The 248727-nt window shown below is 40.3% G+C and overlaps 2 protein-coding genes and 1 long non-coding RNA gene across 7 annotated transcripts; 2 read left to right on the top strand and 1 right to left on the bottom strand.

The window, feature by feature from the left end:
- Positions 1-18889: 18889 nt before the first annotated feature.
- Positions 18890-26728, top strand: LOC309436444. Its single transcript, XR_014183340.1, has 3 exons — positions 18890-18987; positions 20031-20234; positions 26470-26728. It is a non-coding gene; the product is annotated as an uncharacterized lncRNA (long non-coding RNA).
- Positions 26729-33356: 6628 nt separating this feature from the next.
- On the top strand, positions 33357-154064 carry PIP4K2A (phosphatidylinositol-5-phosphate 4-kinase type 2 alpha). Of its 3 annotated transcripts, XM_082044362.1 has the most exons (11): positions 59289-59342; positions 60279-60363; positions 98526-98623; positions 99745-99841; positions 120194-120346; positions 133067-133213; positions 135696-135734; positions 145390-145503; positions 148762-149005; positions 149971-150074; positions 151777-154064. In XM_082044362.1, exons 1-11 carry the CDS (start codon positions 59323-59325, stop codon positions 151855-151857), a joined length of 1182 nt encoding a protein of 393 aa, XP_081900488.1. In that variant the 5' UTR covers positions 59289-59322; the 3' UTR covers positions 151858-154064. The 3 variants fall into 3 exon arrangements, with proteins under 3 accessions (XP_081900489.1, XP_081900488.1, XP_081900490.1); XM_082044363.1 differs by lacking the exons at positions 59289-59342; positions 60279-60363 and adding an exon at positions 33357-33702; XM_082044364.1 differs by lacking the exons at positions 59289-59342; positions 60279-60363 and adding an exon at positions 86779-86782 and having other exon boundaries at positions 98525-98623.
- Positions 154065-180539: 26475 nt separating this feature from the next.
- On the bottom strand, positions 180540-247577 carry SPAG6 (sperm associated antigen 6). Of its 3 annotated transcripts, XM_082044956.1 has the most exons (13): positions 247459-247577; positions 247275-247370; positions 235907-236073; positions 232114-232297; positions 225417-225622; positions 224375-224548; positions 221824-221976; positions 219301-219492; positions 217989-218105; positions 214519-214664; positions 212268-212306; positions 181127-181187; positions 180540-180589 (listed from the first exon to the last, which is right to left on the bottom strand). In XM_082044956.1, exons 1-12 carry the CDS (start codon positions 247481-247483, stop codon positions 181175-181177), a joined length of 1512 nt encoding a protein of 503 aa, XP_081901082.1. In that variant the 5' UTR covers positions 247484-247577; the 3' UTR covers positions 180540-180589; positions 181127-181174. The 3 variants fall into 3 exon arrangements, with proteins under 3 accessions (XP_081901082.1, XP_081901081.1, XP_081901083.1); XM_082044955.1 differs by lacking the exons at positions 180540-180589; positions 181127-181187 and having other exon boundaries at positions 209506-212306; XM_082044957.1 differs by lacking the exons at positions 180540-180589; positions 181127-181187; positions 217989-218105 and having other exon boundaries at positions 209506-212306.
- Between the last annotated feature and the right edge of the window lie 1150 nt (positions 247578-248727).

Raw genomic sequence — 248727 nt, 5'->3', positions numbered from 1 at the left:
TTATACATTCATAGAAATTACATTTAGAGTGTTTTTAATAATATTCAATTCTTTCTCAGAATAATGTGGAAACTGTATCACAATGATTAGATGTATTTCTGTTATTATTCTAGCAGGTTTATCAGAACAGCATATTTCAGATTTCTGTAAATTATAACAAGATATGACATGAAGGCTAGATAAGAAAGGATAAACATCTTCATGAGGAAAAATTGGAATAATTGTACATTGTACTCGATAAGACAGGGATTTTGTTGGAAAGAAAGATGAGAAAAGAAATTATAACAATTTCAAGGCCATAGACAATTTAGCTGAAGATTCTACTTATTTTTTCACTTGGCAACTATTATATTAGCAATAGCATATGGAGATCAAATGAAAATAGAAAACAGGAAGCTCTTTCACATCGCAGGCGACTGTAATGCGTATTGCAAACAAAACCTAGCCATTTTTATTTGTCCCTTTCATTGTGCTAATGAGTCTCTCTTGCTTATAAAGGGTTTCACTTGGCTATTGAGCTTTCTGCCAGTTTAGAAATTGGCTAGGACTATATAGTTGTATTGTATGTTTTAGCACCTGTTGTTATGGTCATTACTCAGGGATAGTGACAATTGCCCTTTGGTCTTTTGTACATGTTGTTCTTTCCAGCTTCTCTATGGCTTATTGTTTTTTGTGCTCTGAACCTGTCATCTTCCCAGCCTGAATAATTTTCTCGCTGTAGGACAGTTAGTGTCTCATCAGTCAAATACTTCACTATGGAAGTGATTTATTCAAAGCCGTGGGGTTTTTCCAAACTATCAAGATCACTTTCCTGAATGACACAAATGATACCATTACTAAATATAATACAGAGGGATTTATTGCACTGCCTGCTTTATAATAAACTGCAAGTTCTGTGCATTGTACGGTATCAGATATCATTGCTTTTATGTCCCCTTTATTTCAGTACCTGTGAGAATGCTGTGCTAGGCCAGGGGACAGAGGGAGCACTGAGTGATGGGCTAACATGGAGCTGGGGAATGGGCTGCATCCAGAGACTCCATCCCCTAGCAGGACCCCTGTGAGCAGGAGGCCCCATTAGGACGGCGTGGACATGCGACAGCTTCATTCCTGCTCCCTGATCTCATGCACCAAATCAAAGGGTCTGTGTAAATGCTGAATAAACGTGTGTGTTGGATCCCCAGCTGCAAGAGAATGCCAAGTGGGAGCCAGCTGCATGAACCCTGCAAGCACTGTGAAATACTTGGCAGGTCTGAAGTCTAAATTCAGTGACACAGTGGATGTGATTGCCACAGACTAGCATATTGTACAATCATGCACATCTTTCAGATGAAAAAGATAGAAGGCTATAACCACATTGTGCTCACTATGCCAGAAACAACATACAGCAAAAAAATAAGTTGAAAACCATCGTATGTTTTCAATTTCTCTGCTAAGTAAGGAGAGAATATAGTAATAACATTCTAAAAGAAGATACTGATTATTATAAAAAGTGATGTAAAACCAGGAAAGAATCCTTTACTATAAGTACAATCATGGGTTAAACTTTATGTCAGAATGCTTCTATGAAGCTGGTCATAGCTGTCAAGTAATTAGTAGTATATATTGTGCTGAATAATGATTATGTGGATGTATTTGGGGGTATTCTGGTGAGATCAGTATACAAATGTTTTGACTGATATAGACAGTATTATTTAAGATTTTGCCAGTGGTTATATTCACATGGAGTTATGCAGTTATTTATGGTCTTGCACCTTGTAGTTTTCTGATGGGAAAGGCTTTCTATAATTTTGATGAACACTACATTCATTTTTTTGAAACACCAAGTTTGTATTATATTCCTCCTCCTCCTCTGTCTTATTTTGAACTTTCCAGTAAAGAACTTCAAACAAAAAATGACCAAAGATATAGAAAGTGATCAGTGCTCACTTCCTTTGAAATGAGAATCAAATCCACATCTCAGTGGGTTTAAATTCTGTTGACCGCTTAGTTTGAGGTCCAGCCACAAACATTTCTGAAGCAGAAAGTCTAGTACAAAGCTAATTTGTTAGTTATATTACTAATCTTCCCTTACTGGGGCTATTGTTTGTCGGACCACTTCGAAAACGAGGATATTTTCTCTGTGTTGATGTCTCAGTCCTGAATTTATTTCTTCTCTCTTTATTTGAGAATAGATAAACCAAATATCAGGTTTTAGACAGCTGATTGTCGGTCCAAAATGGACAGAAGCCATGCAAAAGAAGATGTCATTATTCATAGTTTTTATTCTGAAGACATGAAAAATAGAGAGTTGTTGTCTAGTGAGTGCTTCCACTTTCTCTGACAAAGTTGTAGACAGATAGTTACAGACAAATATCTGTACTTGATATAAGACAAGCATCTGTACTGGAGAGGATTGTAGGTTGTCGTGCCAATGATGACAGGGACTGGACTCACTGACACTGGGAGCCCTTTCCACTCCAGTGTGCCAAGTACCGATTCACCTCACATTTGAAACTGAATACCGGATGATGGCTTTGTTGTTGTTCCTCTGGATTTCTTACATTTTTCTTTTAATTGTTTCAGTGTATTTTGTAGGATTGTTATTGTTATTGGATTATTTTACAAGGTACGTACAAACTGGGGACGAGGAGCTCCAATTTAGTTGCCTGCACATAAAGGTACTCCGTATCTTTTCAGATAACCTAGAGGAGCTCAGACATCCTCAGGTAGCTGCCAAATGCAGTGTGGGATTGATTATCTTCTTATAGTGCCCAGTTCATGGCCAGGGGGGTACATGGGAAGCCAGGACATCTCAAGCGGCATCACCAGGTGCCTGTGACAAGTACGTGAATCAAACCTTTGCAATGGACTCTACTTTGCAGATTTCTGTATCTACACAGAGCACAACATCCTACAGTAATCTCCAAAAATGCAGTCAATAAAAACCCTGAAGAATACTGGACTGAAAAACAACCTAAAGATTAATTAAGATACTTTGAAGCATTTTTATCGTTGCTGTTGTTCTCATATCACATTAACAACCAAATTTTCAAGACTTGTTTGGCTAAACATGTAGATTTCTGCCTGGTGGGACTTTTTAAAAAACACCTAAGCAGGATAAATATGTTGCAAGAGGGCACACCTAACTCTCACTGCTATTTCTGAAAATAAGACATTTGCTCTTCTTAGGCATTCAGAAAGGAGCATGTCCTGTAGTATCTATGGGAACCTGTATACTTTGAAAAACCTCTGTAATTATTTAATTGAAGGCAAGTAACTTCTGAACTGTGGTCAGAAATTTAAGACACACCAGATCAGAAGTACTGGGGAATACATAGAATATATAATCATTTTAAAGAAAGAGACTGGCAAACACTGTGATCCTTCTAGTTATGCATCATCTGGCAGCTTCTTCAAAAAATCACAATAATTGAACTCTGTGTGGGAGAGTATGGGAGGATGGAAGGTGTATCTGCACCAGTTCAGAAGTGCTGGTCACGGCGCATGATTCGCCATGCAGATCCGCCAGCACAGGCATTTCCCTCTGGCAGAATCTGACAAATGGGCAAGCAAATCCGCGGTGCTGTTCGGGGAGATAAGAAATGCTGTGACGAGACACAAAAAGGCAGTAATGTCAGAGTTGTGGTCAGGGAATATCATAACCACTGCATTTTGTATAATATATACTCAATTGAGGGGGGTAATATGTATAACAGATGGCTTGAAAACAGCAGTTTTTAATTAATCACGATGCAAGATTATGAGGATCTAGATGACAGATTTAGTGTCTAGATACAGAAAAGCTAGATATGAGAAGTATTACAGTGGCAGGAGTAGCAACCCATGCACATAGGCTTAGAATTTAGTTGGAAAGGACTTCTGGAGATATCAAATCCAGCTCCTTGCTCAAAGCAAGACCAACTTTCAAGTTGCAGTCCAGCTGAATTCTGAGTATCTTCAAGGACAGATTCCTACCCTTTCTGGCCAGCCTGTCCCTGTCTTTAAATACCCTCTCAGAGGAATATACTTCTGTGTCTACTCAGAATTTCCTTTATTGCAACCTGATTGTTGTCTCTTGCCCTTTCCCTGTGCATCTCTGAGAACAGTCTGGCTTCATCCTTTCTGTAAGACCAGGTAGTTCAAAGCAGCAGCTAGCTTCCCACTTACCATCTCTTCTCCAGGCTAAGCAAACCCAGATACCTCAGCTTCTCCTTCTAAGTTATGTTTCTAGTCCCTTAAGCGTCTTGGTGACGGTCTGTGGGCCTTGGTTCAGAATGCCCGTGTCTTTCTTGTGCTGAGGTGGCCAAAACTGGACGTGTCAAACAGAGGAGATGCTCCTGTCCGCCAGCTGGCAATGCTGTGGCTAGTGCAGCCCAGCATGGCATTGGCATTGCTGCTGCACTGATACTCAGAGCCAGAGAGAAGGAAGTCTGCAGAGAAGTGGTCTTTGTAACTCTAGTTTCTAAGCACTATTAAAAACTCACAGATCCCATTAGGGGCCTTTTATATCTATCATGATGTTGGATAACTCATTTAAACAGACAATGGAGAGTTGACCTAGCATGGTTGAGTAGCCTAAATTGCATAAAGGAAAGTGTGACTGTAGTGCTCAACGATAACATGTGGTTGACCATCAATTATTTTTTTTGCTAGCAAAAACCAAAAATAATGAATTCACTGAGGCATACAATGCAAGGACATTGTGAAGAGAAAAATTATACAACCGCAACAAAAAAGTGCATGAATTCCATATATGGTGCCTAAATAAAAAGCTGTATGTATTTTAAATCCAGCTTATCTGAAGTCTAGTATATGAAAACTCAGTAGGTCTATCCATGACAAGAAAGAAACAAATACTTTGTTTTTATAAACTTCTCCATATAGTTGTATAACAGAAATCTATCAGTGAATATTATGACAGAAGTTTATTCTTTGTAACTTACTGGATATGAGTGTAACATATGTGAGTAGTGCAGTATAAGTAATGTTGATTATTTTTACTGGGTGAAGGCAAGAATCCTGTATATTAGGCCTGTTTTTCATTTACAGTGCTATAATGAAATTGTTTAATGTCTCTCGAAAGATGCTGAGGACCCTCAGTTTCCCCTATAGGACTTTGTCTTTAGTTTCAGTATATATTTTAAAGGACTACGTGAGCTCTTAAGATTCTTAACATATTGTAATAAATGTGCCTTAAAATATTATTCTTTTTCAATACAAAACAGATGGTACAGATCCATGATGCATACAGAGAACTTAATCTAAAGCAGCCTTGATCTCTCTCTGTAGTCCTGCCACAATTTGTTTTCTTTTGTACATTAATTCTGTTGCAGACTGAAATCACAAGGCACAAGACGGAGTTATGTGGAAACCTTCATTTCCACTTTTTAAATTCTGACCAATAACATTTGCTTAAATCTTTCGTGTTCCCTTTTGACAAGGACGTTGGAGGATTTGTCTTGGGCTTTGCATCAGACTAATTTGAGGCTTTATCATGATTTCCTCTTTAGTATTTATAATCTGCAACGGCAGAAGCTGCTGTGCTGTTAGAGGCCTGCGTTCTGATACCATCTATCGAGTGCACTAGTACAAACTCTGAAAGTATCTGGCTCTGATTTTTTTTTCAGTTGTTTTAGTACTGATTAATGCTAGCATGAAATCAGAATCAGACCAGCAGAATTATGGTGGATTTGAGTTCACTTATGTATTTATTTATATTCCAGTGAATCTACTTTTAATGCTAGGTGATACATAGAGACAAAAAAAAAATACACTAAATTTAATCGGATATTGAGCACATTAATAAAATAAAACTGCATTTGCAGGATTTAAATAAACCATCAGTATAAGCCATATGATGAAATTTAAGTCTTAACCAAGCAGAGCTATAAAAACCAACAACCCTTCTCAGCCCTCTTCGAAGTCTCCATGGTGGCACGTCTCTCACCTTTCCCTACTTGCAGCCTCACTGTCAGCAATGCCACGGAGTTAAAGCAACAGAGAGATGAATGTAAGTGTTCAGGTGTAAAAAATGTGATAAAACTGCATGTATTTTTTAAAAAGGGCTAAAATATCTGCCCTCTGGTTAGCATGACTAAGCATCAGAGGCCACTGTCTAATGGCAAAGAGCACTCTGCTATGTCCACATTAACAAGTAATTTGGTGCAATAAAAGGCTCCATTAATGAAGTAACCAGTACCAAGGCCTGTAGAGCTACATTATGTGCAGTTCAGTGGTTTTACTTTGCAGCAGTTTTAATTTGGTCCCCTGAACCACCACAATCATCATCATCACACATGGTCTGAATCTACCTGAGGCTGCATTTAAGTTCACAAGTAGCGGGCTGTGAGAAAAGCAGGTTTGCAGAGTGAAGTAGCTGGTGCTGAGGACTACATTATATGTTTTCAGAGGGTTTACTTCAAGTCAGATCTCATCTGGTCTTACGTACTGAATGTCCATTAGTAGCTGCAGCACATTAGGAGGAACGCTTGGAGTACATTTTCCAGTTTAGTTTCACCTACAAGGAATCTGGTTTAGGCTCTCTGAGACCCCTCTGCAGAATGAACCAAAGAGTGGGATACGCAGGAGATGTGCTCCAAATGCAAGTTTGTGATCTGTACTGGCAAGCAGCAATGTAGACATACCCTGAAGCAGCAAACACTGTCACAGGCTTGTGTGTCCCCATTAGGGACTGAAGTGCCATTGGTGGCCATATGGAGCACAGCCATCAGGTTAGATTTCTCTGAAAGGAAACCCAGTTAATATAAATCCTGTGCTGCAGACCGCACCAACATTCAGTAAATGAGGACTGTCGGGATTTGCATTGACTCAAAACACAACACTAATATAGATGAAGTTGTAGCCTTGATTTTGTGGCAGAACATTCAGTTCTTTTTGGCATCTAAAATGGAGCTGAAGCAGACCAAGCCTCTGTGCTGGGACTCAACAGGCGGAGATAAGAATCAGAAGAATTTCTGGAGATGAGTTTGAAAATTACTCTGTGTGCAGACATGACAATCAGTGCCCTTACACAGCCCTAGGCCTTTAATGAGATCACACACCAAGCAAACTTGCCCTCTGAGGAATACCACTGATGGGGGAACATGCCTGGTCCCCTGACCCAATGGTCCTCCTTCCAGCCTGGAAGATTCAGGGGCAGTGTCCCCTGGAAGGGGGACAGTGCTTCATTTCAGAGTTTTGGGATTGGTTTGGGGGTTTGTTTGGCTGTTTGTTTTTTTGCTGGTGGTGGTTGGTTTTGTTTTCTGCTTTTTTTGGTTTGGTTTGTTTGGTTTTTTTTTACTACACAATTGCCATTCCATAAAGAGTCATTTTCAAAGATCTTCAGCAGGACATGGCAGGTCACAGGTGTTTAATGGCCTACAGCTGTAGTCTGAACATGGGTTTGAGTTTAAGGCAGGCTATTATAACTGTAATTGAGAAGAAAAAAAGACCTTCATTTCAAATTCTGTTTCTTACTTTTAGAAAGTCTTACTTTAAATAAACTCACTTTGGCTATTTTTCAAATATTCATCTGTTGTTCTTTACACATTATAGGTTTATTCCAACAAAATGTAAATGGCCCCAAAAATAATTACAAGTGAATAAGAGTACTCACTTCACAAGCAAAATAGATATTTTTTTCTATATCTAGACCGAGTATTAACATTGAATGCATTATACCTGCTAGCTAAGGAAAGCCACCGCTAACTGTACACAAAGCAGCGTGCAGCACATAGGTAGGGCAGATGTTTGTCTCTTGGCTGTACCAAGAGATGCGAGTGCATGTGCTGCACACGCTGCCCTAATGGTGCAGGAAGCAAGGGAGGAGGGATAATCTGCACTTAAAACAATGTGACAGAGACAAAAGAGAACAACATTTGGGATCACCAGCACAGGATGAATTTCAGAAGCTTTTATCTTTGATGAAATGGTGCTTTGTTTCTCTTTGAAATGTGTCTCATTTCTGCTAGTTGTTTGTGTGGAGAAAGAACAATCTTGAGCACTTAATGCATTGAATGGAGAGATCTGGAATTTATCTGTCCCTGTGTGACCTCCAGCTAATCGCTTCCTCTCCCTGTCTCAGTTTCCTTATCTGTAAAGTGGAGTTAATAATCCTTTCTATCTCCCAATGTGTAGTGAAGTTAGACAATTCAATTAATAGTTGTAAAACTAATTTAGCTTCTGGAGCAGAAAGTGATAAAAAACTGTAAGGAATTATTCATAATTGTGGTTAGCCATCACTGTCTAAATCTGAAGAACAAATGTTCTGCTTCATATTTTTCCTAACTTCTGTTAACTTACTTGCATCACCATTTCTCTTCCTTTTTACCCATCATATTTGTATTAATGTGATATCCTTTCATATGGAATATTATATTAGCTAACTGCTAACAAAATTAAAGGTATGGGCTATATTCTCTGCTGGTAGAACACCACTGATTGCAAGTCTGAAGTTGAGACCCACTGAGCTATTGGGCAAATTTGGCTTAGCCTTTGGTGTGTGTTGTTTTGTTGTTTTTTTTTTTTAACTAAATAATTATTATCAGACCATGGACTGCAAATAGTGTTTCATACTGGTAGCAATTCAATATATTTTGATTTTCCATTGTAATAAAAAAATATTCTAAAGACTGTCAGAGTGATTAATTTAAACAAGTCAAACATAGTTTAAAGCTTTCAGTTTACTGTCTAGCTGTACAGGCTTCTGTAGAAGTAGACAAAAATCGATTGTGTCCTTAAATTACTGCTTCTCCACATGCAATTTTGTGTATGGAAGGAGGGCTAAAAGCAAGCACAGTGTTCTATTAGCTGCATGGCTTTGGTATACAGGTTGCAATAAACAATAATATGGGGTATACTCATGGAAACAGACTTTGCTTGCAGTTATAAGGCTTTACAAATAGATTCACTGAGCTATTGCAGTGATGTGAGGGATGAGAACAAGTTAGAAAAAACTTTTCAGAAAACTGGGAGAATAGATTCTCAAAATTTGTTATGAAAACCATCTTGGAAACTTCCACACCCCCACACCCCCCAAATATATCGGTTAATAGCTATTCTATTTTATTCATAGTGAATATATTATGCTGCTTCATCACATCAGCATAAACACCAGCATACCCCGTCTGGGTTTACATTTCTCATAAATGGTCTAGAAGGCAATTGGCTTAGACCATCAACACGTGAGGTGTCTCCTGATGGAGACTGAGGTAACAATGCTGAGGACTGCTGGATCTGCTGAACCTCCTTGGTTTTGAGGCAGATTCCATATTAGCCCCAGCCTCAGCAGATGATGTTTTGTAAGAACATGGAGTTAGTTGTAGCCTCCCATCCATGAAACATGAAATGAAGTGGCCAGGATGCAAAACTGCGATGACCAGTTCTAAGTCTAAAGTGTGCATCCTACATCACATGCTGAAGGATGGGGTTTGGTGCAAGAGTCTGAAGTCTCCACTGAAAGGGACTTGCATCGTTCCTGAGCTTCAAGTGACTAGAGCAGAAAGAAGGATGATGTGTCAAGAGAAGGAAGTAATCTGCATTCCTAGTACAGTGATACAATGTTGGTTTTGTCTATAGCAAACAGGCATACAATATTTCAAATACCTAGTTTGGTGAGAACATAGAGATACCTAATTCATTGTGATACAAGTGTTGTGCCTGTAAGTCAGCAGAAGATTGTGAGGCAGGGCAAAGGGCAGCAGTTATCATGGTCAGCTGATACTTTTCATTGTAGATTTTTTCCCCCAGTTACTTGTAGCTTTGCACATCTCCAGCAATTTGGGCTGAAATTGTCCATTTTGCATGGAAAAAAATACGCAGTCAGTCAGTATTTCCTTCTTGTGAGTCTCGTAAATTCTTATAAAACCACAGATTGCTTATACCAGCAGAGAAATTTGCATTTTGACACTAAAAAATGTGAAGATTCTACTTTCCCTAACATGCTCAAGTGTCTTACAGCTTCCAGGATTGCCAAGACTTCACAAGAACTATGTCCACAAAATAAGTGAGCATCTTCTTTCTAGCCTGAGGATGCAAGGACAAAGCTGAACTTTCTTTATGGTGATCTACACTTTGGAAGAGATGAGGCTGAGCTTGAAGTTGATCCTGTCCTATTTGAAATCCATTGATACCCATTACATAAAAAGATACGTGGAATTCTAGGCTGAGAAGTACTGAGACCTGAGAGTATTTTACTGGGAAACTTGTAGGTTGACTGCAAGCTTGCCCTGTGCTTACACGGTTTCCTGGGCGTCTATCCCATCAGTGGACAAAAATAATGAGCCAGAGAAGCACAGTGGAATAGGAAAGCATGGGCAAAATAAACCTTAACTGGCAGTCTAAACTAATGACATGGGGATTTACTGGGGTAAGAGTCTTAGAAGACTAGAGCAGTGACTTGTAGAGGAGTATGAGATGGTGAAGGGCAATGAGAAATGGAGAGCTGGGGTAAGAACAGACTGAAGGGACAGCAGAAAAGAGTTCAGGCCTGGGAGCAATAGGAAGAAGAAGCCATTTCAATTAAATGACACCTCCTTTTCAAAGGATGGAAAAGAATAGAAGATTTTAAAGTCTTCTTTAGTCACTGCCAACAAAAGTCAACAACTTCCATACAAAGGTGTGTCCCCCATCCTGTTCCCCTCTGTTATCAGTCCATGCAGAGACAAAACCAAACCAACCAACCAACCAAAAATCACACACAAAACCAAAACCAAACAACAAACACACACAAACAAACAAGCAAACCAACCAACCAACCCCACCACACTGCAAATTACTGCACTAACTTAAATGGCAGGTGTCTTTGGAGCAGATCTGAACTTAATCACCTTCTTCTGGTGATCCTCGTCCTCCCCTGTATATTTGGTGCTCAGTTTGTATATACTTGGTGCTCAGATTAAAATTTCTTTATTACATATTATATTTTTCATTAAAAACTTCGTTTTTCTGGTTGCAGGATATATAGTATTCAAGTAATGAGCAGCCTTTCAGTCACTTGTTCTTTTGTTCTCTTCTACTGGAGCAGTTCCACCTTGTATAAGTGAAATATTCATTTGGTCAGAGACTGGCTCTGTATCTTGGTTGCTACAGTGCTGGAAAGGCTACAAAAGGAGAGAACAAGAGACCCTTTCCTCAATAGCCACTAGACCAGATGACAGGGCAACCACAAGAGAGGTGTGACTCCAACACAGGTTTTGGTCAGCAGTGGGCAGAGTGCAGATTTGGACTTCAGTTTGCCACATCACACCACAGACCTGTGACTATTAGGCTTTGGCTTCTTGGGAGAAGGCCAGGTGATTTGGGACAGACATTTAATTCTCGTCCAAAGTGGTACAAATATTCCTGCAAAATATTTTTCCTTATTTTGACTAATAAACATTTCATGGCAAAACAGTATATTCAGAAAACCCCCACTCAGTCCTATAAATAACATTCCAAGTCATGAAGACTTCTAAGCCTCTTCTCTACTCAAGGACTTCTTTCTCTCTGGGTATATCTGTTGGTTGAGGCAGGTACTACACCTTTGGGACAAACTCAGGTACAAGAATGACAGTGGATACAGAAAAGCAGCTGTATATTCCAGTATAATAATGCAAATTGGGTTGAGGGTGATCCTCTAAAAATTCTGTCCTGTTATAGACTGTTCTATAAAATGACAATGTAAACCAAAATGCTCACTAAAGTTTAAGTTTACCAAAACACTGTGAGGTTTAAGGTATTTTTTGCCTCCTTGAAAAAAACACACTAGTTGACTATTTGCCAGTCTAGATAGGTGGATGATCACCCACTGAAGTATAAAAAAGAAGTGCATATTTTCAAAGACATAAAATGAAAGCATTTGAAACAGAAGTAATTAAAAATACAGCCAGTTCGCTTCCTGTAAGGAAATTAATTTCTCTTGCTTGTAGCATTGATCTGTCCTTACTGTTCCCTGTAATAGGAACCAAATGCCAGATGCCTGACAGCGTTACTGTTTCTAGATTGCCTCATCAGAAACATATCTTTCTCCGTGTGTTTTTCTTCAGCAGGCTGATCTTTCTACATAGGCCAAGCTGACAATTTCCAGTGGCTCTGTTACAGCTTCTGTATAGATGGGGGCTTAACTTTGGATGGCAAGTGGTCTCTATCAGAAAAAGTCATCCTAATCTCCTTTTATATTTATCTCAGAGGGAACAGACACTTTCAGGGCATGGTCCACCTGTCCTGCTCTAGGATGTGATGACTGGATCTCCAGCACTGAGAAAGGAGTCCAGATGACTAGTTCAGATGAACATGGCAACTCTTCTGAGTTGACAAAAATCTCTTCAGAGATGAAAATCTCCATGTTCGTTGCTGTTCTACAGATTTTAGAAACTATGTGCTTGTAAGCGCAAAAGTGAAACTTTTAGAGAATTGCAATCTCCCACATCAGAAAGAAAGAAAGAAGAGCTTGAGGTAAGTGCTGAAGAGATATGAGCTATCTTTGAATTATTAAAAGCGACTGCATTTCTTTATAAGGTTATAATAGCAAGTGATAGTTGCCAGCACTTCCGAAGGAAAAAAGAAAATGGGTGTATCTGAATAAACATATTCAAGAGCACAGATGAAATGATTTGTAATGACAACATTAGCCATGCTATAACAAGAGAAAGAATGAGTGACAGCAATTCACTGCAGTGACATGTTTTAATTTTGCAGATCAGGAAATCCTTAAAATCATAGTTACAGAGTAAGTACTATATGAACTCATAACATTAATAGAAAATATCATTGAAATTATATATTTAAGCATATTAAATACAAATCATGGTATGCTTCCCTGAGCCTTTGTTTTCTATATTGATTGAAAACAGCCTTGAGGAGGACTTGGGGGTGTCAGTTGATGGGGCTCAACACGACCCCACAATGTGTGCTTGCAGTCCAGAAAGCCAACCGTATCCTGGGCTGCATCAAAAGAAGCAGAACCAGCAAGTCGAGGGAGGTGATTCTGCCCCTCTCCTCTTGTGAGACCCCACCTGCAATGCTGTGTCCAGCTCTGTGGCCTCCTGTATAAGAAGGACATGGACCTGTTGGAGTGACTCCAGAGGAGGCCATGAAGATGATCAGAGGCCTGGGGCACCTCTCCTGTGAAGACAGGAGAGTTGGGGTTCTTCAGCCTGGAGAAGAGAAGGCTCCAGGGAGACCTTATTGCAGCCTTCCGGTACCTAAACGGCCTACCAGAAAGCTGGAGAAGGACTTTTCATAAGGGCATGTAGTGATAGGACAAGGGGTAATGGCTTTAAACTGAAAGAGGGTAGATTTAGATTAGATATAAGGAAGAAATTCTTCACCATGAGGGTGGTGAAGCCCTGGAACAGGCTGCCGAGAGAAGCTGTGGATGCCCCATCCCTGAGAGTGTTCAAGGCCAGGCTGGATGGGGCTTTGAGCAACCTGGTCTAGTGGAACGTGGGGGGAAACGGGACTAGGATGATGTCTAACGTCTCTTCCAACCCAAACCATTCTATGATTTTATAATTCTGTGTCTGACAAAAGGTAATAATGCAGAATAATTGAAGCATAATAATGCATAATTTTCTGAATATAATGGGAAATTCTGAAATTGCATCAAAGGTTCCTGAACTGAGAGCTTAAGTAATTAGTTTGACAATGCAAATAAAATGATCAAATTTTATTTTTTGATATTTTTCTTTGGTACTGTTCCATAACAGTTATCTTTTCCATTTCAACCATTCTTTTGAAAATGGCAATTCACTGAATTCATCCAGTCTCAAGAAAGCATAGTTTAATCTGGGAGCAGAGAAACCATTGAGTTTTATTTTAAGTTATTAAAAAATGCCTGTAGTGTGAAGAGCAAGATAGCCACATTCTATAAGAAGCGAATGGTAAGCCCAGGTGCACAAATTCTACAATGCTTTGATATGAATTTTCCTTTATTTTATTTATCCTTTATTTTGCTTTTGTGATGTCAATTGTCAAGATTTAAACAAACCACAAAATTATTTAGAATCTTCAACATTTCATAGCAATTTGGATCATAAATATAAGTTGAAGATGTGTTTGAGATGTTTGGGTTTAATCTCAGCTATCATCCATTGATTATTCAGGTTCATTAGTTAGTCAAATTACAGAAATGTCACTGAAGTCACCTTATAAATGTCAAGCTGAATGTCAGCTGACAGCTGAAATGGTGATGTTACTGAAATACTTTATATGAGGGTACTTTTTGTCACAATAAAAGTTGTTTCTGTCCACTGAGATGGCTGTGACTCAACGGTACCTCATTTTACATGTACAGAAGCACAGGAAAGACGGCTTCTGCTTTCAAAGACTGCAGAGGAAACAGCTTTATGAATCTCAGTATGAAGATCGTATGTACAACTTCTTCAACATTTGAAGTTCCATACTTAAAAATAATTACTTCATGTGTAACTTAATATTATGTTTGTGATTTTTGATGAAATTAGATCAATATGTTTATGTTCCAAACGTGGAGTTTCTTTCTATGTATCGGTATAACCCCTAATTTGGGGATGAGGGGGTTAATTCCACCCTAATTATGTAATTGTCTACCCACACTGAAACGAGCAGAGAAGCAGCACTGCACTTGACTATAAAGTGCTTGAGTTTTTGATTCTGCTGGCACATTGGAAGGCTTTTGGACCATTGTGCAAATTATAGTATAATGCAATACTCAGGAAGAAATAATTATACCCAGCCAGGAATCACACACAAAAACTTGGGCCTTTTAATTTGGTCACGTATAATGCATGAAGTGCAGTTCTTCCAAAGCTAATGGAACCAAAGGGAGCATTATGATTATGAGTCTCTTAATATAATTTTCCGCTTAAAAACTGGGGTCAGATTTGAACAGAGCAAAAGGATGTAGTATGATTTAAATGCTAAACAGTGGCATGCAGGATAATGTGAGGCGTAAAACAGAGCATATGAGTAACTCCTCAGTGCCATCGCGTGTCTGAGTATCTGCCTCGTAAGCTGCTGTTTCAATAGCAATATATATATTGTGGCTATGGCAGGTAATACTGAATCATTCACTCCTTTTTGCAAAACCTTCACAATGGGTAAACCGTAACATTATTGTGTGTGTGGTGGGGGATGGGGTCTTTGTGGTACTCTTTACCATTTCTTTAAAATAAGACACGAAAAAGGTAGTTTATTTTGTTGTGGCCAAGGAGGATTCTGACTTGTTATGTACCAGTATGGTTCTCAGGTTTTTTAGTATCTTTTCTTTTGACATTTTTGTAGCCAGCACTGTTGGTGTTGGCATCCACAGATGTCAATGAAGTGAGCCTCCTCTACAGAGAAGGGGAGTGCACCAAGGAGGTTTTTTTTTTAAACTGTCTTTGACAGTTGTGTGTCATCCAGAGACACACAAAATGGATTGTCTGATTCCAACCTGAAAGCGTAAGACTTGGCAGTTTTTAAAAGAGTGATGGAAGACCGAGTAATAGATTATAAACTGTTTAAGATTGTTATATTGAACAGTCATTCATCATACCTGAAATGCCTTGGCTAGAATTCAAAGACCTAAAAAAATTCATAATTTTAATCACGTAAATAACCTCATAAACTAGATGACTTCCTAGAAAGTGACTAAAGGGGTTGAGGATAAAAATGCATTAGTAAACCTAATTGCTGTGGAGCAGGTCTACAAGGCTTTTGACAGTTACGTGAAGAAAGAAGCTTGAGCTTAAGCCTTGAAAAGTCAACAGTTAAGGTTTTTTGGTGTGTGAAAAATGAATCCTTTACTGAGTAAAGAGGGCCGGTGTAGGGCAGTGGCTGTGGCCAGACCACCCCAGGTGCCGGGGATGAGGACTCTCCTAGCAGGCAGAACACAGCACCTCTTGGCAGGAGGCAAACACGGAGAGAACGAGCACGTGATACCAGATAAGCCCATATTGCCACAGGGGCACAGTTGGCAAAGACTTGTGCCCTGTTTGCCAGAAGATACTGATTCATGTTCCTGACTGCCATTATCTTGTACGGCCAATTTATTCTAAACTCTCCATGTCTGGTTTCTCCATCTGCTGGAAATAAGTTAATTAACAAGTCAACTGTAATTTGTCCTGTGCTTTAAGAAGCTAATATGATATATAAATGTCTAATAATACTAGCAACTTCCTTCGGGATACTTTATAAAACTTTCCGAAAATAAAAACAGGTTCTGATTAGCAAAAGACAAATGTATCCTGGCAGCCAAAACTTCAGGTTTCTCTCCGCCAAACAAGTCCCGGGAGGCAAAATGTCCATTTTGCAAAGGGCAAAAATACTGGAAATTTCTCCCTATCAGGAAGCTAAGAATGCCCAAACCCATCATTTCTAGCCTGAGAGGTGGGAGGTGTGTGGTTTCATTTCACTTTAGATATGAAGGCTTCCTGTGTCTTGCTCCGTCTTTTCCCTCTTCCCACTGAGCGGTTTCCCACGGTCTGGTTGTCTGCTGTGCACTGAGGTCTGGCCGTACCTGACCCCATACCGGTTCCAGTGCTCCCATCCATTGGGCTACAGCCTTTCCTTTAAACCATTCATTTTCATTTCCAAGGCAGATATGTTTTTAGCAAGGCCAGCCTAAGTAGATACCAAGTCACCCAAAGGGTGTCATGCTTCTTCGGGCAAAATTCTCACCAGTTAGAGTTGTCCTGAGCAAAAGAACCAGTTCTCAGACGTCATTATTCACATTTTCTTCTCTCTAGGTACCAGCTTGAACTAGTTTTATGATAGAATAGCTATTTTTCAGGTAGTTGTTTCTATCTGAATGTTTTTCAAGTGCACTTCTGCTTTGGTGATAAATATATCATTGACACTTTTCCTTCTCCTCAGTTCCCTCCTTTGTGTACAGTTGGCATGATGACTCTTTACTGAAGTAGTTAAAATATTGTTCCAGTGCTTCACTACTACACACGGACGCAGAGCCAGTCTTTCTGAAAGGACTTTGTGTGTGACCAGAACTCTTCACTGATGTCCAACCCAGTCAGCTGACCAGGTGAAGTCAATGAGGGTACAATTTCTGCTGCCGAACTTTTAGTGCCAGAGATGGGAAAGGGAAAGGGAAAAGGAAAGGGAAAGGGAAAGGGAAAGGGAAAGGGAAAGGGAAAGGGAAAGGGAAAGGGAAAGGGAAAAGACCCTCAAACTGGAGGCTGAGTTTTGAGATTGACCATTACTTGTAACCTTGACAAATTTCACCTGAAATAATGGAAAATAAGTCTGCATATTTATGGACAATTTCAAGGATGAGATTTTAAAACCAAAAAATTTTCCACTCCAGTGGAAATCAGCTCTGAAACTCTCCAGAACAGCTGTGGAGCTTTTAGAAACTGGAGTTTTAATTGATTCAGACATCAACTTTAATCCCTTACGTTCATGTTATTTATATGGCTGTAAGTTTTCACGTATATCCTATATTAATCTTATATTTAATGTATCTATCCACTTTTTTAGACTGCTGCCTAAAATTGTCAAAGTATAATTCTTAAAGCACTTAAATGTGGGAATATTCTCTGAGCTGCAGTACAGCTAAATTGCTTACTTTCCCCTATAAATTGCCAACTGCTTTTGTAATGACTTTTTTTCTTCTTCTCTTTTCATTTTTTAATATTACTAGACTTGTGATTACTCTTAAGTGTTACTACTATTATTAACTAATGACTGGTGTGGTAGTGTCAAGGGTTTAGATTGTGGAGTGACAATAAAACCCTGGCAGATGTATTGTTAACCCCCTCTCCCCCCCGCTTCCCCCTTTTGCCCCTCCCTCTTCCCCCTTCCCACTCAGGACAGGCGATTGGGAGGGAAAGAAGGACAGAGAGAAGAGAGTTGGAAAAATTAACAATGTTTTACTAATGCTACTAATAAGAATAGAGAAAATAATACAAAATATACAAAACTAATCTCGAAAGCCTCAGCAACTGCAGAGCCGGCACCCAAAGTCCTGGATTGGACTCTGCAGCCACCGGAGCTGGATTCAGTCTGTCACTAGGCCTCAGTTCGCAGGGACGACCAGCAAGGTCCTCTCCTAATGTCGGCCATAAGCAGAAGGGAAAAAAGGCAAAAGGGACGAGATCCTCGTGATGTCCCACTTTTATATGAAGTATTCACATGAATGGGATATTATACACAGTTGGTCAGTTTCTTGGTCACTTGTTTCTCGTTGCCCCTCTCCCGAGATGTCCACCCATGCTTATCAATAAGTTTGCATTCCCTTGCTAGGTTTACCAAAACATGTGTCTGGTTCTCCAGGAAAATGCAGCTAATATGAAGGCTTTTGCTGACAGGCAAATTCACTAAAAGAGAAACTTGTTTTTTTTTAACAAAACCAGGACAGGTAGTTGGAAGAACATGAAGAATTTACTGGAATACAATTTCTTTGGATACCAGCTGGGACACTCTAAAACTGTCAGAGAACGGTGCCTGGGGGATGATGTCTGCAATACTCCTCAGATGTGACAAAGAGCTGACCAGTGTAGCTCTTCGTGCATGAAATAGAGGGGATTGCATTTCTCTCTGTAGCTTATTAGGGCTAACCACAGCCTGGACCATTCCTTTACCATACCTTACACTCTCTGACATGCCAATATTATTTTCTTCATAGAAACCAAATTAATATACAAAAGACTACATGTATTTTTAAATTGTTACATTCATATGTTACTCAGACTTGGGGTTTTTTTCCTACTTTTCCTTGGAGATCACTAGAAGCAACAATATTTCAGACTTATTGAAATGCCTAGAGAAATACGTCTTTCTCCTTGAGAGATTTGTTCCAAGCTAATACTACTTTCTGCCAGTGAACATGACAAAGGACAGAGACAAGAGGAACATGGTAACTGATAGCAAATAACCCAGTAATGGATGAGAAAGCAAATTAATAACATAGTGACGTGATAAGTCATACAAATTGTTTCTTTGCTCTGAGCGAAAGGGGAAGCACGGCTTGCTGTCTGACAGAGTAGGTCACTTTGGTGGCACACTTCACCAGCCCTGCTGGCCCACCAGAAGATATTTGATTTCATTTATAAGGTAATGTTTGCTTCAAAAGACCAGTCTCATTCATGCTTTCCCTGCTATTCTTTTTTAAATATCTAATCTAACATCCAAACCTCCAAAGTTGTTTTCTTGTCACAAAAAGAATGCAGAAGAGGAAAGTAACACCCACTGCTTCCTCCCCCCAACCCACCTCCCTCTTCATAGTATTATTTACTTGTGTCTCCTTCATTTCCCTTTTTGTCAGCTCTTTTCTGCAACAGTCATCCTTCTTTCTGGCTGGGGTATTAGTGTGTGCATGTCTGCATAGTTGTGCAAGTAATAAATGACAAGGAATAATTTTATTTTTTTTTTTAAATGGCATCTTCACGCTATTCTTTGGTAGTCAGATAATGATCCTGAAAAAAAGAATCTGCCTGCCAGTCAGCAGGAAGACCAGACCTGTTTGCCATGCCTAAGAATGGCTAAAGCCTTTCCTTTGCAATATTCAGCAGCCAAAATAATAGGGAAAGGGACACACAAATATCAGGTTACATGGTTATGTTTACTGGAGTTTTCTGTGCTATGGAAATAGAAAAGACCCCAGAGTCTACCACAGGTTTTCTTTCCTCCCCTGCTTTCCCTGCAGGAACCTGAACAGAAACTATGTGGTCTGCAAACTGTAAGCAGCATAAAAATGGCTTCCTTCCCCATCACAAATATTTAAGCATATCTGACTTATTTTTGTTTTGACAATTTTCTGTCACTATGTATTGGGTTTAAACTGAAAAGCAGGGTCTGCAACAGCAAGTATGGCATTGGTCCAGTGTCACTGGTACCCTGTTCCTTGTATTCAGCACAGCCTTTATGCCCTGGAGCCTTTCCCTACCTTGGGCAGTAGTTTAAGACATCTCTTAAGCTTGAGTTCAAATCAAAATACAGTTGTTCAAGGAACTGAAAAAACACACTGAAACTCATGAATATTTCATTAGTAGACAGTCTTTATTCATCCTTGCTTCAAAGCAAAGCAAAGCAAATCTTCTTGGCTTCCTCGTTGTGTTCTTCGACGTAGGATGGTAACTCTGCCTTAATTTCTGCAGGACTGTGCAGTACCTCACATCAAAGAGCTGCCATTTGTATCAGTATGGAAACTCCTGCAGTGCTGCACTTACTCTGCAGTTTGCAAGCTTCTTGGCTGCCCTTTCTGCCTGCCTTGCAGAGGACATGTGGCTGCAACCACATCTGCAAATGCAGAAGGAGTGACAGCGTAAGAAAGTTGAGAGCCAAATCAGCTGTGGTTTGTGGTATGTCTTCTTTTGCTTCCATTTTCTGCCAATGTAATTGTACCCACCTCACACATACAAAACCATATACTTGAGAGCACTGGGCATATATCTGTTGTTCACCTACGATTTAAGTCCTTTTTCCCCCCACTAATGAATTAATCACCAAGCCTGCTTTATATGTAACCACAGACAAGACGCTCTCCTAGTATTAATCATTGTATCTTCTTTGTTTTTAAAAGAACTATGTTTTTTATGTGAGGAAAGGAACTAGCTGGGGCTGGGATGTGTTCTGTGCTTAGAAAATGCCTATAGTAATTTGCATGGATAATTCGATACTCTGCCTTCATCTGTGGTATGTCAGTTGTACATCCACTCTCTGATGGATTTTTCTCTCATGCAAAACAAATACAAACTGGATTCTTGAGCATGTGAAAACAAAAAAGAAAACAGGTAAGAAAAGTAGTTTAAAACAATGTAGAATGCACTAATAACCAAATTATAAGCTATTATAAATCACATACCTATATTGTGTCACTTTAAGTTTAAAATAAAGTGCAGTTCGTATTAGTTGACCATATATTTTACCACCACCAAAATTTGGGGGAAGTCTACCTTCATTTACTTGTAAAAAAAAATATCTGCAATGGAAATAGTGCTGGGCCTAGCCCCAGCCATGTCTGCCTTCCAAAGTCCTCCAATACATATCGACTAATTTTTGGTAGTGATGTAACACAATTTGGAACAAACAAACTGATCAGGCCCCTGCCTAGAATGGCTCTTTTTTTTTGCTGTGGGTACATGTACTGCTGAAGACTGCCATGAAGTTTTCTGTGACATCTCCCAGGTTTGTTATCAGAAGTAACAGGCTTTAGGTTCTCTCCGTTTCACTGGGGAAGCTTTGGAGAAAGCCAGTGGTCCCCCAGTAAAATGGAGAGAACCTCAGGCCTGTTTGCTCTGGTAACAAACCTGGGAGATGTGCTGCTGATGGCTGCTATGAAGTTTTTTATGACATCGTATAAAGATCAAAGCTTTGTCTGCACACAGGTCACACTGTTTGAACAACACTAGTAATCCCTACTAGCTAATCTCATACCAGGACTCTGGTTACTAACACCAAGCCACATGTGCAGACTGAGCAGCATCTTATCATCCCTCTGAATGCCAGCAAGTGCCACCTCCACTAAAGCTTACCAAGGAAGAAACCTTGGTCAAAGAGACACCTTTGCAGTTCTAGAGCAGCTGCAGTTGTTTTGTTTAACCTGCTTTCTAAAACCAGAATTAGCCAAGCACTACAATCTCTTAGGGTAGAGGATGTCATACGTGTAAAAAGGTGCTCTTATGATATAGCAACTTCTTCCAAGAACAGGAAATAGCCTACCTTTGCTAGAAAAATCGTTAAGTATAAGCAGCTGCAGTCATTCTGTGCTTGTATAACTATTTACATTAGAAGTTACACTGCTCATTTAATTACAAAACATTAACAAAAAGGATTGTGTAGACAGGCCTCATACACATGTATTTTTAAATGTGTACAAGAGGGAAGAGTTTTAGTAAACTAAATTCAACCAGCACCACTGCCTCACATAAAACAGCGGTGGTCTTGTGGCTTGCAGCTGCTTAATCACATCAAAGATGAGCCCAATCACAGGTTTGCAACACATTACCATACACCCGAAAACCTTTCTCTTTACTCAGGTCTACAGCATTTTACACAGTTTCTTGGAGATGTCATTAGAATCTCTTTCCTTGTCTTGTCCCTAAGCAGCTCTTACACCATTCTTCCTTCTGTTCTCATAAGAAACAAGTTTCATTTTCTCTGAAGTCCTTTGAGTTTTACGTAGTAGTTACAAAGTAGTTAAGACGGACAAGTTTTTCTTCCTATATTTTTTTTTTCTCCTTTTTTATTCTGGTATTTATCAAGCTGATTATTTACATTTATTTTATTAAAATATTTTAAATGTCTATTGGCATCATAAAAGTTTTTTTAGTAATGAAAATAGATTTAAGGAAGTGAATTTGTCTTGTTTCCATTTTCTTATGGAATATGTCTTGAAAAACATGTACTTGTTACACAAATCAAAAGAATTTGAGACAAGACTGCTACCTATGGTAAAAATCTCTCTAGCAGAACCATGTCACGATTTATTGAAACCTAAATATTGCAAGCTTTTTACATTAGAATATAAAATTTCCTTTAAAAAGAGAAACCTGATAGATTGTAATCCTCTAATAGCATATTCAGCTGCCATTGTCATTTATTTGTTGATTGAAATAATAACATATTACAAACAAGCCATAAAGAAGAAAGGATGCAAACTCACATCCATCTTGGAGAAGGAAAAGGAGAATCTGAGGAAGCCCAGGCCACTCAGCTGAACTGCACTCCCCAGGAATGTTATGGACTGAATTCTCCTGCAGGAAAGATAAGAAGGTGATTTGGAACAGCCAGCACAGAATTATCAAAGGCAAATTATGCCTCAACAACCTGATTGCCTTCTGTGATGAGATGAATTGCTCCAGGGTGAAGGGAGAAACACTGAATGTGGTTTACTTTGATTCTAGCAAGGCCTTTGATACGGTCTCCCATTATCTCCTTACAGCCAAATTAGTGAGGTATGGACTCTATAAGTGGGTGATAACGTGTAGAAAATTAGCTGGACCACTGTGCTCCAAGAGTTGTAATCAACAACATGAAGCAGAGCTGGTGAGTGGTTGTACAAGTAGTATCCCTCAAGGATTCATAGTGTAGATAATACAGTTTAATATCTTTATTCATGACCTGCGTGGTGGGATGGAGTGCACTCTGAGGAGGTTTGTAGGCAATACGACATTGGAGGGAGCAGCTGTTACACTGGGACAACAGGGCTGCTGTTCAGTCGGATCTGGATAGGCTGCAGAATGATCTGACAGAAACTCATGAAGTTCAGCAGGGCAAACGGGATCTGGGATCTTGCATCTGAGACAGAATAAATGGTTTGTATTAGCAAAAGTGTAGCCATCTGTTTGGGGACAGTGTTTATTCCCCCCATTCCACACTTGTGAGGCTGTATCTGGGGTGCTGTGTCCAGTTTGAGGGTATCCAGGACAAGAAAGGCATTGACATATTGAAGCAAGCCTCGGGAAAGGCCACCAGGACGGCTATGGGACTGCATAACATGCTATGTGAGAACAGGCTGAGAGATCTGCATTTGTTCAGCAGTGACTAATGAACGTAAAGGGAGGGTTTTATTGCTGCCTCCAAATACCTAGTGGGAGGGAAGCACAGAGAAGACAGAACTGGGCTCTTGTCAGAGGTGCTCGGTGACAGGACAAGCAGCAACAGACACAACTTGGAGCATAGAATCATAGAACAGTTTTGTTGGAAGGGACCTTCAAAGCTCATCTAGTCCAACCCCCTGCAATGAGCAGGGGCATCTTCAACTAGATCTAGTTGCTCAGAGCCCCATCCAGCCTGGCCTTGGATGTTTCCAGGGATGGGGCACCTACCACCATTCCAGGCAACCTGGGCCAGTGTTTCATCACCCTCATTGTAAAAAACTTCTTCCTCATATCTAACCTGAATCTCCTCTCTTTTAGTTTAAAACCATTACCTCTTGTCCTGTTGCAACAGGCCCTGCTAAAAAGTCTGTCCACAGCTTTCTTACAGGCCCCTTTTAAGTACTGAAAGGTCACAATAAGGTGTACCTGGAACCTTCTCCCAGGCTGAACAACCCCAAAAAGGGGAAAGTTGCAGGATTTACTTCTTTGGATATTTCAGAACTGGAATGGAGGAAGTCTGTAGCAAACTGATGTGTAATGAACTGCTGACCCTGTGAACTATTTAAATGTATGTAGGGCCAGATGTTTTAAATGTTACTTTGTTTGCATACCATATGGATACATGTGAGACCCGATTTTCACAAGGACTGTACTGCTAGAGCTTCAAGATTCGATTACTGTCGTCAGTGCTCAGGGTCTTGGTATCTGGTGTTTTCTGCCCAAAATGGAAGCATCCAAAGTTAAAGGATTTTTTTTTTTTTTTTTTGGTAAACTGAGCTTTGAAAACTCTGTCTCTTACTTTTCCATTACTTTCCTGAGACTTTTCCGGGGTTAACCTAATTGGCACCAGTTTAGCTTTTCAATGTCTCTAGAAGGAAAATGCTAGAAAGTCCTATAACGACATTGAAAGAGTGAGCAAACATAACCTTCTCTCAAAACAAAACCCTCAGTAACAGTGGCAACTGTCTTAAATTAGAACATGTGGAAACAACTGTAATTCTCTAACAGCTCTTCAGCTATTGTAGTTCCTGTGATTAACCACAGTAAGCAAGAAATGCTAAAGTGGCATATGCTAAGGAAGCTGTACTTTGGGGCTACAAATTGAAAAGGCTGCTGAATGCTGTAGCAGGAACTAAAATTCTTCAGAAATTTTACAAATAATAAAAACAACAGCTCGAGGAAAATGGAACTTGGAGTGTTTTTTCCCAACTAAGATAAGGTTTGCACCAAGCATTTTCTAACCCCTGAGCTGGAGCAATAGTGTATGGGAACAGCTCTGTCATGTCCCAGCTGACTACATCTGATGAGATGGGAGTTCAGATCAATGGAGAGACACTAGAAAATCCCAGTTTCTCTAGAAAGCTGCACACAAACAGCTCACAACTTTGAGTTGTAGCAATGACAAACCTAAAAAGGGTTAAAGGCCTTCACTAAAGGAAAAGGAAGAGCTTTGCCCTTAAAGACTATATAAGCTGCAAAACCCGCAGTTGTGGCTTGTTAAGCTGCCCGAGTGAGGGAAGTTGTAAAGGGAAGCAAAGGGCCCCAGAGGGACAGGGGACCTTCAGTGTTCCTCTGTCCAGGGAGACTTGGCTTTGTCTGAACTAACATGGACAGTGCTGCTGCTGGGTGCTGGTCACAGGGAGGTTTTCATTGGCTTGTTTATGGTGAAAAGGAGCTGTCCTGGCTTCTGCCGCTTTTAGAATTGTGACTAATGGAACTACACCTGGCTGTACTGGTTTCCCAAGCTTAGACTGGAGTGGGTTATCTGTTTTTTTTACCTTAAAAAAACAAACAAACAAAGCATCACTTAGGTTACACGTTTCATCTCTAATTGGGGCTGGTAGTTTCTTTGCAGACCTTTGGTTATGTACTGTACTTCCTCTTGAGAAACAGAAGGAAATAGGCAGCGCTTAAAATGAAATGTCTGAGTCTTTTATGCTTAAGAAATAGTTACATTGATCTTTGTAAAATAATTAAATTTTAATAATTTTTATTTTGTATTTTAAATTCTGTCTCATAGACTGTTTGGAATCTTTTGTAATGTGAAATGCTGTGAATCTGGTAGCTCTTGATGGCACACCTGAAAACTAGCAGGTGATGCTTTCTGTCTGCAAACATATGTAGCCAGTAATCATTCCCACATACAGTTTGTATTTGTTCTTCTGAATACAGAGCAATTAAGGAGTCTGCATTTTAAATAGTTTATAGGTAGCGGTTTTGTATTTCTCCTTTTCTGTTTTATAAATGAAGGAAATGTTTTGTCTTCAAAATATTTGGTCTGGTCATTATGTATTTCCAATAAAACAGTAAATAATTTGATGTAGGTTTCACACTCTTGTGGATTAACTCACTTCAGATATTATTTATTTTCGTCATGTCTTTAAGACATGTTCTTTAAAAAAGCAGCAGTATTTTAGGACTACAGACTAGATTTAATGTAACCCAGCTTGGCTTGAAGTGACATGTGCCCAAACCAATTTATAGAGTAATGGAACAATTTATGAGTCTGCCTTAGCTGAAATTAGTTTCTATGGCAGTTGGCCCAGGCAAACTCTGTGGGCCTTCTGTTCTTTGCAGCTGCAGAAAGTAATTCTAAAGGGAAATATTACCTTCCAGTAGCTAGGCAAAGCCTCACTTACGAACTATATGATATCCCTTTCCTTAAAACTAGAGACCCTAATACACCAGTAGAGTTGCTTGTGATGACCAGCGAAACAAAAAGCAAGTCATTCACATACATACTTGGAATAAAGTAACAAATTAGAAAGTGTTGTTTAAACAATAAAGTTAAACAAAATTATGGTGCAAGCATCAAAAAGATCAAATAGATTTAAAAAGTGAGCTTGCTAGTCATGGTGAATCCTGGGAAATTCAAGGGAGCTCGCACCCTTTTTTCAATTTATTCTAGCTATTTATGAAGTCAAGCAACAACAGCCATTCATTAGCACAGTCTTGCTAGATCATTCTCTTTTCTTCTCTTTCCTGTGCCCACCAGGTTCCAACTGAGAGCATCTTGGATCAGAAGTGGGACAATGTGGAATTTTTTGTACCAATGGCAGAAAAAAAGCCTGAAGCAGGCAGGACAAAACAAAATGAGGCTTTCCCCAAGCCTACCTTGCAACTTGTTAGAAGCCTGGAGGATCTTCCTTTCAGTCTCCACTGGAGCTTCCCAATACACTCATCTCCATGAAGGACAGTAAACTAGTTCATCGGAGTCAGAGCACATTCCGTGTTTGCAAAAAGATCAGCTTGATCCACTGGTTTAATAACTGATCACACTAATTTAATAAATTTTGCAAGCATGGTGAATTGACCCTAACAGTGCTCCCCTATTCCATCCTTGTGGAGTGCAAAAGCTTTACCTTCAGTTATCAAAAAACTCTGGACACACTGAAGGAGTCTCAAACACTTGTATATCTGTGTGGGGTGGATTTCTTTAAAGTCAAGTAGGAAGTGCCGGTCAGGATTTGAAATACGCAGTAAGTCAGAGAATGAATCTCCTCTTCTATTTTCACAAGTGTTCTTACTAACACTGAAACCTACAGATCCTGAGCAGACTTCCAAGAGCCAGCTAATTACCCACTGCAACCTCAGAAGAGGTGGTATGGTCATAATTTGGCCCTTTGGTATCCTGTCAGTGCCTGGACCATCATCGCAGCATCTAAGTTAGTTTGCTTACATGTTATCTGTGAAGTAAAACAAGCAGTTTCACCTGCAACGCAGCATGAATGCAGTTGTGGGGATACAGTGCCCCAGAGATGTCTCTCTGTGGGCATTACAGGCAACACTGTACGAGGTTTGGTCTTAGTTCAATACTGTCCCAGAAGTCCTTTCATCTCCCAACACTGTATATGCACCATGACCACTGACATACACTCACAGTGTCATGCTATAAAAAAACTGTTAATGGACTGAAATACAACCTTTATGTTATTCCAGGCTGTATGAATAAACACCTCCCTCACACACGCACAAGAATGTCCATAAGGCATAAAGGAACAAATAGAATACCTGGGCTGTGAGCTCTCTCTAAACACAATCGGCCTGCATTGGAGGGCTCCAAAGAGGTCAGCAAAGGAAAGGGCAGGCTGCCAAGACAATATGGCTAACAAGTGAAGTTTGTGGTGTCAGTGCTGGAAGGGGACGATGTCCAAGGGGACAATCCTCCAGTAAGGATAAGGGCTACAGTTAGGATTATGGTTGAGGGATGAAGAACCTGCTGCAGCAGCTGATATGGGGTCACAAAGGAGCTTCAGAGAGAACTTGGAAAGGCTTTTTTTTTTGTGTGGGCACTGGTGGGGTGTCCTGGTCTAAGGCTTACCTTGTGGTCGTGGTTAGGGGTGAGAAAAAGAGAAAGCCAAGAGCTCCAGTTGTGGAGACACGTGAAAGAGGCTGCAAAAGGAAAGTGTGTGTTGCAAGGAGAACATGATTGGGAGGAGTTCATGGTGCGGGCACTCGCTGTGAGTCTTGGTCTCAGCATATAGTTTCACATGAGAGTTAGGGCTGAGAGAGAGCCTAGAGCTGCACTTGGAGTGGGGTTTGACATGGCTCAGCTTTCAGTTATACTGCTAAGGTTTGTGTTGGAAGAAGGATCCTGGAGATGCAGCTGTAGAGGGGCTAGATAGGGGCTTTGAAGTGGAAGCGTAGGCAGCACAAGGAATTTGGCTGTAAGAACTTATAAGTGCCTGCACGGGGCTGAGAGGGGTGGGGTTGGATAAGGCTCAAACTGCAGTTTGGATTAGGGCTTGGGTTGAGAGAAAGAGTAAGACTATTGCTGCAACTGGAGAGGGGCTAGAAAGGTGCTTTGGGGGTAAAAGGATAACTTGGTTGAGATGAGTTTTTGTTGTGGGGTCTCCTTGGGTGTTCTGGTCTATGGTTCGGTGCACAGTTAGGTTTAGGGTTCAGAGAAAGAGAGAGCCAGGCACTCCACCTGCAGTGGCACTGGGAAGGATCTGCTAATCAGAAGTGAAGCCTGCATGGGAAACTTGGCTCCCCTTTGGTGTGGGCAGCAGAAGAAGGCTCCGTCTTGTTAGGTTTGCTTTTAGGGTTGGACTAAGAGCTAGCATTGAGAAGGGCTAGAGCTGCAGTTGGAGGGAGCCATTAAAGTGAAGGGTGGGCTGCAAGGAGAAATGGACTTCAAGAGCTTTTTGCTGTGGGCACTGGCTGAGGGTCATGTCTGAGGCTCAGCATCTGGTTGAGCTTAAATTCAGGGTTAGGTTCAAGACAAAAAGAGAGCCAAGAGCTCCAGCTGCAGTGGGACTCGGAAGGAACATGTAACTGGCAGCGTAGGCTGCAAGGGGAATTTAGTTGCCAGAACTTTTTGGTTTGGCCTACTGAGTTTTAGTCCAAGGTTTAACCTTTGTTTGGGTTTATTGATATGGCTAGGGTTAGGATTAAGGTTGAAGGTCAGAGCCTAGAGCTCCAGTGGGAGAGGGATTAGAAAAGAGGTGGGCTGCAAGGAGAACTTGGCTGGAAGAATATTTTGGTGTGGGCACTAAAAGTGGGGCTAGGACAAGTCTCAGCATATAGTTAGGTTTAGGGTTAGAGTTAGGGCTAGAAGAAAGAGAGAGCCTAGCATTCCAGCTGGAGGGGAGCCAGAAAGGGGCTGTGGAGGGGAAGTCTATGATGCAAGGAGAACTTTGCTAGACTGTCTGGTCTGAGCCTTAGCCTCCTGTTAGGGTTGGAGTTACAGCTGGGTTAACTTTGACAAGGAGAGGCTAGTGCTGCGATTAGGATGAGCCTAGAAAGCGTGTGGTGCAGGAAGAACTCAGTTGCAAGAACTTTTTGTTGTGGATGCTGCTTGGCAGTCCTGATCTGAGGCTCAGCATACAGCTAGTGTGAGCGCTGGGGTTAGTGCTGGGAGAGAGAGAGATCCTAGAGCTCCAGCTGGAGGGAGGCTTGAAAGCAGCTGCTAGTGAAAAGGCTGGGCCACAGAGATAACTAGGCTGCAAAAAACTTTTAGGTGGAGGCACTGGCTGAGGGGACTGGTCTAAGGCTCAACACAACTGTCAGGTTTAGGGTGAGGTTTGAGGTTATGGTTGGCAGAAAGAAAGAGCCAAGAGCTGCAGCTGGCTTGAGGCTAGAAAGTGACTGTCCCAGGGAAGTGTAGGCTGCAAGGAGAACTTGGTTGCAAGAACTTCCTAGCGTGGGCACTGGCTGGAGGCCATGTCCGAAGTCCAGCATATGGTTTGTGGGAAGGGTGAGGTTAAGGCTGAGAGAAAGAGAAGGCCTGGAGCTGTAGCTGAAGTGGAGCTAGAAAGGAGCTTTGAAAAGAAAGGCAGTGGGATAGCGAAAATGTGGCAGAGAATATTTTATTGAGGGCATCCTATCTAAGGATCTGTGCTAGTGTTGAGGTGGGCATTCGGACAGAGACAGTACAGAGCTGCTGTTGGAGGGGAGCTTAAAAAGGAACATGCCACAGGAAAAGGTGAACCGTGAAGAGAATGTGGCTGTGAGATTGCTTTGATGTGGGCACTGGCTGGTGAACCTGGGCTGAGGCTTAGCATAAGATTAGGTTTCCTCTCAGGGTCAGTGTTGGAGCTGAGAGAGCCCAGGAGCTCCAACTGGAGGGCAGCTAGAAAGGCTGAAAGAGAAAGGCTGAAAGGCTAGAAAGAGAAGTCTAGGCTGCAAGAACTTGGCCAAGGAATTTCTTGCCATGGGCAATGTTTGAGTGGCCTGGTTCCAGACTCAACTTCTGGTCAGTTTTATGTTAAGGGTTAGTGTTAGGGTTATGGTTGAGGGAAAGAAGAAGCCTGGAGCTCTAGTTGAAGCGCAACCAGAGACTTCCCAAGAGGAGTGTAGGCTGCCAGCGTAGTTGACTCTCTTCAAGCTACTCTTGTGTCCAGCTGCACGTATATCATGGATTCGGTGGAAAACCTATGCCTACAGTGATCGCTACAGGATAGACAGGTACAGGCAAACGTCCTGTTCTTGGTGCTTAACGTTGGAGAGGACAAATCTTTGCGCCAGACCTTGTCATGAAGATAGCCCGGGCCCTTGATTTATTTTAATTCTGCTGTAAAGGTTACAGCCAACGTCTTTTTTTCCTCTGCCCATACAACCTTCATTGGTAAGGATGGATTCATATTTGCAGAAAAAGAGTTCTTTAGAATCTAGGCCAAGATGACAAGAAAGTCTAGAAAAAAAAGAGCAACTTCCTTCCTCAGCCTTGCCTCCTCTATAATAAACCTACCAAAATGTTTTTTCTTTATTACACATTTATAAACCAAAAAGATTGACTATATGGATTTACTCTGGAAAGAAGATAAAACACACAATATGTGACAGATGTTAGTCAGTGGATGTGTGCAGCGTTGCATGGTGCTCAGATGTCACGTTCTAAGCATAATGTGAGGAATAAAATGGATACTGAAGTCTTTTGAAAAATCTGACTTCAAATCTACATTTAGGCATCTAAGTGACCTGCTTTTATTCAAAGGTGCTGACTATTCAGCTGCTTCCATTGACTGCAGCAGAAACACAAGGAAATTTTTTTATTGAATCTATTTTCAAGACAAAAATTAGAGTCTCTCTGTAACTCTTAAGTAACTCATTGCTCAAAAAACAAACAAACAAACAAACAAAACCACAAAAAAGAAAAACAGAAAATGAAGCATTGTATCTCTATTATCTCCTGCTCTCCATAAGATGCAGAAAACAGACCATATAACAAGCCACAGTAATTGCTTCTATGCGTGGGAATTAAACACGACAGGTGTGGACTCCAGCTACTGAAATCACAAAAGAAAAACAGAAACTGAGAGGATGCGACACTTGAACAACCGCGTTTGGTGCAAAAAATGTTTAAATTTATGAGCAGCTGTATAAGTCTGAGTCAGGGCCCTGAGTGCACCTATTGACCTTCGTTGCCATGAGCAGCCTCACCTGGGAGCACCCTCTGCCCAACACCTCCATTTAAGCTCAGGGAGGGCTCAGTTTAAGTCTTCACCTGAGCTTCCCTGTTTCCCTGAAAATAAAAGCTACCCCTAAAATAAGCCCTAGCATGATTTTTCAGGATTTTTGAGGATGCTCGAAATACAAGCCCTACTCAAAAAATAAGCCCTAGTTACAGTTCATAAGAAAAGACAATTTAAATACTGTCCAGGCAGCTGTACATGTAAAAAAATAATAAGTTTTGGAGCAAAAATTAATAAGACCCTGTCTTATTAATAAGACCCTGCCTTATTTTTGGGAAAACAGGGTCTGTTGTAGACACACCTGTTTCCAGCACTGTCTTCTGCATACACCTTGGACCTTGTTGTATTCAGCTTCCCTGCAGACCTGTTACTGGCCCTGTCTCCTGGATGGACTCTGTGCCTACATTGTGCCTTCCTGGATGTACCTGGCTGATCACTTCAGCTTCTCTGGGACTGCTGATGTGTGTTGTCACCAGCACCTGGCCTTGACCACTGTGCATGGACCCCTTGGGACTGGGCCCCGCCACTGATGACACTGCCTGGACTGGGATGACCCTTGGCTGCTGGTTTGTCATCTCCCTTATGAGGGAAGGCTGATGGAGCTGGGTCTCTTTAGCTTGGAGGAGACTGAGGGGTGACCAAGTTAATGTTTACAAATATGTAAAGGGTGAGTGTCACGAGGATGGAGCTGGGCTCTTCTCAGTGACAACCAACTATAGGACAAGGGGCAATGGGTACAAACTGGAGGTTCCACTTAAATGTGAGAAGAAACTTCCTCACAGTGATGGTGACAGGACACTGGAACAGGCTGCCCAGGGCAGTTGTGGAGTCTCCTTCTCTGGAGACATTCAAAACCTGCCTGGACACATTCCTGTGTAACATCATCTAGGTGTTCCTGCTCCAGTGGGGGCATTGGACTAAATGATCTTTCAAGGTCCCTTCCAATCCCTAACATTCTGTGATTTGTCCAGCCTCATGGAGCAGCCCTGCTCTTGCTGCTCCATCGGGATCTGGTCACCTTGCTGAGCAATCAGCTCATGAACAAAGCAGGATCTGCAGCAGGCAGGTCAGCTTGTATGTTTGAGAAGCTGATGGATGACTTACTGTAAATGCACAGATGTAGGCTCTGTGTTATCTGTGTGTGTTGAACCTGAACAGTGACCACAGTTGTCATTAAGGTCCCTCATTACACAAGGGAGGAAAGTGCATGTTGTGCACAACATTTCTGAGGTGGGCAGATGTGCCTTTTGCAGGATGTCATCTATCACTGACCACATCCTCTGTGAAACATTTTGAACTTTTTTTCTTTTTCTCCTGTGGATATGAATGGAGGAGTGCAGTTTGTAGGTGTTCAATACTTCTGCAGGAGACTGAGCTTTCGGTGCTCGCTGTACGCTGGCTGAAACCATTCGCCCTGCTCCCAGGCTGGAGCTCGGTCAGGAGCAGCTGTCCTACCTCAGAGAGTCTGAGCATTCCTAGAGGTCCCTTTATGGGAACTGGAACCTTATATAAATGTTACAAAGCCTGGACAAAGTAACGATGTGTATGATTAAATAAAGATTAGGACGATGGTGGGTTTTGTTTCCCCGAGGGCCTGGAGACGAGCAGGAGGGTGAAAAGCGGGGCAGGGGACAAGAACGGGCGGGCGCTGAGCCGGGTTTCGCCTCCGAAGGACCCTCTCCCGTCAGCGAGAGAAGCGACGGCGACCCCCCCCTCTTCCCAGCCCTCCCTCGCACCCTCTCCTCCTGCCCCGCTTCCTCCCGCCGCTCGACCCGCCCGGGGCCGCCGTCCGCACGCCCGTTTCCTCGCAGCGGCCGCGCAGGCGCGAGCCCGGGGTGCTGGGGGAGCATGCGCAGTGCGCGGCAGGAACCGAAACTCCGCCGCCGTTCCCGCGCCGGCCGCGGGGGCGGGGCGCGGCGGCGCGCGGTGCGTGGCGGGCGGCGGCTCCCTGCGGGGGGGCGGGGGGGCAGAGGGGCGGGGCCGCGGCGCGCGAGCGGGGCCATTTCAGCGCGCGGCACCGGCAGGCAGGCCGGGATGCGCGCGGCGTCCCGCGGCTGCCCGCCCGCCGCCGGCCGCCTGCCCGCGGGGCTGCGGCGCTGAGGAGCCCCTGCACTACTCTCCCGCCCGCCTTCCTTCTCTCTCCCGCCCCTGCCTCCACCGCCGGCTGCGCCATGGCGGCCCCCAGCAGCGTCGTGCCCGTCATGGCGAGTAAAACCAAGACTAAGAAAAAGCACTTCGTGGCGCAGAAAGTGAAGTTGTTCCGGGCCAGCGACCCGCTGCTCAGCGTCCTCATGTGGGGGGTCAACCACTCGGTAAGCGCTACGCCTGACTCTGCCGCCTGCCCGCCCCACCGGGGCATCGCCCCCCGGGAGCTGCGGGGGGAGCGATGCAGCGCGGCTGCGGGGGCACGGCGGGATCGGGGAGGCACGTGCCACCGGGAGCCGCGCGCCGGTTGTCGCCCTCCGCCCCGGCGGGGGCTGGGACAGCGTCCCCGGGAGCGGTGAGTGCGGGTGGGGGTGCCGGGGGTGCTGCGGCGTCCCGCGGGGCGATGCGCGCCCGGCTGCCCGGGAGGCGCGGGGCTGCCCCGGCCGCGGGGTGCCCGCGGTAGCCTGTGTCCTATCGATCCGCGGTTCCGCTCGCTGAAGAGCACCCGGGTGGTGCCCGTGCGGGGACGGTGCTGTGAGCGGAGCCCGAGCAGCTCCGCTCCTGTCGCCGCCCGCGAGCGGGCGTTGCATAAATGTACTGCGGTTTTAAAAAAAAAAAAAAGATACTCAGTTATTAGCGTTTAAGTGGCGAAGTTTTTACCGCCTTCCGTACAGTTTGCTTAAGCAAGTGTCTATTGACGGCTTTGTGCTCTTGGGGGAGGGGAGGAGGGCCGGTTTTGATGTGGTAAAGCAGCAGAATTGCAACATTTGCGGAGTGCTATATCACCCTGCGGATGATGGGCTGCTCTGTCTTCAAGAGTCCCCGTAACCGGGTGCAGTAACGTCGAATTGCTGCTGTTAAGCGTTAAAATTAAGAGCCTGGTAAAGATGTCACATGGTTGGGGCATTATGAGGCTCAAGTCGCAGCTTTGTATCTTTAAATAGCTGTCATGGCAGGTTAAAAGTGTAGAGCCCAAAGATCACCTAAAATCAGGTATCTGGGCACTTAAGCCAAAAATTTGTCTTCTCTTGGTGGTTCAAATGTTGGGTTTGTATGGGTTACTTTTTGTTGCCGCTTAAGTGCGAATAACTGTCAATATGCAATTTGAGATTAGGCTACAAATTTTGTAACAGCTTCATTAAACAGGCAAAGCAGCCGGTAGTGTTAACTCAGTGTTCCTTTTATTTCCTGCATGTCCGAATCCTGTGAGGTTTATTCTTTGTGTGCCTTTTGGTAGTCTTTGCCTAAAGCCTGGAGGCTGAGCATCAAGGCTTAGCACTGTTAGATCTGTGCCAAACAGCACAATGCCTGAAGTGATGATCTAGGGGGAAATGCTGTAACTGTACGTACCAATATGGTGTGGATGACAGAGAAGCTCTAGTGAGGTTAAATAGCCTGCTTAAGATAGCCCTGTGTGTCGGTAGGAAATGGTGACAAAGGATTTCAAGTTTTCTGTAGGTCAGTTGTAAGCCCTGACATCCTATATCATGAGCTGATAAGAAACGAGATATTTATCTACAAAGCAAAAATATCTGCAGTTGTGGAAGTGTATAATATGCCATTTGCCAGAACTGGGCTCAAATACATTAATTTTTCTTGCTGCTTTTGTAGTGCATTATTATTTATTTGTAGTGCATTATTTTTTATTTAGTGCAGCATTATTCATAGAAAAATTCCAAAATGGGCCTCCTTAATGAAAGAAAGCAAGCCGATAATTACAGGGTGAGAGACTTCTGCCGAATGGCAGTGTGCTAGCTATCTCCCTGGGGAGAGAGAGGGAGAAGGTCTCTGAGAACGCAGATCTTCCTGTTGCAACAGCATGTTGCTACATGTGTTCATACTGGAAATACCACTACTTTCAGAAGAAAGTCCTCTCTGGTGCTGTGCAAATAACAACGAAGTAAATAGTGACAAACACAACACTGTATATGACTCCTGTGATCATGTGCTACTGTGGTGTATGTAGCTGTTTCCCTTAGAAAATGTATTAAATCAGCATACTGGTTCATGCACATAAATACAAAAATTGTAGACTAAAGTCCTTTCATTGGGGAGGCTCAAAGAGCAAACTCAGCAGTATAGTAGGCTCAGAGAAATGCAGCTTTGTGTTCATATCAAGATGATGGTTGTGGGTGTGAGTATCTGCTGCACGCTATGCAAATATTGTTCTATTTCTTTACCCTGATGCGAGGTGTAATCATGAATAATGCTTTGGGCCTCATGGAAGCAAAATCCCTCCGAATGAGTGAGCATGAAAAAAGTAAGGTAATAGGATGTGTCCAAATCTAAACATCTGTGTTCTTGGCTAAAGAGAGCACTGAAGTATTGAAGACTCCTCTGTTAGATGCTTACCCTGACAGTTTGTAGTGCTTGATGTGGCACTGTCCAGCAAATGAGAATAAGTGTTCAGTGTGTTTGGACTCTATCAGAAATAAGAGTTTCTCATGGGAGAAATACAAATTATGTGCATGGATTCATTAAGATCAGGAATTGAGGATCCTTAAGTTTGTTAGCAGAATAAACAGAAATCTATAAGAAAAGGTTAGACTAGGAGATGAACATAGTTCATTATGATGGTAATTAAATGAACTTAGACCATAGTAGTAGTCTGAAAAATCACATTTAAGACTGCTTCCAGTGTGATGTATATCCATTAATGAGACAACAGCAGTCTCTGAGTCTTAGTAACTGTCTTGAGAAGTACATATGTATTGAAGTGGTGAAGCTGAGATGCAGTTTCCACATTTCTAACAAGATGCAGCATATATTGGAAGGAAGCACTTGATGAAGATAAAAAGGGAATAGCAGATTTTTCTGTAGCCTTTTAAGCTTTTTGATGTTGGGGTCAAAATACTGCTATACATGATAGCTGAGTTTTAGAGGATTTTAAGATTTTTAAATTGAATGTGTGAAGAAGCTCCATCTAAAGAAAAAGTTAAAAGAACTGTTCTCTTAACTGTCCTGTCCTAGGGCAGAATGTGACTCTGTTGTGCTTTAACCCTAGCTGGTAACTAAGCCCCACACAGCCACTCGTTCCCCCTGCTCCCCCAGCTGATGGGATGGGGGAGAGAGTCAGAAGAGTAAAAATGAGAAAACTCATGGGTTGAGGTAAAAACAGTTTAATAGGTAAAGCAAAAGCTGCGCACGCAAGCAAAGCAAAACAAGGAATTCAATCACTCCTCCTCAGCCGGCAAGTGTTCAGCCATCTCCAGGAAAGCTGGTCTCCATCACAAGTAACCCTAACTTGGGAAGATGAACACCATAACTCTGAATGTTTCCCTTTCTTTTTTCCCCCAGCTTTATATACTGAGCATGATGTCTTATGGGATGGAATATTCTTTTGGTCAGTTGTCCCAGCTGTGTTTCCTCCCAGCTTCTTGTGCACCCCCAGCCCACTCGCTGGTGGGACAGAGTGAGAAGCAGAAAAGACCTTGACTCTCTCTCAGCAGCAACTGAAACATCCCTGCATTATCAACGCTGTTTCCAGCACAAATCCAAAATGTAGCTCCACAATAGCTACCGTGAAGACTCTAAAAAGGGAGATCTCGAGCACTGGTGTCACAAAGCAGTTGGGCTTATGTGAGTTCTTAATAGGAAAAAATCTACAGGGAGGTAGCTGTTACCCAAGGATCTTATAAATTCTGCCCCATCCAAGAAGCTGTAAGCAAATTGCTTTGGTGTTCTCAGTTGTTGTTTAGGTAGAGGTAGAGAGATACCTAATGTAAAATCCTGCTTGGTAATGCAGTCAAATTCATTAATACCTTAGAAGGGCATGTGAGGGGAGAACATGTGAACATTACCCAAATATCTTAAGCAGCAAGCAAATAGGTGCTCTCATTCAGAGCTGTAAATTCATTTCTTGGTATGCTGGAATATGCTGTTGAATGAAACTTTCTGGTAAGTGAAATGGAAAGCAATGATGTCCTACTTTGTAGGTAAGGTTATAACACTGACTTGTAGCAACAAAGACAAATTGCCCTGTGTGCTTGGATCTTGCAAGCATCTGCATCATGGAGAGTTGATTTTTATCTTGGTCTTTTAGCCTGTGTCAAAAGTAATCTGGATGTGCTACTGAAACAAATACTTAAACTTAGTGGTTATTGTGACTTTAAGCCATATTTTTAGCTACTTAACATAATGGTAATATTTCATTTATAACTGATACGGCAAATAGCATCCATGTTCTTACCTCTATGTTGTCACTGCTGGTGGATTTCCAGTAACTGTGGGATGTAACTTTTTGCCTAATGCTTTTGGAAGTAATTCTCCCCTTGTTTTCTGTGCCAAAAACAAAAGCCAGGCATTTTGTGTTTTCTGCAGCTTCTGATGATCATGCTAGGCACAATGATGGTGAGTCTGCTCTTACTTGTGTTGGTTGTCTGCTTCCTTTAGAAGCTGCTTAGGAAAGCTGGGAATTTGTAGGGAACTAGGCTTAACGTCCTTCAAAACATATCACTCCTAAAAGATGGAAGGAAATTAATAGAAGTAGGGGGTTTTGTAACTAATTTTGACACAAAGAATGGACTGCTGCAGACCTCACCTACTGAGCTAACCAATAAATTAAATATATTTAGGATAAGAGAGTGAATGCCTAGTGAAGCTATTGAGCATATTGTACAAGTTTAAAAAACCACAAAACGCCACCGCCACCAAAAAACCCAACAAAACAAACAAACAAAAACCCCAAAAACCAAAAAAACAACCAAACAAAAAAACCTCCTCCCACCCAGCCCCTGGAATCTGTAATCGCCATCTGTTTCTTGGATGATTACAAGCTGATCTAAAAATTTAGCAGCGCCTGACTTCTCAATGGCACTTGCTGCCTAATAAGCAAGTGGAACAACAAGAATACATGAATCAAATTACTTTCTCCCTCTAGCATGTTGCAGAGTACATCAGAAAGAGTGTACTTTCCATGGGTGAAGGATTCAACAGATAATATACTCCACAACCTCTTTCAACTGCTCACATGAGGCACCGTGAGCCTCCTGCTGCTGTTGCACTCTCAGCTGTAGTCTGGCGTGATCTTTTTAGCCAAACTGGAACAACACAAGGACACAGCAACAAAAGGAGCGAGAGCCCCGGGACTCCTGTCAACCAGTGTAACTCCTGTATTCATTCACTGTTAAAGTGAGGGGAGGGGGGAAAGCACAAGTAAACACATCTTTCACTCTCATAGCTACTGGGATATATGTGATCACATTAGGAAAGCTTCTGTATCTTTACAGAAAAACATAAAATGTCTCTGTTCTTCAGTTTTTTTTTTTTTCTTAGCTAGCATATTTGTCTTTTCCTGTTACAAACTTTTATCCAGAAAAATACACAAATAGCTCACTTACTCATGCCTGTCCGTATGTTTTAACATGGCACTCAAGAGCTTGTTAAGTAAATGTGTACCCTCTTGCTTTATGGTATAAATCAAGCTCCTCAGTACTGACTTAGATCTAACATTTCTCCTAAGATCTTCTTATTCTGAAACATTTTACATTTCGGAAAATGACACTGAAAGGACCTTATCATTAGAAAGATAAAGCCTAAAATAACTAAAAGCTAGGTTATTCCCTCTGAAGTAAAAACTATTGACTTATGTTTATGGTCAGTTTCTTTTAAAGAGAGAAAGAAAAATCCATGAAAACCAACCTACAGCTCTTAAGTTACAGGAGTTTAACTTCTGGGTCTGTATTTTTAATATACACCTAAATGATGATAAGACCAGTGATGTTCTGAGGATGTGGAACTATAATGTTGACTCTTGGCATTGGCTGTCAGCACAATAGGTTGGTTGGAAACTGCCTGAGAAGGGGAGGCCACTCATCAGCTGTGTTGTCAACTGTGTTGCTAGTATTTGCATTTAATGCAGAACATCACTACTGCAGTTATATGCTCTAAGTGGCTTTTCAAAATGACTGAGACAAAGCAAAACTAAGGTTACTGATCTTAGAGTTAAGATATGTAACAGTGAGCTTGTAAGAAACTGAACAAATGAAAAAAATTAACTCATTAATTGTTTAATGGTGGTGGTGGTAGACTACATGGGAGAAGGCTCTTTCTAAGAAGCAGGAAGAAACAATGTATTAAAAAGCATTGATTACAGCAAAGCAGGTAACAAAGCAATTAAAACTATTTCAAAAAGTCAGCTGGGCACTCAGCCCAGATGTTTGTATATAGAAGGAAGTAGAACGGGAAGAGCTATTTATTGAAAACGTGTTTCTTTTTTTGGGTGTCAGGCTCTATGTACTGCAAAAATTAATTTGATACTGCTTTTGTGACTGAGTGGATGAACTAGTGAAAACACATTTAAATATTTATTATGGTTGGGTTAAACGTAGTAACCATTCCTGCATTAAATACAAATGGGAGTGGTATTTAATTTCTTTGATCTGTTGAAAGGGACACATACAATAGCTTCTGCTAGGGATGAGATGGGAAAGGCTATGAAAAGAGCTCTGACAGGAGTTTCAAAGCTACTTTCTGTAGTTTTTTCTGCTTTACAAGATAAGATGATGCAAAGGTAAAAGGATTTTTTTTTGCTTATAGGTTTTTGCAACTTAATTTCATTAACCACAGGAGGGAGGGCTGGATAGTGTTCAGCAAAGCAAACAGGTGGTGCAAATTTGTTTTGCTGACTCAGTCATCTTATTTGAGTATCCTGCACCAGATGAGTTAAAGAAGAGTCTCTAGGGGGTTATTTTCAAATTCCTTGCTCATTAAAACAGACACGTTATGCCCATTGGCCAGACCCTGCTAGATGTTTATTTTCCTCTTGTAGTTTGAGGGTGGCAAACTTTGATATAACTGACTCATCCCATTCTGCAGTTCCTGCTGTACAGTCCTGTCTTCTGCCCTTCCTTGAAACGTCTTGCGGCCTAGGGTTCTATAGGCTAGCTGTACATTATGCAACTTCGTGACAACTATAGAGTAAGGTGAAACTACCTGTTATTTACTGATCCTCAGTGTAATCTTGCCAGAGTGAAGTGCTCAATTAGAGTTGTAGCTGTGTTGGCTTACAGATATCTTGACTTGTTTAAATGTTAGTCATCTTTGAACTATGAGGTTTTAAAGGTTTAGAAGAAGCACAAGTTCATCTTTATACTGTCTTTTTAAAGTGATTGAGTGCTGTTGTGGGTAATGGACTCCAGTATGAATTCATTATTTTGTTTACTCCCAAGGCCTATTTCCATGTTTGCTTTTTTTTTCCACTCTTGATGCTTACTGTCTAGATGTCTGACAAACGCCCTCATTTTTACTGTTGGTAGAGCACATGTTTGCACTTGGAAAAATAGCTGAAGCAGTCTAAGAAATTGCTGCCTTGGCTATGGGATGGTAATGACAAACATGGTTAGTTTTCATGGTCTGCGTCCTGATGTGTGGTGAAATGGGTTAGCTTTGAATTGTTGAGATGGGAACTTCTTGCATGTGGTTTGCTATGTGAACATCTGTCTTATGATCTTCCTATAGAACCTGGGCTGTTCTATAATAAGTTAATTAGTTTTGTGTTGAGAGATTGCTTAATAAGAGTGTTGTGAAAATTGTTTGAAGTAGCTGAATGCTCTAGTGATGGATGTCACAAACTGAGAAGAAAACATTAGCTTTATCTTCAAAGAGCAGGGCTGAATAGTTTGCAGTAGAAATACTGATGGCCATACACCTTTTAGAGTACTTATTTTTCATCAGACTTAGTGAACAACTGACTTGCGCACAGAGGCAAAGTAATTAGTCTAATCCAGCTCTTTTGTGTGCATTGCAAGTTCCCAAGGCAACCTTAATATTCTTAACACAGCTGTGAGTATATTCATAATCCTTTAGGTTGTAAGACAAAACTGAAAAAAAATCACTTTCCCTTATGTGGCATAATTAGAAAGGCTGTGGAGCTCCTTGGTGAGGCTGAGACTTACAGAACCACTTTGCAGCTGCCTGAGCTAACTGGTTTAATCTTTCACTTTTCCCAGTCTTCTTCTTGGTGTCTCAGTCATATACTGTCTCGCATATGTGCTATTCTTGTGTCTGTATTTTATCCATCAAGTCTCTGACATTCCAGTCTTCCTGGTCAAGGAGTTCAGCCATATCTGTTCTCCTTATCAGTAGTTACCCAGCTCCAAAGTAATAATCCAGCAAAAATAATACATTTTTAGGAGTTTTTAGATGGACCGTAATTCATTGAAGTTCACTGTCCAGCCATGCAAACAGTTGTGCCAGCACAAAGAGTGTGGAGTTGGTGCAAAAGCAGAAAATATGGAAATGCTGGTTTAAGCTAACATAAGGTTAGTCAAACCACAGCATCCATAATACTGAAGCCAACTAAAGCTGGGGCTGCTGGATTTGTTTCTGCTCTCTCTGGCACTGATCTGATCCTGTGGTATGTTCATTTGGGGACATGCACTAGAGGAAAAACTAATGCAGAAGAGTGAGGCCTGTATCTAGTGCAGTGCCTCAGGGGTTGGTACTGGGACCAGTACTAGTCAATATATTCCTCAAAGACTTGGATGAGGGAATGGAGTGCACTGTCAGCAAGTTTGCTGATGACACCAAGCTGGGAGGAGTGGCTGAGACACCAGAAGGCTGTGCTGCCATCCAGCGAGACCTGGACAGGCTGGAGAGTTGGGCAGGGAAAAATTTCATTAAATATAACAAGGGAAAGGGTAGAATTTTGCATCTGGGTAGGAACAACGCCAGGTTCCAGTATAAATTGGGGAATAACCCATTAGAGAGCAGCATAATGGAAAGGGACCTGGGGGTCCTGGTGGACAGCAGGATGACCATGAGCCAGCACTGTGCCCTTGTGGCCAGGAAGGCCAATGGCATCCTGGGGTGTATTAGAAGTGGGGTGGGTGGTTAGTAGGTCAAGAGAGGCTCTCTTTCCCCTCTACTCCGCCCTGGTGAGACCACATCTGGAATATTGTGTCCAGTTGTGGGCCCCTCAGTTCAAGAAGGACAGGGAACTGCTGGAGAGAGTCCAGCGTAGGGCAACAAAGATGATTAAGGGAGTGGAGCATCTCCCTTATGAGGAAAGGCTGAGGGAGCTGGGGCTCTTTAGTTTGAAGGACTCTGATGGGTGACGTCATTAATGTTTATAAAGGGTGAGTGTTATGAGGATGGAGCCAGGCTCTTCTCAGTGACAGCCAATGGGAAGACAAGGGGTAATGGGTTCAAACTGAAACACAAGAGGTTCCACTTAAATTTGAAAAGAAACTTCTTCTCAGTGAGGGTGACAGACACTGGAACAGGCTGCCCAGGGAGGTTGTGGAGTCCCCTCCTCTGGAGACATTCAAAACCCACCTGAACGCATTCCTGTGTAACTTCACCTAGTAGGTGTTCCTGCTCTGGTGGGGGGATTGGACTAGTTGATCTTTTGAGGTCCGTTCCAATCCCTAACTTTCTGTGATTCTGTGACTAGGGTTGAGCTTTTAGACCATACCCACAAATGTCAGTCCTGCTGTAAAAGAGGAGCTGCAAACACACTGCGAGGAGAGTGGAGGGAAGAAGCTGATGTATGTGCACTGTGAGATTTTTATAGTTCCTTAGGACAGTTGGAGAGTCTTGATAGCTCACTGTACTCTGACCAGTGATCTGTCTACAGCTCAACTTCATGTTTGGAAGCCTGGAGTTACACATAGTAAAAAAAAAAAAAACAAAAAAAAAAACAAAAAAAAAAACAAAAAAACAACAAAAAAAACCAAACCAACAAACAAAAAAAACCAAAAAACTAACACACTTGAGTAGAGCTCTCTCCCTGCAGATTCTGCACTTCCAACATGGAGGCCTTTGTCAGCACTTGTGACCTTTTGAAATAGTAATGTGTTTTGTAACAGACAGAACTGTCTATATGGTACCTGCTGGCTTCTGGTCATCTGTTCAGTTTTGGTCTTTGGAACATGCTGAACCATCTAATCTCAATTTGCCTATCCAGATAGAGAGTAAATGTCTTCAGAGAAGTTGCAATGGCTTCCTAGGGGCTGAAACTTTTGAAGTTACTTTTAGAGGTAAATGCTAACATTTGGAAGACCTTCTAAAGAGCAGTGATTCTTGAGTAATTGTACCTTAAATGTTCTCTTGTGGGATACAAAGCATGAGGCTGTAGCAGTCACCTACTTTTGTTGGCTGTTTTTGTATGTGTGGTGTTTGGTTGTTTTTTGTTGTTGTTTTGGTGGTGTTTTTTGTTTTTGGGGGAGGAAGGGGAAAATACACAATTTGGTTAGCCTGAAACCAGTCAAAAGAAAGCAGCTTATTAACTTTTTTTATACTGAACTGAAACTAAGCAATATCTGATTAGCTTGTGTTGCCAGGCCTCAATTATGTTATTAAACTAATAGTTCTGATACAATGCCCTTCATCTGTGGGATGTTCTGTTGCAAAGTAGACTTAAAGCTGTTTTGCAGAGTATAGTTCTGCTTTGATTGTGTTGCCCAGTGTTTTGTAGACCCTTGCCAGGATATTTTTAGGTACCAAAACCTTTTTTGGTACAACAGGTTTTGATGTTGCAGTCTTGCTGGTTGTATTTGTTCAGTGTACTTGTTTTCTCTCTCATGTAAGTTCTCTGTATTTAGAGGGTATTTATTGGTGATGTGGTATGGCCTTCATCATGGATTGGGTTCTGGATGATTATAAAACTTTCTGGAGGAGCTCAGAGAAATACTCTTCAAGTAGGTAATTGTCAGGGCCTTTAGAGCATGCAAATCTGATATATTAGGATTGTCTAGTGCTGAGCAAAAATCAGAAGTCTGACATAACAAAAGCAAGGTTGCTAATCTCTGAGCTTCCTGCTTCAGTCTTTCTGTTTTGATCAGAATTTACAGCTAGTTTTGGGAGACCAAATTGCAAAATATCTAAGACTTGGAAAGCAGTCGAGTGATAAATGGGATGGGATATCTGTTTTTAGATCCTAATACTGATTTTTACTTTTTAAAAATAAAGGCCTAATGGTACAAAAGGTTACTCTTGGCTTCTATGTAATTCTGAGAACAGTTGCACAAACACTTGCATTCAGGGTAGCAGTTCTAAAATTTGTGCCTATTTAATTGAGTATCCTTTCTTAATGAAGTATGCATGGTCTTCTTTTGCAGATAATGAAAATAATTACTAAGATGCTGTTTGGGTAGATCTGTCTTCTCTGGAGTTTGTTCTTATATACTGTTCTGTTTCTAGGGGATTTCTGTACCTTTTCCAATCCTGAAAGAAAAACATGATCTCTTCTAGACTTGCTCAAACAGCCTATATAAAGATAGTATGTAATCAGCTTTTGGTTCATAATGTACATATCTGAGACTGCTTGGTCGAAGTAGTGATAATATTTAAAGGCTTATCCTTGAAATAAATTTATTTTTACAGTGGGTCCTTGAAGAGGAAGTAGTTATCAACACATTCTGTCTCAGTTGGCTGTTCTAAAGAGCTGGTTGTGTTTCTGGGAAAGATAGCAGTCTCAAACAAGCTGACTTCACTGGAAAGCCCATACCCAACCGCCTCCTCCTCATCACCGCAAACTTGCAGTTGGAGGACTCGGAACTGACTCACTCGCACTGACGTGCAGTGTCAGATGCTGCAGCTCAGCACCACCCCCTTGTGCAGCAGCTTGGGGCTGATGCAAACTAGGGTTTCCCTGCTGATCTTGATGTTTTACCCCCTCTGGTGATAATAAGGTTAGCAGAGGAGGTACTGAAGAGAGATTTTGCTGGTATAATTATTCTTCAAGGTCTTAAGCAGAATTGTCAGATTAGTGAGTTTTCAGTCTGACTCATGATTCATTTGTTGTCTGTGATATGTAAACCAGCCTTCTCCCGTGCTTGCACAGTGGATGGGACCAAAGAAACAAGAAAAGCTTTCTGGTTATTCCCTAGACCCACAGAAGATAAGTGGTAAAACTTATTTAGAGAAACACAATCTTAGTGTTTGTTAACAAATACATGTACCTGCTTGCAGGCAGAAAGCACTGCAGCCACTGTTTTCACAACCTCTTGCTCATTCCTATGGATGCAGGGAGTTCCTGATATAGCAGTTTCTCCAGCTATTATTTTGGGCTTCAGCTGATTCAACAATGCTGCTTTCTCTTTTCTACCTACAGCTGCAGGCAGCTGTAGCTGGTTATTTTGTTTGAGTGAGCAATGACCTTCGGGCTGTGTTGGCTCAGGGATGTTAATAGGGTTCAGATGTCTCTGGGCTCACAGAATTGTGCACTCCTGATCCCTCCCCAGCTCCTTCTGTTGCAGTACATCAATGCAGAACATTATTGAAATGTTGAATCTTGCTAGTGCTCTACACCTTTTTCTTGGTGGGAGTGGTGTGAGGTTTTTTTTCCTTTTGCACCACATCTCCCACTAGCTGTTGTCAGAGTTTTTCCTCACACACAGCAATTAACTGTGGTTTGTATGGGTGGTTTTATATCACTTTTAAAGCTAATTGCTCTTCAGATGTAATTTTTGTACTTGCTGAATCTTTCACAGAAGGTATATTGCAAATTTCTCCTTTGAAGATGTCATTTGGTAGGAGACTTCTTAATATTCCTGTCTTGTTGAGGAAATCTCTCAGGCTTTCGTATTTAAGTCATCAACTTTTTCATTTTCCTGTGAAAGACTTCCTAAGGTTTTCTGGTTGAATGTGACTTGCTTCACAATTAAGGGCTCAGCACCTAAGAATTTACTGGAAGAGCCTGAAGGTAGTGGTTCTCCTGCATGATGTCTTGGTCACCTGAAAAGTGAAGGTCCACTGGGATGTAAAGGGTTGTGACTTAGTGTGCTTGTTCTTACTAACTTATCTGGAGTGGTGTACCTGAGGTCTTGTTCACACCATTATAAATGCCCTTCAAAATGCTGAGACTCTTCTTTCCTGAAAGGCCATGTTTGTAACTATTTTACAGTAAAATGTATGTAGTGATGAGTAGTTTGGAGGGTGTCTTTGTGCTGCTGGAGCGTCTAAACCATTCTTAGTCACTTGGCATGTAAAAATACTTGCTTATCTACATGTCTTAAGGGCTCTTAGGGGCAGGAAAACATTCCTGTTGTTTGGCTTTGTCACAGGATAGCATATTGATCTTGTGGCAGCACAATGCATAACAAGTTTGGAAATTAAGTTTAAGAACAGAGGGAGTTGAGAGCTATAGAAATAAGAGTTGCTGGCAGGCAGTACTTCAGCCACTTCAATAGCTGTTGCTATATGTGTATATTTCCCTCAATAGCAAGGCTAAAAGTTATTTTAAACTACATTCATGGTTTAAGGGAGTATGTGTTACTTTGATTTAAACTATCACATTTTAATTTCACTTTTTAAGCAATGTGTGTTACTTTCTCTAGTTAAATTGGCCAAGGGTGTAGACATCCCTTGTACTCAGCTGGTGGGAAGTAACACCAGAAGCTGAAGTAACCTACTTGCTTCTGTTTGTGGTGCCATGGGACCCCTTTCTGAACTGAAGGCATCATCCAGGAGGTGTGTGTCACATATGAGCATGCAACTAATATCTCAGGGTTGCTTGTTCTTCAAACTTGTATTCTGACCAATATTAGCCTCTTGATAAGCAAAAATGAAAGGAACCTGGATCATCTGTGTATTGCTGATAGATGCTTGACATATAGCCTGTTCCTCAAAAACAAAAAAAAAGGGAGCCTTGAAATGCTGAACTTTGGACTTACTAGTCAAAGGGTTTAAAAAGACTTAACTTGGTAGAGCAACTCATTTCTGAGGTGGCAAGCACTGTTTATATTTTAAAAAATAAGGAGGCCTTTCTTTAAACCAATATTTGGTTGTGTAGCATTCTCAAGATGGAAGTTGTATAGCTACTCATCAAGACAAGTATTTTTACCATAAAGATTGCTTGCTTCACCTGCTGCTGAAAGCTGACTCAAATAGAGGTGCAAGCTGCTGTGGATCACTTGGATGAGGATACCTAATATTGTGTATTCAGTAGGTGAAAGAAGCAACAGAGGGTTGAGATCATAAAGCGTGATCCCTGAGCTATATGTTCTCCACTGCTTTACCATAGCTTTCCTACCTGAGAAGTTGGAGCTCAAAATTGATTTGTCATATTCATGCTAGCTGTGTTTTGTGCCATTTTCCCCTTATTTGATAGACTAAGGAATTGAACTCTATAGCAAGTTTTTCACAGTAGTAATTGTGTGTCACCTTCCCTGCCATGCAGCTCCCCTGAGGGATGCAAATACTCAGCTTTCCAAATACTATGGAGCATATACAAAGCTTTGCTCTGTGATTGTGATACACCCCATTTTTTCCATTCCAGATTGCAATATGGGCTAATAGTAGTTGTCTAGGTAGTCACATTAGGTAGTCACACTTTTCCCTCTTCTCATATGCTTAATGTGCCAAATATTTTAAATAGAATTCAGTGGGTTATAATAATATATGGTATTTAGCTCATGAAAATGATATCTTAGTTGTTGAAATGTATTTAGTCCAGGAATGCTAAACCTTGTTATAGCATTGTTGTTGATGCAGTTATGCCATACAGTAATCTCTCTACAATTTGTGCCAAACTTCTTAACTGTTCTTTGAAAAAATGGAAAACTAAATTCCAATTAGTTTTACCCAAGTTTTTGGATGTATCTAATAGCTTAGAGCTTGAGGTAGGGTGGACAAAGGGATCCAGTCCCTTCTTCTGCATTTGATGTTATTTGGGATTGTTTTGCCATAACAGCTCTTCCAAACTGGGGCTTCACAGACTTTTTTTTTTCCTGACAAGCCAGGAAGGAAAATGCTCAGCTTTTAGATTTCTTGAATATAGAATAAACAATGTACAGTGAGTCACAGCACTACCACTGCATGACTGAGGGGAGCTTGCAATTTTTTAATGTTTGTGTTACTTTTTTTTTAATAGAAATAGACTAGTCAAAAGATTAGTATTGTTGAATTTTACTGTCTTCCAGGATGGAACAGGTGATTCCTGCCTATAATTAACCTATTGCTTTGTGAAGTGTTTTCTAAAGCCTTGATCCTGTGCATTTACATAGATTTGCTTAAGTAATGCAAGGAGGAAAGTGCTCTGGAGAATCTGACTGGAGCTTCTGGTGGACTTGGCAGGATTTGTTATTGCATTAGTTACCTGTTTCGCATCTCCCTCTATGAGCAGACACCTTTGCAGTTACTTTGGAAAAGGCATATGAAGTGAAATAGTGATAGAAATCCAGCTGAATGAATCCAGCCTGGAGCTCTGCTCCTAGGTTAGTCACACTGGCCTGGCTTATAGACAGTGAAATCAGCTCTTAAAAGTGTACAGGATGATGGATCAGCTAGAGGTGCTTATGTGGATATCTAAGGTTTTGGAAAGATAATTGCCACCAAAAATTTGAATTAAGCAAAAAGTAGTGCGAGAGAGCTTCCAAGCTGAGTTCAGCTAACACTCAGCGGAAACTCTCCACAACCTTGTTAATCATCTTTAACTACCCAAGCTGTGACTCAATAGTTGCATTGCTTTATTGGAAATACAAAATATTGTCTTTGTGAATATAAACATCTTTTACACAAGTGACATTTTCCTTGACACAGCTCTGACAGTGAAACTGAAGGCATTTAATCTTGTTAACTTTCCACAGTGATCTACTAATGAACTATTTCAATTATTTATTAGCTTTTTTTTCCCCTTCCAAGGGGTACTTAAGGTCAGGAAGCGTGGAATAACTAACCTGCAGCCAGTAATGCTGCAGTGTAATGACTTTGCTCCTAAAGATTTCCAGAGATCTAAAGCTGACATTTCACTTTCCCTCCCTCCATCTGGAAGAGGAAGAGCGTTTCCTAAAACAGAGGGGAATTTTGTTTGGGCGTTTAAGTGGTTTTGGACAGAGTTAAGTTTCTCTGATTTCTGGCCAAGTCGTTAAATGAAGGCATGGCTTCATCATCAGGGTGGGCAAATGTGATGGAACATCAGTGCAAAGGGGTGGTCCTGCCTAGAACCTTGCCTGGGCATAGAAGACCCCCTCTGCCACCAGTGCTGCTGTGGTCAGCCAGGTCAGCCTTGTGTCCTGCAGAAAACTAGCCCTCTCTGGAGGCAGGGAGGGAGGAGCAGAAAGGACAGGGATGGGATGTAAAGTGTTCTTGGTTAATTTAATGTGCAAAATTACTTCTCCATGTGGCCTGTAGCTAGTGGGCAGGAGAGCACATGGGGAGCTGGGCTGTGTGATTACTTACTGCAGAGGAATGGCTAAGGCTCAATCTAAGCAGTGAAACAGATCCTTCTCTGGGCTGTATTGGTTTCTCCCCCTCACAGAGGCTAATGGCTTTGAAATGTGGAAGGTGTTAATTCTAGTGGTGATCAAGAGGAGAAGCAATAGAGGAAAAAGTAAAATCTCTTAAACTGCTGCTTGAAATTTCTGCTGGTATAGGCCTTACCAACACTTATGAGAATAAGTGAGTTTATTCTTGAGCTTGTTCTCTAGCAACAGGCACCAAATTGTCTGATATCTCATCTAATTAGCTTCACCCCTCTTAACACTTAATCAATATTACACTTTCTATGTCATGAAAAGAGACAGTAAAATCTGATGAGACTGATATTGCCAGTTTAAATACCAGTCTCTTATTAGAAATGATTTTCAGGTGTATTTGCAGCAAATGCTAGCCAACTTAAAAAAAGTAAAGGAAATGAAGGTGTAGTCTCTGTATGGGACCCACACCCACAAACAAACAAAACACAAAACAAGCAAGCAAAACCACACCAAAAAAACAAACAAAAACCAAACAACCCACCACCCACACCGCATTTTGGAAAACAGGTAGTCTCTACTCATAGTAACTTTTGGGGATATTGGAAATGCTGCTGTTTGTACTAGTGGGAGACACTGACACTGGGCTAAGTCTATTGCTGAACCTGAAAATGAATGTATTAAACTTAATCCGCTTTGGTATTCTATCTTTTATGCTGTGGGTTTTGCAGCAAGTGATAAAGAAACCTCAGCAAACTGTTTTACTGTATCTTTGTCAAGAAATAGGGAAGTTATTTTACTTTTTCAGCTAGTCCTCTGAGACTCCTTCCTGGCATTATGTGGGACTATGGAAGGTCCTATTTACAGAAAATAAATTGTATCACTTTTTTCCATGCTTAGATTATCTTCTATTTTTGATGTGTATCACTTACAACTCTGAGGCTGTGTCCCTTTCCAGTCCAACTTTGTGTCTACATCTTTCCCCTTAAGGGCAATTCATGCTTACTCTGAATAACAATTTTTGATAGGTAATGCTATATTAGCTTGTTTACATCTACTTGTATTTAGGGAATTTGATTATATGCTCTCAGTAGGAGTCTTGGAAGGCACAACTTTAACTTGTGGTTCAATTTTAGATGTGATTTCACTTTTACCTTCTTTCAGTGGCAGGAGTTGTTGTTCTTGGTCCTATTCTTTCCTTTTTTTCACCATCCTCAGTATTGTACACTTGGTCAAGCTGTTTAACTCTTCAGTTCAGAAGGAAAAATATATTTTTAGGGGGGAGGAGGAGATTTTGATAGGAAATTAAGTATGAAGGTTTTGGTGGGATCTGACTGGTACCAGAGCCAGTGCAAAAGGGAAAGGCAGAACGTACCTGGCAGGTTGCAGGGAGTAGCGGGGCAATGAGTCTGCCCCCCAAGCTATTTGGTTTAGTGTCTTGTATCCCTTCAGCCTCATTCTTCTTTCAGTTTTAATTTCATTCATATTGGGTACACTTGCAAACTCTTGCAGCAGTACTAGTCTATAGCTGTCTTGAGCAAGCAGGTATAGTATTTATGTGGGCAAAAAATGTAAGAGGACCCTACTCAAAATTACGTACTTCTTTTTTCTTTGCAGCCACAGTGCACTGCTGTGTGTTTTATATGGTACATCTAGTAGTTAACTGGCTTGTTGAAAACTCCTTTGCTTCTGCATCTACTGCTGTCCAACACACAATTTTAATTTGTGTCTTTGTTCCAAGGCTGACGTAAGTCTCTTCTCTCTGCCACTATAATAAACCACGTGCTTCAAATTCAAGTGGTTTCTTCCCTGAGTGATCTATTTCTCTTTATGTGGTCTTTTTACTAGACTATGTCCCATCATCACAAATTGCAGCAAATCAGCAGGACTACCTGTGGCATAAGGTAAAGGGATAAATAACTCTGATCAAGCCCTTCTTAGCTGTGTCTGTGGCTTTAATAAAAGGAGGCACACTTCCTACTGCTTAGTTTATGCTGGCTCTAGTATTTGTCTGATCATCCAGTAAATCAGTTCAGCTTGCTGAAAGACCAGATACTAATCTGGCAAACACTGTGTTTTGGGCTTTTTTTGTTCTCATTTTTGCTGGGTTCATGGGCTGAATTGACTTGCTGATTGAAGGGATTGGTAGAGAGGGGAAGAGGAGGCAAGACTGTTCCCACTTGCCAAGTAGCAAACCATGTAATTCAGCTCAGCTGTGAAGTAAAAGGCTGGAAACCCACAGCCTGAGCTGATCTAACTGCTGGCTAGTGGTCGGGTCGGTCTCCACCAGCTGAGCTCAACAAAAGGTCTATCAAATGCCAGAGGAGTGGGAGGCTGGATCTGGCTGACAAGCTGGCTTAGCCACACAGCTACTGTTAGAGATGATGATGAGTAAAATTAACACTATAGTGCTGTGTTGCATTGTACAGTAGTCTTTTGAGTTTGTAGCAGTCATTCTGACAATGAATATTTTCACTTTCTTGTGCTGTTTGGATTCTATACATTAAACCTGATACCTGGCAGTACTTATGTACTAATGTGCTTTTAAGACCAGGTTATAGGCTATGTGTGAGTTACCATGCATCCACTTTGTGCAAATATTCTAGCTCTTCCTTTAATGATGACAGGCCTCAGTGTGGGCTTGAGGAATCTTCAGAGTTGAGTTGACTACACATAGGACATGTGCATCAAATAGTTCCAGAGTGTTCTGGACCTGCTGCTGGACCAGATTTTTGTGTGGCTTTGTGCTGTGGTGGTTTTGTTTTTTCTCTGCTTCCCTTTCTACAGTTGTTTCTGCAAGAGTTGTTTCAGTCATGGCTATCTACCTCAACATTTTTTATTTTTTTTTAACCTGGTTGTTCTCCAATACCTTAGATCAACAAAATGCTGTCATATGAAGGTCTTCAGAGAATTTTGACTGCATGCTTCTGCAGATCTCCTTGAGAGATGTTCAGCGACAAACAAAGTTGTGGAGTGTAACCAGCTTATCTCATTTTGATGTTGTATCATAAAGACTTTTAGTTACTGTGATTGGCTTTAACACTTCCTCCTCCTTTCAGCATTTTCTGCACAATGCTGTTGTAGGTGTTGTGTATTAGTGCATGTCATGACTCCTATAAGCAGTAGATTTAAATGAGGTTTTTTGACAAAAATTGTTACTTGACTCTGGCATACTTGTAGATAGCACTGATAAATGTTTAGAAACTTTCATTTCCATAGATTAAATTTCATACTTGAATTCAAATCTTGGATGCTAGCTATAGTTTGTATTGTGTCACTAGTGTTTTGCTTTCCCATGGTTCAAGAAGCCTGGAAATGTAAAGGTTAGTAGCATCTTTGCAAGATACCAAACATATTTGAAATTTAAGTGACATTAAGTATGTTTGACTGTGTACATCTGTAAAATGCAAATGTATTGGTGGGGAAGTAGATGCTACTTTTTGTATGTGCAACAAAAGAAAACTGTAAATACTGTACCAAAAGTGGAGAATGGCATATTGGAATACATCCGTGTAATTTCAGGGGACTTAAAACACAATCAGCAGTCTTGGCAGGTGGCCAAGGGCACAGGCGGCTTCTGGAACTCTTCCAGCCACTAATGGAGTGTGGATTCTGATTAAATTTAACTGTGGTCACTGTGTCTTCGTCTGCTTGTTTCTCTAAGTGTTAAAATGTATGCTTTTCTAATGATTAATACTTCATTTTAAAATCTATTTTAATACTCAAAGGCAGCTGTACAGTATCGTCATGACATGGATCTTTCCTATATGTATAAGCACAGTAAAGATTGAAACACCAGAGTTCTGTGGGAGGAAGCTGTCTACTACTTCACATTTTGTAGGGCTCTACTATAAAAACTAGCTGTTCTAAAAGCTTGAAAATATTTTTGTGTTGGCAGCCTCAAATCTTCCCAAGAAACACTGCTGCATTACTTATATGAAGTCTGTTCTATTGTTGAGATAATTAACTGGTTACAAAATCTAATGCATCAGAATTGTGGTGTGGTGGATGGGGCCTTTGATAAGACTTCAGGTTTGTAGTTTGGATACAAGCCTGCTGGATCACTTGCCTGCTCAGCTGTTTTACTGCAGCTGGAATGGATGCAAAGAAATGGAAGGATAGAGTGATTCCTCATGCTTCAAGATACGTTGCTGTAGGGAGGAACATATTAAAGCAAGTGGTAGGATGAATGTATTCCTTCAATTTGATTTTGAAGAAGTGGGGCATTTATCAAATGTCAGACCCCAGAGAATAAATGCATAAAAATTACCAGGCTAATGTCAAAGACAAGTCTAGTTCTGCAAGTGTGTTCCTGTTAAAATACTTAAAAATGCTTTTTACTTGGATACCATAACTAGTTTGGGAGAATGGGAAAGTAGATTACTGTAGCATTTGAGTGCTGGTATGATTAAATGGAGTAGGTAGCTATATATCAGATTAGTTCAGCTCTCCATGTAAAATACATTAGGTTTGTGTGTGTGGTGGTTTTGTGCATTCATAGTTTGGTTTTGTGTGATGTTTTTGTTTTTTTTTGTGGATTTTTTTTTTGGTGTATTGTGTTTGTCATGTTAAGGAGTCAATCTAATTGAATTCCATAGCAATAAAAGGTGAAGTTTCCAGCCAGATCTGGAAAACATCTTGGATAATAGATGCAAAAACATAACTGCATGAGTGTCTGTGAAAATGGTTATGCCTCATTAAACTTCTTGTAAAGAATTGTTGATGAGAAGCCTTCAAATAAGCTGTATCTGTAAGAAGTAGAAATCACCCATCTGAATGATTTGAGAAACTCTTTAGGTTCTTGTTTCATAGCTGTTTTTGTTCCCAATTATTAATATAGCATTTTGCAATATGGTGATGTAACTGCAGTCATATCATATAGATAGCTTTTAGTGTCTTTGAACTGCCTTTGTCATTTCTTCAGTATTGTTAAATTCTGCAATAAAATTTATGATGTTGTAGTGTGCTATTACATATGTATTTTGTTATCATAAAGGTCTGTGAATTTTAAATCACAGAATGGTCAGGGTTGGAAGGGACCTCTGGAGATCTAGTCCGACCCACCTGCTAAAGCCTCTTCACCAGAGCAGATCACACAGGAATGTGTCCAGGTGGGTCTTGAATGTCTCCGGAGAAGGAGACTCCACAACCTCTCTGGGCAGCCTGTTCCAGTGCTCTGGCACCCTCAAAGGAAAAAAGTTTCTCCTCATTCAGATGGAAGCTCCTGTGCTTTAGTCTGTGCCCGTTGCCCCTTATCCTGTCACTGGGCACCACTGAAAGGAGTCTGGTCCTGTCCTCTTGATGGGTCTAATTCATTGCTGCATTTCTCTCTCCAGTCTTGCCTTCAGTCCTTGCAGCAGTTTCCAGTTAGCCTGAGAATTGTTGGAGGTGAATAGGCTGAAGTCTACTTATGTATAGTGAGGCTTCGAAGTTCCTGCTCAACTTCATTATGTTTCTGATGAGATTCCACCAATACTTACCACATTGTATCTTTAAACGAGAATCCTGTGTCTTTGCTGTGCATGGGGTTTTTTTATGCTGAAGGTATGAAGCAAGGCCGCATAGAGCGGGGAGGCTGTTACATGATGAGTAGTATCTTTATGGACATGGGAATGTGTATTGTGCAGAGGAGCTAAAAAAATTAAATCATATTGAGACTAAGGCAATTAAAACTAAGGTGGAAGTTAAGGGAAGTAAAACCAGGGAGCTGTATTCTGTCCATCACTGAAAAAATCCATAAGGTTAAGTGGCTTGTTAGTTATGATGAGGTGAGTATTACAGATACATGTATTTCAAGATGTTTTAAGGCTAATGTTATACTTTTAGTCTGAAGAAGTATTCAATATTTCCAAGACAAGTGTGAATGTCAGTTGGATGTTAAATATGCCAAGTACTGTAATCTTATTTTTAACACTGATGTTTTGGAGGAAGACTAATGAAATAAAAATCAAATTTATTTTTAGTATTTCTGAACCTCTATTGTGCCTTCTGGGTAAATCAAGGTCCTGCCTTCACACTCTGGAACTACAAGGTAAACTGTTTTGATGTGCATTGGCTTTGTTATAAGTACCATTGTTATAGAAAGTGATGAGAACTAATTCTATAGCTAATGCAAATTTAATGTGGTGGTGTAAATTACAGATATTCTTATCTCTCTGAAGTGATGCACAGCTTGTGGGTAGGAAAATGAATCAAATTAAGACTGCATGACACTGTTCAGGTCTTTCTAGTTCTTGTGCTGAACAATAATAGTTAAAGTCCGCAAGTTTTGTTTTATTATTTGAATGTAACTTTATAGGGTTTTATGTAAAGGCCTTATGTAGTGACATGTAAGTATCATCTGTTGTATAGTGTGTATGATACACATGAACTAACACCTGAAAGAGTGAAAGACAGCTGCGCTTCTATGTAGTTGCTGTATTAACTTTTTGGAGGAGAGTTTCACTTTCCTGTCAAATAGGAATTGACCCTTTTGAAGCTGTCATCATGTGTCAGATAAATCTAACAGGTCCCTGAGCAGATATCACAAAGCTAGCACCAGGAAGAAGCGGCCAAGTATGTATTTAAGATAATTTTCTACTTCTTAACTGAGTACAGTTTCTTAATGTGAATCTGATAATTAAGATTGTGGTTTTGTATTTGTGGTGTGTTGTTGTTTGGTTTGTGATTGGTTTTTATTGTGGGGTTTTTGTAGTGTGTGTGTTTTGGTTTGGTGGTTTTTTTTGGTTGGTTTGGTTTTTGATTTGATCCTGGGTTTAACTTCTATCTTGCAAACATAACTTGAAGAGACTTCCCTCTCCCCCTCTTTACAGCACCAACCCAAAAGATAGCTTGAAGTTTCTGTGAGACAGTGAGCACTTCAGCTTGTGGAGCACCTTCTGTTCCTACATGTTCTGCTGTCAGTGTCTGTGAAGGGTTGTTCTTAAGTGTCTGTGTATAGTCTAATACCTTTTGGAAAACCATTGGTTTGCATGAAGCAGAGAATTCGGTTGGTTCTACTCTTTCCTTTCTCAAATGCACCAAAAAGAAGTTTCATGTCTGGCTCACAGTCTGGGTTCTGCTTTCCCTTACTTTGCAAGTCACTACAGGCCAGGGGGGGAAGAAGTACCAGCTTATTTACAGTGGTAGTTGGAGGAAGAAAGCTTCATAGAGAAATATCTCTACTGTATGGGTAGTTCCAGCTTGCTTTATAATATCAAAAGGCTTGAGATAGGTCTGATCAGAGCATTCATGCCTGGGGAAAAGGAGGCTGAGGGGAGACCTTCTTGTTTTCTACAGCTACCTGAAAGGAGGTTGCACCATGGGGGGTGTTGGTCTCTTCTCCAAAGTAATAAGTGATAGGACAAAACAGCCTCAAGTTGTACCAGAGGAGGTTTAGATTGGATATTAGGAAAAAGTTCTCCATGGAAAAGGGTTGTGAAGCATTGGAACAGGCTGCCTGGGGAAGTGGTGGAGTCACCATCCCTGGAGGTGTTTAGAAGCCATGTATGTACATGTGGTGCTTAGGGACATGGTTCAGTGGTAGAGTTGGCAGCATTAGGTTAACAGTCAAACTCTACAATATTAAAGGTCTTTTTCAACTTAAATGATTTTATGTTTTAAAGGATATTTACTACAATTGTTTCTTCACTGATGTGACATGAAAGCAAGTTGAGTTTGAGCACAGAAAATACATGAAAGGAAGGTGATATTCTGCAGCAAGTGGCTTAATGTCTATAGCATGCTCGTGTATATCTGGATACTCTTACTCCAGATTGTTTCAACTTGATCATAAATGCAACGTATAAGTATGTTTTCCTATACTTATGGAAATTCTTAAGACATATTTAGTTATTTCAGAAAATCCATTGTCTTCCCCCATTCCCACCTTTTAGCAAATATTGGTAAAGACATGTATTGAGCTATGTCCCTTCCTTCTGTTTGGGGGATAAGGGGTTTGGGGGAAGAGATAGGAAGGGACTATTTAAAAAGAAGGAAAAAACACAAACCCCAAAACTTTGCCCTTAAAGTGTAGCTTTCTCTTAGCTGTTGCAGTTGGTTTCCCCATGCACTGAGTAATTCTTGGCCTTATGAATGTTCCATAAGGGTTGGAGTTTTTCCTCTGTGCTGAGATCTGTAGGTTTTTGCAGTTATTTGACTTGTGAGAATGCCAGCATATATAGTTGCGTTGAAATAAACACTCTGTTATGCATGTCAGGTTTCTGCTTGATGAGTTGAAATAGCTACCATAACCCCGAAAGGCTTACTGAAAATGAATTCCTCCTTGCTGTGATGTGTGGAACATGCAGTTAAAAGTAATATTGCTTTTATAAAGCATCTTAAGAAAGAGTTTTTATAAATAAAGAACTCTTTACAAGGGCTACACCAAAAATGAAATGTTGAGCTATATTCTTCTCTACAATATATCTATAAAGCTTTTTGTATTGTCCCAGCAAGAATATAGCAGTACCACCTATATCTATGACATTTACTGGCTGTTGCTTGCATCCAGTTAGTGTGTGTATCTGACTAAAACAAAAACATTAAGTAACTTGCCTATCATCAGTTTTAGTCATAAACTAGCATCGTATTGTTTACCTAAATTACTGATTTATGCAATATATCCACAGATTACTCAAACCACATTGAATTTATCTGTTTTAAATGATGGCAGCAGAAATTCCTGAGGCACATGGGGACTTCAACTGCACATTGTGTCTATGAGACAATGCATACGAAAGGATCAGGTTCAAGATAAGCAGTCATTGTGTACTTGAAGTAAAAATTTATGCTAGTGCTCTTGTATCTTGTTCCACAACTGTAAATTCATCTGTATGTGAAAGCAGACATGTGCTTAGCCTATCTGCAAAAACTTTTTAATATAAATGTGATAGCATTGAGATAATGTTAGTGTGTAACTAATCATATCTTTGAGCACAAATGCACTGTTCTGTCCTGTCATCTCTTCTTTGAAAATGTTTCTTAGATCAATCTTGTTTCTGTATAAACCCTTTTTGAAGCCTTTTAAACTGAACCTTGATTTGGTATGTGTGCCACCTATGATCAATGTAAAGGCACTGTCCTCCTGTTCAGAGCAGTTCACAAGCAACAAGCTACTGTCATGTACTTGTTTCCTGTAATAGTCAGTGTTTGTAAACGAAATAAAGCATTCTTGTGTGTGAATCGTTTTGTGTAGTTTGTCAATAATCCACATGGACCCTGTCTACAAGAATATTTCATTGAACTGCCCCACGGTCTGGATAATAATAATAATGTTGTGGAGTTCTTGGGCGTTTTGATCTGAGTGTTTTGTTGTTTGTGGTGGTGGTGTTGATTTGTTTTGTCTGTCTTTTATCTATTTTTTCTCATATGTTATTTATGTGGAAACTGGTGCTTATATCTTGCAGTTAGTGAAGGAGTTGGTGAACAAATAAAGCTCAGCAACCACTTTATATATTAAAAGAAACACTACCATCTGGCAGAGATTTAGGAGAGCCATAATTCTAAGTTTATATAGAGTCTGTGCTTCTGTATCTTTGGACTTTTGTGTACTCTCCTTTTTTTTTTCAGGGGACAGACATAATTTAAGAGTCAATGGAAGTGTCTGCTTGTGTAACACAAATACTGTGGTGTGGACCACCTGTGCTTATTACACACTTCTCATCACACAGCATGGCTCAAAAGAATGATAGGTGAGAGCAGACTAGTTTGTATTCTTTAAAGGAATATTTAAGCCTTTCTGATCTTTTGTACATCATCCAATACATGTATCAAAGTCTTGTCTCATTCAAAGAGTGCTATAAAAAAGACAGGAAAAATCTTCTTAAAAGGAAAGTAACTAGACTTCAAGACCTAAATCTCTCACGGTGACATGGAGCATAGTGAAGGAGTTGGAGATACAGGATGTGGAGACAGTATCTGAAGCCAGGTGCCAGTGTGTGCCATCTAGCAAGAGAATTGCAGAAGAGCAGAAGAAAGCGGGGTAGTATGAAAGAGAACTTAAAAGCCAGAAAACTGCCTTCAAAATAAAACAGAAAAAAGAAGGAATGTTAAGTGAGTTAAGTAAAAATGAGTCTAGTAGTCTAGATGTTAAAACACTGGAAAGTTTGTGGTTTACAAAAGGTATCAAAACTGATGATAATGCTTTCTTTCTACAGATCAGGAGGTTTCCAGACTGCCTCTAGGAATTGCTGCTGATTGGGATGTAAATGGAGCACATGTAGTAGATACAGCCTTTGCAGAAAAATTATATTGTATCTTTGTTCTGGGGAGGAAACTGGGGTGTGTTTCAGTTTCTGAACTCTTCTTTGTGAGGGACTCCTCAACTGGTGGGTCTAACACAGAGACAGGAGACAAGTTTGTGGAAGTAGCTGGCAACATGGTCAGCAGCAAAGTACCAGGACAGGGTAGTATTCACTCTGGTTCTTAAAACTCAAAGGTGAAATAACAGAATTGCTGTTCTTGTCTAAATCTACCAGGTAGCAAGGGTATAGAGAATGGCAGGTGTGATGCCAAAGTTCAGGTAAGGGAGACTGTAGTACTTGTGGTGCTGCAATCTAGTTGTCTGGAACAGTTAAGTTAGTAGTGTTATTCATGCAGATATCTCTCACTTCTGTTCTTTATTATAGTCTCTGCCTGGGAAAAGTCAATCAGACTTTTGTAGGGAAACCTGTCTTGGAACCTTGTGGAGGCTCTTGGAGGCCAAATAACTGGGTAAGAGTGATTTTGGTGTCTCTAATTCCAGAGTGGATTTTGAGAGGGTCTTTCACTAGCTTTAGAGGGAGCTGGGTAGCCATAGCATAATAAGGGAAGGCCTGTGTGTGGATAAATCCCTATAAGACGAAGAACATAGAGTAGAAGTAAATGCTTGGCTTTATCAGTAGAGAAAGTCACTTCTAGGCAGGACAAATTACTGTGGGAATCTTAATGTTTTCCTAATTACCTGGGAGAGCCCTGGTGACCAGTGGAGAAGAAAGCTTGCTGGTGATCTTACATTATTTAAGATAGTAAGGGTGAGGCACAACTGCAAAGAGCCATAGAAGAACTCAAGTGACTGAATTTCTGATGTTGTAATTTGTCAAGGTAGCTACCTGAATATGATGCATTGAGGAGGACAGCCCCAGCTTTGCATATAGTGATGGATGCTAAACTGACCCTAACCTTTCAAGAGTGAGGTCTTGGCATATATCAACATTCAACAGGAGTCAACTGAGCAGTTGTTGTGAGTTACTAGAGGAGGAATAAAGAGTAAACCAAAATAGGTTGCTGTGCTACTGTGTAAATCCAGCTTGCATCCACATTTTTGAATGGTATGTGTGGTCCCTTCTTCCAGCTAAGAGGTAGAGCTTAAAGCTCAGTCAAAGGCAACCAGGATGATCAAAGATATGGAACAGCTTTGATTTCAAGACTTCACTTAGAGTCAAAACTTCTCAGGGTGGAAAACGATGACTGAAGGAGATGTGAAGTCTCAAAACTCATAAGTTAAACCGAGGGCTGGGTAGGAAGTGATTTTTTTTTCCCTTTTTCCATTAAAGGTGTGGAAGTCAGGTTCAAAACAACCAGGTGGTTCTTTATGCAGCAAATTAGAGCTTTTAGAGAATATAAGCTAACAATCTTTATTTAATCTTTGATTACAAATCATTGTGACATACTGTAGACTCGCTGCCTACATTGCAAGAGGAGCACTGAATTTTAAAGTATTAGAATGATAGACATTTGCTTTGTCAGTGACAAGTTATTGCTACCCCAGTTCAAAATTAATGTTTTTCTGTATTTCTTGAACATATTACAGCACAGTAGAAGTTTAATTGAATCCTAATGATCTTGCTGTAGTGAATTTGAAACCAATCCAAATAGAGTGTTGCCTTTGTTAAGCTTTTTCTTTTACTTGCCTTAAAGGCTTTCTTAGCTAATTCTTTGTAGTTTGATTATGTATATTATATTTGTTATTAAAATAGTCCAAATAAAAATTCTTCTGAGAAATGTTGCAGTATGTGGTTACTCATAAGTTCACACAGAGGGTGCTACTCTGGTAGAGCTTAATGTTCCCTTCATCAGTTTAACCTGTGAGACTTCAATCAATTTTATGTTAGACACTCTACAAAAGGTTCATCACTGCGAGGGAGGCAACTGATAATCAAGACCTGCTTAGTCTTTGCTTTAACCTCTAATCTTGGTGCTTTCAGTTATCCACCTGGATAATTGAAATGATGACCCTTACTTTCCCTTGTAAAAGGACAGATGGAGGGAAAGCTCTGCTGAACAGTTTACTGTAAGAAGTAAATCTTGCCCTTGTCCTTGACACACCACCTCAGCTAAAATTAAAGATTGTTTCCTTGATTCAAGTAATGTAATCAGCAGCTAGGTTAATAGCTTCTTTTCAAACACAGGATTTTTACAGTTGATACTTTTCAAACCTTTTCCTCAAGTGCTGTATCATCTAGCAGTGGTGGTGCTTACTTACATGGACCACTGGCTTCCTTCAGCGTGTTTGTCTTGCTGTGTTAGCTTCATCTCATTCTCCTTTGTGAAAATGAAATCTGTTATTGTATGGAGTGTTATCATCATCATTTAACTTCTGTGTTAAGAGATGTGTAAGAATGAGTTAAGATTTTAATTTCTTTTTTCCTACAGCTTTTAGCCAAGGAGACTAATAAAGTACGAAACTATGAGAAGTGATCTTTTGTCAGAGTCCAAAGCTCCCACTTGTTCTCTTTGAGTCTTAATGAAAAACTGTAACGCTGAAATGAAATAAAGGAATTGGAATGAGCAATCAGAGGTGGACACTGTGATTTCTTTATGGTATCTAAGAAGAACAGTGAAACTGCTTTGATGCTTTTATTTAGGCTTTAACAGGATCTGAGCAGAGTTACTAACCTGACTAATGACATAAAACAAAGTATTAAAGGAAAGTAATTGATTTCTTACCTACTTCTCTGTAATATGTGATATGTAGTTAGTTTTCTATTCAACGTACTTGTTGTTTAAGTGAAAGGGGTTTTTAAAATTTTTTTATGTGAATATTTCAAGAGGTTTTCATATGACAGCATGAAGTATACATTTACATGCCTTGTATTTGTTACATTCATGGTAGACTTGAAGTTTCTGGATACTTTGTGACTAGATTCTGTTGCCCTGTTATCATAAAGCACATCTGATGTGTAAAGCTGCTCAGTTGGATTGAGCTTATACAAAATGATGACTTGAAAAACTAGTAATAGATATTGCTAGAAGTTAAAGACATACTTTCTAATATAAAACCTCTTAAACCTCACTGATATTACCATATGTGATCTCAGTTATAAAAAGACTGCTTGGAATACATGGAAGTTTGTCACTTTCTAGTTGTGTCATTCTCTCTGCATGAGGGAGGATGAAAGTGTTCATTTTCCTTTGTATGATAACTAAGAAACACAGAAAAAGGGAGAAGTTATTTTGAGATTTGAACATGTTGTCTATGCACAGAGGCACTAAATCCTGTCATTCTGTTGTTTTGGGTTTGCCTTGTAATTTTGCTTTTTAGGGTCTGTTTCTGTAAGCAAATATTCTGTGTCAAAAGTTGTACTGATGGGTCTACAAACTGAAATGGAGACACACTGCACACACTGCTTCTACTTTAATCATGTACAACAGGAAAATTTGACTTTGTATCATCTTCACCTGTAAGTGAAGATGTTTGTGGTACAACGGGATGATCAAAGGTGGCATCAGTTGCTTCTGTGAGCTCCTCAGCATCAGGCTTCACTGATGTGGACACTGTTGATTCTGTTCCTTGATTGAGGTGACATCATAGCATGTTATTGAAATATAAGCTGTTCCATTTAGCTGTCTGGAAAAAGCAAACAAAAACCAAACACAAACAAAAAAAAAACCAACACAAGCCCAAAAAAAAACCAAACCAACCAAACAAAAACTGTCTGGATCAGCAGACTTTTAATCTGCAGTTTATGAGGATATTTAAGGAGTATTTTAGGGTCAGAAGAGGCTCATGCTGTTCTCTTGCCCCATAATGCTTCCTTTCTACTCAAAAGCAGTTTATTTCTGGTTGTACAACACCTTTGCCTCACAGGCAGCCACTGTTACATTGTCAGAGAGCTGATCATGTTTCTGCTCTTTGCTGTAAATTGCTTTAAGGCTTCAAAGTGTATAAAAGAACATGGACTACAGCTCTAACACCTGTAGTTTGTTTATTCGTATGCTGAAGTATCTTGTTAGGTCCAGTAACATTAAGTGTTTATAGTCATTTAGGTATAGATTTCCACACTAAGTTTTTTAAAAAAAAAAAGAAAGTTTTGGGGGGATCAACAATGGTGAAGGGTCTGGAGCACAAGTCTTAAAGAGGAGCAACTGAGAGAACTGGGGCTGTTCAGCCTGGAGAACAGGAGGCTGAGGGGAAGACTGTGTCGCTGTCTACAGCTACCTGAAAGGAGATTGCAGCATGGAGGGTGTTGGTCTCTTCTCCCAAGTAAAAAGTGATAAGACAAGGGGAAGTGGCCTCAAGTTGCACTGTGGCAGGTTTATGTTGCATATTAGAAAAAAGTTCTCCGTGGAAAGTGTTGTCAGATGTTGGAACAGGCTGCCCAGGGAAGTGGTTGATTCACCATCCCTGGTGGTGGTTAAAAGCCATGTAGATGTGGTGCTTAGGGATGTGGTTTAGTGGCAGTGTTGGCAGTGTCAGGTTAACTGGACTTAAATATCTTAAAAGTCTTTTCCAACCTAAACAATTCTATGATTCTATAGTAAGGGCAATATTTGTTGACCAGGGTCACTGGAAGAAGGTCAGAAGACAGCTGTGTTGACTTACAATCAGGGAAATGACTGCCAAATGACCTTGTTCTAAGAGATTATTAAAGATTTGTAATGTTTTTTAAGAGACCTGTTAGCTTTTGTTGTGCAAATTGATTCAGTTGTTCCTGAATTAAAAGTGTAACTGTCAGTGATACATGGGTATCAATGATTTTTTTGGAATTAAGTCTGTAGGAAGAAAATCTTTCCCAGGAGATGTGATAGTTAATCTTGTTTTTTAAGTGAAACTGTGAAACAAATGGCTGTCTCAAGCTAACTGTACAAGCAGCATGAAAGGAAGTTTGATTTTTCTTCACCCCCAAGTGCCAGCACATGTGGCAGGGGAGACTGAAACTGTTAAGCCCTAATACCCCTACCTTCCCCCTACCCATACTTATAAGTTGTTTTTCAGTGTAGTATGTACTTCCTCTTACCCTTTCCTTCAACTGTTTGTGTCTGTTCATTTCTTCTCTGTACCTCTAGTGATCCCAATAAAGGTGAATGCATTTAGCTTTTTTTCTGTCCTGTATTTTGTACTCAAAATTACTTTAATACTTAAATTTTGACAAATTGCAAAATACCTCAGACATAAGCCCTAAGCCATGTTAAAATCCCCTTTTCTTATGCTCCTCTTTAGATTCATGGCTCTAAGAGCAATTTTTTGGGACTTTCCAGGTACACAAATTTTTATTTCAGATACGCTGGATCATGGAAGTAATCTGCAAACTAGCTGGGCAGAATACTTCTGTACTGCAGTATTTGCTGCATGGAAGCTCAGAAGTGATGTCAAGCTGCATTGCTAACCAACTTGATTGTGCTTAAAAAGAGAGGGTCTCATAAGGTCCTGTAGCTCTTTGGAATAGCAGAAAACTGACCTGTTTATCTTCCCCAGTTGAAGCTGGTGAAGAGCAGGCAGGGCTGGAGGAACGTGTGGCTGGAAGTAGGTGGGGAATAGTCAGCATGAACTTCCCTTTCTGGGACTGCTTGAGCTGTTCTGTAGGCTCCATAAAATGTAATGAGCCGTACTCTTAAAATCCTTATGGATTTTCAAGAATTTAGCACCGTCTGAAGGCTGGACTTAAACCGTTGCTAATTTGAAACCAGACAATGATATTTAAAGAAGTCTCTATTTCTTTTCCCATGCATAAGTGCAGGAGATTGGAAGAGGCAAATGGAGAATAAAATAAAGCCTTGTTGTGACACAGTGTGCTAGCAGGAATACCAGCTCTGTTTCTCTGGTTAGAGAATCCTATCCAGGCAAAATTGATCCAATTACTCAGTAACTGTCAGCCCTGAAATCCCTGCATTGAACTCCTGTATTCAATTTGATTCTGATAATTTGAATGAAAAACATTCTAGCACAGATGTATTTATCATAATCAAGAAAAGATGGAAGGAAATAACTTGTATGTACAGTTTTATCAGGGGGAACATAAGCTTAATTTCATTTAACAGTACTGGATTGGGTAGAATACACTTGGTGGTGCCAAAATGGCAAGGGAGAGGATATTGCAAGATCTGATTCCCCAGCAGAACTGATCTTGATAAGGAGCCATTGTTTTCAGAAACATTTTGAGAAGCTTAAAAGCAGTATAAATGTGTTTGAGTCTAAGGAAGGAGAAAGTTGTGCCTGCATTCTTCCAGACTTCCTGTGCAGAATTAATCAGTATGTCCTCACATACTAGTTACAAATTACTCACATTATTAGTTACGAATTGTGTGTTTAAAAAAAAAAAAAAAACATTGAAGTGAATGAGAAAGGTCAAGTTAGTCCTAAACTTAGTGCTACTAACAAATCTTTAGAAAAACTCCAGAATTAACTTCCTGATAATAAAAACTAGTTAAGCTACTGTCTTCTGTTCTCTGTTGACACATGTACAAACCCATGCAATTATAAGGTGTAAGTCTGGTGTTACACCTACAAATACTTTTAGTTTGAGCTCTTGTTGAGTTAGGAACTTTCCCCCTAATGTTTTGCAGCCCAAATACAGTAGTAACAGCTGTAAGTGCCCCCCAAGATGAAAAATACCTATGCCTTATTTAGAAGGAAAAACAAACAACAAAGCCTACAAAAATAAAAAAGACAAATTAAGAGCTTTGCCTTGGAACTTTAAATCTTAAAATGCCACTTCTGCAGCTGAGAGGCAGATGTAAGAATGGGGTGAGAACTGGTTCCCTGGGGGGACGATGTGAAGGCGAGTCGCCTTTGGAGAGCAGGCACTGCCCCCTGTGCCTCCCACCTCAGTAGAACATGCCCATCCTATTTTCCAGATGGATGAAGTATTCAGATGCTTTTAAAAATTTTTTGGAGGTTATATGCAGGGTATTTATAAAACATCTAGGTAACAGTGCTGTTCATATCGTAGGGGCTTTGAACATATGTAAGGAGAAAAGACATTAAAAGGTCTCACCTATTCCATCCTCCTTGAGGCTGCACCAGCACCTGCCCAGCAGAACTGTTTGGCTGCTGACTTAAAACCAGATGGGCAACAAACCCCATCCCTGCCTTCTTTCTCCTGCCCTTTGCTTCCTCCTTCCACCTCTTACAAAAAAAACAACTGCCCATTCTCCCAGTCTGTATTCCTAAAGGATGGTTTGAAGAAAACTGAGTGATTTCACATGAAGCTTGGGGTTGGGGACAGGACGAGACAGTTTTCTTCTCCAAGAAGCCCTTTCTCCAAAAAAGAAAAATAGTAAGCTTTAGTACCTACTTATGTTGTTTTGAGCATCTGAATTAATCCTGCTGTATCTAGCTAATTATTGAATGCACAGCACAAATGTGGCCAAAAGCTCAGGCCTTTTCCTAGTAGAGAGACTGGATTGCAAAAGATAAGAGACTGTTTGAAAAATAAAACAGACCAGTTTTTAAATAAGTGCTCCTTTAAAACCTGGAAGAAAAGCATCATCCTGCTTGAATTCACTTCAGGTTCCTACTACCTACAAAGCAGCATGAGCTGGCTAGTTCCATCTGGAAAACGTGAAAACTCAACATCAATAAGAGCAGGACTGTCATTTTGCTGGTATATGAAGATAAGATCTGGGAAAGAATGAAAACTCATTCAGAGCTTGCTTTTAGCTTCAGACCTCTGCGGGTTATCTACTTGGGCTTCTTTCTGCCAGTGTGTGGGCTAGGCATTCTAGTGTTTGCTCTTATATAAAAACAGATGCCAACAGTGATTCTAGAAATCGTAGCTTTCCTATACAATAAGACTTTTATAAAATTAGCAGGAGTTAGTAACATCAAACTAAGGTTGCTGCACTTTAAAACTCAATAGTAACAGATTTTCATACAGCATTGGAACAAGTAAGGATTTAATATAGTACGTGTAGTTGTTGTGGGCTTTTTCTTCAGATCTTTGTAATAGCAGAAACAATTTTGTTGTCTTGGAAAAATCACATTCTCTTACTTTTTGAAGACGGTAACTCTTTTAACCTCTTGCTCCTATACTAGTTTAGTTACCTTTTTGCACAAAACAAATGGTGGGGGTATGTGCTCATGGTAAAACAACAGGGAAATAAAATGAAACAAGCAATGGTTGTTGGTTTGTCATGGGTTTGCCTGGGATTTGTTTTGGCAGAAGGTGTGTGTTTGCCTTATGCCCAGTGCTGCTTGTGTCTTTCTACTAACAGTTACCATCAGCTTAAAAGTGTGTAGCAGTGGAGTCTGAGCTTTTAATATTAAAAGAAACATTCTTGGAAATGTAAATGGTCATATAAGTTACTTTTGGAGTAGGAGAATGAAGAGTATGGTAAGAGCGCAAATATGGCTTATTTTCTCTAATGAATTTATATTCCTGTTTGACATGTTCACCATTTTTACATATAATTACAGTGAGAACAGAAATGACAGCAAAATAGTGATTCCTATGAGAAGGTGGCTTCCAAATAGAACAAGCCATGGTTTGATTGAAGCATGGAAGAAATCAGAGATCTAAGGTTTTATCCAGCTTCCAGTGAGATCAATAAGACTAACTGATCCTAATGGAGTTTTCGTTCTCACTCTGCTCATTTGCTGATGGGTTTGGGAACACAAGAGACTTGCTTTTCCTTCTCTCTCAATGTAAAAATGATTTCTGGCACTACCTTCTCATCCCAGATATCACTCTGCTGCCAAACGGACAATTAGCAGCTTCGTCTGGACCTCGAGTTTGGACTGTGAAAGCAAAGTGTGGCTTGGACATGCCTTTGCTTTATTTAAAGCAGAGATGCAAAGGTACAACCCTGCTGTGCATCCCCCTGGGCTGCCACCCACCTTTGGGGGGTGGGTTCTTTGCTCCAGCCTCTCCAGACCTGGTACTCACCAGATCTCCCCAGGCATGGAGGTTTCTCCTGGTGCTTCAAGAGGTGATGTGTATGGCTGAAGAGTTAAAAAACAAAACAAAACCAACAAAAAACCCCAACCATCAAAAAACGCAAATGAAACACCCAGGCAAACAAACAAAGCAACAACAACAAACAAACAAAAACCACAAACAAAAACAAAACACCAAAAACATCCCACAACAGATTGGCATAGAGTTGTAAAAATAATAATTTTTGGAGAAGACAGTCATCTATTTAGAAGGAGATGTCAATGAAGGCATCACCTAATGCCTCCGCCTCAGTCCAGTTACTCAAACAAGCCATCATCTCTTAAATGATATAATTAAAGCCCCTTTTAAAATGTGGGTTTTAGTGATCAATTGTGTGAATAGGCAACACAGGCACAGTCTTTTTCTAAACTTGAAAGTGTTAGTGCCAATATCTACAGTGGTTGAAATATGAAGGTATAATATGCTTATTTCTTCAGATTTTAGAGATCAGAGTACTAAACTGGAATAAGAGCTCATTTACAGTAACTACCTTGACACAAACTTTAGATTGTTAAAATTAGCTTTGCTTGGCAGAGGCCTGTTTTGTAGCTGTTAAGAGGACTTTTTTATTTTTAATTAAGCTTATTTAAGTAGGTATTTTAAAGTTTTGAGAGTTTTTTCTTTCTTGGTCCACACATGAATAAAACTGAGGTATGAGACAGTGAAATATGCTACCTCAAAAATCTTGAAAGATGGTGATTAAAAGTAATCTGGTTGGATGGCAAAGCACACACATGTAAGTAAAAAAAGCAGCTTTGCTAGAATCATTATAGTCAAGACTGTTTAAGCAGTCCTCTTTAGCTGTTATCTATTTTTAAACTTCTTTCAGTATTTATACAAATTCTTAATGAAGAAACTGGGTTTTTTGTGAGTAATTGTCAACTGTCATTTTCTAATATTTTGAAAGGCTAAGGAGGTCTTTAATTTCTGTGTTCCACAGGTTTATGTACGTACCTGCATGCACGATATAACATAGCAAAAAAAAAAAAAAAAGAGGGTATAGTTAGTCACTGGTAAATGAAAAAAATAGTTAAAGCTCAAGCATTAAGATTAATATGCATTATATAAATCAAGGGATTTTTCACGTAGGCAATGCATCCCTTCATGTTATACCTGTGGTCCTTTTTTGGTTTTGTTTTCAATTTTGCTTTACCTAACAGAAGTGTTCTGTTCTGAAACAAGCTCTTCCTCTGATCTGTTGCTGCTTTATTACTGAATAACAAGCTTCAAAACTTCAGATGGTTATTTGTGATATCCCATAAATGGTTTTCAGATTGAAATTCTGTGTATATGCTATCAGGGATTTAGATGCAGAGGCAAAAGGAAAAAAAAACAAGGTGTTTTGTGTTTTCTGTCTCCTTCCTGTAGCAGAACTAGACCACAGAAAAGCTTGAGCTCATCTAGGCATGAACACTCTGGTCATGTGAAAAAGCTATAGAGTTTTGTAACGGAAACATTAAGATTGATACAAATGCAGTATGAATTTCTATGTGCGGGGTAAGGATCATGGAAAACCACAGAATAAAGGGTTAAAAAAAAGGCCAACGACACTATTCCTAGCTGCAAGTTGTGAGGAATGTGGTGTTTATATCAAGACCAAAAGGCTAAAAAGAAGGCCCGCGGCATCCCAGCACCAGGGCAGTGCTGAAGCTGCAGCACAGTACCCGTGTGCTCTCCTCCGCTGTCTGGCTGGGGAGGGGAACGGGATCACGGGCATCCAGCCGGACCTAATGCTTGCAGACACTGAAGTTGAAGTGATTTTGAGACAAAGGACCACCCAGTATCAATTAGTGACTCCTAAAGGATATAAAAAAATCAGCCTAAGATTCAGTTTTCATCACCAGTCAGGAATCCCCAAAATTTCAGGAGGACAAGTTGGTTTCCCTCTGTGGCAAAACCATGTGGCAGACACAATATCTTTGGGATTGTGTGACAATTGTGTGAGCAACTGAAATCTGAGAGTGTGAAAGCATCAAATCAATTTGCCTTTTTTTTTTTTTTGTTTTCTTTCTTTTAATCTTATTGTTCCTGTAAAACCTTGTACTGGGCTATGTGGTGCTCATTTCCCTACAGAAGCTTTCTGGAAGATGGTGAATATATAACTTGTTTCTAGTTCATTATTGTTGACAGCTGAAGTTGTCAAGGAAATTTAAGTTTGTTAAAAGTGGGTTAAGAGACCCCCACCCTTGTGGAGGGAAAAATAGTATCAAGTACCTTGTGAAATCTAGCTTTCTTCAAGCAGGGAGGTAGGTATATGGGAGGATATATAAGAATTCTGTGGGCTTTATTACACAAAAAATGAAATCGTGTTACATTTTAGGTTTTTTATCATGCTGATAGTACTTACTGCAAGGAAATATGTGTCCTGTGGGAGAGGCTAAGATTTCCTCTGGGACTTGTTAAGATACTCCTACTGATAACACATTGTAAGTATCCATGACTCTCTTCCTTCATGTTGCATCTGTCTGCCATCCTCATCTAGGGATGGGCTATTCTAATGCTCCCGGTGAATCTTCTTGAACTTTCAGAATTTGTCTTAGCGGCATTTGTGATGATGAGCTGAGGATAAGACTGAGGTTAAAAGCATCTAAGTTGTTGCCTGAGTGTGTTAGTTCTGAAAGATCTCTGGAGAACAATTTGCAGTAAAGCATTTGAGGGCTTTTGCATCCTCTCTAAGTGGTACGTGTCTGTCCCTGTGGCTGCAGCATCACACCAGCCTACTGAAAGTAGTGATAAACACCGAGTGGCAGAATAAAGACACACTAGAGGTACTGGCTTGTGAAGCTGCCACATTAAGCTGTAAAATAATTAGAGCGGCTACAGAAGCTTCTAAAACATTCAACCTCCAAGAAAAGAGATGTGCTTTAATTTGCAGGGGAGAAGAGCAAGGGTGGTTGTTGAAGGGCCAGTGAGCAAACACTGACTGTGGACCTGCATTTCCAAGACACTATATGACCACATGTAAGGACAGGGAGAAAGGAAAGCTGTACCTCTTCCTAGGAAATAACTTGGTCTTCTTCCTGTAAGCAAAGACTTAATATTTAATACTTCTGTGGAACCAAAAATGTTAATTTTACTATAGTGGAATTGTAAGTATGTAAATATGGTTTATGAACATAGCTAATTCTTATTTGTTTGTCATCACTATGAGGGAGAAAGGAGAAGGAAAAAAAAAACCCAAAGTCCTCTCACAAAAGCACTGGACATTGTTCTGTACAACCCTGTGGAAATTGATTAGAGAAGTTTTACTTTCCACTTCCTTCTATTAATAAAGCACTTTTATTAAAAAATCTGAAAGACCAGAGCTGGTTTATCAAACTACCCGGAACAGGCTGAAGACTTGCTGCCTCTGAAGGAGAATTCATGCTCATGCAATGATTATTCAGTACAGATGTTTGTTTGACAGGTGAAGCTGGACTTTGCTAACCAGGTCAGGTCATTCTGCTGCTGTACAAGCCCAAGTTTAGCCACTTTGTCTAGGGGGAAGGAACTGGTGCAAACTACTTAGTGATGGCGGGGTTTCATATTTTAGATTCCCATAAGCTGTGCATTTTAATGCACACACATCATAACCTAAAAAGCACAAGGTTTAAGTCATTTTGGCAGTGCTCATTGACCAGGTGTTTCCGAATAGAAATTTTACATCGTAAACCCAGCGTCATATTCTATTTTCTCAGCTGAATTTTACTGCAAAATTCTTGTCCATGCAGTGCACTTCTTATGGCAACATCTGACTCAGTTTGGATTGTGGGAGTTGTTTTCGTGTAAGTAGAAAAGGGTCAGACTGTACTGTGTTTCTATTTAGGATTATAATCACTTTACACTGGAATTTGCCATCTTGGACTGTAGGATTACAATTCGGTGTGGTTGCCCTTGCAGCATTAATCTAATTTTGTTCCTGAGTGTTCATAGTGCATGTTTTTGCACCATTAAAGTTGATCTTCACATTTTTCTTACAGTTGGACAATTCAGATTAAAATAATATTGTAGGAATCTTAAACAGATCGTAATAACAGTGACAACTTTATCATGAATCTTTTTATTAATGTTTTTTGCAAGTAATGAAGGTTTAGAAAAAAATATTTCTGTGATAGGAGAATTGGAAGAAATTTAGTTCACAGAACAGCACTTAAATATTTTAACACATAAATTAGTCTAGATCCTACAATTGCTTCTGTAATGATGGATAAAGAGCAGAAACTGGACAAGCCTGACAGTGTTTATGCAGCCTGGGAGCGCTGTGTGTGACAGTTAATGACGCCGTGTTCCTCTCGAGATGGGAAAGGCTAGTACAGATCCAGTCACAATGAAAAAGCCTCCTTGTGCAAGGAGGCAATTGAAGCTTTTCATTAAAGAATTCAAACTGACAATAATTTCCATTGAAATCTTATTTTAAACCCTAAATATTGAGGCCACAGAGGAAACAATAGTGAGCCAGCTGTAGCATAACCTTTACTCAATAAGTTAATTGTTTTTTTGGAATATAGTGATTTGTTCACAAGCTTCTGCAGAAACTGAAAAACATAGGGAATGCTAAGTTCAGAGTGAAAGTTTGCCAAGTCTTGAAGTCTGATGGAGCTGGAATGGAACATCAGTTACTGCCGGTGGATGGTGTCCATTTGTTTCTGTAGTAAATAGCGCAGGTTCTGCAGCAGGAATTGATGCTGCCATGACAGCGTGCATGGGATCACAGTCGAATATTTCGGATTTGTGCTACAGATCACATCCCTTCCTCCCATCCCAGTCTGTCCCTTTAAGCACCTTCAGAAAAGGAGCTGGTGCCAGATGAGAAACTGGCTGCCCAGACTTTCCTTAATCAAGTGTCTTTACACACATGACCTGCCTCAGTGAGTAGGTCAATTTGCAGTCTTTGCTCATGTTGGTAATGAATTGAATTTATGCTCTCTATCTTAAATATCTATTATAATCAAAAAAGGATGTTAATAATTGTTCTTATACTTGATTGTGGCTACTTCTGAATTATGTGTATGATAAGGTTTTCTCATGCTTTTTAAAGCATGTCAGTGATAGAGATTGCTTAGCAACAAACACCTGAGAAAAAACTTACCGTGTGGCTCTCTGTGCTTGCAACAGCACACAATTCCCATTTTTACTGTTTCCTTAGCGGTTAAAAATGCTAATTAACCAAATGGTGTATCACAGTAATGATGTTATCTGTGCTGCTTTCTCCCTCCTTATGAAGCTTTATCAGTGAAGTATTTAGAAGTTTTTCTTTCTTTGTGAAGTCAGAAAAAAATCAGACTGTTAATCTCTTTGCCTGAAGTTTGCTGCTACATTTATACAATAGTTTGTACCAGAAAAAAGCAAAAGTGATGGGTCTTGTTCCTTCTGTAAATACCTTTCTTCCTTTCTTCCTTTTTCCCCCTTACTCACCATATGTCTCCTGATAGATTATGAGATGCAGTGAGGGAGGTGCTTCCCCACCTTTTTCTCCTTCCCTGCATTATTTATACATTTGTGTGGCCTTAATCCTCCCTTTTCATTTTCTTAAAAATTGTAGTTGCTTTGCTTCCATATGTATGCAATAGATGTTCATTTACATTGTCTTCAAAGATTGAAAACTTACTTATTAACCTTAGAGTTCTGCGAGCCCAAATGAGTTGGGTTTTATCAGCAATGAAGTAACTGGATTAAGTGAGTAAAGGCAGTTCAGAGCTCCAAGATGAAAACTGCCAATTCCCAAAGATCCATTTAGTCCACATTCTGCCAGAAAATAATGTGTGTTGAGAAAGAGAATGTAATTGAAAAAGGATACTGTTCCCATTACTGACAGCAGGTGTTTCAGGAGTAAATTTGCTTTCCTGAGAAAGACCTCTCAGTACTGGTAGTTTGCACTGTAACAGGAGTTGTCCCATTCCTTGAGAGCTGAATCTTTGTACCTCATTCTGAGTAATCCTCCATAAGGTTTTCCCTTCTTTATATTCTGTGAAACATTCGAGATAACATGGAGTTATCATTCACTACAGGTAGACCTCAGGAGTTTCAAGCCTCTCGGTTTCTTTTCACCTATTGCTACTCTTCCATATGCTTGTATCACAGTCTGTAAAAATTGGTTTCTTTATTTGATACAAATAACAGGTAAAAAGATTTCTGTAGCCATCTGGTTGTAGAGCATAAGCGGAGTATCCAGGGATAAAAGGTGGAATGCTGGAACGTATGAATATTGCTGTGAGCTGCTAGTGAGCTCTAAAGTTTTAAAGAAAAACAGGCAAGGCTCCTTAAAATGGTAATGTTCTGTATTTTTTCCATGGAAGTGTTTAGAATACACGGGGGTTTGATCAAGCACCAGAGCACACAAAATGCACCTCTGTTTTTATGGGTAGAAGGATGTAACAAAAATAGCAAGTTCAGTAATGTCAGTGAAAAAAAATCCTACACGAGTACATTCATCTCTTTAAGAAATACCAAGTAATTCGTGTTGCATTATCTTTTAAATTATGTGCACCCTTGTCAGAGGAGCATCTACAGCTGATCTGACAAGTGGTTAGCAATTAAATGCATCCTTTGATTTCTATCATACTGGTAGCTGATGAAAGTTGGCGTGGAACAGAACAGGGATTCCTGTGGTGGTGTGTGATCTCCACAGCTCAGGATCGTACCGAGGGGAGGGAGAATGCCCCTTATTGTTCTGGCATCTCATCTCATCTCATCTCTGATGCTTTTAAAAAAAGTCACTGCCTCTTTCTAAGGTAACTTCTGAACATTGTCATTGTCCTTGACATGATTCACTTTCTTGCTGTACCTGGACTAGCAGCAAGAGAGTGGAAAGGCAAGTGGCAGTGGTTTCCAGAGAAATTCCAGCAGCTTGCAGTGCTTGATGGCAAATTCCAGCAGCCTCACATAAGCTGCACAAGCTGCTGTGTTTTCCTTGCCACCAGTACTGTAGGAGGAATAGCCATCTCACCTGTAGCAACGTAGAGATTTGGAAAATGGTGCTTTCTCCCCTCAAAGAAAAAAAGATCAGTCAAACTGTAAATAGTCCATAACTTCTCTAACGTTGAGGGTGACTGCTGGCGTGTTGTGTTGTGCTCGCAGGTAACTCACCTGAAGGATGGTGGAATGGGGGAGCTCTGAAAAGCCTGGGATACCCAACCACAGTGGTGATGAGGTTTCAGGAAGGAATAAAGGAATTTCCTCCATGTGGAAGAAATGATTAGTATTAATTGAGCAGTCAAACTCTTGCATTTGATGTGCCTATTTTTCCTTATCAAACAGAAATTGTGTGAAGGATTTTCAGAAGCTATACTAATTTTATTTAACAGGAAATTGGTAAGACAGGACAAAAAACAGGTCTGCAATATTTTGTTATATTGCCTGTTCAGATGTTTGTAAACTGTGCTTCAATGTTAATGTATTAAAAGCTGTAAATACAGGTTTTCTAGATCTCCTGTTTCCTGGCAGGCACTGGTTTGAAAGAGTATACCGAACTAAATACAATCAACCTCTACAGTCCTCCAGTATATCCACTCTAGTTCCCATCTGTAGGTAAGGATGCAGGAAGAGTATTTTCAGGTGTGATTTTTACTATTCATATTTTTAGGTTTCTCTTTATTACTTTGAAATCTTTGGGATAATCAGTAAATCATGGCTTTTGTTCCTTTTTTAATAAAAAGTCCTTAAACCTTTGTTTCAGCCATTGCAGGTGTTTTGCTGAAGCACCCTATAGTTCTTGAAACCTGCAGTAGGGATGTGTGAAAGTCAGGTGATGGCAGAATGTGCCAGTGTGCTCTGGTAGGGTTGCACAAACAAGCTTGTTATCTTTTCTAGCAATTCTGAAAAAAAAAAAAATGTTGATTTTGAATTCATGCTAGTTTTTTCACTGATCTCCAAACAATTTTAGACTACTTCTATACCAAAGAAACTCCTGTTGAAAAGATAAAACAGGACTGAATTAAGTGAGAATAAAATTACTTGTTAGGAAAGTCCACTGCAAGTTTCTTATATCTGTTTGCTAAGTATTTATTGTGAGAAAAAAACCTGTTGTGTAGTTTCAAGTTCTCAAGTTGTGTTCTGTTCTTTTAATGTGCTAAAATAATGAAATGTCAATAGTAGAAGGCAGACTAGGACTTATTGTCCTAGTTCTCTTTGCTTTGAGATTACCCCATCAATGGAAGATAGCATCCAGCCCAAAGACTTCTCCTTGCTTGGTGGTTGGGGATGTCTAATACAGTTACGGACATCGGTACATCTGCATTCTGGTTGGCAGTGTGTTAGTAACTTGGACTCACCTGTTGCTACTCCTAGTAGTGTAACTGCAGGAGCAATCTGTACTTCTGTGCTTACTTGGAGTGCAAGCTTTATAGCTCCTGGGGTGGGTTTTGTAGCTTGGGTGGGGCTCTGAGTGGGCAGAGTTTCGCTGTTGTGCCTGCATGGACTAATTCCATGTATGCCTTTGTGAGCTCCTACTGGATCTGTCTAAACCTAAGTAAAATTTCAGACCTGTTAAGGTCAAAATTACTTGCACATTTGTTCTCAGCTTTGTGACTTGCTTCCCAACTGTTGCTGGGGTAAGCCTGAAAAACTTGCCTTTTGTTTCCATATCTTGTTGAAGACCTGCTTTGGAGTGATTTATAGGGTCTGAGCCAGCTGGGTGGCTTTTAACACATTTTATATTTTCAAGTTAGGGGTGCTACTTTTAGACATGATTTTAAACTTTCTGAAGGATTAGTGCTATAATTAAATGTAGGATTTTTCATGAGACTCCCTGATTTCCTTGTGTTTTTCAGGGAAATAGGGGTAGCTTACTATTCAAGAGTCTGCAGTTCCGTACTGTTTGATGTTACACTTTAAACAGTGAACTTCCTATCAGGCAGTGAGGCATAACTGTTTAAAAAATGTGGTTTTCCTAGTACTAATCATGCATTATGGTTGCACGGTAGGTAGTAAAATAAGAGTTACTACATGGGTTAGTAACAACTGGTAAAAGTGGTGGTTCATAAAGATTTTTATTTTATGTCTTTTCAAATAAACATAACTTATCTAAAGAGGTAAAGCAAAAATTGAATATAACCTATGTAAAGCACCAAATATTCTGTTTAATCAGGTTATTGAGTGATTTGGTGCAAACTTTATTTTTGTTTGGGGCTGTTTTTTTTAATGTAGAGGAAAAGCATCCTTGTGTTTCCTTGTTATCCAGAGCTATCTCAGAATAATCAGGTACCAGAACCTATTGCTAGCATTCTGTTCCAGCTAAAATTGTCGGGACAGTATGAGATTAATTTTATGAATTCAGTGTTTGAAACCTATAAGTACATTTCAGCAAGCTTCTGGAGCTTGAGAAAATTATGTGACATGTGTTATGTCATTTGCTTATTTATAACCATGGTCCAGCAAATTAGACTGTCACAGTCCTGTCCCATCAGTCTCCTGAGAAAGTTCCCTTCAATTTGAGGTAACACACTAGTTGTTTAGATCCAGCTGATGGCTTGACACCAGAAATAAATGAACAAAAGGCCTTGATATGGGCAGAAGGATTACTGAAGGGTTTTGCTATGGACTGCTCAGGGTGAAATACCATAAACAGTATAACATCGTGCTTAATGTCCTGCTTGCTATCCTGCCATATATCACCCCGTCCCACTCTCTTGTGCAGGCTTCGGTGCTGATGTGGCACAGCGGTGAGCCACTGCAGCCTGCTCATTCACTACAAGGAGAAGGAGAAACCACAGCAGTTGTCCCTGTGGCTCAGCAAGAGCAAAGCGGCTGCTGGGGACTGGCTGGGGTGGAGGTGGGGGGACGGGGAGAGGCACAGAGTGGGGATGCACCAGATCCATACGGGCTGTTTGCACGTCCCCACCTTAGTTAACACAGGACCAAGAAACTGCCTTGATTTTAGGTACAACAAATTACTTGTGTGGAAATGGTTTTTGGAAAAAAATGAAAGACCATTTTGAGAGCCCTTTGCCATCTCATCTTACTGATTTTTGTTGTTCAGTTTATAGAAAAGGAGTTAAATTAGATTCAGGAAGTAGCTGACTTAGCTCTTCTTTGCAATAACAAGATTTGAGACAGAAAAGATTGGAACAAGAATAATGCTCTTTTCCGATGAATTTGCAGTGTTTTACTTACAATGCAGAATTACCATTTTACTCATATTATTGGTCAGTCTTCTTTCATTTTCTTTCCAGTCACTGTGTATGAAAGGTACAGGTAAACTTCTTCTGTTGCTTTACTTATTTAGAAACCTGCACAACTACAAAGATATTTGGGCAGGTGATGTGTGACTTGTGACTCCAAAAATAGATGTTTTACGTTGGGCGTCATGCTGATACACAGGGTGTTACCTGGAGTTTTTTGGCCATCTTCCTTCCTACCACTGAGTTTCTCTCTCCTTCATTTCGTTTCTTTCTACAGTTCTTGACTTTTCTTCCTGTTAACTTGTCAATGTCAGTGGGAATTTCCATTAATTTACCATAGCTCAAATACTGCAGCTTAGGCCTTGTTCTCTTGGATACAGGGAAGACAAACACCAGGAGTCTGATTCACCTTTATATTTCAGTTGGTTTATGCGGCAGTTCCATAGACATCGTTGCAGATGTTTTTGATCCATAGCCTTTGGGATGAAAGGACAGTCTAGCTTGTGAACCTGAGCAGGAGCTTGTAACATGATGACTGTGCATCCTGTCTGGTATCAGGAGACACCAGAGTCTGCTACGTTTTGGTTGAGACACTTACGGGTATAGTTACGTCAAACTCAAGAAGCACTAAGAGTGTCTTCAGCACTGCTGTGTGCCCGAGCACCTGACTTCAGACTCCAGCCAAAGACAACCTTTACTTCGAACGTCTTGTCTTTAAAATATCTGTCCTGCATTGTACATTTCATACAGTATTACTTTGTCATGAAACAGAATATTGACATCATCATAAATTCTGTAGTGAAAAAACAGCGACCTCTTTTCCTACTAGATAAAACCATTATTTTGTTCTTTTCATTCTGTCTTAAAGGATTTGGTGTGTTGGCTTGTTTTATCTGTAATCCAGTGTCTTGGTGTGGCATTTAAGAGAGAGGGGGAGGCTACCCCCCAAAAAAAACCCCAGACAAACAAACTGAAACAAAAAACCCCCACACGCTGTGACACTAGTTTAATCTGTTCTGAGTTCTTGGTTACTGGTAGTTCAGCAGCAGAAAACCAAGAGATTATTCTGGAAGGGACCCTGGCATGCATTTAGAAAAGACACCATCAAGATGAGTCCCAGTTCTTGAATGCTAAAAAGTGTTTGCAAGGAATCTTTCTTTTGACTGTAAACTTTTACACATTTTCCATAATAATCGCTCGCTCATCTTGATAATGTTCACAACGATGTATTTATACATCCCAGGCAGTCTGAGGCTCCCTGCAGAGCGGGGTGGAGGGGAAGGAAATCAAGGTGTTTGGACTGAAGTCCTGCTTTGCCTGAAAGCAGAGATTTTTACTGGAGCTCTAACACTGAGAGGTGAATGACCACACATCGTTAACAGAAGTTTCTCCTGGGATTGCTCTGGTTTTCTCAAAGAGCAAATCCAGCCTGTGATCAGTTAATTATTTACATTGCACATAGGAATTATCTTTAGAACTTTATCATTGTTGCATACTTCCTTTTCTGTTAGTAGAAATTTCTGCCTCTGGAGGCTGAGCATGTTTTGATTTTTCCAGAAAAAGAAAACAGTGGTTATTTTTAGCTTAGGCCTGCTTTCCAGGTTGCTGTTCATCACCGCATTGCTAAATGGCTCCTTGTAAATGTGGCAGCAGGTTTTTGCCTCTGTGCTCTTAGGATATACATGTGTTGCTTTTTGTAAGAATTGATCTAAGTCCTGTCAAACCCTTCCTAAAGGTATGGTTAAGTTCCTTCAGTTCATTAACCATTTCTCATGGATAATGCTCCTGCTACAAATAAGTATTTTCATTCAGACAGTGACATAAGAAAAGCATGGCTTCTACTTGAATGGCAGCACTCTTCATTTTTTGTAACTCAGCTTTTCTCACTAATGAACATAAAAATCTCACTCAATCAAAGTTCGTGTGATTATACGTTAAATAGTGCATCCAGGATTTTATATTTAAAACATTTGGGAGCCCTTCTAAAATTACAGTGAAAGTATGTGTGAATTGGTGCATGAAATATAAAATATTTTACATGGGAACGATATGTGGTAATAATTATCAATTATCAGTAATACTAATCAAAGACTTAGACTCAACTCACAGAAGGTGTAAAGTCTTCTGGGATGGTTAAGACTTCAGAAATGAATAAATATTTTTGGTGGTATATTTGTGTTTCCTAGTTGCTCTTTCCAGTCTAGGATTATTTCAGCTTTTATGACTTATTTTGCCTTTCCCTACCTGTCCTTTTATTAAAAACCAGATAACAGTCTGTGGCTGGTTGTAAAGTACAATTTTAAAACATCAGAAAAATGTTTGAAAAAGATAATACACTGATTTAAAAAGAGAACAAATCTCAGACCAGTTACGGTGTAAATGACTGATAATTCAGATGTAGACTTAGGTCAAGGAAAGTATCTTCTGTCAGTAACGCTGCATATTTCATGTTGAAGTGTGTTGACAAGACACACACTTATGTATAAATGTTTCATCAAATTAAGAAACCAAAACTGAGGGTTTGTATTTTTTCTCTTCTTCTTCCTTCTCTTCCACCTCCTCAGCCTGCATTACTACTAGTTCAAAGTGCTTGCACAGGTTTAGTTCTCGCAAATGGAGCAGCTGCTCACAGGCCTTCTGCTTCTTGTATGTCTTGCCAACACTGATGGTTTGGGTTTTTCTCTTAAAACTCTTCATGTGCTCTTTGCTATTTGCTTGTGTGACTATCTGTATTTATATTCTCTGTGAGGCAGAATGTATTTTGTATATGAGTCTTTATCCTCAGTCCCCCAAAATTGTTCATACTACATAGTAGTTCCCAGTAACTAGGTGCTTTGCAAATATTTGATTAGCAGAGTAGCAAATGAATGACAAGTGAAATCCGTCCTGCCTCTACACTAGCAGATGTCTAGAGCCAGACTAGTCACCCTCAGATCCGCTTGGAATTAATGCAGAGAAAGAGGTGTTTTAAGGGCATTATCTTATGGCCTGTTTTAAACACTTGACTTTGACAAGATCAGTCTGGACTCGCTTTGTTGTTGCCTGTATCTCCATCACGATGAGTGCAGCTGAACCTTATGCTTCAGCTCTTGCTATTTCCATAGTCAGTTGAATTCTGCTCTGTGTCAGTATTGCTGCTCTGATGCTTTATTAATAGTTGCAAAAACTATTTACAACTTCAATGATTGCCTCAAATCTTAGGGCAGCCTAAAGTTAAATCCTTCAGTCAATGTTATTTTTCTCTGGGGAAGACCAAAGTTTGCTGAAGGAAGATGGAAGAAGGAAAGTGAAGCAAGTGAGAAGTACTTAGGTGTCTGCTGCATTTCCTGTAAATCCAGAGTTACTAAAAGCTGATTTCAATTAGAATGGACTGAGAAGAGGTTAAGAGGCTGGTGACACCGTGGGATGAACACTTCAGGTGGTTCTTGCTGGAGGTCTAAATGTGAGCTGGTTAACAGCCTCCGGCAGGTTGGATCTTTGATTATATTTACGCTTGTGAATGGAAACTGTTTGATAGCAAGTGAAACAACAAGAACTCTGAAAGGTTCCCAGATGATAGTGAAGTGTCTCCTGGTTGTTTTGGGAGTGAGATGTTTCTTTTTTAGTAAAAACATACAAGTAAACTGCTTTGGAAGTCCCCTTATCTCAGCTAGTGAACACCATATTTGCTTTGGGTTTTGCTGCTTGCCAGATGTCAATGTAAGCAGGATACTTAAGTGCACTGTTCAAAAGCACATGGCCAAATTCAGCCTCCTATTCAGGTACATTAGTGTAAGGAAATAAGGCAATCTGTAACTCTTAGTAATGTAAAAAGCAAGTTATATAAATTTCTTTGAAACAATTTACTTAATGTTTTAGATATTATTTTCCTCTTTATTGAACCAAATGCTTTCAATATACTTCTAAAGTGTTAACAGTGAAGTGGATGTTTTAAGGATAAATTACACGTGTAATTTCTCTAGCTTCTACAAAACAATACAGTAATTTGTGAACTCAGAAACATTTTTTCTTTAAGCGCTCTCCTTTCAAAGAATCTACTACTACCAAAAAAAATTACATAAAGATGGGGTATATGCTGTTAAAGAGTCAAATGAGCATCTCAGTAATTTTACTGGAAATGCATTTATTCTCCCTCTCTCTGAGCAGAGCATTAAGTCCCTCTCTTGGTCTGGACTTTTTCTCTGGAGCACTCATTAAACCAGAGTTCAAATGTCTGGTGTGCTGAGATGGTCTCAAGAGCTGAAAGAGAGATTATTGCAGTGATGTTAGTTTTAGCAAATTGTTCCTTTTTTCAAAAACAACAAACAAACCTTTCACCTGGTGACAGTTTGTGTCTTAGAGGTTCTGAAAGGGAAGCTGGACAACAGTGGGTTTAATATAACACTCTTTCCAGCATTTGTTCTATCAAGAGATTCTTTAAATACCAAAATTCATACTTTCTAAAGTTAAAATTGTTCCTGGTTTATGTCACAGGCTTTTTAATACTTTCCTTAGGCTGTAAGACCTCTATATTTTAAAGGAAAACAAGATTATTGACTTGCAGGGTACCACTAGTCAACAGTAAATTCATCACTTAATACTAACTTATTTACAGAAGTATTTGTCTAATATCTGTCGTGGATGTTTATTTTGACTGTAACTGACAGACTTTTCATAGGAAAGAGATCTCAACATCTATTAATGCTACTTCAGTTTGAAAACTTTGACTATGCGTTTTCAATTTGCTTGTGAAACCATACTCTTTCCAAAACAACTTGTACCAAGTCTCCAGCTCCCGTGAGATGAAATAAGCTACAGTGGCAAAAGTGCAATTTTTTGCTATCATAAATTAGTGGTTTACTGGTGACACTTTTCAAGTGCAAAACGACCTCTAACTTCATTATGACCTGGATAAAGCTAATAGTTTCCAGATGGTAAACCGAAGTGGAATAATAGGAGAATACAGCGTGTTATCTCAATTCTTTGTGTAAACCTATACATTGGTCCCTCTAGAGCTTATGCCATGACATTTGCACTGGAGGTGATGCTCAGTGGCCCTTGTCTTGGGGGAAATGCAGGACTTCTCCTCTCCTAGGTGGTGTACAAAAGTGGACCAAAATGTTAGTTCTTGCTTCTAGGTCTTTCAGCTCTGGGTCTGGTAGGCACTTTCACTACTATGGTTAGAGTGATCACAGTGCAACAGCATCTGTTTATCCATCATTCAGTGTTTCAGCAAAGATTATTATGAGGCTGTTTTTAGCACTGGCAGGTAGGTGGTATGTTATTTTTAGAACGTGTATTTAGTTTTTTCTTAGGTATCTGTGTTAGTATTTGAGGTCATTTGAACCAGCCAGGGCCATATGAGTCATCTTTATCCCACTGAGTTTACATGTTGTAGTCTGAAACATTTCTTTTTAACCTCCTTTCACCCCCCCCTCCCTTTTTTTCTTTTTCCCCTGGAGAGTATGACCCTAGAATAAAAACATATTCCTCACGTTGTGCCAAGTGCAGCTCTCCTGAAAATTGGCTTTAGTTGATCTGTCTTGCCTTCTGGGCTTATCTACTCCTAGACAGTAAAAGTGGGAGGGAGACAATACAGAAAGCCTGAGGACAAGAAACATTATTACACCACTGGCAGCTTTCCTGTGTTTGAAGCTTGCAAAGAAGTATTCAGTCTAAGGAAGAAAAACAGAGATGAGCATTGGAAAGATAATCTTCCTAACCAAAAGTTCAGCAGAGTTCTTAGTTTTGTTGCTGTTTGAAATCAAATTTCAGAGCTTGTGATATAAAGTTTGCTGGCTGATGAAGAGCTTATTGATCTGAAGGTCATATATAACTGTAACTATAAGCTTAGGCAGAGAGAGGGTGCACTTCAGCATTTACTAATTGCTTCAAACTTTGAAGTTCTACAAACCCAGTCTTAAATTTTTCTTATTATACTTAGAGTCATTGGAGTAAAAGTTTTTGGTTTTGTTTTTGCATTTCTTATATCTAGCTGTCCAAGATAGATACCTCTCCTCTGTCTTACATTTGATGAATAATGCAAAACTTGGTATGAGTTTTCTTTTATATTGAGACAGTAAATTTCCCTGGGAAAAATGTGTAAATATTGAAGACTTGTTTTACAGGCTTGAGTTAGAAAATGACCGTATTTTAAGACTTAAAAAGAAATCTTAATTGCTTTTCTTTTCCAGAATGTATACTTTTTCAGTTTTGCTGAGGCTTAGTCATAGCAGTTCTTAGCCAAGCCTTCAAGATTATTTAGTTGTACATATTCTTGCTGTGAATAGATAACATTCTCTTGGGAACTGGAGAAATCTCATCCACTGAGAGTCCAAAAGGTAGCAGGAGGCAAAAATATGTGAAACAAGGCACTCCTCAGGTGAACCTGTAGAGCTGAGGCAGAAAACTATAGTGAATTTTAAAGCAGAACTTTAAATTTAATGGAAGTTTAAATTTATAGGCAAGTCGTTTTTGTGAATATATAACCGATTTTAATTCTGTTTTACATTTGTATTTAATGAACTGAGTACTGCTTTTCTAAGCTCTGTGTGTCCATCTCCTCTGAAGATTCTTGACCGTGGGCTGGCAGGCAAGAGTTTGTTTTTTAAGAGAGATCCTTTTTAATTCACTTTTGTCAAGCTCCATCTGATAAATTGCGAAGCAATGCACTAAACTAGCATTCTTTTCGCTAAGTTAAATAAAACAACCTTAAATATCTGGGATACACAAAGTGGAAAATAAGTTAATCAAACCAAGTTTTATACTTGACATAGTAATATTTTTTTAAACAAAGGAAGTATTATCTGAAAACTAAAATCAGTTCAACTCACAAACATGCCTTAAGATTTCAAAACTAGGCCTCATCCTCCATAACATTTTTTTAATTAGGGAACCAGAAAAGGAAAACAAATCTTTTTGCTTTTTTGACTCCCAGTTGGTTTCTCAACTCTGAGTGACCTGTCTGTTCAACTCCGTTAGCAGAACTGAAGAAAATATTCTGCCTGCACTTGAAAAACAAGTTAGTTACCCAGAGCTGCTTTTGCAGTTCAGCAAACTCTGATTTTATTTTTTTTTTAAGTACTTAAATGTTGGCAGCAGAAACAAATGTCAAAATTGTTTTGGGTGCAGGAAATCTACTCATTAGTGCAGGTTACTGTTATTTCTTATTTTATGATACATTTTACAAGGTATTGAAGTTAAAACTTCATTTAAATTTCAAAAATACGTTTTTTACGAACCTTTATTCCCAGTGTAATAATCACACCTGAAGCTGCAGGCAGCTCTTCCAGCTTGAGGGGTTTTAGCTCATAGTCCAAACTTCGTAAATTAAGGAAATGCACAAGGAAGGATTTCACTGCTGCCTCCACTCCCCTGCACAGCCAGCAGGATGGACAAATCACCCAAATGAGCAAAAATCCTCTTCAGCAGGCTTGGCGTGTGTTTTAGCCTTGGTTATCACATGACCAACCACACACCCATGTATAATAGGCCACAAGAGGAAAAATGATGGTGCAAGGGCAGGGAAAATGGGGACAATCAGAAGTGCTGCTTCTGGGGGTGATGTTGGTAATGCTGACTTGTTTGGAGCACAGGCCTTTCTAAGTTTTTCTGAACACACCTGTGTCTCTTCTAGATTTCCTGAAAATGCTGCAGTATTGACTGTGCATTTTCAGTCAAAATTAATATAAAATCAGAAATGCTTTCATTAATTATTTGGGGGGTGGGGAGGGCAAAATAAAATGCAAGAAAAAAAGCCTGAGCTTACAAGCTTGAAGTAGATACTCTTAATCCGTCCTAGTTGTTGTATCTGTGCTGATGGTGGAAAAACAACAAGCACGTTCCTTAAGTTGCTGCATGTGCACTTCCCTCGGACTCCTCGTGCCTTGGTGGGCCAGCACCTTTACCTTTCAACCACTCCACCTTCCTGCCACTGCAGAAATTAATTAACAGTAGAAATGAATGGCTGTCTTCTGTGCAGAAAGTCCAGTCAGTAGTGCAGGTTACTGTTATTTTTCATTTTATTATGCATTTGACAAAGTATGGCAACTTTTGGCCTCAGTCTCCTTGAGAAAAAATGACAATAGCTTTTACTGTGAGTTTCTCTTCCCCCCCCCCCCAAAAAAAAAAAAAAAAAATTAGTTCTTTAGGTTTATATTTGAATTAAAACTAAGGGCAGCATTTCCTTTTTAACACTGTTTTTCAAAAAATATTTCTTAGTAAGACCGAAAATGGAAAAATGAGTATGTGTGCGCAGAGGAATGTGGAGGGCATAAGGGTGCACATTCCAGCTTGCCTGTGCTGGTGCGGTGATGCAAAGCAGCTGCGAGCCGAGTTAACTGGCCCTCGTACTGTGCAGGCAGCCTGCTCATGCCTCTGGTCCCAAAAATAGTACTTGGTTTGATACTACACGGCTTCAGATCTTCAAAATTGAGAAGTTGGGCTCGTTATTCAGAATCGCATTATTCAGAACTCTTTTTTTTTTTTTTTTTAATTTGCGTTGGAGAATTTCCTATATTAAGATTAGCGTTAATGGTTGAAAATGCATGTTGATAGCTCAGGGCTTTTTATTATTTTTAATTTATATGGACGTGTGAGTGTGTAAAATATGTATATCTGCATATGAAATTCTTGCTTAAGGGATAAATTAAATCTGCTAAATGTTTTTAATTTGGATTTCAAGTGTGGAAACAATCAAAAGGATAGCTTTCCTTTCTCATACTGTTGATCAGCAATACATAACCTGAATCAAATGTCAGTGATGCGAGAGAATTTCTGTGGGCCAGTTCTGCTCTCTGGGTCTTGGAAATGTGATTCTGGAGTCCAGGAGAGGAAATGAGTGGCAGCTGATCAAATACTGGCATAAACCACCTAAGCATGGGAAAATGCTTTTTGACTGCATTTGAAACAACATTACCACGGATAGTGTAGTAGAAACTACTATCAAAAATTTCTTATCTTTATAGTTTGTTTTAGTTTTTATCTTTACAGCAAAAATTATGCTGTCACTGTGTTTACTGAATGACAAAGTTTGGTAATTTCTGTTTGATCTCCCTTCAGAGGCACTGTGACACCAGTGCATGTTCAGATTAATGGCACTAAAACCACCAGAGTTGCATTTTATTTATGGGCTATGACAAATATAAATAGAAAGCGGATTTATGTCTTCTTGCCTATTGAACGTGTTGCGTTGTCCCCCTAAGCTCGTGAAATCCTCCAGTAACAAAAAGTCTGACCTGTAAACTGAGGAAAAAGGTCATGCAATTACATTACGTTGCTTTTAAAAAATTATATTTTATTTCACATCAAGGGATAGAAAGGATGTTTACCTTGAGTTATATAATCATTTCAACTCCCAGTTTAATCGGAATTGGAGGTGATGGGACCTGAGAGTCGCTGAGCTCTGGTCGCTCTGCGGCACCCCCTGACCCCTCATCTTCTGCGGGGCTGGGAAGGCTTTTTGGGGGTATGACATACCAGGCAGTAATTTAAATAGTCGTCCTGCAGCAAAATGAGCATTGCAGTTGTTACATTTGGGCAGTTAATATCCGATAAGTAATGATAATAAATCCGTGAAATTTTGTATATAGAATTACTGCCAAAACAAATCGGGATTCTGTGTGGGAAAAGGATATCCAGAGCAGAAGTAGAACTTGACTCATTGTAAACATACCAGGATACTGTTCTTTCCCAAACACCGAACAACTGGCACATAAATGCATGGGATCAGTAGCAAGAAGCTGCAGAGTTTATATATATATATATATATACATACACACTATGTATATGAATGAATGTATATTCTTAATACGCCTGTCAGAAGGGGACAGTAATGCATGTTTAGCAACCGTCTTTAAGAGGACAAAGATTCCTGCCTCAGTGACCACAGAAGACGTGGAGAGGAAAGTGCTGAAACAACTTCAGGAATCCCCAATGGCTCTTCTGAGGTTGCCACCCAGCTCGGGCTCTTTTTTGTGTCCTTGAGCCTTAAGACTTGTCACATCTCCCAGGAGCTGTTACTCTGTTCTGTCTAGCAACAGCTTCTGCATTTTCTCTGACAGCATTTTTATAAACAGAGCCCATGGAGCGACTTCATGTAGCAAAAAACGTGTCTGGATGGCATCCTGATAAGATCTGGAAGATTGGTAACCCTCCCAGGTACCTGTTAGCCTGACTGCAGGCATTACACTGCTTGGAATCAAAACGTTACATGGTAAATGCAAGAGGAACACGGTGCAACCAAGATGCATCAGGGACGTAAATTAAGGGATTTCTCTAAACCAAAGAAATGCAGTACTTACCCATTTGGACTTCTAGTATATTTTGTGTAGTGCTGCGCAGAAAATTGCTTCTCCTGGAGGATGTAGATTGAGAGGTAGCACATGGTGGTAGCTGAAGGCTAACACCTGCTGGCAGAGCAAGTTCTGTACTTTGTGCCCTTCCATTACTCTGTGTGGTCCATGTTACCCAGAACAACTGCTGTACTGCCTTACAGAACAGTTAAATACCTGTAGTTTGACCTTTGTGTGCTTGTTTCTAGTGTCACTCATTTCAGTTAATTAACTTCATAAATTAGATTTATATAATGCAAATGGGTTTGCTTCTGTTTTCAGAAAATTTGTCTCAGGGCTTCAGCCTTCACCTAATCCATAGTCAGAAATGGCTAGAATGAATCATGTTTTAATGTCATAATTTCACAAGTCAACGTTTTCCTAAATAGTGATGAATTTGTGAGGTTGCAATGTCTAACAGCACATTAAAGCGTGTTACCAAAAAGCCTATTCACAAGTTGGCCTTTCTTCTCCTTAATAATTAATAATAGTAATAATGTGAAATACATTACCTTCATTATGCCAGTGTAAAAATAACCAAAACATTTGCCTTTTCTACATTTGTTATTGCTTCTGAACAATAATGAAGCCCATCTGATGCCTTAAATTGTTGCTTTGTGGCCTTTATTCTGTGGCCACTCCAGTTTGTCATACTTAGGCAGGATGCTTTTAAAACCTTCCCCTTTATTAAGCAGCTGCATTGCATGTGTTATATGGGAGATGGTTTTTTAGTTTCCTTTTGCCATTATACTTTGCCTTTCTTTGTTGAGAGAATTTTTCTTCCATTGAATTTCATTGAATTCAGGTAACGCTGCAACATCTCCATATTTGTTTAGCTGCTTATTGGAATTTTATGTTTAGTTGCATGGACACATTTTTCCTGTTCAGAAAAGTTATACTCGAAAAATATGATCTTAAAAGCTGTTACGAGAAGATGGACATTCTTTAATAGACATCTTTAAGCCTGTTCTCTGGTTGGTTGGTTGGTTTGGTTGTTATCCAAATCTGAGTAACATGATTCATGGAACGGAAGTGTAATTTTATTTCATTTTGTTTCTGCTTGTTGAACTCTTCTTCCAGAATCCACAATAGGTCATTTAGAAAATCAGCAGAACATTTATCTGTGAGTTGTGTATTACTTCTTATATAGAACTGAACTTACTATTTTTAAGCCTTACCCTATGTCATAAATAAATACTTGGTGCCTCCTAGCATCTTCCTCTTTTTAGATATTCTCTTATGAAGCTTTCAGGACAAAGCCAGTGAACTAAAGTGTATCTGTTGCCAGATAAGCATTTTGTTCTTAATTTAGAAAAATATAGACCAGATTGCTATCAGACCTTGTAACAAGTATGTGTATTTTAAATCAGCATTTCAAACAATAACTGAAGATACATATTGCTATGAATTATTGTTTTAAAGTTCATCAACTTCCCAGCACACAAATTGAGGTTTTTAAAAAAAGGCTTGAGATATTTCTGCTCCAAAAATAGAATGTTATTGTATTAAGTTTGTGGCAAGCCTGCTAGCTAAGTTTGCAAAGTGTTGTCTGAGCTGCTTGCCTTGTGTTGTTTTCTTAACCAATACATTAACAAACAAGAATGAGCTCATCTGTATTGTGTGCATCACAACCCATGCACATCTGATGGACTTTCACTGCTTTAGTTTCCTTTTAGACTGAGACTGCACTTTTTTCTATGCCATTTGCTATTTAAACTATTTCACGTGTCAAAAATCTCCACTACAAATAAGTCACATTTCTGTTACTCTACTTTCCATTTCATTAATGTGCGTTAGTGTCTCTTTATACACAATTGCATTTGTTCCAGCTTTTTGGGAGAGTGATTATCATGACAGGCATTATTTCTGAGTAGATTAATTTATATTTGGTCTTTGATTATTTGGCACATTATGAAGTGTTAATTTTTGCACTCACTGGAAGGTGTAAGCAGATTCACAGGAAGTTTAACCAGATCTGTGGAAATGTGGCTTTACGCTTGTCTGACAATATGCAGCAGATGTTCTGGGTTTTCTGGACTGTGCAAATGTCCAAGAGACTTGAAAGACTTAAAAATTTGCATCAAAACATTTGTAAAGGGTATGTGATTTTGATGCTTTTGTTGTAGGTTCTTTAGACACTGTCGCTCCAAACTCTCTGAACAGGAGTTATAACCAAGTTTTATAAAATTCTTCATTTGTATTTGGGGCCCTGATATTCCAAATTTAAAGGTAAGCACCAAGAAATGAGTGGTTTCCAAACCCATTTTTTCCTCTGTTTTAGAACTGTGTCTGGTATGTCACAATATCCTGTTTGGAGCTTTCTCGGGTATCTCACAATATCCTGTTTTCCATGTGAATGCATGTGCTACAGACCTTCCCTCCCCAAAGATATCTTTGTACTGTTGAAAACAGCAACTAAAAGTCTCATGAAAACATGTGGGGTTTGCTGTGAAATGTTTGGTTTTCTTTTTTTTTTTAATTCAAAGTCCAACTCTAAGACTTCAGAAAAATCTTGCTACTTTTTTGATAAAAAGCAGATAAGCTTTAAGCAATGTGTTCATTTCTGAGAATTTGTAAATCCACAAAGGTTATTTATCATTTTTGCAAATTATTTCAGATATTCTGCGTTTAGTACTTTGGGAAAGGTATGTCTTTCTGCATTAAGACAATTAGAAAAACATTTGGTTCAATTTTGCCTACTTTCCTAATGTTAGATTATTGAATTTCATTGAAAGACAATCTAATGAACAGGTATCACCTGAACTGAAAAACATGAAGCTGCTCTAGCAGCGGGTAGATGGTAGAAACTTTGAGACATGTAAAATTTAAGTGCATATTACTCTGGCAGTTAAGTGGGCTTTTGTGTTGGTTTGGTTTGGTTGGTTTGGTTTTGGGGTTTTTTTTGTGTGTTTTTTTGTTGGTTGGTTTTATTCATATTCCTTAAATTATAGTGATCCTAAAGACTCAGAGAAAACTAAATACTTTCCCCTCTGTTTTTCTTAGTCGTATCATTGTTTTAATCTCATGACTCTGGATAGGTAACCAGAAATTACTTATATAGAAGAAGTTTCCTATGCCTTTTAAAATCCTAGCACATTGTGTAGTTAATTTAAAAAATAATAATAATTTTTAAAAAGTCTAGGTAGATGTATTTTACCTTGTGCTTTTAGGGAAGGAAAAAAAAAGAGGAGAGATGAAAACCTCATTTAAAACAAATTAAGGAGTATTTTGCTGAACTGATTTATTTCTCTACAGCAGAACTTAGCTTAACCTTTTATTTCTCTTGCAAGAATGGCTTTGAGTGTAATTTAAACTGTCAAATGACATTTATCAAAAGATGGTTTTGCCCTGTAACAGGCAGATGTCTTCCACAAAATTGATTAGCTGCTGACCTCATCCACCCTTTTCAGACCCTTCAAGGTAGATTTCAAAGAGCTGTAAAATAATCACTTCACTTTCAGTTTATACTTCAACACAAGGCATTTACTGTCCCGGTAGTGATACTGTGACGGGTTCCACATCTGGGATGGAGAGGATGTCAGTGCCTGCCCATAGCTCTGCCTGTCACCACCCGGCCCACTGCGCTTTCACCTGAACCCCTGCTCCCTGCAAAATAGGAACAGCTTTGGAAATGCCTTTTTACGGGATAATATAATGAATCAGATCAAGAAATTGTTTCTTCTAGATGACTGCACTCCAGTAATCCGGAAAATGCTCTGTTTGTTAAGACTTACAGGGTGGTCAGTTATCAAGAAGGTGCTGGAAAAATGAAGGATAATAGTCTCCTAAACGCGAAATGTTATACCCCCAACAGTTTTCCTCTGTTGCATTCTTATTCTCCAGCCTTGTGTTCTAAGAGCAGTCCATCAGAAGCCAATAGACTTGCTTTTGTAAGCATTAACCTATCAGTAAGTTAATTAACTGTGTCTTTGTGGCCCTGTCAAAATGGTGGCTCCATGCCTGAACAAAAAGTACTGATATTTTCTTCTCTTCAGAGCTCTGTGCAAGTTTCCTTGCCAAAGAAGAAACAGAGATGCAAAAAGTAAACAACGAACATAAAAATCTCAGAACTGCTGGTGGTGTGAAAAGTTCAATTCTATTTTTAGACTTCAATAATTTCTTTCTTCCAAAGCCTCTCCCACTTCGTCTGAAATCTGTGTTTAAAAATACACAAATTTGTGAAAAATGCGCTTTCTCTCAAAGTAACAAACCATTTGTAGCTTGTTTGTCTCAGTGGATCAGACCTCTGTGCACTGGCTTTCAGTTCACAAAGAGAGTTGGGAGATAAACGGCGATAAACAGAGCTAAAAAGAAAGTAACACTTCATGACTTCAGCCTCATCCAGCATCAGAAGGAATGAGGATTTTCCTGTGTGTGAAACTGCCAAGAGCCGTAACTGCGACTGATATGTTTTATCAAGCTGTTCGGTGCGAAACATCTAATTCCTCTGTAGGCTCAGCCACTGGGTCTGCCTGATATGTTAAATTAAAAGGAAACAGTATCTATGCTGTATATTAAAGCTGAGATATTAAATACAAGAACCCACATACAGAATTAAGCCTTTAAATAGGAAGGGAGTTTCAGAAGGAACCACTGAGCATTGCTAAGTAGTCTGCATGTGATTTGTGATGTGCTTGGGATGAAATTTTGGACGTTGATGTGCATGGCTTCTTTGATTTTGTACTTTTTTTGTAGTTTTTAATGAATAATACCAGCTGTAATGTGTTACACAGGTTTCTTGCTGCAGCATTGTAGTAAGAGGCATCAGCTTCTGTCTTAGAGAAGAGGATCATTGTCCTGACTCCCCTAGCTAAGCATGCAATATCTGCTGTAAATTGCCTTTATTATATGCTACTTAAATATCTCATTGTCTGCTTTGCATACAAGCAATTTATTGCTGCTTATGTTCTGACAGAATGAAAATTAATGTTTAATTATGCATTGCCCTGGTAATGTGGTGTTTAGGGTGAATGTATCTGAATTAAGTAAGGGCCATTAATAATGCCTAACAATTTGTGATATATTCATTGCTTGATTTCAAATCATATAAATTGGAGAAGCTTATTTGAAATGTCACCAATATAAGATGGTTTTGTGGGAACACCTCTCTGTGTGCTAATTTCAGAATCATTACCAGCTGAGTCTTACTATTTATTCAATGTCCGGTAGGCTTTTATTATTCCCTTATTTGCAGTTTAATTACAACCTCTGTTTTCCTGACAGTGTGAATTCAATCCCGAACCTGCAGGAGCAAAATGAGTTGCAATCAGTCGGTTTTGGCCTGAAAGCCGCCTCCTTTCCCTTCGGCCCCCTCCCACCTGCCACGACCAGACACAGCCCTGAGCAGATCCCCACAGCCACCATTTTTTTGTACCAGGTGTTTAAAGGGGCGATGCCAATCTCAGGTTCTTTAAATTGTTCTTCCTTAAAGCTCATAAGTCTTGGAGGATGTCTCCATCTCACATAACCACCTGGTTTTATACCAATATCACAGAAGATGGTTGAATAAATTACTCAAAGGAAGATTTCTGGGTCACCTATTAATATCTTGTGTGCATGAGTTTACAAATCTTATTAATAGACATGAGGTATTTATGCATAATATACATGGTTACTGTGCAACTAAAATCTTAGTCATTCATATTTAAAATAATCTGTTCTCTAAGGCTATTATATGGGATTTAAATTCCTCAAAGACATAGTAAGCATTGTCTGTTTCAAATAATGTGACAAACTGCAGCAAAATTTCGCATTGGCAACAATGTTGAAGAAGGTAGGTTGCAGGACTAAAACGCCTTTCTTTCTCAGTCTGGTGCACATGCATTTATTGTAGAGATGCTTTAAATGTGGATTCTTTTAGAAGAAGTTGTAATTAAATTAATGTTAGATCCTCGGTCCTCATCAAAAAGTCAGTTCTCTGTCCAGTGAAGCTCTTTGTGCTTCATTTATGCATCGTGATTATCTCTTGTGGGAAATTATTTCTTGCTTATGATTTTGTTACATTCAGAAGCACTCCTTAGATGAAAATGGATATTTCCTATTTCTTATGTGATTATTACAGCTATTGTAACACAGTTTCTGTTGTAATTGGGAATAGTGAACTTTCATCCTCACAGTCACATTTCATTTGCTATTGCTAAGGGAACCGGCTGTATTTAACTGGTAACATGAGGAGATGCATATAACACTTGGCAAAGGTATCACATGCATCTTACTTAATTTTGTGTCACGCTTGACATTCAAACACAGAGAAAAAGAAGCAAAATTTTCATCTGAGGCAAGGCTTGAAGTGTCTTCTTTGTGTTTGGTATTTAGTGTCTTTCGAATGTGACTGTTTCTTTACACGGTGATGGCAAAGTGGAGAATTGATCCCTCTGACCTTTCCCTTTCCTTTTAGCTTTTCAAGAGCTGGTGGGGTGGGGGGGTGGGTTGGATATTGTTTCTTCTCCCCCCCCGCATGTGGTTCCAGTTTCCACCAAGATCTAATGACATGGGTATTCCTTTCTGTCTTGTGTGCACTTTCCAATCTGGCCTCATCAAATCTATCCGAAAAATGCACTAACGCACAAAGAACCAGACCTTATGCTTGAAAGGTTTAAATTAATTAATGGCCTGTGCTGGTGGGACATGCCATTACTCAGCTGGTGTGCTATACCAAAGGTCATTTCTACTGTGTGTTCATCACCTGCTTCCCCCCGCTTCCTCCTAGAGAGGAATTCCCTAAAATATTAGAGAAATTGCTTTTACATACCTCAGATTTGAATGAATCTCACACTCACATCCACCCCCCAGAAAAAAAACCCTAACTCTTCCCTCTATCCCCCCAAATAAAAACCCAACCCAAAAACCTTTGTTATTCTGCATTATTTGCCTTATTGGAGGGGGGGGGTCTGCATTCACATATTGTAGGGAACTTCCGGGGAGAATTATTTTAGAATTTTTGTTTGGAATAGAAGAATCTCTAAAGTATGCAAATGCAAGCACATTTGGCTATGTTATTCCACTATGCAGATGACATTTGTAAGGCCTACAGGCACAATTAAAACTGTGCCATTATAGCACAAATTTAAATATTCACAGCATGAAAGCAATTCTGTAGGTGTATTCAGGAAAACTTTACACCAGTAAATTAAGAAAGTGAATACATGTGGAAATTTGATTAATGCAATTTTGGTAATCTAAAATCCAGATTTTCAAGCAGACTTGCAAATTGTAGATGGGTCATTTGATGATATGTGAATTCAGCATTATTGACAGTATTCAAGGGAAGATATTCTTGGGATCACTTTTGGCTCTGGTGGAAGTGCATGTACATCTCTCTTATCCCTCTTTCTAGTGTGGAATTTGTACAGTCTGGCAGTCTAAGACGGTAGGTAATTCCATGTAAGCAAATCTAAAGTTTCATATCTCTGTGTAATATATCTACTTGTCTCTAGTTTTATTTGCACTTGTCTCTAGTTCTGTTTGCACAACAGCTAGACTAGTTCTGCGAACTCTCAAACCTGCCCTGTGGTTTCAGGGTGAAATTGGCCTACAGAGATATCAACTGCAGTAAAGAGCATGTATGTTAGATGTAGTGATTTTCTATCAACTTTTTGTTGGTTCGTGTCATATTTAATGAGGTGTCAGCATAATTTATCAGGTTTGTACAGCTGCGTTTTCAAAAATTTAATGGAGTTTCCTCTGTCTCTCCTTTTGGAAGGAGGAAAGAGCCTTCTCCCTACAGCTCCAAGGAGCAGAGCATAGTCAGCCCATCCCAGTCATCTTTCTGTTCCCTTTCTCCACTCTGCCATATAGCTGCCTCTATCTAGAGATTTTCATGGCTTTTCAAAGAAGCATTCCATAAAGTAAATTCAACGGATTATTATCAGTTTTTATGTGGGCTGGAGAGATCTGAATAATAAAAATAAGACATGGCAAGGAACATTACTGGGACTTGAAACTACTGGAAAATTATGAGGCCACCTGACCTGCCTGCTTGCGTTTGTTCCTTTCCTCTGTTCAAGAGCTAAAAGGCTCCTCACTGTTTTCCTATTTTGTTTAACTTAGTTCTGCAAACGGTCGTGCATGCATTTTTTTTCCTCCACTATTTATAACCTATAGCTGCTTCAGTGAAGGTTTCTCCAAAAGCAGGGTAGCATTTGCAGGCAACTAATAGCTTCATAGTTGGAAAACAGTGTTGGGAGAGAGTGCTAGGAGCAGAGGATCACCCCTGTATTGCTATATCCAACCCTGGTCTGCATTTGTATTGATGCAGAGTTGGTTTTCCCTCTAAACCCTGTAGAAGCAAAATGTGCTCCGCATGAGCGAAAATACTTAACTGGGTAAATCGAGATGCGTGACCAGGGTGTAGAGAACCGTAAGAACATAGGTAAAATGTATGTCATGGGTATTTGGTGGCTGCTGTTGTAATGGGTATCTCATTCATCATTTGAAAGCACCGTTGCAAGCTCACAATTCTCTATCTCATGTCCATCATGTTTTAGTTAAAATTTACTAAAGTAAGGGTAGATTAATACATGCAATAATAAAAACATGCCTACAAACTAGGTAATAGTAAAGTTGTACGTTTTGTCATAAAGATGTGACGAGAAGTGGGTTTCAAATAAACATGAAAAATCCTAATCTTGAGAAGACTGACAAAATTAGTTTCAAAACTAGAATGAATAGGTGGTCCCCATACATGTAACAAAATAAGGACAACCTTTGAATTTCTATTTCTAAGCAACAATTTAGCTATTTAAATAGTTTGTCCAACTTGAACAATCAAAAAAAACCCAACCCGAATGCTGTGACTTGCAAAAACTTGGTTGAGGTCTGCACTGTTGGAAGAAACTAGCATCTGTTTATTGAACCCAAAGCACATGCATTCACACGTAAGCAACTTTTCATTTTATTTTCACTACATAGCTCAAGACACAGACATGTAAGACTGGCTCATAAGCTGCAAAGGTAAATACTTGTTTGAAATACAGAATTTGAGTTATCTTTGGAGAGCATAGCTCAGTTGCCTAAACAGGAACAGTGTGTTGGATTAAAGACCATTTTACTGGCTTCCTCATTGACCTTCCATAAAAAGCACACTCCAGGTGTGCTTTGAAGCACTTTTTTTTTCTGAAACTAGTATAAATATGGAATGCTGTTTCTTCTTTTCCAAAGTGTCTATCTTGTGATTGGAAAGAATAAATCTGCTATTGCATTCTTCTTTTACTTAAATTCACTCCCAGGATGTATACACAAGAAATAGTAGACTGAATAACATTTTTGTAATTAAGACCCATGCAGCATCTTTGCAAAGACCTCAGCAACTAAATATATTCTGTTTTCTTTAGATCAATGAACTGAGCCATGTTCAAATCCCTGTTATGTTGATGCCAGATGATTTCAAAGCGTACTCAAAGATAAAGGTGGACAATCACCTTTTCAACAAGTAAGTACAAGCAACAGTTCTTTGTAGAAGTGGATAGTGGCATTGATATTTTTATGAAGTACTGTGAACTCTGTTATTTTTCAGTTGATGGGACTGAAGTTTTGGTGATTAAGTTAATCCTGCGATAAACATAACCATCTGTGCTGTTCTGAAAAGCAACAGCAGGGGCTGCTGGGTAGAATTTTTTCCTCCATATGGTTTGTTATTGCCTTATGAGTATCTTACATACTGAAGGTAATCCTTTCTTGGTGTGATTATTTATGGCTGATAAAAGCACTTATTTGCTATTTTTAAGAACATAAATTCATGTGTATGCACTTTTTTATTAAAACAAATATTTGAACAAGAATGAGAATTTAAGCATATATCAAAGCTGAATAATCTTCAGCTTTCTATAATCCATAATGCAAAATCATACCAATCACATAGAAGCTCCAAAAGCTATTAAGATCATTTAATGTGATACCTGCATCTCTTAAAAATAAAATGCTCCTTGAACAGCATGTACGGACATACAAAACTATTAATGCTGTCTTGTGTATAAATTGAATTTTATTCAGGAATATATTGGAAAAAGCAAGGAAGAATTCTGCTACTTTGGGTCTTCTGTTATGCGACAAATGTTAAAATAAATCTTTTCATGTGTAAGTCTGAATTAACACTAGGATATTAAAATTAGCCCTGTACTGAATGAGTCCAATTTTCTTGAAGCTTTGGCACTGTCAGAGCTTTCTTATGTCACAGATGGTATAGTAATTCTTGTGTAATCCAATCTGAGATTTCACCTTTGAAGTAATTTTAGGGCAATGGGAAAAGATCCTTTTCTACTTTTGAGCCCAGGTTCCAAAGTTATAAAAATATAACTTGAATTTATTTCATCCAGTTATGTTTTAGCTTGTTAGAGACAAAAGACAAATATGTGTAAATTTTTTGAACATTGTAAAGAAAAAGAAAATAACACTGTGAGACCAAATGTCATTGAATAAAAGAAAACATTAAGGAGATTTTGTAATCTCTCTCCTATCCTTTGCTTTATATGAACAGAATGGAGACAGAATACTCTAGAGTTACTTATTGCATATGCAGGTGAATGAAATTGATTTGATTTTCTATTATTTCAGAGAAAACATGCCAAGTCATTTCAAATTTAAGGAATATTGCCCAATGGTTTTCCGTAATCTAAGAGAGAGATTTGGAATTGATGATCAAGACTTTCAGGTAAGTTTCCTTTCAAAACACTTAAACTGGTGATGTATACAGATTTTAAAGGTACATCCATGACAGTAGTGCAGTTGTGAAAAACAGGCCAATGTGGTGAAATGAAGTTATTTTTGTGTAAGTTGGAGGAAAACTAAGAGAAAAATAAGATATTCTTTCTACTTCTTCCCCCACTGCAACCAGAACATTTATTTTTTTTACCTCTTTGCCTGCCCTTGCTGTCTTCTGGTTCCTACCATTCTCCGATCTTTAGGCTTCCTTGTTTCCCGTTAGAGTACCTCCCAGTCATGAACCATGTTATTAAAACTGAAGGGTGATACCTCTTGCAATAGGAAGAAAAAATAATTTCTGGACACTACTGACAAGAGATGCTGTATTCAGCTGGATCACTTAGATAACAGTTGCTTCTGTAGGGTGTCTGTGTGAGATGTGGTTTCTGAAATGACCACAGCCTTTTTTTTTTTTCTTTCTTTTTTTTTTTTTTTCACTTCATGCTCTTTTTGTTTAGAAAAAAGTGACTTGCAGCTGCCAACTTCATACTGCTTCGTTATGTCTCCTTTTCCCATTGTTAAGAGGACCTGGAAACAAATAGCTTGCGAGGAGCAGATACAGCAAAAGGAGAACTCTGCTTCAGTCTGATTCACCAATATTCACTGACATTCCCTTTTCCACTAACTGTGCCTAATGCACACTCTTTCAGCCGCAGGGATAATTCCTTCTGTGGTCACCTGCGGGATGTCCTGTCCAAAAGAGCACTTGCCCTGTAACCCAGCGCTGCTTCCTCTGGTGCCCTCTTGCTCTTCTAAACTGTTTCAATGTTGGCTGCAATTGTATTTGTAGCCTGTCACTAAGATATATTAGAAGGTATTTAATGAATGGTTTTAAGTAGCTAAACAAATTGTACAAAGTGTTTGTCGTAACACTCTCCTCCTTGCTCCATGGAGCAGACTCAATACTGCAGCTGAAACCTACATCTGAGTCCTTCAACTATCCACTTTACCAATTTTCCTTTTTTCAATATCAAGCAGTGTGTTAAAAATGCATAGGTGGGCTAAAACATGCTTGCAGGAGCGTAGATGGAGATTAGGTTATGGATCTTGATATACGGCCACTATGACTTTGGCAAGATGTTTCACCAGTAGGTAGAGGGTTGGGTTGTTTTTTTTCTGGTAGAGCTGTCATGATCCTATCTCATTATTTTTCATAATCCTGTTTACTGAAGCACTGGTTAAGAGGAAATATACCGAGACTCAAGCCAACAGTTAAAATAGTTGTGCCTAATTGCACTCCTGGTTTGATTTTCCTGATGGACCAAAGAGGTTTGAAAAGTTACTTGATCCCTTTATGTGAAGTTTTGCTTTTTCTTGTCAAAGGATCAGTGTGTCAAAGAGGAAGGAAATGTGATTGCTCTCAAAATTATGGTGTCAGCTCATGCTCAACATCTTATAGAAGATGGGATGATGACATTACTAAGCAATCAAAGTTGTATTTCAGTAAATATATTAGAAGACAAGGTGTTGTCATTAGTTAAAACTGGCAAACATAGCGTAATCAAAAGCACTGCAGTCCACAGCACTGTGAGATGTTTCTCCACTACTGTTATTTTCCTGTATCAAAAATAGCGTGGTCAGCAGGACAAGGGAAGTGATCCTTCCCCTGTACTCTGCATTGGTGAGGCCACACCTGGAGTATTGTGTTCAGTTCTGGGCCCCTCAGTTCAGGAAAGACATTGAAGTGCTGGAGCGAGTCCAGAGAAGAGCAACACGACTGGTGAAGGGACTTGAGCATAAGACCTATGGGGAGAGGCTGAGGGAGCTGGGGTTGTATAGTCTGGAGAAGAGGAGGCTTAGAGGTGACCTCATCACTCTCTATAACTACCTGAAGGGAAGTTATAGCCAGGTGGGGATTGGTCTCTTCTCCCAGGCAGTTAGCAATAGGACAAGGGGGCATGGGCTTAAACTCTGCCAGGGGAAATATAGGCTGGATATTAGAAAGAAATTCTTTACAGAGAGAGTGGTCAGGCATTGGAATGGCCTGCCCAGGGAGGTGGTGGACTCGCCGTCCCTGGAGGTTTTTAAACTCAGATTGGACATGGCACTTAGTGCCATGATCTAATAAACGGACTAGAGTTGGACCAAGGGTTGGACTTGATCTCTGAGGTCTTTTCCAACCCAGTCGATTCTGTGATTCTGTGATTCTGTTCTACAACAGAAATTCCCGTTAGAGCTATTTTCTACTGCTGTTTGGATTTATTAATGTGAACAGTGATAAAACAATGTTAAAGGATTATCATTAAATAAAATATCTATATTTTCAGATTAAAAACAAAAATACTTGTCTGTAGCTATGTGTTTTGGGTTTTTTTGACAATGTAGCTAAACAACAATCCAAAAGAAGAAAAGGCAACCACATTCTGGTTTTCGATTCAACAAAATTATGTAGTAGGTAGGAAAAAATCTTCAATGCTCTTTAGTATTTCAGGTATATTTAACAAAAATCAGTAGATAGTTATTATTATTTGTGACCTGAGGGAAGGCAATGTCTGCGTTCATTATTCTTTTTTTCCTTAACCCAAGCAGTGTGTCACTCTGAGTTCTTATTCTATACTGATGGGTTTTTTTAAAGCTCAAAGTAGTAATGTATTTTGAACAAACTTTTAAAATTACATCATTTTTATAGAAATACACATAAATGAAAATTCAAGTCACCCTATGTGTAAGATAGGGATTATCCATATTAAAAGTAGAGGTTGCCTTCATTTTAATGTTACATTCTCTGTGATTTAAAAAGGCAATCTAATTTGACAAAGGACAGTTGTTGTATATACTTTCTTTCAGGTAGTCTTTGTTTTGAAGTAATTCCAATGAATATTGTTTAAAATGGTTGTCTTATACTTGGAGACAAATATGAATTGGAAAAAGCCCCTTGAAAGGGAAAGTTTGTGGAAGAGACAGCAAGTAACTTTCTCTAGACAGTTTTTCTTATATAATGATTTTCAGGAAGGGAGTCCTAATCGATTGTGAACAATGTCATTCCCATTATTGAGCAAGATAGGATTGGTGTAGATAAATAAACCCAATTACTGTGTTCATTAGTCAGACACATCAGTTTAAATCAGGAAGAACATTAATTTTAAATGTTTTTATTTTCAGAATGTTCTGCAGATATCCTTGAGTTGTTCCAGATAGTGCTTACTCACAAGGAAAGACTAGAGGAAAAAAACCCTACCTCGTGAAAAGAATTTGATTGTGTACACTCTAATCACTGGGCTATACTAATTTTAATTCTTGACATTGTGTTATTCACTTTGTGCAGAAATTTTGTGAAATGCTTGACACACAGTCCACATATGGAATGGTTAATATAGAGATCTTCCCTTATGGAAATCTCCTCTTATTCCTGAAGAAAGATTTAAATTTCATGAAGTACAAGTTTTTTCCTACAAGCAGTCTTGACTTCAGAGTCAGGGGAATTCCTTAAATTGTGTATGGTTCATGCTTTACAGGAAGCCATTTCTAGTAATGGCAATTATGGTTCCTATAATGGACTCCCTTTCTTCACATGATGAAAACCAATTCCTTTTTTTGAGGTATCCTTGGTAATCTGGCCTACATCAATCTCTTTCATGGCTGGCTGGGCATCTATGAGAAACACTTTGATTAATACTGAACTAGGATTAAAGTGAAAATACAGTAAGAAGTTAGTTAAACCTTGAGTTTTATTCAGAGGTTGCCTATAGAACCTTGTTATGACAAATTAAGTCTTCAATCTAGATTAAAAACTTGGTTCTTATGTTAAAAAAAACCAAGCAACCAAACAATAAAACTTATTAGACCAGGATATTCCTTCTTTGTGATCACATCTTACTAGCATATTTATTGCATCAAATTAAAAAATGGTCTGGCTGATATTTCTTAGAAAGGGGAACACAGATGATGGTTAGTGTGATTCAAAATTGTATTTGAATAGTGGAAAAAAACACTTACAGACTATAAATTATCAAAGGAAAAGAGATTATTGTTATGTTTTGTGCTGGTGGATGTTACAAGTCCCTCACTGTAGTCCTAGAGTAATTTTTAGTTTCTGCATTCCACCATAGCTTTAGATATCGGGTTCGCAAAGTTTATTTTACAGAAAGGCCTCTTTTTTTCCAGAATGTATGGAGTAGCTCTGGTAGATTTGGAGTTTATTTGCAACTTGGTTGACATAATTTCTTATCTTATAAAATCCAATAGTACAATTTTATCAGAAGAATTACAGGAATATCTTCTGTAAACTGTAAAATGATGAGATTAACAGACAAGCAGCTAACTTAATGCCCCCCAGCAAAATCTAGAAAAACAGGATCTAGTACAGTAACAAATGATCCTGCTGCTGTTGCTCTGGAAAGGGAAGTTTGCTGTGCTTCAACACATCTGTTCTTGCTTAAAGTTATTGCTGAATCCCACATCTGGATTCTGCTAGGCAAAAGAGGGAGACTGGGTTCTTGCCCAATAAAATAAATTGCTCTTACCAGAGGGCACCAGTGTCGCAGTGTACCTAATGAGCCTTCTGCTGGGGACAGGGGAGAGCACAACTCATTTTCCTTAAAGTTTTAGTACTTAGTGTAATAGGAGACATGCTCAGATCTCGCTTTGCCTGTCTGCAGGAGCAGTTTGTAGAGGTTCTCTGTACAGGACAAAGAATTCATAAAGAACTCTTAGCAGACAGTCTAGAACTTCTTTTCAATTTAGAGATGCTTTTTAATTCTCTTTGGACATTTTTCACATAAAAGATTGAAATCTAAAATGAAAACTGAGAATTCCTGCTTTTAAGCAATTTCTCTAATAACAAACTGTGGTGGGTTGACCCTGGCTGGACACCAGGTGCCCACCAAAGCTGCTCTATCTCTCCCCTCCTCAGCTGGACAGGGGAGACAAAATATATCAAAAGCCTCATGGATTGAGATAAGGACAGGGAGATCACTCTGCAATTACCAGCATGGGTAAAAAAAGACTTGGGGAAAACCAATTTATCACAAATCAAATCAGAGTGATAAGAAATAAAACTAAATATTAGAACACCTTCCCCCCACGCCTCCTTTCTTCCTGGGCTCAACTTCACTCCGATTTTGTCTGCCTCCTCCCCTACAGTGAAGGAATGGGGGCTGTGGTCACTTCATCACACGTCGTCTCTGCTGCTCCTTCCTCCTCAGGGGAGGACTCATGCTTATCCCTTTCTCCACCATGGGGTCCCACCCACGGGAGACAGTCCTCCATGAACTTGTCCAATGCGATGTGATTTCTGCCTAGTGGTCTGAATGTCAAAGTGAAGAAAGCCAATGAAGCGCGGGTAAATGGCAGGAGTAACTACGACTCTCTTAAGGTAGCCAAATGCCTCGTCATCTAATTAGTGTCTCGCATGAATGGATGAACGAGATTCCCACTGTCCCTACCTGTCCCTTCCAGCGAAACCACAGCCAAGGAACAGGCTTGGTGGAATCAGCGGGGAAAGAAGATCCTGTTGAGTTTGTCCTTCTGATGGGCTTCAGTTCTTCATTAACTGCTCCAGCATGGCTCCCTTCCATGGGGTGCAGTACTTCTGGAACAGACTGCTCCAGCCTGGGTCCCCCATGGGGTCACAAGTCCTGTCAGCAAACCTGCTCCAGCACGGGCTTCCCATGGGGTCACAGCCTCCTTCAGGCCCATCCACCTGTGCTGCTGTAGGGTCCTCCCCAGGCTGCAGGTGGATCTCTGCTCCACCATGAACCTCCATGGGCTGCATGGGCACAGCCAGCCTCACCATGGTCTGCACCACAGGCTGCCGGGGAATCACAGAATGTTATGGATTGGAAGGGACCTCGAAAGATCATCCAGTCCAATCCCCATCCAATCCCAATCCCCTGCCAGAGCAGAAACACCTAGATGAGGTTAAACAGAATCACAGAATGTTAGGGATTGGAAAGGACCTCGAAAGATCATCTAGTCCAATCCCCCAGGAAGGCATCCAGGTGGGTTTTTTAATGTCTCCAGAGAAAAAGACTCCACAACGCCCCTGGGCAGCCTGTTCCAGTGTTCTGTTACCCTCACTGTGAAGAAGTTTCTTCTCATATTTAAGTGGAACCTCCTGTGTTCCAGTTTGTACTCATTGTCCCTTGTCTTATCATTGGTTGTCACCGAGAAGAGCCTGGCTCCATCCTCCTGACACTCACTCTTTACATAGTTATAAACATTAATGAGGTCACCCATCAGTCTCCTCTTCTCCAAGCTAAAGAGACCCAGCTCCCTCAGTCTTTCCTCATAAGGGAGATGCTCCACTCCCTTAAATCATCTTCATGGCTCTGAATCTCTGCTCTGGTGCCAGGAGCACCTCCTGCCCCTCCTTCACTGACCTTGGTGTCTGCAGAGCTGTTTCTCTCACATTCTCACTCCTCTCCCCAGCTGCAATTGCTGTTGTGTAGGAACTTTTTCCCCTTCTTATCTACATTAACACAGAGGCGCTACCACCATTGCTGATGGGCTCAGCCTTGGCCAGTGGTGGGTGCCTCTTGGAGCTGGCTGGCATTGGCTCTGTTGGACATGGGGGAAGCTTCTTGCAATGGGGGTAGCCCTTTTTAAGTATCTAAACTTCAGATCACCAAAGTTCTCGTCAAGCGATGAATACTTTTGCTCATTTTATGTGACTTATGAAATCCAAAGATATCATATTAAGGTCTTAAAAACTATTTCACAATTTAAGATGATATGCTTCTTTGGACAAAAAGAGTATTCATCAGAGCTCTCTACTCGTGCTTCTGCACTGAAATTCATGCCTCCATTTATTTACCCTTGGTTTGGGAAGGAATGAGCCACCTCTACCGTCAAACTACTGACAACAAGGTCCACAATAAATATCTGAGAAACAACCATGTTAGGAGTTAGATCTTCTTCCTAAGACATGATGTTTTCATTGAATGTTTAATAAAGTACGTAAAAAATCCTGGAAGCAAGAGCTATCATGTAAAGAAAGTTCCTGTGCTAGTAATTTTAGCACGGTAAGTCTGTCAGTGCATGGAAAGTTCTTGAGCTTGTCTGTCAGATGAGGTGCCTGTAGCAGATTGTCCAGTTTGTGGATCCCAAATGGACATTGGCACCAAGATCTTCAGAACTGCTGACATCTTGATGTGGACATAGGCAGTAGTAGTAGTAGTAACAGCTGTACTAACAAAAACTGGCAGGTTTGTTGTCTTTCCAGCATGTAAAAAATGAAGTTTCCAATCTGAATATTATGTTCTAGTATTTGGTGCCTTAAGTGTGAGCCCAAATAAGAATTTAGTGACTGTAGGACTTAAATTTAGTATGTATGGCAACAGAAATTTTAACCTCCCGTTTCTCTTAATCATCTCTAGAGAAAACATTTAATTTGCCTTCCTTTCAGCAGTTCCTTGCCTAAACTTGTGTCATTCGCAATTGGGTATTCAAACTAGAAAAAAGCAATTTAGCTCGTGCTGGCAACATCAAAACAATGAGCTGGTAGAGCTCCCTGAGCTCTTACGGAGATAGCCATTGAAAACGAGGCATCAAGCCAAGCTTTGCGGGGCTGAAGGAGAGAAGCTTCCAGAAAAAGAGCCCTCTTTCCAAAGCAAGTGCATGCCTTAAGCTGACAGCTCCAAATCCAAAGCTACACTCTCAATAGGATTTAGGAAAGAATCACATTTTATTCATTCAACTGTCCTTTGACCAAGTCAAGAAACCCATAACCTGCTCAGTGGAAAAAAAAAAAAAAAAAAAAGGTGGTATTTTGCCTTTCTTTTTTTAAACATTAATCACTCCCTGAATACAATTTGCTTATGAATGTTCATAGGTGTTCAGACTGTGTTCATCCACATCTTAACCAGATTATAGAAGGGAATTTGTTTCTGACAGGTGCACCACAGGACCAGTGGTGGTCTGTTTTCTTCTTTTGCAGGCCACATGACATTCATCTTAGGTCTTTTGAGAGCCTTGCTTTTGAGCTGACAATAAATCATTGTGCAGTATTGTCCATACAGCTGCCAAAGGCAGAGGGAGATCATACCACTGAATGTGCTTGTGGCATATGGTACCAGTCCGGTATGCTTTGTGACATGCCAGGCTTCTTAAACGTGTCAGTGTTGGAGATCAGTGTTTCCTGATCATGTTTTCTCATCAGTATTTCCACACAGGAACCTGCTCAATGGCAATGGTAGGATGCATAGTGCCAGTGTACAAAGTAAAACCCAAAGTGCTCCCTACCCTTCCCTGTATGACAAAACGAGACATCTCTGGGTTTGATGTTTCTGTTATAACACTAGCACTTTGCCTTTCTTCTCTTAGAACCACTGACAAAATACCATCCCAGAAGCGGGCTGCTTGTTTCAAATTACAGAAATAAAACTTGGAGCATCCAATTGTATGACACTGTGTCTCTTTGTTATGCTTCTTAATTAGTAATCCAGGTCTAATTCATCCCCATCGATTGCTCCTGAGGTCTTGTAAAAAGAAAAAAAAGGTTGGGGGAGCTGCAAGCTTGTCTTCATGAGAAGCTTTGCATGGGCCAGGCAGCACCACTAGTTACTGTCACAGAAGAGCAGCCAGACCGTGCGTATTTAATTCTCTAACAGCGATGAGCCACTGCCAGGCTTTTCCACTGACCTATGATTTCAGTCATCACAGAGCATCATCTGTGCTCTTGTTTTTCTCTATTCGTTCATGCAAAGCTTGCCCGGAGGCACTCTTAAATAGCCTGGGATATGATCTGATTTGTCTTTAGGGCACGCTGGGCTTGTGAAGCTTGTTTTAGCATTCCACGACTTTTGGATGAGATCACAGTACCAGAAACCGTTGTTTGCCTTTGTCCAGACATCGTGAAATGGGAAAGATTTAAATCAATGAGAAGCTGTTAAGCCAGTCAGTTTGAAAGATTACTGTTCTTCTAAAGCTCTCTGTGCTTTATCACCAGAATTTTCCTATTGCCTTTTTTCTCTTTTTTAGGAAAAGCTCTGACTCAATGACAATTTTTATTAGGCTCCCTTTTTAGATTAGTTACATGAAGTATTTGTATTACATCCAACATGTAGTTCATGTGTTCAAACTTTCTAAAATATAATCTTGTCTGCTAAAGTAGCAGTTAGGAAACAGTGACATTTATATTAGACGTGTAAGAGATTAGAATGAACTAATTAAATTGACCTTTAAATCTCTCCACCCTCTTGGAGGCTGTGGCTAATCCGTGGCCTCCCACTGTGGAGATAAATATACGTGCTGTGAACATTTTAAGCAAAGTGGGCAGAGGAGGAAGAGCCTCGCCAGCAGTTCATCTTTGAAGAAGAGGGCAATACTTTGCCTGTTATAAATATAGCTTGCAATTATGGAGGGAGCGCTTGGACAAGCTTTTCCGGTACTTTAGTGGCTCCACTCCATGTGTTTCCCTCACAAAAATGGTTTCAGTTGGAAAAAATAGCTCTAAACAGCTTAACTTGTTGCTCTTGGGAACAACCAAAGTCTCTCTGGAAATCAGTTTAATTTTTGATACCTGGTGTTGGTATAACTAGCATTATCAATAATATCATTACTGTTACTTAATTACAACAGGCTGCTATTTTGTGCAAGGTAAAAGTAGACTTCCAAAGGATAAAGCATTAGGTGGTGTTTTAGCTGGCTTCTAAGGACTCTTGAGGATGCCTCTTCCAAAGTAGTTGGCTTGATATTTTGTGATTTTGATTTTTAAAATGCAAATTATTTGGGGGTTTTATAATAAAAAATAAAAATTACGTAAATAATAGATTATTAAATAACAACAATAAAAATGTAACTGTGAACAAGCAATTAACATTTCATGTAGTAGAAAACTTGCAGAAGATTCAAAATCCATCCAAAAGGTGAAGTGGGATAAAGGTAAGGATTTTGTACAAAACCCATTGCGATCACCTGGCATTCTTTCTGAGCCTGTTCAAATGAGATGTCTTTTAATATGGTTAAATGAATAGTTACATGGATACAAAGGAGTGCAGAACTGCAGAGGTGAAGGCTTTATTCAGGGTGGTAGCAGATCTGAGAAGGAAAAAGAGGTCAAAGAGGACAAGAATTTAGCACTATAGTGAGCTCCTAACTAGAAAGAATTAACTGCACCCTTGGGTGGATAAATTGGGAGGTATAAAATAAGACCAGAAAGAGCTGTAATGTTTTTTCAACATCTGTTTATTTTATACCTGAAGATAATGGTATATATAGTTGTGGTGCTAGTCATCTCAAAAAAACGATGTTGAAAATACAGAAAAAATACGGACAAATGGTGTCAAAAGAATTTAAGGATCTAGAGAATGCCTTGTGGTGCAAGTGACGGAGTTTGACCTGCTGCACTTGCAAAAATTAGAATTGAGAAGTAAGTACTATGTGAGTATACTTGCAGAAAAACACTACTAGGTACTTTAGGAAAGAATAAATAGGAATGACCAGAAAAGGAAATAATTCAAATTCAAAATTAGACTCACATTTTCAGCAACACAAATGATTAAATACTAGAAAAACTACAGTAGCGAATCTTGGTCTTTTGAAGTTGGAAAAATCAAGATTGCCTTTCTAGTAGTTGTACCTTGACTAAGAGCAGAGATTGGAGTTCAGTTTAGGAATGGCTGGGTGAAATGAAATGGCTTCTGATGGGTAGTGGTTGTGTTGGATTCTGGTTTATGAAATTCTGTTGAGGGCTTCAGAAAAGCTCTTGTAAACTTCAAAGAATTGTGAATCAGGTCCTAAGAGCATCTGTTGAAAAAAACTTTTTCCTTACCTAATATATATTTACTGAGGGAATAAAACTCTGTACAGATTGCTGAGAGTTTGGGAAAGAGATGCTGAGGGAAGAGGTAATTTGCTGTTCTTGGGTGAAATGACAGTGTTTAATTTAGGTGTACTGATTTCTTTTTGTATCAAGAACTCTTTGGGAAATGAAATACTAGTAACTGGTGTAACATTTAGCCATTTACATTTAAAGCTGTATTTTTATTATTTTATCAGAAACTAATTCTGTGTTATGAGACAAAAATTCTTTGTTATTTGTAGCCTCGCAGCACTGAAGACCAGATGAGTATTTCTGGTTGCCTGCTACTCAGTGCAATATATGTGATATATTTTATATTGATTTATGTAAGGTCAGTGAGACTTCCAGCCAGTGACTTCTCAGAGGGAGAGTATTGGGGAGAGAGGGGGATGTATGTGAAAGAGAAATTTATCTAGTAGAGGTGTCTCTGAGCTTGGCATGTAAAATGTGTCTTCAGTTATATAAGTAATTACACAAGTAATTTAGCGTAGTCTTTAAATGACCTCATAAAAGTATTCACACTTTAAAAGTACAAAACCTTTTCTTTCTCCTGAGACCAAAAAAACAGCAGGCACAAGATTAAAACTTCACAAATGAGAAGCGAATGGGGAATTGGCAGAACACGCACACTCGGAGCAGGAGACTTGCAGGGAGTTGCTAAGCGAAGCTGTTAAGTGGAACAGGGTATGTGTGGCTGACAGATGTTTTAATTGTGCCAGCGGGCAGAGGCACACCATGGCAGGGCTGGAGAAGGCTGGGAAAATCTGAAGGGGACAGGGCAGTGTGACCCTCTTTTCTTTTGGGTTTGTGCTCACTAATGCTATAGTATAAGCAGGTGATGTTTATTAACTTAGTATGACTAATACTTCAACATTTGGCAGTTAGATACGTGCTTTATTGGTTCCCGACACAGTGTGGAAGTGGTATGTAGTAGCAGTAAGTGATGGTAAAAGACTTGTTAGATCAAACATGTCTCTTTTGGAGGATAAGAGTTGGGTGGTTTTTTGTCTATCTGAAGTATATCCATCCTCCCTGTTCTGGCTTTGTGGCTCATAGATCTGTGCTAAGTGAGGAGTGGCTCGTTTCCCATCTGTTCATATTCCACTTAGTCTTCCCCTAATTAAGAAGCAGAGCCAGAGGGAATTCAATCTGGTATTTGCTGTGATCTATCTGTCTCTGTCTCTCCCCGTCCCTCAACCCCACTTATATTTTCCTTTTGGAAAAGGGAGATGCTTGAGTTTCATTCTTTATTTCCTTCCCAGTTCCCTACAGAAGTCTCACCTAACAAGGAGATATTGCAGCTGCAATGGGTCTCCCTTAGCTGAGTTTACTGCTGAACAAGAAGGCACAGGCGAGCCCTGCGCTGCTGTCTTTAGGCAGGTTCAATCAGCTTTTCTTCCAAGGCATTTGTGCACAGAAGTCTATAGTACACCTTAGTTTACTCACTTTTTGTACAAATCATCACTGAAACTTATATGCGTGTTCTGGCAAAAGCCATCTGAATCACAGGAGTGTTTTACCATGTACTGCTTCACAAAACTTCATTTAACAGTAAGAGACAAGTCTATACAGTGCGTTCGATAGCAGTCTGAACTACAGAGCAGTGCAATTCAAATAACACTACTACATGCTGCTCCTCATTGTCTCCATTAAGTTATAGATGATTGGGTTTAAAACTTGGGTTAGGTAACTCCAGAATAAGTTAAACTTTTTTTACTTATCTAGGTATATCTAACATCTAATTTTAAAAGCAAAAACCCCACAAACTTTCCACACTATTTGTGGTGTAAAGTGCATGTTGGACATCACACATAGTGTTATTAGTATTTTTGTCTGAGATTTCTTGCCATTTATAGGTGTACTAGTGGCTGTGCTTTAAAGATGCTAAAGTGCAGGACCTTCTTGGCCATTTTATGTGTTAACTTAGGAGAAATATTTTCCAACAGAGAACCTCCTCACTTCTAATACATGTGCTATTAATTTGTTAGTATTTGGCAGAGTTGAGTGGGGCACAAAATGCTTTGATTTATACTTAACAGTGTTAGGTCAAACAGGTAAGTTAGCTTTACCTACATCAAAAGGGAAGGATCTTGGTGTTTTTAAAGTATTTTAAAATAGCCATATTGTTTCCCCTTTGAAGCCCCTAAACTCTTCTAGTTTGATCCTTTCAGTGAAGCTGTTCCTTGATCTTACTTGCTAATGATGACTTAGCAGTGCGGGCCAATTCCTATCTTTTTATTTCAAGAGTCATTGTCATGATCAGGCAACAGCATATGTATTTTATTGAAGACTGATTTCTAACTATAAATAAATGTAACTACTATAGCTGAGAGATACGATACTTTGCATTGTACCTAGAAGCTTTACTTTAGAAGGAATCTGAACTTCTCTCCGTTCACAGAAATGAGAGTTAACCATCAAAAATAAACTGTCCACAGACAAAACTCAGCCGTGCATTTGTCAGCACAAGAAATTGGTAATGCAATCACTAGTAATCAGCAAAATATTATGTAATGAGATTTTTTCAGCGTTTTAAACTGTATTTATTAAACCTATGCAATTCTCAAAATAAAGCGCAGCAAATAATAATATTAACAATATCCTACATGTTCCATCTTCTTTCAAAGTTCAAAGGAACTACTTTCTGTATCTGAAGAGAACATTATATTGAGAAAATTATCACAGGAATGGAGAGGTAGTAAAAATAATGTGTCAAAGAGGTTGTTTACTTAGAGGTTGTTTTTATCTTAAACATGTTTAATGTTTAAACATCTGATCTTAAAATCTTACTACTAGAGTCAGAGTGTGATAGGGCATTTGGGTTACATGTGCATGTATGTAAAGGTGCTGCTTAGCATAAAGTTGGTTAGTTTATTGTAACAACTAAATATGCATGTGGTAAAATGATAGCTGTATGCATTCTTAATTAAACTTGTTATAGATAACTAATAATAAAATAGCCATCTACTAAAAAATAAATGTATCACCATTTCTAACCCATTAAAGCATTAAGAAACAGTAAAGTGTGTGCTAAATTATTATGTACAGATGTATTATATACCCTCGTTAGCAACATTTTCAGTACAATAGTTGTATTTGCTAATTACCTTATTGTTATCATTAGCAATCAGGCAGAATTCATTCCCACTAGGAAAAAAGCTATTGCTGGAAAAAAACAAGAATCAGTAAAAAGTCAGTGACTTTACAAGATCTCTTCCAGTTGATTTGAAATACGATGTCATAGTTTAACCCCAGCTGGCAGCTCTGTACCACGCAGCCACTCGCTCATCCCTCACTCACCCCCACCCCAGTGGGATGGGGATGAGAATCAAAAAAGTAAAAATGAGAAAACTCGTGGGTTGGGGTAAATACCGTTTAATAGGTAAAGCAAAAGCTGTGCACGCAAGCAAAGCAAAACAAGGAGTTCATTCACTCCTTCCCCTTGGCCGGCAGTGGTTCAGCCATATCCAGGACAGCCGGGCTCCATCACATGTAACCATGACTTGGGAAGACAAACACCATCACTCCATACATCCCCTCCTTCCTTCTTCTTCCCCCAACTTTATATACTGAGCATGGCATCATATGGTGCAGAATATTCCCTTTGGTCAGTTGGGGTCAGCTGTCCCAGCTGTGTCCCCTCCCAACCTTTTGTCCACTCCCCACCTTCTCGTTGGCAGGTCACTATGAGAAGCTGAAAAGTCCTTGACTTCTTAGCAACAACTGAAACATCAGTGTGTTATCAACATTCTCGTGCTAAATCCAAAACACAGCACTGTACCAGCTACTAGGAAGAAAATTAACTCTATTCCAGCTGAAACCAAAACAGTATTCACTCCGTATTCTGTACTATTTACTTCCTGCTGAGATCTCACAGTATCCAGTACATTTTCATTACCCACCACCACCCTTCCCATCCTTTGACATAATGCACAAGTATGACCTTGGTCTGTGGACAGCCACTGTGAGATGTCTGCAAAACGTCCATAAATGTCCGCAGAATGTCCACTGAGTTCATTTTAGTAATTGACTGTAGGCTCCATCTGTTAACGCAGTCACTCAGGACAGGAGAGGTGGTGTTTTGAGTGGAGTGATTGGGCACCAGAGCCAGCTCAGGTCGGGTCACTGCTGCACTCGCACTGCTTCTTGTAGAGGCTTGTCCTCCATTTGTTCAGGTGGTTCCTGCTATAGTGATTCCTGTAACATGCAACTCAGATCATAGGTTACAACAATTTAGAGGTTTTACATTACAGTCTCCTCCTCATGTCCCTTTAGGCTGGGTTATAGGGTTTAACATAGTAATTAACTCTTCCCCTTGCTCCTAGCGGGGCTAGCAACAAGGCGTTCCTGCTATAGTAATTCCCACAAAGTGTAACTCAAATCCTGGGTTTAACTTTACTCCTGATTTTCTCTACCTCCTCCCCCCAACCCTGAGTGACACAGGTGGATGGAGAATGGGGGTTGCAGTCACTTCATCACACATCCCTGCTGTTCCTTCCTCCTCAAAGGGAGGATTCCTCACACTCTTCCCCTGCTCCAGTGTGGGGTCTTTCCCATGGGAGACAGTCCTCCATGAACTTCTTCAATATGGGTCCTTCCCATGCGCTGCAGTTCTTCATTAACTGCTCCAGAGTGGGTTCCTTCCATGGGCTGACAAGTCCTGCCAGCAAGCCTGCTCCAGCATGGGCTTCCCACCAGATCATAACCTCCTTCAGGCACATCCACCTGTGCTGCTGTGGGGTCCTCCCCAGGCTGCAGGTGGATCTCTGCTCCACATCTGGCCTCACCGTGGGCTGCACCACAGGCTGCAGGGAAATCTCTGCTCTGGCACCTGAAGCACCTTCTTCCCTCCTTCACTGACCTTCACTGACCTGCAGAGTTGTTTCAACTTGAGTTCACATTGGAGTTCCAGCCTGTCCCAAACAGCAGCAGTGCCCAGGCCATTTGCCAGCCCTGGCACACCACCACTGCTGTTGCCAGAACATTCCCAGGCACAGCAGGCTAAGGTGATCAGCAGCACAGCAAGCAGGGAAAGCGAAAAGCAGCCATAGACAAGGATCTAATTTACAGTAAGGCAAGGAAGCCCCAGGGCAGGCACAGAAGCCTGCCAATCAATAGCTAAACAGCAATAACAGCTATCAATTCAATCTAGCACATTCCAATCAAATCTGCCATCATCTCAAAGCCTTAGAGCCCCATGCTGGGCATCAAAAAGGAATGTTGTGGTTTGACGCCAGCCAGCAACTAAGCACCTTGCAGCCACTCACTTCTCCCCAGGTGGGATGGGGGAGAGAATCAGAATAGTAAATGTGAGTAAAGTCATGGGATGATATAAAGATAGTTTAATAAATAAAGCAAAAGCCACGCACACAATAAAAGCAAAACAAGGAATTCGTTCACTACAGCTCTCATTGCCGTCCTGGGTTCCCAAGCGAAAACCAGGACATGTGACTAAATTTATTAGTTTCTATTTGGATTTGACTAGTTTCTATAAATTTCCTGGGGAACAACCCCAGGCTCCAGCATAACTTGGGGAACAAACTGTTAGAGAGCAGTGGAGGGGAAAGGGACCTGGGGGTCCTGGTGGACAGCAGGATGACCATGAGCCAGCACTGTGCCCTTGTGGCCAAGAAGGCCAATGGCATCCTGGGGTGTATTAGAAGTGGGGTGGTTAGTAGGTCGAGAGAGGTTCTCCTTCCCCTCTACTCCGCCCTGGTGAGACCACATCTGGAATATTGTGTCCAGTTCTGGGCCCCTCAGTTCAAGAAGGACAGGGAACTGCTGGAGAGAGTCCAGCGCAGGGCAACAAAGATGATTATGGGAAGGGGAGCATCTCCCGTATGAGGAAAGGCTGAGGGAGCTGGGTCTCTTTAGCTTGGAGAAGAGGAGACTGATGCGTGACCTTATTAATGTTTATAAATATGTGAAGGGTGAGTGTCAGGAAAATGGAGCCAGGCTCTTCTCAGTGACAACCAATGATAGGACAAGGGACAATGATTACAAACTGGAACACAGGAGGTTCCACTTAAATTTGAGAAGAAACTTCTTCTCAGTAAGGGTGACAGAGCACTGGAACAGGCTGCCCAGGGGGGTTGTGGAGTCTCCTTCTCTGGAGATATTCAAAACCCACCTGGACACACTCCCGTGTAACCTCATCTAGGTGTTCCTACTCCGGCAGGGGAATTGGACTAGATGATCTTTCGAGGTCCTTTCCAATCCCTAACATTCTGTGATTCTGTGAAATGTTTATTTTGATGAGTTGCTACATAAATATACCTGTATACGAGATATTCCTTGTTAATGAAGGGATGAAAGGAGGTTTCTGGAAAGCAAGAAGAATTTTATTTTAAGGCTTAACACTTAGAAGAGCTCTCCTGTGCAAATAGTGCTTATGAAGACAAAAGAAGACAGATTTTAAAAGAACACACGGTTGAAGGAATAGCATTTGTAAAGTTTCAAGTCAAGAGTCATTATTTTTGTCTCCTTTCTGGCCACAGAATTAGTAAGTGAGCTTCAGCGACTGAAAAGTTCAGAGAAACATCATCTCCCGTGTGCTAGTATGGTATTTTGTTCATACCGAGTACTCCCAGCTCTAAATTTCGCTCAAATCTGACAAGTCTTTTGGTGAAGAATGTTAAAATGTTGCCCAAGAGTATTTGACAATTTGGAGAACAATACTAGTTCAGATCCTCCTTATCATCTTCCCTTCTTCCCTCCTCCTTCAGATGTCCATGGCAGACTGGCAGGTACACTTTTTTGCAACTTTTTACAGCAAAACAATTTAAGTCTTCCCCCAAATACTGTTCATTGCTTTCAAGTTTCTATCACATGGCTTACAGTTTAAAGACTAGGGTTCTCTGGGAAAAATACATTCAGAAAACTGTGGTTACTGCTTTATTGCAATTGTTAATTTCAGAATAAAGCACCTTTTTCTGCTGGGAACAATAACATATAATTACCCAGTAGCCTTCATTATTGCTAACTGAATTATAGTCTAAAACTTAGCAGTAGTTTAATTCACTACATACAGAAATGATTACCTATGCTTTGGCTTTTTTCAAAATTAAAAATCATTATTATTTTACATCGTATTTTCTAGGTTGTGATGAAGGTAACTGAATTTGGACAATTTTTTTAAACTTCTATTCTCAGCTATTCATCTTCAATTATTAAATGCACATCCTGACTCTAGAATAGAGGGGTTTTCTACATAGGATAGTTTCTAACTCTGTTTATGGTTCAGTTCAAAAATTAATGGAGTACTGATATCAAGTGTAGCATTAAGAAAATTTGATCCATTGATGATACCTGTTCTCTTGAACAGACTTCAGCATTTCCATGGTGGAGTGGTAGGAAATTAATTTGAATAGGAAACATCTGAAAATGGTTAAAGAAAATTGCAATAATACTAAAATTCCTTTTTTTAGTGTCTTCAATACCATGCAAAATGATGGCATATCAGGACTTGCATCTGTTAAAACTGGCTGTCCAAAGCCAGTGCAGAGAGAGAACAGAGTCTGCAGTGGTTGTCCCTAAAGCTCTGTTATGATCAGTCTAGAAAAATTGTTTATTTATAAACACTAGGGAAGCACCCACGTCCTTTCTTTTTTTAGTGAATAGAGAGGATAATGGAGAAGGACATCACTCTTCATCATAGACATTAGTAATTATTCTAGTTCATTGCACAAGCCTAGAAATATACAAGGAGAAGCACGCAAAGATTTATTTCGCCTATATGTCATGATTAAGATTTTCATTTTAATAAGACCTTGTAGACCTGTGTGCTTTTAGGTGATTTACTGTCATTCCTTCTACTTCTGAGTATTTCAGTTGAACAAAGTAACCTTGTGGGAAAATGTTTTTTCATATTAAACTGATTTCAGAAAGCATCCCACATTTGGGATAAGATTTAACTATGCTGAAGGCTTGTTGAAGTCAATGCATCTCCAAAATATGGAGATAAAATCGTATGTGTTTAGGTGTCTATTTAAATTGGGGCTATAGTTGTCCTTATCTCTTGGTTGAGGTTATTACTTGATAATAATTACTGACCTTCTGTCACTGGGGTTGAATCTGCATGTCCAGCTGCTGCTGAAGCCCATAGGGCTTGTGAACAGATTTATCAATGGTAAAACTTCCAAATAAGACATAGCTCCTATAAAAATAAAATGTTATGGTTTTGGTACCTGGTTGTGGTAGAATGAGTCTATTTGCAATTACTTTCTGAAAGCATCATTGTTCTTCCAGTGTAGATCTGTTTTGTGACTTAGTTCACAGTGCCTTATCAAACCAAACAAAAACATAATATTCTGTAGCTGCTGGAGCTGAACTTTTGCTATTTAGGAATCCGCAATGTTTACATTTATATACAAAATTTTATTAAAACTTCCTGTGAAAATGGCTTTTCTTCTAGCAGGGAGAATGTTACGCTATGTGAGCAAGGAAGAGGGATTTCAATTTAGCAACAGCTGTTTGTGCAGTATGATCCAATGAGGAGCAATAGCAGGAGCTGGGGTTTGCTGCTGCCAGTAGGGATATCGCAAACGAGTACTGCAAGGTTATTTCATAAACAGAGAAGTGTTCCACCAGTCTGTAATTAACTTGCTTAACCTTTTCAGGGTATGGTCCATTTTTATGGAAGTACACATGGGGTGTAGGAACATGTTGTGTTTTCTCATGGCTGTGCTACTCCTGTTACTACCTATTAAAAAAAAATAATGGTGTGGTTGAGTTTGTAAAAGTTGGCATAAACTGTTCCTAGTAAAGAAAGATGTTTCCAGCCAAAAGCAAGTTGTTATACTTTGTCTAGTTTAGTTTTACTGTTTTAAAACATAAAGAAATCTAATCTGAATACTCCTTATTTTCTGGAAAAAAAAAGGGTTTTTTTGCTACTGTTGAAGTACAAGTAGTCTCAAGCTTCAGTCTAAAAATGGTCACTAATCTCTAGCCGTTTTCCTTCTAACTACTACACAGTCATTAACTAACCTTCCCATCCTAAGTCTTCAGGAAGGTGCATCTATTTTACAAAAGAAGGTACAATAATAGTACTTGCTTAATGATATGAAATCTTTGGAATAGCTCTGGTACTACCACTCAGAAATCTAGCTCTGTGATCCTGTTTATGAACCAGATCACACTGGCTCAAGATAAAATCCTGCTCAGTTTTAAAGGAATACTGTTACTATGAATAAACCCCCTTTTTATAGTTATTGTGGTGTAATACAGTGTTCCTTTTGGATTTTTAATGACTGTATATTTTCTTGATAAAAGCTGATACTATATGTGTGTCAAAGTGCAATAAATTATCATTCAGCATTGAGAATGACTTTTGAACCACCGATGGTCAATACCTTTCCCCAAACATTCTTTTATTCTCAGAATATTTTTGAACGATTTGTCAAGGTGATGCTGTCTGTGATTATATCCTTTGCAGAATTCAGCTCAGTTCAGATATATTGAAAACGATTAAAAAATCAATGTCAGTGGTTTATGCTGGTTCTAATTAACCTTTGTGTATTTTTGTCTGACTTGGTGCTTTTTTTGTTTTAAATCAATTGACAGAATTCATTGACAAGAAGTGCACCCCTTGCCAATGATTCCCAAGCACGCAGTGGTGCCCGCTTTCATACATCTTACGACAAAAGATATATCATCAAAACTATAACAAGTGAAGATGTAGCAGAAATGCACAACATACTGAAGAAATATCATCAGGTAATGTACTAATTATTAGCAGGGTGTGGGATCTCTTCTTAAATATTATCATGCAAATCCTTTTAAGAATGTTAAAAGTTTCAAATGAATAATCAGGGAAAAAGAGTCACTTCAGACTTTTTCCCTTTTATATGAGCAATTTATTGTACGTCTGCAATTCACAAGGCTGCATTCTTTTAAATATCTAAGCTAGCTTTAGGTAAAATATGTCTATATGATACAGAGATAGTAATTTGGAGGCCATAGGCTCCTTTGCAATACTAGAGAGATGCTCTTTCTTTCAGCTGGTCCCAGGCTTGAAGCCACTTGATTTGGAGACAGCTGTGTGCACGTGTGTGAGTCGTGCAGGTCACCTCTTGCTTCCTGCTCTGACCGCTGAATGTTCGCTGTTTCACTAACAACAGATTCCTAACAATAAAAGTTGTATTGTATGAGAAATGCAAAAATTGGTATAATTAATGTTAAATTCCTGCTAATAAAGAAATGGGTTTTGCCAACACAAATTTCTATAAAGAGCATTAAAGTCAAAAGTGAACAGTAGAGATCCGTCAAATCAGCATTGACAGCTGTCATGCTGTGCCCGTGTTCAGTGTGTGTGGATGGCACAGGGGGACGCAGAACCTGGGAAATATGCGAAGCCTTAATAAAATCAGTGCTAATTTTCTTAGCCTCAGATCTCTGTGAATAAGCTCTAAAGCTGCAGAAATCAAAAAAGCCTCTAAAAATCATCTAAAACATGATATGCAAATGGAGGGGGATTTTACGCTTCTTTCCATCTGCCTGCTCGCTTTTGTGGGTTGAGCGTTCGGGTAGAAACTTCAGGATATTCAGGGTTGGGAGGTTTTGGTGGTGGTGGTGGTGTTTTCAGTGGTTTATTTTTTTGTCTCACGATGTTTAGTAATTTTCTGATAGTTTCAACCAATATATAATAGAAATCTCAAGTTCTAGTTTGAAAGCAACACTAGGTGAATGTAATGCAGTTGGTCTTCACTTCTTTTTTTATATTTAATACCACTACTTTAATAAACCAGTTTTAAAGATATCTTTTGAGGTGGAAGGGAGCATGATTTCGGGGTGCTTGGAACTGAGGGTGTTGCCAGCCATCTTTGTGTTGCTGCTTCTCTGTCTCCATCTCTGCTGTTCCCATGTTGAAGGGAGATCTCCAATTTCCCTCCAAGTCCAGACTAGCTTGGGAAGCCTTTAGTGAGTTAGATATGAACTCTCTTCTGTGTCTGCATGTTGTTCTTCTGTTTAAATAAAATGTAAGACCAGTGTGTGTTTGTTTTAATTTAGATAAATATTATCACTATCAGAAATGTTCAGAAGACCATCTTTTAATTACAATTTTAAGAAAGATAAATTTTAAACTGTTATCTAATTGTAATGCGGGTGTTGTTATTTATCAGAGTTTTCAAACTTAAAATTGAAACTTTGATCTGAAAGGATTTTGATCTGTGAAGCAGTGCAACAGAACTAAAATTTTAGTCCGTTTCATGTTTGGCATTAGAAGTTTGGCATTATTAGTGATCCAGATTTTGACACTTAATCCAGCTGAAAATTCATATTGCTTTACAAATAGGCATGTCCTTTCAAGAATGTCAATGAAGACAGTGCTAACGTGAATGAACTTAATATTTGGAATCTTTTTTCATTAATGCTTTTGAACATGTGGGTTCATAATAGGCTAGGTTACAGGGAGTAGTTATGTGAAAGTTATGTGTTCCAGGGATCTGATTTCGCTTTATACTGGAAAAACATCCATGTAAGAATGGAAGAATGCACTTACTTGGTATTAGTAACATCTTATGCATTATTGTTTCACTATCTTAAATAACTAGAGTCTGAAAGTTTTCACTGGTGCCTCCAAAAAATTCATAAAGACATTGATTGTATTTCTTTTTGTCCCAGAACTTGAAAGCACTTTACAAAGTGTAGTAAATGCTGAGTAACTCAAGTACAGAGACAGTTTAACAATTGGACATTTTAATGAAATAAATTAATTTCAGTATCTTTAGTAATGTGCTGTTAAAGGAACAAAATTGTTCAAATTAATTCAAGAAAATCTAAACTAAATCTCATTAACTCTGCTGACAGCTGATACTGTGTTCTCTGTGTTGCTACTGGAAATTGAATGCTTGGAATCATTGAGTACAGCAGCTTGTCCTCCCATTCCTGTAGGTGTTTTTCAGGAAAGTGAAGCTAATCTTAGCCTGCTGGGCAAAGTCTAGAGAATCCACTGTCCTGGTGGGGTGGTTTATTATAATGCTCTTGACCAGGTCATCCCACACAGATTGGCCTTAGACTACATTCCTACTAGAAAACAGTGCAATGCTTGGTAACAGCCATCAACACTTGAGCTCATTAATGGTCCCTACCATGGTTTTGCTTTGGGCCAGCTAGCTGTCTCCCAAACAATTCTGGACAAGTTTCAAGGTATTAACTCAAGCCAGTTACTATTCCTACTTAGGGCTGTGAATATGAGCATCACGGTTTAGAGCACAGCTTAATAATTTGGATGTGAGTTATTCCATTCCAAACAGAACTCATCCCAGAGGACAGTCCAAGACCCATCTAATTCACTAGTATGGATGTGACTTTGTGGTTCTGTTGGATGGCTTACTTGCAGTAGTACAAGGCTTTTCAGATGCTGCACTAGTACTCGTGTGGAAATCTTTGCCAGTAAAACAAGTTATTGTGAGTTCATTTTTACTTTGGCACGCTCTCTTCTGCCAGTAGAGTAAATGTCAAGTTCCCTATATTGATTTACATGCTTATCTTACTGCCTAGTATCTTCCTTATTTGTAATTGTTTCTACAGTTAAAGAAGTTAATTGTAATTACACACAAAAGTACCATAAATAAGGGATTTTGGGGGGATGCTCTGCCTGTTAGCTTTTTTCCAGTTTCAGTCCACTAGTCACCAGCAGCACTCACTACATATGTGAAAATTCCTGGCCCAGTTAAGTTTCCTTCGCAGCCCGGGGGTGATTGTGCCTGGGACTCATTTGGGAGTTTGTGGCATGCGCTTACCTCCTACCCCGTGCTCTTACCTCCTACCCCGTGCTCTTACCTCCTACCCCGTGCCCTTACCTCCTACCCCGTGCCCTTACCTCATACCCCATGCCCTTACCTCATACCCTGTGCCCTTACCTCCTACCCTGTGCCCTTACCTCCTACCCCGTGCCCTTACCTCCTACCCCGTGCCCTTACCTCCTACCCCATGCCCTTACCTCCTACCCTGTGCCCTTACCTCATACCCCGTGCCCTTACCTCATACCCTGTGCCCTTACCTCCTACCCTGTGCCATGCTGCTCTTGGAGCAGCACTGTGGTTGAAAGGTTCAGCCATGCAAGGAAGGGAGCGTGCAGACCTGTTCAGACCCAGTTACACAGTGCAGGCATCAGCCTGGGAGAAATAACGTTTCTCAGGTGACTGAAGACTGGGGAGGTCATTCATGTGAATTTTTGAAGACTCTTTCTCCCTTGTTAGAGATCTAGTACCCTCAAAAGACCTGACGTTAGATTGTCTGTCCACTATGGATGGTAACTTGTGAACCTTTGGTATCTTGCACCTTCTTTCACGTGCCCAAGAATGCAGTGATTATTTTCCAGTTATTTCTGACATGACTATGAGTGAAATTCATGCCATTTATGACAGATCATCTCTTTCCTCGCTTTTTCTCAGGCTATTTTTTTCCCTCTGCAAATTCATTCCAGGATTCTTCCCAGGTGTTTCAACATGGGAAAGAGTTTTTGAATGATGACCATTTAGACCATAATATTTACTCACCTGTTTCCTTATTAAGGCTAACAGCTCCAAGCTGATAGAATCATTCTAGACCTTGGAAGTACCTCTGTCCTTGCTTAGGGACCGAACAACCCTTATCAAACGTTTTCCAAGACTGTTTGAACTGCTTAACAATAAATATAAGAGGACAGCTATCTTTAAACAAAGAGTGCTGGGGAGAAGACCATGTCAAGTCAGAAGTGTGAGAGGCTGGATATGTTCTTCATTCACCAAAATACTCTTCATCGCTGGCACTTGCAAAATAGCTGTAATTCTCCTTCCACCTTTTTGAACTACAAAGTTAGCGATGAGGCATCTGGGAGTTTGTGTGGTCAGCAGAGCAGTTTTCCCGTTAGCACCTCCAAAATCTAACTCCAAGTACCTTGGCTTTTTGTGAAGTCACCAAAAGGTTAGAAAGAGACATGCAGACTGCCACTGAAAAGTAGAACATTACTTTAGCAGTGGCAGGAGATCGTGGAGATGTGTAGTCCACGAACTCACCCAGTTCTTTCCATTCTTCCTCTCTCCATCTATCTGAAGGTGCAGTGGCCTGTCCTTTTGGGCTGTGAGAAACTGAGGTTATAGTTACACAGTCTGTATACTTAGGTATTTAAAAAAGGAACAGGAATTGTGCACAGTCTGTAAACACTTGGAAGTCTAAAAATACAAAGTCTAGATTGCCTGGTTTTTAATGAACCAAAGTTATAATGGACATGACTGTACACCTTAGAGAAATTAGGTTATTTTCAGGAAACAGAATGGCTAATAACTTGTTAGGAGTGAAAATAAGTTAGTTTGGCCGAGTTATTAGCTTTCTCCTTTCTGGGCTGAGTTCTATTGCAAGATCACATGGCATTTTGAAAAAGTAACCAAGTTAGGTGGATCACCATTTACAGTATTATTACCACTAAAAAAATGAAGAGTAAACCCAAAGAGATCAAATTCCAAGCCTAAGGCTACATACTAGAAATGTGTAAATAACTAAAAGTCAGCGAGGCTTGAAGGAGTGTCTGGAGAAGTTACTATAGAAACAGCATATAAGTTTATATAGCAAATTGAAATTGAAACTCTTGAATTGTAAATAATAGTCCTGACAATTGTAAATTATAGTTGCTATCCAAAATTATGAGTTGCATTTATTCATTTACCCTGTCTGATGCGATGTCTTTTTTTTTGTGGCAGTCAGGCTCACAACCTCAGACAGATGGCGAACACTTCAGTCTAAACACTGACGCTTTCTGTCAACTCATCAGATGAGTCTGACGCTTTTAGTACTGAGCAGGAACACTAGAGATCATTATTTTCTCTTGCAAAGTTAAAAAAAAACCAAAACAACACACACTAATCCCACCACTTTTAAGCAAACAGGAGGCATAGTGTTTTTCTCCATGCTTAAAGTTGCAAAGCATCTTGTTATTTATGACTAGTCTGTGAAGTCCATCATGCATAAACCAGCCTTATATCTACTTTTAAAGATAAAATGACCTAGAGCATGAATCAGCTAGGTTTCTAAGTATTACAGGAAATACAAGTACATATGACATGTTAGGTTCTTAATCCTGTGAATTTCTATGCTAGCCACTTTCTAACTACTATGAAATAATGCTTTTATTCACATTTTAATGATAATTTGCAATTGGTTTGGGCTGCTTGTATTACTGGTATACTGTCAGTTATTAGTAGAACTTCTCACTACTCTACAGGTGTTACTTCAGCTGAACATCATTTACTTATTGAATGCTAAAATGGGTCAGACTTTCAAATATTGGAAAAGCTGTTGCTGTATGGACTCGCAGATGTAGTATGAAAATTTAAAATTGTTTGTTACTCAAGCATCTTCACGTTTAACACTTTAATAGTATTTGAGTGAAAAATTGTCTGAAATACCTCCAAATCTAGCGCCGTTTTGGTTTAAACCTATGATCCTGACACCAAGAGCATGGACCAGAAAAATGGAATTAAACCTACTGTTCCCTTTGGCATTTTTAAAGGATGGCTCATGAAAGTCATCTGTGATGAAAAGTGCATTGCCAGGGTTTCATTCTGTGCTTAAGGAACAGGTAATACCCTGCTTCGTCCTAAAGAAAAACTTTTCATTTCAGCATATATTCAAGCTATGTTTATATATTTAATTTCTATGTATTGTCCTGTGCAAAAAAAACTTATTATTTTACTTAAAATACAGGATATACTATTGTAGATATTGGTATACATGTAGATATTTTCTAAACTACAAATATGGTTTTCAAGGGCAGGAATCTGTGACAGTTGAGTAAAATTCTGGAGGCAGATGTTCTAGTTTCTGCAATGTCTGGACCAAGATACCTTGTCCTTCCCAGTGAGACTTGCTTTAAATCTTAAATCGGTGTAAACGGGTATAAAATTGTACTCCTTTGCTCTTTGAGAATAGATGATGGGCAGGATATAAATTTTTTAAAATAAATGAAAGCAACTTGAGTGTCTCAGAAAAAAACACCACCTTTTGAACACCTTTTTTTTTTGTTTTTCATTAAAATGGACTTCAAAAGGGATATATTAATCTTCAGTTCTGACACCCAGGTGACTTCAGTAAAGAAAAGAAATTGAGAAGCCATCTCAAAGCAGGTGAACAAGAGGAAATTGTTAGTGTACAAGCCTTCCAGTATAAAACTACTCATGAGTGCACATACCCTTTAGGTTTTCTATAGGTGACTGTCCCTGTTGACTGCACATTCTCTTCCCTACACAGGTAATTGTATGCAGAACTGACACCTATTGCACTGCCTATTTGTCTCCCTGGCAACCAGCAGAAATAGTGAATAGTGGTAAAGGAGAGGGACTGCCCATTTACCAGAGGCAGCAAACAGCAGAGCGATGGGGAAGTGAATGGGAAGAAAGGCAAAAATAGAAAGGGAAGATGACAGCATAAAGGAGAAAACAAAAGCAGGAAAAAAAAAATGACCTTAGCTTCTGGAGAGAAAAAAAATATGAAAGAAACAGGAAGGCAAATGAAAACAAACAAACAAAAAAAATAGGCAATAAGGTGCAAAAAATGAAAAATTGCACCAAGAGTGGGGTTCAGAGCTGCACAGGAATTAAGGAATAGCACCAGGTTATTGCGTGGAAGGTAGGAGAAAACATTAAAATCATAAATAGGTAGAAAAATGTTACTGTAGGATAAAAACAATTTTGTCACAGAATTGGTGACAACACAGGCTGGAGAATGCCCCAGGGAAGAGTGGGGAGTAGATGTCTGGGAATTTGCGCTGAGCTGGGCTGACGTGCTGGTAAGTTGCTAAAGCAGAGCTATATTTAAGTTTGTGTCATCATCCCTCCACGTCATTGCTTACACAGCTATCAATGACTTGCTTCCTCCCAGCTCCCCTCTGTTTCTTCATGGGTTGCATCTGTATGTATGACAAAAAGAAGGGAAAGGGTAGGTAAAAAGGCAGAACGAGGCAGTACTGGATACTGTTATTTAAACACAAACGTGCATGAAGAAGGATGCATACCATGCAGTGGTGACCCTGACTCTCTTTATGTCCTAGTGTAGTAAACGGTTAAGATTTATATGAGGTTTGCAACAAAACACGGTTGAGAAAAACCCTTCAGCCAGTTCCTTGTGCGAATCAAGAGGCTGCACAAAACGTGGCCTCTGCCCTGTGCTGATAACCAACCTATAAAGCAGCTTTGGTATGAAAAACCAAGAGAAGCAGAAAAAGAGAGATGAGAATTTATGTGTTCTCACCCAAACAGTCTACATTTCACCTGTGTCCGCAAGCCCACTGTTTCCTATAGGAGAGGTCACCCTGAAAACGGGAAACCCATTAGCATGGGTGTTAGGTGGAATTGCAAAGGGGCAATATGCAAAAGGGCCATACAACCATAGGCTGAAACTGTTAATGAAAAACACATTGGAAATCTTCACTGAAAGATGTCAAATTTCGTAGGCAAATATCTGTCTACACCAAATGGCAGAATAGGCTTGGGCTGCACTGGCTCCATTGAGGCCTGAGGCCTGTGTTTCACTAGCAGATGTTTTCTATATAAGTATTGTATTTTATATATATATAAGCTATTGTTGCTGTGCACAGTGCTTTCAGAAGAAATCAGCACACCCAGTGACTCATTTGATTGTAGCAGTAGCAAGTATAATGTTGCTGGTAGCAGATCTGCAGCCTAGATGATCACACATGGTGGTAACATTTAAATCACATCGCGCTTTGAAGTAAAATTAACACTGGCCCAAGTCTGAAACAATATGCAATGTAAGTCTGTGAATCACAGGGCTTGTATCTTAAAACATGTGTCTTTATTGAACACTTCTTTAAATTAAATTACTTTCTTACTTGACTTACTAGAGGAAAACAGCTTTATATGCCTTGAAAATCTGTAGGTTTGTGTTGTGTGCTATAGTTTGGCTAATTAATACTTTTGATGTGTCATATAAGTACCCAATGGATAATTTTCCTTGAAATTATTAGAGTTCAAGAAAATGGCAATAATTGGAGTATTCTGAAACATGATGTAACTCTGGACAACTTCTCAACCTCCTTTTTGGGGAGCGATTCCACATGTCAACGTATGTGCACACAACACATTGGTGGAGGATATTTCTGATTGCAGACGAGAGGATTTGAAAGAGAAAGTTGAGCCCAAAATAAGAATATCAACGTCTTGCCTTTCACAGTGTCCAAAATGTCTTTAAACAATAATTCAAAATGTTTTTAGATATATCACTTACCATTCAATTTCTTTAGCGAATGTATCCTAATGAATGTATAGACTTGTTACATAAGCATTTGATAATTCAAGCATGATTGCCTAAATCATGATGTAGAAAATAATGAAAACAATATATAAAGGGGTAACAGAGAATGAGCACATTGTATATTTCTGAATTAATTTTTGCAAAATAAGGCTACCTGTGAGAAAAAGCAATGTTGAGTTTTAACAAAGAACTTACATATAATTCAGGATTTAGTCTTCACTGATGTCAAATCATTCCATGGATTATCTCCAAGGAGAGGAGGAGAAATAGCAGAAATGGAAATTTTACCCCATGTTTTTCTAAAAAGGGCCAAAAAAATGGCATTAACTTTGTTGCCAAAAAATTATATGCACTGTTATCTTTTACTCAGCCTGGTATCTTACTAGCATTACCATAGGGAAACAAGAAGCTAAGAACCTTATTTTTCATGCAAATGGGACAGGAAAAGTTCTTTTCCTATTAAGGAATCTTGAAGCTGTATTGATACAAAAATCAAATGAGAACATAGGGTCAGAAGGAATTTCTTGATAATTTTCAGCTTTAAGAACGGGGTTCAAGAAATCTCAGAAAATTACATATTTGAAACCTATGCTGCACAGTTGATAAAATGTGTCAACATGCTGATGATACTGTATTTTGTTAATGGCAATATTGTCCTCATGCTGTGCAGAAAAACGAAAATTTTATGAATTAGCAAAAAATGATGGGGTGTTCATCGCAATACCTTTTTTAAGAAAGATGAATATTATTACTGCATATAAGGACTTGTAAATGTATTAGCTAAGTATTACAGTTTTACGTAGCAAGGCTGCGTGATAGAATTGTTTTAATGTTTTTTTCAGAAAGAGTTAAAGGAGTGAAGGTCTTTTCTTTCACTGAAATTTAGCAGTCCTGTTAAGCATGTACCGGCTTATTTTCTAGGCTCACTTTTATTCCAGCTGTGAGTGGGAAACTTCAGGAAATCATTCCTAAAAAGCACCTTGAGGTGACTAAATTGCTACTTCATTTATATCAAGATGGACAAATTGAAAATCAGCCAACCACAGTCACCAGTGCAAGTCCTGCTGGACTCCCACCCAAACAGATGACACGTTTTGCCTCCTCTGTGATGCAGATATGGGGGATTGATAGTTTCAAAGGTAGGAAGCTCTAGACCAACCTTGTAGATGCTGAAAGCAAGTGGCATTCCTCCCTCTTTCCTTTGTCTCCCCATCAGGATAAGAAATGCTGGCATGGGAAACACTGAAAGCATTTTAGGAACTTTAAATGGCAATGACACGAATGTCCACAGTCAGCAGCGAGTAGGAAACAACTGTTGCGGTACATGGTCTGCTTGGAGAAGGTCTCTCAGAAATCTGCAAGAACACAGCCAAGTCTCTTTTTATCAAGTGCAGAGCAGTACTAGCAGAGCTTTTCATGTCCTGTGTTCCATGCTAGTAGCACTGCCCTTTCAGAGGTTTGTTTGAAAAATATTGAAGTGGAACAACAGCACCAGCAAATGGCTAACCCTAACTTAAAAACAGGACGCTAGTGACTCTCATTAATTGCCTTTTTCTCCTTGTTACTTGTTTCAGAACAGTTTGGAAGGGGGGTGTTTACTGCTAACCAAAGTATTCATTTTATGTTATTACAGTGCGTATGTTGCACATGTTCTGTGTGAATGTTGTTGCTGTTTTACAGGTAGGGATACTCATGACCAGAAAGGTCAGAGAGTTAGCAACAGCTAGGCTTGAAGAAATGGTTTAAGTGTCAAGACGTTGACCCTGGCAGCTGAGAGGAAGGGCGGGGGGTTCTTAGTCCAGTATTTGAGATGCCTATAGCTGCCATTCTTTCACATGACACAGACTCTCTGTATGATTCCAGATAAATTTCTGCATCTCAGATCCCCACAGGGAAAATTGGAATAATGGTATTTATTTTAAGAGATGTAAGATTAGGAATGGTTGGATGCATTAAAGAGTTGAGTGGCCTGAAAATCTGAGGCACTAAACTCTTCTTGGAAGCTGGATTCATTTTTATCGTCCTTGCAGAACCTAATAATCTTAAAGAAGGAATCGCTCAGTAGATTTTTTGTAAGAACAACTCTTCCCACGTTGTATAAAGCGTTAGAATAGTATTTACCTTTAGGATATATGCCAAGTACTGAGGTTTATAACAAAATAATCAATGTAGTTTGATTAATAGGGATTAGTATTTTAAACAAGTTTTCTGCAACCTCAGCATTAATACTTCTAATTTCACTTTATGATCAGATCTCTAAGAGAAACTAATGATGGTCAAAGTGAGCTATGTATCCTGTAACACATTATAAGAGCTTTGTGAGCTGGATAACAGCCCTGTGATTGAAAACCCTCCAGTTCAAGAACTCCAACTGAAAACTGCATCTGTTGAACACCGAAGTCTTCTTGGGTGCAAACGGATCAATCTTTATGCACTGCTCAGGACTGACATTGCTTTTGTGGCCGTTTACTGTCAAATTTATTTGTATTTTGGGGTATACAATTGTATTTCCTTCCTAAGATTCTGATTTGCATTCACTGAGCCTCTGCAGCGGCTTAAGATGTTTTGCCCATTCACAGGCAGTTTGAGCTTAGAAGTGCTTTGCTGTGAAGCGGCACAACTGCAGGATGACTCCGTGTCCTCTGCTTCGGGGCTTCCCACCTCCTGTCCAGCAGCAGGGGGACAGAAAAGGGCTGTTACAGCCCAGACTGTGCCAGCAGGACTCCACAGAGTTCCTGTGTCAGGCTTGTTAGTCAAAATTATGTTCAATTCACAGCCAACAATTTCCATCTTTGTTGTTCATTGCCTTTGTCTCTTGCTGGACAGGATTGTTTTCAGGACTCTTAAATCTTTCTATTTGTATTTTGCCATTAAAAAAAAAAAAGGAAAGTCTGTATGTGATATGTGCAGATTCCAGTATGAAGCTAGTGAGAGAAATTACTTAAATTAGCAGAGGAGCCCAAAATTGCAAAATCTCCAGAGTTCTAAGAGCTTTGTTACATTATTTGATACCAAATACTACCTTTGTTAAACAATTCAAATGGCGTATTCAGTTAACTTGTTCTAAAGTCTTCTGTATTTTAGAATAATGTTTTTCTAAATAACCAGGTTGTTCAGGCACAAAAGAAACAGTAGCTTCAATATTCAACAAATATTTAAAAGCTGGTCTGCTTTAAAAGCTGACTGTTGGTTACTTTTCATTTTTTTCCTATTTGGGGTTTGAATTATTAGATTTTCTCCAAGTTCCTTTGTTTGACACTTGGTAATAACAGAACAAGGAAAACTGGTGAGTCCTCTCATGGTTTACATCACTGTGACTTAACTTTTCCTTGGTTCCACAAAATATAAGTGTTTGAGTTGGTTTCAGTATGGGCATTTTAATTTTGGGAACGCATATTCATTCTTCAGTAGTTCTCATCATCAGTATAGTCTGTACTTTTTCGGCTTCCTCCAGTACTCTTTCCAATAGAAATTTTAACTACTAGTTGTAAGGCAAGTGATTTAAAAAAAATAAAAAAATCAGGTGCAGGTGGCAAATCTTTTCAAGGTTAATAGCCCATTTGTAATGGAAAATGGTGACCTTAAGGAAATGTAATGATTTGTAAATTAAAAAATTCAGGGATCCTGCACTTCACTGCTCATCTCTATTGACCCTGAAATGCAACCATCACGTGGGAACTAGCAGAAAGTTGGCGATAATAAATAATACCCTTTGCTGATGACAATACCATAAAAGTTCATCATCATAAACAAATACTGAGAATGGGGAAATATACAAATGAAATATAATCTGGGACAACAGAGTACAAAATACAGCACTGTGATGTCTGAAAAAATATTTGTGTTTTTAACATCAGTACCAAATATGTTATCTGCATGGACCATGAAAGTGGAAAGGTCTGTCCAATGCAGCCTGCTCTTTCTATGAGATTGTCTATAGAAGTCAAGAGTTATAAGTTAAGCAGTTAAAGATTTTAACCTTTGAACACTGACCTAAAAGCAGGATAACCTCCTGATGAAGGGGTTTGTTTTGGCATGATTTTTTTTTAAGGTTTGTCTCCACACAAATATATATTCAGCAAATAAATGTGTGTTTCTTGGTGTTTTATGTTTAAAAATGTATAAGTATATATTTATATAATATGCATCAATCCTCATTTCTGTTTTTTTCTTTTGCTACTGCAGTTTATTGTGGAGTGTCATGGGAATACACTTCTTCCCCAGTTTTTGGGCATGTACCGGCTTACTGTGGATGGAGTTGAAGTATATATGATTGTTACAAGAAATGTGTTCAGCCATCGATTATCTGTTTATAGAAAATATGATTTAAAGGTGAGAAATAACTGCTGATGAAATAACAAAGTAGCTGAAAATCTTTGCTATAAATGTTAGATTATGCCAATGCTTGAATATTGCTTAGAATTTTAATTAATTTTAAATTGTGTTATGTAAGAGCCAGCATTAACTGGTTCACTTCTGCATCTAGGTTTAGCAAAGATGAAGGATGGTTTTATAGAAATTGTACAAATTTGTTTGTATTGTGCCTTTTTAAATGGAGCAATTTAACCGGGTATGTTTCTTAAATGTCTCTGATGGTTAATGGTAAAACCTGTCACACAAGTACAATAATAATTCTGCTTCCTATAGGTTCTTATCAACATTATGGAAAGTCACAGCTGATTCTGCAGAGGGCTTTTATAAAATAACTAAATAGCATCATAATTTAAAACAGTAAAATGCTACTAGCGAAGTACATCACTCCTACAAAAGCTTCATATTTCATTCTATGTTTTTAAAATAATCCAAGTAAAAAAGAAAAGGTTCTTAAAACACAAAATTTCTGTTGCTTTCATCATAAGGTATGTTTTAGTTTTGTTTCAGAAGGTTTATCTGCTCATTGTAGTTTTGCCAATAGTTAATATACAGTGCTTTCAACAAATGCCCAAAATATAGTCTTTATCTTTCTACATTAAGAGATTTGTAATGAAGCAAACTGCACTGTCCTTTCCTACTGTCAAGTTTCTGCCTTGCAGCTGGTTAGATAGCTGACTGAATGTGATTTATAACAACTGATTTCCAGATTGTCAACAATTGACTTTCTGGTATTTAGCATTATTTGCAGCAGAGCTTACGTGAGAAAGATATTTTTTTAACTTGAGATAACTGTATGTGTTTTAGGGCATCATAATGTCCAGATGCATTAAAAAAGGGGTGAAACATAAATTATATACAGTATGTTCTTAGCATTGGTGTCAACAGCTCTTGCTATTATTTACCTCTGTGAATGCTTCTGTATTCTATTTAGTTTGTCCAGCTGGACAGAATTGCTTTAAAGATAAACTTCCCTTGCCATTTAAATTTAACATCAATACCTTATTATTCTTTAAAACAAACTCCTTCACTGAGCAGTTTTATAGTGACAATGCATTTCTTTATATTGATTGCTACAGCATCTGCAGTTGTAGGTTCAGAGTCCTTTTCCGTACATGAATATTTTTGACACGAGCTTAGAGCTCACTTTGAGCACAAGACTCTACCTGTGTAGTCTAAGAAAAAGAGACCATGGATCAGCATAGGATTTCAAATGTATTTTCCTGGCCACTGAGGTGTTTTGTTAAAATGACTTCAGTGTCAAATTTGTGAATCTCCATAGTTTTTACTATTTTAAATCCACTTTTTTTCCTCCAGTTTGGTTTTCAGCTGATCTTTTTTCAGGCCCAGCAGTCTTTTGGAGCACAGAATATGACATAAAAGGTGTATCATCAGTAAAATGAAATGTCAGGCTTTTACCAGGCTTTATTATAAGGTAACAATATAATGCAATGAAATCCCAGCTTGCTGGGCCATACATAATAACTAAGACATACTGTTCCATTTATCTTTTCTCTCCATCTTTTCTAAGTTTATCTCTGCAAACAGAATAAAACGTGGCATAAAAAGATCTGGTTGGGAATCCTCATGTTCTTTAAACTGGTATGACTCCACGCCAGCACTTCTTTACACAACACACACCTTCCAACAAATGATAGAGCTAATTTACCCATCTCTCAATGTACAGTTATCATGTTTGTAGTTATTATTTCTTGAAGTGCTATTATGTGACGAACAAATGCTGGGTTCTTAACAGTGCGGTCCCTCTCCAAGAAATTTGCAAGGATATATACAGCCTTTTTTTGTCACCTCCAACTTATTAAAAAAGCACCATATTGCCTACTAGTTTTAAGCTAGAAAGTAAAATTAAAAAAAAAAAATCCAAAATTTCTTTGGCAAGCACTATAAATCTTGTGAACGCACAGGTGGTCTCATCTCTTCTTTTGACTTCATGTTGCTGTGAGTTGCTTTGTTCTTGTTTGTACTTTGTGATCTTTTAATTATTTTTATGTGATTATATTGTGGAACATCCTTTTCAAATGTGTATTACATATGTCCAAACAGTTACATAGAACAGGCTATTGCATAACCATACAGCTGAATTGGCACAAAAAGATGAGAAGCCTGCCAAGCAAATGGAACTTCCAGAATGATAGTCTCAAACTGAGGATGAGACATGAGGAAGAAGCTCCAACAGTCAGGAGGACAATAGATGTAGAGCATTTGAGGATTTAATCCATCTTTCTTCTCTCATGATACATCTTCTTCAAGTGATTGCAGCAGTTCAGCAGCCCTGGGCATTCTACCTACTGTATCACCTTTCTTTAAAGCAGCTCTCGAATTCAGAAGGATGTAGTTCATCCGCTTTTTGACCTGTTATCTTAACATTTTCAAATTAGTTTCTGACATATGCACATTTTTAGATCCATTTTTTCTGTTTCAGGGCTCTACTGTGGCTCGAGAAGCCAGTGACAAAGAAAAGGTATGGTGCATTTCTGTTTCTTTTTCAGTTGTCTAACCTGCTAGCTAGTCTCAGGACAAACATAACCAGTGCTGTTCTGCCCCTTTTCTTTGTTTTCTGTCATATTCTCCCCTCTTGAGTTCTACCTCATTCCCTCCTTTATCTTTCCTCTATTTTCTGCAGACCTTTGAATATTGGTTTGCAATGGTGTTGAGATTTCAGAGGTAAGTGAGCCAGTCCTCTGCCTCCTCCTTTTCCTTTTTTCTCTTCTCTTCTCTTCTAAGTTTCTTCAGGGCCTGCCCTGTGGTAGGAAAACATCAGAGCTTTCTTCTCTTCCCTCCTGCTTCTTCATCTTCTTTCTCTTCCTCTTTAATATTGAGATTTATGGATACTCCATGTCAGTTAATGTAATGATATGACGTGGTACCATTTCCAAAGTGAATGCAAAGATGAACCAAACCTTGAGTTGTGAGAACCTTTGGGTATGTAAAGCTCATACAAATGAGCGAACCACTGATGTAGATGTACATGCAACTATAATGAGAGACAGTCTCCCTAAATTCTAGGCTGAAACTTTGCTCTGAAGGAGATTGTTCGCTTTGTTTTTCTCCATCTCCAACTTCAGTTCATTCAGAAAATGTAATGTTCTCAAAATCAACATTTCTCTGAGGTTTCAGTGAAATAGCCTCATGGCACTTTAGGAGAGGTTTGTCTAGAGATTCTGTAGATAATTGAAGGGGAAACATAGTCTCCATCATCTAAGACTTCGAAGGTTTCCAAATTTGGGTGAAGTCCAGGAACCCATGACCCTTGTTTTCTTAATTTTTCCTAGCACATTCCTTCTGAATTAGCATAAGATCATTCAGCAATTCACTTAAAAGACTTCATTTCATGTTATCCTCAAATTCCATTCAGACCATTTGTTTTTCCCCTAAGCATTAGTTGCACCATAGCTGCCTCTCAGAGCCTTCTACAGATCACACAGCTGCGCTAAGGAGCAAGGGACAGTAGCTGTCAGTCCTGCAGTTCTCACTGCATGAAAAACTCTGCTAAGTTTTTCCACTTCATCCTAATGACTGAACACAATTCTTCTTCCACTATTAGGTAACTACCATGTCCCAAATGGCAACTGCAGTTACGTCAGCATTAGTTCCCTTTTGCTGTACCAGGCCCTCAAGATCATGTCTTGAATGGTCTCTGTTCTTTTCTTGTGGTCTATTTTTGTTCTTGTTTAATAGCACAACTATTGTGTTTTTAAAGCAGAGGGATTAACCCTTCAGTATCTTACAAACGATACCTATTGTCATTGAAAATCTCTGCTAATAGCACTAAAATAATCTGATAGAAATGAGGAGGGCAAATTATTTTGATGGGACTTCTTCAGGTTACAACATTAATGCTTGGAATAGTAAGGTGAAATCTAGCAATAGTGCATATATTAGCTATACAGGAGCTGATACTATACAGATATTTAGTGCAGTGGTTTTGAGCACTTTTAGGAATATGTCTCATAATAATAAGAAAATTAATAGTAGTACAGACGTGCTGCGGTTAATGCATTGAGTGAGAACCTCAAAGAAACAGTGCCTTAATTTTGTTCCCATGTACATTCATGGCAAAATTACAATTGAACTTGATTATAGCTAAGTTGAAGTTGTATAGTTTTGTATAAGTGCATACAATGATTATTCTCTGTATTTAATGTGAAATCATAATTACAGTAAGGCAAATAACAAGAATTCCAATCAACTTTAACACATCTAGAACCTCCCCTTTTATTTTGAGTACTTCTATGAAAGAAATACAGAAAACCTTAGTCCCCCAAATTATTCTTCTGCTATTTTAGATCTCACACATTATTTTCTTTTCAAAGGAACTAGATTTCTTGGAGAAAGAACTCCACTAAGCTTATTGATGTTGCAAGCAGACAGTCCGAGGCCTTAGAACAGCTTTCTGTTACTCATCGTTCCCCTCAAACGCCAGTGCAGTGCAGCAGGGGAGCCACAGGTTCACACTCAGAACAAGCATTTCTGGGGAAAGGAATGACTTGGGTAGACTTGTAAGTTCATAGAGGGAACATTTTACAAACACTTTAAGACTCTTAGGGATTCAAGCAAGGGAAAAATAATATTTTACTTATTACATGTTCTTTGTCTGAGTTTTTGAGTCTGCTGTTTGATTTGATAGTGTCAGAAGAATACGATACCGCATGACTGTATGGTAGATGTTCACAACGTCCATCATCACTGCAATGTGAATCTCCTGCAATAAGCTCTAGAACTGCAGTGGTTTCCTCAGCTAAACTACTCGAGTGTTTCCAACACGGAGTTTTAAAGCTTAAATTAAAAGGGGATTGTGTATTTATATGAATAGACAAGGAAAGTTTGGTTTTGAAATTCTAAACAATGCTAAAGCCCTGCTGCCGTGAGATGTGTCTCTGCATGTGTGGCACTTGCTGCAGGGCCTGGAGGGCTGTGGGGACACCAGTGAAGGCTGTGGGGACACCAGGGGGGAAAGGGTCCGTGATCCATCACTGCCAAGTGAGAGCGAGCCCCAGAGCATGTTTTGTCACTTCCATTTTCTCTGGAGTAGATGTCACTATTTCAAACTTGTTGTTTATTGTCTCAGGTGGAATCTCAAGCCAAGCTTAAAGATATTAAAACACCTGGAAAATTTTAGCTTAAAAAGTAGGCATTTTTGCAAATGCTCTGAAGAGATTTTGGCATCTCCTGTGTTACAAGAAATTGCTTTGAATGCTTTAAACAAAGCCAGACAGTCTCACCTACTTAGCTGGTGTAGTAACTTATTAGCTAATTTTTAGCCAGAGGCAAATAAATCATCAATTTATTAATCTCACCCTGAAATTACATTAATAATAATAGAATTTCAACTAATAGAACCATTATTTAATTACTTATTATAAAGGCATGCACTGCTATTCACATCTCAAAAACAGAAAAGCAATAAAAGTCAGGAAGCTTTTGGTGCTAAAATATGTGGCTAAAATGTCTGGCAATGCTGTAGTTTTTAAATGGGCTTTAAAGTAATTCATATTTAATTTTAAATACCAATATTCAAGTAATCAAATGTTTTTTGGATTATCGAGCATAAGATGTTAGCTTTTTTTAAAGCTGCAGAAGCCAGAAAACAGAAGAGCAAGTCTTTCAGTCCAGTTCTAATGCAGACTGCAAATTTTAGATAACTTGCTTTGAAATTGCAAACTTGGCTAAAATTATTATGTTTTTGAGTCCTCTTCCTATCAAACTACTCTTTGTTGTTACTCAGTTAATAGAGAGGAGGCAATTATGTAGTTAGATTTAATGGATTATAAAATAAGAAATCAGGAAAAAAGTATTTTTCTACATTAGTTTTGCAGTGTAAAATATGTATTCGTATTCAAACATTTTCTTAAATCAGGTTTTAGGGAGAAGAGCTGGCTGGAATGACTTTGAGAATGTTACTTTTCTGTCCTGTTTTCAGTTTATCTCCTGTTTAACTGTCTTCAACTGTGTAATATCCTAACATATTGATGAGAAGGTCTGAAACTGTCATTTCAATATTTTGTGAAAATCAGTGCAGAGACAAGCTCCATCCCTTAGACTTTGCCTTAACACAAAATTCCTTTATTTTGCATTATCAGTGATATTTTTAATAAATGCATCACTTTCTTGGCAGCAAGTATTGTACCACATACTTATAGGTGTCTTGAATTTTAAAAGTCTTTTTCAACAGTTGTCAAATTCTGGCAGCTGCTCCTTTATTTTTTTTTCTTTTTTAGGCTTTAGTTCTCTTTCTTTTTTTAATTTTTATTATTTTAATAGTGGGCATTTTCTATTCATTCCTTGGACAATTTTGCCCTCTTAAGTGAAACCAGGATAATGCAGAACTCCCCTGGTGGTCTGCCTGCTCACAATTACACTGTACTTGCAGTACGACATCAAATTAGCAGTTACAGCTGAGTCTGCTTGTACTTACAAAGAACGTAAGCATGTTGCTTGTGTGTGACCGACTTGGAAGGAAATTTGAAGAAGAAAAACACACCCTAATGGAACTGAAGCCCACCGTACTTCACCTTTCTTAAGCAATTTCAGAGATTACATGGTTTTAAATTAGCCTAAAACTGGTTGTGTTGCCACTTCTGTGGTATGTCTTGTTTCATAAATAAGCATAAATGCAGAAAAGTTATAGTAAATACCTTTGAACAAAGGGGTTTCTATTCAAGTTCCTTTGGGGGGCGGGGGGGGAAGAAGCCGTAATTAATAGCTATGTTGCATCTTAGTTAAATCGTATGCAAAATACCTAGCTCTGATAATTAGATTGGAAGATGCTGCTAGATGTAAAAAATCACTTATTAGCTTTGCTTTTTACATTGTGTGTTACAACATACAGTAATTAACTGATTTCTGAGAGGACAACTATAACTAAAGGAAGAAGGATTTTAGTATTAGGAGCACAGCAACAAGATTACTCAGTCTTAGTTTTTCCTTTTGATGTCAATAGGTAAAACTTCATTTAAGGTAGGTTATACCAAAATTTGAGCTGTTTTTTCCTGCTATTTCAAAATTACTGATTTCAGAACAGCATTTTTTACTTATGTCTTAGTGATTTCAGTCTGCTTCATATGCCGATCCCACACAACAGACATGTGAAGTATGTCTCAGATTTCTTTGTGAAATGAATCTCAAGGTCACATATATGCAGAGATCATAACTTTCAAAACATCGCACTGCAATGCATCTCGAGGATAGGAATAGACTTTCAGAGTTCAGATTCTTATTTCAGCATTTAGCCCTCACATGACACCAATCCCGTTTTGTTTTTCAAAACAAAGCACTAGTTTGCCTTTGCGTGTTTGGAGCTTTTTTGTTTAAAAGTCTGTTTTCCATATGTTAAAAGAATTTTACAAAATAAAAGAACTTTGTCTTGCATTTTATATGTTGCATGTTCATTTTACAGCAGGAAGATATTAACCCTAGGGATAATCCTGGATGTATTTCCCTGAGCATTGAAAAGACCTACAGTTACTGCTTTGGTACATGCTTAAATTCCTAATGCATCTACAACATTCTGCACATTTTTTTGTGTCCTACAGGAATGCCTGTTATACTGACTAAATCCATTCCACTGTTCCCTCTCAAACCCCATTTTGGGGTTACAGCTCTGTTTCCATTTCCAGGGACAGTCCTGTTATGCCAAGTGGAGCTGCAGCCCCTCGTTTGCTTAGAAACCCCTGTCTAGGGCAAGGCAAATCATACAACAAGAGTTTGGACCCAGCTCACGTCCCAGCTGGAGGGAGGAAGCTGCAGTCTTAAGCCTTCCAGAGAAAGCTCTAGTTACTCATCCATCTTGTAGGTCTAATGACTCCAGACTTTTGATTCTGTTCAAAACCACCTGTGCCAAATCATTGCAAATTATATCTATCCTTTTTTCTAAAAAATACTGACATCCATATATGCTGGTGAGCCCAGTCCGTGTAAAGTGAATCTAACTTATTTATTTTGTTTTTAAAAAGGTGTATGTGAGCCCTTTGCTGTGAAAAGAAGCCCAGGGTGTGGAACTTCACTCTTGGCAGATGTTTTATACCATTTTCAAATGTTAAAAACTGTAGGGCAAATTTTGCCATGAGGAGCTGTGTGAATACTGTGTCATGTGGCCAGTTCCGAACAAACAATAAGACTGCTATGGAACATTTCTCCTACAACCTAATCTTTGCCTTTGTTAGGTGAGAAATTGCTGCCAGGTTCTGAAGACAATTAGTCCTTTTCCTTTTTCAGTCCAAGACTTACTCCAAGACTTAGCTGTCCTGCAGCTCTTTTAACAAGCTTCTTCCAATATGTCAGCATAATGTTAGCCATGATCATTATTTTTGGTCATGATGCACAAAAATCCCTTTGGGAGAAGAAAACAACAACCACAATCTAATATTAATTTCAACACATTAGGATAGGATGCTGAATTGAGCTGTGTTAAGAAATCTCCAAAAACTATTTCCATGTTCATATAGAAATAAAACTTCGCCTGGTTCGTATCTTTCAAGGTTATTTTTTTTCCAAAACAATGTCAGAGGCCTGGTTTTGCATCAGGTTTTACATTCTGCAATCTTCATCAACAAAATATTTATTGCTTTTTCAGCCTTTTTAAAGGCAGAGAAACCTTCCTGCCATTAAAATTCTCTGTGACAATGGCAAACTTTGGAATCCAAACCTGAAGTTTACAAATAACATGCTTTTTTAATAAATAAATGCTTTCATGTTTGTCAAATCTGTTGTGCCTGTCTTGCATCTTTAAGTAGGGGATTAAAAATTATGGAGATAGTTCAGAAAGAAAATCTATTATTAATTTAGTGGAAGTAGTTAGATGTTCATCTCCTGTGCAGCTCTTAAAATATTTAGTTCTTTAATGATTGTAATATGTTCATTATAATGAATTACATTCTGGGAGAATCTTTTTCCAACAAGGATTTTGCTTCATTGGAAATATTTGAGACTTCATTAAGAATAACCATATCAATTATTTCATTAAAGCAAAATCTCATTTTTTCATTCAGACAGTGTTTTAAATGGCCACAATGTGGTTTTCTTTGTATTTATATATTTCAGAACATACGAAGAAAATGTACATATGAGGATTTTTCATCATGAATATGTATATTTTAAATAACTGTGAGAGCTCCTCCTAGTTGTGTATTTCGTAGGTTTTAATTCCTAAATTCACAAAGTAATTTTAAGACATGAATTTTAGTTTAAGTACTGCTAGAATTGTTAGTAGTGCTGGCTGTCACTAGCAATATTTGAGCCTGCAGCAGTATCCTAGGACTATTCACCTTTTTAAAAAGGGGGAGAATGATATTGCTTAGCACACCAAAAAAGGCTTTGTCTAATAATGCCTAGAAAGGAGGAAGAGAATAGGCTGGGAGGCATCGTACAAATAATGCGGTGAAGGCAACCACTGGCACACACTTTTTTAGCAGTGGGACCCACTGCTTTTATTTCTTCTTCCTTTTTCCTCTCATGCCTCGGTACCAGCTTTAAATTTATGCAGTTCTGTACTTGCCAAGTCTTCTCAGCTACAGGTAAAGAGAAATGACCTCAGATAAAAATCCTCAGAGGGATTATTGAGGACCGGGGGAGCCTGCACAGGAGGCAGCAAAGACTCTGGCTTTTTGGGAGAGCTGATTCACTGCCCGGAATGTCCTTGAAAGTGCCTCTTGGGTCTTGTGGTGGCATGCAAGAAATGCGGCTGTGTCAGCTTTGCTAGCTCACTTTTGTTAAAAATAGATTAGAGACAAGGTTAAAGTGGAGTATGGCACCTGCATGACTGGCTTACCAGCTCTAGCATCTTCTGAAAAGATGTTCCTTGTAACGTAGGTAAAGGTTATTTTTACAGAAGATGGGGCTGTGGGGTGGCAGAGCGCTGCCCCCCCGCCGGGGCCGACTGGCTGCTGCTGTGCGGTCTGTGGCAGAGCCTGCAGATGAACCTGCATCGCAGAGTCTCAGCCACAAGCACATCCTTCCTCTTTACCCACCCCAGAGCTTTAAACAGCATTAAAAGGGTTTTTTTTCAGAGTTAATAGGTTTGTTTCACTTTAACCTCTGCCTATTTAAATAAATAAGTTGCATATACTAGGTGTGAAGATAACGTGAGAATTTTTTTTACTGACTTTGGGCTAGAAATGAAGGGAGCTTGGTTTCCTTCATTCTTTGCATTATTGTTTCATATTAAATTAATTCAGCCAAATCTCCTCTCCATTCTTAAGCATCCCACACACCAGATTCCATCCTCTGGTGTTGGCAACATCCCTGGATCCGCAGTCCCGCCTCTGCAGAATTAGCCCTCATCTATGGGACAGTATACTCGATTGCATATGATAATCTCTACAGCTGTTAGTCTGGAATGCTTATCTGGTATTTCCCCTACTCATTTGCACCCTAAACCACTTACTGAGTAGACTAGAAAGAAAACTGATGATGCACAATGTGCAGTTGTATTGTAGTAACAAATTTATTGTGAGCTTCAAGAAGTGTCTAAACATCATCCTTAAGTGAAGCGGAGGAGCACTGCATGGTGACTCCTCCATGGGAGGAGGATGAGTGGTTATAGCTCCATCTCAGCTGCATGGGTTTTTTTCTTTTTAATTAAAATAGAGGGTCTCAGAGGGTATTTTAATATATCAGAACATTCTAGATGCAACACAGTAATAATTCAGAGCAGCCAGACTGGGACCTTAGTTTTTCCACAGTTCATAGGTGTCAGGATGCAATGGATTTAACAGGGATTCATAACTATTAGCATGTTATCAATTGCTTAAGTGGTTTTGGGCAGTTATTGGAAGGGAGTGATCACTTTTCCAAACAAAAGCAGCATTGTGAGATCTTGAGCAATTCACAAATTCCAGATCCAAAAAATGAATTTGGACAGCTGGGGAGCTGAGTATTTCAGCCATATCTCTGCACAGCCCAACAGCACGAACTTCTGGGAATTGTGAAGATCTATGAGGGCATTTCAGGGTCTGCTATGATGCTCACATTTTAATGCTGTGCTTTCCAATGTGTACATTTTGGAGAAGCAGAAAGAATCTCTGAGATTCTCTTCCTTACTGTGTTATAGGAAGTAAATAAACTTTATGAAAAATACCATATCCAGTAAGGTTATAGCCATGTCTGACTAGTTAAACTCATGGAGGACATTCCAGTAGGTTAACTGCCTTTTATTCCTAGCAGAAGGACTTTCAGATTAAGGGGAAATTATTTTAATCAAAGTGCTCATTAGTTCATGGTCATTGAGTGTTGCAGCACTCGGTTGTTCTGCAACATTTTCTTCCTAAAGAAAACCTGTTCTTCTCTAATATTTATTAAAGGTGGTGTGCAGGGAGAAAGGCTGTTCTTTGCTCTTGGTGGGCCAATTTTTTTATGCCTGTGATTGCAGAAGCTGCAGCGCTTGCAGTTTGCTTGACCAAATTCCCTGAAGTAACTGCTTTTTTATTTGTTGGCTGCTGTGTTTTTTTAAGTAAACCTGTTTGAGGGCTCTTCGTACTGAAAGCAGCGGTTACTCTGCCTGCGCTGGTCACGTGAAAGTTTCTGGCTTTCCTTAATGCTGTTGCAAATTGCTTCATGGGAGAGTTAAAGATGAAGATAATCAACTAGTTCTCCAACATCAAGGATGTTTAATTACTCATTTAAAAGGCAGTGGTCGTCTCTGGTATTTACCACATCTAAGCAGCATGACATAATTCATGTTCACTTGATGCTTTTTAAATAATGATTTGGTATTAGGCACTCATAAACATTCACAGTAGCTATATAAAATGCAATCCAATCTGACTTCATCCATGAGATCTGATGGGAGCACTTTGTTACAAGGTACAAGTTGTGTTTCCACTTCACTTATTGCCAGTCACTTTGACAAACGACATCTTGGAAGAAGCTCAATGCAAATCAAGTGTTGAGTCGGAGATTTTGTTTTAGCTGTATTTGCTGCATGTCCAGTAAATGTACACCTTTTAGGCTGTTTACAGGGGGGATAAACTAAGGAAATGTCTCCATGGGTGCAGTTTGGCGAGCTGCGTGCAATGGAGGTGCCTCTGCATCTGCTGCCAGCGGGGCGGCCGCGCCGGGCAGCAGCTTCACTGCACGCCTCTTTGCGACCCCGCTCTTACAGGAATTCTCGTTTATTTTAGGCCAAAGAGCTGCCGACGTTCAAAGACAATGATTTTATTAACGATGGCCAAAAGATTCATATTGATGAGAATAACAAAAAGATGTTCCTTGAGAAACTCAAAAAGGATGTTGAGGTAAGAATGTGCCTGTTCAGCTGCATGTGATTAAAATGTGTGGCAAACTACAGATATCCCAGGAAATCATACCTGTGATTCATTAATGAAAACTCTTGTTTATAAGGCTGTAAGCACTGACTGTTTTAAATGAAACACAATTTAAACTTTCAGAAGTTGTTCACTGCTTTTGCTGATGTGATAAATGACTTGCTGCCATAGCTGGTTACCACACATTGTCCCTGCCTTGATGATGTGATGTTAAAATGATGGTACTACTTAGTACTTAAGCACTTTACAAGCCTAGTGCTTCCAAATGCCCCCAAGGAGAGGTGAGTATTGTTAGTTGTGTTTTACAGGTGGGGGTACACCAGAGCAGAGGCCGTACACAGACTGCAGTCCATAACGGAGGACGTAGCATCCTCACTCACAGCCACACATGTTCTATTTGTTTCCTATTAGTAACCCAGTTTCAAATCATCCTCAGGATTGCATGAGTAGAATGTAATTTGTATACAGCAGTTAGACTCATTATCTTAACGTAGTCTTTCATATAAATTTTTTATTGTCTGAATATAGTGAATACTTCATAGAAAATGTTAATACATGAATTTAATGTAATATTTTATTATAACTGATTTAGTTCTGCAAATAAAAGAAAAATATTGGGCTAACTAGTTCACACAGCTTGACTTTAGTTTCCGTAATTGAAAATATTGTCACTAAACACAATATTTTGCAGCCCTAATACTCAAAGCATAAAATCTGTTTTCCTTGTTTGAGAGACCTGATAGCAAAATACATCTGTGACTTAGAATCAGAGGGTACCAGGTTTTTCAGCTATTTGTATCAAAATGGCTCTGTGAATTGACTTCTTCAGATCTATATCTCATTAGCTGCACAAAACAAAATGCTGTAACTTTAAAATTTACCCAATAATTTCCTTTTGAGGAAATCTAATTTCCTATAATAGTAACGATTAGAAAATTATGGTGATGATAACTATGGAAACATAAATATTTTGTGAAATATTTGTGTTTATTTTATATTTAAAATATTTTGCTGGAAAACTGCTCTACCAGTGTCACAGCTCTAGAGATGAGTTTATTTGGGTTTAAGTTTTGTGCTCTGTTAACATGTGCTGCTGTTGTTGACTAACGCTTTTAAGTAAATTGCAGATAATATCTTAAATGTGTGCAAGGAATGTGGAAGATCGTTTATTACCAGAAAGTGGACTGTGTGCAAACTTCTACATCATTTACTGGACTTTAAAGATGATGAGAGATTCTCATGTCCTGAGAGGCTATTTTTTGATGGTTTTGAAATTTACACAGAGCATTATTATAATAAATATCCATATAAACCACTAGTGCGAAGTGATCTGGCACCTGATCATAACAATGGCGAGATGTTCTTTAACCTTGTTTTATGTGTGATTCTGCCCTTGTTAGGTAACTGGTAGTACACACTTTGTATCCAATGTGTAAACACGTTTCACTACAATTGAAAGAAATGCACATGTAGCATATGATTATCTTATCACACAGTATTTATAGCTAAATATATTATGGAGTAGTATTCTAAATTATATGACTTTATATGTGTTCTTGTTTGTCATTAAGTAAGTTCTGCTTCTATATTTCTCTCATAATCGAGTCCGATGTCCCCTTCCTGTGTTCAAACAAATACCTATTACTGCTGGTTTGATGTCCTCTTGTCTGTTTTCCTGCCTCCTCAGTCCACTGAAAGTGTAATGAGAAAAAGCACGTAAGGATATTTTTTCCATTTTAAATCAGATGATCTTTTCCTTGTGCTGATCTCCCTAAGTCTTTTTGCTGTCAGCAGCAGCACACCTTTTTCCCAAGAGCCATTCTCCCTTAATTTGTAGTTCACTCTTTTTCCCAAAAAGTCTGTTCTCTTTCATGCTTTTTTGTATGATTATTGGTAGATTTTTCTTCTGCCTCTCTCAGCATTTATCAAATACCTAATTATATGCCTGGAGTCCTTCCACTCCATGGCCTTTGGACAGTCTCATCTGTTCTTCTTGAATATTGTTGTACATTATCTCTTCAAACTTAGATCTCTAGTCTTGTGAAGAGTAATTTGCTTTATTATATTGAAATTATTAGAAAACGATTTCTTCTCTCCCCTTAAAACCACTTTTAAATCTCACAGTATTTCTTCTAACACTTGAATTTACAATCACTTTGTTATGTCTGATTCTTCTCTTTTCTCAGAATCAGGATTTTGACAAACTGTAGTTTCTCATTTCCTAGTATTTTGTACTCATTTCTTTCATCACTATCACTATTCCAAAGCCTGGCTTAAATCCCTTCTTCTCTGATCTCCTCTGACCTCCTTTTTATAACCATTTGGAGTTTCTAAAAGCTGAAAACTATTTGTATTTTCAGCCTCTTTTTCTGCATACCGTGAGCAAGGGCTCCACAAGTGCAAAATGGCAGGATTGCTTTTAGGCTGCAGCACAGCTCTGCCCTGCCCGTCCCTCACCCCTCTGAAATGTTTATCTCATCTTCCTGCTTTTAGACCTTCCTTATTTCCATCCTCCTCTCTTAACTCCCTGCCTTGTCCTGTTCCCTTCAACTAAAACAACACTTTGTCTATACATAAAGTACATACTCATGTACATACTCATCTTTCCATTTTCTAAAAATTCCTATCCTAAGCCTTTATTCAAAACCACCCTTTCATTCACATTCATGTTTTGCTTGCGTTATTTGAATTGTGAGCCTGTCACTGTGAAAAGAATGTAGCATCATTTCATGTCTTCATGGTGTAAAACCTCACTACTTTCCACTGCAAGAATATTTAAACACTTTTTCATCATTCTTTAGAAAGGCTTAAAAGGGAGTGAGGGGCCAGAATTAGCGGCAGATTGTAGCACGCCTGCTGGCGCAGAGGCTGCTCTGGACATTGAACGGTGCCAGAATGGCCCTAAATGAAACACGGGACAGGAGTGACAGTCATCAGCTCACACAGACACTGGCCTTCACTGCAGCAAAAATCATTTTTCCCTGAGGATTTTGGGAGAGTGGCTTACAGCTTGGTATAAGATAAGTTGGAAGTGACCCGTGCGCTGTTACTACATCTTAATAAATTCAAGTATCTCTCTGCTGGCTTTATCGCTTAATCCTCCCTTTTGCTCCCTCGTAGAAGTGCCCGTTTTTCTTCACTGATGACACCCTGTGTAACTTCTCCTGTTTGTAAGTGAAGCTTACGTTTTTCAGTGATATTGATAAATTGCTTATTATCACTTTCTAGTTCCTTGCTCAGTTAAAACTCATGGACTACAGCTTGCTGGTTGGAATTCATGATGTTGAAAGGGCTGAACAGGAAGAAGTAGAGTGTGAAGAGAATGATGGAGAAGAGGAAGGTGAAAGTGATGGGACTCACCCCATCGGAACCCCTCCAGACAGTCCAGGAAACACACTGAACAGCTCACTGCCCTTGGCTCCAGGGGAATTTGATCCAGCTATTGACGTTTATGGAATAAAATCCCATGAGAGTAAGCAGTAATAAGTATTTTTATGTTAAGATGGTTTGCTTCTAACATTCAAATCCTAAAGTTTTTGCAACATGTAAAGGCAAAGTGAAACAGCAAAATATAATTCTCTCTGTAGAAGAGGAAATGAGTTGCTCTTCGGTGCAGCAGAAAGCAGAAGACACCTGTAATGCTCAGCATTGCTAAGAACATATTTCTTAAACATTGTGATGTGTGAGGATGCAGTCAAATAATTCACCTACTACACAATCGAATTGTATACTGGGTTAGCTATTCAGATACAGCAGTTCTCAGTTAACTCATGGGGTTTTTAATCCATTTCAGGAAATCTAGTATCTAATTGTTCTTTTCCTGACAGATAAGATAACACTGTTAAAAACAGTCTGGGAAGAATGAGAAAAGCAGCATTCCAACTTGTATTTCACTTTTTTGGCTGCTTTTTGAAAATTTGTGCACTCACACCCAATTTCTGTGTTCCAGATATGAAAGTTGTTATAAAGAGTGTGTAAGAAGCCTGAAACTAGGTTTGATATTAGTGTTTAAAACTATGCATAACTAGTTACCTGTGGCTGTTCAAGACAGGAAAGTTATTATTTACACATACATATTTTTATTCATAAAGAAAATATGATCTTGTTTGTTGACATGTCCCTTCATACAAAACTGTATAGTTTTTCCAAAAAGGAACATGAAACCCACGTTACTTGAAGTGAGCAATAATTCCTATTTCTGTATGCTGGTGTTTTATTTTACACTCATTTAGGGGGTTTTGCAATATATTTGAGTGCAGGTAAACTCTCCATTAAGAACAGCCTGAGGATGTGGTCTTTACAGATCTGTGATTCTGCCTGACATTGACCTGTCTTAGCTGGTGACTGAGCCTTATAAAGTCTCCTTTGTTAGAAGGAGGACTCGGGATTAAGATGTATCAGAAGTCATTCTTACTGCCATGTATTTGCCATTTGCAGATGCACCTAGGAAGGAAGTATACTTTATGGCCATTATTGACATTCTTACTCATTATGATGCAAAAAAGAAAGCTGCCCATGCTGCAAAAACGGTAAAGCATGGGGTAAGTATCTGCGTTGGATTTTTCCTCTGATTCCATTTATGCTGCTGCATTTTTGCTGTTTGGTGCACTGATACAGCCCAGTTCAGGAAATTGAGGGAAAGGGGAAACAGACCATAATTTTTTCTTTTTTCTTTTTTCTAGTTTAATATGTAATACCAAAGTACAGATTAAGTGCTACACATACATACTGAGAGTGGAACTCCCTTTTCAGCTGTATGCGGAGCTTTTTATCCATAAAGAACTTCAGTGAGATACCTTTTTAGGATTTTGTCCTAAGTTTGAGAGATGCACCTTATTCTTGCAAACAGAACTGTTCACCAGACGCTTGCAGTAGTATACAGCACTGTGAAAGGTGTTATGAATCTTATTGCAGATGCAGGGCCCTAGGGATGGTTTCATTATTTGGTAGAGCGTGTTGAAAGTTAATTCTTCAGCATATAATGTGGCTCACTGTACAATACTTCTTTTAAAAAAAAAAGTATGATTTGCAAAATTAAGCATAAAATGTACATATTAAATACTCAGAGACCGTTCAGTGAAGGCTTCTGTTTGACTGCCGTGAATTTCTTTATTTTGACTGAAATAGTTGCTTTGCAGCAGACACCGAAGAACGCGGTGAAGCAGCCTGGTCTTCCAGAGTTAAAATTTATATCTATCATTATCACTCCTATGGTGATTTAAGGTTCAGATTTCATAAACTTTTTTAAAAGAGCATAATCATTCATGAATCTAAAATCCCTCCTTTGTCTAAGCAGCTAAAGGATCAGGGCGTTGAGGAGGGGGGGTGACTGAAGGGCTCAGGGCCCTTTAGTTTACAGTGGAGAGTGCTGTGGAATGCTCAGCACTGAGCCCTGCACAGGCCTGTAGAAGGTAGTTTTTGTCTGTCTAGAACAATGTTGTCATTACTCGCTCTGCTCTCCGAGCAGCTGAAAGTTGATGCAGACCATATGCAGCCATTATCTGGCAATTATTAATGCACTTTGAATGCAGCAGACTTTAAAAACTCACACTTCTGGCTTGGATAAGGGATATAAATATGTTGTAAATAAAAACTATGATTATTAAGGCAGACTATGATTAGAACTTATTACAGAACATTACTTTGGTACAACGATTTTTTTTGCTTTGCTGTCTCCATCCTGAGCCACCTGACACTGAAGTTTGTTCATTAAATCCTTTTGTAAAAGAGGAAAAATATAAATAAAAGTGTGGCTAAGGCTCTGAAAACCTCAAATAAAAGAATGAATGACATTGTGACTTCACTGAAATAGCAATTGTACACAAGTATTGACGTGCCAGACCGGAGTATGATAGTTCAGTCTTCTCTATACAAAGGCACAGCTGCTGAACAGATCAGAATCTGTTGATGAACCAGTGGGTAGCATGGTTAAGTATGCAGTAGAAATTATATAGGAGACTGAAGTACTGTGAAAGTAAAGAGAAGTAAGGAAAGTAAAGAGAATACATGTCAGAAATGGAAGATAGGTGTTCTACAGATATGGTGGTGAGTACCGAGTGTAACTGTGCTTGTGTGAAGCCCAAAAAAGCATCAGTGGGATTTTGCTTGAGGGCCTTTACAATTTCTGTTTTAGTGTCTGGTTCTGAGATTGCAAATGATATTAATTAAGATTCTTGGTGACAAAGCATCAAATAAAACACTGGTTCTTCCTTCTTTCCTCTCTCCTCCCAATTCTCTGAATAGGCTGGTGCAGAAATTTCAACTGTTAACCCTGAACAGTATTCAAAGCGCTTCTTGGACTTTATTGCCAACATCTTGACGTAACCAATCATGTCACATAGGAGAGACATGAGACCTGGGGACAGCAGCAGTGCCTACACGTGTAGGGAAAAAAAGGAACTCAGAGAAGCGCTCATCTTGCAGAAAGCAACCCCTTTGTTTACATCTGCTGGCAAAGATGACTGAAGTGGGGTGGAGTACTCGCTTTAACAGCTGCCTGATATTCCCAGCATAGTTCTAGCTATTTCTGACTCTTTTGTGTGTGGAAAAAAAATAAATAAATAAATAGAACAGCTTACTCAGAGTGCACTGTGACAGTAATACTCTGATGCTACCAGCTGAAACAGAATAAATGAGAAAAGAGGTGTGGGGTGGGGGTGGGGAAGAGTAAATGCATGTTAAATCTACAATATTGATATGAAATTGTAAACTGTGGATCAGTTTATTTTTTGAACTAAAAAAGATACATGACAGTATTCTTCGTGATGATGATGATGATGGTGATGACGATAATAACTAAAACCTTACTGCGAATGTTACACCCTGCCACTGGCACTCCTTAAAAAAGCAGCTTCAACAGCCCTTGGTGCTGGAGGCTTTTCCCATTCAGCTCCTAGCCCTCGGGTTTTTTTCTTTTCTTAATCCTTCTCCCATTTTTGTCTTCAGCGCGTTGCATCATGAAGTTCAGCCTCTCAGACATCTGAGAGTCGGCGTCTCTTATCATACAAAGAGATAACATAACTCATGCTATGTGTACGTTTTTGCTACAGCAAACTTATGTTAAGGGAAAACTTTGCTTATTTCACTTTGTTACCTGAAGTCTTCATTTGTTTTATATTCTTGCAATATAAGAACTAATAATGTTACAAGTGGGAAAAAAGCTTATCTGAAGAAGCGCATAGTTTTGGGCAATAGTAGCTCCGTCTTTCACCCATCGTGAAAGATGTGCACGCTGATAGAAATTCCATTCCCTCACAATTTGCTGGGAATTTGAAGTTTAAATGCTTGTGTTGTACTGTTGAAACAGTGGTATTTTATTATAGTTTATCCCTCTAAAAATGAAACCTGAATTTTACTGTTTACATTATTAGGAAAGCAGGGATATTTCTGAATTTCAGAGCCATGTACAATATTTGACTTTTGAGTTTACATGTAAAGTTATTTTGCAGTACAAATGAAGTAATGTTTGTCATCTTCCAAGGTGTAATGTGCAGTAGTGTACTAAAGTGAATGTCTCGCTCACCTCCACGACAGACTCTTTTACAATAAAACGAGAAAGGATATTTCAGAGGGACTTTTCCCAAGGTAGTCTTTTAGCATCAGAATGACCTGTCCTACCATTTACTCAAGTTTGATTGTATAGTACATTGCCTAAAACTGTGCTGATCATGTTTAACTTGTTTAAATTTTTTAAACAACATTGTATTTCTTCTCTTCTTGTATTTCTCCCTGAAAGACTCCATGCTTGAAAGAGACAAATTTACATACGCTTAAAAGTTTATCTACTTATACACTGTGCTAAAGCTGTGCCTTTAAAATTTCTTTATTGAAATTGTTAGATTTTATAGGCAACGTAAGAAGTCAAACCCTCCCCGTCATCGTCTGTAACTGGGATCAGGAGTGCCAGCATGCCTTCTCCGTAACTAACGTCAGTGCTGTTGAGCCTGCAACTGTGCGTAACGTTCGTAGTGGTTACTTCAGAGGAGCCTATAATATAGCAACCCATTACACTCTCTTTGGCGGCCAAAGGCAATACTATCCCTCTTGCTGTTCACTAACGTTTTTTCTCCTTTCCCCAACCTTTCCTACAGGATTTTCTGTTACGTTTCACTTAGTGATGTCCGCAGCACTGTAATGTATGTGTATAGTTTTGTATTGTATGTATTTAAATAAGTTGGTACTGTGGCTTGATATTTTTTTTGTCCTCTCCCTATGTGTCCCGAGTTTAATTTTCTGAAGCATGCTGTGGCTTCTTAAAGTGTGAGGTCACAGGGAGACCCTGAAGTAAAAAGGACGTACACATACTTGGACTAAATATTGAATTGCGGCCAACAAGTGTACATTTTTAGACAATTTTAAATATTTACAGCAATGCATTCTTTTTGTCTGTGTAGCAGTTTTGTCTCTCATTCTTGTTGATAAACTGTTTATTTGGACAGGGCAAGGAAGACTCATCATTGTATATGTTAGTGCTTAGATTACACTCCAAACACAAGCAAGGCTTTATAAAATAAAGCACTTTGATGACTTACTAGGTTCATCCTTTGTTCTTGTGTTTCAACTATGGTTTTGATCACTTACAGATGAATTCTGGATGTTAAAATGAATGTGTGGCCTATATTCCAAAGGAGAAAAAAAAAAAAAAAAGAAAAGAAACTTAGATTTTACCCTGTTTCTTCTGTGCTTAATTTGAGTGGCTTGAAACATTCAGCCTTTGGATTTTGGGGCTCAGGCTGTGCTCTGAGAGCAAATACTGAGGTTTGTAGTTGACGATTCTATGGGCTAAATCCTAATATAATATTACTACAAAACAGGAAGATCGTCCACACTAGTTAATTGATAGAAGGATTGGCAGAACTTTGCTGATGTGTCTAAGATTTTACGCTAAACCAGTTTTTTTGAAAGTCCTTGGGAATAAGCCCAAATAATTCAAGGGATGGGGGCTTTCTGTTACGGAACTTCAAGGCTTTGTCAGGGCTTCCAGTGCATGATACAGCCTGTGCTGCACATCATGGTCAAATGGCAGAAAAGTCTTTTTGACTTTATTCTGACTAACTTTTAATTCTCTTAATATATTTGTCACTTTTCAGTTTCTTTCAGTTTGTTGCACAGATGTAGCAAGGTAAGTTTTTCAGCAGCATTTTTACCTGTAAAATAGACATAACAGAATGAATGATAAAGTAGATGTTCTCCACAGGGAAGATGGTTTAGGTAAAAGTAGGTAAAGTGATAGGAAGGGAAGAGATTCAGCTTCTGAATTACACACTTGATGATGTCTCTAGTATTAATCTAAGCCTGCGCTTCACACAGCTGCTCCAGCTGCTTAGGGGTTAGTATGAACACGGTGCTCAGGCAATGCTGCTCAGGTGGCACGGAGACATTAGCTGTGGTGGACAGCAAGCTCCCTGGCTGGTCCTCCATGCATACCACTCCAACATCCACCATGTCCTCTGAACAGGCTGCTAAGCTTTTTCTCTGCTTTTATAATACAGACGTGTATGGGTTCTTGTAGGTGATTTCTCAGTGCCACCTCCCTCACAACATAAGATGAAAGCTTCTAAAATACAAAACCAGCATGATGTGCCAGATCTAAAAGCCTACTCCAGTTCTCCTTCTCCAACAAACTATTCAACAGCTGACATGTTATTTGTTATGCCTTCTTCTCCTTTTTCCTAAGACTTCTGGACATGCTCAGATTTAACTTTCCAGTAAGAATCACACATTTAAGCTTTAAGCCAGGCCTGTCTTTTGAAGTGGTGGTTTAGTGGAATTGCATCTGCAGTGGCCTGTTCTCTAGCTGACACTCTGAGTCGTCTTCCTGCAGCTCCAGACCTAAGGTTTACAAGGCCCTGCTGCTACCTGTGGACATCCTGCTCATGCCAGTCTCCCAACGCAGAGGCATCCCCAGCCACCAGCTGGGGGTGTTTCCTTCCTGCCTCTTCTGCATTGATAAAGGCGATTGCCACTTCTCTTGGTGGAGTTTGCTACAGGGTGCACTGTTTTTGACAGGCATTGCTGACTTCAGCAAGCAGCTGAAGGACCTTGGCTTTAGTAGAAGTGGGTCTAAGACAATGCATAGGAAAATAATGTCTTTTCTGATAAAATGTTTTCTCTCACCTGAAGAAAATCTGAAAGCAGTGATGATAGTTCCAAGGCAGGAGATCCAATTGGCTTGTTAATGCAAGTACGACAGCCAAAGAAACATTTAAATAAAAAAAATTGGAAACAATATTTTTCTATGTAAACTGCATAAACTAAATGTAAAATCTCAATTTCCAGCTCTTTCCCTTGTGCATGCCTCTTCCAAGGTAATAGTAGTTCACAAGTCCCTGCACCAAGGGAGATCGTGGCATTCTGATGGTCTCATCCCCCACTGACCTTTATCCAGTGTCTGTTCTAGATGTGTTGTCTACTGTTGTTGGTTTCTTTCAAACTCTCATACATGTAATAGGAAAAAAAGAAAAAAAGGACAATTAACTTAGAAGAGAAATCTGTTTCATCTCTTCCCTTCTGTCCTGATTTCTCTGTGGCAGGTATTGTTTCTGGAGCTCAGCACACCCTTTAAAATGCAACACAGCAGCAAAGAGCAAAGGCTGCACAGAGCTGGGGGCTGTCCTTGGTCTCCTCTGGGAAATGGTGCTGCTTAACTCCTGCATGAGACTGACCAGAGATCAATGTGCATGAGCAAATGATAGAGGACGAGCTTGAGAGCAGCATCTTCAAGTGTCAGAGGCGATTTGTGTGAGATTAAAATCACTAACAAGAGTGTTATTAAAGCATTAGAAAACAGGGCTGGAAAAGACTTGAAGAGATAGTTACAGTCTATCCCAGAGCAGTTCAACTGTAGATAAACGTTGGCAAGAATCGGGTTACTCTTTTCCAGGGAGGGTAGTTCCATGACTTCCTGTGCTATTCCTTCCCGTGCCTCCCTAGCTGTACCATTAGAAAGATTTTTTCAAATACATTACCTAACTCTACATTACTACAACTTAAACCCATTAATATTTGTTCTATCTACAGTGCACCCTGAGAACAGTTCTTTCCTCTTCCAGTTTCTCTTAATGTGATCGTGCCCCTTTGTACTGAACAATGTAAATATTAGCTTTTGCACGTATTAAATTGAATATTCCCTTTCCTTATTTAACAAAATAATCAAAATGGCTTAAGCTAGACAGAATGACCTATTCCATTTTTTGTAATGCCTAATTTAAAAAAAATCATCTGTTAAAATGGTGCTTAATTGTCAGTCAGATTTTATAAATGGATTCTCAGATTTCTATTTTAAGAATTTCCTAGCCATCCATTTACCACCTAATTAAAAAAAAAAAAAAGGCAATAATTGCTGTTTGGACAGAATGCAGCTTCAAAATCAGGACACAACCACTGCTTTAGCTGTAGTTGTTGCTCTAAATGCAATAAAATGCTAATCACTTTTCTCTTTTCCCAAAGTAGATGATATCATGGTCTTAACTTTCCTAATGATATTCCCTCTTCACAGCTTCTAGTCTCATCTCTGTCAGTTATATGACACAAAATAATTATTTGGTGGTATGTGGATTAAAAAGAATATTCTTTGCAAGATGGCATATATTCATTCTTACCCAGGGCCTGAATATTTGCAGATGTTTTAGTTGTTGCCCAAGATGCTTTGAGTTTTTAAAGAGCTCCTACTTTGTTCCCACTCAATCCGATTCATTCATAATGACTCATTTAGTGATGTGTATCCTATTGGAATAAACGGCATTTGTGAGAACCTTGTGTTTGGAAGAGGTTTGGCACTTCCATACAAGGTGATTTAACTCATTACATTTCTCCATTTCTGCTATGTCCACTTGCCTCTGCATAGGAAGCCCAAGGTTCCAGCACTCTACTTTCTTTTCTGTTTTATGTATTTTTAGGTGGATGCATAAAAGCATTTTGTTAAAAGCACACCTCAGTCACTCCTCTGGCTACAGTGTGGTTGGGGTACCAAGGCAGATACAAGGACTTGCTGCAGTTACTGGGCTGACAGCAACTATCGTTTGCCTTCCACCACCTGAGGATAAGAGGGTTGTGTTTGATCCTGGTTGAGAGGGAAGTCCTGTGTTCTCAAGATGTGCCTGGGATAAGCACCTTGGATTCAAACGATGCGTAAGAATCCTTTCTACCCCAGTAGGTCTGATTAATTAGTGCCTACTTTAACCAGGCACATAATGTTGAATGGAACTTTACACTGTGGGTCAGGACCCCATCTTCCTTTGCACTCTGTAATTGCATAACAAAGACAAAATATTTTCTGCCTTGAAGGGCTTTACTCTTAAGTATTTCCACTTAGTTCAGTAGTCAGTGTTGGATAGAAGTTTATATGTACATTGGCTGCACCAAAGACTTTGTATTTGGGGAAGGGGGGCTGTTAAAACATCAGCTTGTACTGTGCTATTGTGATCATCTCTTTATAGGGTACAACGGAAAGGATCTGCATGGGGCAGGCAGAAGATCGCTCCAACACTGTGACATGACTGCCTGCCTGCACAAGTCCTCCACAAACAGTGGCATCTGGTAGACATACAATAAGCTGCTGAGCAGTGTCCCACCACTGTGCTCCAAATTCTCACCTTCACAGGAGGATCCATGTTGAGCACATAGCTTCCTTGTTGGACAACTGAATCAAGCAGGACTAACCTAATAAGAAGTGATTCATTTACTTCTAGGGAGAAAATGAAACACACCACAGATTGTAGTAACAAGGGTAGGGTAAAGGGAGAGCATCAACCAAAAAATGTAACCTTTTCTGAAGCAGCAAGGAAGAGACAGTACTGGGGCCAGTCGAGGAATAAATGAAAAACAAAACAAGAAAGAAGTCCGAGAATACACTCTACAAGATCCCTGAGCATGGGGGTGTCTGCTGCATGTTCCTGGGTTTGGCATTAACCAGCTGCTCAAGGGTCAGGGAGGACAGGCCCATACGGAGTTAAGGAGCAGAGAAAAATTTGACTGTAAAGATTGTGATGCAGAAGGAAAGGCATAAAATATTATGTTGACAACACCATGAAAGCATTTTATAATAGTATCCTACTCATCTGAAATAATGTGAAAGGTATTATGTTGTATGATTAGCAGTGGAGCAAAGCAGAGAGAATAACTGATCAGCCTGGAGAGCCGAATGATAGCACCCATCAAATAAAAATCTTTGAAAGCAATGCAGTAAAAGCTTCAAGGAGATACCCATGCAAAACATAATTAAACTGCTGGGCTCACATCATAGTGTAGTATATTAATGAAGAAAAGACTCTGAGTAGGAGGATAGCCACATGGAACATTTTCATCATCAAAATAAGCTGTTTCTGTGACCCAAACCAGTTTGTGGAAACGCTGTTTATTTGGACGGCAGTTTCTTCTGACAGACCCAGAAACATTGCCTCATGCACTTCGCAGCCTGCTGATCCTCCACTTTCTTAACCCCATTTCTTCATCAGACACACAGCCCACCTTTTGGCTTCATTCAGAGTACTAAGTTGTTTAGCCTAAAATGTAATTTTTTTCACAGGTACATTTGGACAAGGGAGATGGTGGGCTACTCCATAAAGAAACAAGATTTTCAGATGAGAAGATGGATGTCAAAAGACTGTCATTCTCTTAAGATCCACTATGAAACAGCCTTTTCCTTCTCAAGCACTGGGGCTTAGGTTAGGGCCCTCAGTTTAGCCTTTAGGTGTTAAACAGAGTTTTAACTGGCCTCCTTGGGGAAGGTGCATCAGCCGTCACACCAGTCCATTAGATGCAACTACTGCTGCAGTGAAAATGCAGATCACAGCTGATGTCCCAGATCCCAGCCAGTTTGACATGTATATGTTGCAGTTTCAGGCTTATGCTTTGAACGTGTGGCTATTCTGCAAGATTGGAATACAAATGTTGTAAACACAAAATGTTCTCCCCAAATGGGTTCCTGTACTTAAAAACCTCCAAAAAAGAGCTGCTATCCCATACATTCCTGTGTGGGAGAGCAGGGCTCATTATCCAGACCCTCTCCAAAGGCACTAGGCCCTGTGTTATCACTGAGCAACTGTACATTTATTAGCAAGATTACTAAATCAGCATCTATTGGATTCCTAAGACATCAGTTATTGGATTCCTGTCAAATGTGGCTTCAAAGATGGAGGGAAAGAAGGTACAGAGCTGTTGTTAGTGATGAAATTCCATTACACCCTGAAAAGAAAAAGAAGCTTTTTCAAAAAAAGCTTTGAGAGGAACAAAGCAGGTTGCACCCCAGTAAAGATGAGTGTACATACCGATTTAGAGCAAGACGGTGAGAAACAATATGCAGTGAACCGTGGCCAACCACAGATTCCCAGGACATGAAGGCTGAAGATGATCTTCAAACATAGCCAAGCTTTATGCTATTAAGTGCTTTAAAAATCAAAACTACCAGGTTGAATTCATCCGTCCTTTATAGGAAGCCAATGTAGAAATAATAGGGTCACGGTAACTCAAGTCAGGGAGTAAATGAGTTGCTGTACTCTGCGCAAGCTGTGAGCAAAACAGAAACCCTGCTGAACCCTGCTCGGAAAGCCCTGCGCTCCCTGGGCCCCCGGGCAGCAGGGCAGGCACAGCTCTTACTGTTGGAAACAGGGCTGCACTTGAGTGACACCCTACAAGCAGCATCTGAGACCTCTGCGGGAAAGGAGTGGTTGGAACAGAAACTGATGTGTTTACCCTGACAGGATGTTTCCAAACATGCGTTCTCTCATTATATGGAGCAACTAAGGAAGAGGGTCTGCACAGCAATAGGACTTATAGGCCTATAATAGACACCCACAACAGTATCACCCCTGCCAGCCTGCTGCTTAATTCTCACCCACAGACTCTCAACTTGCTCCTCATCCGTGCCTGGACAGTACTCAATACATTGTGGTTGCTCTCTCACGTAAAGAGCAACTCCACCACCTCACCTTGCTGGCCTGTCTTTCCTGAAAGGGACATAGCCATCCGTGACCACATTCCAGTCATGTGAGCTGTCCCACCATGTCTCTGCAATTGCCACAATTGGCTTTAACTATGACTTTCCTATAGTAAAGATTTACAGTGGTAAAATGCTGTACTATTTCTGAAGTCCCCTCTGTCAAGCACAAGCCATTCCTTCAAACAATTATTCACTTCTGAATACATTCAACACATCAAAATAAAACCAGAAGCATTTGAAATATCTTCTAACTTACAAATACCTTAAGTTAGACCCAAAGTTAGTTTGACCCAAAGCCCAGGAAAGGCTCCATCTAAACACAATAGTTATTGAACTAGATTCTTCAAGCATAACATTTCCATGACCAGTGACTCACAGAAATTAGTGCCTGTGAGACTAAAAGGTGTTGCTGTTTGTAAGTGCCAGCATAAACTAATTTCTTGTCTTTCTTATCATGAATCTGGATATATCATGGTAGAAGTACTTATATTGTTAATCCATATTCCAAGATTTATTTAGGATGCTTATTGAAATACATTCTGCTTTGTACCGGCATAAGTCTGGCTGTACCTGCACTAAAAGCTTTACAGCACAACTGCAGCTGTGAAAGGAGAGTCGAACTTCTCACCAAAAGGTTTACCAAATATAATTATATTAAGTATAATCAGTTAACAAGACAGATGTTTGGACAGACCTTCTCCTGAACAGTATCTTCAGTCCCATTTGTCTAATGTGCCTGTAGTACTTAACAGCCAACTCAAACGTCCCTTCAGCTGCCAAATAAATTTCCACAGACCAGCTGAGAGCAGAACAACTCAAGTTCCAGCACGCACAGTCTGTGCCAGCTTTCCGACAGCGTAATTAGTACCATACAGCTTCCCTATGCAGCAGGATAACACTTTAACCAAGGGAAGGGAAAGCAGGCTCGTACTGTCTATGATAGGCCTTCTTCTCAACTCCAGAATAAAGAGGCTTAACTATGTAACTTAAAACACAAGCATGAACATTTCACCTCCAGATTGACTGAACCAATGTAGTAGGATGGTGCACTTAGCTTGGATTGCTCTGAAACCTTCCATGAGGAGTAAGTCATTGCAGAAGTTCGGTTTACAGCCAGACACAAAAGCTTTAATGAAATTAAAACATAGGAATAATACTGCTTTCACAAATGTATAATATAAAAGCAGTTTTGCTCAAAGGCTTTTCAATACTACTCATTTTTGATTGAGAAAGAAATACCACAAAGTTGGTTCGAAATAATTTTGCTGAAAGAAAAACATCGGAGGGCAGACCTCAGTCCTGACAATGTACGTGGCAGTTTGTGCCACTGAAGAACCTATTCCTTTGATAAGCATCTTATCTGTAATGTAGACCTACGTCAATGTGTCCCTTCTACAGGTGCCAATACAGCAACACATGAAGAACCTGCCCAGCTGTTCTGTTGAATCTGTTCTACTGTCTTGCTCTGGTGAAGATGGAGGATCAGCAGACTAATAATTACCTTTGCATTAATGAAATTAAATTGGAACAAGAGTCTCAACCATTCTGAGCAGCAAACTCTTTAACTCACCAAGTTGCATCGTGCAAATGAACAAAGTATGTGGTAGGTGAGCAGAAGAGAAATAAAGGGTGACAGCTGGTAATGCAGTTGGGTGACACACACCAATGGATGTTGTTAAAGAGCAGAATGGTGTCAATTCCCATTTTTGCAGCTATGGCACACTCATTCATGCAACACATGAAACACAGTTATCCTGCAGAGGTCACAAAAGTCAGCCATCCCTTTCATCTCATTCACATCAATTAAAAAAATATGCCAAAATTCACTGAGATTGATTTTGTTTTTTTCTTTTTATGGCAGTTAAGGGACTAATTATTGACTCCAGAAGCTCACAGTCTGCTATCATGTCCTTGGGGCATGGGTAGGGGCTGCAAACAGAAAGAAGCAGGCAGCCGTTCTGAAAACCAAGTGCAAAAATTAGAGCTACCTTTTGTGCAAGTGCCAGGAAAACATTATCAAAGATGCCCCTGGAAGTCACCGTCATTCTAGAGAAAAACAATAACAGAAAAGAAGAAGGATGGTAGTGGCCTGTCTTGATTTTAAGGCAGCAATTTCACCGCCCACAGCCAGCTGTTTCTAGGGCAGAAGCACCAATTGTGCTGGTCCTGGGACAGCTACCAACTATTGTGCTCGAAACATCCAGCCTCAGCAGCAGCATTAGCTGTCAGTGCATATTTCCTAACGTGGTGACATTCCTTCTGCCCTCTTGCTTTTGTTTGGGCTTTGACCTTGTAATTAGTGCCAGTCCTCTTCAGTGTTTTGTCAGGAGTCCATCCTCAAATCCCCTTCTGTCCTCTACTGGGCAGCTTTCCCTGGCTGTTTCTCTGAGATGCTCTTGATGCAATATGTGTATTTCTACATATACAATAAGATTCTGGAAATGTATAACCCATTGGAGGACCACATGAGATCCATGTATTCCTTTGGCATATAATTTGTAGTGTAATATTCAAAACCATAAATATACATGTGCAGAAAAGTGAACATCTTTAGATCTATAAAGTTGATTTCTTTTCAAACTTCCTTTTTCTTTCACCAGGCTTGACTACAAAACAGAGCCCCTGAATGAAAACATGCTGCATCAGATCCTCCTGTGCCATTTTAGGTTATCACCTCATCAAGAAAGAAATCCTTGTAAAATTAAAAATAGCCTCCAGGTTCAAGACTAGGCAGCAAAATTATTCCCATTGAGATAAAAAAGAAAAAAATCCATTCTCTAGCTGACATATTAAAACAGGCAAAGCACATGTACAGTGAGACAGCAGCACACTTTGCTTTCATGAGGGCCCAGTCTGGACTCACATCCGTAGCTGTTACCCACAAACGCTGCCTCTCGAGGAGCTCCACATTCTCCACTCCATCACTGTCTCATACACAGCTTATGAGAAGACAATCCAAAGACATAGTGAAAAAACAACACACCTATTTTTTTTCTGATCTTACACAGCCCCCTACTCTCTCTACAGGAGGTTAGTACTTCGCATTTTTCCCTTTAAGGAACAACACACCTAAGACAAAGCCTGAAGTGTCCCAGATTGCCAGAAGCCACTAACCTGCTCTGCAACAATCTGCAACGGGCTGCCCTAGCCCAGGTCTCCCCAGACATGTCCCCATGTCCAGCTACTTGTCGTTTGGAAATGAAAGGCATTTCTGAAGTTCTTGTCCAGATCAGCTGTGATAGGACAAGGGACAACAGCTTTAAACTAAAAGAGGGTGCATTTATATTGGACATAAAGAGAAGTTGTGGTTTAAGTCAGACTGGATGTGGCTTTGAGCAACCTAATCTAGTGAAAGATGTTCCTACCCATGACAGAGGTTGGAGGTTGGACTAGATGATCTTTAAAGGTCCTTTCCAAACCAGCCTGTGATTCTAACTGCATTCACACACCATAAGACAGACACTGCCTGGAAGCTTCAGATTTGCCATTAACAGACCGCATGACTGATTCACACATTCACAGTAAGCCCAAAACACTCCCCGAGTGCCAAATTTATTGCACATTTACAGTAAATCCAACACTTCCCAGAAGCTTCAGCCTCGTTGCACATGCTACGCACAGTAAAATCATAGCAATTTCTATCCAGGAAAGCCCCTGCACGCTCCAAATGCTGTGGCAGCCGTCACTCGGCAGCTCAGTGCAACACGTCATGGCAGCTGTGGTGCTCATGGTGTTTGGCCTGGGAGATGCAAGGACACTAACTCGTATTCTGAACTGTAATGTGAAGCAAAACCAGCAATAAGATCTCCCTCCGCTTACTTCTCGAGATGCTGTGCAGGAAGGTGCATTAACAGAAATCACTTTTCACTTGCGGCTGCAGCTTGACTTCAAGAAGGAATCCTTGAGTTAGAGTCGCCCGACATCAATCGTGCTTCTGTCTGTATTTCTACCTGCCTTCCTAGGAGAAAGGATTCTCACTAGCTGGCATAAAACTATGGGCATTATATACAGTTGTTTAATTATAGCTGCTTCCTCCACGTCATAAACATTCACTTAAGGACTTTCATATTAACATAATTGTTCAGCCTGTTAATATAATGTAGTTCTCTGTAACTCATGGAAGTGGTACATCAGCAGACAACTGAGGTTTTGCTCAGATTTGTGATTATCCACAGAAGAAATTTAACATATAAAATTAACCTTCTTCCGTTAACAAAGACTATGTGTCAGCTTTTCTTTCCACTTGTGCAGCTACACTAAATCTATTTTTGAAGGCACCCTCTTAAGACTGTTGTGATAAATAGAGCATGTTAGTGAAGCAGCTTATGACATCCCATCCCTGGAAACATCCAAGGCCAGGCTGGACAGGGCTCTAAGCAACCTGATCTAGTTGAAGATGCCCCTGCTCATTGCAGGTGGTTGGACTAGATGAGCTTTGGATGTCTCTTCCAACCCAAACTACACTATGATTCCATTATTCCATTATTCTATTATTTCAGTTTAAAATAATTATATATAAGTAAATAAAAATGTATTCGCACATCAGAAACTGAAATTCCTAATATCTGAAAAAGGTAAAAATTTTCAGTCATTAGGCTACAAAGTCTCAGCAATTGCTAAAAATAATACAGATATCCGCCAATACTGTGCCACATTTCTAAAGCTTCAGTGCAGTGAAACACACTCTTCTTCCACTTTGTATATAAAGCGGTTTATTTCAGGTAGTATATTCACTGATCATCTCTAAATTATTTTTGTAAGGGTTTTTTCAACATAGCTTATCAAATGCAATAGTAAGTGGATTTTTAAACTGTCTGGCAGCTGAATTTCATGAAGTCTTAGTTTTGTGAAAATATCTCAAAAGTGGTTTAAAAGCTGAACTATGATGTAAGATTATACCTCTTGCCCTGTAAGGAAATAATTTGCAACCTATATCATCTGAAGAAATGCCTTTAGGACTACCATGGTGTTTCATTTTTTCCTCAAAATTTGTATTATTGCAGAAAAATAGGACACAAAAATATTTTCATTGACTCTCACAAGTCCTTTATTAGACTCAAGAGGCAAAGAAAACACGTAACACCTGGAAGTCTGATGGCAAGAAGAAACTGGAATTATTTTTATCTGTTTCCCCTCTACACCTCTGCAGCATTTCTTCAGCCCCTCATTAAGTCATATGTCAACTTGGGAGGATACCCTTTTTCTCCAAACTCACTCTGACAATGCTTAATTCTACAGCTCATTTCTGCAGCATAGCATTTTTCTCTCACGCTTAACCTTCTTAGAGAAGGACTTCACCTTTTTGCCCAAAGTAATATGTTCACACACATACCCCTCTTTGTTTTTTAATTCATCATTAAAATGGTATTCTGTGCTTCAACCAGGTTAATCTCAAGTGTGCACCGCAGACATTACCTCATCTGTGCAGCATATGCAGTTCGGTACATGCAATCTCCTTTATGTGACAATCTCTTCAAGATTGCAAATTATCATTTCCCTATCAGAAACATGAAAGCATTTTTCACATTATGAAGAGAACGATGGCACATAAAGGCACCATCAAAACTTGCATTATCTTTAAAAGACAATGAATGCAGGGTAAAACAAAAAAAGAAAACCACATGTTCTTGTTCACGTGGAGCCAAGAATGGTGTCATTTGGTTTTATAAAGAAATATAAAGGCTGCAAATTTGTCTCTGTGTCCTAGCTGATAGATATTGCATCATACTTGGAGGCATAGCAATTTTTAAGAATTATGCAATCTATGCACATAGGTTGTGCAAACAACAATTGGCTTGGGCCAATACTAGAACAATCAAACATGCATTGAAGAAATATTTTTAGTGCTTTGCATTTTGGCACAAATTATTTATGACCCAGAATAGCTGGAAGATTATTTCCATAAGCAGCTTGCTTTTATTCTTTCTTTTCATCATTTTTCCTCTAAATGCTGAATCTCACCATAACCTATATGTACACTACTCTACGTGTTCTGCTAGTGGTACTCAGTTCACTTTTGTTACTGTATGTAATTTGTGGCTATCTAAATCGCATGCATTTAGCATCGCTAATTTTTCAGCATTTAAGGCTCAATCCTGTTCATGTTGACAAAATTCTACTGGATTTCCAAAAAGAACAGTACAAGTCACTCAAAAAAGAGCATTACCTAGCTTGCCTAAACCTCAAGCTACTCTGCTCTCCTATATGTTATATTATAATATTTAAAGGAAGCTTCATAAAGGCTCATTTTCTTTTCTATCTTTGAGAAATAAAAAACCCAATACACTTGCAACACTCACACATGATTTTGTTATCCAGAAAAAAAGCCACATACTAAGTAAAAATATCTCCAAACCCAAATACATAATACTTCAAAAACTCCTGATCTAACCCAACAGCTTTCATTTAGAGTCCACATCTCTGCTAACACCACAGTTGCATCTGGACCATTACATTTAATAGCCCTCCATGGACCTACCCCTCCCTGAACCCTTAATACCTTTGGCCTCCACAAGTGTTACATGTATTCACATACTTTTTTCTCACTGCAGTCCTAGGAGCCTGAATTAGCTGCCCTGGCAGAAACCTCCAGGAGGTTTGAATAGTGTGTTTGGAGGATTAAAACAGTCGATACCCCAGAGCAGAATAAAATGTCCCTCTAACAGAAAAAAAATGGAAGAAAACACTACCACGCACGCACGCACACACACGCCCTCCGAACCACTCACCCCTCCCTCTTCCCCCCCAAAAAATCTGTCTTTACAATTTACATTTATAAGTCTTTTTAATCACTCTGAATATAAATTGGAGAAAAAAAGTCTGGAAAGTAAATCTCTGCACCTTCCTGTCTCTACTGATTCTACCCTTTTCTTCAAACCATTCACTGCAAACTCCAAAGATAACAAAGAACTGACCTTAAGGCTGATCTCCATCAAATGTCTTCCATGTTGCTTTTAAGTTTGACTAGATCTAGACAGCATATAATATACAGCACCAAAGCTAAAGGAAAGGAAGACATTTCTACATTAAACACAGATAACACTTCTATTACTTATTAGGAGACATAAACTACATCCCTGCTAGTAAAAGATAACTTGCTCAGTATTTCTAGGTCTATGCATTGAGAAAGTCAACAGAAGGATGCAAAATATTAAAATGTTTATTTAAATAATAAAACATAGCTCAGAAGAGAGACTGGCCGTCTATGTAAGCCTTAGCATTCATTAAATCTCAAGTTTCACTGAGGACAAAGAGAGGTTGAGGGAGAGCAAGTACAGAGCTGTGAGGACATTAAGGAAATAAAACCCACAACAAATAACAGCGAATTACAGTAACATTGCGTTTCTTTATTTCTGACATAAAACTGCTCCTGAGCTCTTTATTCCTCAGCCTGAGAGAAGCTGAATAACACAATAATCTTCTGTCAGGCAGGTTCAGATATACAGATGCAGCCTGCACAAACTCAGAAACAAGGCACAACAGAAACACGCAGGTAACTGTAACCAAGAGTTTCGTTAAGACACAAATTCTGCAGAATATAAAATATTTATCATCACCACAGGTGGTGTAACAGTTTCTTGTGCAGGTGCTCACAAGCCTGTCTATTAAAACTATAAAAGGAGCAGGTTTACCAGCTTTACCTGAACTCAGAGCAGTGACTGAAATGCAAAACCCTTGGGTAGAGAAGAGTCCCAGACTCTCTTCTCTTCGGGTGATTGTCCTTTGCCAAACCTTTCCAAATACAGGCCACTGTTTCTGGTCACCAACATCACCAGAGGATCTAAAACTCATGGCTGTGGATTTTGCAATGGGAGTTAGCATCAAAGCAATTTGGCTGTCTGTCCTTCCTCCAAAGCCTCGAACTCACACGGTGAGCAGTCCCACACCCAGAGCACGGCCCGGTATGCTGGGGAACACTTCGGGGCACCTACTCAAAAGCAGAAAGGCCAGATCTGGTTGCAGAGACCCAGAACTACTAAATCAACCAACAACCAGAGCTCCAGCCCAGACTCAAGCCTCCAGATGCTTTTCCTCTTTTCATTTCCTCTCTGAATTGCTCTCTAACATCTGTGTTTCCTTTTCAATACCATGCTACGATCCAAAAGCATTTGTAAAATATGTTAGTTTATATCAGGGTAGAGTGCTAGTAGATAAATACAGGGATTCTGTGGAAGTATATACAGAAAGGACGGCAGAGCAAATGTCCAGAAGGCAGCATCTCCTCTTCATGGCCCCTCCAGGCAGCATCTCCCAGCTCCCACACATGCACACTTCTGGTGAAAGTTTGCCTCAGTTGTTCCTGTTTCCTATTTTCCCTCTTTCAGCTGTAAGACAGCCTGGAGAGAAAGACATCTGCTGAAGAACCGAGATTTCTAAAAGCTTGCTATTCAGTTACGTTTTTTTTTTCAAATCAAGTCTCCCCACCTTTAAATTCATTTTCAGAGTCAATAAGTTTTCAATTGCATATTTATATAGTGCTGAGCCCTTAAAAGCCAGAATTAACCAGAAAGACAGCAACCAGGGGCTGCCTCAGCTACATAACAGTTTTAAAACCCAAGCGGAGACACAAAAAGTCATGGAGAAATGGTACAAAAGCCTGCTGTTCCTGCCTGTAGCAGTATCTGCTCCGACTCCCACCTCATTAATTGCTAGTTTTCCTGATTATAGAAACAGCTTTTTCTGCTGCTGAAATGTATGGCATCCTGCCATTTGCATATGCAAACTGACATACGAACAAAGAACCAGTTGCACAGTTCCTTAGAGAGCAACAATGTAGAGGATTTACGACATGTATATGGCAACAGGCAGGGAGGGGAGTATAGGGAGGTGGACACACGGAACAGCTCATGATGTTATTTGTATTGTTTTACTGATAAATAATCTTTCAGGTAGTTTCTTGAAGCAAAACTTTTAACACATTAGTTGAATAGTGACACTAGATTTGGGAAAATAATAGAACTAAATATCTGTGTGACTTTGTTTTGCCTCCAGATGCACACCTATTTATCAGATTTTAATACGGGATCTCTGATGACATGATCACACACTGTTCTGCCACAAGATTTCTACATTATTCAATGCAGAGAAGACAGCATTAATTTAACGAACAGAAGCCTAGCATTTTGGGTTTTTTCTGTTATTCAAGTTATAATCCAATACTTTATTTTTACATGCTATTTAAACTCTACTATTCAAAAGGAATTACTCAGTTCCTTATGGACATTCATTGCTGTATCAAAATGCTTCACTATTTTTTTTTTTTACCTCCTAGGTTAGATGGAAGACACCATCATTACTCCCATTTTACAGATTGTGAACTGGAGACAGATTAGGGGAAAAAATAAATAGTAATTTGAGATGCCAAGGGCCTGCTTTTTCAGAGTATTTTGACATTATATAGAACTTCATAGATTCAAAGCACAGCTATCATCCTGCAACTCCACCTTTGACTGTTTAACATTCTGACCGGTTTATTTCACAAACATGAAAACAGTGATACAGAAGTTCTGCCTTAAATAATCTGACCAGGAAAATGTAGATCCCTGTAGCAATGGCAAAGGTAGGCTCCAGTTCTCCAGAACATCATTTGGCTGCCTTAATCATCACACAATGGTTATACCACCTCTACAACAAATGAAGAAATTTTACTGAAGGCAACCCCCCCGAAAACAGAAATTGTATGACATGGACTGATGCTGAACCACAGGGCTCGCCACTGGGGTGGACATCCTTAGATCCACCATCAACACACCTACCAACTGAGGTAAGAAACCAGCTGAAGCAGGAGTAGGTTGTTACATCTGGGTGGACCAGCACTGGAAGGGAGCACAAGGCAAGACTCACTAGAGAACTTCTCAGCTATTTGGTGATTGGAAAAGTAGGGTGAGATTTAGGAACCCTAGATCCCATCCCTCCTTTGAGCAGGAGTATGAGCTTTCTCCTCATGTTTGCCCCCTTTCTGCACCATCCTCCACAGTGTTTCAGGATCACCCACAGCCCTTGGTCCACCTCAAGCATCTCACCCAAAACTCTGCCTGGACAGCCCCAGTTTCCTGCGCAATACCAGAAAATGTCAAATTGTGCCTCCTTATTTTAAAACACAGAAAACTTACTCTGAAGGTATGGACTATTTGGCCTGGCATTGGTAGGCAGTTGAGTAGAATCCAGTAGACAGCTGCATCAGTAAAGTACAGTTGAATCTTCCCCAGGCACCTGACTTGATACCACACAACAGGCAGAACTTGCTTTACATAAAGATAATAAGGCATACACGGATTAAAAACCATCTTATTGAAGAACATTAAATAATAAGGTGTAGTTAAATAAGCAAGTATCTGAAAGGGTCTATTTCCTGTGTGATCTTTCTGGGACTAGTTCTCTGTCTGTTTATCAATTTATCAATTTATTGGTCGTCTACACAATGCCATAAGATCTAGGTCAGTAGAGTTTGTGCAGGGCACTAAAAGCAAGGGCTGCAGAAAGTAGTGAAGGGGACATGTTCTTCTTATGAGCTTTGCTAAATGATCACAGCCCTACAGGACATTTCATAAAAGTCAAATGGAAATCAGAAATGTAGGTGATGCTAGAAGGACAGGAGACTACTTTGAAAATCAGTTTCTCAGAGGGAAGCTGCAGAGTCCATTCAAATAAGCACCAGAATACGAGCTTGTGGCATAAAGGTGCAAATGGAAATATTGAGTGAAAGGAATTGATTTTTCTACAGTACAATTCACTCCTGAGACCTCTACTACATGCAGTCCTGATGGCCAGTTCTCCAAATCTCTCGTTTTCCTTACAGACAGTTGCACAAAAGTGATAACAATTTGGAAAACAAGTTGTAAAAGTGTGAGCCAAGGAACAACTGCATAGCTAAGTCAGGCTGGATAGCCATTGTCCTTTCTGACCCTGGAACTGGTTTTCAGCCCAGCTTCTTTATGAACACTGGCCAGGCCCATAAGTTTTGCAGCTTCCCATTAAGACAGCTGTTATCTGTTTCAAGTTTTGCCTGTAAGCTTTCTGCCACTAAGTACAGGAGTCATAAAGGAAGGATTTCCCCATGCACACAGATGTAATAAATTGGCTTCTGATCCTAGGAAAATATACGGATGTCATTTTTAACTTAGTTTCCTAAGGAAACCAGGATGCACAGGCACCATGTGTCTCTGTGTCTGTATGACCCAGTAATCATCCAAACCCTTTGGCCAGCTTAAACCAAATCTGACAGAGGAGTACAGATTGCTTTGAGCTACAAAGTTCCTACACATTTTTGTAGGGACGGGAGTTTGGGTAGGAAAGGGCGACTTCACAAGCACAAGGTAAAGTGGTAGTATGAGCCCTCAAGATACTGGGCACTAAACAAGACACCACATGAATACTGTACTCACAGCAAGGCTTCACTCAGAGCTCAGAATCAATCAAAAAACACAATTCTGGAGAAACTGCTGGAAGGGGTGAAGGCAGATTAAGAGGATTATTTGTTTGGGTTTTCCTCAGGAACAGCAGAGCTTGGTCCCAGCTGTGGAAATGTGCTGACAGGCCAGAACTGGAAGGAGGGAAAGCAAAGCACCCCTTGGGGCTCTGCCCAGCACCGCTGCTCCAGCACTTGTAGGCCGGGTAGGGACAAGGTGTTGCTGCCAAGTCAGAGGGCAGAGACCGCGGCGAGGGTTAATCTTCCCCTACACACTGAGCTACACTTCAACTAATAGGCCTATGCCACAGCAAGTACATATTCCTTTAAATATTTTAAGTGGAAAAATCCTCCAGGGAAATAAGTAGGACAAACATGTTTACGATTATTCAGCACTGTAGATTGCTGAACTGGTGATGTCAGCTGTACAAGGCATTTCTGCAGAGAATAAAAAAAAAGAAGAGATACCATTCAAGATATGGTCATATCTCCATCCCCACATTAAAAGCAAATGCCTTAACCTGCTGGCCCAGAACAGGTGAGAGCGATCTACTCACAGCTGCATATAAGAATCCAAAAGTATCGTTGAATATATTCAGTTTCCAAACTAATATATTTCAAAGTATTAAGTATTAGCAGAAAGTATTCTATTGACAATAACTCTTTTACATTCTGTGCTTTTTATTGTTTTGAAAAGGTGAAGTGAACCTATTCCCTCAAATTCTCAGTGCTGGGTGTTCAGCAAATCCCCCTGCATCGTGTGTCCCTTTTGATGAGGACAGGAGCAAATACTCTGTTACAGGATGACAAGGGCTGTGTTCCTGATGTGACATGGGGCTTCTTGACAGGCCTCCCTGTCACTTTGCATCGGTGCCAATGGAGCTGCCTCTCGGTTCATCACCAGCTTTGGCGGCTGACAGGAAGGCACTGTGCTGACTTAGCCCTGCCGCTGTCTGCTCCGGCTGGCCCTTGCTCCAAGGCCCACGCAGTGCTGTGGCTGCCAGCACACCTGCAGTCGTACGACCTCGTGCTATACACCCTGAAGCCAAAGCATCACCTGGGCCAGCAAGCTCCTCGAGCGACTCGCTGCCACAGCAAGAAAAAAAATTATTCCAGCAGGTACCTCTTGTTGTTCGGCAATGGGCTAAAGCACCAACCCAGCATCAAACCACAGCACCTTTATGCGGATAAGTCTTCAAAGCCAGGATTTGGTTTTCTGCCACTAAACATCCCACCTTAGCTCTCCGTTAGGGAAAGCAAGTTAACAGCATCTAATTATCCGGCCCTCTAGTAATGACACTGTGCCCCCTGCAGTTTCCACGGGATAAGGTTCCTCTCCTGCCTTCTCTGAGCTGTAGGGCACAGGGTGATCTTATCATCATTCCTTTTTTTCAGCCCAGACGAAGTCTGGGTTGAGGCTGTGTAATGCACACCAGCACAGCTAGCAAGAGCTAGATTCTGGCAAGGAGCACAGTGAGAGTGCTTGGGCAAAGGGGAGCTCTACACCTCATTAACTGCCTCTCATTGCTGTCAAGGTACTCAGCAGAAAGTCTCTATTAGCACAAAAAGATATTCCCAGTGAAAGTGTCCTCTTTTCTCTGGAAGCTCACCCTCACTCTTTCCTCCACTACCAAGCAGGCCAAAGACACCTGCATGCCATTTCCATGTTCTTGTTCCAGCTCCAGACCCCATAGAGCCAGCACCACCCCTTGAGCATCCCTCCTGCTGCACCACTCATTCACACATCAGAATAGGACGCTGCCATCACAGCAAAGCTCAAACTGAGGGCAAGGGCAATTATACTTGCATGGCAGGGCTTTCTAACCAAACTTGCTAATAAATAGTATCTGCAAATTCACGGACAGTATGCTACTGGCTGCATAAGTACCATCCCAAATCATTTTTCCACACACCGTTAAGCACAAGTTCACAGCAATCTTAAATTATTAATATTGCAAACAATGTTATTAACACTACTGCAAATAACAAAGCAAATAAAATACACAGCAGATTATATCTCTGCAGAATGATTGAGAACTAGTGAAGCACAAGCTTCTCTGATTCTACCTGTTCCTAAAACACTAAGATTTAATCTAAAACTTCCCTTCTAAACAAACTATGGTTTCTGTAATATAAATAAAACACTTCTCTCGCACAAGCCCAGGCAGCATGTTGACCCATTTACACAACCATAGTTTCCTGCTTAGAGGTGGTAACTATCACATCTGTGTCTGCTTCTGAAATTGGAATTTAAAACACAATTTGGTTTACCTAAAACAGAGACAGTATCTGCAGGCTCAATAAAACAGCTTTCTATAGCACTTAGGGCTCACCAAATCCACAGACCTTCCTTGAATTTAAGGAGGCAAAGGAGTGAAACTTTTCTGCCTCGTATGAAATGCTGATTCTCATGGAGTCAAGGAAAAATTCCCATTGACTTCAACAGGGCCAGAACATGGTCAACGCTGCCACATATCCTCCTTCAGGAAGCAAAATTTGGGGAGAAGGGGAGTAACAGGCTCTGCACTGGAAAATATTAGAGAGTGTAATATTAAGTTTTACAGAACAGCTAACATGCCTGGTAACTTTCAAATGACCTTTTAGTTTGTAAGCAATTTAGCTGCTCAAGACAACAGCACAGTAAAATGAGAAGCATTCAGTTTTTCACTCCCCTGTGGTTGCTTTAAGACAGGATCTGCTGTTGCCATGTTGCAGTGGGGGCTCTCCAGCCTCCCACTGTACCAGTAAATTCTCTATGGGGTTTTCTCTGGTCTTCCCACCTCGCTAGCTCATGCTTGTTAGAAACACTAAATTATTTGCACTACATCACTGTGAGGCAAGGTGGCATTATTCTCTTAGTTGTATATGCGAGACCTTGAAAGGCAAAATTTAAAGCTGAACTGTTAGATCTCGCCAACGATTTTTGTCAGGGAGCAAGGGCTGGCTGCTGCCTCAGGGCCAGCAGGACAGGGGCTACGGCATCCTACAGCATCACTGCGACAGGGACTGATGGCCACAGGCTGGGCTGACATGAGGTCCTGGGCCATGGGCGGGGTGGGGGAGGCCCCAGGTGAGACTGGGCAGGGACATAGTGCCCTCAGCTTTGGATCTCCCAACTGGAAACTCTGAAAGCTGGGTCTTGTGGTATCTTCATGTTCTGTAGGGCTTCACAGATTCACAATGTAGCTCTCAACAACTTAAACAGAAGCTTTTCCCAAACAGATCCCCCTCAGCTCAGGTCTCTACTGCTCTTTGAGGACCACAAATAAGAAGAGCACAAAATGGCCATCTCAGAAAAGTTTGTTGCAAGGACTAGCCCAGGTGACAGATGAGCTCTGCAGCAAAGGCAAAGCCATGTCCCCAGGTACGGGGGTTTACCTTCTGCACTGCCCGCTCCTGCTGCCCACACAACACCGTAGCCCATGCAAGGGAAGAACGGTGATCAAAACACAACCTGGACTCGCTCGCAGGGCATGGGGCATCTTCTGCATTAAATGATGGAGTCCAGAAGCAAAGATGATGTAAAATCTCAAAATCAAAATGGACCAAAAGCACTTCACAGTAAGGCCACGTTAACTTGGAGGGAAAAGTCTCGTCATTTCCTGAGTGCTTGATTTTGTATATTCTTTTGATGGTATTTTATTGCCTCAATTGCCTTTTCAGGAAAAAAAAACTCCCAGGGAGAACACTAAGCATCATAAAAAATAAGGTCTTTATATAATTCTATTTATCCCTCACTCTATCACCTGGCTTGGGACATCAGAAGCTGTGGCTGAGTCCTGTGTGAGTTGTGTTAATGAAGACACAGTGTAGGAGTGTGCCTAGGGAAGAGAGGTGCACAATTCAGTAGAATTCAGAGCTATTAGGCTTGGGGAGTGGGATAAAAAATAGCTGTAACAATTCTTCAGTCTGCGTCACTCATGGCCACACAAATAGTTCTGCAAGCACAGCACAGCAGGCAGCACGAGGGCAAGAATGAATAAACTGGAGATAAGAGGAGATCCTTATGCAGCCTTACCACCAAATGTGAGAACGCAACCAAGCAAGAAGCATCTCTTTGGCTAACGAGATGGTGTGCTTGCGTGGTTCTTACACTTAGTGCTGTGGCAGATCGTTTCCCAAGCATTAATTTACTTACAGATTTCTGAAAGCTTGATGCCAATTTTCAATACAAAACATTAGTTCTCTCCCTTCCAGGCTGGAAGGCAGCACATCAGAGTTAAGACTTCACAAGCAGTAGCACTAGCAGACTGCACCTCTGCAACTGGACATGTTCTAGCATCTGACAAAAAGGCTGCTTACATATCACTGGGGTCTGGGTCCCAGGATCCCTCCATTCTGGAAGAATGTCCTCAGCATGGACTATGGGCTCCCTTTTGCTTTGCTGTTTTGCTGGCCCCACAAATCTGATATTCCTTTCTGCACAGCACCCCAGCTTCATCCAGAAGGATGCACATCCTTTGGTGGAAATAGTGAAAGACAAGGCTTATCTCGTGAGCCTGAAGAAAGACCCTAGAACCCAGATGCCACGGGGAGTAGTACTCTGCCCACTTCTCAGGAGCCATGCTGAGCAAAGAGGCACAACTACAATATTGCACACCTCAGCGATACACTGCGCTCTCTGCTTTCCTCACCTATGGCTCAGTTACACAGTGCCACGCCAGTCAAGTGATTTATGTAGGAAATAGACTCATTCTCTCACCCCCAAAAGATGATGCGAACAGACCTGGGTTTGGGCAGCACCTGCAGATATCGGCCCTGGCACCAGTGCTGAAAGGTGGCCCCGGTTCAACATACAGCTGAGGAGCTGGCGCTCTCCAGCCTGTCCTGCTTGGCTCGAAGACCACCAGCCCGACCCTGAGGAGCCCCAGGGCGGCTACGGCGCCCCTCCGGCCCCGAACAAAGGCCCCGGGGCGACCCCGGCAAACCCCGCCCGGCGGGCGCGGCCCCGTCCTTCCTGCCCGGGCGGGGGCACGGCGCGGCGGGCGGGGCGGGACCGGGAGTCGCAGAAACGGCTCCCGCCGCCTCCGGGAGAGCCTCGGCCCCAGCTGCCGAGACCGGGGCGGACAGCGGGAGCGCGTCGCCGCGGCGGGGCTCCGCGGACAGCACTCGGTCGGGGAGGTCGGTTCTTCGAGGAGCCGCGGGGAACGAGAGGCCGTGACAAAATGGGTCCACGGTGGCTATGGGAGCTGTCGCGGAGCGGCCGGAGAGCCGCGGCCGGGCATCGACTCCGGGGCTGGGCGCCGTTCTCCGGCCGCCAGAGACCCCGGGACGGTGTGCTCCGGGCGGGACCCGGCGGAGCGGGGCTCCCCGAGGGCTCGCCAGCTCCTCCCGGATGCCCCTGCAGCCCGTGTCGCTTCGGGCCGAGCCTCTCCCTGGCAGTCGGGACGGGGAGGCCGGGCTTCTCCCGGCAGTGGGGTTTCCCGGACCAGTGCGGAACAGCATATGGTTTACATGTTGCACTACTGCATACAAGGACTAACATTCAGCCCAGGGATTCACTTGACATTTAAAAAAAGCCCTAATTACAATAATTTAGAGGTGCCTGAATGACAGCAGGCTCAATTTTTGGTTGAATTTGCAATTAAGGGAAGATAATTATGCCTCGCGCTAGCGTAGAGTATTAATATTTATGGTGCGAGCCAGGGGCTTCTTTGGCTGGAGGATGCGGCAGAGCAAAAGTTGAAGCCCCGCGGTATTGTGGAAGAGAAAGTTTGGAGCCCCATGAAGCAGGAAGACGGCGGCTGCCTCCATACCGCTGATGGAAGCCAGACCCCGCCAGAGCAGGCAAAGATTTATACATAACCTTTTATATATATTTATATCGCCTGAGATATGGATACTTCCTCTATAAACCTTTTACCATTCAGCAGGCACCTCCTTCACCTACTTCGTTTTTACTCCCGACTATCGATCCCGGGAGTTTTCCATGCCTCATTAACAGATTGGTGACTAAATGAGTAGAATTAATTTTTAAAACCCTATAATTTACTTTATTAATTACACAAATGCGCCCTTGACTACCCTGTGTGTCCGGCTCCCTCGGCAAGCAGTATGTCGGGGAAGTAGTCACATTAGGGTGGGAAGTGGATTAAATGGGGAAAGAAAGGGGTTTAATACCTCCCCAACGCGTCTCTTCTGTCTCAGCGCCACGGTGCCGGCCGCCTCCTGCAGCCAGCTCGCTGGGGACGGGGCATCACCTGCCAGCCCCTTTTAAAAGACAAGTTACTATTCATTTAGCGACGCCTTCGCCGGTGTCGGGCTCAGCACAACAAAGGCGAGAGACCCGGAGCGGGGGCGGGGGCATTCCTCCGACAATTTCGGCCACTTGATTTCGGAGAGGGAAGATGCAAGAGGCTTTAAAAATCAGCGCGCACACCCCGCGGTCTCCCATCCCCTTCCCGTGAACAGGCAGCCAAGCCGCGGGGAAAGCCTCCTTCCGGGCCGGCCGCCGGTGCCCGAGAGCCGCAGCCCGGCGCGGAGCGGTGCGGGGGCGGCAGAGCGGCGGCCGGTCCCATGGCAACAGGGAGGCCGAGCCCCGCGCAGCGGCCGCCGCCCTCCGGGCCGCCCCCCGGGGCGGAGGGGCCGGTCGGGAGGCTCCGCCGGGCGGCTGGCACGCACGAGAGCTGCCCGGGCGGGGCTGTGTGTGCCGGTGCCGGTGCCGGTGCCGCGGGGCTGGCGGGGCGGCCCCGCGTTCCGAGCCGCCGCGGTGCGCTCCGCGGTGCCGCGTTGATGCGGTTCGGGCTGCTGTGCTCACCGCGGCAGGAACGGCGTCCGCGGACACACGCTCCGGCTTTTAGTACAAACCTGTGGTGCAGATAAGTGAGTGATTCACTACGCAAATGCTCCCTCTTATTTTTAGATGTCAAAATCCTGTTGCCGCCGGGAAAAGCTCACGTGTCTTTCTCTGAGACAACCCCCACCAATTGAAGTGGAATATTGGGAGTCAGCAGCCATCATTTGTTTGTTTTTCCCTCCCTCAGAACTTCCACTTACTCGCAGTACAGCCTTCAAACAGTTAAATTCTCAACTCTCGGTTCACATGCCAGTAAATTAAGGAAAACCTTCTTTATTTATTTATGTCTATCCTTTAAAATATTCTTTTAAAATCCTGGCTGACTTTGTAACCATGTTGAAGTATTATCTGTGGTTTATTTTCATGATCTAGAAATAAGAAAGACAGTGTAGAGAGAAGTACAGCTGTGAACAGTTACATCATTTACAATGAACGTCAGAGGTATATTATACCAATCACCATTGCCTTTATACAGCTTGTATCCTTTTGTATGCCTTGTCATTTACTGGATAAGCTGCTCTTTTCAACGACGGGGGGAAAAAAAAAAAAGAGAGATGCAGATCAGGTTTTGGGTGTTTGAAAGTATATATACTCATATAGATTTGTATGCACACACACAACAACGATGCAAATGTATTGTCTTGCTAGTATAGCTGGCTGTGCCATTCAAACAGTTGATGCCAATAGGATGATTTATTAATGGAGTTTGCATGACATTTCCCTGCGCTGCCTTCAGAAACGCATCACAACATTGTTGTAAATTCATCAGCGCTGCATGGAGAAAAACAATAGGATGCTGAAACTGCCACTCGATGGATGAGAGGAGCGTAGTTGGAAAGTCTGAAATTATCTTCCAGTGAGGACAAATCCTGCCCCCCAGATTTCCAGAGGATGAAAAACTCCGGTCCAAAGGACTAACAAGAGACCTCTGAAGCTTTTAAGCCTAATGCTGAGAATCTGTGAGGTTTAAATGATTCACTGACTTTGTACCTGTCTTTCTACACAGAATTTAGGATTAGTTTTATCCATGGCTAAACCCATTGACTTCAAAGGGAGTGCCTGCATGCATGAAGTGTTTATTTAAGTGAGATCTTAAATGTGTTTTTTAAAAAGGAAACAGCCTTGCCATTTAGTTTGTAAGGTTAATGCTGCTTTGATTTTTTTTTTCTCAGAAAGTTCAATTTTTAATTTCTCTGTAATCTGAGTAATTACCTCTCAACAAGTCCTCAATTTTTGGACAACAGTTAAGCAGAAAGACTTCACATTGTTCAGAATCCGCTTAAAAATGAAATGTGGTACAATGTGTCTGGACTGCATCAGAGAGATCCATAAACAAAATGTATGTTGTTTGGTTTGGTTTTTAAAGCACAACTTAAGTGTGGAGAAAACAGCATGGTGAGATTTTAATCAGTGGAAGAGTGTTTGAAATCATGAAGAGAGAAGATGTATAAACCTGTTCTTCTCTGTTTTTCCTTTTCCTTGTTAATTTCAATAAAATCTCTAATTGTGACTTCACTTCATCCTCTGTTTATCAAAATGCTTCTTAGGACAATTTCTTTTACAGTAATGGATATTCCCATTCCCGGTAGCTGGGTTAAATCATGTCCTTGATGCCTCTTGTCATAACTTCGATATTTCCTGGTTTTGCAAGGTCCTCACATGTTAGTTGATTTCTTTCTTGTTGGTGTTTGATTGCAGTGTCATTCTCACCAGCCCCAGTCAGCATGTTTTTTGAAAATAACTATGAATTCCAAAAAGTCAGACCTGTCACTTTGTTCAAACCAAATAGCAGCCAACTCTGTGACCACAAGGGCTGTTCACTGAAGAAAATAGTCTCCAGGTTTGCCCATAGGTAAATAGACTGTGTAGGGATGTAATATCCTTTAGAATAATATACTGGAAACTCTGACCATTCCTAAGCAAAAGAGACAAAAAGCTGTGACATCATTTTTAAATGCAAGTGAAGTGCACAAAATTACAGAAACAAACAAACAAACAACAACAAAAACAAAAAGCAAAAACAAAACAGAAACACCCACCACCTTCACCACCTTCACCTCCAGAGAGGAACATCTTTCATCATCTATAGATTATCATTTTTTTAAGACAAGTGAGCAAGAAGATAAATCAAGCTGCGGAGTTTATCTGATGAATGCTGTCTTCATATGAGGTCCTATTTGGTCTTTATCTCTTAAGCAGAGAGTGACTTCAATTGCAGTTAATATAAAGATTTATTAACTTGAGAAGTAAATATTGACCAAGGTGAAGCCAAGGTCAATGTTTACCTAGAGGACTAATAAATCTTTGCATTAACCTAAATATGGAAGCTGGTGGGCCATATTTTGCTTTCAAATCAGTATTTACCCTAAATTAACCCCAGTAAGATCAAGGTATTTGCACCAAATGCATTCAGTATACAAACTGTTGTAAAATACATTCTGTGTGAACTTACCAGAAACGGGAGACTTAGGCTTTTTTCAAAGGATAACTGATTATTTCTTCACATATGAAATCTAAAGAACAAATAACAGCAGATGATTCGAATTGGGGGGTTTTAGTTTGAAGGTGAACAGTGATTTAAGTGAATATAAGTGCAGGTGAGGGTTATGTTTTATTTTACACTCTGATTGGTAAATACTATAAATAATCATGGAGATAAAAGGATACCGATTTGACATGATGGATTTCAATAAATGACATCATTTTACTTTTTCATTTATAGCAATACTAGTGCTGGACCCTCTCTAGAACACGAGAGCTTCCTGTTGTAGGTGAAACAGCTAAAACATTCATCAAATCTGCTGGTCTGCCTTTCTACAGCACCTCTTGAAATAATTTCAGTGTTTCAGAGGTTGAGTGCTTTTGTCTTTATAACATTTAATTTCTAATCCACGCAGCTGTGCTGTTTTATTTGCCCTCATAGAGTTAGTTGTTTAGCTTATTTCATAGGCATTACTGGGCCTTTAACTTGTAGAAATGCCAAGAAATCACCAATCCTTTGGACCTACCGCAAATATTCTACTGTAGCCTGGTCTCTGTGTGCCTTAGAAGAAGATCACCTTTATAAACCTCTCAGGATGCTCCATGAGTTTTGACAGAATTAGTATAAGTGCTTTTCTCTTTTGTTATCTCTTTAATAGATTTTTTTTCCCTGTGTTCTCTGTTTCAGTTGTCTGGTTGAAATGTCGCTTTCTCTATTCTCAGGAACAAAGAAATGGCTCCTGTTTAACTTAATCAAATACTCTGGTCTCTTTCTGATAGAAAGAATAGTGGCCAATTTACCTCTAGCACTATTAAGTCCCCAACAGTTTTCCTGTGTTTGGTTTCTGTGTGTGCTTTCAGTACAGCCTTTTTTTCCCTACCCATTTTCCTTTGTCTCCTTCTCTTTAAGAAGACTGACACAAAAGAGTATCTTAACCATAACACATTTTTGTTGCAAAATTTAGTACTGTTTCATTAATTTATTTCTTGGTATTTATTTGCAATTAAATTAGTTCTACCTTTTGCACACGCGAGGTTTCGGTAAATTAAAGTACTGCTGCTCTGAGTACCAGATCTTTCTATCTTTGCTCTGCTTAGCCTTTGTGCAGCAGAAATCCTGTTGTCTGTAATGGAAAAGCAAAGTATTACTGACTTTAACAGTCTTGCCTGGGTGAGAAATGAGTTTCGAGTTTTGCCTGTTAGTAAATGCGTTCTGGATCATATTTCACAATCAGACTTCCCTGCACTCTCTGCTAACATTAGGTTTCTAGGCTCAATTTTTTAGTTGCACTTCCCATTCATCACACAGAATAACTGATCCTAGAAAATGAATCCGTGTTGGATGAAACAATAAAATGAGCATCCAGTCTCTGCTGCTCACTTTTCTCATGCAAGTGGACCCCTCGAAATCAATAGAATAATTCAGGGGAGTCAGACATGCACGAGCTAACTCAGAACAGGTACTCTGTGCTGCCCAGAAACAAATGCTTCTGCCCTCTCTGTCTCTATGAAATATAGGTGCCTCAGGCTGTATCAACATTTTAAAAGGAAACTGATTTTTTAAAGAATTGTGTGAAAAAGTCTGTTTAAACACTGGTGGCTGGCTTGTGCATGCAAAGAGCAAGGTTTGGCAGATGAGCAAAAATGCTATGGTCAGGAAATGTTAAGTGACTTTTTAAGGAACTGTACAACTGTAAGTAATGCGCAGTTAAAGCTTTTCTAACTTGTTTTGAATAGCAAATGCAACCTCTAAATTGCTCTGGTTTTGAATGCTTTTTGAATGTTTTTTAAGGCTGGGAATGCCTTTAGAATGATACTACAAAACGGTTCTGCTGTTTAAGTAATTTGTTTTCACTCTGTTTGCATTACTTTTGTATCCAGTGTTTTCAAATATGCTTCAGAGGGACAAAATATTGTCTAGTTTTTGTGAGGCGATCACTGATGCAGTCATTTTTAACCAAAAGTGGAAAGATATTCACACAAAGTGAATCCGGAATTCACTGCGGCTCATGGTGCAAACTCAGTTTTCCAGGGCTGTGTTTCAAGGAAAGAAACACTCCTTGGGGTCCTGTCAAAATGCCTCATATGTCTACATGTTCATCAGAAACTTCTTGTGAAGAAGATGTACACTAAGATTTACTTGCTTATATATATTAAAATAACAAATATATTCATATCTCTCAATAAGTATTCACAGTTAACATTCAAATAGGAAAAGAAATTTTCTTCTTATAGCTGACGGAATACAAATTATACTACGTACCATATTTCTGTGGCAATGAAACCTGGTCAGATTGATAGTGTTTATCTCTTAAGACCTGAATCTGCAGTTATGTTTAGGTAGTTCTTCTAAGTGTGGACTGCTCCCACCAGTAAAGCTAGATACATGTTTAGGCTGCTCTAGTTTTACTGTATGAATCATACTGATCTAAACATTTACAAATTGCCTTCTAATTTCTACTATATCATGTAATTAGAATCTTTACAAATACTATAGTAAGTCAAAATCCTGGCTAAAGCATCAATTAAAACCTTAAGTTATGTTGCTGCCAATAATTGGTCATTAAGGGCATGTGAGGGCAACCAGCGTTTTTGTAGAATCAAATTCGTAGGGGTTGCTCTCTAAAGCAGGTGTTTTAAATTATTATTCATTTTAAAATGGCTTATGAAATGCTCCCACAACTGTAAGGATAGTGAAGATTTTTTATATCAACAGCACATTATGAATGCAGAGCTAAGCTTTTAAACACTAAACTTTATTTTTATGATGGAGGAATAATCCCTGGTCTCTGGAGAGAAAAGCATTGCAATAATATTGACGGTTTAGGAGAATGCTCATTACATTTTAATGGAGAAAAGAGGAAGTAGTAGCTTTCTTTAGTGTGACAATTTTCCTGCAACATGAGAAAATACTTTCTTCAAATATAATAAAGGAGCAACATACAACTTCTTCACACACTACAATTCTTCCTACTTATTGGGAGGACAGCACTAATTTTCAATATATGCTATGAAAAGAGTTTCTAAGCCTGGTCAGTGTGATTTTGTTTTTCCTTTAGTGTGTCGTACATAGTCAAACTGGAAGGAACTCACTCCGATGAGCTTGTGTGTTTCTGCGTGAACTGCAAAGTGTAATATTTGCTCAAAAAGAAGTACTTTTGCTAAAATATAGTCCCAGAAGAACACTTACAAATGGAAATAATTAAACAAACCTCAGAGTAGGTGAAAACTCTTAATTTCACTCACCTCCTTATTCTTGTATCATACCCATGCCACACTAATTAATTTAATCTTCACTGAAAATGAAGTATAAACTCTTGTTTGGGAAGTAATAATCACAGCATGTAACAGACTGAAATACTGTTCTTAGTCAACACCAGCTGTTTGGCTTGAGGTAGTTTGTGGTGTTGAAAAAGCATTTAAATTATACAGCAGCAGTGGACTTCTAGTGGAATATCTGTTTCCACTCAGTAGAAACTTCTCTGTTGAATCTCAATGTGAAACAGAGAAAAAGACAGATTCTCACCTCTTTTTGTCAAATTTCAGTGTGAAGTACATGAAAGCATAGAGGTTTAGTTATAAAGCCCAATAATGTAAGGAAAAAATAGTATCCTTCCTGCACACACAATAAACTAGATTCTGTGCACAATTGCTTTTATAAGGTAAACCACAAAATAAACAGAAGTAAGTGGTAGATTTATGTCCAACAAAGTGACTGGGGAATTTAGCGTGTCTTGTGATATCCTCAGTGTACAGTACAGAATAACTCTTTCTGTTTCCTTTCTCCAAAACCATTTTCATCTTAACTTAAGAACTACAGAGTTAATATAAGGGAAAATTCAGGCAACCTCATGCTCCTGATTTATGCTTGACAAAAGAAACCATTGCCGCAAGTTTCTGTAAGTTCTATAAGTTTATTTTTATTACAGTCAAGTTCTTTGCAGTTTCTTTGCTTTTTGTGGGAGCCGATGTCACAAGTTAGACAGGACATAAGTGCTATTGAGCTGCTACAGGGTTCTGCATGCGTAGGTATGTGGGTCATGGTGGCTATCTCCTGATACAGATGCAGTTTTACTAGCCTAATTTTGCTTTTTTTTTTTTTCTCCAGTATGGTCAATGGAAAGCAATCCTATAGCTGTGCGGTATGCATTCACAGGCATAGCACTTTACTGTCACTTTACCTCTCTCCCTATTTTGGTAACATTTTCCTAGTATAGGCACAACAAAAATATCTACCATAGTACCACCAATGTAAATACAAGCAGCTCAAGCAGGTATAAGTCAGGCGTCATACAGGGCTATTTGTACATGCAAACCCTGACCTGCAGTGTGTTATTTGCAGCCCTCCACCAGATATCTACATTTGACCCTTCAATGTCAACAGAAATGTCTGACTACCAGAACCTGGTTGTCATCTCCTTTCATTATCACAGGATTTTCTTGGGCCTTTTTCTATTCTTCATATTCACAATGCTAAGCTTCCATATTAATTAAATGTCAACATTCACTAGTCTGAGACTATGTTATCCAATAAATACCTGCCTGAAGCCAACTGCATGAAGGGTGGAACTTGCATGATTTTTAATACAAATTATTTGTTCACAATGTTTGATCAAATTAGTCAGTGGCAGAATAAATGGGAGCTGTAACCACGGCTGAAAAGGATTTGAAAAAAATATTAATGCTGCTGTTGTAACTCATCTCTCCACTTTGCTTCTGATAGCCTTAATTTTGGGGCTCATAACCTTCCTCTGGGCCAGAGATGTCTTGCTTGCCTGTATGCACGTTAAAGACAATAGGAAGCTTCAGGCAAATAGAGTCTTATTTAGATCGAGTGTGGGTCTTTTTCTTTTTCTTTTTCTTTTTCTTTTTCTTTTTCTTTTTCTTTTTCTTTTTCTTTTTCTTTTTCTTTCTTTTTCTTTTTCTTTTTCTTTTTCTTTTTCTTTTTCTTTTTCTTTTTCTTTTTCTTTTTCTTTTTCTTTTTCTTTTTTTTCTTTCTTTTTCTTTTTCTTTCTTTTCCTTTTTCTTTTTCTTTTTCTTTTTCTTTTTCTTTTTCTTTTTCTTTTTCTTTTTCTTTTTCTTTTTCTTTTTCTTTTTCTTTTTCTTTTTCTTTTTTCTTTCTCTTTTTTTTTTTCTTTTTCTCTTCCATGTGTCTCATTTTCAGTTCACTTCGGTTTTATTGATAGAAGGGGGAGAACAAAAACAAACAAAACCAAAATCAACAAAAACACATCAAAACCAAATTCTGATGGGAAATCTAACCATACATGGCCCTTTTCTCTCACTTGGTTTGACAATTTTAGCCACTGGCTGTAACCGATGAAGCTCCCATGGGCAGATATTATTATCCTAATTCCCAAGACAAGGAAGCTGAGTCACGGGGGGGCTGCCCGGCTGCCCAGGACGGCGCAGAGAGGCCTACTTTCGGGGCTGCCCCGCGCCCAGGCTGGCTTTAATCTGCAGAGATAAAAAGCACCTTTTGGCACGTCAGAAATAGTGCTTGTTTGACACAGACCCGCGGGGAGCCCCAGGCCCATCTCTCCCAGCACCAGGAGCCGGCACCGCACTCTGGGATTCCGCGATGCTCGGGATCGCTCTCCCGCAGCCGGGAATTAATGGCTCGGGGCTGCCTTCGGCACAGCAGAAATGATATTTTCCCCAGCAGTGCTGCAGATGGAGCTCCAAGCAACTGTCAAAAGCACGGGGACTTGCACATCCTCGGCAGGCGAGGTGGATTTCATGACTCAGCCGCCATGTACCCCAACCTCTGTGCACCACAACCTCTGTGCACCCCAGCCACTGTGCACCCCAACATCTGTGCACCCCAGCCACTGTGCACCCCAACCTCTGTGCACCCCAACTTCTGTGCACCCCAGCCACTGTTGCACCCCAGCCGCGCAACAGCCTCAGCAGCCACCGTGGTTGTCACAGGGGTGGCAAGCCGAGGGTGTGCTCCAGCACTTGAGAGCTTATCTCCTTGGCAGGCTCTTTGAGATTTCTCCCACTCCGTGTGCTAGATGCCTCCATTTCAATGGGATTTGCTGGGATTTCTGGGAGAAGCAGCTCCAGCCAGTGTCTACTGCCGCAGCAGCCCCCAAAAGCACGAGGTTGAGCGGCCTCTGCCATGTGCAGGACTGTGCAGCATTCACGGCCCTGAGCCTACTTTGTATCCCAAGTGGGAGAAACCCATTTCACTGCTTGTTGCCTTTTCTTCAGGGGCATCAGGGCAGGATGAGGTAGCCCCGAGGAAGGAGAGCATGTGAGAGTTTGGAGCTGTGCGTGAGTCTGACTGATGCCTCCTTGTTCCTTCCTCTGCTCCGTCCTTGCAGCGGCTGCTGCCTGCTGCCGTTCTCCCGCCTTCATTACTGTAGCAGGGGTGGAAGCAGGAGGGTGGTAGGATCTCATAAACAGTGGCTCAAAAGCCATCAGAAAGGACCTGGGATTTCAAAACAAAACGCTGCCACTGCCAGCACCGCAGCATTTTAATTACAGTTCCACGATATCTGTATCTCAAAACCTGGCAATTTTAATGACAAAGTACTGCGATGCCACTGAGTATTTTTAGAACTAATAAAACCTCTGCAGAATATTTCCCTGGAATGTATTAAGATCCAATTTCTGCATTCATTAGTAGTATCAAATAGCATGTGGTAGATGGTTATTTGGAAAAAATGCATTAAATGTAAATTGATTTTGTATTATCAGGAATAATGTGGAGAGAGGCTTTTCCAGCATCTTCAGGCTTCAGCCATTCCAGTGCTTGCTGCAGTTTATGCCCTAATCTTGTGAGATTTACATAGCATTTTAATTTTCAGTCTTGCCTGTGTTTGCCAGCTGAGAGATTCTTATTATACTTTACATTAATTCCAAATTCACACCATAACAATAGCAAAAAATCGAGTACTGACAAAAGCGAGAGGCCAAATATGACTCAATTAAAATAATAGGTCTTACTATTAATCACCTCTGCCTGTCCATCTACATTCACATGGCAGTGACTCCACAGCAGCAGCATCTATGAGTAAAGCCAAATCTCATCCTTTCTCTCCTCTCTCCTCCCGCCACCTTCCCGAGGGATGACAGGGAGAGCGGGAAGGAACCCCAAAGGGCAGCGCTGGGAGAAACTTGGGGCTGAAGAGGAGAGGGGCTGGTGCTGAGCCCTGCACCAGCATGTGCTGAGCCACCCTTCCCACCTCCCCTCACACCTCGGCGGGACACAGCCGCTTGTGCCGGCCACCAAACAGAGTGCCTGGCATGTCCAGCTGCCTGCCACAGCAGCCAGCAGCCTCGTGCCTCAGCCATGTTGCCCTCGGACTTGTGCAGAGCTCAGCTGGTTGCCAAAGCTTAACGCTTCACATTATTATTAACAGTTAATCCACATTAAAATAAAGCAGGACCGATGACAAAGAACAAAAGCAGAGCAGTAATAACCACTCTCTGCAAAGTAAAACCCTCTGGGTAAGCAAACCGAAGAGGGCAGGGCTCCCGCACAATTTCCCACCAGCCAGCCAGCAGGTTAATAGGAGACTGTTCAGGGACAGGCAGTGACGAAGAGGACACCAGAGGCTGGGGCAGGAGGGCTGGCCCTGGCTGTCACCTCCCTGATCCCTGCCATGGCCATGGTTCCGCGAGCGAGCTGGCATGCAGAAATGGGGTGAGATTTGGGATGATGGTGTCATGGGGTCTCGTCCCAGGGCAGCTGCTGGCAAGCTGTAAAATGGGGCGGTGAGCTGGGGCTGTTCTCCTCAAAAATGGCCAAGAGATTGACAAGTCCCAAATCTGCTCACTGCAAAGCCTTACTTGCCCTGGCTCTTGCAGAGGCCATGTTTAACGCAGACCCCCTGATCAGTCTCTCCCCTTTCCTGTGCTTTGTGCAATTACTGGCTTCTGCTCAAGATGGGAACAGACCGCTGCTGGATTCAGCCGACAGCAGCCCTGTGCCCACATGGACGGCAGCAGCCCTGCTGCAAGAGAAAGGCCCCACGCAGCGCTGGAGAACAAGGCTGATGTGTCTCTGCGTGACAGAGCAAGAACACAGCCCCACATGCTGCAGACTTGCCCAAACGTGATGCTGAAGATCGTAATATGAGGCTGGAATTGCAATGCCTGTTCCTGAAGTTATGAAGCTTTTGAAGAACAAACTTATTGCTCTCCTGTATCTTTCTAGCCAAAGGCAGGTTCCCTTGCCCCCAAAATCATTCAAATACAGCCCAGGGAGTTTCTCCTGAAATGAGCTTTGACAAGGTCTTGACCTTTGATAGAAAAGGACAGGACTGTGTGTGCAGGAAGTGATGTTGTCTTCTGCTCCTCTCTCTTTTTCCAGATAAGTCCTATATGTGTCAGCATTACCCAGAGCCTATAGCACAGAGGCAGCAGTCACCAGAAACCACAAGACAGCTTGGTTCAAAGGAGAGCGAGGAAACCACGCGATGTCTACAGTAAGCATACGTATTTGATCTGGCTGTGCTAGCTGGTTGCAAAGCGCTCCAGCCCAGTGCGTATTGGCTCCATTTCATTTGAATAAAAACGCTTTGGGTAGCCATGGGGGAAAAGAAACAACTTGCAAGAAGCACTTGCTAGTTTCGCTGGAGTAATCACTCATCTGAAACTGGTAACAAAAAAATGGTCCCGTAGCCAAGCACATCAAACTTCAGCCTGACTAATTTGTGACTAGTTTTTTCTTTGTGAATAGTATGTTGAATCAAATCTGGGGAAAAGTGAGTAATTAGTGAATCAGTCAATTACATCAGCTCAGTTAGAGACAAAACTCAGCATCTTCTTTAGATTAGGACTGTCATTTGTTGCAAATGATCAAACACCTTAAGAAAGAACAATTTTACTGAAAAATGTACTGAGTCAGGCAGATCCAGAAAAGTTTGCAACAGAGACGGGCTTGCTGCTTCCCCAGGTTACTGCTGTACCACAGCTTTCCTCTGCTGAACCAGCAATATGAGGCGAAACATCAGGGAAGTTCACAGTAAAATAAATTATTTTTCTCTCCATTCCCATTGCTGAAACTGCTGGGAGAGGCATTTCCGATTTCCTTCTTCAGTAGCAACTCTGGCCACCATGTAGTTTATCTGACCTTTGGCTACGCCGCACCATGAAATCAGACACCACTAGGAGGGGGGCCCGAACAAAGCCTGGAGAGATTAATAAGAGCATTATTTGCGATGTGGCATAGGGCCATGAGTCACCGTGCAGCCAGGCTGCTTCACCTTCTGGCAACAGGAACAGCCCAAGTTCTGCAGCAAGCTTTCTGCTTTTTAAAAAAAATTCAAAAAAAATTTTAAAAAATCTTCACTTCTGTTCTTTTATATAAAATCCTGATCAAATGAATGAGTGGAAGAAGGAGGAAAAAAAACCCACTCAACTAGAGTGGAAGCAAAATATAAACATAAAGTTAATGTGTGACTTTCATTCAAAAGAGTCTATTCTTTGCATGATTGTTTGGGGTTTTGGGGGATTAACCAATAAAGAAAAAAATTCTGCTTGTTCAGCCTGATGTTAATGTTAGTGTGGTACTTTCATTAGCACAAAGATTTGCTCACATCCCCCTCTAATACCTTCCACCTTCACAGCCACGGCATGCTAGGGTGCCAATGCGGTGCTCTGCGGCAAATACAACTTCATCTTCTGATGTCATCATGTGCAAATGTCTTGACTGAGAGAACATCAAATTCTGTGTGGGTCAGGTTCAAAGAGCTTGAGGATAAAGAAATATATGTAATTATTATTATTACGGTTCTATACCAAGCCCAGATAATAAGAAGAGGAATTAGATTTCTCATCTTCAACTGCATTTGACTGTAATGTTAGAGATCAGCGACATCTTGATTAGGAAACAAGAGTGATATGAATCAAGAGATTCAAAATGAATCAAGATTATGTGAATCACAGTGAATCAAACATGAACGATATGAGTTGTGCTCTGTGTTAAGGACTTCCCTGACTGTACCAAGCTCCAGCAGGAAAGCTGAGACCAGGGGAGTCTCTGGGTGAGTAGCAGAGGGGACAGTCCTACTGGAGATGGGGCAGCCTCTCACAGCACACCTGACTGGGAGGAGCCTGTGAATGGGGACAACTGGCAGAAGTGCCCTTCTTAGAAGCCCTGATCCTTATGGTGGATTGCAACGATCCAGGCACCTGCTGGAAGTGCAACACAGCACTGAGCAGGAAAACCAGGAGCTTCTTACATTGTGCTAGTGATAATTTCATCATGGCAGGAGGGGTCAGTCGTGGGTTACACTCTACCTGTCTTACCAGTGGTGAAAGTGGTCACAGCATCTGCCTGGGCTTATCCTCCGTCACCATAATTAAATTCAGGATCTAGAAGAAGGTAAGCTACAGAGTTATGACTCTGAATTTCAGAAGAAACTTCCGTTTACTCTGGGGGCTAATAAATAAAATCACCTGGGATGCAACCATGAAGTAGAAATGTGCCCAGAAGATCTGAACAACTTTTAGAGAGAGACCTTACTGAGAGCTCAGTGGAAAACGATCCTGTTGTGCAGGAAGATGGAATTTTGGCAGAAGACATGATTGGCTATGGAAACACCTTCTTGGTGAAACAAAATGCAAAAAGGGAGCATACAAGAGATGGACATACAAGAGTGGGTTGGCACCCACTTCCTGAAAGAGCTGGCCGATGTGGTTGTGAGACTGCATCTACTGTCTGTGACAACTGCAGTGACTGGGGAAGTCCCCGATGGCTGGAAAGAGGCTAACGCTTCATCTATCTTTTAAAAGGTGAGAAATGAAACTGGGGAACTATCTGCTGATCAGGAGCATCTCAGTCACTGGAAAATCAGGGATTGTCTGGCAGGTCACCAGCAACGAGAGGGGCACCCAAGGGGTCAGTACTGAGATCCACGTTGTTCAGTAGTTTCATCAGCAACCTTGATGGTGGCACAGTCAGATTTGTTGATGACTTAAACTGTCTGGACTGACAAAGAGCAAAACTTAAATGCAGAGATTTTGGCCAACAGACAGCTCGTAAGGCTAAACAAGGAAAACATGGTCTGTCACAGGCTAGGAAGCACCTCACTGAAGAGTCAGCCTGGTGAAAAGGAGCTGGGCATTACAGAGGACACAAGGCCAAATGTGAGTCACCAGCATGCTCTCATCTGAACAGGGCATGTCACATCCTAGGCTGCATTAAGAAGACAGTGGCCAGAAAACTGAAGGAAGTTATTATCTTCCTCTATTCAGCTTTGCACCCAGTTTCTGGGTCCAGCTGTCCAAGAGGGGTATGGAGAAACTGGAAAGGGTCTAGCGGAGGGTTAGTGAGATGATCAGAGGCCTGGAGCAGCATGAGAGGAGCTGAGGGAGCTGTGCTTGTTTGGTCTGATCAAGGGGAGGCTCAGGACCACTGGAGCAGCTGCCCACAGCTCTTTGAAAGGTGGTTATGCAGACAAGAACCAGGTATCTTCTTAATGCTAGAGGCTGTAAGAGGGGCAAGTGGCCACAAGCTGAGGTCTGGACATGAGAAGACAGGTTCATCAGGAGGGCAGTGTCACCCTGTAACAAATCGCCCACAGCGGCTGTGGAACTTCTGCTCCTGGAGATGTTTCGGGATTTAGCTGGACCATGGCTCACCTCATCCACTTGCTGGTGACAGCCCTCTTCAAGCAGAGTGTTGAACCAGACGAACTTCAGAGGTCCCTTGATTCTACGATTAACTAATCAAAATAATAACTGTATGAAGTAATAACAAAATATGGATAAAATAAGATTAAGTGGATTTGTTTCCCATTTGCAAAGAGAAGGTAGCTGAATATGCACTATTTCTTATTTTTTGCACTGCACTAGAAGAAACTATACAGTAATTCCTGAGTAACATTTTTAAAAACTTCAAGACCAGGGGAACGGTAACTAACAAGGAGGAAGGATTGTAACCCAAAGAGGCAACTTGACCATTTGCACGGGCACAGTAAAACCATAAGCTTTTTCAATGCAGCCAAAAGCAAGCTCAGACAGTTACAAGGTTGAAAGATTTACAGCAGAAGAGTTGCCATGCTGGTCGGCAGAGGTTAGGGAAAAAGACTTGGAGAGCACACTAAATGAATTTGAATTTGCAGCGCAGACTGCTGTCACAAAAAAAAAGAGCTAATACAGAGATCGGTGCACGCCAATACAGATAAAAGGAAATGCCAAGTATGACGTGGTAGGTTACGTCACCTCTGACATCACCCCTCATGGGCTGTTCTGCTGGCCACCTCCTGAGCAGAATATGAATGAACAGGAGAAGACCTAGAGGGAACACAGTGTCTTACAGTGAGGGGCTGAGACATTTCAGTAGAGTAGCTTTCCAAAGGTGAACATAACGGAGATTTCCGCATTGGTTCAAAGAGAGAGAATTATTTCTCAGCAGCATAGGAGCAAAATTGAATTTTGCTGCTTCCTAGTTGAAAAGGAAAAAGGTTTTTATGGGCACTTTGGTGTGTTTCCCTCCACCTCCTGCACAGCGGTAGAGCCAGCGAGCCCTGCAAGCCCACACCGAGCCCTGCAAGGTCCTGCCTGTGCCCCAGCACTGGGGGGGCCAACTCAGAGCAGAGCTGTGGGCACGGGCAGCAAGGACAGGATTTTCCCTCTGCAGATCCGTTTTGCTGCTTCTACCAATTTGCTGCCTGGGGCATCTGTCTGTTTTACCCTCACCCAACATGGGCTTTGGTCTCTGCGTATTTGGACAAGGAACACAGATTCAGCTTCTCTTAAAGCTTTCCAAAGGTTGGAAGTTGTAGCTAGATCAGTTGAAAGAGCACACAACATTATGTGCACAACATACATATGAACTAAATAACATTCGTTAACTATTGAAATAAATTACTGCTGACTGGCAAGCGAATGCTATTAAATTGAGTGTATGTTTGTCCCAAAGGCTGGTGTTTTCTGCAGCTATTAGGCTTGAAACACGACTTATCCCTGGGCTGGCTAGGCAGGAGGTCAGCTAGATGATCACGTTCAGCCTTTCCGGCCTTAAATTCTGTGGCTCTGTGGAAATTATGTGTCAGAGGGTTGTTCTGCGCGAAGCCAGACTGAGAGCTTGAAATCCACATGGTTACTGACAACTCCCAACTGTCAGTAAAGCTGGTTCACAGAAAGTGTTACATGACTGATGTCTCTACAACTGCACTTTTCCAAACAGATGGGGGGGAAAAAAAGCCACCGGTCTCAAATCAAATTAGTCTTGATGGATTACGCAAAAGAAATTTAACACATGCTCCACATTTTGAGAAACTTCTAAATATAACATCTCAATTGAAAACAATGTATATGATGGTGCTAAAAATATGTAAATACACAGCTATGAAACTATCTTTACCTTACAGAATGAGGACCATTATTAGGGGCTGGAAAAATGACATTTTCTTGATGCAAGAGACCCATGTCAGGGTTGCCACACCTTGTTTAAGCTCAGAGATAAGCTCATTTTTTGAAATGTTTGACTGTTTGACTCCTAGAGGTTTTTCTCTACAGAACACAGGGCAAAGATAAAAATGCTCCCATTGTAACTGATGTCGTCATTGCATCTAGAAGTAATAAATCCGTGAAATTATGGAAAAAAAAATAAAATAACTCACAAGGGGAAATGTGATATTTAAACCCTGTTGCAGCTGGAAACATACTGTAATAAAGAATTAACTAGTGAGTTTTGGTCCACGTCATGGTTTTCTTTCATTATAATTAGGCAGGGGTACAATTTTATTTTACCAAAGTAGTTATACTGGTAAAACATTTACTGCAGATGCAATTTTACTCATATAAGAGATATGATGCATTAGTACGTGTTATGCCATCACCATTTCAGGAAAGAGATATGGCAGTGTAAGAATAGCACACTAATATACCTACAAATCTACCAAGCAATCATACTGGCATAAATGGAGCCATGTAGTTATGGGAACCTACTGTGTATGTTCAAATAGATTCCTGGAAAGCTAGAGAGTGATATTCTGAAGATACAAGTATTTTACAATTACTTGCAGGGATTAATAATTGTAGAAAAGGCAGTCAGAAGGCAGATTTTTTTTTTTCTGAATAATTTCAAATTACCTAGGTAAAACAGGCCCTGAGAAGTACAGTAAATAGGTTCTGTATAACAGAGGAATTATTTTCTCAGGAAAATTACATTTGAATTAATTTATAGTCATTTTGGTGTTCCAAGTGATAAAAAGCAAATCAAATCTCTAGGTTCTTTATTCCATGTAGAACCTGCTTTGAAAAAAAAATAATAATGACAGCTCCCTAATTATTATTTTTGAGGTAATTTTTAAAATAAGAAAAAGAATCTCCCATGTAATTACCAAAAATAATTAACATCCTTTCAGGAACAGCGACAAAAAATCAGGCTGTAGCCTCCTACCTGGTACAGGGCCAGCGAGCTTTCTTTGGTAAGACTGTGGCAGACAGAAGAGGCATAAAAACTACCATAGCAGCAGGCTGACTTCACAACATTAGCATGAGGGACAATTTTGTTCCACTTGTCAGTGAACACACAAAATCATCTTACTTGGCTCAGTAAGGACTAGCGTGGCTCTGTGCGAGCGGCAGAACATCCGTTGCTCCACAGAAAACACCCAGAGTAGCCAGAGCATGGAAGGCACTTGCAGTTTTTGCAACAACAGAATTATAAGAGGGTACTGGAAAAATATTAACTAGCACCTAAGCAGTGCTTTTTTAATATTCAGTATATTTTGCAAACATTAATTTTCATTCAGTCCTGGCTTATGCCGGCTCCCTGCGCCACCAGGCACCTACGCGACTTTGCAGGGACATTTATGTGGTGGGAGGTGCTGCCAGGGAAAGGATCTTGCTCGGGTGTGTGCTGAGTCAATGTGGTTCTCTGGCAGCTTGCACTGGCAGAACAATTATAGTGGCCAAGGAGTTATTTATAACTGTCCTCCCGCAACGGGATTCTTGAGGGAGGATGTTGGTACTGAGACTGCTATTCCATGTGCACACATCTACATACACGGCAGCTGCATCTCGGTTTAATGAACGCAGAACACTGTTCTGACATAAATCCTGGGGTTTTTTTTCCCAAGGAGGTCACTTGTATGGGGGGAAAAAAGAAAACAGCACCAACCACAGTCCATCCACACCTCAGCCAAAAGCCCAGAAGCCTCCCCACAAATTGCCATCACTTTTTCATGAACTCATCAGAACTGACAGCATGGGTAAGCCTCTGACCATGCAAACAAACTCAAACACTCATGTGGCTTCACTCATTTTGGCTTGCCTTAGGCTCACCTCCTCTCAGAAAAGCAGCCACCATACAGCTTATGAAGCCCATATGAGAGTGGGGAAAAGGAAACTTATCCTTGAAAAACTCAGGGCTCCAAACTTGTCACCCCACAGGAAAGCCACCCCCGTGGGACGCAGCCAAGGCTCCCTCCCTGCTGGCTGCAGCTCCAGCGTTTGCTCATGTGGAACAAGTCGCAAAATCAGATCATTGCTTAACCAATTTAACCAGTAACCTACCACAGGTGAAGAAAGACCTTCACAGTATTGTTACTTTCTTGTACTCTAGTATGGATGAACCCGGTAGGAAATGAAACGAACCAAAAATGCAAAGGCAAATGCCTAATCTGCAAATGCAGTCGTTTGTGTGGGGCCTCCATGCAGCTGCAAACTTTCATTATTGCACTGGCTGTGAGCAGGTTGGTGAGGAACAGAAATAATCCTTAGGCACCCACGAACGTGTGCCTGCCAGTTTATTTTCTTTGTTTTGCAGTTTCAAATGTGAGCGTTCATCCTGCCTGTCTGCTGCAAGCAGGCTCTGCAGCAAAGGAGACGCTGCTTCCCCATGCTGAGGTTTTGTACATTTTCCTTTCCTGGCATTTCCCTGTGCAGGGGGAAAATGTGCGTTTTGCTCTTTGTGTACAGAAAATGTAAAGAAACTGGGAAACAGGATGGGGTTGTTTACTAACCCTCTCTGCAAGCCAATCTAATGGTAAAGCGCGACCAAATGCAACATCTCCATGAGAGAGAAAACAAAGCCTGTCTCTCTTCTGTCTTGAATCTCAGGGTCCTGCCAGGCAGACATGATGCTTCGCACATTTAAAGGTGCAAAGCACATAATAGGAGCTCTGCCGTAGGGGAAAAAAATAGTCTGCAGGCATTTCAGAGGAGGTAGGACTGGAAGCAAAAAGAAAATCACAAGCACAACCCTTTCTCCCTTATTTTTCCTCAATATGCAGATCTGTGTGTTATGAACCACCGCAACAGTAGGAGGTGTTGCAAAAAGGAAATAAGCAACTGATTCCAAAACTGGGATTCAAAACCTCTTGCACACAGCATAGAAGTTAGACTAGAGAAGTAATATATTGTACTGATGGGGCTGAATTAAGAAGCTTTCGTTCATGGTCATTCTATATTTATTTCGGCTACACAAATCCTGGTTTGCTTTGGGGGTTCAGAGGAGCTGGAAAGATTTCATACCACCATGGTGTCAATTTGAGGGCTGGTTTTCGTTCCAGACAACATAATGGATGTACAGCAGATATTGAAGTGTCAGTATCAAAGAAACATCAGCGATGTTGCCATTCACAATTCTTTTTATTCTAAGACTCATGTGCTTTGTTACTTTATTTTTTTTTAGTGGAAAAAAAATCCCTCTCCTTAGTGGTGCTAAAATTAGTGATGTCAAGAATAGATACCAAAACCATCTTCCCCATTTATTTTGCTCAGATGTGAATGACGCTGCGTCAAGCACAGAAAAGGAGTATATTAGTCTCATGCCACTGGAAAACAAGTGTATTACATTGCTGAAATGTCAAGTTTCCACCATGCATTTGATAATAGATTATGTGCTCAGTTTCTTGCATTCGTTGTAGCAGCTTGCTGAAGATATGCTCTGCATTCGCCAACAAACCAGTGCCCTTTGGACTGAACCATTCCAGCCAACTGTGGCTTTATCATTAGCTCTTTTAGGTGTGGCCTGGCCTGTCAGATGCTTGTGTATTTAAAAAATAGTTAATACTTTCTTAACAACAGAATCCTTCACCTGACTGACCTTTTTATTTTCTTTTTTTTTTATTATTATCCCATAATCTTCCATCATGCACTCTTCTTGCAAGGATTTTTGGCTACCGTAACAGGTGAAAGGTCACACCTGGACATCATCCATCACCGTGGCATTTTCTCCGCACTGCGATTGCATGGGTGGTTGTTTGTTTTGCAGGCTGCGGTAAGCAGGTAGGAACAACTCTGGGTTGCACACTGTCAGTGCAGGTCCCCAGATGACTTTTGTAATAATTTTAAGGCTCTGCATGTCATGAAATGCCCTGACACTAAGCTTCAATCTGTTTCCAGTTATACCAAATGCCCACACATAAATCTCATTCAGAGCGGTCCCCCTCACACACAGGCTGTGACAAGCTCAGGGTGTGCAGAGCTGCAGAACTAGGTACAATTTCTATATCCTAGTTACCATTTGGAAAAGAAAAAAAAAAAAAAAAGTATTTAGAGTACCTTTATTCACCTCCCTTAACAAAACCAGAGACTGGAAAGAATTAGTGATTACACACATCTTCTCCAAAAGGTCTGGAGAGAATCAGCTTCTAAAAATTATTTCCCTCCAGCTGCAGCCTTGTGAAACCTCCTTGTATTCAAAATCTTACAGCAGTAGTTGAATGAGCTGTGCTGTAGCTGCCTGGCTCTACATACGCTGGTGCTGCAGGCTAGAAACTGAATGAGGGGCAAGTACCCGAGGGATGGGTGCAGAGAGGGAGCCTGTGTCTGTGAGAAGTGACCCACCTGAAGAGCCCCCGGCCGCTGCCTGCTTTTCTCCTCCCACTTTGCCTTCGCCTTGTGCAGTGTGAGATGCCACATTGTGTAGGGAAAAACAAGCTGAGAAGCAGTGCAGGAGGAAGACAATAACACACCACCGGGCACTGGGAAGTAGTCAGCATCTCCAGGAACAGGGAAGGCTGAAAGTAGCAGTGGGCACAGAGAAGATGCTACCAGCTTGATGAAGGTAAAAGGTGCGCTAAGAAAAAGGAAAGTGGACAAATTAGCTGAATAAATTTTGTGACGAAAACAGCTGGATGAGCATCTCTGTAGACTGAGAAAAAACAGAAACAGAATGGAGAGATCATCATCATCTGTCCATGCTTATAATGATGACAGATATGACAGCCCGCCCAAGCCAAGCATTCCCATCCTGCTGCGGCACTTTCTCTTCCCAGAACAAGGCTCCTTGATAGTCATCTTGAGCCTAAGAGAAATTCGACTTACTTTACTGCTGCCTCCTGTGTTTCTATTTACTGTTCACTATTTCTTTTTTTGTTTTGTATTTTCCTTTCTCCTCATCTTGGTGATGGTCACAAAAGGGTATTACCTGCAAAACCGCATTGACTGTGAGTGGGCACAAGGAAAAGGCTTTGGCACCTTCCAGACTCTTTCCCAAGCTGGATCCTCTCAGAGTCTCCTTAGCAGCATTTGTCCCCCATCAAATGTCATGTAAGAGGTATCTATGTTCAATAGTTGGGCCAAAAACTTTTCATTGCGGTGTTTCTCTAGCCCAAAGGGTCTGTATTTAGCTATGTTCTTCAGTTTTGCGCTCATTTGTTCTGATAAACCCTCATCTATATGATTTCAGTATGGAATTATGGTCTCCCTCCCCACCTTTACTCCAATAAACTTCCAATGCAGATATTCCTGTCACGCCATAGGGAATATTCCACCAATTACCAATTATATATCAATACCAGGTACAAGAACTATGACAGAAATTGTATTATCACATAATCTTTACACATCTTCTCTGTGTTTTGCAGACCATTGTAGGAGAAGCCATGTAAAATGCCTTGTGTCGATGGAGGGAAGGGCACAAAAGAATAACTGGCTTTTAAATACTCACTTCAGAACTCAAGCAAATGTGTTTCAAAGTTAAAAAAATGAGTTCCTAACATTTCTCTGGGTGGTAGTTTCCACTCCTGAGTAAATCTCCACTCTGTCCTCACCTCTCAGCCTCGGGCTGCGCGGGATGGGGAGGGTAACCCAGCGTGGCAAGCACCAGGCTGCCGGAGGGCTGGCAATCTGGCATTGCAACTCCTAGCCACAAAAAGGCCTTTAGAAGGGATTTGGGTAATTGCAGACCAGAAAGTTTGCCATCCATCCTTGCTAATGGTAGTAGGGCCTAAAAAAATTAAGTCACTGTAGACAGGGATAAACATGGTCTGTTGGGAACAAGGCAGGATCACCAGTAAAGACAGAGTGGGCCCAGCAGACATAGAACAGTCCAACTCTGAAAAAGCTTTTGATGAGGTTCCAGACCAAAGGTTATCAAATAAATTAACTTGCCACAGGATGGGAGGAAAGACTCTTATAGACTGAAAACTGGAGGTAGGACATGAAGCAAAATATAAAGCTCAATAGTCACTTTTCAGGGTGCAGAACAGGCATTAGCAAGGTCTCCCCGCTGGGGGATTGATGGTGGGACTGACTTTACTCGACACTTCCAGTGAGTACCTGAAGAGGGGAGACTAAGTCCTCAAGTATGTATGTGACACTAAGCTCTGCAAGGCAAGTAACTCTAGAAGGACTTCATAAAACTGAGTGGGCAAGAGTTCCACAATGAGGTACCAGAAGAGTTAGGCAGTGATGAGCCTCTAATATCCAAATCCAGCAGTTGGGGATGCTGGGGGAGTACAGAGAGGACAGGCTGCAAGACTTGACCAGGCTCACCTGCTCTCTGTAGGTAGCACTGCTTCCTGCCACTGTCAGAGACAGACTCAGGGCTGGACGGACCATTGGGCTGATGCACCAGTTCATGCTTTCTGTTCTTAAATGTGCTTCTTGCACACTGTCCTAGGACACTTCCTAATTTCAGTGCACACTCTGATGGGGCGAATTTCTGGTCTGGCACTTAGCTGGGGATGTAAAGACCCATAGAGTCCAACTGCTTCAGTTCCCAAAGCCAGTATTACCTGCCTCCCTCCATGCCTTCCTAGTAGCTGACCTGCTGGCAGGCTGAGCTGCTAGGCACACTAAATATAAAAACCTTCAATGACCACAGGACAGTTACAGAGAGAAGGAAACAGACTTTGCAGATGCACTTTCGCACACATGTGCTCTCTCACTTCCTCCTTCTCCATTAGCAGCCCTTCAAGAGTAAAGGTCTGTGCAAAAATGACAAACACTTGGCTGGAAATCTCTGCTTTCACCCCCTCACCTTTTCTTGGATTTCTCTGGGGTTTGGAGAGCATCCTTTCAAGGTCTAGGATCACTCAGTTTTTCACTCTTCCTCTTCAGCCTGCAGTGCAGGAACGTCCATCCCTACGCTGTGTCCCTTTGAAAGGCTGATGATCATTCCTCCTCCTCCTCTACCAACTTCCTCTACAGACCTGGCCTGTGAGCAGGCAACACGTAGAAGTCAGTGGTTCAGTCTGCTCCACAGCCACACTTTTGGTAGCCTAAAATGGCCTGATTCAATTCCAAAGCACTGTCTGCCCTCAACCACAACAGGGATACCTTAATCCATGCAGAAGGTCACTGTCGGAAATACCATTAATGAAATGAAGCTGAGCCCCTGCAGCTGGCAGGGCAGGCGCCCTCCAACTGCTGCAGCCTGTTGCAATAAGGCTCTGCCTTTTAGCACTGACACCACCAGCACAGAATGAAGGGCAGGGTGGAAACTGAAATCAAGAAAATGTGATTTAGCAGCTTGTGTGGTGTCAGCCCTCCGTGCTGAGTGGTTTCCGCAGTGACAGGTAAAAGGTAAATTCCCTGTCTCTCCCAGCCCCTCCCGCTTCCCTGTTTGGGTTGTATCCTGAAGCCTTTCCTGCGTTACGTCCCCTTTTCCAAAGCCCAGATGCACCTTCTCAGAGGCTCCTGAGCTCACTTTACTGCAGGAGGACAGATGAGCCCAGCCCAAAGAGAGACCTCTGCTACCACTTAGAGGAGCTGCATCCCGGCTCCCCCTCCCCCAGCCCTGTCACCACCACCCACACAGCAATCCATCAGCATCACCCATGGAGCATCTGGGGGCAACATGTAATTAGGAATGATGCTCTCTGCCATTTATAGACATACTGCTGCAAAGAAAAGCTGGTGAAAGTAATACTCACCGACAGACATACCTTACATGCATCACGCATTGAACATTAACGGGAAAAAGTAATGGAAAGGTGCAGGAGAGACACAGAGAGAAGGATGAAGGCAGTTGCTCATCTTAAGCATGCTTGCTCCTCAATTTGGGAATGTTTCTTTTCAGTTATTCCCTATTTTTAATCTCCACCCTAATTTTTAAAAAATATTTCAAAAAATGGGTTGTGCTTGTCATTATACTGTAGGCATTTAATAGGCAGGCCTACATGTTTGCTTTTGAGACATAAATCAGCCTACTGTCACAGCAAAAAACAGCTGTTTGTGAAATGCTATAACAATTCTGCCAAGACTCAGTAACTAGCCTTGGAAAAAGCGAAGTTAAACAAAAGGAGTGTGAACTATGACAAGCAATGTGTGGAGTAGTAATTGAGAAGGGCTGAAGGAGATGTGGAGAGTAATTAGCCAGATAAACAAAACCAGAGGACAAATTATTTAAGTGCATCACAACCTGGAATCAAGGAACAGAGGGAGTACCTGAGATCTGGAAAAGCATTGGAAGGAGCTAAAGGTGAAGTTCTTGCATCTCTCCCACAGATAAAAGTCAGGTAGGAGATGCATGCACTAGTGAATTTGAGTTAAAGTAAATGAAAGAATTAAAAACCAAAACGACAGAGAGACAAGATGAAGGAAATCCAGAAGAAAGTGACTGAACCACTGCTTCATTCAGCAGGAGAAAGGGAAAGAAGCAAATGGACCAGCCGCCCGCTCAGGAAACAACGATAATGGCAGCAGTAGACAGCGAAGGCCTCAGTGCTGTGCTATGGAAAACACTCTTCTAATGAGGAGTTTTCCAATTGCATTATGAAGCCAGATCAAATCTCTCCCTTGCTTTGTTCTTTCACTTGGTTTGTTATTCCGCGGCAGTAGAACTGATGGCAGTTAAACAGGATGGAATTTATATCAGGCTTAGAAATTGTACTTGCTGCCTACAGTTTCCCTGAGACGGCTTCAAATTACAGCACACTTGTGTGAAGCTGCAGAGTTTTGTCATCCAACCATTCCACCAGCCCAGAGCACATCACGGGAACTGTGCTGCCGTCATCTGACTGCCACATGCCTGGGTCCAGGAACCTTCCTTCAGTGCACAGTCACCCTCACATCAACAAAAGCTTTGCCTGGCTGAGGGTTTGCAGGACCAGCTCCCCAGACAAGTAGGACGCCTTGTCTGCAACACTAGTCAACTAACATCCTACTTTCATGTGCTCTTCATGTATCTGTCACCCCAGGATTCCAACACACTAGCACCGCATTTCATTCATCTGCAACTACCTTTTAGTGTTGCGGATTTTTTCAGTTCCTTCACTAGCTATTGCTAGGGGTTTTCACACTGGGATCTTGACAGGCAACTTAGCTGTGTATAAAAGGATCTCTAGCTCTGGTCCTTTGGACTACTCAGGTTAAGGAGAATGGAGAGGTACTTGTGAAGCAGAGAAGCAGGAAAAATCCAGATTTCAGATTGCTTCTGTAGTTCTATGTCTTTCCTTTAGGTGTGCAGTGATGTAGCTCTGTCTATATTCACACAGAAGGAACCCAGCCAAGAGCACATTTTATTATTACTCCAGATGATATTCAAGAGAATGAAAAACTCATTTTTCTCAGGTGGTCAGAGAGCAAGTCCCAGTAAACTGGCAATCTTTCCTCTCTCATCTGAATTATCTAGAAAAAAACTCCAATTGTTTACAAAGCCATTTCAAAGATGTTTTAAAAAATAAACACAAAAAATGAAAAAAAAAATATAAAGAGAGGACAGTTCTGAACTTTTTCACCTTTTCAATTACTTTTCAGTCTCTTAAGAACAGTCACTGAGGTCAGAGTAGTTAAACTGCTAGAAAACAGCTGCTAAAGCATTCTTCTACTGTAAATTAAATGGCAATTTTACCAAACATTCCCATTGCACAACTACATTAGCATAAACACAAAATTGGGATTTTAAAAAAACACTTGGAGGGGGAAGGGACAGGCCTAAAATAACAATTCATGACCTCATGATAATTCAAGTCAATGGCAAAAATTTTAACAGTTATTGTTACTAGTAAGTCATGTCTGATATAAAAAGATACAGAAGTATGAGGAGATGGTCCAAACCGGAGCTCTAAACCTCAGAGAAAGCCAAGTTTCCATCCTTGCTGTCGGACAGGTCGATGTATCACAGGCATAGCTATAGCTTCTGAAATGGCAGCTTCTTAAAACACTGTCATCAAAATCGTTCATTTTCTCCACTTTAACCAAAGGAATTACACAAGAAAGTGAGTCAAGGTCAGCTACACATTGATCACATCAGTAAACAGTAATAAGAGCACTCATTGCAGTTTTCAGCTTCAGAGCACTAATGACCACCACCCCTGGGTGTCCTGAGGTCTTCCTGGGAAGTTCTCCTTGTGGCAGACCCAGCAAGGCAGGGTTGCTGTGCTGCTGCTGAACAGACACGGGATGAAAGAGGGGAGCGAAATCTGTAATTCCTCTCAGCCTATGGGTATGTGCTGTACTCTTCCTTTTCCAGGGCAGGGTGGGGTCTTCACCCATACAAAGAAGGGCAGACTGATCTCAGCTCCCCCTCTGGCTGCGATGGCACTCAAGCAGCACAGACACAAGGCCAGCTCTCCTTGAACCCTGCTGTGCAGGTTTGGCTGAAAATGAATGAAAATTTTCTCCATGCAGTTAGAAACATTTCTTTTTCATAGCTAGCATGGTTATTATTTGGACTTAGTTTGAGAATAAGGTGATAACACCACAAGACAAAGTTAATGTTTTTAATTGCTCTGGTCTGAGAACCAAGGATGTTCTGAGCGCTCTGCCCACAGGTGTGAGGCATCAAGGAAGGGGGACATGGATGGGACAGACCTGATTGACATACAGACTGATCAATAACAGTATTCTATGCCATTAGAATCATAAAATCAATTCATTTGGAAGAGACCCTCAAGATCATCGAGTCCAACCATAACCTAACCTAACTCTAGCACTAAACCATGTCCCAAAGAATCTCATCTGAATGTCTTTTAAACACCTCCAGGGATGGTGACTCCACTGCTTCCCTGAGCAGCCTGTTCCAATGCCTGACAACAGTTTCCATGAAGAATTTTTTCCTAATATTCAATCTAAATCTCCCCTGACACAACTCGAGGCCATTTCCTCTTGTCCTATCACTTTGCTACTTGGGAGAAGAGACCAACACCCTCCATGCTACAACCTCCTTTCATGTAGTTGTAGACAGCCATAAGGTCTCCCCTCAGCCTCCTTTTCTCCAGGATAAACAGCCCCAGTTCCCTCAACTGTTCCTCATTAGACTTGTGCTCCATTAATGTCATGTTTCATATTTAAGAAGAATCTGGATCTTCTGGTCTCTCGTTTCTTCACTCTTTTTGTCGGAGCTGGGTGAGTTCTGTTCGGGATGTTTAGCTCAGCTTTTTTGCCATCCTGCCTCTTTGCAGAGGCCTCTGGGCCCTTCTGCCTTATTCCTCTTTTCTTTCTGGGGGATCAGCTGTTCAGGACCTGGTGCCACTTCCTGGGACTGGCTGCTTGGTGTGGACAGAGTTTGTGAGGAATTGCACTGAGTATCTTTCATATTCTATTTCTATTCTCTCTCTCTCTCTCTATATATATATATATTTACTAGTAGTGTATTAGTATTTTGTTATTAAACTGTGTTTATCTCAATCGAAGTTTCTCCCTTTCCATCCTCTCCCCTATTTAGGAGGTGGGGAGGGGGGTGAGTGAGTGGCTATTGTGGTTGAATTGCTAGCTTGGCTTAAACCACGACACCTGCCCAGCCTCCCACTGTCAAATTTCCCTCTCTTGGGTGTGCTCCAAGCCCTTGCAGTCTTCACAGATAAGCTGGCATAGCATTTGCTTTGGAGTAACTGAAAGCAAGCAAGTTTCATATTGTTAAACTGCTTCTAGAATCGCTGGACTTATCCTCCTTTCCATTCCCATAAGAATGTCTGTAGGATTCATGATCCAATGCCAGGCTGGCATGAGCAGCGCAACCACATCATCACCGTCTGATACAACTGCCTGTCCCCAAAGCAGAAGGCAGCGACAACAAGCCCCATGACCAAACTCGAAATAATTACGATCACATTTTGGTTGACCATGCTTACAAGCATGTATGTATGTGTATGCAGCGAGGGGTTATAGGAAGATCAGAGCAGACTACAAATAGAAGCTGTTCTTTCCAAATTTTATACATTGCTTAAATCATAAAAAAATAACTTCGCTCAACTCAGTAAACTTGGTTCCCTCTTTGTTTATATTCACTCTAGTATATCCATCATTTTTGATCCTTTACTGAGTTACATTGTTGGGGCTTATTTTCTGTGACTTGAGAACCTGAAATTACACTATATATCTTTGTAGCTCATTGAACTAACCAGCATTTATTTTAATTTAGTAAGGAAACATTTGGTTGGGTGTGACCAAATAAATACTGTGTCTAAACCAACACAAATATACATTGCACAAGGCTATAAACCTGTCTCAGAGCTCTAATGATATTGCAAGTCAATGAACCTTCAGTATTCTCATTAACATGATTCCATCAGACCTCTATGTTGCATATTATTAATTTTTAACAATAGATTGTAATATAATTTATAGCATTGTGGGGCAACAAAGACTGAATCTTGGAAGTAATCCAACCTTTTAGGTTGATAATGGCTTTAACACTGACCTAATATTGGAAGGTGAACATGTACAGAGGACATCAGACCTAATTATAAATAGGATAACAGGGATAAAACATGTCACTAGTCTGTATCAGTGAAGACGAAACTTCCTCTGAGAGCAAAGGGCACAGATCTTGTCACAAGACTATGAAGACATAAATAATCAAGAACTTTGTTTCAAAGAAAGACATTAATACACTTTCACACCCCTCAAAATTTAATTTTTGTTATAAAAGGAACAAAATATAGAATAGCTAAATTTAATCTGGGTACCTATTATTTAACTCATTTTGGAGGTAAGAACTAGTAGGAAGGAACATATTTTTATGAAGAAAAAGCAATCCTTCAAAATCTCTGTGGAAATCTTTTTAAGTTGATGACATTAGGACACTCGCATCATTCCTCTCCATAGCATGCTGATGCACAATGGTGAACACAACTGGTTTCTGCTACAGGCAGTAAATCTGATGACCCTCAGCACTTCGCTGAGCACTCAGTGAGCCTCATGATCGGACCTCTGGCTAGAAGGGAACACAACTACAAAATGTGTTTAACCCAAGTAAGAGTAACTTCTTGTGAAAGGCAGCACAAGACCGTTTCCTGGTTTCAAAGGCATTCTCATCATCAGCATATGCTGTAGTATTGCTTATATGTATTTTCTAATTCAATCTTTTGTGCAGTATCTAGAAATACAGTACAGCGGTAATAACGTAATTAGTATTTTCACTAGCTAAATTATAGAGCTGACTGCAGAATACAGCATAGTAGCATCAATATTAACAGTTAAGTATTATACAAAAATGACATCAATAGTTTCAGTATAGTCATGAGAGACATTGTAATTTCCTCTTTCCCCAACATCCCTTCAAATTGTGTCAGATGAAGAAACTCACTAAATACACTGGCTTTTAGTTCAACTCAAAATCTAAAAATCAGTATCTTGAAGACTTCTTAGGTAAATTTTTGTAGGTTCTTGAACAATATTCCTTTTTGGATACCGTATCAGTTATAAAGAGCTTAAGTTCTGCTGCATTGACTTCTCATATGAATTTAATTTTCCCAGCACTTCTGCAAGTTAACAAAGGAGAACAACAGATACCTCACAGCTGAAGATAATGATACATAGGGATTTGTAATAACTATCCAAGACCATAAAAGCAATCCTATGTTAGCGCAAGAAGTGGAACCACTGGCTTTGCAATCTAGTGCTACTCCAGATTTCCTTTCTACCCTGGTCACACAGTGAGATCTAAAAGTCTAAGAACCAAGATATTGGGCACCAAGCAGCCATTAAGGAAGACTGGGAGGCAAGCGTTCTTTCACAGATCCCTCACCTGAAGGGACAATAGTCAGGCACCCCTACACACCCAGAAATCAGAGAACTCCCTTTTACACCAGAAGCTGAGGGCTGTCCCATGGCATCCTCCATGCATAAAACTCCCTTTTGGCCAAGTTAATTCACAACCCCCGAGACCAGGGGTGTAAAATTCATTTTCACCGGGGGTCACATCAGCCTTGTGGTTGCCTTCAAAGGGTCGAATGTAATTTTAGGACTGTATAAATGTAGTGGTAGTTACATCTATACAGTCTTAAAAATACATTCAGTCCTTTGAAGGCAACTGTGAGGCTGATGTGGCCCCCCATTGAAATGAGTTTGACACCTCAACCTAGACCAAACCAAGAACACTGAGGATCCATCCACACTCCATCCACTTCCTAATTACAGTGAATTTACACTTTACTTCACAAAACAAGGTTCATTTCTTCTTCACCAATTCCATTCAGCTCCTTCAACATTTTGTTCATTTGTTTAAGATGCAGATCTCCAGCAGATTGATCACTTCAGACGAGACAAAGCAATCCCTTGGTAAATCCCTCTGGAAACGCAGAACATATTATACTCACAAGAGGTGAACTCCTTGAATTTCCTCTTTTCAGGTCCTCTTGGTTCCCAGTCATTCAGATAAAGAATGGAGCTTTTGTAGGCCAGTTAATCCATTCACTGAATGAAATATGGTAAAGTTTTACACATCCACATGTTCTTGCAAGGCCCTGGTTTGCATCTGTAGATGTAATAATGGCTGTAGTAACGTAGTCAAAAATCATGGCTCAGGCCCCCAGAGAAGATCTTTAAAGACTTGGGTTCAAAAGTCCAAATGCTGCAGTCAAAGTAAGGAGAAAAATGATTTAAGGGCTGTCTCTGCTCACATTTATTTCTGCCAAAGCACTGGCTTAATTTTTTTGTGTGTCTTAATAAGCCACCTCTGTGAGAGGGACTCTTACTTGAAATGCTTGTGTGTCCTAAGCTCAGAAGTAGGCACTGTTGAGTGGTAAGCTGAGACAAACATACAAAGGTGGCATCAGGCTCAAGCTGCAAAATGAGCCTGTTCTTCATCTTCGCTAGCATCACAGTCACAAACTAGCATAAAAACAGCATTTACACAATGAATTAAAATGCAAATCTACTTTTTATTCTATTAAATTGAGACAATGTTACACACTTGAAGCTTGCCAGAGTAGCAATTACAAACATGAATATAAATGATGACTTCAGCCAAAAGGTAGGATGGAATAGAAACGCTGTACATCAGAGCTTGTGAAACACCACGGGAAAGCAACTCTGGCCCTAGGAATGTAAGCCTAAAATGTAAATTAGCAGTAACTGTGCTGTGAAGGGCTAGATCTGCCTTGGGGAGATGTGTACCTCCAGGTAAGCCTCCAGCCACAAGGTGTGGGTACAAGGCAGGGAAGCAGCGTGCCAGCAAAGGAGAGCTGAGGAGGTCTCCAAGTTTGTAGGAGAGGACTTCACACTGCCACAGCCTAATGGGATGTCACATCATCTGGGAGAGTCCTGTAACAACAGGCCAAACAGTCCCACTGGCCTAGGATAGAACTGCCTAGCTGGTGCGAAGATGTTTTTATGCTAGGTCTGATTTGGATTGTGCTCTGCACAATCAGATCGCTTTGAAGGCTTGCCTTGTGCAATCACTTCCTTTGTCAGGAATCAGAAAAAGACTGTGAAAAGACTGTGAACAAATTGTTTAGGCATTGAAATTTAACCCTGTGGAATCCTTACAGTGTAGCACAGTGTGACACAGCAGGAGCACATTTGTCAGGGGACTGAAGCCTCTTCACTCTCTCCGCACAACACATATACATTAGCATTGTGTGGTGTGGGTGTGCTCCCCAGCACAGGATGCAGCTCTGGGTACGCAGCTCTGTGCCTACCCTGCCTCCCGTCTGCACTGCAACTGCGCTCAGCCCTCTGTAACATTTCTGTTCCGTTAGGGAAAATAAAGGCTTCAGATCCTTCAAGACTGTCTGGAAGCCCTTCCATTACATTTTCTTTTAGAGACTGCAGAAGATTTGACTTTTAAATATCCATAATGCATGTGAGAAAATTATTGAATATTACAACAATATTTTTCATCAACCTAATGATTTTCCACAACTGTCCTAGCATTAATAATGTCAGAGTATAAACAACAAAATTGAAAAGGCATTTGATAGAAGCCCACTCTGATGTGGGCTAAGGAAAGAACCCAGCTGGTGTGGTTTCTATACCAGCATTTGTGACACAAACAGTTTCCATCTCAGGCTCCATAAAGCAAGGAACTGTGCATCCCCTGCTCCTCCTGAAAAGCAGAGTCTGAGAGCACCAAGTACCTCACAGCAGGAGCACAGCCCTTTGTGGAATTAAACCTTAACACAAGATAGCCCATCAGTGTTTTTGTGAACTGATGAAAAATACGCTGACAAGTATAGAAGAAAATAGTCATTTGGAATTTGGCAGAGAAAAGCCACTCTAAATAATTTCCAACTGCAGTAAGTCATTGGTCCTGTTTTACGAGTGATAGAAGAGACTACCCCTGTTTTATAAACGCATTCAGTTAATATGTTTAAGAAAGTAGACAAGTTTCTCTCCTGTGGGGGTTTTCATATAATGTCTTTCCTTGTGGCTGCAAGTATTTCAATGTCCTGTTCCAGAAACACTGTTTATTACTCTTTGGAGGAAAAAACAAACAAACAAAAAACCCCATCACACACACACACACACACACCAACCTGCTGCACACAAGGGAGAAAAAATGGTTAGAAGAACAAAAAACGTTAAATGACAGTTACGTATTAGGGAATACTAAAGGGTTGCATGCTGTTCCCTGATGCTACAGTACACCAGAGGAGTAAGCAGAATGTAAGAGCTTTTTCACTCTACATAAAAAAGGCAAAAATATTTCCAGGATGTTCTACAGACAGGCAAGAGCTCAAACCTCAAATAACTTCCACATCAATGTGACCTGCAACTTCATGACTAAGTTCCAAGTGTGTTTCAACTTAATTCTGTAGCAACTTCAGCTCTTACAGAAAAAGTACTGAGCAGCATTAGTCCCATCACTCAAATCAGTGGGACTTAGGTATCCTCAGGTTTCCCCTGAACGTGCTCAGAACTTTGCTAACAGGGTTCCTGCAGCCGAGCAATTCTCCTCTCTTCTGAGCTGCACAAATCTGCTGCTGACCCAACTGGAGCCAAATCTCCCAGGGTCCTTCGCTTTGTGCCTGTGGAAGTTCCAAGTTCACTCTGTCCTTTCCAAGAGGAACAACGATACATACACCAAACAGTGTATTGCTCCTTCCCTCCAGTGAATCCTACTTTAAATTAGGATAACTTTTGCAGAACACGTATTATCTGCCATCCCAGGACCACCACACTATCACATCATGCAGAATTCAGCCCTTTTATCATCATCAGATCAGATTATTTCTTAATTTAGCAGCTAGTAGCATGTCTGGAGATGCAAAATCACATGACTTTACTTTCTGAGAGGTAGCAGTAGGAGATATTTCAGTGCAGAATGGATTCCATAATTAGAAAAAGCACAGGGGCCAGCTTTTCCCCCCTCATCAAGCTTGGGAAGCTCTAAACAATATGCAAAGGCAAAAGGGGAAAATGGTTACAGTACTGAGAAGGCTAAAATTTCAATGAGATAATAACAAACCTTTCTTGTGGACGGAAAAGGAAATGACTGATTCTAAAAAAGCTTCTGTGATAAATCATCACCCCTGCATGAAATTCCATTCATATACGCTGCAATATCTGGTAGTAATGTTAGAGGAAAACTAAAAGGAACAAAAACATAGCAAACAAATTTATAAAGAATAAAATATAGCTTGCTGGAATTGCTGAGCTCTTTCAGTAGTTCAAACAGTAGAAAGAGATTCAGAATCAAACGAGTTTCAACAGCTGTATTTGTGTTACAGTCAAAAAGGTATAAATGTGAAATACAGCTCTAATAAAAACCTAAAGTTTATGAAACTGGATGGTAATTTTCCAACCTTTCCAGAAGTATCTCAGAATATCCAGGGGAATAATACCTGAAAGAGAAACATTTTGTTTATGCATTAGACTACAAGGTATGTTCTGTGCTAAGTAATAAAGCACTATTCATGTTTCTATTGATCAGGAAAAAAATGCTAGTATTAAACACTGGTCAAGGAATTCTACAATTATTCCCTTACAATGTTTTAAGAGACTGCTTTTTCAACTTATGTTATCATTTATACTTGGAAGTCAGGTTTTCAAAAATATGTTTAGCTTCTTTTAGGGCATGTAGGTAAGTGGCTAGTTTTTATATAGGTTCAGCAGCCATAAGCATTGTCTTTACTGAGAAATGTAGATGTTAACTTCTTTTGAAATTATGGCCTTTAATAAAAAAAGCACGAGTTTACACAGAACCATAGGCTGCCAGACAACAATAGTCTACTGCTGTTCATTGAACATAAACACACACCCCAAAGCTAATGCAAAGGCTACATCAATGCGAGAGACATTGATTCTGGAACAAAAAAAATTATCACAATGACCTTCTGTCTCTAATGCCAACTCAAGGACAGAGACTATCCAATAGGTTTTCATTAGAGTAGGACTCTGTGGTGCCATTATTGTCCTGCTGTCATTCAGTTGGTTTTCCACAATGGACCAACTACATGTTTCCAATATGTAAGTATGACCAAAGCTGCATTTAGTTCTTGTTTTCCAGGTTAAGAGTATCTGAAAATTATTACTGACTTATTCTAAAAACATACATCTCAGTACATTTTTGGTTTTGCAGGCATGTAAATTGTAATCTCTGAGCCCTGGAAGCTTTAACTATAAAGAGAGAGGAACACACTTCCATGTAATGTATGCCTAAAATGTATTTGAGTAGAAATCCCAATGTTTTCACACTGAATTAAGATCCATTTACTTTGGGAGATTGTTTGTTTTCTTTTGTTCATTTTCTGGATGATGTCTGCATAATGTAACTCTTAAAAACTCGTATTAGTTCTCTGATTGTAAAGCTAACTTTTCAATGCATTATTATATTCAGTCTGCAAACTGCCTACAATAACAGGTCTCCAGGACAAACCCAGAGCTGGAGTCTATTATAGCAGCTGTGCCTCAGGCAGCACAACCAACACCAAGCAGTAGTACAAAGAGGCAAGCAGGAGATGCTCGAAGGGGCCCTTTATTACATCCCAGCCTATATGACTAACCTTGTTTCACTTAGAGGGAAAAAAAATAGCTGTAACAAAGAAACATTAATTATATCCAGAAAAGCACAGGTAAATGTCCTCTTTCCCTCTGAAGTATTAGCTGCAGAATAAAGTTTCTTTATGATTTTGCTTTTACCAATTTGGCAACTGCTGGCTTTTCCTTGTGAAGACAAACAGGGCTTCATTTTGCATGACTTAGTTTGTAGCTACTATTAGTTGAAGAACTCTGTTGCTATAATTAAAATTGATGATGCAGATTTTCAGAGCCTGTAGAGGGAGTGCAGGAGTACAACATCCTTTTGATATGTTGATGGAGTGAAGGACTAGTAAATGGATATCTAGAATCTAGGAGGGCATTTCTCTCATTATTACAATTTAGGACGGTGACATTTTGACTGTAAGCTATTTAATAGTGTTTCTGTATTCATTAAGGGCAAAGTTCAACTTGGTGCAGACAGCTGGTGTATGGTCCTTTTATATAACACTTAAGCCTCATGATGAGGCTGGGGGAGGAAGGGCAGCTGTGGGCAGAGCAACTGTGCAGGAGAGGCTCTGGACCCTCTGCACATCAGAGGAAGTTTCAAAGGAGCCTCTGAATACCCCAGGCTCTTAGGGAAGTCAAGGATGCATCCAAAGATTCACCAATGCCTGTCTTCTGGAGCCTGAGTAATCCATGAATAAGTTACCAAGATAAACTAAACTTCCCACAGACATCCATTAATATGAGAGCGGTTGTGCTGAAGCCTCAGAATCTGCCTGGGTAGCACAGGACCGACTTTTCTTCCTAGTTTCCTGCAAGACACTGATTATTTGGGATTTGTTTACAGACAAAGAAATTTGATTCTAAAAACAATCAACAGAAAGTGTGCAAAAGTATGTGTCTGGTGGTTTCACTACCTCTGGGTCAGTTAACCAAATGTTATGCTGTTTTATTAAAAACAAATTATGCAGAAGTTCAATTAATATTTTAAATCCTTGCTTTTTGTTGTTCCTGTGAAAAAAAATCTAACAATGTTATAAGTATGAATTTTTTAAATTTCATTCTCCCTACCTTACTATTTCCTCTGGATAGCAGTTGTTAATAGTGTTGATATATTCCTGAAGAAGAGAACCAGGTTCTGCTTGTATTTCTTGAAGCTTTTTAAGTCCACCAGTTGTTACAAAGAGACGACGTGCTTTACTGTCATGTGGTAACACCTACACACAGAAAAGTATATTAAGGAAAAAAAAGAATGTTGACTTTTAAAGATATCTCTGTGTTACTAGGCTCAAATATTGCTTATCTGTTTTTAATTCAGAGGACAGATAAAATGGAACATCAGAGGTGCAACATCTGTAATGACTACTGTATTTTAACACCCAGTTATACAGGGGAAAAAAACAAACACACACACACAAACAGCCCTTCATGGTTATAACATAATTTAACATGTACTTTAATACATAGCATATATAAAAATAATTAATTGAATATTTATCTTTACATAAATAATATTTCTTGAATTATTCCTACAGAGACAAAAAGATTGCGGGGATTAAATAGATAATAAAACCGCAACACTACCGTGGAATAACAACAGCATCTGTTCCACTTAAACCAAGTTATTCAGGTCTTTATGTCAATTCCCACAGTTTAATTGTAGAGCAGAATTTTATATCATTATAATGATCCAGTATAGATTACTGCATGAAAACAATACTGAGAATTGTTGCAAGTGAACAATGCAGCCTTGACGCATTACATGTTACTATTAAATTCATAGATATTAAAATCCTACAACACATTGTGTAGCCATGGAAGTCTTTTACAAACACACACACACAAAGCAAAAATGTGAAGTTTCTGCAGCCAAAGGGGATGAGAAGCAGAAATGATCAGACAATACATTCTGTGCTCCCTGAGTGATGCCAATACGCAGTTCTGTCCAGAGGATGGGAGGAAGGGAGGGAGGGGAAGAAGGGGGTGGGGGCTGAGCCAGGCGAGGGAGAATGACAGCATGTAGCCCACAGACCCACAGGGCTGCAATAATATTAAAAAAAATAAAGGAGGAGGCAGGGTGGGGGGAAATGAGAGATAATGTATGACATCAGCTGCACCTATAACAGAACCAGACAGCTTTAAAACCAGCTCTGAGAGTTACATAGTAGGGGGGCAAAACCATTTTGGAAGCCTTCACGCTGGTCAGAAAAATCAAGCCACAAATTTGACTGTATCTCAGTGTAAAACAAGAGCCTTGAAGGAGGAAGGGCCTGCCTAAAAGGATGAAGGAAAAGAAGAATGAGATTTCTGCCATGCATATAGGCAAACAGCCTTCATTTCTCTGGTCCCTCTAGGCTCTGCAAATCAACAGTCAGGCAGGGGAAGGGAAGGGAAGGGAAGGGAAGGGAAGGGAAGGGAAGGGAAGGGAAGGGAAGGGAAGGGAAGGGAAGGGAAGGGAAGGGAAGGGAAGGGAAGGGAAGGGAAGGGAAGGGAAGGGAAGGGAAGGGAAGGGAAGGGAAGGGAAGGGAAGGGAAGGGAAGGGAAGGGAAGGGAAGGGAAGGGAAGGGAAGGGAAGGGAAGGGAAGGGAAGGGAAGGGAAGGGAAGGGAAGGGAAGGGAAGGGAAGGGAAGGGAAGGGAAGGGAAGGGAAGGGAAGGGAAGGGAAGGGAAGGGAAGGGAAGGGAAGGGAAGGGAAGGGAAGGGAAGGGAAGGGAAGGGAAGGGAAGGGAAAAAAAAAAAGGAGCATAGAGACTTGTCCCTACTATGTACTCCACAGAAGTGTCAGGAACAACCGTGATTGTTTCATTATGGGAACTGAAAAGGCGTCTGTTTCCACAGATCTCCCACAACAAGAACTGCCAAGGAGGAACCAGCAAGGAGACAGGATACGGCGCCCTCCCTGCCTTCCTGCTCCACACCAGGACTCCCAGGCTGGATATGAGAGCAGAAAACTCTCTTGGAAGAGGCCCTAAGGACAGACAACACCTCTGAGACACAGTCCCTCCCCCCAGTCCAAACTGAGACAGCACAGAATTGCACAGACCCTGAGAAGGATAATGCTAAAATGACACAGTCCAGCACCAAGAACGGATAGCACCCCACTCTGAAACATAGCTCAGAAATAAGGCTTTTACTGTGCTATAAATAAGGCCACAGAAGTGATACACCATAGCTCTAAGAAGAAAAAATTCCCAAGCTATGATACAGGAAAGAAAAATGCTTTTACTGCAGAGAACTTCATTTTAAATGTATACTTCAGAAGAGCAAATCCCAGACAAGTATAGTTTGTTTAGTACAGTGTAGGAGAAGAAAAATGAAACAAACCAGAATATCAGCTGATACGAAGGGTACAAAACCAGTGCAACAGCAAACAACATTCAAGTCTACACACTGGGTAACCAATTACTATGACTCAGCTCATTAATAGCTCCAGTCAGCACACAGAAGCAAAAGGCACTGGATTCTGTGCAAATCTCTATTCTCTGCACAGACTTAGCAGGAAGACAGGACAAACCTAGGAGTGGCAGTGTAATCAGGAATCTGCACTACAAACAGCAGTGCTTCCAGAGCTGTGACAACCAGAACTGAATATCAAGAGTGTTTTATTTGGTCATTTCCAGAAAGAACATCTCACCAAGAGAGTCTGGTATCCCCTGCTAACAGATTACACTGCAGAGTATTACACAAAAGACAGTATATAGTTCAGCAGGATTCTCAACAGCTGGTGAACATTGCAGACACTGGAAATCTGATTAGTTAGCAATTACTCAGATAATTTGAAATACTTTGATTAAATTATATAACTTTTTACATGGTGCGCTCAAATCAACAATGTAATTAACAACAAACATTTTTGAATTTTGAGAGGGATGAGAAAAGATTTGGGATTTTTACACTTACTTAATTGAAACTGAAAATTAATGAGGACAGCCTTTATACTCTAGAGCAGGGGTGTCAAATTCATTTTCATTGGGGGCCACATCAGCCTCGCAGTTGCCTTCAAAGGGACAAATGTAATTTTAGAACTGTATAAATGCGGAAGTAGTTACATTTATACAGTCCTAAAATTACCTTTGTCCCTTTGAACGCGCCCACGAGGCTGATGTGGCCTTCCATGAAAATGAGTTTGACACCTCTGCTCTAGATTACTGTAAAATACCTGACTTAAGTCACTCCTGTACAGACAGCTTGTACTTTATCTAAAACAGATGTGACTGGGATTTATGTGATACATTGGCTCAGTGAAAATATTTGCACGTGAGTTAATACTCCACTTAATCTCAAAGGGCAAGGGAGAAAAAAAAACCACCTTGCTCATAAGTAACTGTTTTCCCAGTCTTAGGATGAATTATGGCAGATAAAATAGTATCCAGCTTTATCAGACAAAAAAATTGAATTTTCCAAGCTGCTTCTGCAGGGGATCCTTGAGGATCCTGAGAAAACAACTGAGACCTTTAGAGATATTCCATCTTTGGAAAGATGGCTTCCTTGCTGAATGGAAAACAATTAAAACATTACTCATCAGGCAGAGCCTTTTCTTACCTTGCTAAACTGCCCAACAATATGTTTCATAATATTGGGAGGGGCATCATGCAGCAACGGTTCAAGTGCTGGAAGATATGTGCATTTCTGAAGGATGTTCTTTAAGGCTTTTTTAGTCTATCAAAATGCAAAATAAAATTGCTACAGTAAGGCATCAGTGAAAACAAGAATTAATGTTATATATCACTGAAGTCAGATCAAAAAAGAAAATTGATCAGTATTCTCAAAACGCATTTTCTCAATAAAAACTATGATATCTATCAGGTGACTTCATGAAGAATCAATTTTCTACTTAGATATATTAAACCTCAAAACCTACAGTGCATCACATCCTTATTATGTTATCTACGGTCAAAGTAATGGCAATTTTCCTTTGACTACAATAGCAGCACGAGTAGACCCTTTAAGTAAATTGAAGTACTGTAATATAATAAGAAAACTAAATCAAAACACATTTGAAAAGATTGTGTTCTAGAAGTGGCTTACTGGGCGAGTCTGCTGGTCTGGGATAGCAAAGTGCACAAGCACCCATGCAGGGAGGGAAAGAAAGTGAAACAGTTGTACAGCAGTGCTCAGTTTCTGCAAACAGACTCAATGTTGGCTGCTACAAGCAGTAATGACCTTCTTGGGTAGGATTATAGGTACAGCTGATTTGACCTTGATATTTTGGTGACCACTGAAAACGGCTATACAAAAGTTGTTTTACAGATCTGGAACGTGATACTTCAGTCGAACAGTACAACATGGGAGACCATATCCCATCACATTATACTCTTCAGTCGGTTCACTTACTGTCTCTCAAAAATACACTTTGCCAAACTGCAACTCTACTAGTTCCCATGCAAGGAAAGCCCTAAATATGAGCAGTTGCACGTTTTCAAGAACAGAGCTTTGAGCATTTGTTATAGTTTACTTATAATAATAAAAATGTAAGCAAATCTACTACAAGGACAATAATATTTTGTACAAGAGCCTATACTTCAAAAAAAAAAAAATATATATATATAATTAGAAATTAGTCACTCACAAGAAATTACAGCGTTTATGGTTGTATGCAACTCTCATTTAAACTGGGAAGAAAATGAGGGACTAGACTGCTGTGGCTGCACCATGTGATTTGTTGTGCACACCCATTAGGACCAGCCAGTCCTCACAAATGGCACGCAGCCTTCGGACACCCTACACCCAGGAAGTCTGTGACTCAATGAACATCAATAACAGCATATACCATTTAGTAGTTTTTAAGCACTTATACCTGTTGATTACAATAAACATCTCATACTGCAGATATTCATATCACAAATATACTTGCTTTTATTTGAAGATCTTCTGAACTGCGTATGTCCATATACATAGCAAGCAGTGTGGGTAGCACGTTTGATTCTGCAACAGCACGTGCATGCTCAGGAGTGTGTCTTCCAATCTGTCCCAAGGCCCAAGCAGCTGCTGCCTTAATATGATCTTCATGCTCCTCTATCAGGCAGGCACACAGTGATGGTACCCCCTGTAGCATTAATCAAAAGCACAACCTTTACAAATGTGTACCAGGGAAAGACAACTTGAAAGTGGTACAGATTGTTAGAAAATGTTTCTCAATTTACATTCTTCTTCTACAATAAGCTGTTAGTGGTGTCATATTTTTACAACATCAAGACTAGCAAGAATTTTGAATAAATCTTAATAAATCTACTTAAAGAGAGAAACAGATTTAATGTTTTCAGTCAGAAGGCAGTTTGACCTAACACACAAATTTAAGGGATAAAAGGAATATATTATACAATTCAGGCTGTAATAAGAGTAAAGGCTTCAGTTTTGTCAGACTGAAAATAAAATAATTTGAGTGTTTATGAATCTATGAAAAATCTATGAAAGCAGTTTAAGACCAGAAAGGTTCGATTATTGAGTTGTCTGGGTTTTTTTAAATCCACAGCCCTAAATTTCAACTTATTAAACTTTTCTTGAGTCCAGCAGTTCATGTTTCACTCAGACAATCACTTCCAGAAAGATTTCAACTCTTGATTTGAAGACAAGAAGAGATGCAGAATACCTCATTCGCATCCAGCTGTTACTGAAGTTCTTCGGGTTCGGGGTCACAATCTTTATCCTTTCTCCACAGGATTATGGAGCTACTTAGTAGCTGGTATTTTATGCCAGCGTATTTCAACAGGAATCACTTCTTGCTCCTTTAGGTAAGGCAAGGCTACTCAACCTCTAACTAGAAAACCTTTTTCTCCATCCTATGGATATTTTTTTTTCAAGATTCTTTTCAGATACAGACAACAGAACTACATGCACTAGTACTACAGATAGATTAGCTTCTCTTTTCCAGTAATGATCCATCTTCCACACTTTAATACTGCAAAGGACTAAATTGTTTGGGGTTTTTTTTGCCACTGCACTGCAGCAGAAGACCACAATGAAGGGTTGTCCAGTAGGGCCCCAAAAATAATTTTTCAAAATTCATCCTTTCCAGAATATAGTACCACAGAATGGTGCTATCACTTTATATCCTAACACAGTAGATGTGTAACTGCATGTGGTTATGCCACAGTGTGTTTCTTTCAAATGGTTCCATTTTACCAAGCCCTGTCCTCAGCACTATGTACCACTCCACAAGGTTAGTTTCCCCTGAAGTAATGGATTTTGAGTTTATTTGGGTTTCTTTTGTGGATCATTCATTAAAATATTTCATTTCATGATAGTTTACACAGATGCCTACAAAATCTCTCATTGCACTCCCATTCAGTTATGGTAGCAGCCATTATTACTCTTCAAAAATATATCACTCAGGTGCCTCCTCATGAAATTAATCCTAGATTCATCCCACTGAATGTCAAGCACTCAACAGCAGGAGCACATTTGCTCTGGGCATCCTGACTGTGGAGAGATAGAGACACATCCAGAGAAGAAGGGCCTCCAGAGAGGGCACGGAAAAAGTGTCTATTCCTTCTGTTTTCAAATGCAGAAGAACACTATTTTTTTATCCCTCTTACCTTCCCTGCATACTTATTGATGTTATGTTGCAGCAATTTCCATTTTTTAACTTGCATTCCTACTAGAGGACATTTCTGTTCCTCTGTTTTTATTGTTTCCTTGTTTCCAGTCATACAGTATATTTCAAATGACTGACATAGTGTGAAAACGGGCCAACAATGCTCAGTGAAATTACTTCCTTCCTCCTGTCATTAGTTAGCATTATTCACATCAGAATATTATGTCAGGCACTAATTTCACCTATTGCAAATACTGCGAATTGTCTCCCTTCTGTATCATTGCCCAGCAGAATTTATTTAAACCTGAAAATGTATAGTTTATCTCACTTGAAATGTCACTTGAACAAATCAATCAAACCACACTACATTAGAAACAGAGGTCTTTTCAAATCTGAAGAATTCTGTTGCAAGGCTACTCTAGTGGTACTAGCAGAGTCATGCTAGTGTAATGAAGAACGTGCCATTAAACGTTCTTGTTTCAAAAAGGGTTTTGATGTAGCCACAAATATTCATTTTAAGAGGAAACAGACCACAGAAAATAACTGACTTATTTTCTGTACCAGTTCAATTGCAACACAGAAAAATAATGTACTGTAATACAAATGGATGTTCACAAACTAATCCAGGACAGTTTATAAAAGGCTCGACTTCACAAAGACACAATTTGATCAGGTTACCACATAATTTCAGCCACAGCAAGCTGCAATATTAGGAGAAAGTGCATTTGTCAACAGCAAGTATACAATTCTGCCACAAAATATATTCTCTGCCTATGTTAATTTGTATCTCTTTCTCAGAACGCCACTGAAGAATTATAGGAAGATGACAAAGTGATAGCTAACCTTGGAGACAATCACTGCCATTGACAGATTCTCCGAATGAGCTGCTACGTAACCGAGCATCATGATGCCAGGCAGCCTGACAGTCCCTCTGCAGCTGCCAATACAATCAATCACAGCAGCAACGCCACCTGTATTTACTATAAGCTGTGAAAGCTGAAAAGATAAAGGGAAGAGATTAGATACCGTGACGTATCAACAGGCATAATGCACTACATTACAAAAGTCTTTAAACATATTGCTCCTGATTTACAAAACAAAGGTGGTTTCAGAGTGATGTATCATACAGACTGTTGGGCATTAACATGAAGTTCTCAGGAACGAAGCTGCTTTGCTACTCTGTTTTTGATTGACTTTATGGCAAGGAAATCAGTACTCTGAATTCTTGGTGCTGTGCAGCATGCAATGATGTATTCTCAATTCCATTAATATACACCAAAGAATCATCCAAATGACACTCTAATACCTGAATGCCCTTGAAGATGCACCCCCTGAGCCAGATATTCTTTCATACTAGTGTCCGCTCATTCCCAAGCCAACATTGTAAATTCTGTGCAGGGGACAGAGGGAAAGGCCCACTCCTCCTCGCACCTGCATTCTCTGTGGCATGAAAGCCTTTGTGGACCCCCTACTGAGACATGAAGTAAAAGACAAATTTCATGGATGTGCAAAACTGACTTGGACTCCACCATTCTGCCGTTTTAGGGTATTCTCAGGGAGGTGCCCATGGAACACACTGGATGGGCAATGGAGTTTGCCCCAGAATGCCAAATTATACAGCCTTGCTTATAAACTGTAAACACGTCCACAGTCTATGATGCTTGCTGTGTGCATCAAGCTATGTAATGTTTCTTTCCAAAAGGTATTCACTTCTCACATCACTTGAGGGACAGCAGTAGTGTATGTATAACATCAACAATGCACAGAAACAAAAATAATTTCATATTATTATTATTTTATTCTGTCTTGTTAGGTATATCACATTTTCCCCAAAGATTCCAAAGCAAAAGAAACATGTTCTTAAAAGTCAAAATTAAATGAACAAAACTGAGGCATGTGGATTTCCAATCCAGTTGATTTATAAAAACACAAAACACACTGTTGCATTTGAGCCTTTAAAAGGCCACTGTTTTGTTTTTTTTCAAAAAACAGCTAGATGAAATTTAAAGTTATCACTTAGGAAAAACTGCTCACCTGATTGTGAACTGCAGCCAGTGATGAGCAAGTCCTACGTGTGGGCACAGCCACATACACGGAGCTCCTGCACAGACACTCTCCCTGGTGCTGTGACCCTCAGGCCCTGCTGCAAGTCCCCCAGATCTCGACCTTCACATGAATGTTACCACATACGCAGAGAGCTGAGATCCAAAAGCCACAATGCTTACCCGGCTGACACAGCCAGCTCCTCTAGAAATATCGTTTGCCAGTCTGTCTCTGCTGCAACATGTTTTGCTTCAACAGAGTTGCTCAGAGATGGAGAGACATCACTGTCAGTCTCAAGGTGACTGTGGATGGTGACTTCTCACTGGGAGTCACCGAGATGCTTCCTACAGCTCCTTTGGAGAGCTGCATCCCCCTGTGTGGAGGCTCCTTCACCTGCAGCCTTCAAGTTTGGCTGCTGGCTTCCAACTTTACTGCCCCCCTTTGATAATGATAATTTCTTCACTTATTTGAGAAAGTGAAGTTGTGTTGCTCACAAGGTGCAGAGAGAAAGCAGGAGATGTAACAAGACTGCAGCCTTTAATCACCAGCGGCTTAAAGACTAGCAGGCTGAAGAAACAGCACAATATTCATGTTTAAACGCTTCTTAACTGTTAAGCCAGCATCATGATTTTGAAATGGCTGCGCTCAGCATTAGTGCGTTCCACAAATAAATTGCTTGTATTTCATTCCAGAGTCATATTTAAAGCCTTTTAATTATCTCTATGGTATGACAGATTAGCATAGTTACAATTATTTGTTTTTTCTATTTATTTATTGAATTGACTTTGCCAAACACTCCCACCTTCCTGTATCAATTACTGGCAAAAACACTGCAAACGCTGAGGCTCAAATTACGAACTCAAGCTAATAAAAGAAACTATCAGCAGTTTAATAATAAGTAAGAATTTTGACCTTCATTGTCATTGGAAAAATAATTAAGATGTGATCCTAGTACACCTGAAGACTTCTTTAAAAGGCACACATCATCTACTATTGTTATAGGATGATCTTGTCATTTATTAGCTGGTATCATGACTTCTGTGAGGCTTTTCTCATGATATTTTTAATATCTAGGACTGACAATACTGACAGCCTAAAACTCCCTTTCTGTGCAGATATTTTATGGAATGAAGTAGCTAGGTATACATTATATGATTCCCAGTTCCCTAACACAATTCATATTCAATACACATCTCATAATATCAGCAAGCATTTCCATATTTTTCCAATGAACATGCCAAACAGCTATTTGCCCTCCCTTTCGAAAAGCAAATGACAGAATAATCCTGTATTTTATTTAAAGTGTAAAATCTAATGATATGACCTTGTATTTGCATTTTCAAGGTTTTACCTCAGGCGTATGCTTTGCTATCTCTCTAATTAAAGTTGCACCATTTTTCTTGACATATTCATCTGAGTCCTTCAGGCATGTGAACACAACCGGGAAAATTTCTGCTTCAACCACCAACTCTGCAAGATCCACTGAATGCTTTGCTATTTGGCTTAGAGCTGACAGCACCTGACGCTAGTAAATAAAAATTGTTATAAAATCAATAGTATACAAACATCCCACAACACACACTCCTCCTGCACACAAAAATCTATTGCATCAAGGAAAACAAAGCAGGATAGGGAAAACAATTACAGCTATTTTACAATTCACTGAGTCAATTCATGCATGAGTATAATGGCACAGAACATTCACTGGTTCCTGAATAAAAGTTTGTCCTTTGTTTTATCCCATTCAAGCTTGCTATGTATCAAAAATAAATATATATATACATACCATCTAAACCTAAAATTTAGTGAAATCTATAGCAAATATCTTTATTTGCATAAGTTGGGTCCGTCAGACCTTACATTAAAGCATTTTTATCTATTTGTTTGAAGTGGCATTTTTACATTGTCTTCTGTTAGACGGAAAAGTTATATTAAGAATCAATTTTTTTTTGTCAATTAAACTCTAGTGATTAAACCTTCAACAACGCCTATTCATATCAGACAGTACATTCTACAATACAGTACACATTTAACATTAACTGGTTCATAGTATAAACTTAAGTATGTAAAACCCTTCTTGCAACTGAATTGTGCAAGTTTTATCTATGAAAAATATCTGTTGAATTCTTCATATACTGTAAAATTCTAAAAACAAAAAATTCATACTATTCACTTTAAAGATTGGTTTAGCTGCTCCTCACAGAGTGGCAGTTCTTATCCAGTAGTTAATCTGTGAATATGTTCAGAACTCTTTGTCACTAACTATATAGTTGCATTTTGTTAATGCCCAAAACAAGAGCTTCCTAAATAAAAATGCACATCAGTGTCTTCGATTCAATATCAAGTAATGACTGGTATAATGGAGATTTTAAAAAAATAATTTTTAAATGTACCTTCAGTTTAGCATCAGGGTTCAGGATCATCTGAGCTAAGTGAGCGATAGCTCCTGCATCCACTACTGTCTGCGCTAACTCTGGAGAATGCTTTGAAATATCACTGAGAGTTGAAGCAGCAATCCTTTTCAAAGCAATTTCTGGCTCCTGGATACAGAGCACTACAAGAGGAACAGCTCCTGCATCCACCACAGCTTGTGACAGTTCTGTAGGTCCAAGGAAAGTAATTAAGTGAGTATGGGTGACTGACCCTTGTGCAAGCCATTTTTCACCCTGACAGATACAGCAAAGGAAAAAGGGGAGGGTGCAGTTCACTGTCTCGACATCTGCATTTCAAATCAGCCCTCCTGGTTTCATAAACCGTGTGGACCAATCCACAACTGAAAAGAATGCAGGTCAATAGATGGACCCCCATTTACATGCACACATTTGAGGTAGATTAGGCTGAAATGGTTTGTTATTCTGTTTTCTTTTTCTTTTTTTAAAGTAAGCAGATGTCAGCTGTTTAAACCCTGGCTATTCTACGCTGATCAATAGGAAAGCATTTTATGCATGGCTAACAACAACACAGAAAGGCAAAGTACCGAAATTTTACCAACCACCTAATTAGAGAGCATTTTACCCTCTTTAAATGATAAGCAGATATTAGCATAGATCGAATGCCAAAAACAGAAATACAAAAAACATACATTAAAGATTTATCTTACATAAAAGACTGGAAAAATGGAACTTGCTGATCAAAACTAGGTTTTGCTACTATGCATGGGACAAGACAGAATTTATACTTTAATGACATGAAAACGTTATCATACACAATTACACAAATGAGAAATATCATCAGTTGGATATTGTGTGCCTAAGATTAGTACAATATTCTTAACTAACTGCACCTTAAATTAAAAAAAATGTAAAACCAAAAAAACCAGAGCATATGATTAGCTGACATGGACAGAATTACACTATTAGAAATTCATTAGCTCTCTCTGTGTATGCAGCATTAATCACAGTCCTAAAATAAGAATTACTGGACTTCAGAAGCAAAATTTATACCATAACCAAGCTGTGCTATTTTAAAATAGTGTTGAAAAAGTGGTAAAAATCATGGAGGATTCAGTAATCTATTAGGTTCTTAGTTCAGTTTTGCTACACCTTATTATGCATATCCATTATTATCTTTAACATCTATCTTGACTTACAGTACCATGGCAACATATGGCTGTTGTATTTCAAGACTGTAACTTAGCTTTTAATTTATAGTCCATTCATAAAGAGATTTTCATACTAAGAAAAATATAGCATACTTCATTAAATATACATAGACTCATATAGTTTTTCATGAAATCTGTAAGTCACGTCATCATTATGTTGTTAATATCCAAATAATGACCAAATTTGTTTTCAATTAGTGAATTATAGCCACACACTCCAATATATGTGATTAGTCAAATATTTACACTGTATGTTATTTTATGATATGTTTTAAACAAAGTCTAAATATTACCTTACAAAATTAGAATAAATAATTAAATGTTTAAGCTAATACAAAAATCAACCCTTCAAGGTTCATTTTTCAAATAACTATTTGACTGAAAATACAGTGTGAACCCTCCAAATACACACAAATCATAATATTTCAACAAAATATTGAAATACTGCCAAATGCTATATCTGCAATTTTACAAACTTGAAACAAAATGTATCTGAAATGTATCTGAAAACTAGCTAGTCAATGTAAGTGGTATAAGCTACATTCAACTTTTCATGGAAAAAAGCCATACTTGATTTCTTCAAATTGTATTTTGATGCTGTACACTGACCAAGTGGAATACATCACAAACTACAGACCAACAGTCCAGTGTGCCCCAGAAGCAACTTCAGAGCAACCAATTCAATTGCCTACAGTCTGCCAAGGAGATGCTAACATCAAGAAAATCATGTCAAGGGGAACAGGGCAGTGCTACAAGAATAGGTTTCCGTGATGCCTTATGAGCTGAAATCACGCACTTCAAGTAGGGAGAGAAAGAGCAATACTTTAAGGTTACAGCTACATCCAAGCATCCAACAGTAACCATGAAAAGCTATTTTAAAAGAGCAAACTAAATCTGATTCAATTTAGATTGGCTCTTGCTGTTAGAAGTCTGATATCATTTAAATACTGATGGTTAGTGTTGGCCACGGTTAATTAAATGTTTTCTCTTTCAGTGGTTTATATGGCTAATAACTTACCACATGGAGGGCTGGACCATGTGTCAAAAGGCAATCAAGAAGTAAATAGACTGTCAGAAAAGCTGAGGAAAGGACAAAAGAAAATACAGATCTTCCTATTACAGTCCATTGCAAACTCAGCCCAAAATTGTGATACTAAGTTTTAGTGATTCTACGATAATTGCAATTCTTTTTCCTCAAAAAGAGGCTCAATTAACCTTCTCACTGGGTAGAACATCTTTTTTTCAGACTATACACCAAAGAACTAATGAAATGTTGCTATCCACTTACAAAACACAGAAGTGAAAAAAGTGAAGGCTGAGAAAGAGTTAAAAGAAAAAATACAGTTGTCAAGAAAGACAAAGACCAATAGCTGAAGAGGAGAAAGCAGAGAAAAAAATACTTTATGAACCTCATTTACGTCCACAGAAAGCTATGAAAACCCTGGGCTGGAACTTCAGTTTGGGGTATAGACCAAGGAACCTGTCCAACCACATGATAATAAAGACTTCTCCCTACATGAGGGGAAGTAGGAAATGTTATTCTGCATATTCTCAGAGACAAGACAACTTGGACTCAAAACCCACCATAAATTAGTTGCTTTTGTCCAGAACAATATGAAGAAGATTTTAGTAGATGGAGATACTGCAGAGAGGAAGACAGACTGACTTGGAGGTAGAAGAAAGCCTGATAAAGACAGACTTCAGAGTTTAAGATGTCACCAGTTCAACTAGTAGTTGTACTAGAGTTGTAGTGATTTGTCTCAATACAAAAGTACTCATCAGGGACTAATCATGAGTTTATGTGATCAGGAAGAGTGGAAAGTGAACAAAGAGATCCTGACTACAAACCCACTGAAACCAATGGGAAGTCTTATGGGATTGAACTAACGTAGCCTACAGTTAACATTAACATATTTGCAATATTGGCAATAACAGTGTGGATTAAAAACCAACCAACCAACCAAGCAAAAACACAATTAGGGAGAAAAGTCAAAGTTGAGGAAGCGCATGTGTAGGTAGTCTGCAGAGAACAAAAATCACTTGGGAACAAATGTCATAGTCACATAGTGGAAGGCAGCAGCAAAACCTTCTTTGCTTGGAAGCAAATGCAAGTTTCAGTCCGGACTACCAGGGCTCTCAAACAGCCCCTGCTGTGGTGTATCCACAGGAAATAACAGGTTTTGACCAAAACAACCACCAACACTGTATTTTTCTGAGGGCAGTATGATCATGTAATGGCCACACAGGAAGGCTCTAATCCCCACAGGCAGTCCCAATGCTGCACTCCAAAATCACAGGTTGTGCAGACTGCAACAACCACAGTGCTAAAGTTCCACTGAAACCAGTAGGAAAAGCTTTCGTCAGCTGGAGGTCATTAATTATGGGGCAAGCTTAGATCCTGGAATAAGAAAGAGTTACCACTAGGCTCAAACCACTGAAGATCTAAGCAACCTGGTCTAACCTTGCAGCTGACCCTGCTTTGAGCAGGAAGCTCGAGCAGAGACCTCCCAAGTCCTTCCAAGCTTCCTGCGAGCATTAGAGGATCACTGTATGACAGAAAATGAGCGTAACTCCACTCTCAGAAATATACTTGAGTGTAAATAGTGTTGTTTATTTTGTTTTCCTACCAATTTACAATATCCTGAAGCAGGTATGAGATGATTAATAAATTACACCTTTTATGTAGGCAAAGCAAATGGAAAGCTAAGTTATCTGCATGTCTCAAAATAAGAACTTCACATTTTAAAAGAAACTGATTACAGTATAAGTAAAAATTTACAAAATACCCTTCATGGCCTTGATGGTCTTTTGATTGTCTTTTCAAACACAAATAGAAATAATACAGTAGAAATAATGAATGGTAAAATCACAGCACCCATATCTGCGTGCTTTGGAGGAAGATCAGTTTCTGAAATTCAGCTCAAAGGAATCATCAAGAAAGAGCAGAACTGCAGGAGCTGTTCCTAAATTTTGGAATCTGACCTGGCAAGATTTCTAGTGTCTTGAAATCTCATGAGACATTTGTATTGACCTAAAATCTCACAGGCCTTCTGGAAACATCTGTTCACAGAAGAACTGCATTTTAAGAGACTGTTGTATGAAAACAGCAAGGAACTTGCTAGCCAGAAAATGTGTTACTCGAGGGAAAAAAAAAAAAAAAAAAAAAAAAAAAAGAGGTCTTGATTTCTCAACATTGAAGTCTTTTCATGGAAACATACACCACAGTTCCTAGACAGCAGTTTTACCAGGTCATGGATGGAATTTCTGATTAAAAGCAGAGCTCCCCCATTACAAGCAGTTACGGCCTAATGCTGGGAGCCTTTGCTTGCGTTCAGGGAAACAGAGGTTCATATCCTGCCTAAGACAGATCAGGGCTTTAATCTGTCTCCCACATACATCCCAGACATATGCCCTAATTATTGAACTATTCTTGCTGGGGGCAAATAAGCCTCCCTGGCCTCCAACCTTTTCAGGAGAGAAAAAAAATAAAACTCTTGACTTAATGTTGTCCCAGTTTGGAAACGAAACAATTTTTGAAACTGAAAAACCCTTTGTGGGTGGGGAAAACCATTTCACACCCAAGTCTATTTTTACAGTTTAAGCTGCAATATGTATCCACAGACAGTCAATGAAAAAAAATCATAACTGCCAAATTTTATCAACACAAGCATGTGAGTCTAATCCAGACTTTCTTGAGCAGTAAACTGCAATGATGATGATGATAAGAACAGGTCCATCTATCTTGGTATCCCATCTCCAACAATATCCTGTTGCAAAGGCATGCTCGTAGGAGTGTAAGAAACATACCATGCACAGAGTGATCTTTCTTCAGTATAACTCCTCTACTTTCAGTAATTATTTAAGAGACTTCCTGTGACTGTGTTACAGAGGAAGGTAAATCCCCCAAATTGGCCATAGCTGGGTAGGGGAAGAACAATTTTTTTTTTCAGGGTTTTTTTATTTTGGGCCACTTTGGGGTTCTTTTATTTGGGTTTTCTTTTTTGTTTGTTTGTTTGTTTGTTTAACTTATTACATCTAGTGATCTGTCTATGTCCTGATGCTTGCAGCTTGGTAGCACTTGCAATTCCAGCCTGATTTCTGAAAATGCTGTTCAAATAAATAATCCTTAATTGTGGAATAAAAATTTATACAAAGAGTTTTTCTTCAATACCCCCACATCATCTCCATCTTTGCAGACAATGCCATCACAGAGTGAACTGGATCACCCTAAAGATCAGCCAGCATTCATGCAATGAATAGCATGAAGGGCAACTGAGGTGAGTCAATATTGATTTACTGACATAACAAAACTACATAAATGTTTATGTTAAGAGTAACACAGACACACACACTACACACATTTATACAAAGCAACACTTTCAAATGACAGTTAAACAAATACCTTTCAGATGGAAGCAACTATTATTTTCCACCAAGGGTGCGACTCAGACCAAATGACCAGAAGATAAAAGATCTTTAGCCCATAGAGGTGCCCCAAGAATTAATTTGTTCCCCAGAAAAAGCAGTCTGTTAGGAAGGTGCTGACAACTTTGGAGTCTGCCGCAGTGAGTTAAGCCTCTCTCTAAGTGAGAAGGGGAAATCTCCCATGATTTCCGCAGTCCAGCACTCCGTGTTGATTTAAAAAAAAGAAGAAGAAAATCACTTCCAAATTCATTCTATGCACATTTTAGAGCCAAAACTAACATAAATGAGTTAACCTTGTGATCCTAGAAAAATCTGAACTTTAAACAATATGAACACAAGCCATTTCTCCCATCCTTTCCATCCGGCACTTTCTTCCTTCACTTGATTCAAAGCTCTAAGCTTTTACTTGAACTATATAAATAGCTGGTAAAAGAATTACTAGACACATGGATCAGCTTTTAAATAGGAACATGACACTGCCAGTGAGTTATACAACTGCTTGTGAGACAGCAGTGAACTGCTCGATATCGGATTCCTAGGATCTATTCCTGACTCTTGGACAAGAGTGAGGTCTACTGGGTAATGATAACATAGCCAGTGCAATGCATTTGCCACATTTATCCTAGAGGCACTGCTGTCAGCCGCATGAAACCTGGTTCTGCCTAGGCTTCTCCATTTTACTATATGTATAAAACAACAACTAATGCTGAGCAAAAGAAACTTTGTTCCACAGTAAGAGTTAATACAATACATAAAGATTCTGAAATTTCTCCATGAAGCAGAATAAAGCAGAGTGTCATTTCCTGGCCACAGGCCCAGTGCATCACCTCATAGAGCATCTCTCATAACTGGACAGTGCTGGTGTCAGATATGTCAGTTTCCCACTAAAGGTAAGGCATTGTAAAACTGGTATAGTTAGAGCAGGTTTTTATTCCAAATTTAAAATTTTATAACAGTAGAGAATAAAAAGCATCTAGTTTTATTTATTAATATTACACAAATGCAATTTATTATAACTCTCACATATCATTAAGCTGAAAGATAACACACGTGAAACCTGTTACCTGAATTGTGCCGGGCAATATACCCAAGTGCCCAAGACGCAGCTTCTTTGACTCCAGGGTCAAAATCTTCCAAGCAAATCACAAGCATTTCCAGTGCTCCACACTGAACTATTGCCTGAGCTAGCTGTGGAGAATGTTTACCAACCGCTCTTAACACAAATGCAGCTGCTTTCTTGTAGAAACGCTATACAAACGAGGAGAAGAGGAGAAAGAGGTTAAAAAACAAAACAAAAAAGAAATTATCGACATTAAGTAGTTCAAAGTATAATACAGTACAGACATGCATAAATTAGACTTTTAGACTGTTTTAGTAGCAGCAATATCTCATACAGATCCAATCAGGACCACCAGACATCACACAAACAATGAACTAACAGTCCTTCTTTGAGACAGCCTATGATCTAAAATTTGCAGTAAGTGCATAAACAAACAGAAAAAATGAGAGGGCTAAGAGGATATGTGGAAAAGATAATAGTCTAGATAAGTCTGTTTGTTTAAGTGAGTAGTGAATGATAAGAGCTGCAAAAACAATAGCTCTTAACATATTTAACCAGATTACACAGGTTATGCAGTGCAAGTTCCTAAAATAATTCTACCCACCCGTGACACTTGCAAGGTTTCACAATTTCTAAGGTATATACCCTCACAACACCTCTGTGATAAAACATTGTTTACATTTACAAACAGGAAACTGAGACACAGATAATTAGATCCAACTAGAGGGTTTAGGATCTGAATCCTGAAATGCCTAAATGCTGCCTAGGCCCACAGCTAAGATCCTGAAAACCCATCCCAGCAAACACCTAAACTGAATGACCCTCAGTTTTGACTGGGCAGCCTGCACTTCTATTCCTGCTTGTGTCCAGAAACAGCTCCCTTTCTACAGGACTAAGCACCTTGGCAGCTCTATCGTAAGTTCAAACAAAATTGAAGCACTTGTCTCAGTTCTACCCATTTCCCTCAAAACACGTTTTGAGCATATATATAACATATGGTGCTGCACACATCATGGGCTTCCATGTAAACTGTAGCAGTGGTTGTAGTTTCTTCTAAAAGAATAGTTAAAGTCTTCCCCCCAAAAGTCACATTTTGGTCTGCTCCTGCAGTTTCATAAATATGATTGGGATGTGGAAGCTAAAGATTAAACTTCTTCCCCTATCTTACAGTTTCAGAATCCAGAGCCCAGTTAAAGGACTCCAAACAGAGACAACTGTGTTGGGAGAAAGCCAGTTTCCCTCCTTCATGAAGCCACTGTGCGGCAACGGGTGCAAGATTCAATGAGACAGCAGTAATCCACTGCTACATCCATGTGCCTGGAGTATGTTCTCCAGCCTGCCAGCTGACAGATCATCCCAAACTCTAGGGCTCATTCTCTATGTGGCAGCTGGCTTTAATCTCATTCCAAGATGCTTGATTCTCCCCTGCCATGCACAGAGGGCCTAGGCATTTCACACTGACAGACGCCTACTGTCAAGGTACCCAAAACTTCAACAATACAAAGCCCACATCCCTTTTGGATGAAGTCCAAAGAAACAAAAAACGATGCGAGTGCTTTTGTGCATCCTGTAAGGTGCCCAAACACCTTCAAAAGTCTGCTCTAAAACACCACAGTACGGCAACAGAGAAATAGCTCTAAAACACCATGGTACTGCAACAGAGAAACATCTGCAATGGTTCCACAGGAAGTAAAACGGACCCAGGCCCACTCCGTGGCCCTGAAGGACAGTGACCCAGCATGCCATGCCCATCCTCTTCCCTCAAAGCACCATGGCCTCATCTACACTACTGGAAACTGTCCCTGCCTTGCACTAACCCCTAACCATGTCCAGGCATTGCCAAGTAGTTTGATGGTTGGCATTGGCTAAAACCACATCAGAAAGCATGTTAATCATTAAAGAGCACAGTCACCTTCCAGCGCTCAAACACCCTGACCTTCCTTAGTTTACCAATACTGATATAATTCCTTAATGTCAAAAATCTAGTCTTCTAAGTTACGGCCTACAAGCAGGTACATTAAACATAATTTACGAGCAAAGCATTAAACATCATTTAGGGGGAACAGAAGGGAAACAGTACAGACAAATGGTCAAAACCCCAGTTAATGGAAGTTACTGTAAGTTTTGCTGGACTCAACGGAGCTATAGTTGTTTATACCAATATACAGCTGTGCAAATATGTTATTTCTGTTAAGCAATTATGCTCCTGGCAAAGAAAAACACTTCTTTGTTTTTATTATTCAAAACATATTTATTTACAAACAACCCATATTCACAAGCACAGTCAGAACACACTGTAAAACTGTATTTTGCTTAAGCTTAATTGACAAAACATTGATCTGGGATGTGACCCTGTAACTGTACTCCATAAATCAGCAGAATCAGTATTTATCGTATGCTCAAAGAATCTCCTCCTTAAATATAAATGTTGATACACGAACAGTGAGTAGAATGAAAACTTATCTGGGTTGGTTTAGGTTTGTTTTTTGGGGGTTTTTTGCCTATGGGAAGTAACAAACTGCATGCATTGCTAAACTCTGCATGAACTGGATAATGAGTTTCCTTCACTTGCCCTCACTCATCAAGGCATAGTAGGCTTTCCATGACCTCACACTAATCTTGCTGCTGCCCCAAGTGATTCTGAATTACAGCCATCTCGATGTAACGACAGCAGGGCAGTAACGTGGAAGAGATAAATCAGGGTACTCAAGCTAATTTAGTGAGGGCTTTGAGTTGTAGCAAGGGGGTGGTTTCCAACTCAAAAATAGAGGATAAAGAGTTTTGCTCCCCTTCTTCCCTTAAAAATAGAAATAAAATAACCAAAAGGGTTATAAATTTGTCTAACTTTCCATACCACGCCAGTATTTCAACATCAAGGTTTTTCTTTGGCTTTTTTTTTTTAAGATTAATTATATAGGCAATAACCAGATACACACAAAAAAAATCTGCAGTGAGTACTTACATTCACATTTTCCTCAAAAGACTGAAAATGAAAATATATGGTTTTCCAAATTATATTTCCATTGAAATCCTACTTCTCCTAAATCTAATAAATCAAAACTGCAATCTAAGTATGGTTGTGATATCAATGCACTTAACTCTCCATTGTCTCTTTTTTTCCAGTTACTAGGAACCTTATTTGAAAGTATTTCTGTTAATCTAGGTTAAGATCACTGGAAAAATCAAAGCTGGAATATATGCAAAACCTGAAGAAAAATGGTAAGAACAGAGAAAAAGAGATCACCAGATTCACTTGCATTGAATTATGACAATAATTTTGTGGGGTTTTTTTACAATTATGAAGATTAAAACCTTTCAGTGTATTTCCCTGTGTCAGTGGTTTGATATTTCTCACGCTACAGATTTCCAAAAAGCTATGTTTGGAGATATTAAATATTCCAATATAGAAGTTCCATTTTTGTATATGTATTTTACAAGTGTTTAGTATTATCAACAAATCCTAGTCAATTATCATGACAGCTTTCAAACTGTCTCATTTCTAAAGACGGACCTTTTATAAAGGATCACTCAGCATTTCAAAAATATAGCAGCACCACAAATAGATTTTTTAATAGTGTACTACAAGGTAAGATGATATTTTGAAGTCAAACTTATTTAAAGTCAACCTTAGGCACACAGTACAAATGAATCTCTCAGGAGTTCAAACATACTGTCTCTGACTTCAGCACATTTGTTGGCATATTAGAATAACAGCAGACAGATGAAACAAAGACTTCCTTTCCCCCATGCAATAGTTAAAAAATAAATGATTACTTAAGAAAACAATGATGCCTTACATTCTGCTCAGACAATGAACACACGAGCTGCGGAAGAATGTCTCCCTTCACGACTGCCTCTGCCAGGTCACCGTTATAATTGGCAAGTCTCCCAAGAGCCAAAGCAGCAGTCTGTTGAATAGTTGGGACAACATCCAGCAAAAGAGGTCTCAGCAAAGACATGACACCTGAGTTACACGAGGAACAGAAAAGCCCATTTGGTTAGCAGAAGTTTTTCTAAGCATTTGCCTCTATTCATAAAAATGTATTAAATTACTCTTCCGGGTAATAAGAACTTGTAGGAAACCCAGGTGTTCCACTGAAATGAAGTTGGCACTTGGACAGCACTGCTGATGCTTAGCAATGTTTCTGCCCCTTTTTCACATGTACAAAACACTTCTGAAATACAAAAAAAAAAAGTTATATATAGAAATAACCTCTATTCAAACATCTATAAAAATATATGTGTTAAAGTATACACAAGAAAATAAGGTGTATTCAAATATAAAATGCATGTGTTAAAGTACACACAGGAAACTCCATCTGGAGGTCCTGCTGAGCCGACATTGGCATGTCACTCATTCAGTAGAGCAGCAGAACCTCTACATTGAATTACACCAAATTACATTTCATCTATTATAAGCAATGATTGATTTGAGGACCAATAATCATAATATATAATACTGCGGACAGAAGAGTTGATGATTTTCTTATCACGCTATCATATATGATGGGTTTTCACTGATGAGTTCACAGCATATCAGTTAAACACGAAAGAACATGCAAGTCCATTCTCTAGGGTGGTCTTATAAGATATACTTGAAATTATAGGTGAGGAAAGCAGCTGTGACATGAACCATTAACAGTTACTGCCTAAGAAAGGCCCTACAGTGATAAATATCTGGCTAAAAATAGGAGATGGGAGGAGCAAACTTTCCATTCTTGCAATAGGAGGGAGGAGGTCACAGTGCAGTTCTTCAGGCCTCCACGCTGGGACATGGGTCATTCACTACTGATCTGTGTTCTGGAAAAGGGCATGAACAGCAAGGTGAGACTTTGCTGGGGACTCAAGACTTATTCAAGGTGGCACAAAGCAGGGAAACTGTAAGGAACTAGAGACAGAATGACAGAGTAACAAGATTGCAAGAGAAAGGGAACACACACGGGGAAGCCAATCCCTGCTTTAAATACGCAATGATGGACCCCAAATAGATCCTATCACTCAGGAGAAAGATCTCTATGATAGAACAGACAGTTCCACGGAGATACCAGCTCACTGCTCAGTGGCAGAAAAGAAGTTTCACCCACAGAAGTATACAGAGTGCTCAGGATTATTGGAAAGGAACTAAGGCCAAAGCAGAGACCATGACTATGCTATTGTATAAATCTATCCTGCATTTAATACCCTCCCCCAGAATAGAACTGGCAAAGATTCAGTAAAAGGCAACAAAGACGATCAAGACCATTCTGTATGTGGAAGCTCTTCCTACAGTTAAACTAAGATTCAATAGGGATATAAATAAGATCCACATGGTTACAATAAAAAATATTATTTGCAAGGTCTGGGAAAGGAAAATTACTTGTATTGCGATTCTTCAAAAGTGCTGCCCCTGTACCGGGGACCTCATTAATTAATACTTCTGAGCTTTATACCTCAGCCAGAAAGCAATGCTCTCTGAAGATGCAAAAGCGCTACAATAGAACATCAAATACTCACAGCTACATTCAGATGTCTCTGTATCAGCTGTCTAAGCTCTTTCCGCTACATTTTTTGGCTAACAAAGATGGAGATTTAGCTGGGTGAGTGTGGAAGAAAGCAAGACTTCCCTAAGGCTTGTGTGGTTAGAAGCACTGAACAAAGGTCTTTTGGTGTGACAGTCCCGCAAGTAGGATCAGTACCTAATGGCAGATGACACCCAGGTGCTGAACAGGCACATCATAACAAGGAAAAGCTGAGGGCCTTAGAGGAAAAAATAGTCCAAAGGGATGCAGGCTGTAACAAGTTAGACTCATAGCGCACTTCTGTACAGAAGGGGCACTATGAAAGGAAAAAAAGTTGAGCAGCAGTATATTTCTCACAGAGAACATTGCTGTTAAATTAAAACCAAATTTCTCCCAGTAAGACGAGAATAGCCTAATAATCTATAGATGGCTCCGAAAGAGTGTGTGAGAGGGTAAAACTAACCATGGAGGCCATGCTGATCACTGATGAATTTGTTCTGGGAAGGTCAATACTCCAGACAGAAGCTGCGTTGCCGTGATAGGTACAGCCTCCCAGGATGTTCACAGGTCGCAGGGGCAATGCAGTGAAAGGAGAAAAGTGAAATGAAATTGTGATGTCTGAACAGCACTACAGAAGCACCAAAAATGGCTCTGTAACATGCATTAATTGAACCTGTACATGTAGAACCTATGGAAATAGGTCTGTAGTATAACTGAGGCCTGCTTGCACTTCTATGGAAGCCACTGGGAGCTGAAAGAGGCCTCCTGTGTACCGACAGAGAAAAGCTAGATCCTCCAGTATTGTAAGATCAATGTGAACTCCTTTAGCACTTTGCAGAAATCACTACTTCAGAATATGGTCATCATTTTGACATCTTCTCACAAACTCTCCCAAATAGCAGGTATGGTCTCATTAGCAAGTTACACTTCATATCAAAATGCACTAAGTACTTCATATGACGAATTAAAAGTAAAAATAAACAAACATGTGAGTTGGTGCCAACCCCGTATATCATCTATAGTGAGCAATCTTCTAGCAAGTCACCTGGAGCCTCTATGGCAGAGCATTTTCCTGTCCTTCCCTCTAACATCAGCTGCATGGTCAAACAGCTGCTGAAATTCCTAAGGGGATCTCATGCTCTTCTGACTCATTACACTAAAGATATTTCAGTAAAGTGGGAACAGTTAGAAGTAGTAGACTTGTATTTAGTGGACTGATATTACATTTGAGCCCTTGAGTTAAGATAATATGTAAACAAGATTATTTAATAAAGAAAAACAAGAAATAATAATAATAACAACAGGCATTTTATTGATATAAAAGATACTGTTAGAAGTGTTTGGGAGAAAAAAAGGAGCACCTCTGTGTGCAGTGTCCTGACCCTAGAAAAGCAAAGAGCCTAATGGGTGGGACATTCAATCAGGATGTGGCAGACAATCTAATTCTGGTGATGGTCTCAAAATCCAGTGAAATTTAAACAGCCTAGAGTCACTTTAGCCAGGAGAAACCCATGAGCTAGATCCAGACCGCGTGACACATTTCTGGCCTGCATGACCTACCCAGACACCGAAAAATGTAAAACCACATTTAAGAAAGTTTACCTATACATATGTTTTGAGCTGTCCCAAATATGAGATTTACCTAATTTCTGTTTTCAAGATCAGCTGATACAGATTTCACCTTTAATATAAGCTAAAAAGCCTTGAGCCTGAAAATGCTTCCAAGCAGCATGCCTCCCCATGACCAATACCATTCCTTTCTTTGTAGTATAAACCATGTAAAGTTTAGTGAGGACATTTAAGTGTCAGCACAAAGCATTCTATTGCAAATTATTTTACCTGATGAAACTGAAGGTAAGGAAAGAGATTAAAAGTGAGAGTTACTGTTTGAAGACACAAGATGCTAAAACACATTGAAAAAAAAAACAAACAGTGAATTGATGGAAAAGGTTTAAAAAATATAGAAACTGTGCTGATCCTCAAAGTAAATATATTTTCCCAAAGTGACGTCTACATGTGAGAAAAGGCAGTGAACAAATAATTATCATTACAAGAGCTTTGGTGGAACAAGAAAAAGAAAAATCAATTCCTGTTGCTGTACAAGCCTTATATTGACATCAAATTAACTGAGAATTGAGAGAAGTATATAGGCCTAGATTATGCCTGTGCATTGAACATAATTAAAAGCTTCTACCTCTGCTTTCCACCTTCTCTAAAATCAGTTTCTTTCTCTGCATCGACATTCTATCCATCATCTCTGACTCCACTGCAAGACCAACTGCTTGAGGAGTTTTGATAATTGTCATGATATTTACATCTTCACCAAACTGTTTCTCTCTTTAGAGCACTTAGAAAAAATAAACAATTCTGAGAGTGTGAAAACAGCTATATAGAGATTGTATGGTCTTCACTAAAACATCTATAGGAAAACCAAGATGACTGCATTTACTTTTGAAGATAGTTCTGGAAAGGATAGATGTGCCTGACACAGGAGGAGGCTTTCGTGTCCAACCCAGCTCCTTCTCCTAGAGATAGCTGTATTTGGTGAGATCCTCTATTTGATCTCTTCACTTTTTTTGACTGTCCTGTCTACAGCAAAGTCTACCTCTCTTCTCCAACAAGATTCAAGCCAGGATTCCTATCAGCATTTTGAATTACATTCAAATTTCTTTAACACTGCCTTAAGGCAGGAAAATAGGTAAGAACCTTCCAACAACCTCCTTTTATTACACTTCTACAGTTCCATCAAGTGAATGAGGCCATACAGAGCAGGGAGTAGCAGTGTCTTGCTGCCGAAAACTTTAGGAGAACTCTTTGGTCGTCTTCTAAAAAAAGCCTGTTCTAACAGAAGTAGGAAATTCATTAACTTCAATTCAAAGGCAGCAACTCAGAAAGTAAACTACAAAATAAGGCATTTAGACCATTTGACTAGATTTGTTTTGGAAGAGTTCCCACTGGCGACTCAAACAGGGTAGCAAAGAATTACTGCCAAATATTCTCTCTTGCATCACAGAACCTTGACTGACCCTGGGCAAGGAACGATTTCCCTTTCTATCCTCGGTTTCCCACTCAGATTTGTTTCAAAGAATGACACACTTCAGAAGCTGAATCACTCTAACACACTTCTCAAGTGGAGCTGTTGTGCACAGGCCTGATGCACTTTCCTTTAGCAAGCAAGTGCTGGCTGATGCCTATCTGGGGAAAAAAAACAAAACAAAACAAACACACACACACAAAATAAACAAACAACCAACCAAACCAAACCAAACAAAATAAACACCACACTCAGGGCAGCAGCAAGTTCCAAGTTTCTTCATTCCAAGTTTCTGCAGCCAGACAATCACTATTCTGAAGACAGCAATCTTCATTTGGTCATTTTGATTTATTAGGGAAAATCAGCTGGAAGTCAGGCCAAATTCCTCTACCCTCCTTCCAGCCCCACCAAACCCTTGTCAAACTTGAATAGCCACATGTCAGAGAAACATCACTCTGTGTTTCAAATTCTCTCCATTTCTGTACCTGAAGATGACTACTCCTACCCTATCCTCCTTCCTTAAAACCAAAATTTATTTCAGTTTTAAAATGTAAATGTGGAAAAACGTCATCCTACGCTAGTGTTGTCTCTGGACACACTCTTATCTTGAAGATGCTGCTCTTCTAATTTATGCTTTGGATCAAATATAACATTGTCTTCTCGTTTTTGTGTGCTACCTGTTATACTAAGAACATTCACCCAGCTAATATTAGCACTCAAATATTCATCATATCACCTTGATTATCAGGGCTCCTGATGTCAAATTCAGGTGATATAAAAAGGAAATCAAGTGGAAATTTATTTCTGCCTCACCGCAGCTCCTTATCTTCAACTAGCCTTTCCTAGAAGCAGCATAGCAGTGAGTTTTAAGCGAGACACTTAGAACAAATTTCCCAGAAGAATAGTGAGAGAGCAAACTTTCCCACTCACTTGTCTTGATTCATCCTTTTCCAGAGATGACACGGTAAACACGTCTTAAGCACATACCCTTCAAGTGTGAATCAGCCCAAGAAAGGACTCTTCTTTGTGACAGTTCCATGCATGAGACAACCACAATCCTTCCAATATCAAAGGAAACATTAAATACAGTTTGGTAACAGAGACTCTGGGTAATCAAGTAATTCGTACAGCAATTACCAGATGGTGTGGGACATAATACAGATTCAGTTTGACAGCTGGGCTGGAGATTTCCGAAGGATCGAGGAGAAGTACATTTCTCCTCCTTAAAAGCTGATCTCACTGATAATTTTCCAGACCCTGCTTCTGCACTAATGGAGCAGAACTAATCCTGTTCCAAGAGAACTGAGTTTCTGAAAATGCCTCTCACAGTGGCCACCACTCAGTCCTCCACAGACACACAGAAAAACAAGGTAGTCCCAAGGAGCTGCTTCTTTTTAATGGCCACTCACTAAGATGAGACAGAAGTTCCCAACAAATTCTGGCTTTGAAATTTCTATTTGCAAATCATCTCCAAACAGGCCAGGAGGCTGAGGAAGAATCCTGCAGCAGCTGAACCTTCAGTTGATTTGAGTTACAGAAAAAGACAGTCCTCCAGCTTCAGCTGCATTTACTTTCTCCTCTCATCTCTCTGGTACCTTCCTTAATACACAGCCTCCTCCTTCCCTTCCTCAGGCACCACCACATCATCGAGCCTCAGGGAAAGCCACTCTCCTCACTTGATCTACTACAACTCCAAAAATAACCTTCTGCCTTTCATGCCACTTTGCATACTTCTCTCCCACTTAGCAAAGCATTTAACTAAAAATAAAAGTTATTTTTTAAAAAAATCCTTCACAAGACAGGGTGCATAGACTCAAATGTTGAAACCAGCTACACAGGGGCACTGGAGTCTGTCCATGCATATCCACTTGCAAGATACAGATATGGCAAGAAAACAGATGACTTAACGGAGCAGCTCTTTTTCTGCACAGCTGACTCAATAGCCTTCCTCTCTACACAGCCTACGCACCCAGCAGGCTTTCTACAAAGCACTGCACTATCAGAGAACATTCTTTAATATTATTTAAAATATCGAACTACATCCTGAAATGCCTTTCCAGAGTCTGATCCTCCTAACACAGGGCCAAGCGTCCAACTGTTGCATTTAAAATAGGTACGTTTAAAATGTGTACACTAGAAAGTGAAGTTGAGAAGAGCACAAGCATAAAGCCTCAGTGCAACTGGATGAGTGAATTTCTCAAAAATAAAGATTCCTAAAACCACTCTAAAGAGCTGGAAATACCACCTTTAAAACCTATCACAAGCGAAATAGCTCTGGATCCAGGAGAGAACTAATGCCCATGACATCATCCTTTACCTGCATAAAAACAGACCATGCAGTAGGGGAAAATCTGCTGTGCCACCAGTGGTTGTGACAGTGGTTTGATGCAGGCAAGCCCTGACCCCAAGCTACAGCCTCTTGCCAACACAGCTTCTGAGGAACGGAAACAGGAGCAGATGCCCAGAGGTAAAAGAGGAAGAGAGGACTCTATCCTGGAGTACAGTTTGTATGCTGGAGTGTAAGGCCTCAGAAGCAGCTTCATACCAGGAAGAATGGAAAGGAGACCTGGGCTCAGCGTTGTAGGCTGATGGAGTGAGAGGACAGTTGGAAGAGATTCACTGGGAAAGGGTCTTCCTTTACACCAACATTTTAGAACTTGGCTCCTGGAACCCTGCATACTGGCCAGCAAGTAGGTAAAGCACAGCAACAGAAGTTGAAGGTACCTGCCTGAGATGCTAAAAATATCCCAGCAGCAATGAGAAGGGAACCCAGGTGTGCAGGGTCCCAGCACAGAGTGCCATGGCAACACACATACTGCTAGACCACACAGCTTTAAAATTCCTTTTCCGTGTTCCATACTCAGCTTTATCTATGACTTCCACAGCCATTATACTTAAGAATGTGAAGAGCCCCAAGAAGGAAGTTAAAGACCTGATCTTGTAATATCTTTGAAGTCAAAGGCTAAGTTGCTAAACTGTTTCTTAATCCATATTATATCCTTAAATAATTTACAAATTAAAAGCATCAATCCCATCACAAGCTCTAATGCCAAATAAATAAAAAATTAATTCATGCTATGAAGGAATACAAAAATGGATACCCAGAAGCAATTCAAGTATAATTTTGACACATTTATTAATGCTGACTTGTAAATGCCTCTTAAAAAACAAAACAAAACACTATTTCAAATGGACTAGTTATTTACAGACTGCTGCACTTCACAAGGCAGACAAAGAAAGAAGAATTAGGCCCTCAGTAACTACCACTCTTTGAAACATTGTAAAAGACAGAAAGCTGCCTAAATCTCAGTGCAAGAAAGGCAGCTTGAATTCATATGACATTACAGATGAAAACAGTCTGTTTCTAGGGTTTTAAGTTTGGGAAGAACGAGGGGTGTGAAGCTCAATAATGCACTCCAGTACCAAATTTCGTGAGCTGTGCCTGTCAAATGAATAGGTTTATATTAAAGAATATGTTTTTAAACTTTACTATCAAAGTAGCTTCTCCCACTAGTCAACAGCCCTCCAGAAATGAGATTTGATAAATTAATTGTCTGTCATTGTTCCACATATATGTATTTACTAAACTGAAAAAGTTTAAGACTTTTGGAGATTTTTTTTTCCAAGTATCAATTAATTAAACATTAGAAGGACAAATCCTGCAATTATTATTCAACCTTATCAAAGCCAACCTCAGAGTTGGAAAATACCCAGGAATGAGTTCTGACAAAGGAATTTCTCTGATCATTCCTTGCACTTCCCCGCCACTCGAAAGCTGCTGAGCTCCCAGGTACTAACTCCCCAGGACATTCCTGGCCACAACAGAGCCAGTGCCATGTAAATGTGTCAAAGTCCAGGGGCGATTTCAGTTCCCTGGTTACAACCACTTTTGGGATTTCTGCTCAGTGGGAAAGGCAGGTCCAGAGCTTGATGAGATACAGAAGCTTCAGGAAAGAGATGCCCTGGGAAATGGTGGGTTTCTTGTTGGCCCCCTCTGACCTCCTCTCCAGCTTGCCAGTTCATACCAGTTTTCTTTACAGGTCATACATGCATCAGAGTCTCCACAATAAGGGTACCCTGGGGTTTCTCGACAGCCAAGCCAGCTTCAGGAACTTCCATCTCTGATCCCGGCTGCTTTCTGCCCTCCATGCTGCAGTCTGCTGCTGCTTGTACCTGGTTTAATACCGCAGGAGCAGGCCTTCTAGTGTAATTAAGAATCAATTTTTAAACACACTTCCATCTTCCAGGATGTTGCTGTGGTGCCCAAAGACACCTTCACAAAGAACAAGGTCTCAAGTTAGTATTTATTTTCCTTATAAGATACTAAGTATTTTTCAAAAGTACTTCTAAAAATGTGACCGAACACTTTACTCCTTGAGCACTGATCTTTCACTGCTGTCAGTCTGAATTTTGGATATACCAGGAATATAATGCAAGAGTACACCACAGTAAATTTTAAGGGCTCAGTTTTGTTCAAATTCAGGCACTGTAATCTTGCCTTGTGCTTCAGCCAGAAGAAGACTAAATCCTGACAACCTTTGAGATCCAACCAAAGAACCCTTCAAGGTGCCCCAACTCATAAACCTAATGGAAAATGACAGGAGGCAAAGACTTCCTGCATTCTCTTAAAACAGTGATCAACAAGAAATGAGTCCCCAGTCTTTCAAATATGGATTTATACAGACATGTAGACAGACATCTTTCTTTTTCAACTCACTGCTCCAGAGCTCACTAGATCAAGACCATAAGAGGTACACCAGTTATCTGCTAGACAGCTATTTCTCAAAATATTTGTATAAGTGTTTTTAAAAAGGACAAAATCACATTTTATTTGGGGGGAGGTTTTAAAAACCACTTAATCACATTTCATTAAGAGAAGGTTTTAAAACCTGCATCTAGCACATCCAGAAAGGGTCAAAACTAACGGCTACCATTTGAATTACAGAACTATGAATTAGTCTGAAAGGCACACACTGAGGAAGAAGGTAAAATATTTGTGAGTCTCAACCATTCAAATAAATGGCAATAGGAAACACTATTTCTGAAGATATTCCCCTCTTTTTTAGCTTCTGAAAAATTAAAGCCTATGGAAAAGCAACTCAGTACCAGAATGAGCCAAGAAGGATGATAAGCTACACAAATGCACATTTCCACATAACTGCCCCGGAGCATGATCCCTGTGAAGTTAACCTTCAGGCCAATGCTGGCTCTGCAGTTTCAGGCCTCTGAACTGATTATTTCTTCTGCACAAGCAACAAATCAGTTCTGAGATAAACTAGTAAACTGTATTGCATCAAATAATTATTTTAAGAACAATAAATACAATGTAATTAAAGTTATCTTGGCACTCTCTTTGCTTTCTTAAAATAGAAATGCTGCCTGAATGGGATCTTTGTGAACAGCTAAAAAACAGAACTGCACAGGGACATAGAGGGACCTATAAATAAGACATAAATTATTTCCATGACCAAGATGTCTCTTTGGTAAATAATGATCATTTGTATAAACCAAACCAGTGGCACTAACTCACTGAAAGATGATAAGGAAAAGGAAAAAAAAAAAAAGCACAGCAAAGCGATCCAAAAGGCCTGGTATCAGTGTGTCACTCCCAAAATCAAAGCAAGTATTTCTTTAACGAAAATTTAAGTGATAGGTTTTCAACAGAACCATTTCAATAGACAGTTGTAAATATAACACCCAAAAGTTCAAAGTATTTATGTGATTGGTTTTCTTTTTTGTTTGTTTGTTCCCATTCTATATATTAAAAACCCCAAAACAAAAACAACCAAACCAAACAAACAGAAACTGACAGCTTATCTACATTTGGGAAAACAAAAACAAGACAAACCAAAACATAATCAATTCATTTATAGCACTTTTTCAATCTGGCTTTCAAGTAATCGATTACTGAGCACTTCTTTTTCCTCTTTTCAGCTGAGGAACGCTGGACAAGGGGAGCGGATCTGCCAGATGCCAGCAGCACAACAGCTGGTAGAAGTGCTCCCACAGCTCCTGTTTCTAAAAATGCTCAATTTGGTTCATGACATCCCACAACAGCAATATAACGAAAGCAATTCCCTCCTAAGCTGAGCAAATCTGCTGGTAAAAAGCATTCAAGAATTCAGGAACAACTTGTATAGCCAGTATAAAAATAGTTACTTCTAAAATAGGTTTTTCTTGGCAAGTCAGCACTGGCGTCAACGGGAATTCTGTTCTCTGTACTTTACATAAAGCTACATCGGAAGCACAAGGAAGCAAATGAAGAAGTTGGTTACACTGAGAAATTTTCCCCGAAATAAAAGTTATGAGGTCACAGCCAGAGACATCCACCTCAGAACAAACACAGACAACCACGCAGCTCAGCTCCGCATGCACCTGACCCGCGCCACCCGCCCCCCCCGCGCCGCAGGGACCTGCCAAGCCCGCCCTCGGACCGCGGTGCCGGGGGACCAGCCCGAGTCCTACCGGGAAAATAAGCCCTTGGAAACTCAGCGCCCAGCCTGAAGGGGAGGGACACGGCGCTGCCAGGCGTCAAGCGCAGCGGCGGGGCGCGGAAATCCCCGAGGCCGCGCACGGCCCGGCCCGGCCCGGCCCCGCCGCCCCTGTCGCGGCGGAAAGGCGACGGGCTCGTACCTGCGCTTTGGAGGGTCTCGATGTTCTGCGGCCGGGCGGCGAGCTCGGCCACCGCCTGCACGAACTGCGTCCTGGCGCGCTGGTACTGCTCGAAAACTGCGGGAGGCAGCGCCGGGGCAGCGGGTTAGCGGCCACCCCGCCGGCCTCGGCCCCGGCCCTGGCCCCGGCCGCCGCCCCGGCCTACCTTGCAAAACTTGCCTCTGGCTCATGGCGGCGGCGCGGTAGCTGCGCACCCGCGCAGGGCCGCACTGTGTACTCGTCGCCCTGGCAACCAGGCGGAAGCCGCGCCGCGGGGGAGGCGGGGCCCCGCCAACGCCACCCGTGACGTCAGCGCGCCCGCCCGCCGCGGGGTGCTCCGCGGAGTGCCCGGGCCCGCTGTGCGCCGCTCCGGAGGGGATCGGCGGTGTGTGCCAGTGGCGGCTGTGCGGGGACGGAGAGAGACACAGCCAGGGGGCTATGCCCGCCTGGCGGCATATTGCACACTTGTGTTAAATGTATAGGTATATGTATAGGTACAGGTGTGGGTATAGGCACCTATAGAGATGCGCGGGGGCGTACGGACCGACAGGTCTGCGGAGAGAGGACTTCGCGCCTCTGTACCACATACATACCACAAATACATACATAGCGGCGTGCAGATGTATCAATGGGTATAAAGGAACAGGCAGTTCCATCAGAACCCACGCAGGCAGCTGTGTTCACTCAACTCCATACGAGAGCTGCCGTCCTCCGGAGCGCCGGGGCAGGACGGCGGTGCCAGCGCCCGCGGGACGGTGCCGGGCCCAGCACAGGGACTTGCCCGGGCCACAGAGGTGGCTCGTCCCCGCCGGCCGCCGCTGCTGTCCCCCTGTGTACCGCGCAGCGCGGCGCAGACTCGACCGCAGGGGCTGGCGCTGGGGCCGCGGGCGGCTGGGCCGGGATCTGCCGGCCTCCGCTGATATTTGGGAGTGCGGCGGGGGCGCCTGGGCGGGCGAAGGGGACCCGTCTGCCCGCGCCGCCCCGCACAGGGAGTCACTTCTCAGGCCCTCGGGCCCGGGCAGGTGCTCCGCGGGCCGCGCTGCGTTCGCCGCGGTCGGAGAGCTGCCTCGTCCCGTTCCGCTGCTGCACAACTTGCCGAGGACCCTGTGGGCAGGGACAGGGAGCCCCGCCGTCCCGGCTGAGCCCCACGCATCGCTCGGCAGCTCTTGCGGGGTCGCCTTGCCCGGATCCTGCTCCCCCTTCGCTTCCTGGGTGGGGAGAAATAAAAAGGAAGATAAACGAAAAATAAGGGCAGCCGCAGCGCTCCTGGAGCTGCCCCCACAGGAACCTCATTCTTCGGGAAAGGAGGTCCTTTGATTTTAATTTTTTCCTTTTTTTCTTTTTCTTCACCGCCACCGCGATTCCTCCTCGGGGATCTATGCTATTTCCTTACACCGTCGCGACGGCCCACTCCGGGTTTTTTAGCGCCGCACGA

This window comes from Streptopelia decaocto, assembly GCF_964273445.1.
Source record: "Streptopelia decaocto genome assembly, chromosome: 2".
Taxonomy (NCBI): domain Eukaryota; kingdom Metazoa; phylum Chordata; class Aves; order Columbiformes; family Columbidae; genus Streptopelia; species Streptopelia decaocto.
Note: the sequence above shows the minus strand (reverse complement) of the source record. Positions and strands in the feature narration are given on the sequence as shown.

Bases quoted from the DNA above. Each gene is read 5' to 3' on its own strand.
- SPAG6 (XM_082044955.1), bottom strand. From the start codon at position 247,483: ATGAGCCAGAGGCAAGTTTTGCAAG. The intron at 236,074-247,274 runs GTACGAGCCCGT...CGTGTAACTCAG, and splicing joins CGAGACCCTCCAAAGCGCAG to GTGTCATGTCTTTGCTGAGA. The intron at 232,298-235,906 runs GTAAGGCATCAT...TCGTTTGTATAG, and splicing joins GTTCATTGTCTGAGCAGAAT to CGTTTCTACAAGAAAGCAGC.
- PIP4K2A (XM_082044363.1), top strand. From the start codon at position 33,562: ATGGCGGCCCCCAGCAGCGTCGTGCCCGTCATGGCGAGTAAAACCAAG. The intron at 33,703-98,525 runs GTAAGCGCTACG...TGTTTTCTTTAG, and splicing joins TGTGGGGGGTCAACCACTCG to ATCAATGAACTGAGCCATGT. The intron at 135,735-145,389 runs GTATGGTGCATT...CGTTTATTTTAG, and splicing joins AAGCCAGTGACAAAGAAAAG to GCCAAAGAGCTGCCGACGTT.